This window comes from Lissotriton helveticus, chromosome 1_2 (assembly GCF_964261635.1).
Source record: "Lissotriton helveticus chromosome 1_2, aLisHel1.1, whole genome shotgun sequence".
Classification (NCBI taxonomy): domain Eukaryota; kingdom Metazoa; phylum Chordata; class Amphibia; order Caudata; family Salamandridae; genus Lissotriton; species Lissotriton helveticus.
In genome coordinates this window covers 311,844,077-312,132,434 of record NC_136058.1, presented here as the reverse complement: position 1 = coordinate 312,132,434, position 288,358 = coordinate 311,844,077, and the positions used below count along the sequence as shown (strand labels likewise).

The 288,358-nt window shown below is 44.3% G+C and overlaps 1 protein-coding gene across 1 annotated transcript; it reads left to right on the top strand.

Moving 5' to 3' along the window:
* The first annotated feature begins 124,634 nt into the window (after positions 1-124,634).
* PRDX1 (peroxiredoxin 1) lies at positions 124,635-244,025 on the top strand. Its single transcript, XM_078671869.1, has 5 exons — positions 124,635-124,689; positions 135,262-135,415; positions 163,566-163,688; positions 218,674-218,804; positions 244,006-244,025. Exons 1-5 carry the CDS (start codon positions 124,635-124,637, stop codon positions 244,023-244,025), a joined length of 483 nt encoding a protein of 160 aa, XP_078527995.1.
* The last annotated feature ends 44,333 nt before the right edge of the window (positions 244,026-288,358 follow it).

Genomic DNA, 288,358 nt, shown 5'->3' with positions numbered 1-288,358 from the left:
CCACCTTCTCGTAGGACAGGCCAGAGAAGACTTTATCCTCCTGGCAGGTGATTTAAACTGCACTTTTGAGCCGCTATATGTAGCCGGAGACAGCTGGGGTTCTGCAGAAGATGCAGTCTGGAATATCCCAGACTTGTTGCTAAATAAAACTGTTAAAGCCAGGGGCTAAGGGCAATAAATGGTCGGTCAAGATCGGATTTGTGTGCAAATTACACCTTTGATAACGGACTAAGGAAAAGCCGGATTGATTACTTGTTAAAGCTGGAATACTGGCCACTGCTGGTAGATATGGAAGTGGTACCTCGCCCAGAAAGCGACCATAACCCCCTCGCACTTAAATTAAGGTTGCCAGGTATGAAGAGACTAAAAGAACCTGACACCCCCCGGACAGGGGACGTCCTCCTGACCAATGATCGTAGGAGGTTAAAATGGTCCAGGCTAGCGGGGGATGAGACCTTCCAGGAGAGCGTTGAGATCGTGGTCTCTAACACGTCCAATGAAATCATGCGCGAGGAACAGCAGGGGGGTGGCTCTGTAAACATTGTTATTGACCTTCATGAGCGCTGTTTTAATGAGCTCAAACCCCTTCTTTCTCTACCAGGTCAGAAGGGTACTGTTAAACAGAATGCAACCCGTCAGAAATGGTATAACAAAAAGTGCAGGGCGGCCCACAGACATCTTGTTAAAGTGGTTAAGTCCCGGAACATGTGTGCGGTTAAGGCAGCTAGGGTGCAATATAAGAAAGCTCAGTGGGAAGCTAAACGGGAGTGGGAGGATATGTATTGGTCCGATCTCCTGGACGCCTCCACCTCGAATAACCAGCTCAAGTTCTGGAATTTAGTGAAATGGGGCAAGGACCCTGACTCACGCACCCCTACAAACCATGTATCCCCTGAACTTTGGGTGACCCATTATTCGGCTCAATTTTGTGCTGAAACATCTGAACCCCCCTTTAAATTGGATGAGGTACCTCTGCCATCCATTCGAGGGGAGAAACTTATCTTCTTGGAAACCGAGGTAGAGCTAGCACTTGGCCTGACCCAGAGGGGAAAAGCACCAGGGATGGACTTAATCCCTGTTGACCTGTTTAAAGCCAACCCCGCTCTTTGGGTGCCCTACATAACAAAGATCGCTAATGCAATAGCCAAAGGGGCAAGAATTCCTAGGTCGTGGAAGGGTGCGGAGATACTCCCTATCCACAAAAAAGGCGACAGGTCAAATCCGGGCAACTATCGCCCGATTAGCCTTATCGACTCCCTCCAAAAAATTATTGCACGCATGGTTTTGAGTAGAGTTCAAGGTTGGATTGAACTAGAGGACATTTTATCTCCCATGCAAGCAGGCTTCAGATCTGGAACGAGCACCATCGATCAGGTGTTCAGATTCTGTCTGATCCACTGGAAGATGGTCCTGCTCGGCGGTGGTACCATCTTTGCCGCATTTATTGATCTGAAGTCTGCTTTCGATCTCGTGCCGAGGGACAAATTGCGGTGCGTCCTGAGGGACTTGGGTCTTCCTAGGGAACTACTTGATCTGATAGTTAAAATGCACGAGGACAATTACGCTAGGGTGAGGTGGGGTAGCCAGGGACAAGTGTCAAAATCTTTCCCCGTGACCCGTGGTGTTCGTCAGGGTTGTGTCCTGGCCCCAACACTCTTCCTGCTATTCATTGACCAAGTGGTCAAATTCTTTGCAGACACCCCCACTGACGCCCCTTTGTTGGCAGGGTCAAGGTTTCCAATGCTTATCTTTGCCGACGACATCCTTCTCCTCTCAAAAACACGCAGTGGTCTGTAGCGGGCGCTGGACCGCTTTGAGGAGTTCTGTGCCATCAACGATCTCAAGGTAAATGTTGGTAAAACCAAGTTTATGGTTTTTAATAGGAAGCACCTTGTCCGGAGCTCCGTAAGTTTGAGTGGAGTCAACTTGGAACAAGTTGAAACCCTGACGTACTTGGGGGTCACCTTGGACCGTCGCTTGGGATGGAAAGATCAGATTGGCGCCCAACAGCTTAAACTTGCCCGACTCACTGGCTGTCTTCTGAGTGAGCAAAGGAGATCAATTACTAAACGGGTTACCCCAGCGCTAAAAATCTATGACACCAAGATCAACACCGCAATCTTATATGGCGCTGATCTCTGGGGATACACTGACCTCTCCAGCCTATTCAGAACCCAGTGTAAGTTCCTAAGGAGCTTGATTGGGTTACCCCAATCATCACCTTCTATACCCCTATGTTTGGATATGGGATGTAACCCAATCAATGAGATGGCAAGATTTAGACTGGTGGCCTTCTGGAGGCGTATATGGACATCCCCTGACCTTACCCTTTTTGCTAAGGAATTGGCCAAAGTTAGGTCAATTGGGGGATCTGGGAGAATCCCTTGGTTAAAAAGTGTAAAAACCATTCTGATCGAAATGGGACTAGAACATCTGTGGACATCTCCAAGCACCAACGCTTTTCCATCCAAACAGGAATTCAAGGCATTGTACTGGGCCTCGGTCCGTTTATTGTTAATAACGGCCTCCAGCTCTGTTGGTCTTACGGGAAGGTTTCTGACCATTAAGTTGGATCCCTCCCGTGAGACCTACTGGGACATCATCACCAAACCGCTGGACAAGAAACTTTACCATCAGTTTCGGGTAGGATCACTGCCATTGAATTCCTTTACAAATAAATGGGTTAACGGAGCAACTGAATTTTATAGTTGGTGCACAAGTCATAAAGAAACTGAGGGTCATTTCCTGTTCGCCTGCCTGATCTACTCTGTGCCTCGAACAAAATGGCTAAAACCCCTGTTTCAGCACCTCCCTTTTAGAAGGTCCTCGGAGGCTATCCAGGTTTTAAAAACCAATACCTCAGAGACGGTTGTGGTGAGTATAGCCAAATTCTTAGGGTGGGCCTGGGCCATCAGGGCAAGAAGTAGACAAAACCCTCATTAGGGCCCCTTAATTCCTTCATATAGGCTTAACCATACCTCTTCTAACTAAATTCAGAAAAATTGTATATAGTATGAGGTATGTTTTTTGTATCTTTTGTTTGTCTTACAATTTTTAATATGCTATGTTCAGGTTCGTCTTTATATTTCTGTATGTTTAATAACTTTTATGATAATGGTGTTGCTATTTTTAAAAGGAAAAATGTTATTATAATGAAATGTGTTTTAAATATTGTCTTTTATGATTTTGATATCAAAATAAAGACTCTAAAACCTGAACCTGAACCTGACTAACGCATGCGCAGTAGAAAATCCCCAAGCGGCGGCCATTTTAGCAACAAGGGTTATTTGTATTAGTGAAACACATAGGCAAGCGTCACTAATATACACGCACATCCAAAATAAATGTAATTAGTAGGACGCATAAATTGGATTACAAGATTATAACAGATTCGAGGTTCTTGACTCAAGCAAGTCGCGTAATATCCGAAATCTTGCTCTATCACTTCCAACCAGGTCGACGGGTGAACAAAGGGCCGTAGTCATGCAAGTGTGGAGTGGAAAAACAGAGGCGTCTGTGTAGGCCAGACCTGGGGAGCGAAATCGGTAGAGAGAAAATATGTTAGAAAAGTGTCAGGGGAGCGGGCTGTGATCTGGCAGCAGCGTGTCACGAATAGAATTCTTACCTAATGGTCCAAGGTACGGCTATGCTCGTCTCAGCAGGAGTATGGAGAGAGGCAGAATGGAAGTCTCCCGCAAAAATAAATATGCTGTACGTCTGGTTGTGAGTGTGACGAAAACGGAAATGACGCAGGGGAAAGCCAGGAGGCTAGAAGGCTGACCTCGTAATGACTGAAAGGGGAGTGCAACTGAACAAGTGATGTGCGGGATGTTGTAAACAGGCTGAAAGTACGAGAGGGGAGATGGCTATGCGTGTTATAGCCATTGGTGGTCCTGGAACAAGGATCATGTTTGTACAAAAGCGATTGCAAACTATTGTAGTGCACCATCTTAGGCGGCAAATAATGCAGTATATTTGAAAAGCAAAGGTGTTGTTAAAAGAAATACACAATAGGCACAGAGCGAGAGCAATACAAAACCAAAAATTAAATGATAATTATTTGTCAATTGGAAAGATAAAATAAAGACATGCGTGTAGGCATATTGTGCACAAATTCAAGTTATATCATACACAAATTAGAAAGGGCAAAAACAGGATGTTAAATGAGGCCTCAGATAGGAAAATGTCATGTTTAGGAAAAAGGGGGTGGTGTAAAGGCATATTACACACTAAGCCCCTGCAAAGGAAAAACATGCAAAGTGGCACCTGGTAACGGGTGGTGCATTCAAGTGTCCAAGAAGTATTGGAGCTCATGGTCCATGTTCTGGCCATATTTGACGGTGTGTAACCTCATGATCCAGGTAGCCTTGAGGCGCCTGAGTCTGAGGGCCTGATTCACACAACTAACTTAAGACAAAATCCTAAACTTACTACCATTTTCGTATTCACAGAAGGCACTTACTCATTTTGGTATTCAGAGAAGACACTTACTCATTTCGGCATTCACAGAAGTTAGGACTCCAAACTTTAGGACTCCTAAATGCCTTCTGTGAATACAGAAAGTCTTAAAATCAGGATTTTTCTAAATTTAGTAGTAGTAAAGTTAGGACTCCTAACTTTAGAACTCCTAAAAGCCTTCTGTGAATACCAAAAGTCTTAAAATTAGGAGTTCTAACTTTACTACTACTAAACTGAGAAAAATCCTATTTTTAAGACTTTCGGTATTCACAGAAGGCATTTAGGAGTCCTAAAGTTAGGACTCCTAACTTCACTACTACTAAATTGAAAAAAATCCTAATTTTAAGACTTTAGGTATTCACAGAAGGCATTTAGGAGTCCTAAAGTTAGGACTCCTAACTTCTGTGAATACCGAAATGAGTAAGTGTCTTCTGTGAATAGCAAAATGGTAGTACGTTTCGGATTTTGTCTTAAGTTAGTTCTGTGTATCGGGCCCAGAGTTTTTGTGATGGACTGACTGCAGATTTGAGGAGTTGTCATGAGACGTCATCGGCAGTTCCACCTAAGACAGGGAACTTTTTGTGTGTGGGGTATGTGGGAATCATATAGTAAACCTTGTGTACATGGGTGAACTATATCGATTCAGGTGACCAGCGCAGGTTGAGGGTTGCTGTGTGTGAATGTTCTTGGGTGAATTAATTCTATAGATCTCTTAGAAAGGCAGACAATTACAAAGTTCTGAATGTGTGAGTGACATTAAAAAAGGTAGGCCATTCACCCTTTGTAGATGGCACACATGTGCCAGAACATGGAGTGCCCTAATGGATAGACACCACCACAAGGGCATACACATGGCAGCCCCATATATCTTTGGTACACATGTCTCATCCCTGTTTGTTAATATAAGGTAAAGCACTATGTGAATGAATGTTACACAACACCTGACTCAGACCTTTCCTCATAGCTTGCCCTTAACAAAGTATAATCTTATAAAGATGTGTCAATGTGTGCAGCAACATGCATTCTCTATTTTCTTAGCATAAAGAAAGTTGAATGCTATCTATTTAGCATTGTATCACCATTCGTAAAACTAGTTATCTGAGTTATTACATATTTGGGTACAGTCTCATATGACTGCATCTGCTTCAGCATCATCACGTAAAGTATGTTGCAGCTCATGAGCCACTGCAATACACTTTGCATCCCCCTCTCATGCTAAGTGGAGCATGTGCATGTGCCTAACGTTGATTTGAACATTATGTCACGTTATGTTGCTTATCGTCACTTTTCAAATTGCGAGAGTGTGAGTTTTACATCAAAACTGTGCGGAAAGTGATGTTCTGTTTCCGGTATGCACTGGTAAATGTGGCCCTGATTTTTTAAGACACACGTTATACCTGTCCCTTTACACGTGATTGGATTTGGATTAGTGTCCAGCACGCTTTAGCTATTTGTGGCTTATGTCCCACTATGGGTCTTGAGGCCATATGTGCATGAATGTGTGAGTAGATGGAGGGTTAGGATGATGTGACACACACGTAAAATGTTGGCGTGTGTTCATGAGTATTGTGTACATTCCTGGAGAGATAAAACTGTATGTGACATGGCCATTTCATATTTGATGTATGGTCGTATTTGTGTTCAATTGTGATTGCAATTTCTGACATTGTTTGACTTGTGTAGTTGTAATGAATGCCTAGATTACACACATTATGCGATCTGCTTTTGAAATGTTTTAGTTGCATTCCAGAGGAAGGTGATGCCACTTCATTGTGATACCATGTTTTTTGTGCTACATCTTGCGCAAATACATTAGCCTTTGATGCTGTGATTCATTGTATGTTACTTGCATGTTTGGAACTTAGCCTTTGATGCTGTGATTCATTGTATGTTACTTGCATGTTTGGAACATACTTGTTGGTACTGTGGAAAAGTAAATTTTGCCATGTTATATGTGCCTACGTGTTCCCCATGTTATGTTATATGTGCATGATCGATATGCATGTATTCCCCTCTGATCGATTAAAAACGCAATTACAGTTGTGTCCATCTCTAGTATGCCAGTTTCCAGTCTTCGTGAAAACAACGAATATCAGGCCTATGTAAACCTGCGTTGCCACATTTCACAGTGTGCACGTTAATTCATTGAATTGTCCCCGTTTCTAGGCCTCAAAAGGGCCCGGACTCAGATTCAGCTCCTGTCTCCTGAACCCTCTCCGAGGAGCGATACAGCCCCCACCTGTATCCCTGACCCTTCGCTTACTTCTTGCCACGCAGTGCCCGGCCCGGCCTGGCTCTGCCTCCCAGTCTGCCAAGAGTATGTTATGTTTCTAGTTATCAGTTCAACCCTCCTTCTCTGCATTCCTAAGCTACTGAATCGCATCAATAGTTTCCGTCATGGTCTAGCCTTTATGTCTCCATGAAAGAGAAATACTGTATTAATATTCATAGAATATTCCTCACACACGCACTACATATAGAATTATGCATGCACCAGTCTTAGAGTCTATTAGCCTTTGCCCTGATAACTTTTGGATTCTATCAACATGTACTCTAAACATCAGATACTAGATATGCCTGGGTACATGTCGCTCTGACACTCCAGACTTTAGTCTCCTCTTCTAGCGCAGAAGTCATAGCCCCCAGTTCTCCCTGGTAACACGTCATTGCCCATTTGCGCGCACCACTAGGTTAGAGGTCCCAGCTGCTCAGGTAGCCCCCTCCATGTTTCCGCCCCGTTTATGACATATTCTGTTACGTTTACATCACATGTCTATGTATACGCCCTGTACACGCCTTCTTGTTACATCACTTTGCCCTTATCTTTCGCGACTGCTACGAGTCACGCCTACTGCTACGCCTACTGTATTGAATGTAATGTATTTTGTTTAACTATATATATTGTGCACTGTTATTAAAAGTTAGGGCATTATTCCCAGATCCTGCCCCCGGCAGCTGCCTTCATTCCCTTCCCGTACAGGCTGTCCTGTTCCTGTCCTTTATGCCTGATTAAAGCCTGTAAACTCCAGCTACCTCGAATCTTGACTCTTATTTATTGAGCTACCTGTTTATTGATTATTCCGAAAAATAGATCCGGTATTAAATTATTTATATACCACATAATGGCGCCCGAATAGGGACTTGCCCTTTCCCCACGCGCCGGAGAAGCCACGCAGGCCCCCTGATCCTCTGCAGCCGTGACGGAACCATACCGTGCACGTGCAGATATTTCTGCTTCAAGTATCCCTCAGGCCCACGGAGGAGACGGAGGTTGCGGTCCAGCATCCAGACGAGGCGGTGGAGGAACGCGGCGAGTCCCGACCAGAGCCCAAGCCGAGAGTCCAAGGTCCGAGGTATCCGGAGGCCCACCTGTAACTGAAGTCCGAAGTTCGTAGTCCGTCGTCGTAGCAGTCCAGTCCAGTCCGAGGCCTTCCGTTCTTGCTGCCCGGTGAGTACCGTTGCTGGGGTAGTATCTAGACAGGGTCAATTAATTTGTCTCTGGTCCGTGGGTTTGGGTACGCAGATCCAACACGAAGTGTTCATCTAGGTGGACGCGGGTCCTGACGTGTCTCTTTATGGGACCGGTAAGTTTCGTACTGTTTTAGCAGTGCATCTAGTTATTCTAGTAAGTTCTGTTCTCGAGAAATTCATGTGTTCTGTTCTCAGTATACCAGGTAATATTCTGTCCGAACTATTATTTTAAATGTTATTTCATGTGTTTTCAATGTCGTGGTATGAGTGATTCGTTTTTCAGTTATTATTGTGTTTATTGTGTATTGTATTGTGTCCAGACTCCAGCCTAAATTATGCCTTTGTTCTCGAAATTACGTCAGTTAAGAACTAGAAAAGGTCTGCTCGAGGAAGCAGTTCCTGTCCCGCCTAGGGACAGTCCAGGTCATTTTATGTACCATAAGCATGGCATAAGTGCCATATTATATCTAGACTTATGGGTGGAGTACACCAAGGAATAAGAAGAGAAATATAGATGGCCCATGTCAGGTACATGGGATGCCGAGTGTATCATGCGAGTAGAAGAAGCATTATGGAAAAAGAAATCCAGACAGTCCCAGAAAGATGCCATCGAGTTATGGCGCAAAGAATCTCATAAAAGAACCTAAAAAGAAATCAGAAAATCAGAATTAAGTAGGGAATCCTCAGAAAGAGCCCAAGAAAGGGAATTAATCGAAGTAGGTGAACGAGTTAAAGCCGAACAGTCAGACAGACAAATGCTCTTATTAAGGGTATGTATCCTCTTCTTGCCGAGGGCTTGCCGAAAGTAACCCCGGAAGCACCATGTAATTTTCCGCCGCCATTAGTTCCGATTAAGTTACGTCACAAACCGACCGCAGCTGATATTTTTCTCTCGTCCTATTTGGACGACACAGTCCCAGAATATGCAAATCCTGTTCCGCCAGCTCCCGTAAATAATGTAATTCCTGTTCCTCCAGCCACCAGGGCACCCGTTGCAGCACCTGTTACGGCACCCCCGGTTCAGCCCACAGTCCAAGTACCCGCTACATCAGTCACTCTGCCAGCCCGTACGATACCCGTCGACGATTCTAGTTTAGGGGCCTCGGGGGGAAGTCCTCCTGGAACCCCGCCTCAACACAAACGTGTGACATTACTCGAGCTACATGCCCGAGCGTTACAGCGTTCGCCCAAACACCAGTCCGTTGCAGATATCAAGCGAGCTCTCACCGAATGCCGTTATGATCCAGTCCCAGGGGATAATGATATGGTTATATATTCATTGCGTGTAAGACGGGTGACCGAGTATTTGTACACCCTACCGAATATGAAAGAAGATCTAGACAGAATATATCGTTTCATCCGTACAGGAGTAGATCCAGAAAGTATTGGCGAAGCCATGTCTCAAAGAAAAGTCGAGATCCAGCTCATGCTTTTGAAGTTTCTAATTAATTGTTTGATAAGAGAACAAGATTATCCGGATAAAGATCCGGAAGAAATGAAAGTCCTGACCAGGTGGAGTGACCATATAGCCGAGGGAAGACACAAGACACAGAACTGTATAGACAGTATGTATAAGAAGATCCGTAGGGAAATAATAAAGTTACACGAGAAACGAAAAGCAGCACAAGTAAGTGAGAAAGAAGACAACTCTTCTACTGAAGAGGTAGACGACGAGAATCCCACCAGAATAGCGTATGTAGGTAGTACTAGACTTCCCGACCGACATTCACGCCTAGATCACAAGAAAGTTTTTCCTCTTCCAGCACCAGAACAAGGTTCTCTTGAGCAAGTATTTCAAGCTACCGATCATATTCTGAAATCACGAATCGGTTACAGTGAACTTAGTACCATGCATGAACAAGAACTAGCCCGATCAGCAGTCCGATGGACTACTGATTCTACCACTTTTCCAGATGAAATAGTGGCACAAATGTTTCTGAAACTGCCCCCAGCCGAGCAGCGACTGGTGGGTATGTATATGATCCAGCACCTCATTACACTGTATGAGGGACAACATTCTGATCCAGGTCCGTTACATGATGTTCTGAACGAGTTACTCCAATATAGATGGAGAGGTCTAGGTACCGATTTAATTAGTGTCATTTTAGAACAGCGCCACAAATATAGAACGTTTCTGAACCCGCATTTTGTTCATGTCTCACCTCCAGAAAGTAAATCATTTTACATAGATAGACAGCATCCGTTACGAGAAGTACACCCAGTTAGGACAGCGGGTGGTGGACTAGAACGAGTATTTGTTTACACCCCTATCACCAAGATGGAACTCTTAGAGATGAAAAAGCTAATTCCCTGTCACGACAAAGATCCAGCAGGGTTCCATCGAGAATTAAAAGACATGCTCCGTATGGGAGAATACACGTATCCAGATATCATTAAAATGTTAAAGGTCCTGTTGCCCGCAGGGGTATATGAAAAACTCAAGGAAAAAGAATGGAAGGTGGGAGAGAAAAAGATTGATTGGACAGCTCTAGAAGCTGAAGATACTTCACGAGTACCAGGTACTGGTCTTGGGGACAAATGTAAAGTATTGCCCGAGTTATTGATACAAGTTTTGCCAAGGTTACTAGCCACGAAAAAGGAAGATTGGGATGCAATCTCAGCATGCAAACAGAAACAGGATGAAGACACTAGTGATTTTTATTCTAGATTTGAAAAATGTTTTATTATTAACAGTGGTTTGAAGACGAGTAGTGAGTCGTACCCTCATCTTTTTGTTACCAAACTAGTCGAGAATTCAAGTCCACAAGTTAAAAATCGAGTTTTGAAAGTCGAAAGTAGTTGGCAAGCTAATACTCCGTCACAAATGCTACAGATGCTCCAGTATCACCAGAACAGAATCAGGGAAGAGCAAGAACACGAAAGGAGACGTATGAAAGACACGAAAATGAAAGTATTAGTTGCACAATCTGTTCCACAAGACAGTCAGAAGAGGGGTCCGAATCAAGCCAGTCATCCTGCAGCTCCCGTTAAAGGGACTTGCAATTACTGTAAACAGCCAGGTCATTTTATAAACGAGTGTGCAGTTCTGAAACACAACATAGCTACTGGTAAGACTAAAGAAAGACCACGTCCGCTTAGACAAGAACAAGTTCCACAGACTTCTCAGTCACCCCAGAATGCACAACAGACAGTTCCAGCACCGCAGCCCATCGCTGCAACACAGCATGTTACACAGCAGATGTACCAGTATGCCCAGACAGAGTATCCAGAGTATCAACAGTATTCATGAAACAGCCTAGAGAGGGAGGTAGGCTTGCCTCTCATCGAGATACCTGTAGATCAAGAGGGTCCCTATGTACACAGTCAATTATTAGGGAAAGACAGAAAGTTTTTGATTGATACAGGGGCAAGTAGGACTACTATCAGTCATGACGAGGTTCCAGGGGCTCCGCTCTCAGGCTCTAAAAATGTTTCCCTTGGATTTTCAGGAAAGCCTATTGTTAATGAAATTTCGAAACCAGTTTCCCTAGAAGTTGGTCCATTGTCCCGAACTACTGATTTGTTACTTACGAAATCATGTCCAGAAAATTTGTTAGGTATTAAAACACTGAAGGAATTAGGTGCAGTAATTTGCTGCTCCCCAGAAGGAATCCGATTGTTTTTACGTGACTTCAAAGGTCACTATGTATTACGTGATTTTGATCCCAGATTACTGAATGTTCCGCAGCATTTATGGGCGCAAGGTCCAACTGATGTAGGATGTATGCACATCACACCCCATCGTGTGACTCTCAAACAAGGTATAGTTTTGCCAAGAATCAGACAGTACAGATTGCCACCTGAGGCTGTAGCAGCCTTATCCAAAATTGTTGACGAGCTTATTGCTCAAGGAGTGGTTGTAGAAACTGACTCCAATATATGTAATTCTCCTATCATTCCAGTCATGAAACGTACTGATCCCGATGCACCTCCAGTATATCGATTAGTGATTGACCTTCGAGAGCTTAACAAATGTATCATACCCCAGTACCCAGTAGTCCCAGATATTTCTTCCCTATTAACAGCCATTGATTCTGAAACTACATTTTTCACTGTCATCGACCTCAAGAATGCATTTTTCAGTGTCCCGATTCATCCAGACAGCCAGTACCTTTTTGGTTTTTGTTTAAATGGAAGGAGCTATAAATTCACACGAGCTCCTCAAGGTTTCACAGAAAGTCCTAGTATTTACAGTCAAGCACTGAAAAGACAACTAGACAATATTCACATGCCAACTGACACTGCCCTGCTCCAGTATGTCGATGATCTACTGATCACAGCCCGTTCTGAACGTGACTGCGAGCGTGCGTCACTTACGGTTCTGTATTTTCTGGCCGAGCAGGGGCACAAGGTGTCCCCTTCCAAATTACAATTCTGTGTCCAGCAAGTGATCTATTTAGGCCACTTACTGTCCAAGTGGGGTAGGCAGTTGACACCAGACCGTATCCAGTTAATAGCGAGTCTTCCACAGCCCAAGACACAGAAGGAGGTACGAGCTTTTATTGGCCTCACTTCTTATTGCAGACAATGGATTCCTCAGTATGCATTTCTAGCCAAGCCACTGATACAGTTAACGACACAGGAGGCAGCCGTATCGACTGTCCTCCCTTGGACATCTGAACATACACTTGTTTTTAATGAATTAAAGAAAGCCTTATGTCAAACACCTGTTCTAGCAACACCGAACTACAGTAAGCCTTTCACACTTTTTGTCACAGAACGTGATGGTACTGCATTATCTGTTCTCACACAAGATCAAGCAGGACAATACAAGCCCTGTGCTTATTTTTCAAGCACATTAGATCCTGCCACACATGGCTGTGTGGAAGTTGTTAACACTATGACAAAGCCAAGACAAGACCTGACAGACATTGCATTACCTAATCCCGACCTGACACTTTATGTGGATGGTTCATGTATGAGAACAAGTACAGGAGAACTAGTAGCCGCGTATGCAGTGACTACTGAAACTGAAGTTATAGAAACACATCGTATTGACACCCTGTCTGCTCAAGCAGCAGAGCTAGTCGCTCTGACCCAAGCCTGCATACGTGCCAAGAACCTGAAAGTAAACATATATACAGATTCACGCTATGCATTCGGAGTCGTACATGACTTCGGAGTGCTCTGGCAGGAGAGAGGTTTCCTGACTTCTCATGGAACCAAGATTCAGCATGGTCTCCTCATTCAAGCTCTGTTAGATGCAATACATTTACCGACAGCTATCGCTATCATGAAGTGCAAAGCACATACGAAAGTTACTGACATTATTTCCCAAGGTAACGATCTAGCAGATCGAACAGCTAAGCTTACAGCTCAGACTCTAGACATTCCAGTTAACACAACACAGACATTCAATCCAGATCAGACTACTTGTATGACAGTCAAGGACCCTACACAAGATGTCATAGACATACAGTTACATGCTACTCCCGAGGAAATCAAGAAATGGTCCGAACAAGGAGGGGTCCAGACAGATCAAGGATGGGTGACGAAGGGAAAAGCTACATGGTTTCTCCCCGACTCTATGGTTCAAGTCATTATTAATACCGCACAGAGTCCAGCACATCTAGGAGAGAAAGCTATGTTAGACAGTATTCAGAACCTATGGTTCAACAAGCACTTACGAGCTGCAGCCAAGCAGAAAGTCCGTACCTGTATGATATGTTGCCAGTTCAATCCAGGTAAAAGCGTCCCGGTGGAACAAGGTGGATTCCAACCTCCTGACCACCCTTTTGAAGTCCTCCAGATGGATTATATTCAGATGGAGCGATGTCGAGGTTTCAAGTATGTCCTCGTAGTTGTATGCGCTTTGTCCAGGTGGACAGAAGCATATCCAGTTCCAGATTACACAGCCGCGACCACTGCCAAGCAGTTGGTTCGTGAATTCTTTCCCCGCTATGGACTCCCTAGGGTCGTGTATTCTGATAACGGCCAGCCATTCTCATCTGAACTTATGAAACAAGTTTCCCTTCTGTTAGGGTACCAGTGGAAGTTCCATTGTGTGCGCCATCCTGAAGCAGCCGGTCTCGTAGAGAGACATAATCAAACTCTGAAAATCCGTATTGCCAAGATATGTAAAGAGAAAGGTGTAGACTGGCTAGTTGCCCTGCCAGTTGCTTTATTCTATATGAGGATGGTTGCACATTCCAGATCAGGTCTGTCCCCGTATGAGGTCGTATTCGGCCGCCCCCCAAATATGTGGGGTACACCTAGACCCCGCAGTATTACAGATGTTTCCAGTAATATGCTGACAGATTACCTAGCTTCCTTGATGTCTGCCCTACACTCTTGTCGTTCACAGGTTGCCGCCGCATTTCCAGACAACACCGAGGTGAAACCGCATGAAGTCATTCCAGGAAACCTGGTGTTGGTGCGGAATTTTGATCGTTCGAGTCCGCTGGAGCCCCGTTGGAAGGAGCCCCGTCTCGTCTTGTTAACAACAAGGACCGCCGTGAAGCTCGAGGGGAGAAAAGGATGGGTCCATCTGTCCCATATAAAGAAATTCCATGGAGTTCGTGAAAAGACTTTTGCTAAGGACTGCCTTGTCCCTAAGAACTGCCTAAAAACAGACTCTGAACTCAAAGTTCCTCTGTTAGAGAAAACTCCGCAACAGGAGTATAAACAGAAACTCCGGTCTAGTAAAATAAGTCAGCCAGTTTAATTGTCTAAGTCCCTCTCGGGTGAAACGGTTAGACAGGTTTCTGACATGTATGAGATAGACCCCCATAGTGAGAGAGTTAGTCAAAACTCTATAAGATGTATCGTTTTTCTAAGTTTCATATTATTCTTGAGTCTTATGGTTACCTGCACAAGTTATGCTTTACATTTATGTTTTCCAGTTTCACACGTACATATATTTTCTAATGATACAGTAGAGCACACATTTAGTGATCTCCTCACGAGCTATCCTATCGTCTTGCTATGCGCAATAACACATTCATCAGAATGTTACACTATTCATACCAGACCACCAATGCCACTAATTGTTGGGTGTGTGGTCGACTCCCCCCTTTCCAGACACCGAAGGGAGTTCTGCCACTCTTTCCTTATCCGTTTTCACATAATGGTTCGTGTGGAGCATGGTCCACTTTAACGTCATCCTCAAATGATATGTCCCTTCTAAACACAACATGTTTTCCAGACAAGCAAGGTCTCCCCCATAGAACAGGGTTAGATCTAGAAAATGAAGTATATGATTTAGGTAATTATTCTTCGAATTTCATGGTCTTGAATGTTCAGTCTGATACTACTCCAGATTTGCCTGCTATTTCAGTACTACCAGTCAAAGGCGAATTATGTGTCAGAAAGAATGGTTCCGTACATGTGGGACATAGTGATTGTACTACTACTATCGAGTATAGTGACAGTGGGAAATCTATTTTCAAAGCCTCACGTCATTCTTATTTTGTTTGTGGTCAGACCGCATATGTTCGTCTGCCCCTCGATTGGGATGGAACATGTTACATTGCCTTCCTACTGCCACCAGTTTTTCTAGCCCCATCTGATTATCACAGAAACACACATCTAGTACACGTCAGACATAGAAGGGAGATCGAGACCCCAATTGTCGATCAAACTGAAACTGCTCTAGAACAGTATCAAGACTTTAATAAAGGTTTCTTCTTCTTTATAGGCCCTGTCCAGAATAGTAAGTTAATACGTAGACTAACCAGAACCCTCGAAGCAGTAGTGAATGAGACTACTTCTGCTCTAGGTAACTTAACCGAAGAGCAATCTGCTATGAGATTTGTCGTGCTCCAAAATCGTCTCGTTCTTGACGTCATATTGGCCGATAGAGGAGGAGCATGTAGAGTCATCGGATCTAGTTGCTGCATTTTCATTCCTAATAGCGCGCCGTCTGTTTATTCAGCTATAACCAGACTTCATAAAATTGCCCATCAGTTACACCAGAATCCAGGCACCTGGACATGGTCCGGTTGGCTCTGGAGTATTATATCTGCCTGGGGATGGAAAGTATTGTCATTCCTAGGTATTGCAGTAATGATCATATTCAGTTGCTGCCTCTGTATACAATGTGGCCCTGCGATTTGCGGCATTTGTGCTACCTCTTGTATTCCTAGTCCTAAGTCCCGTTCCAAGACAATTCGAGACGAGCAAATGATGCTATATGAAATGATAGATGGTATCATGAATATAGATGTTTCCTGATGGAAACGTAGGGCACAAGGAGGGAATGTGGAAAAGTAAATTTTGCCATGTTATATGTGCCTACGTGTTCCCCATGTTATGTTATATGTGCATGATTAAAAACGCAATTACAGTTGTGTCCATCTCTAGTATGCCAGTTTCCAGTCTTCGTGAAAACAACGAATATCAGGCCTATGTAAACCTGCGTTGCCACATTTCACAGTGTGCACGTTAATTCATTGAATTGTCCCCGTTTCTAGGCCTCAAAAGGGCCCGGACTCAGATTCAGCTCCTGTCTCCTGAACCCTCTCCGAGGAGCGATACAGCCCCCACCTGTATCCCTGACCCTTCGCTTACTTCTTGCCACGCAGTGCCCGGCCCGGCCTGGCTCTGCCTCCCAGTCTGCCAAGAGTATGTTATGTTTCTAGTTATCAGTTCAACCCTCCTTCTCTGCATTCCTAAGCTACTGAATCGCATCAATAGTTTCCGTCATGGTCTAGCCTTTATGTCTCCATGAAAGAGAAATACTGTATTAATATTCATAGAATATTCCTCACACACGCACTACATATAGAATTATGCATGCACCAGTCTTAGAGTCTATTAGCCTTTGCCCTGATAACTTTTGGATTCTATCAACATGTACTCTAAACATCAGATACTAGATATGCCTGGGTACATGTCGCTCTGACACTCCAGACTTTAGTCTCCTCTTCTAGCGCAGAAGTCATAGCCCCCAGTTCTCCCTGGTAACACGTCATTGCCCATTTGCGCGCACCACTAGGTTAGAGGTCCCAGCTGCTCAGGTAGCCCCCTCCATGTTTCCGCCCCGTTTATGACATATTCTGTTACGTTTACATCACATGTCTATGTATACGCCCTGTACACGCCTTCTTGTTACATCACTTTGCCCTTATCTTTCGCGACTGCTACGAGTCACGCCTACTGCTACGCCTACTGTATTGAATGTAATGTATTTTGTTTAACTATATATATTGTGCACTGTTATTAAAAGTTAGGGCATTATTCCCAGATCCTGCCCCCGGCAGCTGCCTTCATTCCCTTCGCGTACAGGCTGTCCTGTTCCTGTCCTTTATGCCTGATTAAAGCCTGTAAACTCCAGCTACCTCGAATCTTGACTCTTATTTATTGAGCTACCTGTTTATTGATTATTCCGAAAAATAGATCCGGTATTAAATTATTTATATACCACAGTACCCTTGACACACTTTAATAATTTGTCTGTCTGTGTTATTTTTTTGTTTGTCAACACACAGTACGTGTGATTTGATGATGATAGTGCCAGTTCTCAACATTAATTGCCATGCTAAACTCATGTTATTTGTTTTCTTTTTTTTGCCCTCATACATGCCAATACACAATAGCGCTCAAGTTGAAATGCCTCTACGTCCCTCCTGCAGGCCATTATAGAGAGCCGCCCAGATGGAATGAGGCCTGAGGATGGAGCAGAGCCTTCCTAGAGAACACGGCTGTATCCTTGTCCCACTCCCATTATCAATTCTAGAAAGGCCACCTGATGTTAGGGAGGACCGGTTCTACCAGCCCTGGCATAATCATTGGACTGATTTGACTGATTTTACTTCTCTCACCACAACTCCAATGCTGACCAGATCTTATTAGCATTAGAATTATCACAGGCCATGTCTGATTGACTTATCATAATGATGTTTTTCAAACAGTCCGCAAAGATAGGTGGTGTTTCAAGCTTCCAAATTCTACAAATTTCCCTCCTGGCAATGATCATAACAAATTGCACAAACTTTGAGGTTGAAACATTCAAACCGTAGTTGTCTAACAGACCAAAGAAAATAAGCTTAGCAATCTGCAGGCCCAATACACCCTCCAGAAAACCACATACTTCCATCCAGAAGGAGTCGATCTTTGGACAGTTCATTAATATATGAAGATCGTCTGCAGCAAGAAACTTACATCTGGCACAGTGGTACGTTGTTGAGGACATCTTGGATAATTTACCCGGGGTCCAATACACCCTGTTTATAGTGTACAAATGGTTTCTCCTAAGATTTGCTGGTTTGACCGCAGCCTGTAACTTAGAAAAAGAGTCACACCAGAGTTTCCGGAGATCATCTTCATTATTGGTGATAGTATTACCTCAGCGTTTCGCCAACTCTGTGTCCAACCCAGCACCTCTTTCTATGAATATCCCGAACCAGAAGGCCTCCTCATGTTTCCATACTCCCGTTCTGGCGATGGAATCAATGGTTATACTGGAATCTTCATTATCCCATAGTTGTGATGACCACCATGTGGATAACTGATAGAACTTAAATTTCGTCAATGTCCCTCCAGTTAATCGGGACATTGAGTCCCAACTCATAAGATGTAAATCCACCTGGAGATCTCCCCACAATCTAATACCTGCAGACTTAAGCGGTTGTGACAGTTGATCCTGAAGACAGTCCGGGGTGCCTGGGGAATCCCAGATTGGGGCCTGCGATGCAAAATATGAAATTCATAGTGCTTTCCTAATAAACCCCCAATTTCTTAGTGCAGCTGATAGCACCTTGAGTCTAACTTTCTTGTAGAATTTGGGATCCCCAAATTTAGAGAGAAAAAATTCCTGTCCCTGCGGAATGTCATGCAGTAATGCCCGAAACAGATGGCCCAAAGATGAAGAATCAATGGTATTAGCAAGCATTCTAAAATTCTTAATATGGAAGGCGTGACAATGAGAGAGCAAATCAGGTAGAGCTAAACCTCCCAGCTTCAGTCCTCTCCTCAAATTTCTCCAAGCTATCCTCGGAGTCTTAGTAGCCCAGATGAATGACATGATTTTGCCTTGAAGGATAGCAAGCTCTCATTAAACATTAAAGGAAAGTGGAATTGAATTAAATAAAAAAGTTAACTTCGGTAAAATTACCATTTTAATAAGATTCACCCTTCCATATATATTTAATGGGAGATTGGCCCAACGTACCAGTAGGGAACCCACCTCCTTAGAAACCTTCTCCCAGCTGATTCTGGATGTACCATTCAGCTGCTGCACCAGGTGAATGCCTAAATATCTCATCCGACCCTTCAACCCCGGTATTACATCTGTACCATTCCCTGTTAATTTTATAGCCTGAGACCTTGCCAAATTCTCCCGCTAACTTATATAATGTGTTATAGCTGTTACATGATCAGATGTATACAATAAAAGGTCATCTGCATAAAGAGCAACGTTAAGGTCCAAATCTGCAATCTTAAAAGGCAAAATTAAGGGTTCTTCTCTAAGGGAGCAAACAAAAGGTTTGATGTATACATTAAAGAGTAACGGGCACAGGGGACAGCCCTGCCTTGTGTCTCTCGAAATATTGAACCATTCTGATAGGGTGCCATTGACTAGAACTTTTGCACGTGGGCTTGCATACAAAGATTTAATGGCCTCGATGAAGTTCAATGGGAAGCCAAAACTACGCATGGTCTCCCAAAGATATTTCCAATTAACTTGATTGGATGCCTTAGCGGCGTTGATTGCAACCAGTGTCAATGGCAACCCCTTCTCGACTGCAACATCAATGGCTCCTATGGCTTGAAAAGTGAGCTCATTGAGCTGACTCCCTGGTATGAACCCCCTCTGGTCAGCGTGTATAATAGTTTTAATAATTTTTGCCATTCTGGTGGCCAAGATGGCAGAGAAAGTCTTAAGATCTGAATTAAGTAATGAGATTGGCTTATAATGTTCAATCCTTTGAGCGTCTTTGTCTGGTTTAAGAATCAGAGGGCCCGATTCACAGAATGAACTTAAGACAAAATCCTATACTTACTACAATTTGGTATTCACAGAATGCACTTACTACAATTTGGTATTCACAGAATGCACTTACTACTTTCGGAATTCACAGAATAAACTTACTACTTTCGGGATTCACAGAATAAACTTACTACTTTCGGTATTCACAGATTTGACTTAAGACTACTAACTTTACGTCCGCCGCCGGGGAGTAATTTAGGGCCCGTAATCGTAATTTACGCCACCGTGCCGTAATTTACGATTACGGGGCGTATTTTACGATTACGGGCGTATTTTACGGTTACGGGCCGTATTTTACGATTACGGGCTGTATTTTACGATTACGGCCGTAAATTACGATTTTGGGCCGTTGGGCATGTTAGCCAAGGGGAAACACCTGGCCAAGGTCCACCCATCCCCCAACATGGATCAGCTGACACACAGCAGCCAATCCCAGCCAACAGCTCCATTTTGCCATGGTGTATGCTGCCACTGCCTACCATCCCCCACCACACTCCAGCTAAAGCCAATTAACACTAATTGACCAGTACCACAACACACATAAAAGCAGCACACAGTGAAGGAACAGGTTTGGCCACAGAGAGACTGTTACGACAAAGCTTCCAGTGCCAGAGACCATGGAGATGCGCAGAAAAAGAAATTTCACAGCAGAGGAGACCACCATGCTCGTGGAATACATAGTAAGGCACCACAAGCGCCTATATGGGCTTCCACCATATTGCACCAGTGGTGCACAGAAGCAAGAACTATGGCAGCAGATAGCCACTGCAGTCTCAGCCCTGGGGGTGGAGAGGCGAACTGTACAGGACATTAAAAAAAAGTGGCAAGATGAAAAGCAGAGAGTAAAGGAAAAGTACTCCAGGATAGAACTGAGGAGAGTCCTCCCTGCTGCATGCCCTGGACCCCGCATCCAGCATACCCAACTGGAGGAGGATATTCTAACAACTATACACCCCCACTTGGTCCATGGGCTGCCTGTTAGTGACGTCCGCTACGTGGTACTAGGTAATTGGAATGAAAAGAAAAAGTGCATGAAGAGATTGTCTGTGTTACACTGTCATAGTGATCATGGTAATTGTCCAAAATGCATAAATATATATGGTTAGTCAGAGACTCATGTGTCACCCACTACGTAGCACCACAAGTCCCAGAAAACTTTGTATCAGAAAAGGCTAATACCCACCACCCTATTAAAAACATGTGCACAGTACTGATGCCATACATACACAACCCAGCTAATTCAATAACTGTACATATTGACTGAAAATGTGCAATGACAAATGGAAATTTAAAATTACGTTAAATAAATAAATTAGCTAAAGACAAACATTAGCAGGGAAGCGCCAGTACCAATGTGACATGCAATTCAAGCCTTGCGCAAACACGGATGTGTCGTGTACATATGGTGGTGCACTGTGGTGCAGGGATAAACAGATGTGTGTTGAATCTGATGGTGTCTAGGGGGGCTTTGCTGAAGTTGTGTCGCAAGAGCGTTGCAACTCCAACAATGTCCATGCACTGCCCATACCTAACGTGCTGTGCCACTCCTTACGTCTGCTTCAAGCAGGCGTAAGGTTGCGTCGCAGCGGCCTCTGATAAGTGATACTGTGAAATCACATAGATTACACTGACTCACTTGGACGTGGCATATCCCAAAGGAGTGTACACCCTGCCTACCTCCAAGCTGACGTTGCGCAGGGCCTCAACATGGCGATTCACCCTATTAGCGTCACGTTGCAAATAATCCTAAATGTGTTTTCTGTTGTAAACCACTGTCGTGTCACAGAAGTGATGCAACAACAGTGTAAATCATTTTTCTAGGGGGTCGTAAACCTGCCACAAAATATCCAAAAAGTACTTCACCCTGTGCCAGCCTAAATCACAAAGCAGATGGTGAGAGTATCCTCTGATGTAAATATGTCCAACACATATCCTGTAGTCCAATTTCCACTCTGCCACGCCATTACATCCCCAACACACCACTGCTCCTACCTGCCCCATCTGCGGCAGTTCCGCACAGTACTGTTATCACACAGAAGATATGGGCAAATCCCCGAAACGTTACACAAGCACATTTCCCATCTATCAACTTTTCTCTCTTCTCACCCATTGACACATCCAGCCAGATCACAGACAACTGCAGTAGCAGAGGTCACCGCATCGCATAGGAGGAATGGGCAACGTACCGAGGAAGGCATGTCAACCACACAAACTGGTAAGTCAAAGTGGACAGGAGATGGTCAAAATGCATATATCGTCAGAAGACGACAGAGGGACAAATAGTGCCCAGCTATGTGAGTCAACCATTTATGCTACATTTACTGCATTCCAATTGGAGTTGTCAATGGACATTCACCTTTAACATATGACATTTGTGAACAGCGAAAGACAAATCATAAAATGTCTAGGCTCATCATACCTTTGTAAATGTGGTACCCAACATGTATTACACCAACAAACCCAGAACGGGGAAAGCAATCCTGTAATCGAGGGCCACAACAAGTCAAAAGGGTGTACACACCATATAGTAATAGTGTATGTAGACCTTATCAAGAAATAGCATTTGCACCGATACGGAAATGAAGACCAAACAGTGAGATACCAGTCTCTGTAGTATTGACAATGCATACACTGTCCAACTTCTAATCTGTCATACATACTTCATTCAGCACAGTCCACACAGCTGATCATGTACTGCGTACATTGGATGGATAATTTCCGGACATCAACAAAACACGATAGTGGACTTTACCTATGGATTCGTAGGCATTTCATTGTGACATAGGTAGCATCAAGGTAGTGGGCCCAATCTAAGTTATATGTGGGATCACTCATTACATAATGTATGACACACTTCTGCAACGGTGGTGAACATGACTGCTTGTGCCCGTCCTGTACCAGAAATTGAATGCATCACATGTGGCAGCAGGAATGTAAAGTTACTAAACAAACTTATCATTGTAGGTACAATGTTGTCCTCCCAGAACCCCAGACGCCCACTGACTTCTGCTACTAGGTTGGACTTGACATCTGTCCAGGAACCACCTACAGCTCCGGTGCAGGGCCACGGTAAGTCATGCTTGCTGAATGCTTATCAATTGTGCCTTTCACCTCCACCGTATGTGTTGTACAACTTTGTTATCCTGCATCACAATATGCTCACAATGGGCATTTGAACACATGGCCAATCAGACCCTGGTGGCAAATGAGATGCTGACACAAAATGTATGCCAAGTGTGTGCACAATGGACATACAATAGCACAATGTGTCATAAGAAACGTCCACAACACAACAGGTTTGCTATTCAATGATATGCTAAATCCCTAGCAAAATTAACATGGTCAAATCAACATGAAATTGGTATGGCTGAGGCACACACTGGTGCCAGGTGTGTACCTGTGAGATGGGTGTAGGGGCTGCTAAGGTGAATCTTCATGCAGTTACACCTGCTAAATGATTTGGCTGAAGGGCAACAGGATAATCCTCTGCAGGTGGGAAGATTCAAAGCTACTCACCTCATCTGCAATGTGTGATCTAAACCAAATGTTGTCTTCTGCTTGCCTCCCTTCTACCATATTCAAATGTATAGGTGAGTGTATGAAATATGAGGTTCGGATGTCTGCTGCACAAGACACCATCTGTTGTCATGTAAGTAGTACCATGATGTTGGAAATGGAACATGGGAACAGAGAACACTCAAAGGATGGACATTAGTAATCTGTGTTTGCTCATTCAAAAATGAGCTGTGTGACCTCATGGGTAGGGAAGCACAAATGGGCAACATCAGGCCCCTGACAACTGCAAATCTCACACATGAACTCCTTTCTGACTTGTCAACAGACAACATTACACCCATGGAAAAAGTCTGTCACAATGGTAAGGGTGAAATCAGTAACCTTCTCATACAAGTTCGTCAGTTGATGTGTCATCTTATTGATGTCAGTGCTGCATGGCTGTAAGCTAGCAAATGCTGCTTGTGAGCAGGTGCCCACATGTTAAGTCAATGAGCTACACATGCTGCACATCGTCCTTGATTATCCACAAATGGCTAATGAGAATTTAATTTGATCTCATAGCCACAATCAGTTGTACTAAAATATAGACATGTATTTCTCATCACAGGTGCTGACAGAATGAGACAACTGCAACGGACACCATCCCGGGGGTTGCATGACATCCTGGCTGCAGCTGTGAAACTGTCGCGCACCTGTCCCACAGGTAAATCGGGCATGAGGAGTGTCAACAGCTTAGATTTCGAAGCCATTACAGAGATCGAGATCCCCTTCTCCATGGAATCAACAGTTGTTGATTACAAAGTGAAATACAGACCAGGAGTGACACATATGCAGGTCTGTCATTTGGTGAGGCAGATCGTTGAGAATGTTGTTTCTACCCTCTACAGGTATTTCTACTACAACTATGATGAGACAGGTGCAGCAGGATACACCAGGAGGGAACGCAAAGGGACAGAGAGTTGGGGCTGGAGCTGGTGAGTTTGCTAGTATCATGTAGATCTCCGTGTAACACCTCAGTGCTATGGTGTGAGCGGCCATTTGTGGTGGTACCCTAACATGATCACATGATCCTCATCTGCTGATGCAAAGTGCAGTAAATACAACCCTGGTGTTGCTGCACATGTAATACCTGGTCAATTACTAATACAGTTGCAACCTCTGTGTTTCAGGTGATGCTGAGGGAGAGGCAGACAGCCCGACAACCAGTGGTGGCCGACGGGCAATCCGAGGGGAGAATCCTCTGATCCTCAATCAATCAATCAATCAAGTCATTTATAGAGCGCACTACTCACCCGTAGGGTCTCAAGGCGCTGATGTGGGGGGGGTGCCGTTACTGCTCGAACAGCCAGGTCTTGAGCTTCTTCCTGAAGGAGAGGTGATCTTGGGTCAGGCGCAGGTCGGTCGGGAGTGAGTTCCAGGTCTTGGCGGCCAGGTAGGAGAAGGATCTTCCTCCTGTTGTCGCTCTTTGGATGCGGGGGACGGCGGCGAGGGCGTGGCTGGTTGATCTGAGGAGGCGCGTGGGAGTGTAGAAGTTGATCCGGTTGTTGAGGTAGCTCGGGCCTCGGTCGTGTAGGGCTTTGTGCGCGTGGGTGAGGAGACGGAAGGTGATTCTCTTGTTGACCGGGAGCCAGTGCAGATCTCTCAGGTGTCCAGAGATGTGGCTGCGTCGAGGGATGTCGAGGATGAGCCTGGCCGAGGCGTTCTGGATCCGCTGGAGTCTCTTCTGGAGCTTGGCGGTGGTTCCGGCGTAGAGGGCGTTGCCGTAGTCCAGTCGGCTGGTGACGAGGGCCTGGGTGACCGTCTTCCTCGTCTCGGTGGGGATCCACCGGAAGATCTTACGTAGCATGCGCAGGATGTTGAAGCAAGACGAGGAGACGGCGTTTACTTGTCTGGTCATGGAGAGGGAGGAGTCCAGGATGAAGCCCAGGTTGCGTGCGTGGTCCGTCGGTTTGGGTGCGGTGCCCAGGGCGGGGGGCCACCAGGAGTCGTCCCAGGCGGAGGGCGAGGAGCCCAGGATGAGGACCTCCGTCTTGTCCGAGTTCAGTTTCAGGCGGCTGGTCGTCATCCATTCGGCTACATCTCTCATCCCTTCGTGCAGGTTGGCTCTGGCGGTGGTGGGGTCGTTGGTCAGGGAGAGGATCAGCTGGGTGTCGTCGGCATAGGAGATTATGTTGAGGTTGTGTTGGCGTGCGATGGCCGCGAGGGGGCTCATGTAGACGTTGAAGAGGGTGGGGCTCAGTGAGGATCCCTGGGGGACGCCGCAGATGACTTTGGTGGCCTCTGACTTGTACGGTGGTAGGCGGACTCTCTGTGTTCTTCCGTCGAGGAAGGAGGTGATCCATTCTAGTGCCTTGTCCTGGATTCCGATGTTGCCGAGGCGCTGTACTAGGGTGTGGTGGCAGACAGTGTCGAAAGCCGCGGAGAGGTCCAGGAGGATGAGGGCCGCTGTTTCTCCGTTGTCCATCAGAGTTCGTATGTCATCGGTGGCAGCGATGAGGGCGGTCTCGGTGCTGTGGTTCGCTCGGAAGCCAGACTGTGAGGGGTCGAGCGATCCATTCGTCTCGAGGAAGGCGGCCAGCTGTTTGTTGACGGTCTTCTCGATGACTTTGGCCGGGAACGGGAGGAGCGAGATGGGACGGTAGTTCTTGAGGTCGGTGGGGTCTGCTGTGGGTTTCTTGAGAAGGGCGCTGAGTTCGGCGTGCTTCCAGCTCTCAGGGAAGGTGGCGGTGTCGAAGGAGGTGTTGATGATGTCCCGCAGGTGGGGTGCGATGACAGCGTCGGCCTTGTTGAAGATGTGGTGAGGGCAGGGGTCAGTCGGAGATCCGGAATGGATGGAGTTCATTGTGCGGATGGTGTCTTCGGTGCTGATCGGAGTCCAGGTGCGGAGGTTGGTGGTGGGTGGCGTAGTTGCGGTTGTGGCTTGCGTTGGTTGGTTGCTGAAGCTGTTGTGTATGTCCGCGATCTTGTTGTGGAAGTAGGACGCGAGGGAGTTGCAGAGGTCTTGCGAAGGGGTGATGTCATTGTTTCCGGCGTTGGGGTTGGAGAGCTCTTTCACGATGTTGAAGAGTTCCTTGCAGTTGTGTGCGTTGTTGTCCAGCCGGTCCTTGTATGTGTTTTTCTTGGTGGCGCGGATCAGTTGGTGGTGTTTCCGGGTGGCGCGCTTGAGGGTGGTCATGTTGTCCGTAGTTGGTTCCCTTCTCCAGACTTTCTCGAGGGCTCGACAGTTCTTCTTGGAGCTCTTGAGTTCGTCGGTGAACCATGGTGTTTTTCTGCTGCAGGGTCCGTTGGGTGGGGTCCTCAGAGGGGCGAGTTCGTCTGCGCAGTTGTTGATCCACTTCGTGAGGTTGTCGGCGGCCTGGCTGGGGTTCGCTGAGCTGGCGGGCGGGTGCTGGCTCAGGGACGCGGTGAGCTGGTCGACTGTGATCTTGTTCCAGCTTCTTCGGGCAACCTGTTGCTGGTGGTGGTGGATCGTCGTTCTTTTGAAGGTGAAGTGGACGCAGCTGTGGTCCGTCCAGTGGAGTCCTGTTGCGTGGTTGAAGGTGACGTCTTTGCTGGATGAGAAGACGGCGTCGAGTGTGTGTCCGGCGAGGTGGGTGGGGGAGGTCACCAGTTGCTTGAGTCCGAGGTTGGCGAGGTTGTCGAGCAGGTTGATGGTGTTGCGGTCGCTGTTGTTCTCCAGGTAGAAGTTGAGGTCCCCCAGGAGGATGTAGTCGGCGGAGGGGAGGGCATGCGGGCTGACGAAGTCGGCGATGTCCTCGCTGAATCGTGTGCGTGGTCCCGGGGGTCGGTAGATCAGGGTGCCTCTGAGGGTGGTCTTCGGGTCGGTGTGGATCTGGAAGTGCAGGTGTTCAGCGGTGGTTAGGGTGTCATTGGTGTTGGTCGTGATGCGGATGGTGTCCATGTGGATGATGGCGATGCCTCCTCCCGTCTGGTTGGCGGTGCGGTCCCTCCGGATGATCTTGTAGCCCTCTGGGATGGCGATGGCGATGTCTGGGGCTGAGGAGGCGTTCATCCAGGTCTCGGTGAGGAAGGCAACGTCAGGGGCGGTGGTGTCGAGGAGGTTCCAGAGTTCTACGGCGTGTCTGTGGACGGAGCGGGTGTTGAGCAGAATGCACTTGAGGTGGTTGCTGCTGATGTTCGGCTTGGCGAGTGCTGGTGCAGGGCAGCAATGTCGGCTGCAACTCATGCCCAAGAAGAGGATGATCAAGATCAAGAGGACGTAGACTTAGAGGATGATGAGTACATTTCTATTGACTCCGGGGATGACAATACTGACATCCTGGACTCACATCCTCTGACAAGCCACGCCCGTCTGCCTCCTCTCAAACCATCAACAACACGACATACATCAAACCATCCACGGCTCCCACACATCCACTCACAGATATCACTCACTCACAGCCCTCACATCCGTGACCGACATGGTGGTTCCCCTACCCACTCTTCCCTACGCAGTTTATCCCAGCCATTCTCTCCATCAACTGTGGGAAGTACCAGCCCTGTTGTGGACCTGGTATCCCCTGGGCACCCTACTCCTGCCCACAGACTTCTACCTGCCCCCCCCCTGTTGTTGGACCTGCTCATCTCATCCCTGGCAGACACCGGCAGAGGGGGTCTGCACGTGGCGATGGTGGCCAGTGGGAGCAGGACTTCTTCCGACAGCAGGCAGATGTGAGGCAGGACATTCGGGCCATAGGGGCTACCCTGTCTGACATTTCTGGGTCCCTGCAGGACATGGCCCAATTCCCTCAGGTGGTGGACAGGATGGGCCAAGCTTTGGATAGGATGGATAGCACTTGGCAGGAAATGTCAAGAAGTATGAGAGACCAGATATCCATCCAAAGGGAAGACAGTGCAAGGCACCATGCCTTGGCCATGAAGATGATGGAGGGCATGGTGAGAGTGATCCAAAGTCTACCTTCACGGCCAACGCAGGGAGGGGAACAATCATGTCGGCCTGTAGGACAGCACATCCCCACACCTGTAATACCAACTGCACAGCACCACAGCCAAGGTACCCAAACACACCCGCACCGTGCACAGTCACTCCCACCACCCCCACTACCTGCCAAAACACCACAAACCTCTGCACAGTCACTCCCACCACCCCCACTACCTGCCCAAACACCACAAACCTCTGCACAGTCACTCCCACCACCCCCACTACCTGCCCAAACACCACCAACCTCTGCACAGTCACTCCCACCACCCCCACTACCTGCCCAAACACCACCAACCTCTGCACAGTCACTCCCACCACCCCCACTACCTGCCCAAACACCACCAACCTCTGCACAGTCACTTCAACCACCTGAACAACCAGCCCTTTTCCAGCCACAGACACCTAATGTGCAGACACCATTGGCACCTGCACCTCTTGATCAGCCTGGACAACACCCACAGACACGAAGGCGACAACCTCAACCTCACCCCTCACCGCGTTCCTCCCCCCCACTATTGCGGAAACGCAAACATGACCGCCATTGACATTGCCAATTTGTTTTGGGCTCCTTAGGAGTATTTTTACAATAAATATCTACCAAAGTAATATCCTGTTGTGTACCATGTCCCTTCTGACAATGTAGGCATGTGTATGTGTGTGTGTGTGTGTGTGTGTGTGACAGGTACAAGTGTAACACATCATAGCAACACGTTGTCATGTACATAGAATGTGACTTACTAAATATGTGTCTATATTTGGGGATAGACATTCAAAATGAAGTCAAACTAGTCAGACAAAGTCAAATTATGCAAGTTATTTATGTAGGAACACAAACAAACAGTCCGTTTGGAAGGGAGAAAGGAAAACAAATGATGATCTTAATGCAGAAGGAGAATGGAACTTGGATTTGGGTGGGGCAAAACAAATATAATACGTCAGGTAGCGTCATGGGAACCAGTCTATTCACAAGGAGAAAAAGAAATGTCCGTCCGAAACAATGTCTCCGCCCAACAGTCAAGTGTCTTTCTGGTCATCCTCCAGGACCACAATGTCTAGATCCTCTGGGTCGGACACATCCACACGGCTGGCTGATGCAGGACCAGGCACCACACGGGAATGTGACAAACGAGGAGTATGGGGGGAAACAGTGTGGGGCAACGGACATGGGGACACATTGACGGTGGTATGGGAAGGCACTTGGGAGATGAAAGACGTAATGGCTGTGTTCAGGGACTGGACTTGGGTGGTGAGGTTGTCCAATGATCGGACTATGTGCGCTTGCATCGAGCGTATCTCCAGACACACCTGTAGCAAGATGCGAGCGGACATGTCCGATTCACCCTCGACCATCCAACTCAAGTCCCCTGGCACAGCCACGGGAGGAACAGCACCGGCACGGGGGGGACACAGAAGGGATGTGGTGCCTCAGGTCCGGAGCGGATGGGTACGGCTTGGCGGCTATGAGGAGGGGGACAGGTATCAGGGGATTGAGCTGGAGCCCCCGATGGCATGGGGGACGCTAGAGGTAGGGAGGGGCTGATGGCAGGCCTAGGTTGAACATTAGCCTGCCCCGGGGACACCTCTTCCTGACCCACTGGTGAGGTATGTGTGGCTGAGTGGCCATCCCCCACATCATGGTCGGAGGTGTCCGGTTCTTCACCCCCCTTCAATGTCTACAGCCTCCACCCGGGACATAGTACCAGTGTCATGTTCTTCTTCATCCCGGGTGGGTGAAACCCCCTGGCCTGCAGATGTTGAGGGCCCCTCCTCCTCCTCCTCTTCCTCCTCCTCTCCTTCATCGCTGGTGGAAAGAGGGTTTAGCCGCCGCCGAACTGATGGTCTCTTTCTCCGGACTTGTTCCTGCGGATCTCCTGTCTCACCAGCCGTGCCTGCAGAAGTGTAAGCAAAATCCTGAAGTGGTGGTTGTTCCATGCATGACGCTATACATACATTGAATAGCCTAGGTCCGAATTTGTTTGCCTCTGATCACACTGTATAGTTATCAGGGGCCGATTTACAACTACTGGCACATCTCGCTAATCAGCAGAGGTGTGTCTGAAGAGTTGCAACGCATCAGCCCACCCGTGCGTCACCCCTGATGGCCCGCATGTACAAAGCGGCACAGCATGGCGCTTGGGTGGCAGATGTGTGATGCATCCCCGGTGGAATAGCCGGGCTTTGCTGGAGTGCTGACATGCTGCGGCAATCCTTACACCTGCTTCAAGCGGGTGCGTAGATTTCAATCTGCTTGGCCATAATAGTAACTGAGTGAAATCTTGTAGTTTCAATCAGCCACTTTTAGGATGCGATCCTGCACCGTATGCGTCAAGTTGTAATAATCCTGCAGCATGGCGCTTTGTGTTCTGCGCCGCTGCGTCACTAAAGTGACCCTATGGCGGTGCACAGAGGCGCATGTGCCTTGTTGATCTGCCCATCAGTCCTTATGGACTCAATGGTGGTTGGGAGCACACTGCCTCACAGTCCCAGCACAGTTTGCCCCTTTGCATCCGGGTAAATTCTGTTTACAGTACTAACTTACTCCTGAATCATCTGTGTTTGCAGGGAATGCTGCCAAGTTCCTCTCAGATCACAGTAACACTCACAGGCACACAGCAAACCCAGATGATTTACTTTGCTCTCTGAAACTGCTGCTCTCTACTGATGAAGCGCTCATTCCAGGAACACATGTCTAGAGATATACAGCAAAGTCAGCTGCAAAATTGGTGTATGGCTCCAGATTATTCCAAAGTAAGTTTGAACTGTGTACTGCATTTACCAGGATGCAAAGGGACAAACCGTGCTGGGACTGTGAGGCAGTGTGCTCCCAACCCCCATTCTGTCCATGCACTTACATTACATGTATGCACACTGTCATATACTGAATTGAGTTTTACATGGACATCTCATGTGTATTATTGTGGCTTGCGCAACTGCATTATCCAAACCTCAACCTTGGCATTGTTGTGATCTGTGTGTCGTGTCACTGCTGCATGTGCCAGTTCAACTACAAGTCCACCATAGGAGAACATGAAGAGTCCAGATATAATAGATATTTGCCATTGATATGGATTAGCAGCTATTTAACGTCTGGACAAGTGTCATCTGCTTTGTAGCATTGTATGGGACAAGACAAATGTGGGTCACACATCCACGTGGGGTCTGGAGTACTCCTCTAGCTACATTGTGTGTCTGGCCTTTTGATGTCCCCACACATCTTCGGACAATCCAGTGCCACATAGTGCCTTACTTGACTTACAAGGTAGTGCAGTACACCGCTGAACAGTGGTGGGCGGTTGTGACAGCTACCTGTACATGTGAAATGTCATATAGGCCACTGAGGGTGAGACGTCTGTCAGTGGACACACCTTGCCAAACTATGAAAACTTGTGAGTGAAGCAAGGATCTCAAAATCTGTCCTGACTCCAAAGCACATTATGATCTGTCTCAATTGGAACACAACGCTACAGGTGCAATGCTAATCACAACATCCAATCCCCTATGGCCTGCCATGTGCAGACTGGACAGTCTCTGTACCATCGCTCATCCAATGCACACATCTGTTATGATTGACTTGGTTCAATTGTAGTGGTGCTGGCAGAGCAGAATTCAATATGGATGCATGAGTGTGGCGCATTTACCCAGTTGTCATGAGAAAACTACAACTCCCAAAATGCACCCTGGCCTGTATAGTACATATGCCACAGTGTGCCTCTTGAAACCTGGTGCCTGCTGCTTGGACATGCAATTGGCTAATGGAGGCATGGAACACACAATGGTACAGCACTGTTTCACTCACATCATACTCCCAGACTCATATTGCATATGATGCACTTACTAGGTCCATGCTGCTCGTGCTCCTCCAGCTGAGCATGGAGGGTCGGCCAAGCTGCTCGCAGGACCCTCCTGTACAGTGGTGACAGGCGAGGACGATGTACATGGTGCTGGGAGGACAGGCCATCCAGCTCTGTAGCCTTGGTACGGGCCCACCGCTTCAGGTCCTCCCAGTGCTTGCGGCGCGTCCTAGGCCTCCTCCTGGCCACTCCCACTGCACTGCAGCGCTCGGCGATGTTGGCCCATAGCCTGCCCCGGGCTGCAGTGCTCAGCTGGTGCTCAGGGTCCCCATATAGCTGAGGGAATTTCTCCAGCACCCCCTCCACCAAGATGTCCAATTCCCTGTCTGTGAAAGGGGGGGCTCTCTCCTCATATTCCTCAGCCATTATAGGGAATGAGGTCAGATGAGAGCAGCAGGATGCCTGAGGATCTGATCAGTGATAGAGGATGACTCAGAATGACCACAAAATGGCTGCCAACTACTTCCTGTGATGTATTTCCTGTCTCCCACTTCATGTATTGCCTTGCCTGTATGAAATTATGTGTTCTAGTTTATTTTCGTAATTTACGGCCCGAAATCGTAGTTTCCGGTTCCGGGGCGTAGTTTACGCGCACGCGCATTACGATGCGGCGCCAGAAACTACGATTTTGTGCCGTAAATTACGAAAATGACCCGGAACACATTATATCATACAGGAAATGTTATACAGGTAGTGGGAGACAGGAAATACATCACAGGAAGTATTTTGCTGCATTTTGTATTCATCCTGGACCATCCACATTCAGTAAACAAATACACTGCCATCCTGTTGATCTGATGTAGGGGAAAGTGAAATGACAATGCAGGTGTGTATAATTAATATGTATGAAAAGGGGGAACAGGTCATTTCAAGTCATTTATGCAGTGACAGGGGGTAGGGGGCAAAGAACATCCATCCCACTTTCCTAATCTCATACTTTGCATTATGGGACATGTAGTTCATATTGAGTACTCAGTATCAGAGTTGAATGATGTGTTATGTAACATTGGTGTGGATATGTCCGATACATATGGGGGCAGCTATACGAGCCCTGTGTGCACCAATTGCGCCACAGTAGCGTAACTTTGGTGGCGCAGCAACGCTACGCCACCTCCATGCTGTGGGGTATCTTCAACATGACGCATCTGTGAAATGTGTCATATTGTAAGGCCCTGCACCGCAGTTGTGCATTCCTGCACGGGGGGGCCTTCCAGCACACAAACACCTCCGAACAGTAGCAGGGTGAAATTTACACATTTACACTCAGTCATTTTCATGGCCATGCTGCGTCACAACCCTGCGCCTGCTTGTAGGAGGCCTAAGAATTGATGCAGCATGTTAGGCATCGGCTCGCCACTTGCCTTGCTGGAGCTGCATTGCGCTTGAGACCCAACTCCAGTGGTGCTTCACCTTTATGACATCATATGCTTCACGCTTCTGTCTATACTTGGCCCACAGCGCACAGCTTTGTAAATGCGGCACATCCATGATGGCGCAAGGGATGTCTGCTGTGAGGCACAATTACTGGGGCATCCCTGCTGATAGGCAGAGATGCAACTGTGATTGTGAACCTGACCCATGGTGCATGAATCTCCCATGACATCATCACTCACATTCTGTGCCCATCATTTGTGGGGGAGTCAATTCTGTAGTGGCCATAGGCCTTAGTATGAAACCTTTTGTAATTTGGTGACCCATCCTTATGAGGTCCAGGTATGTCTGTCAGGACATGTATTGTTTGTCATCAGCGTGAATAGTTTGTTTTAGGGCTGTCCACTACGCTGCTTGCTGACATGGGCACATGACCTGAGGCACAATCCACCTTTTGACTTCTGTCAGCAGCTGTGCTTTGCATGCAGTTAGTGTGGTTTGCAAAGTCGTCTCAGGGTGGCATTTATGGACACTGTTGTGTCTGTCCACATTTCATCATTGACAACAGACAGCAAACCACATGTTGGCCGTGACACTACAGGTTGCTCATGCAAAATACGTGGCAACGAGCTGATCACGGACTTGCATGCCCTGACGTCGGTCATGTGCAATAGCCCGGTCTCCCACATTCAGAGCTAGTCGAGGTTCGAGAGGCATGTGTAAGCCATGCATTAGAGCAATGTTGTGCAAAACACAACAGGCTAGTATGATCTTGCACACGACTACTGGGGAGTACAGAAGCACATCCCCTGTACGGTCGAGACATCTGAATCGCGACTTCAACAGTCCAAAAGTGCGCTCGATGATGGCTCGAGTACGTATGTGTGCCCTATTGTACCTACGCTGAGGTACAGTGTTAGCACGCCTGTAAGGGGTGAGGAGATGTGGAGAGAGTGCATACCCAGCGTCACCTGAGGAGGGAAGAAAGGGCAGTTGTTAACATTTCACTCTTTGACTTTCACAGGACATGATCTATACGTTCATACATGCAGTGTCTGTTGGGCCATGTATCTTATTGTACAATCATTACTATTGGGGGGCATTCAGACATTTCAATGACGCATATCACTCATTTCCATTGCTTGGTACTTACCCAGTAGCCACATGTTACCAAATTCTCCAGCAGCCATACGCCGAGCAAGAGGTGACATGCGGAATATGAAGCTGTCATGTGTACTGCCTGGGAACACTGCATGCACATTGATGAACCTTCCACTGGCATCACAGACTGCTTGAACATTGATGGAATACCATCTGTGTCTGTTGCAGAAGATGTGTGCAATGTGGCGGGGTGGCTGAAGGGCCACATGGGTGCAATCAATTGCACCCAGCACACGTGGGAATTGTGCAAGGAGATAAAAATCTCTTGCTGCCCTTTGTCTCATGGCCAAAGTATATGGCATTTTGATGTAGTTGGGGGCTCTATCAGTGATGCATTTCAGTACCTGATGCAGGCACCGCGACTGGCTCGCCTGGGAAATGCCCACATGGTCACTGGTGACCCTTTGGAAGGACCCAGTAGCAAAGAAGTGGAGGGCAGAAAGGATCTTGAGGTATGCTGGTATTGCATGTGAGCAGCAGTTCACAGAGTCAAGTTCCTGCTCCCACTCACATATCAGTTCCAAAATGACTTCAGGTGGGAAACGGTACCTGGCCCTTACATCCTGGCTAGACATTCCAAATATGTTGACCCTCTGCCTGTAGATCCTCTCTGCTCTTCTCTTCCTCCGCAAGTAGTTTTGCCGCATGGCAAGGGGTAGTGCTACAAACACGTTCAGTGATATCCTGAAAAGGGATTGTTTGTGTCTGCTCTGCTTTCATACATGCAGCAGGGCAGGGATTGGCTGCTGTGTGTCAGCTGATCCATGTTGGGGGATGGGTGGACCTTGGCCAGGTGTTTCCCCTTGGCTAACATGCCCAACGGCCCAACGGCCCAAAATCGTTAAATACGCCCCGTAATCGTAAAATACGCCCCGTAATCGTAAATTACGGCACGGTGGCGTAAATTACGATTACGGGCCGTAAATTACTCCCCGGCGGCGGACGTAAAGTTAGTAGTCTTAAGTCAAATCTGTGAATACCGAAAGTAGTAAGTTTATTCTGTGAATCCCGAAAGTAGTACGTTTATTCTGTGAATTCCGAAAGTAGTAAGTGAATTCTGTGAATACCAAATTGTAGTAAGTGCATTCTGTGAATACCAAATTGTAGTAAGTTTAGGATTTTGTCTTAAGTTCATTCTGTGAATCGGGCCCAGAGAAACTGTTGCCTCTGACCATGAGGGGGGGATAACTTCTTTCTCTAAGAATATTTTATTGAAGAGAGTTTTTAAAACTGGTACAACCTTTTCAAATAGGTTCAAATATATCTCGACCGGGAGCCCATCCGGCCCCGCGGCTTTGCCCATGCTCATCTTTTTGAGCTGCTCCCTAACCCCCCCTCAGATATACTAGTAGCTAGGTATGTCCTATCACTTTCTGACAGATGAGGAAGATCTCTCTTATTCAGTCATGTTATTACTGCTTCAGGACTGTAATCTATTCCTTCCTTATAAAGATCGTACATAAAAGATCTAGCCACTCCCCTTATTTCATCCTCTTTCTGCAGCAATAGTCCCGTCCCTCTTTGGACCAAGTTCTTTATGTTATTCCGAACTCGGTCTACCCTGGACTTCCAGGCGAGAAGAGAACCGCATTTTTGGCCATATGCAAAGTGCTGCAGTTTACTTGCATCCCATCTGTCCTTTATAATTTTATCCATCCTAGCTTTAACACCCGCTTGCAAAAAGACCAACTCCCTCTCTAGCTGTGGCATAAGACTTCTGGACATAAGAGCAGCCTGTTGCAGTTCCCTCTCCTTATCTTTAATTCTCCTGGAGCTGTCCGCATCTGCTTCCCTAGCCAAAGAGCTTTTAATAATCATCATGGAACTCAGAAGTCCCCTTGTGTATTCCTTGAAGGTCTCCCATACTATGTGATCACTAGCTGTGGCAGTATTAAACTGAAAAACTCTTCTGTTTTCTTCTCAAGATCTATCCTCACCCTCTCTTCCAATAGTAGGGTCCTATCCATAGTCCATCTCCTTTGGCACCTATCTGATTTAAGCTTAAGACTAATTTCTACTGCAGAGTGATCTGATACTGGAACAGGAGTATATGATATGGATTTAAGGTCCGACAGTAGGCTTTGATCAACTAAAAAATAGTCGATTCTTGAATATTGCCAATATTTTTTTACTATAAGAGGAATATTCTCTAGCTTCCCCTTTGGCCTCTCTCCATATGTCTAATAGCTTAAACTCCTTAACCAACGTCTTAAGAGCAGAAAAAGTTCTAGATGGCACTTTATACTTTACTTTGGATGTGCGGTCCAAGTCGGGGTCAAATATTATATTGAAATTCCCATCCAATATTAATGGACCAGATGTTTCTAACAGATTAGCCTGAAGTTTTAAGAGAGAACCTGAATTGTCCTCATTTGGCCTATAGTATACAGCGCATACTATCAAGAAACCATTAATGGAGAGAGTTGCAGATAGCCACCTCCCTGACCGGTCAGTACTCCATTTATCCACCTTAATCCGTCTATTTGATCTTACCACCACAGCTACCCCTCTTGTACAGCCCCCTTGATTGGAGGACATCACCTCTTGGACCCAACTAAGCTTGTTGAAACTCTGATTACATTCTTGGGCATCCAGGCGAGTTTCCTGCAACAAATAGATGTGAGCCTCACTCTTCTTTAAAACTCGCTTACCCGGGATAACTTTCTAGAATTTCTTAGACCGTTATCATTCCAGGAGAGGAACTTAATCTCCTGATGACCACTCATATCAGATCTCGAATTTCAGTAGGGGTGAACCAACTTGAGCCATTCAACATTACTACTATTTGCATGAGGACAATTTTCCAAATTTTCTCCCCCCTTCACCCTTCCAACCCTCCCCTTCCCCCCTTGAGGATCCCACCTTCCATCTTTGGCGTAAAGCGCCGGATGGAACCCTCCATGTAGCGGACCGACATTTCACTATTCTACTATTTTCTTACACTGGCGTCTAAAAAAAAAAAAGAACCTAACCTCTCAAAGTGTCAAATGTCGTTTACCCATTAACCATTACTCTAACATAGTGATTGTATAAGACTCGTCATTTACAATCCAGCCCTACCCCTTTTTTTTTGTAAATATATTTTTATTGAGTCAACAATTGTCATATCAGCAGGTTATCATCACATGCAATAAAGACTTGGGCGCAGTTCAATTTTTCATTATCAAAAACCGGATTAACCAAGACTCCATTTTTTGTCCCCCCCTAACACTCCCTTCCCCTCCCCCACTACCCCCACCACCCCCGTCAGTGTGCCCTCGAGTATCTTCGTGCTACACATCGCCTATAATCCTGGTCGCTACCAATCTTAACATAAATTAGTGTAAAAGAACATCACCATGATTCTCAATAGATGGTAGATAGTAGATTTCGTCCGGTCGCTCAGGTGCGCTCCGACTCTCCCTGCTAAATTGTCAATATTTCTGGATGTGTCGTGTAGTGCTTAGCTCCTCCCTATATGTGATCAAGTGTCCCCGTCTAAAACATTCCCCACTGCGTTCCCGGGGTCCTCTGCTCTGGTACTCGCACCCTGATCTACCACTGCCTGTACCTCGTCTCCCTCGTCTGGCTCAACCGGTGATTGAAGTTCCGATACTAACGCTCCCCAGACCCTTGCAACTTCCAGCGCCTTGTCATTAGAGGAACGCCTAGCCAGCTGGAGCCGAAGTGTCGCCTCGCTCCCCGCCCAGTGCTGGAAGCTCGCCTTCCATCTCCCAAAGCTAGGGCCCATCCTCGTCTTCCAGTGCATGGTAAGCTCAAGCTTTGCCATTATTAAACCCAAATCATAAAATTTGCTTGTCACTTTAGTGTTAGGGGTATGCGGAAACCACAACAGGAGGCAGGTTCCCATCTCAGCTTCCAGCTCGCGCTCAGTCACTCGGTTCAAGCATGCCACCACATCCATACAATAAGAGCCTAATCCCGTACAGGACCAAAACATGTGATCAAAATCAGCGTCTTCTGCCTGGCACCGAGGGCACAGTGACTGGGTCCCCCCGAAATACTGCTGGATCTTGACCGGGGTTAAATAGGCCCTGTGGAGAGTATAAAATTGGACCAATTGAAACCTAGCATTGCGGGTGCCCTTCCAAGTGCGCCGCAACAACTGTGGCCACGTCGTTTCAGGGATAAGCTTACCAAGATCTTCCTCCCATTTACCCTTCAAGCTGTCCAGAGGGGAAAGGTGTTCCGTGGACAATCGCCGATACAAACAGGTGATGGCCTTAAACGTACCCGCCGCCATACTGATGTATTGGCACCCCAGCGATGTTGGGGGTTCCGACAATCCCATCTTCCAGTGTTTCTGGATTCCCGCCACTAGGGCAGCATGCAATAAGTAGTCCCCCCTTGGTAGGTCAAAGGCCTCCCGCAACGCCGGGAAAGGCATCAAGACACCATCTCTATATAAATCCCCCACCATGTGGAGACCGGGCTCCTCCCAGCCAGTCTCCGCCATGAGGGAGGGCCGTGTACATACCCAAGGGGATTTCCTGGGCATAGGGGCTCGCGAACCACACGCGCCTCTGACTTTGCAGCCAGCATGACCGGAGGGTGCGCTCTTCAAGGGTGAGCTGGTCCAATCGAAGCTTCTGCCGGAGAATAATGAATGACAGTACGTGCCTGGGGATGACCCTGCCCTGCGGATCGTCCGGTCCCCTGAACTCTCGTGCCACAGCCTGTGTAAGCCATTGTAGCTGTGCCGCCAGGTAGTACCACTCGAAGTCCGGGGCCGCCAGCCCCCCTTCCTCCCTCGGTCTCATCAGGGTGGCCAACGCTGCCCGTCTTCTGCCAGATCCCCAGATAAACCCTGTCATCATCGCCCGGAGCGTCCGAAAAAAGGAAACAGGGATCCAGATCGGCAAAGTACGAAAAAATAGAGCAGCCATGGGAGAGCCACCATCTTCAAGAGTGCTATGCGCCCAGCTACTGATATGGGGAGAGTACGCCAGAACGCTATACTGCCTCTGAGCCCTCTCAGCGCACCACCCACGTTCCCGTCAAAGAGGTCGGTGGGGGCGTGAAATATGCGGACACCCAAATACGGTAGGCAGTCAGGTTCCCACCTCAGGCCATCCAGTGCCGGGGGCGGCCGACCCTCAGGGGAGAGGGGGAACAAACAGGTCTTGTTCCAATTCACCCGCAGACCGGACAAGCGGCCGAATCCAGCCCTGCCCCTTATCCCCACTTCACTTTTTTTTTTCCTCTCCTTTATTTGTTTTCATTTTCTCTTTCATATATATATATATATATATATATATAGTTTATTTTTTTCCCCTTTCTTTCCCTTTTTTTCCCATCTCCCTTTACAACTCACTCATATAACCTCTATCCACAACAAAGGAGGTATGGGGTCTGACCATACGAGTCTATCTCCTTCTACCCCCTAATCTGAAGCAGCAGAGCATCCACCTCCTCAGGAGAGCTGAAACTATGCATCTTGTTATTCCACATTACCTTAAGTAATGCAGGAAACTTCATTTTGACCTGTGTCCCTAAACTCCTAAGTTCTGGCATTCTAGAACCTAACTCCCACTGCCGTTGCGCTGTTCTACTACCTATATCGGAGTGGATATGATATGGCCCCATCTCAGGATGTGATATCACCCCCTTCAGGGATCTTCCGATGATCAACTCTTTGACTGCGCATGTCTGAAAATTAACCAAGATTTTTCTAGGAGCTTTCCTGTCTGGGTGGGGTTTAAACGGATCCCTATGGGCTCTCTGAATCTCTACTACTAAATTGATGTCTTCTCGGTCCTTCAGAACCCCCTCCCTAAGCAGCTTACACACGAAGGCCTTAATGTCCCCTTTCTCCACTCCCTCCGGGATTTTAAGGATCCTCAGGTTATTTCTTCGAGCCTGCGTTTCCAACCGCTCCAAGTCCTGCTGCAGTGCTCTATTCTGGGGTTTCAAGACCTCAATATCCTTCGTGTTCCCCTGGACGGAGACTGAGAGAGTCTTAATCTCAAGTTCCAACGAGCCAGTACGTGTACAGTGAGGTTCTGTGATTTTCGACTTCGCTTGGTATTCAGCCGCCATTTTGTGACAGCCGCCATTTTGTGTTGCATTTACTCAGGCAGCACGGCGAACACAGTGTTTTTCCTTCACCAGCTGCTATGCGTCTCTTCTGTTAAAAAGTAATCCCTTGTCCTTGTTTACGAAACCGATGTCAGGGTCTGGCCGAGTTTGTTAATCCATGTCTAGACTGATTGATCCTTGTCTTAGTTGACTTTTTGGGTCCCACCATTCTTCCCTTACTTTATCTTATTTGACTGGCCTTCGCTATTCTCTTCTTGTATTCTCCTATTACACAACTATCCTTTGAGGAATGTAGATACGTCCTGCCACCTGCAAATTGGATTACAGGCACTAGCATTGATTAACTAGAGGGGAGGAGAGAACACGCGGTCTGAAAGAAGGGTGTATTCAAGATACTTGATAGCTTGTTTTCAAACTTTTCCTATTTAGTTTTGTATGTTTTGGGTGTAGACGTTGTAAATATGTGTGCTATAAAAGATTGTGCGCCACGGAATTAAGTGGCAGTCTCCTAAGAATATACCATTGTACTTCTTGGATAACTGTGCTTAGCTACAGCTAATAAACCTGATTTTCTACGCCTAACAGAGTGTCTCGTGTCTCTGTCTGACAAGGCAGGTGAACCCGGAGATATTAGGCATGCCCTGCGCCGCTCGGCCCATAAGGCCCGGTTCTCCAACTGGCACCCAACGTGTGGGCGGCTTCAATGGTAGCGGTTCAGCCCGAGGGTCGTGAGGAGCCTCGCAAGAAAATTCTGGAGGATTCGCGAACCACGTCAAGAGACCCCTGTATGTCGAAGTGGACCGAAAGTCTTTTGCAGCGCGGCTACTCCTTTCCAACGGCTGCTGACGACTGCTGCCCTGACTGCCGCCCTGCCTTGGCCCTCTGGTGATGATTGGTATCGCGAGACATTAGACAGACATCTGTTCGGCGTGAGAAAACACTTAGTTAAGTATTCGTGGGTAGCTCCCACCCTTTTGTCTTGTTTTTGTTATTCGACTTTTGCATTAGTCGAAGCCAAGGGGTAAGTACGTTTGTGCTGTGATCATTGTTTGAACCCCTTGAAGTTTGTGAACAGTCCAGTTCATTACGAAATGCCTGGGCTTAGTAAGTTTAGGAAGTTTTGCTGTTTTGATTGTAATAGGGATTCCCAGCTAGAGGATTCTTGTCCAATTCCTCCTGTTGGAACTCCCACTTACGAGCTCTATTCGAAACATGGTCTTGGCCCCATTATTTATAATGAAACATGGATTCGCTACACGAAGAAAGATGGTGTTCTGCAGTGGCCACAAAATGGTAGCTTTGAGCCTGACATATTAGATAACCTAGAAGCAATTTTGTTTAAGAGAAAAGCCCGGCCGGCAATGTTTGACTCTTTCGCCTATGGCGTAAGGAAGCCAAACAGAAAGAAATTAAACAGGCGAAAAAAGATAAGAAAGCGCAAGATATGACGATTTTACAGGCTGCTCAACAGCTTAAGAATAATGAGACTGATCAGATGATGGAAGTCTCGGAAAGACAGCATCATATGGCAATAGATAGATGTTATCCTGTGTTGTCTACTCTCCCACAGAGTAAAGATCTTGACGAAGATCCCTTAATGTCTCATTTGTTGAGATTACCTCTGCCTTATGTACTAGGTGCTAATGCACCCCCATTACAACCTGTTGTTCAGCAACCTGTTGTTCAACCAGTTGTTCCGGTTCTTCCACAATTGCCTCTTCCAGTATTTCCACCTCCTTTGCCACCGACTTCTGTACCTCAGTCTCCTTTACCGTCAGTTCCTCTTACAACTGTCAGTTCTTCTCCTGCTGTGCTTAATACATTGTCTCCGGTTTTAATGTCAGATTCTCCTACGGCTCGTCAACGATTAGTCGATACTGTTTCTGGTCTTTTCTCACCTTTCTTTGGGTCTCTTAACTTGACTCCTGCTTTGTCTCGAAGGCAATCCCGTAGTCAATTTCCAGGTTCTGACGAGCGAGTTAGGTTGGACTCTCTCGCTCACAATTGGATCATGAGTGGTCCACAGTATAGTGTGCATGATATCCTGGATACCTTTCTTCAGTGGAATGCGCCCACGCAGAGATATGTTTTTGATGTTAGGTGTAATACTCTTCTTAAAGGATGGGAGGATATGCATTTGGATTTACCTCCTCAGGGTTTGTTTGACATACAGGCAAAATTTGATAAGGGTATTATTGTGGGTCCCGATGTCGAGGATGCCGTCCAGACACTTGTCAATTTTAGGTCTTCCTTTTTCTCTCAAGCTTCTCTTGAACCTGATCCTGCGGTTCGGCGTAAAGTGAAACACTATCCTATGCGAGAAGTTCCCCCAATATGGAGAGATGCGGTTCCAAAGGCAGGTGCCATTGCAGGTATTCCAGCTCATTTCCAGCGTATATGGGTACATGCCCTTGGAAAAGATCGGAAGTTTTGGCGCTTAAACAGTTTTTACCGGACCCTCGTAAGAATCCTGCTGGGTATTATAAAGAGCTGTCCCAGACTGTTGATGCGTGTATTATGAATTTGGCAGATATTAATTTGCTGATGGGAAATGTAGTCCCTCAAGCATTATGGGCTAGGATTCGTAGGGAAGACCACGACCAAGCTTTAGGTGGTAATTGGGCTGCTATTACTGCTGCGGATACAGCACAAGTATGTGGTGCTAAACCCGATGATTTGATCACAGAATTGCCTGGTAGAATAATAGCTTTAATGAAAACAATGATGCCTGCCCTACGTGTTAATTGGGATAAGTTAGCTGCGTGTAAACAGAAGAAAGATGACAGTGTCTCCGATTTCTTTACCCGTTTTGAGGAGACGTTCATCGACCACAGTGGTCAAGATATGAGTACTGAGGGTGGACAGCAATTATTTGTGGATACATTTGTGTTTAATTTACTTCCAAAATTATTGCATAAATTGAAAGATTCCGAGAGTTCGTGGGCCGTTTCTTCGTCTGCCCAAATATTAGCTACTGCTCAGTACTACGAGAATAGGGATAAGGAAGAAAAGGATAAAGTGGAGAAAAAGACTAAAGAGTTAAAAACGAAGGTTCTTTTGCAACAAGCTTATCCCCCTCGTTCTGCTCAGCGTCAATTGCAACAGCCTTCACAGTTTTAAAGATTGTTACAGAAACCTACACCTTTTGTTCCGCGACCTTTGCTGGGTCCTAATAAATGTGCCTATTGTAAAGAGGAAGGTCATTTTAAGAGTAGTTGTCCGGTTTTGTTGCAGCGTAATGGTGGACTGCCAGGGCCACGAGGCTGTGGTGGTTTTCAGTCAATACCTAGGGGTAGAGGGCGAGGTGCGTTGTCTAAGGAACAGCGTTCTTTTCCCCCTCAGATTACTATGAATTATTTTTATCAGCAGAATTCTCAGTCTGCACAATATTACAATGACGATTATTGTACTGAAAGCGAAAATCAGGATTTTGATACTAGCTAGGACAGCCATGGACAAAGCAAGGGAGTGGTATCAGTTCCAGTGGATCAGAATGGGCCTTATGTTAATGTTGTTGCATTGGGTGTTTCAGAGCCATTTCTTTTGGATACTGGTGCAATGAGAAGTTCTATTATTCACTCCAAACTCCCTGGGGCACCTTTGTCGGGCTTAACAAATGTTTCTGTAGGATTCTCTGGCGCCCCAGTTAGCAACCCGGTTTCTTGTCCTTTGCCCATTTCAATTGGTCCTTATGATTTGGAAGCCCTGCTCATTTTAACGACTGGTTGCGGTGAGAATTTGTTAGGTTTGGATGTATTGAAACGTCTACATGCAACTTTGTATTGTTCCCCCTCTGGTGTACATCTTACTTTGGGTGATAAATTGGTTTCTCCTATGTATTTGTCTAAGGATCAACTGCCACTTGAATTGCGTTCACTTCCTGCTACGCTTTGGGCCACGGGTCCGAATTATGTTGGTTTGCTCAAAATTCCACCTTACGTGATTACTGTCAAGCCCGATGTTAAATTGCCAAGCATTCCTCAGTATAAGATTTCTAATGATGGCGAAAGAGCTTTGTTGGCTATTGTTTATGATTTAGTTCAGAAGGGTGTTGTTGAAGAAACAAGAGGAAATGTTTGCAATAGTCCTGTTCTGCCTGTTCTGATCCTTCTAAGCCTCCTGTATACCGTTTTGTGATTGATCTTCGAGAGGTCAACAAAATTGTTGTCCCTCAGTTTCCTGTTGTCTCAGATATTACTGCTTTGCTCACAATGATCCCTGCTTCGGCTGTTTGGTTCTCAGTTATTGATCTTAAAAACGCTTTCTTTAGCATTCCTATTGCTGAGGAGAGTAGGGATCTCTTTGGTTTCTCTCTCGGAGGCCGAAGTTTTCGATTTAAACGTGCACCTCAAGGTTATTGTGAGAGTCCCTCCATTTATAGTCAGGATTTGAAATCCCAGCTTGACGCTTTTTCTTTGCATCCAGGTGCTACTCTTATTCAGTATGTGGATGATCTGTTAGTGGCTGCCGATTCAGAGGATGTTTGTAAAAATGCAACTGTTTCGCTTTTGCGTCATCTGTCTGATTTATATCATAAGGTGTCACCTTCTAAATTGCAATATTGCCGCCAAGAGGTTACCTATTTAGGTCATCTCTTGTCGAAGGAGGGAAGGCGATTGACCCCAGAACGTATTTACGCAATTGCACGAATGGCTGTACCATCCACACAAAGGGAGGTGCGTGCCTTTCTGGGCATTACCTCTTATTGTAGACAGTGGATTCCAAATTTTTCCTTTCCTTTCTGGGCATTACCTCTTATTGTAGACAGTGGATTCTGAATTTTTCTTTGTTGGCTAAACCCTTGTTGGCACTTACTCTGAAAGATACCCCCCAACCTCTTCCTTGGACTGATGAATGTCAAAAGAGTTTTTATGATTTACGTACTGCTTTGTGTTCTGCTCCTGTGTTGGGTACTCCAGATTATAGTAAGCCTTTCACACTCTACGTGCATGAAAGAGAAGGTTGTGCATTGTCAGTTTTAACGCAACAATTTAGAGCAAACAAAGGCCATGTGCCTATTTTTCGGCTACATTGGATCTAGTAGCCAAGGCATTGCCTACTTGTCTCAGAGCAACAGCAGCAGCAGCGATCTCCATTTGTTAATCTGCTGGATTGGTATTGGTTCACACTCTTGTTGTTATGGTACCACATGCAGTGGACACTCTCTTGAACAGAACAAAAAGGCAACATCTTACGAGTGCTCGCTTGTCCGGGTATGAGTTGACGCTTTTGGCTAGTCACATACATATCAAGCGATGTAATGTTTTAAATCCAGCAACATTGTTACCTTTTTCAGAAGAGAAAGATACACAAGAACAGCATGATTGTTTTCTTCGTACAGAGGAGGAAACTAAAGGCAGAATAGTTTTAAAAGATACACCACTCGTGGACCCGATGGGAACCTATGGGTGGATGGGTTTTGTTTCAAGCTTCCTAATGGCGAGACGACTGCAGCTTATGCTGTTACTACTCTGTATACAGTAGTGGAAACTGCACGCATTACACAGAATTCAGCATAAGCAGCTGAGTTGATTGCACTGACGAGAGCGTGTGTGTTGGCGAAAGGAAAGAGAGTGACTGTTTAAACCGATAGCCAATACGCCTTTGGCGTGGCTCATAGCTTCGGTCGTTTGTGGAAGGAAAGAGGATTCTTTACTTCCCATGGGACTAAAATACAGCATGGTCAGTTGGTAACTGACCTTCTCGAATCACTTGCATTGCCTATTCAGATAGCAATTGTGAAGTGCAGTGCACACAAAAGGATCACTGATGATGTGGGTCGGGCAATGCTTTTGCAGATGAGGTAGCAAAAGAAACAGCGAAAGATGTTAAGAGTCGTATGTATGTTGCAGGTCCTGCAAGATGGGTCAGAGAAGTAGGTATGTGTGAGGACAAAGTAGAAAGTGTGAAAATGATCCAAGAAGAAGCAACTGAGAAAGAATTGAATAAGTGGAGAGAGAGTATGGGAATGTTGGACGTGACAGGGTGTTGGACGGAATTGTCAGAACACCAACGTTGGTTGTTACCAGATGCCTATGTACTGCCTGTAGGTACTATGGTGCATCGTCCAGCTCATATCAGTGCGAAAGGGATATGCAAGCTTCTGGCTCCAGTATGGCAGAATGAAGGTATCCCCAAATGTGCGGAAAATGTGGTAAAACATTGTATTGTTTGTTTGATGCATAATCCAGGAAAGGGAACCTCAACTCCGGCAGGTCATTTTGCTCCCCCTACGTACCCTTTTGAGGTATTACAAATTGATTACATTCATATGAAGCGTTCCAATAACCTCAAGTATGTTTTGGTGGTGGTCTGTGCCTTTTCTAGATGGATAGAGGCCTACCCCCTAAAGGATAATACTGCTTTGTCCACTGCCAAAGTCCTCTTGAAGGAATTCTTCCTGAGGTTTGGTTTGCCGTGCATTGTCTGGAGTGACAATGGAAGTGAATTTGTAGGTCAAATTATGAAGAAGGTGTGTGCGGGTCTTGGTATCAGGCAGAAATTCCATGCGGCAAACCACCCTCAGTCAGCGGGTTTGGTAGAGTGCTATAATGGCACTCTCAAGCTCAAATTAGCAAAGATTCAGGCCAGCACGGGTCTTGCTTGGCCCGATGCTTTACCTTTGGCACTTCTCTCTACGAGAACAACTGTACATTCTCGTTTAGGACTTAGTCCTTATGAGGTCGTTTTTGGGCGTCCAGCCAATGTCTGGGGAGTCCCTCGACCTAAAAAGTATTGCGATATTCCATACCCATTGTTGGTTGATTACTTGCATGACCTCACCACTAAATTACGTGTTATTCATCAACAGGTTCAAAACGCTTTGCCGGAGGCTTCCTCAGATCCAAGTCATTCCATTCAGCTCGGAGATTATGTCTGTCCGAAAAATTTTCAGAGGAAGAAGAATCTGGAACCTCGTTGGGGGCCGCCGCGACAGGTGCTTCTCGTGACACGTACAGCAGTGAAGATCGTCGGGAAGAAAAATTGGGTCCACGGCGTGCACTGTAAGAGGGTACATTTGCCTTTACCTTACAACCAGTGGGTCTGAGAGGGTGTAGGTGACAGTGAGAGTGAAAAAGTACCCCGATTTGTACCTTTCAGTGGTGCACGCCTGGACTGGACAAGTTCTGAGAAAGAAGATGACGACGCGTTGCAAGAAGCTGTACCAACACATTTGCGATTGAATACGACGAACCCAAACACTTTGTTTCGAGACTAAACGATACCTGGCAAGACACGGTACCTAGGTTGACAAAAGACAATTGAACTTTTTTTTTCTTCTGGTTACTTTTTTGAAAGACATTTCCTTTTCACTATCCATCAAGTTGCAGGGTCACGGTATGAGTCCTAGGCTGTGAACTGAGTAGTGACATAGGTCTGCAGGACTTGCAGTGTCATAGGATGGCTAATAACCACAACTAAGAGATCCAGGAAGATTACCATGAGCAACGCTTTAGAGAATGGATAATAAAGTGGAAGGGAATGATAAAAAGGTTCTAATGAAAAATAAGTATGAGAAATTGTTGTTTAGTCGATGTGGCGTAGCATTGTGTATTTTAGTATGTTTATGTATTTTATTAGCTTGTGTGGGTTAGGTTGTCCACACTATGCAGCAAGCACCCGTTCCTACTTCTGTTTCTTTGCCTTTTTCTACTACTATCACCCCGCATAAGTTCTATACACTCCCATATCATGAACAAATTAGGAGAACAGAATAATTCAACAATTCATTCATCCAATTGTTACATCAGCATCAACTGGTAGTCAACACTACTGATTGTTAGGTTTGTGGGCTTATGCCCCATAACGCTGAGAAAGGGATGTCATATTTAGTCCTCCCGTTTTCTTATGAAGGTTCCGCTTGGGCTTATTTGGCTATGTTTTCCAATGCATACCAGATTCAACTTCGATATCCTCCTGGTGGTTCATATGCTGGTGGAGCAGATTTTAGTCATAGTCTTTGATAAAGGGAATAGTGACTATGGCTAAAATTGTCGACATTGGTAAGATTCCCGTTGATGAGAAACGAGCATATGATGGTTGGAATGTGACTCGTTACGTTACTAGCCTCACTAATAAGGCTAGACAAAGAAGATCTTTACCAATTTGGACCATACCTCATAAAGGTAACCTATGTCTGCAGATAAATGGTCAGAATAATAAGAATAAACAGGAAAAGAGTGTTTGTTCCCATACATACATCTATTCACCCTTGATTTCTTCACCGTTGGTACCATCTCAAGGTACATATTTTGTTTGTCATGATAGAGCCTATACATGGCTTCCCACCTATTTTTCAGGAACATGTTATGTGGCTTTCCTTCTTCCCCCAACATACACTGCTCCTTCAGGTCATCACAGAAAAATATATGGCAGAGGGGTTATTGATTCTAAAGACACAGCTGGACAAGAGGGAGGAGACTTTATCAAAGGGTTTCTTCCTTTCTGGGGCCCAATGGCCAATAGCAGAAACATTAGACAGCTAGTCCATGTTGTTGAGGCTACAATAAATGTGACTTCCGGAGCCTTGAGTAATTTGACAGCCGAACTTCAGGCGGATCGTCTTATGACTTTGCAAAACCGAATGGTTTTAGACATTGTCCTTGCAGATAGAGGAGGAGTCTGTAAATTGATTGGGTCTAGTTGCTGCATTTACATTCCTGATAATGCCCCCTACAGTATACCAAGCCATTTCTAAGTTACACGTGATTTCCGAGTCTATTCATTAGGACACAGGAGATTGGTCTGTGATGGGATGGTTTGGGGACTACTGTCCACATGGGGATGGAAAGTGTTAACTTTCCTTGGAATGATTTTAGCCATCATTTTCTCTTGCTGTCTTTGTTTGCAGTGTGGCCCCGCCATCTGTGGTCTTTGTACCACCTTGTGTGTCCCAAAGCCTGTGTCACAGAAAGCAGAAAACATTAAAATGATGTTGCAACAACAGCTAAATGACCTCATGACTATTGACATTGACTCAGACTAACTTGAGTCCTTTGTTTTTTGCCTGAGTAATGGCAAAAGGAGAGTCTGAAGTTCTGTGAGTTTCGACTTCGCTTCGTATTCAGCTGCCATTTTGTGACAGCCGCCATTTTGTGTTGCCTTTACTCAGGCAGCACGGCGAACGCAGTGTTTTTGCTTTCCCAGCTGCTATGCGTCTCTTCTGTTAAAAAGTAACCCCTTGTCCTTGTTTACAAAACCGATGTCAGGGTCTGGCCGAGTTAGTTAATCCATGTCTAGACTGATTGATCCTTAAAAGTAACCCCTTGTCCTTGTTTACGAAACCGATGTCAGGGTCTGGTCGAGGTTGTTAATCCATGTTTTGACTGATTGATCCTTGTCTTAGTTGACTGTTTGGGTCCCACCATTCTTCCCTTACTTTATCTTATTTGACTTGCCTTCGCTATTCTCTTCTTGTATTCTCCTATTACACAACTATCCTTTGAGGTATGTAGATACGTCCTGCCACCTGAAAATTGGATTACAGGCACTAGCATTGATTAACTAGAGGGAGGAGAGAACACGGGGTCTGAAAGAAGGGCGTATTCAAGATACTTGATAGCTTGTTTTCAAACTTTTCCTATTTGTCAGTTTTGTATGTTTTGGGAGGAGACGTTGTAAATATGTGTGCTATAAAAGATTGTGCGCCACGGAATTAAGTGTCAGTCTCCTAAGAATATACCATTGTACTTCTTGGATAACTGTGCTTAGCTGCAGCTAATACACCTGATTTTCTACGCCTAACAGAGTGTCTCGTGTCTCTGTCTGACAAGGCAGGTGAACCCGGAGATATTAGGCATGCCCTGCACCGATCGGCCCATAAGGCCGGTTCTCCAACAGATGTCATCAAGCTTGGTTTCTAATGCATCGCATTTGTCTTGTATACCTCTCTGGTTCGTCTCAGAGATTGCAAATTTGGAGAGCAAGTCACCCCTTAAGGTCTAGAGGAAGGATCCCAGCTTTACCTTATCAACCTCCTCTCCTACGGAGGACATTGCTTCCGAATTTCCATGTACTGGCTCCTGCGTAACAGGAGGACCAACAGGTAGAGGCTGAGGAGTTATTTAAGTCACTTGGGAGGATAAAAGAGTAGAAACTTGAGAGGCAGTAATAACAGTGTCACCCCGTAGCAGTAAATCCTCTGACTGACTCAAGGAACTATCGGAATTCCCTAATACTGTGGTCATCCCCACTTCCTGCGCCTCTTGCACCTCAACCAAAGGAGAAAAGCGGTTTTTGAGAGGAATTTGTGAGCGGCTACTTAACAAGGCAGGGGCTCTATCTGGAACCAACCCTGGTCCTGTTTCTCGTAGCCTCACAGCCTGCTCCATGATTTTAAAGTAGGATTTCAAAGAGGGAGTAGACCGTACAATAGTTCCAACAGGGTTTTTGATTTTCACAGTGCTCCCTGACTTAGTACTCTTCTTTTTACGAGGGGTCACAGGTACAACTTTATTTAAGTTTTCTGGGGAATCCAGAGTGCCCCTGATTTTAAATGCCACCTGAGTCTGGGACCTAAGCTGGTATCTATTCTTTACTATATATCCCCCAGTACCTGGTTCCTCTGTTTTTCTTTCCTTCCTTCTTCCTCGAACAACCGAAGGACCCCAAGGTGCACCAGCCTCCCTCAACAGTTTCAGGTCCGGCACCACTTTTTCAGAAAGTATTGCAGGATATGGGAGGACCAGTGCCATACACTTGCACTGACCTCTTTTTGGTGCCCTCCTTTTCTCACTACAATCAAGAACGCTCTGTTGATCTGATGCATCCGATGGTATCCGCAAAATATTCACTCCACTAAAACTTCAAGAGCCAGAACCAGAACGAAGCCTCGCCGCTGCCGTCCTGATCCTTGTCCACAGCCTCGCTCGATTTCCCCACAAGCTGCAGAGAGGCTCCGACCCAGCCCCCAACTCCGCCTCCGACCCCCGGGTCATTCGATCCCGCCTGGTCCTAACGTCGGCTGGCCGCATTCTAACTAACGCATTCAGCCTCGAGGCTCGGGAAAAGGAAACATAAAAACAAAGCGCATCAGATTGGGGACCCCCCCGGCTGCATCGACAATTACCTATTTCTTACCGGGTGAGTTTCCTAAGCGCGATAATACTCATACGTCGCCGCATTCCCTGCTAAACGCCGCGCTGCTCACTGAGCCTCCCGTGACCGGCGTCAGCCCGCCGCCATGTTCCTCCCCCACCAAGTTAGTCGATGCTAAACTCATGTTAGTGGACATGGAACATACACACTTTATTGTCATTGCATTGCCATCTCAATTGCCCTGCGTACACAATAGTGAATGCTGATGTTTTCACAGTTGTCCCATGGATGACCAATGTGTCAGTGTTTGTGCTGCTAATAATATAGCAGTGTAAGGTCATTGCAGTGTTAAAAGATTAGTCATACACAGTGGTTGTGATGCAAGATATTTCAAAATGTATCATTACAGTAACACATGTGTCACCTATGGAGGTAGTATCACTTGCAAATGCGGAATATATGTGAATGATCTATGTAAAACGCAGTCCCTGCACTGTATTGTTATATCTGTTAGTCCGGGTCAGCTATCATTTGATTCCTCATCCTCCCACTGTCAAGTTGATCCTGCTCACCATTGTCATGTATCTTTGTGAGTTTTGTCGGAAAATATATTTCCAGTGGCAAAGATTACATAGAGAGATTTTTGGTCTAAATTTGGCATAGATTTGAGCACTGTGGCCCCAGCTACAGTGATGCAACATACACACATTGTCTTGACTCCTAAACCCTTACGAGACGATGGACCTGATGGTGCTTAGAGCACAACACAACCAGCACATTGTATTTCACAATAATGGCCCATATGCATTCTGTAGTATTGATGCACAAATCATTTTAGCAATCCAGGTCTAGTTGGTGTCATATACCCTGCAAGGTGATCGCTCTGTGTGACACTATTGTTTGGAGCAAGCACGTTTTCCAGATTGTCCACTTTCTAAAGTGACAAAGCAATCATACTGTATTTTGGTGAAGTGATTGTTGATTATACTACACAATGAGGTGAATATATAGGTGGCAAGCTATACGTAAGCAATATAATAGTGAGGTGACATTATGGGAAGAAGTTGTTGATGATGACACCCTCCTCAATGTTGCAGCTGCAGAAGTGGTAGGTTGGCTCCGATCCACTTCTTCCTCCAGCCCATACTCAGGATTTTACATCTCTTATTGGTCTTCAGTCAGAGGTGTATTAGTCCTTACACAAATGTTGTGTAGTATACAACAAACTAGCAGCCCGTCCCGCCGACGTTGTCCGGGAGCAATTAGGCCTCAGGGCCCCCGCCTGGCCCGACGTTGTCCGTGGGTCCCCCGGAGCCTTCCTCCATATATTGCAGTATTATACCTCTATGTTTACTTTGTACGCTTTTGTAACCTGCACACATCACTTTTTCCTCCTGTAATGCAGTATTATACCTCTGTTTACTTTGTACGCTTTTGTAACCTGCACACGTCACTTTTTCCTCCTGTAATGCACCGTTTGGCTCACTTTTGTAACGCACCGTTTGCTTCCTCTTCTATTTTGTTGGCTCACGATTGTCATTTTTGCTTGATTTAAAGTAACGTTTGCTTACTTTGTACGCTTTTGTAACCTGCACACGTCACTTTTTCCTCCTGTAATGCACCGTTTGCTTCCTCTTTTATTTTGTTGGCTCACGATTGTCATTTTTGCTTCATTTAATGTAACGTTTGCTTTTGTATTTTGCCGCCGCTCACTGCTCCTAAATAAATAAATAAATAACCTACCTCATCCGCCGCTCACCGCTCCTCCCCGCCTGTCCGCCGCTACTCCCCGCCTGTCCGCCGCTCCTCACCGCCTGTCCGCCTCTCCTCACCGCCTGTCCGCCGCTCCTCACCGCCTGTGTGCCGCACCTCACCGCCTGTCCGCCGCTCCTCACCGCCTGTCCACCGCTCCTCACCGCCTGTCCGCCGCTCCTCACCGCTCCTCCCCGTCTGTGCGCGCTCCTCCCCGCGCTCATGTCCACCGGTCCTCTTCGCGCTCCTGTACGCTGCTCCTCCCTGTGCTCCTAATGTCAGCACGCACGTCGCGGCCGGCGCTTCTTCCAAGGGACTACTTTTTTTTGGGGGTAAATTTTTGAAATACGTATATTTATTACGTTTATATAGCCTATGTACATCTGCACACCCTGACGATTACAACGATGTATCGGGTGTGTGGATTGGCGCTGTGGTTCCCGAGTTTACCCGCCTCAAAGGTTCAAAGTTCTTCCTTTATAATAGTAGTATAGATAAGTATTATTTTGGAGACCAAGACGGGGCTATAAAGGAGCCTTCCATCAGAAATGTCCGGGCACCGAAACCGTGATTGGAGAACTCAAAATGTCCTTTCTACTATGGCCATTGTGTAGCCCAGTGCCACATTGTAGTCTCTCTGTGCCTGTGTTTGTGTCATCTGATGGGTGTAATCACATATGGTAAGAGTACATAGCCTTGTTCAGCTGTAAAAGAAAATGGAAAAAAGGTACATGAGCCTTTCTTTTACTGTGATGTGTTAGCGGATTTGGAAGCCGGAATTCTAGGTCCGCGACACCGTCACAAAATGCTTAACACAGGACTCCCCACTCAACATTGGACGAGATTAGCAGTGGGCAGTGAAAATTATAGTATCCAATATCAAAATAATTCTACAAAGAGCTGCAGTTCAACTAGTCATTACTAGATGTCCCTCACGAGTCAAATGCAAAGCATGGAAATTATTCTTACATCAGGCTGCAGTTCCACTAGTCGTTACTAGATGTCCCTCATGAGTCAAATGCAAAACCATTGAAAACCTTTCATCGAGCATTTGCATTTGACTTTGACTCATTAAGGGACATCTAGTAACCACCAGTTGAACTGCAGCTCTTTGTAGAATTATTTTGATATTGGATACTATATAATATTCACTGCCCACTGCTAATCTCATCCCATAATGCTTTGCAGGCCCTTTGGTTGGGATTGTTTTTTTGCCAATAACTGTGCTTGGGGTGGTCCTAAGAGTATGGGACCACCACCGAAGTTCAACAAGATGTGCGTTTTGTTTATGCTCTTTGTGTTCAAGGCATCCGCTTGGTCCTCCCCCGTAGGTTAGGGGGACCCCAAAATCATCACCTCTCTCATTGCCTAATGTTTTCATTGATAAAATTAATCTTTGTGAATTGTTTATATGCTTTTTAGCATGTAAAATTGTTTTATGAAAGCATCTGAGAATGTTGTTTATTTAGCCTAACAGGAGCAATTCAGCAGTACTATATTGTTGGATTTATCAATACCATTCTAGGAAGCTCTTGAATGTCACTTTTATGATTCTCCTAATATTAGTTATTCTTTAATAACTTCTTGCTACATTAGCCTTTGTGGCTGGTGATCTGCAATGGGGAAAATGAACTGGACAGTTTCTCCATCACCAGGGATTATAAAACATCTTTTATAAGAGCTCTGCATATATCTACAGGTCCCCCACCCCTGAAACACCTAAAGGAGACATTAGGGGTTCTGAATATGTAAAGTTATTGCAGATCCTCAAACTACAGTGCTCCTAGCACAAAAGTCGATTTTGGCAAGCACTTTAGTACAATATGGTGAGTAAAATGTGCAATTTCACTAACCCCAGGGAATATAAAAATCCATACTAATATTATAAAGAGAGAGCCCAAACATTTGAGGCGGGTAAGCTCCGGAACCACAGCGCCAACCGGAACACCCAATACAGCGTTGGAAAGGAGAGTATCAGCAGATGGACATATACACCAACCCAACATATATATTAGAAGGGAAAAAGAACGTTTGGGAAAAAGTAGTCCATTGTGGGCGTGTGCATTGTGCTGGGGGCGTGTGCATAGAGCGATGGGCGCAGCATTCATCAAAACCCAACCCTGCTGAATTATACCGCTTGGGATGGGCGCGCCATTCGTCAAAACCCAACCCTGCCAAAAGCCAACCCTGCTGAATTATACCGCTTGCGATGAGCGCGGCATTCGTCAAAACCCAACCCTGCTGAATTATACCGCTTGCGAGAAGCGTTGTTCTAGGGGCGTGTGCATAGAGCGATGGGGGGCGTGTGCATACAGCGATGGGTGCGGCATTCCTCAAAACAAACATGGATTCCACTGCTTGCGAGAAGCGGAAGTTGCATTTGCGATTAGACGCGAGAGTTGCGTTTGGCATTGTTGCCCGTTGACGTCATGTGGTGCGTCTAAGTAGCGCTACAGCGGACAAACTCGTTCGCGGCTGCCGCATCGCCTGGAGTGGACACACACCTTCGCATATTGCAGCAACGACAACAAACAGAAGAGCACACGCTCACCTTCAGCGGTACAGAACGAGGGCTTCTGAGCAGACGCACAGGCAAGTTTTGAAATAATTTTGCCTTGCCTATTACAACCATTGCAGAGATACTCTTTCATCCCCCGGACAACGTTGGGGCGGGCAGCTAGTAATGCTATAAGGATCGTCCTTATAACTACGTGACCCCCCCACCCTCCTCCCACCCCCACCCCTGGTACACCTAGGAGAGAACCTGGTGGTACCTAATGAGCCAAAGCATTGTAGTTTATTAATTTTTAAGTGCCCCAAATAGAAAAGTCGAGTTGGGGCATAATTTGCATTTTAAAAGCAGTCCTGCAACACAGGGCTGCTTAGAATCTGACCTCAGGCTTCAGCAGTGCACACTTGCAAGTGCAAAAATGCTGCAAGCCTCTAAACTGGCATGCCCTATTATATACTATGGACTTAGGGGTAGTTTCAATCCCCCTACCCTATTATGTGCTAGGCCTTATAGGGAAGGACATGCCAAACATAGGGGTATCCTAACCAATACTGTACCCTAGTGTATGTATGTGTTTTACTGTATTCTAAGTGTGTTTTCAGCATTGCGCTGACCCTGGGCCTGGTTAGGCAGTGCCCAGAGTCAGTCCGAGTCAGGTACCGGCAGTACCAGTCAACAAAAAATTCAGGGTGCCCAGGGCATAGGATGACTTTGCAACAGACATGTGCTATGTGAAATATAAGAACAAATACAATATTTTCTCCTGTTTTACTCCTCCCTTAAGGAGATGTTATTTCTATTATACAAAGGGAGGTCTGATTTGTATAAAACACTATGGTTGGAAGCACTGGAATGCCCAAGTAACTGCCTTGGAATACTCCTTTGACGCATTGTAGGGCAAAGCTGATCAAAGCAATATATGCGCAACAAAAAGGGCAACTTTCCCTCACAAAAAAAAAGTTTTGCCTCCATCTAGGCCCTTTCAATCAAGTCAGGCAACAGGAATTGCGTGAAATCTGTTAAATAGCCATTCGAGGGCAGATTTACAAGAACTGATGCTTCCCTGCATATTAACAGAGATGCATCAGTTCGATTGCATGATGCAAAAAAAACCTTGCACCACCATGGCTGTGTCGCATTTAAAATGCGGCACACCGTGACGCAAGGATTGACAGATACATCATGCATCTGTTGGCATACCGGTAACACATTGCTGGAGTCGTGTCGCAAACACGACGCAACTCCAGCAATGTTCAGAAATGCCTATTTCTAATGTGCTGTGTCACTCCTTCTGCCTGCTTCAAGAAGGCGTAAGGTTTTGACACAGTGGCGTCGTAGAAGTGACTCAATGAAATTGTGTAGATTTCACTGAGTCACTTTTATGAAGCTGTCTTGCATCGGAACGCCCACCCTGCACAAGTTATACCTGAGGCAGTGTTGGACTTGGCCTTTTCCCCCCAAAATTTTGCCCCCCTAATTAAGGATGTCTCCCCCATGGTAATAAACCTGTATAGGCCATGTGTGGAAGGAGTTGCCCTGTGTTAAAATGTAATGTCATGTAATGGTGTGAGCACTTGTACATTTCCCCCATTTTAGAAATGCACCTGACTAAAATGTACTGTGTTTAAAATGGATGCCATGGCAATGGGTTTTGCCACTGGACTGTCATAGGTCAGCGGTCTAGTTATTATTACCCAGCTACCCCCTGGAGATTTGGTAACCCCATTTCTTACATTGGTGGCGAGCGGTGGGATAGGACTTGTGTTTGCGCAGTACCACAGCGGCCACGGGTTACACCACAAGTAGAGCTTTGAGAGTATTCATAGCCTTGTTGTGGGGATTATTGTTTGGCTGAAGATTGTTTGCTGTATTGCTTCCTCCTGAAAGGGTTTTGAATTGTGTCCCCTTGTTCCGCTGTGGGTGTGTCCCGGGAAAACCTCACAACGATGGGGTTGGTTTATGATGAGGTGGAACTGATGGAGTACACCGAACAGGAAGTGATAGACTTCCTCCTGGAGAGAGGGATACCCCCAGTAGGAAACATTAGGAGAAAGTTGTTTCTTTATGAGGCCCTCAAGAGGGGAGAGCCCTTAAAGATCGGTGGGGACCTGTCTGATTACCCCCCCCCCGAGTATTTAAAGGGTGGATTCGGTAGAAGCCAGTGGGAGGGCTCCCAATCTGTAACCCTGGAGGGTAATTACCCCGATGAAGAGGAGGAAGAAGAGTTTGGCAGGGTGGAGACGCCAGTAGCTGATGAGGACACCGTAGAGAAGGAGTCCCGCACTGGGTCCTGTCCCGGGGGCACTGCCCCATCCCTTTCCCTGTCCCCAGAAGAGTGGTTAGATAGGAGGGAAAAATGGGAGCATCAGCTAGCGCTGGAGAAGCTCACGTTTGAGCAGGCCACGGAGTTAGCGCAGCTGAGGATTCAACAGCAGAGACTAGAGACAGAAATGGTCCTAGCCCAGGAGAGGATGGCAGAGGTGGAGAGGGCCTTTGCCAGGGAGAGAGTAGTTCAGGTGGGTAGGTTGTCCCCTGAGAGCGGTTTTAAGAGCCTGGATACACCGGAGAGGGTGGGATCCAGTGGTGGCAGCGAGTGTAGGTCCAGTGCAAGGAGTCCCATTCCCGAAGCCCAGGAGACGGTGCCTGATTCCCAGGAAGAGGGGGACGGGTTAGTGTTCAGGGGCAGGGGAAAAGTGTCCCACCAGTCCTGGGGAGAGTTTGAGGAGGAGTGTTGGACTGCATTGGAGAATTGGGTGGTGAGGAGAACAGTGGAGGATTGGGAAGGGCTGTGCCATGCAGTCATCAGAGAGCACATGCTGAGGAGTTGTTTCCCAAGTCTGCGTCACCATCTGTTGCAGTGTAGGTTCTCAGACCCCAGGGAACTTGCACGGGAGGCAGACCTCTGGGTAAGTGCCAGAGCGTCTGGGAAGACATTGGGGAGTGATCCTGAAAGGAGTGGTGCAGGGATCTTCCGACCCAGCGTGGCGGGAGAGGTGAGGAATGGCCCAGCTAGGTCCCAGGATAGTGAGAGGGTTGTAGGGCCTCACATCCCATCTACAGGAGGGAGTGAGACGGGGAGGTGTCCCGAGGTGCCCCAACCGCAGTCACAGGGCCTGGAGAGTTCTTTTAGGGAACCCCAGGTTGGGAGCCTAGGCTGTCCTGATGTGCCTTCTCGTGAAGGGAATCCCCTCGTGTCAGGCGAACCCGGAGCATCAGTAATCAGAGCTCCAGTGGTTTGGGGGTCTGACCAGTCACAGGGTTTAGATCCTGGACTGGGGTTCCAGGTTCAGGGGTTGCCTGACCTGGAGGGTGGGGTACCTGTAACCCAGGTCCCTACCAGTTTGACTCCCAGGGGTACTTCTACCGGTAGGAGGGTGCGGAACTCTGGGAGGGGGTGCAGGGGGAGGGAAGACTGTCACCGGTTCAGCCTGAGGGTTTCGACTCCAGGTTGGGGAGAGAGTGGTTGTGTGAGGGTGTCCCCGGGAGAAGGAGATGGCAGAACCCTAAGAGGAGAGGTAGGGGGAGGAGAGCCTCGCCCCTGAGAGCTGGTCAGCTTGAGGGTGTAGACCCCAGGTGGGTGGACCAGTGGCAATTTGGAAAGAGGAGAGTGGTCCAAGAGTATTACAAGCCTGAGGCTAGAGCCTCCCACTCCAGGAAGGAACAAGGGCCAGAGACTTCTGGATGGCCTAGAGGCCAGTCCTGGCCACATCCCACTAGGGAACATCAGTGGGGTGGTTTTGTTGGTGAAGGGAGGGTTGCGAGAGAGAACCATTGGGTTCCAGAGTGGAGAGGAGACTGCAGGTGGTCCTGTAGTTGCAGGCCTGCATCCACCTTTTTCCGCCCCAAGCAGGGAAGCCCATCAAGGCATTGATTGGTCTACCCTGGCTTTTGGCTGGGGGGGAGTTGTGTTGGACTTGGCCTTTTCCCCCAAAATGTTTCGCTTTTGCCCCCCTAATTAAGGATGTCTCCCCCATGGTAATAAACCTGTACAGGCCATGTGTGAAAGGAGTTGCCCTGTGTTAAAATGTAATGTCATGAAATGGTGTGAGCACTTGTAAATTTCCCCCATTTTAGAAATGCACCTGACTAAAATGTACTGTGTTTAAAATGGATGCCATGGCAATGGGTTTTGCCACTGGACTGTCATAGGTCAACGGTCTAGTTATTATTACCCAGCTACCCCCCTGGAGATTTGGTAACCCCATTTCTTACAGGCAGGTATAATATGACAGAGGGCATTACAATGTGACGAATCTCCCTAGATGCGTCACGTTGTAAATGTGTCGCAATGTGGTGCGTTGTTTATGCCGCAGCTCCTTCAAAAAAGTGATGCAACGGCGGCGTGAAAGTGTCACAAGGGGCTTGTAAATCTGCCCCTTGGTATGCTTGTAAAGCAAATGAAGGGTTTGCTTTTCAATAGCAGAATGCAAGCTATTATTTTTATCATAATGGGCATTGGGCCAAGGGTGCCTCGGTAACAAAAGTGCAAGCCAGGACGTGGCCATATTCATCCCCCTCCCCCCGCCCCACTATTAGCTCTGTCGCTGGATGGTGGAGAGCTTAACCCTGAGTATGGAGATCTATGAAGTTGTAAACCCTACTCAAGGGGTGAGAAGAAGGCATTCCACGGCATGGTTTGCTTTCAAAGGTTTGGGACATACAGAAACATGGACATTTGTGGGCATTCCCAAACTCCAATCCCACCACTTTCCACCCTGAAAATGGTTGACAATTCAATCCATCAAAGGGGTGGCACATCTTTTGCAGCATGGGAAGGGGAATAGGGCAACCTCAGATTTAATTGGGATGTAGGCAAGGGCTATCTCCACAGAAAACATATGGGGGCATATTAGCAATAAATAGCGATAATTATCGCGAAATGTGTTTAGCGCATTTTTTTATCGTCGGTTAACGCCGGATATTATCGCAGAGATAATGAGCTATTAGCAACGTTTATCTCCAAAGCAATAAAATATCCAGCGATAGCGGATCAATGTGTGAATAACGCTGTAAATCCAGCAATATTCAGGCATCATAGCTAACGGGGACTTAAACTGAATATCCACCTCCCATTGGATATACAGGTTAAGAAGTGGTCTGAGCAGGCGTTAGGTTTTGGTGATAATCGCACTTAGCATGAGTTTTTTTATCGCTTCTCCTGCCTTGCTAATAGGCGATAGCTGTCTGAGCAACTGCTTTCAGTCGCTAACAGGTTGGGTACACCCACTTTGCATGTCATTAGCGATAAATATCGCTGACATGCAAAGCGGGCCCCAAACCTGTAGCTATTGCCTACAAGCTGTCGCCAACTGCTGTTAGCAACAGCTTGCTAATAGGGCGATAAAAATATCGCCGCTTTCGCGGGAAAAAGTAATGCAAAAGCGGCGATATCGCCCTTGCTAATATGCCCCATATTCCCTACGGAGAAAACAAAGTGCATTTCCCTAGGGCAGGCCATTCCACCTGTGCAGATGCTATCGAGAGTCACAGGCAGATTCAGAGCAAGCAGGAAAAGTCACCTCACCTTCCCAGTGGTACACTGGAAACCTGTGTCTGGCATAGCTTCAGGTGTAATACAGGTAAAGTTGATGAATAAAAAATGGTAAACAATTTCCTGAAGATGTCTGCCATCTTCTGATTTCGTTGTCCTTAAGATATTAAGATTAACATTTCATATTAAAATGTTTTTAATTGTCTTTGGCCTTACAAGGGAAGTTATGAATGCACTGAGCGACTGACTTCAGTGGCCCATTGTGATGTCACACTGTGGAGTTCCTGGTCAGAGAGACATGCACCTGAACACCTGACGTTTACCCTCCAGGGAAGCAGGACTGTCCCAGGTAAGAATCTAAATATACATGTCAGTAAGAAAACAACATGCTATGCAGAACTGTAATAAAAGAAATGATGACACATTGTATTACAGAAAAACAATATCAAAGAAAAGAAAACTCTGAGAAAGATGTGATTTAACAGTGAAGAAAAGAATTTTAGCATAGAGTAGTTGTACTGTAGTGATAGTCTCACAGCTGGTTTGTGGGTCACTGTAAATGTATGATGTTTATAGGAATTATTTCAACCCAACCATACCATATTCAACGCTTTTATTATCTCTCAATCTTCTCAAATATACGTCTGCTTGAGCTACGTTTTCTGTCATGAATCTTAAGCCACCCACCTTTCTAGTTTTGCTACCTCCTTTTCTACTTCTCTTTTATCTAGGTGAAGTACTTTCAGGTTTAGAAGTGACTTTATTGAGCATCCACGTAGGTGGCAGACATCCAAGCAACTGATATGGAATGTCGAACCACAGTTTCATGAAAACACGCTGATGCAATAAAGGTGATCACGAAGCCAGCTTGTGCCCAGGGCCGGACTGGCCATAGCGGGCACCGGGCAATCCCCCGGAGCACCGGACGGGTGGGGGCCGGTTTTGGGCCCCCGGGGGCCGTTTTTGTTACAGGGCGGTTTTTGCAGCATAGCTGCAAAATCGTCCGAAACCAGCCCCGGCAAAGAGCTCGGCGGCACCTCCAACCGCTCCCCTGCCCCTCCCCCCCCCAAGTGGGGAGGGGGGGCGGCCAAGAACTTTGCTAGGGCCGGTTGTGGTTCCCATTCCGGCCCTGCTTGTACCTGACAGTACACTCAAAGATAAAAGAACACTAATGAATGAAACATAACATATGGAGGTAAACATTACTACATTAGGGTTCTTTGTTTTCCCTGTTTCTTTCAATTTATTGATTATGCACCCTCTTTGTAATTGTTTTCCAGACTGTAGCCTTTTCCATTTCCTGTAACCCACTGAACCCTCTGTCCTATTCTGACCTAATATCACCCGATATGGCAGAACACATCTAATTATACAAAACCAGGGATGTCTCAGGAATGAATGGCCCAAGTAATACATCTGAGGCCTCATTTATGAGGCTGTACGTCACTTTTACGCCGCCGGTGCGTCACTTTTTGTGACGCACCAGAGGCGTAAAAAATGCGCCTTGTTGCGCCATATTTACAAATTGACGCATCTAGGTAGATGCGTCACTTTGTAAACCCCTGCGCCACATTATACCTGCGCCAGGTATAATGTATGCAAGGGGGCATAGTGACGCAAGAAAGGGTCATGAAAGTGACGCAGTGAAATCTATAAGATTTCACTGCGCCACTTCTAGGACTCAAATGCGTGAAAATCTTACACCGGCCTCACAGCAGGCGTAAGACTGACGCAGGCCCTTTCACATGGGGCTTGCCCCATATGAAAGGACACATTGCTGGAGTTGTGTCACTTTTGTGACACACTCCAGCAATGCGTCACTTTTGCGCCTACAGATACGTCAGAAACACTGACGTATCTGTAACTCCTTGCGCAATGATGCGTCATACTGTAAATATGACGCATCATTGGTGTCGCAATGAGGGCACAATGAAAAGTGACGCATCGCTGTTTTCACGCAGCGATGCGTCACTTTTCATAAATGAGGCCCCTGAATCCTTTAAGCCTCTCATTAGTACTACCATATAGTTGAACCTTAAGGTATATTCTGAGACCTTTTTTGAAGCTGGGATATTGGAGATCTTATCAAAGGGATTAAAGCAAGGAGCGCTGTTTATTTACAGCAAAGGTATCTGTTGGAGTTCCAGAAATAAGACAGGACTCTGGAAGTAGATTGAGTTGAAGTTTATTGACCATCCACTCTCCTCACTGGAGAGCTCACCAACATTCCTCAGTAAGCTTCAGGGTGGGGGAAACCAACAGGGACAGAAAGGAAGGGGTGGACAGAACATATCAAAAGGGTCTAATTGCAACACATCTCCCTTCCTTATAAAGTGGACAGTGGGAGGAGGAAAAGCAAACCCAGGGTGGCAAAAAGAGGGCTGGAAAGGCCCAGCCGGCAAAGCAGTTGCAGGGGTTAACACAGCAAGAGAACATTACGTATGTGCACTTACAATGTTGTCAAAACTCCACCATTGACCATTTTCAAGCTGGACCACATTCTTAAGCACTTTAACAATTTTACTTGGAGAATGATATTTGCTGAGAGTGATCCCCATCTTGTTGTTCCTTCTAGCTTGTACCATGTTGCCCACCTCCCACTTGTGGGCTTCCACACCATGTTTTTGGTCATACCACTGTTTGTATTTGTCTTGGTGTTGCTTGATCTTTTCTCCTGCCTCCTCCTGATCTACTCCCCTGACACTGCCACCGCTTAACCAACTTGGATTGAACTTGGTACACGTAATGACACGAAAGGAGAAACCCCAGTTACCTTATTGGGTGACGTATGATATGCCCACAGACATTCCCTAAGAGAGTTCTCCATGTCATATCCATTGATGGCAGCTAACTGGATATTTTCCTTAATGATCCTGTTTGCCCGCTCCACTAAACCATTAGCCTGCGGGCAATATAAAGCTGTGGTTTCATGCCTTATGTCCAAACCCTTCAGGAATTCCTGCATTTCTTCTGAGGTAAACTGTACCCCATTGTCGGTAATTATAATGGAGCGTATCCCTTCCTCATAGAACACCTCCTTTAAGACCTGAATCACCGATTTTGTGGTGATACTATGTACAAACTTTTGTTTGACCCAGTGTGATGTATAATCAATCAGGACCAGCATAAATCTCTTTTGCACACCAAGTTCCAGCATTGGTCCAATGATGTCCATAGCCAACTTGTTCCATGGCTTTGCCGGAACTCTAACTGGAGACAATGGAGCTTTGTGTACCACCTTCGACTTGTCACTCCTGGCACATGCCCCACACTCCTTTACAATTTGTTCAGCCATAGCATCCATTTTTGGGAACCAGAAATTAGATCTTACTCTAGCCTTGGTAGCACTCCGCCCGTGTGCCAAGTCGATAATTCTCTTTCTGAGCCCTTTAGGGGGTTTTACCCTGTTATTGCGGTATACCTTTTCTCCAATGACACTCAGTTCATTCCTGACTTCCCAATACCCTTCAATGCTTGCTTCCAGTTCATTCTTCTTACTGGGCCATCCTTGTCTCATGTATTCTTTGACAGTACTCAGCTCCTTATCCACCTTCATACCGTCACCCCATTCTTTTTCAGTGATGGCAGGTATGTCCATCATCAATATTGGACTGTCTAGAGCTTCTTCTGTGACACCTGCTTCTGGCAAGGGTGACCTTGATAGGATATCTGCAATTTTATTTTCTTTGCCCGGCACATGCTCTATCTTGAAATTGTAATGTTCAAGTCCTAGGATCCATCTGCTGATGCGCGGGGTGAAATTTTCAAGACCTTTTACTGAAAATATAAATGTGAGGGGTTTGTGGTCAGTCTGGATCGTGAACCTCAAACCCCATAGAAAAAACTTGAAATGTCTCACAGCCCTAAAGCAGGCTAAAGCTTCCCGCTCAATTACGGAGTAGTTCTTCTCAGGTTTTGAGAGACTCCTGGATGCAAAAGCAATGATCTTCTCATCACTTCCATCTTTTTGAAAGAGAGTGGCACCCAGCCCATTGTTTGAGGCATCAGTTGCAAGTACAGTTCTCTTGGACGGGTCAAAAGTTCCTAATGCCGGAGAGTTGATCAGGTCGTCCTTTAAGGCATTCACCACCAATTCTTGTTCTTCATTCCACACAAACTCCTTGTTTTTCTTCAAGAGTTCTCTCATAGGTTCGCATTTTGCAGCAAAGTTGTCGACATATTTGGATATATACTCCATGAGCCCAAGAAAAGACTTTAGTTCCTCTTTGTTCCTCGGATGGGGCGCTTCTTTTACTGCTTGGATCAAGCTGCTCTTAGGTCTGAATCCATCTTCTGAGATTGAATGTCCCAGGTACTCGACTTGTTGTACTCTTATCTTGCACTTTTCCTTCTTTACCGTTAGACCAGCATCCATGAGTCTCCTAAAAACTTGCCTTAGCACATCATCATCTTCTTCTGAATTGTGGCCGTAGACCAAAATATCGTCTTGGAAACACATGGTGCGTTCTACACCCTCCAAAATCTTCTGCATTGCTTTTTGAAAAATAGCCGCAGCGGACGCAAGGACAAAAGGCATTCTTTTAAACATAATTGCCCCAAATGGTGTAATGAACGCCTTGAGTGGTCTTGAGTCTGGATGGAGCTCAATCTGGTGGTACGCCATAGATAAATCTATCACACTAAAATACTTTGCAGGACCCATAGTGCTAAGCATTTCGTTGATTATGGGCAAGGGGTGTCTTTCTACCCAAATACTGTCATTGAGACTGCGCGGATCACTGACATAATATCGAGGGACATAATATCGACTAGCAAAAATATCGGCGACAAAATATCGAGGGGTGGACAGAACATATCAAAAGGGTCTAATTGCAACACATCTCCCTTCCTTATAAAGTGGACAGTGGGAGGAGGAAAAGCAAACCCAGGGTGGCAAAAAGAGGGCTGGAAAGGCCCAGCCGGCAAAGCAGTTGCAGGGGTTAACACAGCAAGAGAACATTACGTATGTGCACTTACAATGTTGTCAAAACTCCACCATTGACCATTTTCAAGCTGGACCACATTCTTAAGCACTTTAACAATTTTACTTGGAGAATGATATTTGCTGAGAGTGATCCCCATCTTGTTGTTCCTTCTAGCTTGTACCATGTCGCCCACCTCCCACTTGTGGGCTTCCACACCATGTTTTTGGTCATACCACTGTTTGTATTTGTCTTGGTGTTGCTTGATCTTTTCTCCTGCCTCCTCCTGATCTACTCCCCTGACACTGCCACCGCTTAACCAACTTGGATTGAACTTGGTACACGTAATGACACGAAAGGAGAAACCCCAGTTACCTTATTGGGTGACGTATGATATGCCCACAGACATTCCCTAAGAGAGTTCTCCATGTCATATCCATTGATGGCAGCTAACTGGATATTTTCCTTAATGATCCTGTTTGCCCGCTCCACTAAACCATTAGCCTGCGGGCAATATAAAGCTGTGGTTTCATGCCTTATGTCCAAACCCTTCAGGAATTCCTGCATTTCTTCTGAGGTAAACTGTACCCCATTGTCGGTAATTATAATGGAGCGTATCCCTTCCTCATAGAACACCTCCTTTAAGAACTGAATCACCGATTTTGTGGTGATACTATGTACAAACTTTTGTTTGACCCAGTGTGATGTATAATCAATCAGGACCAGCATAAATCTCTTTTGCACACCAAGTTCCAGCATTGGTCCAATGATGTCCATAGCCAACTTGTTCCATGGCTTTGCCGGAACTCTAACTGGAGACAATGGAGCTTTGTGTACCACCTTCGACTTGTCACTCCTGGCACATGCCCCACACTCCTTTACAATTTGTTCAGCCATAGCATCCATTTTTGGGAACCAGAAATTAGATCTTACTCTAGCCTTGGTAGCACTCCGCCCGTGTGCCAAGTCGATAACTCTCTTTCTGAGCCCTTTAGGGGGTTTTACCCTGTTATTGCGGTATACCTTTTCTCCAATGACACTCAGTTCATTCCTGACTTCCCAATACCCTTCAATGCTTGCTTCCAGTTCATTCTTCTTACTGGGCCATCCTTGTCTCATGTATTCTTTGACAGTACTCAGCTCCTTATCCACCTTCATACCGTCACCCCATTCTTTTTCAGTGATGGCAGGTATGTCCATCATCAATATTGGACTGTCTAGAGCTTCTTCTGTGACACCTGCTTCTGGCAAGGGTGACCTTGATAGGATATCTGCAATTTTATTTTCCTTGCCCGGCACATGCTCTATCTTGAAATTGTAATGTTCAAGTCCTAGGATCCATCTGCTGATGCGCGGGGTGAAATTTTCAAGACCTTTTACTGAAAATATAAATGTGAGGGGTTTGTGGTCAGTCTGGATCGTGAACCTCAAACCCCATAGAAAAAACTTGAAATGTCTCACAGCCCTAAAGCAGGCTAAAGCTTCCCGCTCAATTACGGAGTAGTTCTTCTCAGGTTTTGAGAGACTCCTGGATGCAAAAGCAATGATCTTCTCATCACTTCCATCTTTTTGAAAGAGAGTGGCACCCAGCCCATTGTTTGAGGCATCAGTTGCAAGTACAGTTCTCTTGGACGGGTCAAAAGTTCCTAATGCCGGAGAGTTGATCAGGTCGTCCTTTAAGGCATTCGCCACCAATTCTTGTTCTTCATTCCACACAAACTCCTTGTTTTTCTTCAAGAGTTCTCTCATAGGTTCGCATTTTGCAGCAAAGTTGTCGACATATTTGGATATATACTCCATGAGCCCAAGAAAAGACTTTAGTTCCTCTTTGTTCCTCGGATGGGGCGCTTCTTTTACTGCTTGGATCAAGCTGCTCTTAGGTCTGAATCCATCTTCTGAGATTGAATGTCCCAGGTACTCGACTTGTTGTACTCTTATCTTGCACTTTTCCTTCTTTACCGTTAGACCAGCATCCATGAGTCTCCTAAAAACTTGCCTTAGCACATCATCATCTTCTTCTGAATTGTGGCCGTAGACCAAAATATCGTCTTGGAAACACATGGTGCGTTCTACACCCTCCAAAATCTTCTGCATTGCTTTTTGAAAAATAGCCGCAGCGGACGCAAGGACAAAAGGCATTCTTTTAAACATAATTGCCCCAAATGGTGTAATGAACGCCGTGAGTGGTCTTGAGTCTGGATGGAGCTCAATCTGGTGGTACGCCATAGATAAATCTATCACACTAAAATACTTTGCAGGACCCATAGTGCTAAGCATTTCGTTGATTATGGGCAAGGGGTGTCTTTCTACCCAAATACTGTCATTGAGACTGCGCGGATCACTGACATAATATCGAGGGACATAATATCGACTAGCAAAAATATCGGCGACAAAATATCGACAGACAGAATATCGAGTTTGTATCTACAAACAGGTAAGTACAAAAATATCGAGTAAAAAATATCGTTTACAAAAATATAGTTTATAAAAATATCGACTTTATTAAAAACAACGTTTAATTAAATTAATATTAAAAATGAATAACTAAAATGTACTTAAAAATACTTAAATTACCTTATAATAATTAAATAATTAATAAAAGTTATAAAAAAAAATTTGCAAGCATATTTGTTAAAACATATATATATAGTAACATAATATAATTAAATAATATCCAATATCATTACCGTACGATAGCGAAGTGTAAAAATTACTATTCCCACTCCAAAAAGTGCAACAGTAGGGAAAGCGTTGGATAGCGTAGGGGTAAAAATTACTATTCCCACTCCAGTGAGTGCGACAGTAGGGAAAGCGTTGGATAGCGCAGGGGTACAAATTACTATTCCAACTCCAAAGAGTGCAACAGTAGGGAAAGCGTTGGATAGCGTAGGGGTAAAAATGACTATTCCCACTCCAAAGAGTGCAACAGTAGGGAAAGCATTGGATAGCGTAGGGGTGCAAATTACTATTCCCACTCCAGTGAGTGCAACAGTAGGGAAAGCATTGGAAAGCGTAGGGGTAAAAATGACTATTCCCACTCCAGTGAGCGCAACAGTAGGGAAAGCGTTGGATAGCGTAGGGCTAAAAATTACTATTCCCACTCCAGTGGGTGCAACAGTAGGGAAAGCGTTGGATAGCGTAGGGGTAAAAATTACTATTCCAACTCCAAAGAGTGCAACAGTAGGGAAAGCGTTGGATAGCGTAGGGGTAAAAATGACTATTCCCACTCCAAAGAGTGCAACAGTAGGGAAAGCGTTGGATAGCGTAGGGCTAAAAATTACTATTCCCACTCCAGTGGGTGCAACAGTAGGGAAAGCGTTGGATAGCGTGGGGGTAAAAATTACTATTCCCACTCCAGTGAGTGCAACAGTAGGGAAAGCGTTGGATAGCGTAGAGGTAAAAATTACTATTCCCATTCCAGTGGGCGCAACAGTAGGGAAAGCGTTGGATAGCATAGGGGTAAAAATTACTATTCCCACTCCAGTGGATGCAACAGTAGGGAAAGCGTTGGATAGCATAGGGGTAAAAATTACTATTCCCACTCCAGTGGATGCAACAGTAGGGAAAGCGTTGGATATCGTAGGGGTAAAAATTACTATTCCCACTCCAGTGGGTGCAACAGTAGGGAAAGCATTGGATAGCGTAGGGGTTCAAATTACTATTCCCACTCCAAAGAGTGCAACAGTAGGGAAAGCATTGGATAGCGTAGGGGTTAAAATTACTATTCCCACTCCAGAGAGTGCAACAGTAGGGAAAGTAAATACTTCATATATTATTTAAAAAAAATGTAAATTAATATATATAAAAAATTAATTAAAAGTAATTACCAATTTAATATGATATAATAATTAATCAATTAAAATTACAAATTAACATTAATTATTACAATTAGTTACCTATTAATACAAATTGATTACAAATAACAATTAATTAATTAACAATTTAAAATTAATTAACAATTAATTCAAATTAAATACAATTAAATAAATTGAATTATTTAATTAATTATAAATAAATTACTTCCCACCCAATTCCCCTATAAACCCACAACCCGCTACAGAAAATGAATTAGTAAAATTAACATAATAAGCAATTACTGAATTAATTAAAATTAATTGCCAATTAAAATTTAATTAATTAACAAATATAAATTAATTAACAATTAATTAAAAATGATTACCAATAAATAAATTTACATATTTAATTAATTATAATTAGATTACTTCCCACCCTATTCCCCTATAAACCCACAACCCGCTACGGAATTAAATTACGCAAAAATTAATAAAACAAAATTCAATAATTAAAATAAATTATAACTTAAATACACACTTTTCACACATATAATAACATAAAAAACACTATAAAAAGTTCGATATTATTAAAAATTCGATAATTTTAATAACCTATATTATATACTTCGATATTTTAACTTTCTATATTTTTAACATTCGATATTACATTACTTACCTTCAAAACGATATTTTTGATGTCTATATTCTGTCCATTCGATATTTTGTCCAGCCTATATTTTGTACTCGATATTTTGCCCATTCGATATTTTGTAGTCGATATTATGTCTGTTTACCAGACTGCGCAAGTCTACACAGAGACGAATCCCTTCTCTATTGGACTTGGCTGCAATAACTATCGGAGCCAACCACTCTGAACAGTCTATAGGTTGAACTATGTCACAGGGCCATATGTATCAAGTAAATTCGCATTCGCAAAGGCCGAAATTCACAGAATTTCGGCCTTTGCGAATGCTAATTTGCTAAATGGTATGAATGAAACATTTTGGCTGCAAAATAAGGAATCGCAAATTTTGCGATTCCTTAAATGCAATGTATCAAAGAAAAACGAGTTAAAAAATGCCCATAAGTATTCGCAAATTACCACCAACTTCTAGTTGGTGGTAAGTTGCGAATTCTTTTGAAAAAGCAATTTTTTTAAAATCCAAAGGTGCCATATGACATTCATACATCCCCTTAGGGCATGTATGTGCGCCATATTCCCACACATGTCATTTTCAGGGGTGCAGCAGGGTATTCTTGTGACACCCCTGCACCCTTGAAAATATTCGCAATTTGCGATTAGCAAATTGCTATTCGCAAATTTCCCCTTCATTCCTATGGGTCTCCTGGCCCATAGAAATGAATGGGAAATTTGCGATTAGCAATTTGCCAATCGCAATTTAGGAATGTTAAGGAATCGCTAAAAAGAAGCGATTTCCTACATACATACCTTTTTGCGATTTCTTAATAGCGATTCCTTAAAAATCGCTATTTAGGAATCGCAAAACGGTATGTTGATACATATGGCTCACAGTAACATAGCTTGCGCAACTCATTTTTAAGGGGATCCTTCAATTTATGAGGCACTGGACGTAGACTGTGTACAATAGGTTTTGCATTGTATTTTAGCTTGATCCTATGTTGGAAATTGTGCAAACATCCTAGTTCCTCCTTAAATAGCTGCTTGAACTCTTCACAAATTTTATCACCCAAATAGAACTTTTCCGTGAGCAGGACTTGTTTAGCACTATTGGGGTCTAAGATGATTCCCAGCTCCTTCTGGTGTACCCACTCTAGTAGATTAGAACCTGATTTTACTACATATACCGTTCCATAAGTTTTCCTGTCCTTAAACTGCAGCTGCACATTTTTCATACCCAAAAGAGGAATGGGTCCTTTGTTGTAACCTGTAGGAGAAATATCTGGCATTTTTAACTCACTAACATTATTGTTACCCAGGGAAACAAAATCATCTTTGTTTAGTAGTGTGAACGGTGAACAAGAATCAGCATACATTTCTACACATTTGTCATCAATGAATGCTTTGAATTTAGGATAAATGGAATTTACCGTGTTACTGACATATTTTAAGTACAAAACGTATTTTTCCATTTTTTGCTCTATACATTTCACTTCCTTACTTGTGACCTTCTCCGTGTTCCTTTCCTGTTCTCTTGTGTGTAGTTCCCCATCACGACACACTCTCGCAAAATGCCCTCTCCTATTGCATTTTTTACAAGTGACATACCTGGCAGGGCATTGGAAAAAAGTAGTAAAATGGTTATTACTGCCACACCGGTAGCACTTTGGACCCCTTTCTCTGTTATCTACTCTGACGTTAGCATTCTCTTTAAATTTCACCTTATACACTTCACTCTTGTCGTCTATGTCATTGATAGTTGCCACAACCTCACAGTTAGGTTTCATTTCCTTAATGCACCTTGCAGTGTGCTCTACTGACTTTGCTATTTCAATAGCTTCCCTTAGCCCTGGATTTTTTGCCAATAATTTTTCCTGGATGCGAGGACTATTAGTGCACCTCACCAGTTGGTCTCTTATTAAGGAGTCGGTGAGATTACCAAACTCACATAGTTGAGTAAGGCCCCACAAAGTTGCAATATAATTCTGCACTGACTCTTGTTTGCCCTGACTCCTTTTAAAAAACTTGTGGCGTTCTAGAACCACATTGACTCTATGTCCAAAATGTTTTTCTAATTTCTCCATGGTTTGCGCAAACACATCTACCTCACCACCTACATTCTCCTCCTGTTCTGGCACTGGTAATGATTCGTACACCTTGCGCCCCTGCACACCCAAATTATGGAGTAATATGTGCTGTTTCCTTACAGAGTTGAACCTTTGACCCCCAATAGCTATGAGATAAGATTCAAACAGTTTCACCCACTCCTTGCAACTTATCTCTGGTTCTCCAATATCATTCAAAAAGGGTGGGGGTTGATTCATGCTAGCTGCAGCCATTATTTCCCAGAAGGAGTGTAAAGGCGCCAGAGAGAAGTGTAAAATGTATACTAGGGATGGGTATGAGGGCATGGACCCAGGAACAAATTATAGAACAGAATAGCGAATATAACCAAACACAGCTTAAATTTCGCAATTTTCCACAGTTGACCCAAATAAACCACCCCCAAAGTTATTTTCCGCTGGATTCGCCACTTCGGTCAAGTGTTCAGAACACGAGATGGAGATGAAAATGGGATGCTTTGAAAATTGGAATAGGGAATCCAGATGCAGGTCGGTTCACTCACCGCCTTAACAGAAGGTCAACAACCAGGAATTCACAGTACGCTTCCTCAAGAGTCACCACAAAAGTCCATAGATAGCCGTGGAACTGGAGCACAATACACTTGATGCCGGATGACAGGAAAATACCGGCCCTCAGTACCTGATGCGGCGGCAGAAATTGACGAGCCCCGGATGCAGCTCACCGCGTAGACTGGTCCGGCCCTCTCAGCTGGCGGAAGAAACACCTTCACAGACGCCTCAGCACAGGAACCTAATCCGACGGAAGCTGACAGGATTCCCCGCACCAGAAGCCGAGCGCTCGCTCTTCCGATACTGACGCTGACGAGGATCTCGCCCACAAGGCTGTGGCGCTGTACCTCACTCAGGCCCCCAGCTGCTTCCCACCACTGCCATTCGTGACCGCACCAACGATGAAAGCAGGTACAAGGTTTAATATTGAAGGCTCGTAGAGAGAGCACGATGAATTACACTTGTGCCGGTCCACTCAGCAGGAAATTAACTACCCACAATCCGCTCTTAACTCAACGTGAGCCTTACAGTGCACACGCTGAGATATTGAAGCAAAATATGACTTCTCCCAACGGTGGACACCCAGCAGTATAGCCACGGACCAGTCACCACCACAAAAATCTTTTACTCCAAATCTTCTTCGAACATAGTACAGATTATATAGTCTTATCCAATTTTAACCATTAAAGAGGTGGAGGCAGGGGTTTACCACGAGTTCTCACAGGACGCTAGGACAATCTTCTTGCACGATGCTCTCTTACTTTCACAATTGTATCTCGCATAGTCCGTTTAATAAAACTGTCAAAAATGATGAATTCAATTTTTTCTGCTGGTGTTTCTTCCTCCTCGTGTTGAGAGAGTACTCAAAGGGGAAATGGTCAATACTGCCCCCTACGCAGTTCTGTCGCCTGTGTTGGAGTTCCAGAAATAAGACAGGACTCTGGAAGTAGATTGAGTTGAAGTTTATTGACCATCCACTCTCCTCACTGGAAAGCTCACCAACATTCCACAGTAAGCTTCAGGGTGGGGGAAACCAACAGGGACAGAAAGGTAGGGGTGGACGGAACATACCAAAAGGGTCTAATTGCAACAGTATCAAATCTATTTCTGCCAAAAGTAAGCTTTAATGGACATCTGCAGCATTCTAGTTGGAGACATAAAAGTCGTTTGCCAGTTATGTATGATGAATCCAGAATGTAGTACACTTAGAAACAGACATTTGAACATGATTGGATTTTACACATGAAGCCACTGGGGATCACATCTTGCTGCGAAAACATGGTCTCTGTAGGCTTCCTACAAGTCTAACCCCTGCAGCCTGTGCACTCTGAGGGGCTTATTTACAAGCCCCTTGCGCCACTGGTGTGTCCCTCGTAATATGGGAAAAAGTGGCATACTGGCGGCGCAAGAGGCTTGTAAATACGCCCCTGAGGTTTGTGCACTTATTTACAAGCACCTTGCACCACCGGTGCATCACTTTTCACCATAATAAAAGTGACGCATTGGCGGGGCAAGGGGTTTGTAAATAAGCCCTTTAGGGCCTCATTTATAAAAAGTGGAGCATCTGTGCGCTGGCGCAGAGATGCATCACAATTTGTTACGATACAATGCATCACTTTTTTGCGGCATGGATGCGTCAGATTTATGGTTTGGCGCGTCACAGGTGAAGAGTAAAGTTTTTGAAAAATGGCGGTGACGCGGCCGTTTTGATGTAACAAAAGCTGATCCAACTGCTGAAAAAGTCGGAAGTCAGAATTGCGTATTCCGACACCAGACAAAATTTCCCTGCACCACTTTTTCGTTGCGCCACGATTTGAAAATATGTTATCAAGTAACAGGGTCAGACCCAGCTAGTCAATGGGACCTGGGTGATAGGTTATTATACAAAGAGAGGGGTCCCAGACTGTCAAACAGTTATTTATAAATTGATGAAACACCAGCAATTAGGAAAGAAATTATTCAGCATATGAATTAAGGGTTACAGTGTTTTATTTCACAGAGTAACCAAGTAAACCGATGATTGGTTCAAACAAATTGTAAAGGTTCATTTGCAGTTCATAAGCATATTAGTGCCCACATGGAGAGGGGGTGGGAAGTGAAGTGAGGGATATTGTGTGAAAAAAGTGACAAAATACACAAATAATCAATTGCACATCATTGATTAAAGATTCCCTTAGATATATATACACTGGTCTCCTGAATTCGGAGCCACATTTAAACGGAATGATTCATATTCAAAGATCAGAAAGCAGTATCTCCTATCTATGGCTGTAGGAATCCTGTGTGACCATAGGAGTACATATCATGGAAAACGTCTACGTTTCGACCCTATGAGGTAGGGTAAATGGCCCTTACAGGCGGGTCTTCATCAGGACAAAGGAGCAGTGGGCGGACCTCCTAGGGTAGAAAGAGAATAAAAGGCTACTTAATAGGGTAGTCATTACCCAATTGCCTCTGCGTGTGTGGTCCGCGGGGCAGTACATTAAAAACAACAAACTAACAGAGGACTATCATGATCACAAGTGCTATTTACCTTAGGAGTGGAGGGGCGAAGCAGTAGCCTTGGATTTAGGTCGTTACCGCAAACTGGTATTCTAAAATTGTAAAGAACGGACCCCAAAGTATTAGTTCCATGCACTATTAAAACCAATCGATCAGAGCACTGTGTGCCGACAGGAGGGAAAGGGATTATGAAAATTACCTTCGGTCCCATTCAGTTCACCTACCAACAGCACCGTGTGAAACTCAAATCCCACACCAATTGTAACACGGAGGACGTAATATACTGCATTATCTGTCCTTGTGATCAAATATACGTCGGCCAAACACAACAGCGCATGAAGACGCGCTTCCTACAACATTGTAGTAGAATAAGATGCATGGTTGAGGGGGCACCCCTAGTGGAACATTGTCTGAAAAATAACCACCCACCAGATAGCCTGAGATGGATTATTTTGGAACATGTGAAATTGGGCCCTAGGGGAGGCAACATTGCCCTTATCCTTAATGTAAGACAATTAAAATGGATGCAAACCTTTGATTCAGTACGGAATGGCTTGAACGAATCTGATAGTAGCTTTGCCCAACTAGCTATCCTATGAACATCATGTGAATACCCCTTGAACAATGCCCTCCTAAGGTGCACAATTCAACAATCCTAACGTGGATGCATTTTACCACCTTGCACGGTAGGTACATGCACCCATACGTTTGCCTAATACAATTTGTCCTGGTTGCACCAGTCTCACGTTCTATTTATATAATGTGCATTTTTACCGCCCTGTTGAGCAGGTACATGCACCCAATGGTATCGATATATTAGACGCCAGAGTCCGTGTGTTTTCAGTTCTGTTTTGTAATTTTGTATTTTTTGTAATTTTATGATTTTGTAATTTTGAATCAATCCAGTCACTCAATATGCACGGTTTTTCCAAAAATGTTCCTCATCGTATAAACAATCGCTCTGTGTCGAGTCTTCCCACTGTGTGGAAACAGTTTAGTTTCTTGATTGTGTGGATCGTTGTAGCGACAACGTCTATCATCGCATAGCAACCGCTAAACTGAGAGTCCCTCTACTGTTTTTTCACCCGACTTTATAAACGTAACCACGCCCCTCTACCGCCACTTCCTGGTTACGCGAGTCATTCTGCATCTACTGCCTCGAGACCACGCCAGCGTTCTGTCTGACAAGGTAAAAAAAAACCTCCACCTTTTGTAGTTAGATACTGAATAATGCATTAGGGCGCTACCTTCCTCCGTGTAATAATTTCCAACTGACGAGGCTTTGCTCTCTCATTTTCTCGTTTGATGCAGATTAGATCTGTTGACATCATTCCCGATGAATTGAATGGGACCGAAGGTAATTTTCATAATCCCTTTCCCTCCTGTCGGCACACAGTGCTCTGATCGATTGGTTTTAATAGTGCATGGAACTAATACTTTGGGGTCCGTTCTTTACAATTTTAGAATACCAGTTTGCGGTAACGACCTAAATCCAAGGCGACTGCTTCGCCCCTCCACTCCTAAGGTAAATAGCACTTGTGATCATGATAGTCCTCTGTTAGTTTGTTGTTTTTAATGTACTGCCCCGCGGACCACACACGCAGAGGCAATTGGGTAATGACTACCCTATTAAGTAGCCTTTTATTCTCTTTCTACCCTAGGAGGTCCGCCCACTGCTCCTTTGTCCTGATGAAGACCCGCCTGTAAGGGCCATTTACCCTACCTCATAGGGTCGAAACGTAGACGTTTTCCATGATATGTACTCCTATGGTCACACAGGATTCCTACAGCCATAGATAGGAGATACTGCTTTCTGATCTTTGAATATGAATCATTCCGTTTAAATGTGGCTCCGAATTCAGGAGACCAGTGTATATATATCTAAGGGAATCTTTACTCAATGATGTGCAATTGATTATTTGTGTATTTTGTCACTTTTTTCACACAATATCCCTCACTTCACTTCCCACCCCCTCTCCATGTGGGCACTAATATGCTTATGAACTGCAAATGAACCTTTACAATTTGTTTGAACCAATCATCGGTTTACTTGGTTACTCTGTGAAATAAAACACTGTAACCCTTAATTCATATGCTGAATAATTTCTTTCCTAATTGCTGGTGTTTCATCAATTTATAAATAACTGTTTGACAGTCTGGGACGATTTGAAAATAGGCACAAAAAAAACACTCATCTATCTCAAAGATAAATTTTGGAGGCAATTAAAGGTTCATGGAGCATGAAGGAGACACCAGCAGTCAAGCGAACCACCCACACGCTAGCCAGGATGTCCCGCCCGAAACACAGGGGAAGAGGAAAGTAAATTTCAGTGTGGAGGAGAATGAAATACTAATCAATGAGGTCAAAGACTACCAACATCAGCTGTTTGTCGCCTCTAAGTTGCCGTTATCTAAAAAAGATACCATCTGAAAGTCCATATTGAATAAGGTCAACTGTGTGGCTCAATAGAAGAGGACAGTGTCAGATTTGAAGAAATGCTGGCATGACATCAAGCGCAGGATAAAAGACAAAATGGCGCAAAACCTGAAGGCAGCAATGCAGACCGGAGGAAGAAGCCCAGGACACCAGGAGGAGCTGGATGCCCTGGAGGAGCGGGTGGCGGGTGTCATCCCAGAGGAGTTTGTGGTAGGACTTCCAGGACAGTGCTGAGCGTGGGGAACTGCAAGACACACAGGGTAAGTTGCAACAAGGAGCAATGTTGGTAACAAGCTAATGTTGTGCAGTGCATTTACTAAGGCACCAGTCCTCATTAGCGATATGCATTATTCAAAGGGAAGTCATGTATGTCAATAACAGTGAAGTGGCACACAAATACCTTGTACCCTGGACAGTCAGATGTTGCCCAGTGCATTCTACATCCACCATGTACATTGCAATACATATGTCAGAAGTGCAGTAGTTTAGAAATGAATTAATTGAGGCAAATGCAAAGCGGTTTAGGCGATATCCTTGGTACACACGCGAGAAATCAATGAACGTAAGGTTCGGAAATTTAAAAGAGAAACTCTCGATTATAAGCTTGGAGAAGTGTATACATGGGCTGAAATATATGCCCAAAAAAGAAGGAATCGTCCCTACACATCTAATACAGAAACATCATCATCTGGCAGTGATACTTCTCACAAAACACAGAGACCACAACAAAGAAGTAGGATTCCTGATACATCACTACTAGAACAACCAACTGTGAGTACCATAAGCGAACCAAATCCTTTTTCAGACCAAGGCCAAGCCCAAAAAGGAGATCCAGGAGAGGACAAAACAAAAGAAAAAGAAAAGGTTCATCCAAACACGAGAAGCACATCAGCTTCAGTCAAAGACAAGAAAGGGAAGAAGACATAAATACAGAACAGCTAGTTATAAACATTAGCAACCATGAATTAAGTGCATACGAAATCGCACTATTACAACGAGGAACATCTTTCGTACCTACTACGGATACAGATCCTTTAGAACTTGAAGTTAGTTTCTTCAAACTAATGCGAAAACTACATTTACGTCACTTTTTTGATAATGTACTCCCCAAACAAGACACAGGGGAAACAGATCAACTACATGGATTAAGACCACATAGCACCTTCCAAGCGCCAGTCAGCCACAAGACACTAGACATTTTTGAAAAACTGGTGAAGCAAGATTTATCTCAAATAAAATACAACACTCGTTCCAAAAAAAACATCACCCAAAAAGATTTAGATACTTTGCACAAACTGGCTTCCCAAACAGAAATTATCTGTACGAAAGCTGATAAAGGTGGCGCGTTAGTCATAATGAATACTAGTATGTATGAAGAGAAGGTTATGGAACATGTGATGGATATGAACTCATATATGAAATTGGAAGAGAATCCAACCATGGAATATATGAAACTTCTAAAGGACATCATAGAGAAAGCTTATGAGATGGGAACCATCAACACCAAAAAAAAGAACTTTCTAATTAAATTGAAACCCAAAAGTCCGGTTCTACATATGACACCAAAACTCCATAAGAATCTCAATAATCCTCCTTTACGACCCATTGTCTCAACTTGTGGCAGCTTACACGAACCGGTTGGTCAACTACTGGATAAATATCTGCAAGCTACAGTTAAAAATATGAAAACATACGTAAAGGACACCACTGACTTCCTACTCAAATTGGAGGGAATAACCATTGACCCAAAGGAGAACTTAATACTATGTACTGCAGATTTTCGTTCTTTATACACTTCAATACCCCACTCTCTAGGCTTAGAAGCAGTGGGAAAAGCCCTACTTAACATGGATCTGGAGCTTCCATTTCAAACGTTCCTAATGGAACTAATGATATTCACACTCTATCAGAGTTATTTTCGATACGAAAACATTTGGTACCAACAACTGATAGGAATGGCTATGGGCAATGCGGCAGCACCGGTATACGCTAAATTTTCATGCAAGATTATGAGGAAACCCACATATTTGCAAAAGCGGAATGGCAAAATAATCTGAAACTTCTAATCAGATGCATAGCTGATATTTTTATCATATGGAAAAGCTCTAAAGAGGAATTACAATCTGCTCTCACTAAATTTAACAACATAGATGACCGCATCCAACTAACATGGGAAATCTGAGACATCTGTTACCTTTTTGGATGTACAAGTATCAATTACCAATAAAGGTTTTGAAACCGACCTATTCATCAAAAGTACGGATAGAAATAATATGTTACACTTTTCTAGTTTTCATGAGCCTAACTTGAAAAAACATCTCCCATTTTCTCAAATGGCGAGAATAAAAAGGATATCTTCGGAAGAAAATAAAACACAAATGAGCCTAGAAGAGATGGCCACCAGGTTCAGGAAAAGAGGTTACCCTGAAAACATCATTGAAGAGTCAAGAAAAAGAGTCGACACAATGGATAGACAAGAATTGTTAAAACCACCAACAAAAAGGAACAGACCAGGATGGTAGTAGTCTCCAAATATTCTACAGTCAGCTCAAAATTCAGAAAAATCATCACAAAACACTGGAATATACTGAACCTCGAACCTGATTTCAATAAAGCATTTGCGAACCCTCCATTGTTTGCATACACACGAGCACGTAACTTAGGAGAGATGCTACAACACAAACCATCCAAAACTGAACCATTCAAAGGTACCAAAGCTTGTCTAAACTGTGGTAACTGCAATAGTATAATTAAAGGTAACAAGATTAACCATCCAATGAAAGGATTTGAAATAAAACTAAGGGTAAATGCGACCAGTGACTCTGCAAACGTTATATATACCCCCTTTTGTACCGCTTTTGGCCGCCATAAGTGTGGCAGGGTATGCTCAGACGTGAGTCCCTTGCTCACTTTGCCACTGGATTCAAGCAAGCCGGGCTGAAGACGGCTGGAATGCCAGAAACCGGTCCTCGGAAGCTTGTTTCCGGTCCAGGGAAGACATGGCTTGGCAGTTCGGGCTGGACTGTTCCCATGAGGCAAAGGGTCAGACTGATTTGCATATAGCCATGTCTGAACTGGGGTGGCAGAGTGGGCTAAAGAACGGTGATGGATTAAACCCAGATCTTTTGACTGGGTGTGAGTGTTTGATTGATTCAGATGCTCCGTCCATCACCACCCCCTTTTGTACCGCTTTTGGCCGCCATAAGTGTGGCAGGGTATGCTCAGACGTGAGTCCCTTGCTCACTTTGCCACTGGATTCAAACAAGCCGGGCTGAAGACGGCTGGAATGCCAGAAACCGGTCCTCGGAAGCTTGTTTCCGGTCCAGGGAAGACATGGCTTGGCAGTTCGGGCTGGACTGTTCCCATGAGGCACAGGGTCAGACTGATTTGCATATAGCCATGTCTGAACTGGGGTGGCAGAGTGGGCTAAAGAACGGTGATGGATTAAACCCAGATCTTTTGACTGGGTGTGAGTGTTTGATTGATTCAGATGCTCCATCCATCACCATCCCCTTTTGTACTGCATTCCCTGATGAAGGGCTGATATAAACGCCCGAAATGCATTGGATGTGATTTGAACAATGTTGAACATACAAAAAGCAATGACCATGATGGAATGAGAAATCATGAATAAAAAACTACTATAAAAAGTGTGAAGAATAAAAACACTGCAACAAATTATAAAAAGTGTTGGAACCCTTATTTTGCGCTGAGGGGAGATAGTGTGCCTACAGGGATGGATCTAGTGGCCCACTAGAAACACAGTTGTTTTCAGAAGTGCAGTAGTACCAGGCCACTGCTGCCACTGTGAATTACTACATGAAGGTGTATACACTACGGAACCCATTTGAACTATAAATCCAACAACACACTGCAACAGATATAGGGGCCTCATTTACGATGCTGGAGCGGCACTATTGTGCCACAAGGACATCACTGTTATGAAATACCTGGTGCACAATGTGCCACTGGCATATTTATAAAGGCATGTAAAGTCATGTTACGTGGTTTTTCATGTGCTTAAGAATATGTGTCTCTTTCATGCAGGAAACTGCATGAAAGGGTCATTCCATTGGAGTTGCTTGGGGTGTTCCCAGCAACATTCATGTCTTTTTGACAATTCCTCAGATTAAGGAGAAATTGTAACTCTGAGGCAGTGCAAAAAACATACGCCTCACCAGGGGAGGCATAAGGGAGGCACAACGAGGAGAAATATCTTAATTTCTTCCTGTGTATCCTCATTCTATGTGTGCTGCATTTTGCAGCACACATAGAAAGATGAAAAAGCATCTTGTGATTGTTTTTGTGCAGGAAGGTTTCCCTTCCTGCACACAATGTCCTGTGCTTATTGTGTTGTTAGTGTATCCCAAAAATGTAATTCCTTATTCTCAATATATCTGGTTTATCTATCACATATCCGTGGACTGTCTCTGTGATGTACAGGTATGATGGCAATTGTTCATTCATCTACACTTAAATCTTACTCTCACCTGTATATCTCATGCCATTTATTTAGCCTGCTCTTTGCCAGGACATCCTTATCCTTACTGTAAGCGCAACTACATTTTTGGCCTACCGTCATCCCTTGCTCCTTGGTTTCTTGTCTCAATAAAATTACTGTTAGAAGCCAGAGATCCCGCACGCACCGCTGTTGTCAAGTGTGCGACCCGGACCTCCCCGCCCCCACGTTAGGCCAAGAAAGGACACCGTCAGAGACAGCCTGCTCACCCCCTTAGTAGCTTGACACGAGCAGCCAGGCTTATCTCCAAGGCACGATTGTTCAGTATCTGCAATCACGCTCACAGAAATCCCAATGCTGTCACCACAAATGGACTCCACACTCCTCCTTAGTGCCCACGAAGTCACGGCACTCTCCTCCATTGCCTGGACTGAACTGCGACATGCACCGCCTGCGCATCCCGAATCTCGGCTCTCTTCCACGATGCCCACACTCCACAGGTGCTCGAGCACCTGTGGCCGCACCAAGGCATGCACCCTGCATGTCAGAGTCTTGATTCTCTCCGGGTGCCCATGATTACCTTAGGCACCCCTTCGGAGGTCTCAGGTTGCCACGACATGGTCCCACCACCGTGCCACTTGAGACGTCCTGAAAACTTTTATGTTCCTGTGTTTCCAAACAGGGAGCCAGCTCACCTCACGCCCTTGAGGTACAGGACGCAACACACAGAAAAGTTCTGCTCAGGAAGAAGGGGGGACACAACCCACTGCATCACCCCTTCAGTCTCTCCTTGAACAAGAGCTACAAACTGCCCCGAAAACCCCAGATCACGAAGCAAGGGTCAAGTGTCTCCCACAGCCTATTCAGCAACTCTTCCTAAGGCAGAGGTTTTCTTCCAGATCGCGAACAGGTCAAAACCGCCAGAGGCTCGACCAGTCCACAGCGTCTTCAAAGCGCTCCCAGCACTTCTCGTAATGGTATATTGCTTTCAAACATCTGTCATACTTAGTAGAAGTTACAGTTGAAAACGTTGGCACAAATGGCTTTTTTTTTTTTACTCATTTTCAATTTTTTCTATTTTCAACTGTTAGTTATATGAAAACCTTGACGGATCTACACAAATGACCCCTTGCTGAATTCAAAATGTTGTCTAATGATCAGAAATGTATAGCTTTTCAGGGTCCATCATTGCTTTAATACCCATTTTTACCATTAACTGGAAGGAGGTTGAAATCACAAAAAATAGCAAAAATAGGCTATGTTCCTGAAAAATGCCACAACTGTGTACAAAATTGGTGTTCTGTCAAAAGTCTGCTTGTCCCTGAAAGCTGGGAAGATGGTGATTTCAGCAACACAACCTCTTTGTTGATACCATATGCTGTGGAAAAAACAGACGCTTTCATCTGTAGCCCTTTTTTCCCATTTAAAAAATAAAATAACATTTTAGCTGTATTTTGGCTTATTTCTGGGTCCCCTCCAGGGGAATCCACCAAATCTGTGTACCTTTAGAATACCTGTGATGTTGGAAGAAAAGGACGCAAAGTTTGAGTGGATACCTTATGTGGTCAAAAAGTTACAGGGGTCTAAGTGCCAACTACCCCAAATAGCCCAAAGAAGGCTTAGCAGTGAAAGGGTTAAATGCCATTTTATAACTTTTATGTGTGCTGCTTAATGTAGCACACATAGAAGTTGCAAAATGGCATTTAATTTTTTTTTTTTATGTACTTGAAGGAGGCCCTTCCTGTACATAAACAATCATTGGCCTTTTGCTGTTTTCATGTGTGTTGCACAACATAGCTCACATGAAAAAAGCTAAAAAGAGGAGAAAAGAGACATTTCTCCTCGTAGCACAAGGGTAAGACCAGATTTTCGCTGGTCTTTATTCTGGTGCTGCCTCCTATTTACGCCTCCTTGTAAATAGGGGGCAGCGTCATAATAAATGGATGTTACGGTGCAAAGCCCACATCAATACACATTGCCCTCCCCTTCCACGCTAATCATAGCCATATTTACAAGGAAGCGTTAAGCAAGAAGGCACGCTGTGAACAATGAGAAAAAAATGAATATTTCTAAAATGGTGAAAACGTAATCTAGCACCTAACACCCTAAAACCTAGGTCCTTGGGTGCGCTTTGGGGTGGCCCGGTAGCAGGTGTGTTCTCGGCCGGAGTTGAGTGTCTGGAGGTCTTCAGTGAACCAGATGGCTTTCCTGCTGGTGTGACTGTTGAAGGGTTTCTTGAGCGGGGCGTGAGTGTTAGTGCAGTCGTGGATCCACTGCATGAGGTTGCGGGCGGCGGTGTTGGGGTCGGCGGGTGGGCTCTGGGCGAGCGTGGTGGTTAGCTGGTCTACGGTGACTTTGCTCCAGCAGCAGCGAGGCATCTGTAGGGTGCGGTGGTGCGTGGTGAGCTTCCTGAAGGTGAAGTGGATGCAGCGGTGGTCGGTCCATTGGAGTTCGGTGGTGTGGTTGAAGGAGACGTGGGGCTGGCGGAGAAGATGGGGTCGAGCGTGTGGTCGGCGGCATGGGTGAGTGTTGTGATGAGTTGTCTGAGTCCAAGGTAGGCGAGGTTGTCGATCAGGGTGGTGGAGTCGGCGTCGTTGTTGTTCTTGAGGTGAAAGTTCAGGTCCCTGAGGAGGATGTAGTCCATGGGGGCGAGGGCGGGTGTGCTGGTGAAGTCGGCGATGGAGTCGCTGAACTACGGCCGAGGTCCGGGGGGGTCTGTAGACGAGGGTTCCTCTGAGGGTGGTCTTGGGGTCGGTGTGGATCTAGAAGTGCAGGTGTTCGGCGGTGCTGAGGATGTTGTCGGTGTTGGTCGAGACTCTGAGTGTGTTCCTGTGGATGATGGGGATTCCCCCTCCTATTCCGTTGGTCCGATCCTTGCAGGCGATCTTGTATCCTTCTGGGACAATCACCTGCACCTATTACCTGCTCTCCTGGATCAACATCAACAACGAAGATATCAGCAAGATCATGAACACCATCCACTCCGGATCACCGTCGGACCCATGCCCACACCACATCTTCAACCCAGCCTGCATAGCCATCACACCTCACCTCCGGAAAGTGATCAACATCTCCTTCAAGACAGCAACCTTCCCGGAAAGCTGGAAACACGCCGAGGTCAACGCCCTACTCAAGAAACCCAAGGTAGATGTCCCTGCTCCCGTTCCCGGCGAAGGTCATCGAGAAAGCCGACAAAAAGCATCTGACCCTCTACCTTGAGGAGAACAGCATCCTGGACCCACCCCAGTCTGGATTCCGCAGCAACCACAGCACCAAAACCGCCTCATTGCCGCCACCGATGACATCAGGACCTTGCTAGACAACAGAGAAACAGCGCCCCTCATCCTCCTGGACCTGTCAGCGGTCTTCGACACAGTCTGCCACTGCACACTCCGAACACGCCTCCATGACGACGGGAACCAGGACGCAAAGTTTGAGTGGATACCTTATGTGGTCAAAAAGTTACAGGGGTCTAAGTGCCAACTACCCCAAATAGCCCAAAAAAGGCTTAGCAGTGAAAGGGTTAAATGCCATTTTATAACTTTTATGTGTGCTGCTTAATGTAGCACACATAGAAGTTGCAAAATGGCATTTAATTTTTTTTTTTTTATGTACTTGAAGGAGGCCCTTCCTGTACATAAACAATCATTGGCCTTTTGCTGTTTTCATGTGTGTTGCACAACATAGCTCACATGAAAAAAGCTAAAAAGAGGAGAAAAGAGACATTTCTCCTCGTAGCACAAGGGTAAGACCAGATTTTCGCTGGTCTTTATTCTGGTGCTGCCTCCTATTTACGCCTCCTTGTAAATAGGGGGCAGCGTCATAATAAATGGATGTTACGGTGCAAAGCCCACATCAATACACATTGCCCTCCCCTTCCACGCTAATCATAGCCTTATTTACAAGGAAGCGTTAAGCAAGAAGGCACGCTGTGAACAATGAGAAAAAAATGAATATTTCTAAAATGGTGAAAACGTAATCTAGCACCTAACACCCTAAAACCTAGGTCCTTGGGTGCGCTTTGGGGTGGCCCGGTAGCAGGTGTGTTCTCGGCCGGAGTTGAGTGTCTGGAGGTCTTCAGTGAAACAGCTGGCTTTCCTGCTGGTGTGACTGTTGAAGGGTTTCTTGAGCGGGGCGTGAGTGTTAGTGCAGTCGTGGATCCACTGCATGAGGTTGCGGGCGGCGGTGTTGGGGTCGGCGGGTGGGCTCTGGGCGAGGGTGGTGGTTAGCTGGTCTACGGTGACTTTGCTCCAGCAGCAGCGAGGCATCTGTAGGGTGCGGTGGTGCGTGGTGAGCTTCCTGAAGGTGAAGTGGATGCAGCGGTGGTCGGTCCATTGGAGTTCGGTGGTGTGGTTGAAGGAGACGTGGGGCTGGCGGAGAAGATGGGGTCGAGCGTGTGGTCGGCGGCATGGGTGAGTGTTGTGATGAGTTGTCTGAGTCCAAGGTAGGCGAGGTTGTCGATCAGGGTGGTGGAGTCGGCGTCGTTGTTGTTCTTGAGGTGAAAGTTCAGGTCCCTGAGGAGGATGTAGTCCATGGGGGCGAGGGCGGGTGTGCTGGTGAAGTCGGCGATGGAGTCGCTGAACTACGGCCGAGGTCCGGGGGGGTCTGTAGACGAGGGTTCCTCTGAGGGTGGTCTTGGGGTCGGTGTGGATCTAGAAGTGCAGGTGTTCGGCGGTGCTAAGGATGTTGTCGGTGTTGGTCGAGACTCTGAGTGTGTTCCTGTGGATGATGGGGATTCCCCCTCCTATTCCGTTGGTCCGATCCTTGCAGGCGATCTTGTATCCTTCTGGGACAATCACCTGCACCTATTACCTGCTCTCCTGGATCAACATCAACAACGAAGATATCAGCAAGATCATGAACACCATCCACTCCGGATCACCGTCGGACCCATGCCCACACCACATCTTCAACCCAGCCTGCATAGCCATCACACCTCACCTCCGGAAAAGTGATCAACATCTCCTTCAAGACAGCAACCTTCCCGGAAAGCTGGAAACACGCCGAGGTCAACGCCCTACTCAAGAAACCCAAGGCAGATGTCCCTGCTCCCGTTCCCGGCGAAGGTCATCGAGAAAGCCGACAAAAAGCATCTGACCCTCTACCTTGAGGAGAACAGCATCCTGGACCCACCCCAGTCTGGATTCCGCAGCAACCACAGCACCAAAACCGCCTCATTGCCGCCACCGATGACATCAGGACCCTGCTAGACAACAGAGAAACAGCGCCCCTCATCCTCCTGGACCTGTCAGCGGCCTTCGACACAGTCTGCCACTGCACACTCCGAACACGCCTCCATGACGACGGGATCCAGGAGAAGGCACTGGACTGGGTCACATCCTTCCTCACCCGCAGAACACAGATCATCCGCCTCCCCCCTTCCGCTCCGAAGCCACCGAGATCATCTGCAGCGTACCCCATGACTCATCCCTCAGCTTTTCAACATCTTCATGGCACCTATCGCTCCCCTACAGTACGACCTCAACATCCTCTCCTACGCCGATGACACACAACTGATCCTCTCCCTAACGCCGCCAAAGACAACCTCCACGAAGGGATGAAGGCCGTCGCCGAATGGATGAGAAACAGTCCACTGAAGGTGAACTCAGACAAGACGGAGATTCTCATCCTCGGATCCACTCTTCGGAATGGGACGACTCCTGGTGGTCAACCGCACTGGGATCAGCACCAACACCTACCAACCACGCACGTAACCTAGGGGACATTCTCGACTCCACCCTCTCCATGATGAAGCAGGTCAACGCCGTCTCCTCCTCCTGCTTCAACACCCTCCGCATGCTCCGTAGGATCTACAAGTGGATCCCCACCGAAACAAGAAGAACGGTCACCCAAACCCCCGTCAGCAGCATGTTGGACTACGGAAAAGCACTATAGACAGGAACCTTGCCCAAACCCTGAGACAGCTGCAACACATACAGAACATCTCTGCCATTCCCTGCCACAGCCACATCACACACCACCTGAGAGACCTGCACTGGCTCCCCGTAAGAAAAAGGATAACCTTCAAGCTCCTCACCCACGCACACAAAGCACTCCACAACACCAGTACAGCGTACCTCAACAGACGACTCAGCTTCTACACCTCCACCCACCAGCTCCGCTCCGCCGGCTTCTCCCTCGCCACAGTCCCCCGCATCCACAGAGAGACCTTCGGCGGCATATCCTTCTCACACCTAGCCACCAAGACCTGGAACACTCTCCCCACCCACCTATAGCAGACCCAAGACCTGCTGACCATCAGAAGACTTCTCAAGACCTGGCTCTTCGAGCAGTAGCAACAACCCTCTCCTCCCCAGCGCCTTGAGACCCTCATGGGTAAGTAGCGCGCTTTACAAATGATAATGATTGATTACCACCTCTTATGATGTATTTGTAGACAGAGCATAATGAAGTCATAATTAAACCTAGGTGCTGTCGTCATTTTTCACAGTATTTAGCCAAATATATTGTGAGACACAAATATTGCCAAAAAATATTGTAATATCTACAATATCATGGGATAGAATATAGAAGGTAGGTATATCATTTTGTAAGTTTCTTTATATGTTTTTTAATATAGTTGAGTACAGAATATACATTTTATTAATTATTTAGTTCAGTTTTACTAGTTTTTGTGCTACAAATAGTTATTATTTTAATGTTAAGCATGTTTAATCATTTTTTGCTCAGTTTTATTTCAGTTGATTTGGTGAGATCTTGTTTTTTAATGTATGTCAACTTTTTGGGTGGGATGTTCTGTTTGTAGGGGAATAGATTGGTAAGTTTCTTAAATGTTTATTCATAAAAGATTATGACTTTTTATAATATTATGATTAAGTTAATTAGAGAACTAATATATATATATATTATTTTAGTTGTAATAGATATTTTTACTGATATGGTCAAATATTTTTGTCAATTGATTTATCAAATAATTGATTTTGCTAATTATTTTTTTATTGAATTTTGTGAATTAATGATATTGTGTTTAAGGTTTTTGTATAATGTATTAATATGGTAGTGTTATTATTTTTAATGATGTGTTTTATACAATGTTTTACACAACCAGAAAATTAACATTGACATATTAGAATATATATTTCAGAGATATAACATCGACATCTTTTCACATACTTTTCACACACTTTAACTGTACGTCTACTTTAATTTACACACTCCACGTTACACCTCTCCACTGTATAACAGTTGATCTCACATCACTTCACTGTACGCTACGTAGAATATGCCACTCCAGTTCACGACACTCCAGTATATGCCCCTACATTGTGGGCTAATCAGTGTATGTTATTTGACTATACTTCACCCAATTCCATTGTACACCACTCCAGTCTACAGCACTATACTCTACGCTATCATACTGTTCACCACTGTATTTTATAACATTTTCATGTGTATGCCAATTCACTAGAAGCCCCTAAACTGTACTGTTCGCAACTGTATGCTATTCACTGTACCCAACTCCACTTTACGCTATTCCACTTTATGCTATTCCACAATTCCCCACATGATTGGACACTACTGGAGTGTACGCTATTCCAGTGTACGCTACTCAACTCTATGAAATGAAATGAAATGTGGCATTTACTGAGCGCAAACTGTCGCTCCCAAAGGAGCCTCCTGGCGCTATACAGATAACAGGCAAACTAATGAGGAGTTAGGGCCTAGATAAGGGCAAGACAGCATTCATCACTGATTCCATAGATCCAGGTCTTTAGAGCTTTCCTGAACTGTTTTTCTGTTACCATTGTTCTCAGTTTGTTAGGCATAGCATTCCAAGCTTTGGCAGCTAGAACTGTAGCAGTCTTCCCTCCCCTGGTTTTAAGTTTAAAACAGGCAATGTGAGGAGGTTAGCAGTGGCACTCCGTTGTACTGAAATGCAGTATACACCACTGGACTGTACCACAATCCACTGTCTGCTATGTCACTTCACAAGACTACATTCTGTGCCACTCCACTAAACAACACTTCACTGTATGTCACGAAACTCTACTCTTCTATAATTAACCCTATTGAATTGTACGATACTCTACTGTATGCTACTCCACTATATGCCACTCCAGTATACATCGGAACACTAACACCACTAAACTCTGTGGGGCATATTACCAAGCAATAGCGATAATTATCGCTATTGCTTGGTTAGAGACAAAATTTTACCGCTGAGCTGCGGCGATTTTTACCGCAGATAAACCTTGGTATTACCAAGGTTTATCGCAAATGCGATAAAAAACGTCCGCAATGCATGAATATCGCTGAAAAGTCAGCGATATTCATGCATTACCGAGCTAATGCTCTTAGCCATGTTATCCACCTCCCTTTGGATAACATGGCTAAGAACTGCTCAGGGCAGGTGTTAGCTTTTGGAGATATTTGCGCTTAGCGCGAATATCTCCAAAAGTTGGTAATAGGAGATAGCGATGTTAGCGACTGTTTCCAGTCGCTAACATCTAGGCACGCCCACTTTGCATGTCATTAGTGATAAATATCACTGACATGCAAAGCGGGGCCCAAGATGGTCGCTATCTCCTACTAGCTGTCGCTAACTGGTGTTAGCGACAGCTAGGTAATAGGGAGATCATTTTATCTCCGCTTTCTTGGCTTTTAAAGCTAAAAAAGCGGAGATAAACCCCCTTGATAATATGCCCCTATGTTATTACACTGAACACTACTCAGTTCTACACTGTGGCAACGGATTGGCACTACACTTTATGCTATTGCACCCCACTGTAGTGTATGGTATTCCGCTCTGCACCAATGCACTGTACGGCACTTCAATAAACGCTACTCCACTTTACACAATTATACTTTGCAACACTGCACTGTACTACACTGGACTTTACGTAAGCCCACTATACACCACTGAATCGTACCCCACTTCTCTGTATGGCACTCCACTGTACCCAACGTCAATCTATGCTATTCTAGTTTATGCCACCTACTGTACCACACTCCACTGTCCGTAATTTGAGTATACGGTATTCCAATATATGCCCCTACACTGCACAACACTCCAGTGTATGACAGTACAGTGTACACACCTACACTCTGCAATATTTACAAGATGTAACTCAACTTTACCACAGGCCACTCTATGCTATCCCACTATATACCACTGCGCTGTACGCCGCACCACTATATGCCACACCAATATACGCCACTCTACTGTATCCAAATTCACTCTATGCTACTCCGCTGTATCCTACTCCACTCTACAACACTCCACTGTATTCCAGTTTCACTATACTCCACTATTACATAATATACTGTACCACAGTACACTTCACAACACTATCCTCCACTTTACTATACCACACTCCACCTAATAATACTCTACTCCACATACTCTACTCCACAAGACTAAACTGTACACATTTTACAAATTTGCTGCTAACATTAGAAAAACACCTCACCTCACTCTGAGTCTTCACACTGCATTAACTATAACTTGCTCCTTCTCCATGCACTAGCTATGCCCTTAGATGTTAAGTTATAGCATCGGAAATCATTGCATTAATTAAAACACTTATGACATTCGAGATATTATTTGCCAGGACCTATGTTCTTTCCCTAAAATTGCATTGAAGCCTAAACCCAATTGCCATCTCTGGTCACAGGTCAGCCCCTGGTAAATGGTGCCCAGGGCACTGTGAACAGAGATGGCCTCTAAGGGCTGCAGCACTTATAGTGCCACCCTTAGAGGTCCTGTACCATTACACTGCGTGTTTTGGTGCAGAACAAAGTGAAGAATTGATATGGCACACATCTCTGTGTGCTATGCCTACTCCCCACTGCCCTGGCATAGGTCAGTCACCTCTCTAGCTGGGTGCACTATACCAGTGGGGAGGATACAGGTGAATGAGCTCTGTACCCCTACAGTGTATAGGTCCATTCTTAGACATTGTAAGTGCAGTGCTACCATTAAGAGTATATGGTGCTGGGAGTTTGTCATTACGAACTCCACAGCACCATAATGGCTACACTGAAAACTAAGAAGTTTGGTATCAAATTTCTCAGCACATTAAACCCACACTGATGCCAGTGTGGAATTTAATAAGCAACTCGTCCACACTGTTTCTGATTCCCACTTTGGGCGGGAGAACCAGTGGGAAAAACAAGTGAGGAAGAGAGGTGTGCCCACCTCTGTCAACTCCACCCCTCAGGTGGGGTAGGTGAGGTGAAGCACAATTCTCAGTCCACGCCATCTTGAAGATGGGGGGACTCAGCCAACCAGGGACAGGCTCATGCCCCCCTCTCACTGGAGGGAGGCATAATAGGGGGTGTACTCACCCCAGGGAAGGGACCTATTGGTCCATACCTTTACCTACCTGTTACATCCCTAAATCTAGTTTTTAGGGGCACCCCTGAAGCTTGCTTCCTCTGACAAGAAGAAACTACAAGAAGAAGAAGAAGGACCAAACAGCTGTGCAGCAGCTAACAAGAGGAAGACGCCCACTGACTTGGCACCAGCCCTATCGGCCTTTCTCCACCTCGTACCTGCTCCTCCAAAATACTGGTGTGTCCTGCACCCAGCAACTTCGAAAACCCCAGAAAACCTGCCTGCCTTCAACCCCGAAGACCTTGTCTCCCGTGAACACCGGATTTGTTCATCTGGAACCTCTGGCCCTGGCCAGAGACCCTGAATCCGCACCACTCTGCACCCGCCTTCCATGGCCCGAGCTTGAGTCGGCAAACACCATGAGGAGGTCACCCCGGCAATCCTGATCTGACATCCGGCGACCCCTGACATGCCTCTAGCTGACGCCTGCAGCCAAGATTCAGAAGGTCCCCCAAACGCGACCAGGAGCTGGTAAGAAGATCCAACCTCAAAAGGCATCCCTGCACCCGATGCCCCATGGCCTTGGGTGCCCAAAACGATGGTGCCTAACCAACCCCTAACTTCCCAACTTATCTCTCGAAGTGGTGGTCACACCCAGAAGACATTCGTCCCCAAGCCTGCAGTGCTTTTGCAAACCGGAGGTTCCCCATTGCAAACAACAGGGAGCCCGACATCAAAACAGCACCCTGCACCAGACCGCCCTAGTGCTGCTGAGGGTGCACCTTTGGTGCTACTTTCTTTCCACATTTGTCCTGAGGCCTAATTTATGAAGGTCTTGCGCGGCCGGTGCGTCACTTTTAACATGGGAAAAAGTGACTCACCGGTGGTGCAAGGCTTTCATAAATGAGGCCCCAGGAGCTTTGCTCCCACAACCAAGTGGCATGCTAGTCAGCATCCAACAACAGGAGGCCCCCTATCTCCCATTGGATGACATTGGGCCTCAGCACTCTGCACCCGGCCACCCTAGTGTCGCTGAGGGTGTAACGAGAGTGCATCCTTGACCCTGAGTCTACCCCCAGAACCTCAACTCCCACTACCAAATACTTACCTTAAAACCGATAACACTATTTTCCTCCAAGGAATAACATTGACTGTTTTTCTTGGAAACATTTCTAAGGGTGTAGTTTGAAAACCTAAGGAAAGAAGCCTGCGGGATAGTTATAAGGCATGGACAAAGCTACTTTTTTTAACTTAATGCTGCCTGAAATATATCAGTCCCCTTATTTAACGCAGTGTTCTGCATTAAAGGGGCGTGCAATGGGTGTTGCTGGCGGCGTTCCCAGCAACATTCATGGCCTTTTGACATTGCTCCAGATTTACGAGAAATCGTAAATCTGAGGCAGTGCCATAGGCTTATGCCTCCCCAGGGGAGACGGAAGGGAGGCACAACATGGAGAAATATCTTTATTTCTCTTTGTTTTTCCTTTTTTGTGTGCTGCATTCTGCAGCACACATAGAAAGAGGAAAAAAACCCTTGTGATTCTTTTTGTACACAAAGGTTTCCCTTCCTGTACAAAAATAATCATCCCCGCAATGCAGGCACCCTTGCACCATGGTGCAAAGGTGCCTGCGTTGGCACATAGCAGCCCATTGTGCTCCACTGCTGGGGAAAAGGACAGGAATTCTCTGTATCTTATAGAGAGGGTGCATTCCTGCCCTTTTCTTTTGCAGTAGGGAAGCACAGCAGGAAGGCCTGCCGCACTGCCCTACGGCAAAACCTCATAAACGAGACCCAAAGGGCTTTTGCCACCGCCTCAGATTTAAGATTTCTCGTAAATCTAGGCAGTGTCAAAAGGCCATGGATGTTGCTGGGAACATCCCCAGCAACACCCTTTGCACACCCGTTTAACGCAGAACACTGCTTTAAAGGGACTGATATATATCAGGCAGCATTAAGCAAAAAAAAGTGGCTTAGTGCTGCTTGATAAATATTAATTAATGGTCCCTATTTGTCTGGGGCAATGAAACAGGGAGCTCTTCGCCCCCAAATCATATAGAAGCTCAAGCCTGGCATGATCATTTTAAAAAGCTCTATACAGGCGCTGATGTTCCACCCTCTGTGGGGGGCAACTTCTGCCCTCTCCAGCTACCGGACGAAGATTTCTCATTGAACGAGATCAAGGAATCAATTGGGCAAATAGTCCAGGTCAAAGCCTCAGGGCCAGATGGTGTTCCGGGGTACAAATTTTTATCTGACATCTCGAACTGGGTTCGTTACATATTACTACTTCCAATAGAAGCCCAGGTTAGATGTCCTGCACATCTAACCTGGGCTTCAATGGAATTCTATAACACATATTAGCGAGCCCATTATCGCCGTTTTATTGGCAGTTTCCTGCCACTAAAACAGTGATAATTTTAACGAGGTTCTTGCTAACATGCCCCGTAATTTTTTTTTATTGGTGTGGGATTTTTCTGGTGTTCTGTTTCACTTTATTACTGTTTGAAGTGCTGCACAAAGTTGATCCTGATTGCTTGTGCCAGGCTACTAGGGGTTCAGCACAGGTTAATTTGGGGCTGCCTGTGACATAATTTTAGCAAAGAATTGTGGTTGCTGCTTGAGTAGGGTTTCCCCTCCCTCAACCAGTAATCCAATTTCTTGCAACATGCATATAAATATAAGAGCCTTTCCCCCAAGAGATTGGCTCTGATGGCCCTGTCCACTTTTTCCTTCAGTTTTTTAAAAACTATATTATTGAGTTCTCTAACGCTCAAAACTATTTACTTTATCGTTCATATTGGTATGAGCCATCTTCTTGCAGAAGGAGTCATACCATCTCCTCTACTTAGTAGTTGAATAAATTAACCATCTTCTTGTAACCTTATTACATAATTTTCCTTATTAATTAAGCAAGAAATATTGGATCATGTGTTAATGTGTCCTATGCATTTCTAATTCTAGCCAGCATAGAAATGGCAGTCTGCCATGCAAAGATTGGAAAACCCGCCCCAGAATTTAAGTGTATGGCGTTCATGCCAGATGGGAAACTGAAAGAGATCCAGCTGAACCATTTCTTGGGTAAGTCTAAAAATAATGATGGACTAAAAGGGATTTGACCAAAGAGGACTGGGTTTTCACTCGTATCACACTTGGGGAAGTAGAATCACAGAGGTAAGGACACTGGGTACGACCGTACAAATTGAGAGATCTACCAAGGTCTGGCCTATTTCAATCTAGGTCAGTAGGAGATAACCGACGGGGGGCTTACAATTATTCCCAATTCCCGTTGGGCCCCAACAGATACGCAGCTCTTTCAGGACCCAATGACTGCGACTGACTACGAGAAAATGAGGTAAAATCAGCCCCCGTAGCCAGCGACTGTGTACCCTCTGGCAATCATGATACAGATGCAGGTTCTGTCCTGGACACAAGGGGCCCGATTCACAGAACTAACTTAAGACAAAATCCTAAACTTACTACCATTTTGCTATTCACAGAAGGCACTTACTCATTTTGGTATTCACAGAAGGCACTTACTCATTTCGGTATTCACAGAAGTTAGTAGTCCTAACTTTAGAACTCCTAAATGCCTTCTGTGAATACCGAAAGTCTTAAAATTAGGATTTTTCTCAGTTTAGTAGTAGTAAAGTTAGGAGTCCTAACTTTAGGACTCCTAAATGCCTTCTGTGAATACCGAAAGTCTTAAAATTAGGATTTTTCTCAATTTAGTAGTAGTAAAGTTAGGACTCCTAACTTTAGGACTCCTAAATGCCTTCTGTGAATACCGAAAGTCTTAAAATTAGGATTTTTCTCAATTTAGTAGTAGTAAAGTTAGGACTCCTAACTTTAGGACTCCTAAATGCCTTCTGTGAATACCGATAGTCTTAAAATTAGAATTTTTCTCAATTTAGTAGTAGTAAAGTTAGGACTCCTAACTTTAGGACTCCTAAATGCCTTCTGTGAATACCAAAGTCTTAATATTAGGATTTTTCTCAGTTTAGGAGTAGTAAAGTTAGGAGTCCCCACTTTAGGACTCCTAAATGCTTTCTGTGAATACCGAAAGTCTTAATATTAGCATTTTTCTCAATTTAGTAGTAGTAAAGTTAAGAGTCCTAACTTTAGGACTCCTAAATGCCTTCTGTGAATACCGAAAGTCTTAAAATTAGGATTTTCTCAGTTTAGTAGTAGTAAAGTTGAGAAAAATCCTAATTTTAAGACTTTCGGTATTCACAGAAGGCATTTAGGGGTCCTAAAGTTAGGAGTCCTAATTTTACTACTACTAAACTGAGAAAAATCAAAATTTTAAGACTTTCGGTATTCACAGAAGGCATTTAGGAGTCCGAAAGTTAGGAGTCCTAACTTCTGTGACTACTCAAAATGAGTAAGTGCCTTCTGTGAATACCAAAATGAGTAAGTGCCTTCTGTGAATAGCAAAATGGTAGTAAGTTTAGGATTTTGTCTTAAGTTAGTTCTGTGAATCGGGCCCAAGGATCGGAAAAGGGTGGGAGGGAGGATAAACAGATAAATTATAAAGGCAAACACAATTACTTTATTACATTTTACTACAAAGTTAAACATAATCACCCAGCCGAGCTGGTCTACATATTTTAGTCGGCCTTCTGGTTCTTCAGCCAAACCCATGTTCAAGGGTACCACATCACCTCCCAAAACAGGCCTGCATTGCGCAACCATATTAAGAATTCAATATTCTGTTGTAATCAGTCTGAACCACATTCTTGAACACTTTCTTCACCCTACAAAGCTGCCCAAATGTTGACAATTTTCCTTCTTTCCTGAGAGATTCAATATTTACCCACTCCCCCACCAGCACACGTCTTCTTTACAGCTTTACGCTTGCCATAAGACAATTTAGTTTTCATCTTCTTCTCCTGTTCACTCTGTTTCCATTCTCTCACATCACCAACATGTTCATCCAACTTTGACCCAAGCTGGTACCACTTCCAGCTCGACAACCTCCCTTTAAATAGCCGGAAGGGAGACACATCCGTTGTAGAATGTGGGGTGAGTCTGTACTCCCCCACATTCTTCCTCATGCCTTCCTTCCAGTTCATGCTAGACATCAAAGATTGCTGCAAACATTCCTTCACAACCTTAATAAAATGTTCTACAACACCATTAGACCCAGGGTGATAGAGGGCAGCACTTTTATGCTTTATACCTCTCACACTCAGAAATTCTTCCACTACGACATAGATCAACGGAACCCCATTATCCATGAGAATGTTTGTGGGAAACCCTTCTCTTTCAAATCACTATTCTAAGAAACTCACCACATCTTTTGATTCAATAGAATTCACAACTTTGATTTCTAGCCACCGAGAAAACATGTCTGGGCAAACCAATACATATTTTTCATGTGAACCTACCTTCACTGGCCCAAGTATATTCAGCACAATGTCCACCCAAGAACCTGATGCTTGTTTCCTGATACCAATAGATTGTGTCCTGCACTTCAAGACCGTGTCACATTGTACACATTCTATGCAATCATGTACCTCCCTTTCAATCATTAAAGTCCATGGACGGCCACCTATAGCCCTCACTTATTCTTTCTTAAGTTTTGGATATGCCCATGTGACTAGCATGAGCACTCTTGACCAGCCGATCTCTCAAATTGAGAGGTGGTATTAGTTTGCTCCCACTCAAGAGTATACCATCCACCACAGAAAACTCATGATGCACTTCCCAAGACATTAGGGCATGCTGATCACACCTATTCTTGCATGACCATTGCTCCTAAACCCTTTGAACAATATATTGTAGACTCTCATCATCTTGCAACATTCTTTTCCATTATTCCTCCTGTACAATACCTTCGGTGATAACACATACTTTTACCTCTTCATCAAAATCTTACCCACCTAAGTCCTCTTCTTCCAACTCATCATCATAATTATTTACCGGAGCTCCTTGCAACCTTGAAAGACAGTCAGCTTGCACATTATTTGGTCCAGGTACATGTGTGAGTACAAACTCAAACTCCTGAAGAGCAAACCACCGACCTTCTAATGCAAATTGAAATTTGGTAAATTCCTTTTCCCCCAAATCCGTCTTTATCTCAAACTTATGTCTCCAAAGAAACTTTCTCAGCTTTCTCACCGCCCAAAATACACTAAGAGCTTCCTTCTCTATAACTGAGTAATTAAGTTCAGCACCCCTCAATCCACGAGACAGAAATAAAATAGTTCTACATACACCCCCAGACTTCTGCAACAAAACAGCTCCCAACCCCTTTGAGCTGGCATCTGTCATCATGATGACATCATTCCTGGTATCAAAACTTCCTAAATCTGACACCTTTTCCAATCCAAGTTTTACATTCCTAACCTCTCTTTCACAACCATAACTCCACAAAAATTAATTTCCCTTCTTTAACAAAGACCTGAGTTTCTGCCAATCCCAAAAAATTCACTAGCTCTTCTCTTAGGCAAATATTAAATAAAAATTCCATAGGGTGTGGCAAAGGAAGACCAATCTTGTGAAGAGTCAGTCAGCTTGACTTGATGGTACGCTGAACTGAGATCCAATGAAGAAAAATGCTTAGCCCCATTCAGCAAACACAACATTCCTCTGATGTTGGGGAGGGGGAAATGATCCACAACCACAGTCTTGTTCAGTTCCCTCAAGTCAACACATAATCTTGCATCCCCATTGGCCTTGCGGGCCATCACCACTGGTGCAAGTCACTCAGAGGTTTCCACCTCCTTAATTATCCCACCAGCAATCAACCTGTCCAACTCATCTTTCATATTGTCTTTGACCGCCAAAGGCACACTCCTAAATTTGGCCTCTTTTGGATGAGCTTCGGCTTTAAGTTTAATCTCAGGTACATAGTTCTTCAAACACCCAAGCTCTTCGCTGAAAACGTCCTAAAACTAATTCACCAAATCATCTCATCCATCTATGACAGTGCAAACAGAGGGAAACTCTTTTTCACAAATTGGGGGATTAGAGTTCGCCACCCTCGTCGCCAAATGTAAAAGCTACCACAATCAGCATGGAGTAGCTTTTAGGTTCTTTATTCCAGTATCAGGCTACACAGAGACCTCATCCGCAGGACAAGTCTTGAGCGACATCCAACCCCTCCATCAGCTTGTACCTCAACAATCTGCTCAGCACCCTTGTTTACAGAACCCTACATACCAAAGGTTCTGTAACCCAAGGTACCACATCCACCTGTGGAAATCCTTAATGTGAAAGCCCATTAGGTACAGTGGCATGAGATCAAAGTGGTGCTTGCTCTGCCCTCTTTAGGGAAAGACAATTATCACAGGATTTTACTGCTCAAGATCGCCATCTGAAGCATAGCAGTCCCAGGGAGGAAACATTTACAATGGCCCTGACGTCCAGAGAAAAAATTCCTTGAGCATTAGGGTAACTGATATTTGTTTTTAGAAAACAAACTTCTGATTTGGAAGTTTGTTTTTGAAAAAAAAAGTATGTCCCTCACTTGGGACTTTCAGCTGAAACCAATTTTCCTCTGGGAAGGTATGGTCCCAGAAGCAGTTCTTCTTCAGTTCTTGGGTTATTATCCCACTGTACACAGATTACTAGTTACAGTCCTTCTCACTGAAATGCTGGTAAACAGAGCACATTGCATATCTTAAATGTAGTTGACCATTGGTGAGTTGGGGATTTCCAATTGTTGCGCTGTGTTACCTGTCTTTAAGGTGAGATCCAGAGGGTATAAAAGTCCACTCTTTACCCATTGTATGAACATCAGCAGGCATGTGACTCTAGCCAGTAGGAACCCCGCCAGACGCTATGCTTTTATGTTACTTCTTCCCTTTCTCTGCTTCAAAGGCCAGGTTGGGCACTCATAGACATACAGAAAGTGAGACTGACTTCCAGGCAGAAGGAGGTAAGTTGCCATCACAATTCCTCTGCTATCATAAGTGTGCTATACTCCAGTTGGCTAAGTTATGCCCAACAATAAAATACATACATCGAGAATAAACTTAATTCTGTGGATGTCATGCTTGCCAGCACCAATTTCTACTTCTATGAACTCTGAAGCAAGGATATCAGGAAATGTGAATATTCCTATGAAAGACAAAGGAGAATGCCAAGAAACCAAAAAAAGGTCTTATGTGCAGCCTTCTGCGTACCCATGGGATATGAGTGTGGGTATTCACAGGATATTGTGGCATTCATGGTACATCAAAGAAACTGTAGCCCTTTGACAATGTCAATCATTCAGTGGGCTGTGTTTGATCCTATTTGAAGCACACTGGGTAAATCCTGTATTTCAGAAATCTTTCCTAAATCCAGTGATTCCTACTGAGGTCCAGCCACGAACAGTGCAAATCCTCTGTCTGGTTGTTGATGGAGAGGAAGTTTGAATAAAGTAGGATCCAGGAGTCTTGATGTGGGAGGTGGTCCTTACAGGACAGTCCTTAGAGTAAGTGATAAACTGGGAGATGTACAGGTTTGAGGGCAGGAAGGGAGTAGGCCAAGACATCAAGTTTACATGTTTCTTGGTTGATCAAAGCCTTGCAAAGGTCTCTGAAGCAGACTGTGAGGGGCCTTTGAGGGGAAGTATGGTTAGCAATCAGGCACAGGGATGTTTAGCTCGGCCATAGACCATGCGTGGACTGGAGCTAATCAATATCCTTGAGGGATGAGAAACGGGGGTCTGAAGAAAGTGGGTCAGGGCAGCAACTAAACCAAGAAGAGGTGGGGGAACTGACTAGAAAGCTTCATTGTGTGCTTTGCCACAATCCAGAACTGCTACAATGGCACGTCTCTTTGGGAAAACAATTAAAGTTCTCAATTTAAGATGGTGTTTCCAGTTCTGAAGTGATCTACCTATTTTTACATAATGTACAAAGGCTTTGTGAGAAATGAGAAACTATTTGAAATTCTGAAATCTTAAGATGTTTAATACCTCTGGATCTGCACGCCTTATGTCTTTTTCTGGACTACCATTGATGTTTCAAGAAGAACACAGGTTATGTTCTTGAACTAATTTGCATGCATTTCTTTCTCTGGGCCTTAGCCATTCAACGCAGCTGTGAGTTGTGCTGGGTGGATCCTAGCAAGATAGTACTCTAATACTACACCTTCATTCTGTGCTGTTTGTGACCTTCTGTCTCCTGCTATTGCCAATAGGATTACTGTGGTTCCTGATTGTCCCAGGTGCTCATGCCCCTGGTTACTCCAGTTCATCCCATGTTTACACCTTTTTATATTGTATGGAAGCTGGGACGTGTGTTGCATAACAGTGTCTTGTCATCTAGTGCTGGTTAACAGCTGTCTACATTCAACCTTCGCAGATGCCTGACTACAAAGTAATTAATGGAATCATATAATAAACTGAAGAGTGTGCATTAAATCCCATTGCTTCATGGAAGGTACGAGGGTGCAGAAGAGATGTATTGTTAATGTTGTGACCACAGTGGTAAGAACAAATATCAATACGATTACAATGGTGAAAACCCTTTTACGCACTCCAGTCTTGGTTTTGCAAGCTTGCAGCTCATCTGCTCACCAGCTCACCAGGAGGTTGCTGATCACCACTGCTGCCGCCACATGACGAGACCGCGAGGAGACCACCCGAGGACAAGCGCCGCAACTCCGGTCACAGTAAGCCACAACAGCGGCCGGCTGTGGTGTGGGCGGCACGGCAGGACCAACAAGAGGCAGGGGTACTGGGAGCAGAGGGAGACTGAAGTGCTGAAGTGCTCGCCTCGGCTTCAGTTCTATGTGGTTCCTGCGGTTTTATTGGAAGCTTTCTTGGTTGTTTCCAGGCGGTACCCAGGCGGTGAAAGCGTTGTTGCTCCCGTCTGTTAACCTGCTGCCTGCCTGCTTTTTGCCGCTGATGACACTACTCCCGCCACCAAGATTGAACCCGTTCACAGCTCCTGCACCCCTCTGCTCCCCCCGCTGTTGCCACTCGTAAGTGGTGGTGAGGGCAGAGCGGGGAAGAAAGGTGGGGTGCACACAGTGCATACATACAGCTTGGAGCGACGTTGGTGGAGCAACTGTGTTGAGGAGCTGGCGGCGGGCAGTGGCAGCGGCTGTCCTGGTTCATCTTGGGTTCATCTTGGGTTGTCTTGGGTTGTCCTGGCTTGTCCCAACAAGAGAGAAGCAGGAGTTGCGAGATCCGCAGGGAGAACCATGAATTGCGGCAACCGTGTGAGAGTCGTGGGGGGCATGATGGAAAGACGATCCCGAAATTTAGGCTCCAACACTGGTCCTGCTGGTACTGCCGTTGCCAAGGGAACTCCGACTGAGTTTGAGCGTGGGTCTGAGTGGGCCTGAGAGGAGGTCTGATGTAAGATCAGGAGCAAGGTTGTGAGCAAGGAGCCAGGAGCCAGGTCTGTACTCTCGCTGCATCTTGCTTGTTGCCAGTTCTGCCTTACTCCTATACACCTGCATACCCGCCCAACTAAAACCAACTAAAACCTGCCCACCTCCTTTGCCACCTCACCTCAACTCAAAAGTGCAGGGTCAAACTACTGGGTGAGTCTGCAAGCAGCTTCCTGGGTCTTCGTGTCCTTGTGCGGCCCCGTAGGTGAAGCGTTGTGAAGCGGTATGGCTGTGACGGGGGTGCGTAGTGAGGAGGGGTAGCAGCACTTTGATCTTTCTACAGGTTGGCCTAATCTGTTATATCCGCTAACCCTGCTACCTGCCAACCTACTAACCTGCTAATCTGCTAAATCTTCTAACCTATTAACCTGCCAACCTGTTAACCTGCTAATCGCTAACTGACATTGGCAGCTACTAGCAGTATCAGTCAGCCATCAACATTAACAGCCGCCAACTGGCACACCCGGATGAGCCCTGTTGATCCCCGGCGCGCCCTACCAGATAGAGCCCTCCTTCACTTATTTAGTCTTAGCCTTTGAGAAAGCAGAGCAGTCGGCAAATCAATAAATCAATCTAACATTTGCAACTGTACCTGCACTTACATTTTGCACCTGTAGCAAACACCCTCCCACCAGGACTGTTATGAGGTCGGGAAAGGTAAGAAGGTCCATTACAAAGCCGCCTCCCAAACGGAAAAGAATGTAGATCATGGAATCACAACAGTCCTAGGAATAGATAAGCCTGGAAAAGCCACCTCGAAAAGTACGGAAAGTACCAGTATAAGCAACTGTAAAGACGTCAATACCAGTTTACTCGTTGACTCAAAAGCCAGTAATGAAATCACCCAAGTACACATAAATGAGCCAAAAAACGTAAACCAGTCTAACACAGTACCTAAGAGGGTTAAAAGAGATAGAATAGACAAACTAATAAGTATAGAAGAACAGCCCACAAGGAAGATCTTAAATACTTACCAGCCAAAAATATATACTAAATTCACCTTCTTAAAAGACCCAAGCAAAGCAATTTATTCTAACAATTACTTTGTTGAGGATCTAGAAACCCCCACTGCATTCTGGGGGAATATACACTTCTCTGTCCCAAACAACAGGAAGGCCAGTGAAAGTAATTAATACAGTTGCAGAAATACCCACGGAGAAAAGCCCTACTTACCCCTTGAAAATCAATCCGGGGATAACATCAGAAGATGAAATAGCACAGGAACTCAATGTAGCGTGGGGGAATACAAAGTCAAGCCCCAGAAATCCCAAGCAAAGAAACAAAATGCTCAATTCAATTATTGAAAGATCTAGAGCAGGTAAGTCCGAGGGTATTGAATAGCCGATTAAAAAGAGGATGAGTTCTAACATACTTCACCACTACTACCTCCCCTTACCTTGATTTTTCCTTGGTAACCCTTCCACTGTTTGACATCATAAGTTCATTTAGAATGGGTGAAAATGGACAAAGGGACCACCTACCGCAAGAAATTACACTAAGTGCAACCAGTGGAAAAACATAGAAACAAGGGAAAGCGCTGGAACAGAGAGCACTGCAAACTTCAGACGGATAAAGTGTAAAGTTAATAACATTGAAGAACAATCAATCAGCGCAAAGTGAATTATTCAACAAAAAAAGTGCTTGATAAAGAACTCAATAGAAGCTTGGAAAGGATTTGTAAAGAACCTCAGAACAATACATAAAACATTATTAAAAATTCCCAAAGGGAACAAACCAGGCTTCCTACAAGGCAAGGTAAGCTCATCTGAGATAAAAAAATATCTGAAACGGATAATAAACCAAACCCTAAGACAGCTTCGTAAAAGAGCACACGACGATGACTTCCAAAAGGAGTTACGAAATCTTAAGGCAATGCAAAAAAAGAGCATCTGGCATAAGAAAAGGCAAATGAATGAAGAACTCTGGGTGAAAATAATGCATGATTCAAAACTGAGGAACAGTGCCAAGTTCTAGAAGACAATTCATAGCCTTCAACGGCCTGGTAACAATGGAGTAAGCTCACAAATATCAGAATCTGATTGGGCACATTATCTATCCAATCATTTCAACGACAATAAATCAATCTAGAGGAATATCAAAGATAATCGAGAGTAATTCAAGTGACAAGAACACAGGAAGAAACAAACATGTAAAATGCGAAGGCATCGCCCAGGTTGAGAACCCGGCCGAACATGCTAACCAAGAAGAGGAAGGAACAAAATGCCCAGAAACAACTTCACGCAGGAGGGAAAAGAATGATGATATAACAGCAACAAGAATAGAGCTACAAATATCAAAAGGAAAAGCGGTGGAGCTCCCAGTCCCAACGGAATCCCTCCAATAGGGCCGGATTCACAGAACTAACTTAAGACAAAATCCTAAACTTACTACCATTTTCGTATTCACAGAAGGCACTTACTCATTTTGGTATTCACAGAAGGCACTTACTCATTTTGGTATTCACAGAAGTTAGGAGTCCTAACTTTAGGATTCCTAAGTGCCTTCTGTGAATACCGAAAATCTTAAATTTAGGATTTTTCTCAATTTAGTAGTAGTAAAGTTAGGACTCCTAACTTTAGGACTCCTAAATGCCTTCTGTGAATGCCTAAAGTTTTAAAATTAGGATTTCTCTCAATTTAGTAGTAGTAAAGTTAGGACTCCTAACTTTAGGACTCCTAAATGCCTTCTGTGAATACCGAAAGTTTTAAAATTAGGATTTCTCTCAATTTAGTAGTAGTAAAGTTAGGACTCCTAACTTTAGGACTCCTAAATGCCTTCTGTGAATACCAAAAGTTTTAAAATTAGGATTTTTCTCAGTCTAGTAGTAGTAAAGTTGAGAAAAATCCTAATGTTAAGACTTTCGGTATTCACAGAAAGCATTTAGGAGTCCTAAAGTTAGGAGTCCTAACTTTACTACTACTAAACTGAGATAAATCCTAATTTTAAGACTTTCGGTATTCACAGAAGGCATTTAGGAGTCCAAAAGTTAGAAGTCCTAACTTTACTTCTACTAAATTGAGAAAAATCCTAACTTTAAGACTTTCGGTATTCACGGAAGGCACTTAGGAGTCCTAAAGTTAGGACTCCTAACTTCTGTGAATACCGAAATGAGTAAGTGCCTTCTGTGAATACCAAAATGAGTAAGTGCCTTCTGTGAATACCAAAATGGTAGTAAGTTTAAGATTTTTTCTTAAGTTAGTTCTGTGAATCGGGCCCAGAGGCATTAGCGTCTTATCCTGAATTACTAGACCCCGTCCCAAGAACAGGGTTAAGGGAAGATGACCTCCAAGGGGTAACAATTATTGATTGCTATGGGGAGCAAATCACCATATCTCGGGATAACCATGATAACGCTCTGGATTACAATGTATTGTCTTGGAACATCGCAGGGTTGGTGGGAAAGATCGCAGACCCCCTATGGGTGCAGTTCGTCACTCACTTCTCGGTAATCTGTCTCCAGGAGACGTGGTTGGTTGAGTGTAACCTTTCCCTGGTCGGGTACAAAGCGTTCTTTGTGCAGAGCAAGGGGGGTCTGGTTATTTTTACCTCCCTGGCTCTGAGATGTAACATCAGGGTTATCTCGTCAGCCCACAGAGATATACAGGCAATTGTCTTACGACGGTATAATACCAGCCTGTGTGTGATACATTTTTATAACGCTGTACATAATGATGCAGGCTGTGAGATAACTGAGTTGATCGACTTTGTAGAGCAGTGTTGTGGCCCTTATAGAAATAACTTAATGATCACAGGCGACTTCAATGTACTTCCGTGTGGTGACCCTTAAAATACAGATATGGGGTCTATGGGGTGCGCAATGATACAGGGTTTACATTTTGAACATTCCGCACAGGGAAATGTTCTTAATGATATGCTTAACAAATATGACCTGTACCCTGCCATGAGCTATGCTCCTCCAACCAGTAGACAAAGTGATGCCGACATTTAAAGGCCGCAGGGAAGGATCCTTTATAGACCATATACTGTTCTCTAGGTCTATCTTGTCCTTCTTGAAGGCATTTTTGATTGCAGCAAGCGCCAATGGTGACCACAACCCGGTGTGTGTGAATTTAGGAGGTAGCTTATTGAAGAAAAAGGACTCCGTATCAAACCCTGCTCGGTTACAATCAACCGATGGTAAGCGCCGGTTGAAATGGACCCAAGTAATTCCGTCCCTTTTTAATGAAGCACTTCAAGTTGCATGTGCGTCAGAATTTTCTTGCTGCACGAATGTGGATTCAACCGCTCAGGGCACCCTTAAAGCATTTGAAGAAATTGTCTCTAAGGTGGGGAACCTGCTATCTGCCCCGGGGAAAAATAAGGCGCATAGTGATCCTAAATGGTTTAGCCCTTTATGTTGCAAAGCCGCAAGAGACCTCAAGGTGGCCCTGAAAAAAATCCCAAGGGACAGAGAACAGATTCGAACTCTTCGGCACAAATATAAAAAATTGCTGGCAACCCGTAGAAAGGAACTGAAAGAAATTCACCCTGGTACAGTCAACAGTTAGGACTCTGATAAGGAAACAGTTGTGTTTACCACAGGGGAGGTGGAGGAAGGCATCAGTAACCTTACAAACAAGAAGGCGCCGGGCCCAGGTGGTGTCCCGCCGGACCTTTTTAAATCAAACCCCTCTTTCTGGGCTTCAATCTTGGTTGCAGTAATTAATGCCGCAGCTAAAAAAGGCTGCCCAAAATCCTGGGGAACCTCTACCATTGTACCAGTGTTTAAGAAGGGAGACAGTGACTGCACTATGAACTATAGACCGATTTCCCTCATCGACTCCGAGTAAAGGTTATAGGAGGAGTCATTTTAAAGAGATTGACTACCTGGGCCGAAGATAACAAGATCATCTCAGACATCCAGTTTGGGTTCCACCCAGGCCACTCGACCATGGCACAATATCTTAATCTCTACCTGATCCTCGGAAAGTACACCATTGCCCACCCAGGTACAATCTACTTGGCCTTTATGGATTTGTCATCAGCTTTTGATTGTGTTAATTGGGAAAAGCTGTGGCAAAACATGAGGAACATGAGGGTGGAGCCCAATTTGGTGGACTTTCTGATGGAACTACATAGAGATACACGGGCAAACATCAGATACGCTTCTGACCTCAAGGTGACCAGGAATTTTATGTTTAAAGTATTTTATTTGGTACAACATAAATGGACAGACATACAAAATGTATGAGGCATCAGGTCAGTCCGGACAAGGCCATGCCCACAGTGTTATATCTTCAAAGGACAATTTGATCGCGGGCCAGTCCACAACGGCATTAAAGGATATGCATTGTTGCAGTGATAAAATAACCTTCCCTTCTCAAACTCCCCCCCAACCCCAACTCCCAGAACCCCAATACCCCTGCTCCCCCCCACCCACCCATCGTCCAGTGCGCAGGTCGTCTCCCAGCCGTCTACCTTGGTCGCCCTTAGCGAGAGAGGTGGATCCCTTATCCACTCAGGAGGTTGGTGCTGCAGGGCTCGTGAGCCTCAAGAGGCGGAGGTATTTAGGACAGGTGAGCTCATTGAATTCAGTGAGCAGCAGAGAGTGGAACGGTTGCCAAAGATCGTTGAATTGCTCTATATCCCCCGCTACTGTGAGTGATAATTTCTCCATGCCCAGTACATGCCACAATCTGTGTAGCCAGCCCGTGATAGAGGGTAATGTGGTAGTGCGCCAATGTAATAAAATGTTCTGAACTGCTGAACCCAATGTCATGGCTATCGTTCTGCCCCGGCGTGATCTGAGGGGATACATCAACCCGTTTGGGAGCCCTAACAGGGTATATGCGGGGAAGCGTGGCAGTTCTGTGTTAAAATGGGAATCAATTTCATCTAACACTTCCTTCCAGTAGGGCTCTAGGAGCGGACAGTCCCATAGAATGTGTGTCAGTGTGTCCCGATGTCCGCACCCTCTCCAACAGGTGTCGTCCTTGCTACGGTCCATTTCATGGATCCGCTCCGGCGTATAGTACCAGTAGGTAGAGACCTTAGTCAGCGTTTCAGTGAGGCCCATGTGGTATGCCGAGTGTCTTGCCCTGTAGGATATCTGCTCCCATTCCTTGTGGCTCAGTGTCCTGCCCAACTCCCTCTCCCAGCCCTCCCTTCCCGGGTTGTAAAGGTGCGCAGAGAGTGGTTGCAGTAGCCTATAGAGATCTGTGATCAATTTCGAGTCTGACGTACGTGTCATAAGCCATTTCTCATATGGAAGGAGTTGTCTGTCGGCCGACTCCCGTACCTGCGGGTGTAGTGCTCAGTGGCGAGCTTGCATATAGCGGAGCCTTTCAGATTCAGGGAATGAAAACTCCTGACGAAAGTGTGGGAAGGGGATGACTCCTTCTGGGCCATACATATGACACAGGGCTCGACACCCGGCCGCTCGCCAGTGGGTAAAGGCCCCCCTTTCCATCCCCGGATTTTATGGTGTGAGTGGTGACGGGAATGTAGTAAGAGTATGTGCGAGGTTGGTGGTGTCCCAGACCCGCAGAGGTGCTCTGGTGACAAAGGAGGCATACAGATTCGCGGGCTGGTGAGGCCGGCGTAGGAACGGGACTTCCTGCAGGGGTCGGCCCGCTACTGCCTGATCCTGGAAGAGCCAGTGCTTATCTGATTCCCACCTGCTCCATTCAACCAGGTAGCGCAACTGTGCTGCTTGGAAGTACTTCCTAAGATCCGGTATTCCCAGCCCTCCCGCCTCTGGGGCTAACATGGAGAGAGTCCTGCGCATTCTGGGCTTCTTGCCTTGCCAGATAAAGTGCGAGAGGTCTGCCTGTAACTGTGGGATCCACCCGACCGGTGGCTGGAGCGGTAAGGCTCGGAACAGGTAAAGAACCTGGGGTAGGACCGTCATTTTGACAGCAGCTATTCTGCCTAGCCAGGAAAGAGTGCTGCGATTCCATCGCCCTAGTTCCTCCCGGATCTTCTTGCCCAGGGCGGTGTAGTTAGCCGTCACCATGGCCGGCAAGGTGGGAGCCAGCTGGATCCCCAGGTAAGGCACCAGCTCCGACGACCAGAGTATGGGGAATTGGCCTTGTAGCTGAGATTTAGTGGCTGGTGTAAGGGAGATGTCCAGAGCAACAGATTTCCCCATATTCATTTTAAAACCCGCGACAGCAGCAAAGGAGTCCAGCTCCTCGATGCATGCCGGAAGGGCCGTCCGGGGCTTGTCTAGCGATAGCATGATGTCATCCGCGTAGAGGCTTATGGTGTGTGTAAAGCCCCCGAACCGCACCCCCGTCGCCGCCGGATTGTTACGCACCCGTTGGGCAAATGGTTCCATGTAAAGGGCGAAGAGCAGTGGTGAGAGCGGGCATCCCTGCCTGGTACCCCTCTCGATGTTAAAGCTCCTCGAACTATAACCATTCACTCGCACTACCGCAGTTGGTAATCTGTAGCATTTAAGGATCATGGAGCGGAACTTGTCTCCTATGCTCGCCTTCATCAAGACCTGTTCGAGATAAGGCCAATGCACTCGGTCAAACGCCTTTTCAGCGTCCACAGCCAGCATCATTCTCTCTCCAGGAATCCGGGAGGCCTTCTCCAAGAGGTGAATGATCCTCTTGGTGTTGTCCACCGTCTGCCTCCCGGAACAAATCCCGCCTGGTCCGGATCTATAAGTCCCGGTAGGTGGGGGGCTAGTCGGGCCGCAAGAATCCCAGTGTACAGTTTTAAATCCACATTCAAGAGGGATATTGGCTTGTAAGAGCCACAGTGCATCCGGTCTTTGCCGGGTTTGGGGATAACTGTGAGTGAGGCTCGCAGGAGGTCAGGTGGAATGGCCCCAGGAGCAGCAAACGAGTTAAAAAGGCAGGTGAGGATCGGGGCCAATGTCGTGCAGGACGTTTTATATAAAAGTGAGGTATACCCGTCCGGTCCCGGAGCCTTGCCATGCCTGAGTCCGGCGATGGCGGAGATCACTTCCTCTATTCGAATTTCCCTATCTAGGTGCTCTGCCTGCGAGGGGTCCAGGGAGGGCAGGGTGACCGAGTCCAAGTATGTGGACATCGCAGTGACATCCGAGGGGTCTCCGGCATATAGATCCGCGTAAAATCTGCGGAACGTTTCAGCTATATGGGCGTCTTCCGTCACTACCGTCCCCGTGGAGTCAGAGATCTCCTTCACTAGCTGATTCTGATGCGCCACCCGGAGCCTATTAGCCAGCAGTCTGCCACAGCGGTCCCCTCCGGTGTAGTATGCATGGCGCAGACGAAGCGCAGCATACTCCGCGCGGTCCAAATCTAGGGCCGCCAGGAGTTTCCTTGCCTCCTTAAGCTGCTTCCATATTCTGGGGGCTCCCGTCCTGCGGTGCATCTGTTCAAGCTCGCGGACCCGTTGGGTAAGTTCATCCCTCTTGGTCTGCCGTTCTTTATTTTCAGCAGAGGAGATTGCCAAAAATTCCCCCCTAAGGACTGCCTTCAGGGCCGCCCACTGCGTTGCTAGGGTGGTGTCAGGGTTATCGTTGTGGGACAGATACTCTCGGATCGCTCCCTCGATGCGGTCAACCACTACCTTCCTGTGCAGCAAGGTGTCGTGGAGGCGCCATGTTCTGGGAGGAGTAGCCACTGGCGGTAGACACAAAGTGGCGGAGACCGGGGCATGGTCCGATAAGGACAGCACTCCCAAGTCCGTCGCAGAGACCAAAGCCCGTACCGGAGTTGTGACTAGGAGATGGTCTAGCCTCGCATACGTCTTGTGGGCATGGGAGTAATACGAATACCCCCTGTCAGTGGGGTGCATGTGTCGCCAGAGGTCGTGTAGGTCTACCTCCGACAACTGTGCCTTACACCCGGCTGAGAACTCCCCGACCTGCGGGGAGCGTTGCGCGGATCTATCCATGGCTGAGTCAAAGACCATATTAAAGTCTCCTCCGATGATAACATGCCTATCCTGCGAAGCAGTAACGTCTACAAGCGCTGATTGCAAGAAGCGTTCTTGCTGTTCATTAGGGCTGTACAAGGACCCAACTGTAAAGGCGATACCTCCAATCCGAAACCGATATGCCAACAGCCGACCTTTGTGTTCTGCGTGTTTGTGAAGGATTTCCCCCCTGAAGTGTCTGGCCACCAGGATTGCCACCCCCACCGTCTTAGTGGTGCTAGAAGAGAAAAATTGTGTCTCGGGATAGTAGGTGTGTCTCCGGAAGAAGACAAACATCAGCTTGGGTGTTCTCCAGGAGAGACAATACTGCCCGTCTTTTGACCGGGTTGTTGAGGCCCCTAACATTAAGGGTCACCACCTTAAATGTGCCGGGAGGCATAGGAAAAGGTGCAATTGAAAGCGTAATTTACTCGCCCGAGCGAGGCAAGGTATATGAATGCCGCTAAAGTGCTTAGGACTTGTATAGTGCACTGGACGACCCACCCCCTTCCTTACAACTCCCCAACCCCTACCCCAAACTCCCCATCCCCACCCCTCCAGCCCTCTCTCCCCAACCAAACCTCCCAAACTCCCTACCCCCATCCCCCCCATCCCCCTTGATTCTCAACGAGTCCCAGAACGTCATAGTCCCAGTCCAGTCCTCAAGGGACGAGTCGGTGGTAAAGCAATGAAGTGGACGTCCAGCCACCACACCCCCGCCCCCCACCCCCAACCCCTAGAACCCCCAAACCTGCATAATGAGGAAGGCTGTGTGGATCTCCCCCCGGAATCGTCTCAGGCCGTCAGTGCAACATCTTGCAGGGCGTTGTCTCCGGCCGCCTCTCGTAGTGCACCGTCCCTTCCAGCTCGGATGGTGGGTGAGTCCGGTCGGGCAGAGGAGGCAGAAGGCCGATGGTCGGGAACTCTCTGCCAGCCTTCTCTAGTGACACGCCTACGACGCGGTGTATGAGTGTCTTCATCCGACTCGGTGATCCCCAGCACTTCGCAGGTGTCCTGAAGGGAGCGAAGTTGGTGTAGGACTCCATTCCACCGGAAGATGAGTCGGAAAGGGTGTTCCCATGAGTACTGCGTCTCATGGGACCTCAAAAAGTCAGTCGCTATTTTAAACGCCCTACGCTTTTGAAGTGTAATCGTTGATAAGTCTTGGAATAGAGCAACCGAGTGCCCCCGAAATTGCAACGTTGGCTGTTTCCTGGCTTCACGAAGGATCCGTTCTTTAAGCGGGAAGTCTGGCAAGAAGGCCAGTATGTCGGGCGGGGGTGCCGAGGCTCGGCGCAACGCGCCCACCCTATGCGCCCTGTCAATTCTTATAGGAAAGTCCTCTGGCTCACCCAGTATCTCCTTGAACATGCTTTGCAAGTATCCGGCAACGTCCTTCCCTTCCTCTCTGGAAGGCACTCCCCGGACCCGGATGTTATTCCGGCAGGACCGGTTTTCTAGATCTTCAGCGTGTGCCTGGAGGTCTAGCTGCTGCTCCCTCAGACGCAGCACTTCCTGCTGTAGATGCCCGATCTCTTCATCCCTGGAGTGTCCGGATTCTTCCATGGTAGCCACCCTTTCGCCTAGGCTATCGACCTCCCTCCGCACCTCTCGGACCTCTTCGGCTACCTCCTGTTTCAGCGTCTGAAAATCATCCCGCAGGGAACTGAAAAGAGATTCCAGGAAGGACCTGGTGACCGGCAGCTCCCTATCTCCCGCCTCCAGTGAGCTGCTCGAAGGGCCTGGCGAGTGTTGTCCCTTGTCCTGCTTCGTCGTCCCCCTGCTCATCATTTCCGGCAATGTCCGTTCCCCTTTCTTGTTCCCTCTGTTGCTGCCCATTGCAGACGCGGGCTCCACTAAATCAAGTGTTGTCGGGCCTCCGGCCCGCCGCGGCAGCCGTCAACGCCCAGGGGCACCACCAACCGGGGGAGGGCACCTCTCTCGATTCCTTTGTTCAGTCCGTCGGCCCCGGTGCGCACAGCTGTTCGTCCGCCTCTACCATAGATTTTCGGGACACACCCCGGGAGCAATCACAATGCGGTATCCACCACCCGCTACCGACCAGTCAAGTGATGGATCTTCCAGGCTGGTGCAATTCGGTTGCGTGCCCTTCCAGGACCCCGGGCTGCTACCGCTACCCCTTTGGTATCAAGGTCCACCCGGCCTCTGCCGCAGTCTGGCGGGTCCCGGCCCGTATTCCCCGCGAAGCACCGACCTGACTGTGAGCTTCGTCAGTCGTCTTCGCCGTCGTAGGGGATCGCGTGGGCTCGATCCGTGCCTCAGTCCCTCTGCGGGTTTTTGCTGCGCCCTCTCAATAGTGAGCAACTGTGTCTCCTGTAGTCCTCAGGCTGCGTCAGTAGGCCATCCTTGCCCCCGTCTTCATGAGCATCCCATGGACATGTCCGCTCGTAGGCCCTCACCTGCCGCCGCCAGCCGGCGCTGACCCAACGCGTCCACCAAGCCTTGGGCCAGCCGTACCGGGCCGCCGTGCCTGCCGCTCCGGTCCCGAGGCCACACTCTGCGACACCGCCGGTCCGCGCGTCAGTGTAGGTCAATGGGGTCCACTTTCGTGTGGGGCCAGTCACAGCCGGAGGCCCCCAGGTCCCATTCAGGCCACCCGCTACGGTGTCCGCCACTTAGTTCGTATGGTGGGTGGGGAGGGGGGCCGGTCGCTCCTCCCCTGCCTCCAGGCCAGCGGACCTCTCCGGTCGGCAGCCCCACCTCTATCAGCTCTGTGTTGCTGCCAGGGGCTGGTTGGAATGAGGGGGTCCCGGAAAACACCGTCAGCCGCCGAAGCGAGGATCAGAAGGACGGCCGGCCATGTGAAAAGGGGGCCGCGCCCCTTTGGCAGGCCTGGGTCTGGGCCTATCTCTCCCGATATTCTTCGTGCCCTGTGTCCCCGGAGGATTGCTCTCCACTTCTCTCCCCGCTACCGCCAGCCTCCACCTCACCTTCGGCAGCGGTAGGTCTCGTCTCTGCTCTCTCCGCCGAGGAGCTCTGGGCCGCCCCGGATATAGGCGGCGTCCCCGGCCTCGCGTAGAGATCCTATACCGGCCGGACTGCACCGGCAGTGTAGCTGAGCGCTTCCGGTTGTCCCACAGATTCTGGGTCACGTCCGTGAGGCCACTAAGATCGCGTCCCCACAGTCCGGTAGTCTACCACTCCTAGGTCCGTTGTGGGCCGGGTCTCGGAGTCTCTCCCAGTGCCGGCGGATCGCGCCTCGTGGCTCCTTCCGTGCCCCGCTCCGGCCTCGGTCAGGTCTCCGGGGACGTTCCGGTATGACCTCGGCTTCAGGGTCGTTCTATGGCGGGCCAGAGGTTGCTCCTTTTCCCCCGCTGTCTTTCCACGGCCGACCGGGGGGGGGGAGATCAGCGTTAAAGCAGGCTTAAGGGTTCAGGTGCGGGGGAGCTCGCGGAGAGTGCGTCCGCTCACTTCGCCATCTTTGACCAGGAATTTTAAAATAGAACGGGGGGTACGACAGGGGTGTATCCTTGCACCATTCCTTTTTAATCTTTATATTAATGACCTAGAAGGTACTCTGCGGGAGACTTGGGCCGATTATCCATACGTGGGATGCCGGTGACTGCCCGTCTTGCTATATGCGGACGACGCTTGCCTCCTGGCACGCACCCCCAATGGTTTACAGACCCTACTTGATGCATTCTGGGGGTTTATGGATGACAGAGACCTAGCCATAAATAATTCTAAATCATTTGTAATGCAGGTAGGGCAGCGCCCCAAAAAGCAGTATCCCTTTAAGGCAAATGGTGCTAGAGTACCCATATCCACAACCTTCTCCTATCTGGGCGTCCTACTGGATGATAAACTGAACTGGGCCGCTCTGCTTAACAAGAAAAGGGGAGAGGTTATTAGGTCCAATGCAGCATTATTTAGCTTTGCGGCTCAAATGGGCTACCGCCCGGTGGCCGCAATGCTGAAAATTTATCAAGCTAAAAGCGTCTCTATAGCTAGTTATGGGAGCGATTTATGGGGGTCTTGAGGGTCTGCAGGTGACCGAAAACAACTTCTTAAAACGGCTGTTGTGCGTCCCACAAGGGACAGCGAGCCTAACGGTTCACGAAGAAACGGGCACCCCATATATCTGTGACACCTTGGCCATGCGTCCCCTAATTTTCTGTCTCAAATGTTGGCTAAATGAACACCTCGACCGTACACATAAAATTTTAAAAGAAACCTTGAGCCTTGACCATATGATTTTTATTCCTTGGCTTAAATATCTACAGGTGAGCTTTAGAGAGTTGGGACGTCCAGACCTGTTTTTTACACCTGATTGTATCACCAGGGAAGATGTGGACCTTGTAAAAAGCTCCTTTATGTTACGCAAAAAATGGAAAGAGAGGAGAGAGAACTGTTAAAGAACAGTGTACGTAAACATATACTACTCAGGACTTATCTAGAGCTTGAACCATATCTACAATGGCCGGTACCCTCTTACGAGCGCTTTCTGTTAATCAGGTTTAGAATGGATTATTTCCATCTTTTATTAGCTGTTCCTAGAGGGTGTCATAAAGGAGAAGTGCTAGCACCCTGTGGCTGCGACAATAGGTCTCCACAGGATCTGCTGCACTTTGTGTTTTTTTGCAAGTTCTATGAAATCCCTAGGAACTTTTATTTAAAACCTCTTTTAAAAAAGTTAAATTTTAGACAGGTACGCCCCGCTCTCTATTATCTATTTTTGTTAAGACCAGAATGTATCCATTTCGTTGCAGGCTTTTTGAGACGTTCAATGAAACTTAGAAAATGTTTGGACCCTCAAAGGATTTGGAATATGCACTGTACGAGAAATTTTTTTAAACAATTTTTAATACTGGAATCACTGTGTCCTTCCCCCACATACCCCTACTATTGAATACTTAGTAGAACTTTCGTACTGTACACTCTGGTCTGTACTTTTAATGTAACGAAACGTGTTTTGTGCTTTTTTAAATGGTTCTGTATTCGAATTTGTAAGCTGTAACTTTTATGGTTTCATAATGTGTGAACCGAATAAAGTTTATTTGACTTGACTTGACACAGAGGTAAGGGAGCTTTATATGAATATTAATCCGAGCATCCAGGAAGTGCCAAATTAGTACTTTGTTACTCATCGTATCTTTGATCAACTGAGAGTGAATTATGGGGCATATTTACAAGCCCCTGTTGCCACAAGAACATCACTTGTAGTAACGTTCCTGTGGCAATATGTGCTCAGCCTTATTTACAAAGATGCTTTAAGTCACTTAACATGGCTTAGCGCTGCCTTGTAAATAAGGCACCAATTTACGCTGTACTTGCGGCAGGCGTTCCACCACAAAACCCATTGATTTTGATACTGACCCCTATCTACAAGGGCAGCGTAAATAGGAGGTATGACCAAAATTAGGCAAAATAAGGAGAAATGCTTTATTTCTCCTTGTTTTTGCTGTTTTCATGTGTGCTGCGTTGTGCAGCACACAAGGAAAAGCAAAAGGCTATTGATTGCTTATGTGCAGGAAGGTGAGCCTTCTTGCACATAATCAATCTTCCCCTCGACGCACACACTCTTGCACCATGGTGCAAGGGTGCCTGTGTTGGCGCTTGGCTGCTAAATTTATCGCCAGCGCAGGAGGAAACACAGGGCTGCACCATACTGTTGTAAATATGGGGCAGCCTTGCATTTCAGAAGTGGTGGAGCATTGTGTTAAGTCAAGGAAGCTAACGCCACGCTCCGCCACTTCATTGCGTATATGCCCCTATATCCTGGAAAAAATAACCCCTTAATTTGCCTTCTATACCTAAATATCTGCCCTTTGATCTGGAAGTCATGGTATGTTTGCATGATGCAGGCGTTATGCTTGATTATACTTATTACCATGTTTGGGAATAAAATAACACTGACAGCTATTCTAACAATGAGAAAAGCAAACCTCACAGCATATCTTTTGTCTTACAGATATGAATTACATATTAACATTTGATCAGGACATTTTACCTTCGGGGACTCACATTTTATTATGTGAGGAACCTTGGACACTGAACTCTAGACAGAGGCACACACCTATATCATATATTATATATGATGAAATCAAAATAATTTTGGAAATAACTATATTGTCCAAGCACTATGATACATTGATGGCAAATTCGTAAACTCAGTGACAGTTATTACTATTTTGTTTATGTCCCTTGTGCATTATTCACGGTCAGGGAATTTAAGCACTTAACAAAATGGCTTCTCACAGTGTGACGAAGACTGGTTTCCAGTCGAAACGTGTTCTGTGTGTGTTGTTGCCAAAATAAAGTTATAAATGACATGTCTCGAAGTGCCAGATATATATAAAAAAATAAAGGTTAAAGCTTAGTTATAGTTAGAAAAACTTATTTTCCCTATGCAAATCAAGTGTAAACTACACAAACTTTAAAAATTCTAAAGTTATAGTTATAACTTTCATTTACAGTTTATCCATCACCCTTTAATTATTTTAAGTAGCGGACCTTGTTACACTCTTTTCAGCTCGCTAATGAGACAACAGTAACTATAACTTGCCACTCTACTGTGTTCTCACAAATAATGATACTCCACTGTGGCCCCTCTCCCTGACCTCATCCCCTGGGGCCGAATACTTTTACTTTAGGGGAGAGGGGCATGTTCCTCTCCAACTCTAAATAGGCCTCCAGGACCCCATCTCCTGGGTCATATTTAATTATAGGGGAGGAGGGTGTGTGGTTCCCCTCCCCAAACCTTAAGAGGTCCTGTGGACCATATCCCCCAGGGCCATATTTTATTTATAGGGGAGTGGGCGCATGGTCCCACTCCTCGACCCTTGAAAGGCATCTGGGCCCCATTTCCTGAAGTCAGTTGCCATAATTAAGAGTAGAGGGGCCACACAGCCCCCCTCCCCAAGCCTATTGTGGGCCTTGGGACATTATTCCATGGAGCCGAATTCTATTATTAAGGCTCGATAACCAGACAACACTAACTATAACTTGACACTTGGCACTGTGTTCTCACAAATACTGATACTCCAATGTAGCCCCCTTTCCAAGCCCTAACAGGTCCTGGGAACCCAATCCCCTGGGACCAAATACTTTTACGTTAGGGGAGGGGGCATATGGCCCTCTACCCCCAACCCTAAATCGGCTCTGAGGACCCCATCCCTGGGGCCATATTTTACCTGTAGAATAAGAGGGTGCAGGGCCACCCTCCCCGAGTCTTAAGAGATCCCGAAGACACTATCCCCCAGGCAAAAGAAAAATCATTCTTATTTTTCATCTGGTAATGATGACATCAAAGTCTGCTACAAAGGTTCAGGTGGTAGAGCAATGAAGTGCTGAAGCAAAGCAGCAGATTCTTCATCGAGAAGTGTTGTCAAGACATTCATCAGCTCTGGATTCGCTTCCAGTTCCATCAGATTTCCTTGCGCATCAATGTCCATAGAATCATTAGCTCCCATTTCTGCTGATGTGAGATCAGTTCTTGGATTCACAGTTCCTTGAACCACAGCATTTGTTTCAACTAGAAGAAGTACTGAGGGAATCAGTCCTTCAGCAGTGACCTAAGTTGAAGCTGACGCTTTGTCCACCCTGTCAATCTATATAAATCGTGTGACACGTGCAGTGAGAGCACCTCCATCAGTTGTAGGTTCCAATCCAGATCTTACTGAAGTAATTAGTACTGCTCTAATTGGCAGCACAGAACACACAGTAGTTGTTTTCAAATGTTTTTGGTAGCAATCTTATCTTGTTCAACAGATTAATTATCTTATCATCAATTCTCCCCTCCCTCACAACACCGGACCTGCATACCTCAGCCATCGCCTCTCCTTCTACACTCTTATCAGATATCTCCGCACTGTCCAACTGGCCCTGGCCACCATCCCACTGATATGTAAGACCACAGCTGGAGGAAGATCCTTCTCCTACCTCGCTGTGAAGACCTGGAACTCCTTGTCTCTGCACCTCAGGCAATTACCATCGATGCCACAATTCAGGAAGGACCTCAAGACCTGGCTCTTTGCCTGAACTGCAGATCCCCCCCCCCCCGCAGCCCCTATTCAGCGCGTTGAGACCCTTACTGGTGAGTTGTCGTGCTTTATAAGAAACTTGATTGTTCTTCTAATTTTCTGATAGCAGGTCCAGACTCTGCTCGGGCCACAGCTGAGGCCTTCACTTTTTTTTTAGTCCTCATTCACCTCAAAAAAGAAACAAAGCAATGTGTCCATTATTTCTGCCCTTATTTTTGAGAAAGGATACTGGCCATTAATAGGCATACTACGATAGATCCCCGCCTTTCTGGGGATTTCTCTCTCACACGATGTAGCCACCGGGACTGCTTATGATTATTAGGGTGTGGCCAGACCCTGTAGCAGTCAAAGAGTTTGTTTGCCGGTGTAATCATTGGACATTATTTAAGAGCCTATTTAAACAATTTAAAAAAAAGAGACTTTATAGCAACCCTTCTGTGCTCTCCAACCATAGCTGTAACAAGTTCCAGAAGGCTTTCTTTTTTTACTTTTTTCTGGATAAGTCTATCCTGGACATATAAATGAGAGACTCCAACTATTCTGCATACCGTGGTGGTGTGTTGCTCACCCATTTTCGACATATCTCTCTCCTGGTTAGTAACATTGCATAAAACAGCATGTCTCTAACACAGCTTTAGAGGCAGAATTTATAGCCTGTTGTATTTTTGGTATAGTTGTTTTTCAAAATGGAGAGGTATGGAATTGAATATGAGGGTATATTTTGGCAGGATAGTCATTTTAAACTAACTAACTCTACCTCAGATGGTTAAAGGGAGATGTACCCAACTCTTCATTAGTTTAGCAACTTCTTTAAACACCCTCCTTAAATTATTCTCTGCGATTGCACCAATTTCCTGAGATATCCTCAAACCTAGATATCCTATCTCCTTTTTTATTAAGGGATTACTTCCTGTATGATTCCATACCATCACTTCTGTCTTATTTGCATTCACTGAGTACCGCGACACTTTTCCAAATGTTGTTGCCATACTTAAAATTGTTTGTTAAGGCTCTATCCAGATCAGATGAGTAAACCATGAGATCGTCCGCATATAGCTCAACTTTCCTAACCCAGTCTCCCTGATGAAATGGTGAAATGCCAGTTGTGGGACTCATTTTAAAAGCAAAAGGCTCCATATAAAAGTTAGATGAAAGGGGGGAAAGTGGGCAGCCCTGTCTTGTACCCCTGAAAAATTTAAAGGGTGAAGATAATCTTCCATTTATCAGGACCCTTGATACTGGTTCTACATAGATTAACCTAGTTGCTCTACAAAAATTGTCTCCCAGGTTGTATCTCTCTAACACTGTGAAAAGGTGAGACCATCTTACCTTACCAAATGCTTTTGAGGCATTGAGTGTTATTATAGCTAAAGGGGTGTCGAAAGTTGTAGCGAGATCGATAGCCCCTATAAGCTCATACATGAGTTTGTGTAGATATCTTCCTTTCACAAAACCTCTCTGATCTTCATGAATTATTCTACTTGCAATTTTTGCTAGTCTATTTCCTAAATATTTTGTAAAGATTTTGTAATCAGAGTTTAAAAGGGAAATTGGTCTGTATGACTCACATATTGTTGGATCTTTTCCTGGTTTCAGAATAAGGGAGACTGTGGCCTCATTCCACGACTTTGGTAGTTTTATACCGTGGCCCAATATCTCATTCATCACCGAAGTCAACAGGGGGGATACCACCCCTACTAAGATTTTAACCACATCGATGCTATGCATTTTCCCCTCCTGTGCTGAGTTTTTCTCATTCCCATTGTTTCATGACGAGCTGGGCTCGTCATGAGCGTGCGAGGAGGCTACCTCATGACGAGCCCAGCTCGTCATGAGCGTGGAAGGGGTTATATAATGCCGTTGGTATACCCCCTTTACTAGTTAGGATAGCCTTAACAACTTCCTCCTGTGTGATTTCTTGATGAAGAACATTTTGTTGGTTAACATCAATAGGTTTTGAGGATCCCGAAAGCCAGCCCTCTATCTCTTCATATACTACTTCATCTTTTCCCTCCTTATAGAGATCACTAAAAAACTCTTTAAGGGTCTCATTAATCTCAGCTTCAATACATTTCCGGATTGAACTTCCCTAATTTCTTTACATCTGTTCTTATTTTGTTCTGCCTTGACTTTCCAGGCTAGGAGTTTACCTGCCCCCTCCTCATATTCGAAATGCGCTAGCTTACTAGCATCCCACCTTTTTTAATCCGTCCTTGGTGGGTCTCTGATAATTGATTCTTCATTAGTGACTGCTCTTTCTCTAACTCTATTTTTTTCCTCTGAATCTGTATTTTTAATTTCCTTATCTAATCTCTTCAACTCCTCCTCTAGTTGTGATATTTCTTTTTTGTATACTTTGTTTCTGTAACAGGTTAGATTTGTAATCTTGCCTCTGATAAAGGACTTTAAAGTGTCCCACACTGTTCCATTTGAATCTGTGTCTCTATTGACCTCAATGAGTTCTCTAACCTCTTCTTTAAGATTTTCCATTATTTCACTATCTATCAATATTGTGTGGTCCAGTGTCCACCTTCTCTCTACACCCTTCAGTGTAAACAGAACTGCCGAGTGGTCCGATAAATGGGCCGCCTTATATTCTATATCTGAAATATTTTCTCTGAAGCACCAATCTACCAGAAAGTGGTCAATTCTGGACCTACTCCCATATCTCTTATTATGAAAAGACGTGCCCTGTGAGGCTCCTGCTCTTTCTCTCCAGAGATCACACAGTGTATGCTGGGCTGTCATAGCTTTTAATAAGAGTACATGAATTAGGTGTTGGAGTTGTTCTAGTTTTATTTGATTATCTAAATTGGGATTTAATACAACATTAAAATGCTCTCCCGGATCAGGGAAATCCAAGAGGTTAGTAAAGAGATTTGTTAAGGGTTTGCAATCGTCGTGGTTTGGACCATAGTAACCTACATGTGTCAATGGAATGTCGTTTACCTTGACTTTCGCTATGATCCATCTTCCCCCTTTGTCTACTCTTGTTTCTGTTACCCATATATTTGCTTGCTTTTTCACTATTACTGCTACCCCTCTCATATTGCAACTCTGATTTGTGCAGAAGACTTGTTCTACTCATCTTTGTTTTTCAAAGAGGTCAACACATTCCTTTTTCAACATATGTGTCTCCTGCAAAACTAAAATATGTGCCGGGGAATCTTTCAAGAACTGGATTAATTTATCTCTCCGCCCCTTCACTCGTAAACCATTGACATTCCAGGTTAAGATCTGAATAGACATGTCTTTTTTATTCTAGCTCAAACTGAGGATATTGAGGATTTTTTTTCCCCAAATGCTCCCCACCCTGTGCCCCTCCACCACCTCTCCCACCCATCTTACCCTGGAGAACCCACCCTTGCTTCTTCTCCTTGGACATGATGTTGGTCCAAGTTAGCCTTGGCTCTGATTGCTCGGAGCCCCATTTCTAATAGTCTTATATGCTCTATAAACCATCAAGTAAATATCAACCTATTTCCTCAGATAAAAGTTACTTCTTTAACTTCCGCCCACCACCTTTTATGCTGTCTAGCAGATCGTCGGTTTCCTTTATGTTTCTGACCATGTGCATTTTATTGTTGTGCGTGATACGCAGTGACGCAGGGAATTTTAGTTGCACATTGGCCCCAGCTTTCTTAACGTCATACATTCGCTTTTCAAGCTCCCATTGTCTGTCTAAAGTCACTCTTGATAGGTCTGACCTTATTTCGAAGGAGAAATCAGGGCCTCTTAAGGACTTAAATTTCAACACAGATAGCAGGATTTTCTCTTTAATTGCATATGTCTGGAAGTTTATAAGGATATAAACTGGTCCTTGTGTATTCTTTGTACGTCTTTGGCAATGTCTTCTTTGCTTTCCTCTATCTGAACTGCAGATTTTATGAGGGCTAGCTCAAATTATTTTAAATCCTCTCTTTCTTTACCTTCAGGCACATTTAATAATCTCAGATTATTTTTTCTAGAGTTATTTTCAAGTTGTTCAACTTTTTCCTGCAAGCCCTGCTCGTCCTTGCGGAGTACCTGGATTTCCGCTCTACTTCTGGCAAGATCCTTTTTTAGTTACTCCACTGTACATTCGAGTATTTCTGTCCGGTATGATAATGCATCTATTTTCTTTTCCAGACTTTCACAAAACCCCCGAATTTCCCGCTGATTTGCCTTCGATACTGAAAAAACATTCCTGATTTCTGTAGTTAAATTTCCCATCATTGCCTCTAAAGAGATGGCTATTGGATCAACTGGGTCCCTAACTCCGGGGGTAGTTGAGCTCTTATCTGGTAAGACTAGGGGTTCAGTGGTTTCTGGGATGTGCCCCCCCTCCACTATTCTTCATATCACCCTTATCTTGAGTACCTAGGACATCCTGAGTGGCCGGGGTGTCTTGGGTACAATCCTCCTTGCCCCGGTGACCCTGTTGACCTGACTACCACTCTCCATATTGGGGATTGTAGTATCTACTACGGTTGTTAGTTCCTCGTTGGTTTTCCCCCCTTTGTCTTTCTGTCCTTCTTCTTCAGTTGGGGATGGTCTTTTTAATTTAAGGCCAGGAGGTTGTACTTTAAAAAACAAACACAGAGAAGGAGTGATTTTAAGCTTAGAGTCTATAGGCTCTGCTTTTTTTCTATTGTTTTCTGCCTTTCTTTTTTTCTTCTAATATTAGTATCTCCCTAGGGGGGGAATTTGTGGGATTTGTTCATTCTATGTCAGGATCTGGAGAGGCAAGGATTATGCTAGTTTAAAGCTTGTCCACCACCAGAGCTGTAAGGGAGGGGACTGGTTTGAAATAAAACCTTTTGAGGGTAGAATCTGAAGCCCAGTCTGCTGCATTCAAAATATCCTCCAAGCAGGCACGAAATACAAAAGCTTGGTGTCAATTCCTGCCTCCTGCATAATCCACCTCACCCATCTTGCGATAGTCAGTGAGAAGATTGCTCTGAAAGGTTTCCTAAAAGGAATCAAAAGCTGTTTCTCCCCATGGGAGCGAAGCTCCGCCATCATTGCCTCGTAGGCTTTGATGCACCGAACAACACACAATTTGGGCACCCGGGACTTACTCTTAGTCCGTCTAGTGACATAGAAGGTAACTCTGTAAGGAGTAAAACATCTCCCTGTAATATCTAGGGCACTAATATCTGACACTTTTCAACAGGAAATCAAGCACAACAAAATGGGCAGTTGAGCCAATAACTATTTCCGGGAAAGGGGCCTGTTACTTGGCCATGAGGACAGGAGGTTTAAAACTTTATTCACGTCCAAAATGGTGATGTATCTAGGCTCATGAGTTAAGAATAACCTAATTCCTCTGAGTCATTTCATAAACAAAGGATGTTCTTCTTTCACCGGGTAACCTACAATATCTCTGTGTCCCGTGGAAATAGCAGATCTAACAGAATTGACCCATCTGTAGTCCATTCTTGCTGCTGTTAAAGAGTTCAGGACATGAACAATGTCGGCCCCCAAGAGATCCAGACTCCGTTGCACCAACCCATCCATTGAGACAAAGCTGATCGAAACCTCTTGACGGCGCCATCCACCCAGGCTCTAGAGAGGAGGTCTGGAGCATCTCTCGATAGGCCAGGGAATTGCCATCTTGACCTGTAATCCTCCACACCATCAGCTGGAGGTTGCTGCTCCTCACCAAGTGATGAGGTTCACCAACAGATCACTCAGAAGATGAGGATACTGGTATAGATGGGTTGGAGAAGCCCAAGAAAGTTCCATCAGAACTGGAAACCATGCTTGCAACTTCCACATCAGTGTGATCAACACCACGTCCGTCTTCTGCCTGAGCACCTGAGGCGTCAATTGCATTATCATGATGAACGGGGAAAGGCATATCTCTGCTCCAGTGACCAATCCTGAAGAAACGCATCAGTCAACATTGCCCCAGCTTCCATTCGCCAGCTGAAGTCCTGGGTAAGCTGATGTTCAAGTCGGGGTGCACACAGGTCAATCCTGATTTGCCCTCAGAGGGAGAAAAGGACCTACAAATTCACCAGAAGTAGGTTCCACAGGCTCAAATTCAGAAGGAGGCAAGAGTGCCAATCTGCCGCTTGGTTGGCTGATCCTGGGAGGTGTTCTGCCGTCACCGAAACATGGTGCTCGAGGAAGTACTCCCAAAAATTCTTGGCCAGGTCCGAGAGGGCCTTGGATTGCGTGCCTCCGAATGATTGATATAGGGGGCCGCCGCCATAATGTCCATCTTCAGCAAGTCGCACAACTGCATGCGGTCCCCTGTCTTACATTTGACAGCAAAGGAGCCCACCATCAATTCCAGGCAGCTGATGTGCAGGGACTTCTCTGTGGTGGACCACGCGCCGCTGATGCTGAATTTTGCACAATGAGCCCCCCAACCAGAACCACTGGAGTTGGATTTGATTACCAGATCCGGTAGCTATCCAAAGATGGTGCAGCGGTTCCACGCTTCCACGTGGGCGAGCTACCGGTTTGGGGCCCGCTTTGCATGTCAGCGGTATTTATCGCTAATGACATGCAAAGTGGGCGTACTTAACCTGTTAGCGACTGAAAGCAGTCGCTAACACAGCTATCGCCTATTACTAAGGCAGGCAAAGCGATAAAAAAATGTGCGCTAAGCCGATATATCACCAAAACTTAACGCCTGCTCAGACCACTTCTTAACCTGTATATCCAATGGGAGGTGGATATTCAGGTTAAGACCCTATTAGCGATAATGCCTGAATATCGCTGGATTCCCAGCGATATTCACGGATTTCGCCGCTATCGCCGGATATTTTATCGCTTTGGAGATAAACGTTGCTAATAGCACGTTATCTCTGCGATAAAATCCGGCGCTGCGCAGCGATAATAAAAATATCGCTAAGCTCATTTAGCGATAAATATTGCTAATTGTTGATAATATGCCCCAAGCATTTCTTGCAATTTCTGTAAAGTGTGGTGCTGAGGAGGGAAAACCATAACAAGGTACAGTAACAGTGGAAACAAGACAGTTTTAATGACTAACACCTTTCCTTCTAAGGTTAGCTTGCGCAAAGACCAAAGAGAACATTTCTTTAGTACTTTAGACTGGACTTCCTTCCAATTTTTTTCCACATGCCCTTGCTCCCCAAAATACACTCCCAAAATTTTAATGGGTTCTGTGGTAACAGTTACCGGCATATTTGCCAGTCGATCCCAGGGACCTGTAGTCAAGCAGACACTCTTCCCCATGTTTAAACCCAAACCTGATACTTCCTGTAAAATAGAAGCCTGCAAAAGAGTTCTGCGCACAGAAGCTGCGGTAGTACACAATATGGTCACATCATCCGTGTGCGATGACCTTATTTTGGACCCCAGAACCACCAGGTACAAATACACCTTTTACCAGTTTGTCCTTTCTTAATTTGCACACAAATGGTTCCAACAAACAAAAAGCATGGGAGACATTGGGCACCCCTGATGCACTCCAGTGTAAATAGCAAAAAGCTTTTGTATAGCATCTGTTGATACTAACTTTGCTCTGAGCACCTTGGTAGAGAGTACGTATCATGTGAACAAATTAAGGATGAACATTAATGTTTGCTAATACCAGATTGAGAAATTGATGTAAAACTTTGTCGAAAGCCTTAAGAAAGTCCAGGCTAAGAACACCTAGAGGGAGGGCTCTTTGTTGATTGTAATAAAGTGCATCTCTTACGGTAACAAGGCTATCCACAATAGTGTACCGTCTGAGAGCACAAGCTTGATCTGGTTGAACACAAGAGTGCATAACTCGTCGAAGGCGGCGCGCAAGTACTTTAGCTATGAGCTTGTAATCAACGTTCAAAAGTGAAATTGGCCAGCAATTTTGCAGGAAGGACTCGTCCTCGGTTTTGTACAAGAGGGTGATGACCCCAGCGGAGAAATCTGCAGAAAAAGTGTTATTAGTAAAACCTTCGTTGACAAGCGCCATGTAGTCTATACATAACAGAACCCAACATTTGTGGTAGAACTCCCAAGTGAGCCCATCTATCCCAGTGCTAGAATCTCTGAGAGAGGACTATAATGCCGATCGCATTTCCTCCCCATCAAAAGGCTGTTCCAGGAATTCTACTTGTTCAGTATTAAGACCCCCTTCCAGTCCTGAACAAAATTCTTCAAAATCCTGAAAAGAAGAAGGGTTAGTTGGTGGTGCAGCCTATAAGTGCGAATAAAAGTCAAAAGCTAACTGTTTGCAATGCTCATTGCCTTGCAAAATATCTCCATGCTCATTACATAGCTTTGTCAGCAATGTATGGGAGGATTTTGCTTTTTGAAAAAGAAAGATGTACATTTTCATTTTCCTGGTAGTATTTAACTCTAGAATGGAATACTGTAACCTTGTTTCTTTGTGCCAACCAGTTATTCATATCCAGTGTGAACAAGAGGATTTCATCTTTCACATCTTGTTGGAGAAGAATAAGGCGACAATGTAATTTCTGGTAAGAGTCCCATTCAGCTCGGCGTTTGAGCTGGCCTTGATCTTGAAAGAAATTTTTTTTTTATGTTTCACCCAACACCACCATTTGGACTTATTTAGAAACCTGTTTTTCTGTCTTTCCCATGTATGATAGCGTCTGATGCATCTATCACAAATGCTTTCGTCTTGAAGGAGCTCATTATTTAATTTCCAAAAGCCAGGGCCCCTTTAAGGCCGGCCTGGTGTCGTGAACCAGACAGCGAGAATATGATGATCCAAAAATGGGACTGGTGTAAGGCTGCATTTATCTGCGCTCAAAGTTTTGGATGCAAACACAAAGTCCAAGCGGGAGGCGGCGTTTCCATGATTTGCCTCCCACCTAAAGCCTGTATCAGCCTGTACCAGGAGGATGGCATTTCCTGGAAGTTATAAACCATTGATTTAGAGATGACAACAGTTTAGAAGTCACATCCAGTGTGTAAGTCACCTGTGCACCCTGCCTATCCTTAGAATGCAAAATGCAATTAAAATCCCCCACCAGTAGGGTTGGTGTGGCACCTGCAAGAAAAGGCTTGATAACTTGAAACAACTGTTCTCTCTCTGACTTGGTAGCAGGAGCATACACAGCACACAATTTGAAAGGGAGGCCATCCATTAACACGGACAGCAATATAGCTCTCCCTGGCCACAATATTTTTTCCTCTGTGGTCTGCCAATGTTTATGTTTAAAAAGAACTACTGCACCATTGATCCTGTTGGCACCCCCAGACCATGTCGAAGGCCCATAGGGCCAATATTGCTGAAAAGAAAACTCTAGAATTTCACTCCATAATGCTTTGCTGGGCCTTTGGTTTGCATTGTATTTTTGCCCATAACTTTGCTTGGGGTGGTCCTAGGAGAATGGGACCTCCCCTGAATCGTTCAGCATGATATGCTCTTTGGGTTCAGAGCATCTGCTTGCCCTCCCCCTAGGTAAGGGGTGACCCCAAAATCATCACCTCTCTCATTGCCTGATGTTTTTCAAAGTTCACTTTTGTGAATTTGTTAACTGCTTTTTTACCAGGTAAAGGTAAAGGTAAAGACAAAGGTAAAGACAAAGGTAAAGGTAAAGGTAAAGGTAAAGTTAAAGTTAAAGTTAAAGTTAAAGTTAAAGGCAAAGGGTTGTTTGGTACAGTAGATAACTCCATTGTGTAGTAGAGTGAGAATTTGTGCATGAAGGTGCAGCTTTTGCTAGTGAAGTTCATTGCCCAGGGTTAATTTTTAAGTCTACCCCACCTACTTCAGGACAAAACAATGAGTTGTAAAAAATTCCACTGAATATACATTCATGCAGCTATCTCGGTCTGTAGCTCTCATCAATCAATCTCATGGGCCCCAACCTTAATTCACTTCAGCCTCATATCTCTCTGGTAGTTACTGCATAAATTCAATCTTGGTATTTCAAATCTTATAATACAGGTATTTAAGAACAAGCCACTTGTTCTCCATGTTTAACTGGCTCAAATAAACAGATTCAATTAATTCTTGCATTGACCTCCGAGGGGGTTCACTGACACAACATCAATGTAATAAATATCGATGTAAAAAATATTGAGTAAAAAATATAGACAACAAAAATATCGACTCCTATATTTAAACAGGTAAGTACAAAAATATCAACTAAAACATATCAATGTAAAAAATATAGATGTATAAAATATTGACTTTTATATAAATATAAAAAATAGATATATTAAATATATTAAATAGTAAATATAATTTTAACAAAATAAAATAATTGTAATATACATATATAACAAACAAACTGAATAAAAAAATAAACACACAAACATAATAATTTATACATATATATATTCTTTAAAACAATGAATAAACTATTATTTTTAATTTATGTTAAAAGTTTAAAATGAGATAAAAAATTTAAATGTATACTAATGATTTAAAATATAAAAAAACTAAAATCTATGAGATATTAAAACATTAAACTATTTAAAAATATTTCAACTTAAATTTCACAATACAGTGAGTGCAACAGTAGGGTAAGTGTTGGATAGCGAATTAATTTACTATTCCAACGCCAGTGAATGCAATAGTAGGGAAAGTGTGGGATAGCAGGGGGTAAACATTACTATTCCCACTCCAGCGAGAGCAACAGTAGGGAAAGCGTTGGATAGCGGAAGGGGAGAAATTACTATTCCCACACCAAAGAGTGCAACAGTAGGGAAGGTGTTGGATAGCGGAGGGGTAAAAATGACAATTCCCACTCTACTGAGTGCAACAGTAGGATAAGTGTTGGATAGCGGAGGGGTACAATGTACTATTCCCACTCCAGTGAGGGAAATAGTAGGGAAAGTGCAGGATAACGGAGGGGTAATAATCACTATTCAACTCCAGAGAGTGCAACAGTAGGGAAAGTGTTGGATAGCGGAGGGGTAGTAATTATTATTCCCTCTCCAGTGAGAGCAACAGTAGGGAAAGTGTTGGATAGCAAAGGGGCACAAATTACTATTCCCACTCCAAAGAGAGCAACAGTAGAGTAAGTGTTGGGTAGCGGAGGAGTAAAAATTACTATTCCCACTCTACTGAGTGCAACAGTAGGATAAGTGTTGGATAGCGGAGGGGTAAAATGTACTATTCCCACTCCAGTGAGGGAAATAGTAGGGAAAGTGCTGGATAGCGGAGGGGTAATATTCACTTTTCAACTCCAGAGAGTGCAACAAGAGGGAAAGTGTTGGATAGCTGAGGGGTAACAATTATTATTCCCTCTCCAATGAGCAACAGTAGGGAAAGTGTTGGATAGCAAAGGGACAAAAATTACTATTCCCACTCCAAAGAGAGCAACAGTAGAGTAAGTGTTGGGTAACGGAAGGGTAAAAATTACTATTCCCACTCCACTGAGTGCAACAGTAGGGAAAAGTGTTGGATAGCGGACAGGTAAAATTACTATTCCCACTCCGGTGAGTGCAACAGTAGGGAAAGTGTTGGATAGCGAAGGGGTAAAATATACTATTCCCACTCCGGTGAGTGCAACAGTAGGGAAAGTATTGGATAGCGGAGGGGGGAAATTAACAATTCCCACTCCAGTGAGTGAAACAGTAGGGAAAGTGTTGGATTGGGGAGGGGTTAAAATGGACTATTCCCACTCTGGTGAGTGCAACAGTAGGGAAAAAACATATTATAATATTGTTACATATAACAAAAACCTACACATATTATATAAAAGAAAATAATAAATAGATTTAAAAAACTATCTTTTAAACTAGAAAATATTTACAAACAAAACATGAATTAATACATAAATGTATTTATTTTAGTTCATACCCTATAACACCACACCAATAGCAAAACACTTTAACATTTCAATATTATTTAAAAAACTAATAAACATTAACTACACACAGTTTAACACTATAATATCCACAACACACACATAAATTAACCTATAAAATATTAAAACACAATTTTAAAACTTGTTTTTAAATTAAAAACTATTACTATTAATAAAGTAGCAATTAAAATGTATTTAATACCCACCCTTTACCCCTTTAAAAGTAAAAAAAACACACAAATTACTCCCCACTCTTTACCCCTATAAGCACCACAACACACACCTAAAATTAATTAAACAATTACTTTGATACATTTTTTATTAATTTAATTAACAAATAATTATTAATAAAAATAAATAAACTACTTAACACCCTTTTACCATACAAACCACAAAACACACACCTAAAATAATTACACAATTACCATAATTATTACCAATTTATTAACAACCAACTAATAATTAATTAATTAAAAACAAATTACTTCCCACCCTTTACATCTATAAACACCAAAACACACACCTAAAATGTATTACACAATTACCATAATGAATTACCAATTATCTAATTAGTATTAATTAAAAACAATTATTAATTAATGAGAAATTACTTTACACATTTAACACTATACCATCTATCTAAATTAAACAAATAGCAATAAATAAAAAATGATCAATTAATTAAATATAATTAAATTACTTTCCAGCCTATTCCCCTATAAACCCACAACTCGCTACGGAACTAAAAACACAAAATTCAAACAAAATAAAATTAATAACTAATAAAAATCTTTAACACATATAATAAAAATACAAAAAAATCTTTTATAAAAAATCATACATCACATACATTTAAAATATATACTAAAATACATAACATTCATTTAAAACAATATTTTTAACAGCTATACTTTTGAAAACGATATTAAACACTTTGATATTTTTAAAATCGATATTACTTACCTAAAGTCGATATTCTTGACCACGATATTCTTACTGTCGATATTTCTGAACCACGATATTTATGACTCGATATTTGTGCAATTCAATATTTTTTACTCGATATTCTGTCTGCATACCCTACAAGCGTATCAACAAATTCTCAATTTACAGCTTGCTCGGGGCCACAGATTTTCCAGGAGGACTTTTGTTGCAGTTTAGAATTGTAAAATCATTTTTGAGACATTATTTATGAGTTTCTGATGTACTATTTGCACCTAATTTTTATTTGGTGGTAACGATTTCAGAAATACATGTTTTTAATTATTATTTATAAAAAAGCATGTATGTCTGTAACCATACCACATAGATGCCTGAGCGCTGATTGTGATGCAACAAATATGAAAGACTAAATGCAAGGGGATTATCTGACATACTTTAAGGGTGAGTTAATATCCCTCTTGAAACCTGGGATTAGACTCCTCACAACCATTGACAAGTTGCACATATCTAAGTAGGTGATAAATTGGTGTAGATTTGAGCCCGATATTGGACCCAAAAGGGAAAAACATATGCAGATTTGGATCCAGCATTACCGGATGAGAATAGCATTCCCCATTCTGGGGTAAATATATTACTTAGGCCTTGGTTACCAAACATGATCAGAAATGTTGCCCCCCCCCATACATGGATCTAGTAATGACTAATGAGGCCCTTAGAAACCTGGTATGAGGCTTCCTATTGGGAAATTTAAGCTCTACACAGAATACCAGAAGAAGTCTATTTGGGGAGGCAAATCAGGCCGAGAAAATGCCTTTTTGGGAGTTTAAAGAAATTCACCTCAGGCAGAGCCACAAGTATATGTTTAGGGGGCATGGCCTTCAGCTATGACCAAACATTAGATATGTGCTCTATAGGTGCATTCTTTCCCAAATAATGGTTTTACTACTAACATTCAACCCCCCCCATCCCCAGAATATCATGGCGCAAGAATATTGAGGACAGATTATCGAAAGGTAAGTACATATAGGAAAGCATGGATTTACTATTTCTTACTCCATGTCTACATACCTTGACTATGTATTTATATATTGCATAGGTACACATATGTGGATTACGGTATAGAAAATCTATCACTACTTATATGTCGATATTTTGGATTCAATATTCTGGCCATAATGTTCTGTGCTATCAATATTCTGGTTTCGATATCCAAGTGCACAGCCTGTGATTCTATGTGAAAGAGTATGTGGACTATTGTTTAAGATACATATTAAAGCACACACAATAAACGTTCCACATTTCAACTTCAAATGTATCCTATGAGTTAGATAGGATTTAAAGTAGAGTGTAACTTTGTAAAGTTGGCTGACTCACAACTCTGCTTTTTTCTAGCCTGTTCAAGTTTTGTGAAATGCACAGCTTTGAAAGTTCTTTCCTTAAAAAATAATTCAAAGTCACACACACACAAACATACCCACAAACTTACCTCTTGCGAGGGACCCCAGTGGTAGCAGGCTGCATTGATTTGTCAGTACAGGACAATAGGCCACTTCCAAACCTGGGGTGGACGAATAAAGGTCTGTACCATATGTCAATTGATTACTGGCCAATATCCGCTAGACATGTCATTTCTTGAACTCCTCAAAAGGAGTAGCGCTGTCAGGTGAACTCGAAAGAGGTCCCCCAAGGGTGATAATCAAATCTCAAAGTCATGAGAGTACCTGCCATATGCGTCCCCCATGTCAAGAAAGTGTAAACAGGAGGTAGATCCTTTAGCTTTACTGCCTCCAGCCTCTAGAATGCTCTTCCCTTGAAGCTTAGACAGTTGAACACCTTGTCCGGCTTCAGGAAGGAATTGAAAGCCAGTCTTTTCCCTAGAGAGTAGATCATGCCTTTTCTGTTGCTCCTGCTGTTCTGTAATCTAAGCGCCAGGATACCCTTTGGGTGATAGTCGCACTATGTAAGTGTACCTTACATTACATGAATCTTTTGGCATGAGTCTCTTGTGCATGTCATCATGATAAGTTTCTCCAAATAGTGAGATCAGGAGCAGGAGGGCACATGGATACTGACCAGTGACTTCCAACCCTCCACTATGAAAAGAATATTTTTTTGTTTGTTTTCTCTTTTGACTATTCCCTAGCAAGGATACTATATAAATGAATCGTCCTTTCTCCTCTGCAGGGAAATATTTGGTTTTTTTCTTCTACCCCAAGGACTTCAGTCAAGTTTGCCCCGTAGAAATTACTGAATTCAGTGACCACTTGGACGATTTCCGGAAGATGAACTGCGAAGTGATCGGGACCTCTGTCGATTCCTGTATGTGTCACGAGGCCTGGTAAGCACCATAGTTCTGCTCCAGACGCCATCATGTGTGGATGACGCTTCTATACATGACTGCTGCTTCCTTATGTCCGCTTGGCCACACAGGTCTGACATTGCCGGAAGAATATCCTTTGAGTTCCGGGGAGGGGCTTGCAGAATGTAGAGTTCTCACTGTTAGCCCAACTGTGCCATTGAGGTTAATGCCTATGACATCATCATAGAAGGGTCTCTGGAAACATGGGGCTGTATTATGTAAAGGTGGCAGTCTATCACACTGTTGTCCCATGGCTCATGGATTTCGTATCCCAAAATAACGCATTCTCCCACGTATCTGCACACTCCCACTGTATGTGTCCTCAATGGGTCCCATCCTGTGCGCCATCACTAAATGGCGGGTTTACCCAGCTCGCTGAAAGGGTATGTTAGGCTGCTTGATCTTTAAGGTGGGGGCTTAGGACTCTATAACGGCAAAGGTAGTCCCAGTCATGCCCACCTTGATGGGTGTCCTTTGCACCAACCCGCCTCTCAAATGCCACGTTGAGGGCAGCATCTGCTTTTAGTGCAGCACTGACGCCATTCTCAAGGTTTAGGTCATGGGAACGCCGGCTGCTCTATTGATGCAGGGCTATAAATTCCTTAGATGGGTATTCCATGGCTAGCCTTTGTGGCAAAGTGTTCACTGATCCAAGCACAGGAACTTCCGACAGAGGAACAAGCACTTTCCACACTTCTCTGCATGTTCCACACTTCTCTGCACTTTCCACACTTCTCTGCATGTTCCACACTTCTCTGCATGTTCCACACTTCTCTGCATGTTCTACACTTCTCTGCACTTTCCACACTTCTCTGCATGTTCCACACTTCTCTGCATGTTCCACACTTCTCTGCATGTTCTACACTTCTCTGCACTTTCCACACTTCTCTGCATGTTCCACACTTCTCTGCATGTTCTACACTTCTCTGCACTTTCCACACTTCTCTGCATGTTCCACACTTCTCTGCACTTTCCACACTTCTCTGCATGTTCCACACTTCTCTGCATGTTCTACACTTCTCTGCATGTTCCACACTTCTCTGCATATTCCACACTTCTCTGCATGTATCACACTTCTCTGCATGTGTTTATGAACGGCTCAGTGTCATCAGTTCAAGGGACTACAAGTGATTCTGGGGTGTGGACAGCCACAGAAACCTCTGTAACCCCTTCAAAGGACTCCCTGAGGGTATGGTATATATGATGTGACAGATACAGAAAGAGACGCCTCCACTCCCAGGGCACCATGGTTTTCCAGAGTGGCCTGTTGATTGGTTACAGCTTATTCAGGGTAATGATTTTTGTCCTACTGTTAAAAGTTTGCATCACAGTGATAGAGCGCGCGGGTCACCCGACCAATAATTTCGCCACTTCTGGCTTCGGGCCCATATATTTCAAATCACCATATACATTGATCAGATGACCTCACGCTCTGCTATCAGATATTAGTGAGTCCCTTTCGTTATTTTTCAGTGTACCCGACTTACCATCCACCGACACGGGTACCTATGACCATCATGGATCAGGGAGCTAGCTGTAAAAGGGAAGGCAGCAAAATACAAACCCAACAAAATAATATTCAATACCTTTGTAAAATGACCACGGACAACTGGAAGTTTTAAAGTCTTTATCTAATTTAGTAAAATTCAGATAGCATCAAATTCACAGTAATTAAGCAATCGATAATCAGAATAACAGAAAGCACATAGCTGAATAGGAAATAAGTCAGTGCAACCATCTATAATCTAATGGAACCAGGACACATTCAAAAATGAAGGATCAGGAATTAGAACGTTTAAGATGAATCACTAAGAGGGATAGGCTTTGATTAGGACTAGTATTCTAGAATTATTTCAAGGGAATGAGACAGGAGTTCGGGACATTTATACAACTATATGAGAGTCTATAGAGAGAGACACGCTATGCTTTAAGGCAAAAGTGCTTTAGACAATTTAAGTAAGGAGGTCCTAGACCCTATCAGGAAATGACAAACTGCAATGCAAAATATAATTTCTAACAGGTAGGGTAACATAGGAACTCGTTATGAAACAAATGCAAATGACTTTATGATTCAATGGTTGCGGAAAAGCATGGAAAATTAACATATGCAAAGGTATGTCTTTATTAAAGCAAAAGACAGAAATTCAGGAAGATGCAAGATTCAGAGTGATATTTACCTAGACTGGTGTGAAAACCAAACCCTGGCCACGGGTCAGTTAAGGACAGGAAACCCTCAAGGAAGGATACCCCTCAATGGACAGCAGGTGCAGAATGGACACCCAGGACAGGACAGGAAACCCTCAGATTAGGAATCAGGACAGGACCTCTCGGACAAGACCCTCAGGACAGGACCAGCACCCGCAGTTCGGAAGCAACGCCTGCGCTCCACCCTCACTGCAGCTATCGATCAAGACCCCGATTGGGTCAGCGAACTCCCAGCAAAGTGCTGCTCCGCCAGCACTTTAAGGTTTAGTAAAACCTTAGTCTATGGTCAATTTCGGACAGAGTGCTCCGCAGCTCTCTGTATCTTCAGTCACCTATTGAGTGCGTTGGGTCAGTGACAGGTCAGCTAAACCAGACAAGTCGGACGACTTCCCTAGGTGAACCCAGGGTAGTTATACTGTTTGGGGACGGTGTACCACCCCCCAATGTTGCAAAGTGTCAGAATCCCTCAATTTGGATTGGTCCTAAGGTAGGCTTTGGGTAACACACCAATCAGAATAGACTATTTGGAGGCCTAATTTACATCTCTGGGTACCGCCTAGCAAGATTGGGGTTCCCATGAGAAACTGTACGGCAAACAGTAGCGCAACACACATTGTATCATATAAGGAGCAACTTTCTCCGTTCTCGTAGGGCAGAGGTGGCTTTCCCATGAGCATCTTGACGGTGGCTGCCAGCTGGCTGAGTTCCACTGTCCAATGTTGCCACCTTTCAGTGCACCACGAGTCTGCGCAGAAGAGACCCTCAATATGGCTCCCAACCGGTTCGGACCCCCATTTCCCGCAGTACATGAAAAGTAAGCGAGAACAAATTAATACATAGAAATAAATGTATGTAAACACATCATTCGTCTTGTACTTCAAACTTATCATTATAAAAATATACTATGCAGTTTAAATGTTAGCAACATATACACACTCACAAGAGCATTACCACGTTATTCACGAAAGCTATGTATTACGCATGCGCACCCTTTCCCTCCAAAACTTATAACTACGTCAGGTCACGTGAGTGTGACTGACGCATGCGCAGAAGCACTTTTCAAGCGGCGGCCATGTTTTAGAGACATTGTTTAGTTGTATTAGAAATACACGTACGCAAGCTTCCTCTACCTTGTTCGAATATGAATATAAAAGATTAGTAAGACGTACAATTTATTAATTGATTACACACGGCCAAGGTTCTTGACTCGAGCAAGTCGCGATGCGATGCTTGCTCTATCAATCCCCTCTTTGATGATATTTACTATCATCACAAAAAATAATGGAACCAGATGCCAACTTCTTCACACTTTATACAGCTCTATTTCTTCCAACAAACGATCCAGCTTCTCTTTTTCATTTTTAGTAGGGTGAGAATTTTTCACCTTTTTGTATATCTGATTATTCATTTCCTCTAATTCAAGCTCATCCACACTTCGTTTCACTCCTCTGGCATTCACTTGATGCTTTCCGGTGTGTTTACGACACTTGCAACAGACAAATATGAAAAATAGGATAAGACCTATAATTCCAATTGGCATCAGTACCTTAAACAATAAGCTTTTACCTAAGCTAGCAAACCAATGACCTACATTTGAGAGACCATCTACCAGTCTCTTCCAGGCACTGTCAACCTCGAGTGGTTTGAGTTCCCTTTCCAAATTAGTAATGTTTTTCACGTATCTTTTGAGCTGCACACTTTTGTCCGGAATATAAGTGCAACAATGTTGCGCCTTCAACATCCGACAGACTCCGCCCTCTTTTGCTAATAAGGTATCAAGAGCAAGTCTGTTCTGCAAAACCATTGATCTGATCGCAACCATTTCGGTATTGACCAGCAGAAATCCATGAGCTGTGTCAGTAGACAACACATCCACTATAGTGGACAATTTGCAAATTCTGTGAGTGTTCAGAACCACTCCCACTCCAGGTATCAGTGCACTGAAAATACTACCCATTATTTCACCTACGCTTTCTCTTTTACTACGCACTAAGCCATTAGTATTTTCACTGCTTCCAGCAACTTTGTTCACATGGTATATTTTCGGGAAGACTATGCCAAAATAGCAGCTTCCATACCAGTGATCCGGCAATTTGAAATAAGCCTTGTCCCCACATATATAATAAATTCCAGGAAACACAGGCTCTGACCCATTTTTGAAACCCCAACCTCCAATTACCTTGTAATTATGTTCACATTCACTGGAACCAATGAAAATGTTATTATAATAGCTAGTCTTCTCGCGGTGAAGACGTAGCTTTCCTTTCTTTTCAAAATCCAGCAACAGAGCAGGACCCGCCCCACCATTTGAGGTGCCTTCCATGTTCTCAGCCCATTTTGGCCTTTTCTGTGTTTCGTCATCTGCCTTTCTTTTTATTTTTATTCTCCTCTTCTCTGCCATGTTCAGGAACATCTTTTCCTGCTCACGCAAAGAACAGGTCAAGTTATCTCTATGTGCGTCACCTATGTCTATATTACCTATAGTCAGAAAGTATTCGCCCATATAGCGAGTAACGTCACTTTTAGTATGTACAGGATTCAAGTTCCCACGTATAGGGAGTTCAGAAAAGATCACGTCATTGTTTGAGTAATAGTACTGTAACGGTCCTCTTTTGTAAAATAAGCTAGCTAAAATGCTACAGGAAATTCCATATGTTAGGGGCAGGTGATGGTATGTCACGCCTTCAGCCACAGAGGTAGGTAGCTTCATGCAGACATAGCAATCTTCAATTTCCATAGTCTCTACACAGTGTATTAACAAGATTGCGAAAACATTTAAATGCGTTTTATTCTTTACTCCATGATAATGTAGTCCTCCCTCATCTGATGCTTCTAGGTCTCGTTTTGTTTGTCTGAGTGCTCTCTCATGTATTGCTACACTTTGTGTTGTTAGTTCTTCAGTCTCAGTATTTACAATCTCAGTAGGGTCAATATTAGTATTTTTGCTCACCGCAAAAGGAATGAAAACTGTTAGTCCTATCCAAATTAATATCAGTATAACTATACTACATACACATACCTTGCAGCATGTTTTGCAACGACTGCAACTAGGTCTACCATTCACGTTTGAATCAGACATTTTGGCTCAGAAGAAGTTTCTCGACCCCTCTTTGTGTCTTTACACCAGTAGCTTACTTTGTGCAAATTCACGGTGGCTCGTCTTCTTCTTCGGCAGAGTACTCAGCGACTGGTTCTCCGTCGCTCTCGTCAGTTATATCAAGGTCTTCAAATTCCTCCAAAACGAGAGTCCATTCAGGAGACTTGTACTTTTTGTTTTGTCTTTTTATTCGATCGCTCCTTCTTTTGGAAGTGTCTTCTGGTTGTTCTGCTATGCGAGCACTTCTCCTTTCTTCTGCACGTTTTTCTTCTACCGTTTTTATTCTCAGTCTCAATTTCTTTATGTATCCAGGCTCAATGTGCTTTCTTTTCTTAAGTCTTTTAGTTGGCACTGAGACCTCGTTCTCTTCTCTTGCCCTTTTATTTTCATTAGTTTGTGGCAATTCTGCTTCTTCTTCCCTTCCTATCTCACTAGTTCCAGGACTTGCATCTATTTCTTCTGCCTGGTTACTAATCTGGCCTTGTTCAGGAGAATTTTGTTTTTGCTTTTCAAATGTCTCTGTTTCTGTTTCCTGAACACTTTCTCCTAATCCTGTCTGATCCTGTTCGAGCACTTCGTTCTCTTGATTTTCTTCCGCTCGAATCTCTTTACTAGGTCTAATCTGTCCCTTTTCGATATCAGGAGTCAGTGGAGGAGTATCGATCACTTGTTCTGTCCCTGTCTGACCTTCTCCTTCCTCAGTTTTGATGTGGATCTCAATACCCTGAGGTTCTTCGCCTGTGCCTTGCTTTTCCTCTCTATTCCACTCTCTACCTTTCCAAATTTGTTCGCTTGTTCTGATGGGGTCTTCGGTAAGGTCAATCAATGGTATCCACTCATCTGGCCATATGCTTGTCAGCTCGTCATCAGCTACTTCTGGACCAACCTTTGGGAACCCTTCAGCAGGCTGGACTCTTGGTAGTTCGTCATCAACTACTCCTGGACCAACGTCTGCGGACCCCTCAGCTTGACTGGTACTGGGCTGTACGTCGTCAGTTACTTCGGGTCTTGCTTCTGCAGGCCCCTCTGCTGGACCGTCTTCTTCTCCAGGCTCTTTGTCGGGTTGTACCTTCTGGGTGTGGCTGGCGTGGATCCAATGGGGAACACCTGCACACTTCACTGCTGTGGTCGTTACCAGGATCACTTGACGCTTCTCTCCCCACCTCGGCTCCAGGCAGCTCGACCGAGTATGCTTCTTTATTTTTACCCAGTCTCCGGGAACCAGTTTGTGGAGAGGAGTCGTTGGATTGGCGACGGCGTCTATTCCGATCTGGCGAGAGATATAACGCACTTGGTCACCTAATCTCTTGCAGTATTCAAGCACCAAATCATCAGTAATACTCAACAGTTTGCTTCCTGGTACCCATGCTTGTCTCATCACTCTTCCCATCAAGATTTCATGAGGGCTCAGGCCTGTCTTTCGGTCTGGAATACTTCGGAGTCCCATCAGAACCAGAGGCAGGGCCTTTACCCAGGTCATGCCAGATGAATCACACAATTTCGCTAGTCTTGTTTTGATAGTCCCGTTTATTTGTTCCACTACTCCAGATGCCTCTGGTCGATATGCACAGTGGAGTTTTTGCGAGATCCCAAATGCCTTACAGAGTTGGTCGATTACCTCATTCTGAAAATGTCGGCCTTTATCTGATTCAATAGTGACTGGAACCCCGAATCTAGGTATCAGTTCTTTCAGTAAACACTTTGCTACTGTCAGTGCGTCACTTTGGGGAGTAGGGTAAGCTTCCACCCACTTTGAAAATAGGCAGACAATCACAAGGACATAACGCTTCCCTTCACAACGTGGCATGGTGATGAAATCAACTTGTACTCTTACAAAGGGACCCGCCGACCTCCCAATTTTCCCTAGTTCCACTATTGTTCTCTTGCCTGGGTTCATCTTTTGACATGACAGGCACCTCTGGCAGAGGGACTCTGCTACCTTCCTGAACTTTTTACTATACCAAGTCTGTTGGAATACCAGAATCATGGCGTCCCTACCAATGTGTGATCCCTCATGTATCAATCTCGCCATTGTGCCAAGCAAGTGTCTGGGTAACACAGGCATACCATTTGGGCCCAAGATGACACCATCCTCACGTCTTGGTCTACACCCGTCTTCCTTCCACTTCTCTCTCTCTTGCCAGGGTGCCGCCTGCTGCCATTCTCTCACTTCCTCCCATGTAGGCACTTCTTCAAACACTCGAAGTTGGCAGCTGGTTCCAGGCCCTCCTCGGTTTGGATTTATGATATATCGATCCCTGGGGCATAATTTTGCCACTCGATCAGCAAAATCATTTCCCAAAGATACAGGGTCAAAGTCCTTCTTATGGGCAGCACATTTGACCACTGCCAGTTCCTTTGGTAACTGGATTGCCTCTAAAAGGTCTTGAACAACTTTTCCATTTCGAATAGGGGTACCTGATGAAGTCAGGAACTCCCTCTGTAGCCATAATTGGCCAAAGTCATGCACAACTCCAAAACAGTACTGACTGTCAGTATACACTTTTAGGCGTATGTTTTTCCCCAATTTGCAAGCTTTTATCATAGCGATCAATTCGGCTACTTGTGCAGACTTTACTTCAAATAGATAACCTGCTTCTACAATTTTGGTTAAGGAGACTACCGCATAGGCAGCACTCAGGCCTCCTTGTTCATGCCTTAGGCATGAACCATCCACAAACAATTCCATGTCATGTTTAGGCAAAGGTGTTTCTTTAATGTCTGGGCGTGGCTTTGTGCAAAACTCTGTTAAATCAATGCAGTTGTGCTCCTCTTCCTCCCCATTTTCCATATTCATTGAATCAGGAAGCAGAGTAGCGGGGTTCAGAATGTTGCACCTGACAATTGTTATATTTGCAGCACCCACGAGAATCCTCTCGTATTTAGTCAGCCGACTAGGGGTGAGATACTGAGTTTTCGTTCTTGTTAACAAAATTACCACTCCATGTGGAACATACACAGTTACAGGATGTCCCATGACAATGGATTCACTCTGCTCTAAACTTGTGCAAGTAGCAGCTACTGCTTTCAGACATCCTGGTAATCCAGCAGCCACTGGATCCAGGGTGGCAGAGAAATATGTCACAGGCCTTCTGGTTGTGCCATGTTCTTGGGTTAGAACTGCCAACGCGCAATTATCGCGAGTGTCACAGAACAGGGCAAATTCCTTGGAATAGTCTGGCATTCCCAACGCAGGGGCTGTACACAGACAATCTCGCAATTTTGTGAAGGCTGTTAAGCTTTCATCATCCCAATCTACGATATCTGGTGTTCCTCTCTTGGTCATTTGTATCAAAGGCCTAGCTAGGACCGCAAATCCCACAATCCATTGCCTGCAGTATCCTATCACTCCAAGGAACATTCTGATTTCTTTCTGAGTACGGGGTAACTGCATCTTTTGAATTATCCTCACTCTTTCTGATGTTACTTTCCTGATGCCTTTCTCTATCTGGTGCCCCAGATATTTCACTGATTTTGCACAGAACTGTAATTTTTCAGGGGCCACTTTATGTCCCTTTTCACTCAGGTGATTCAGTAGGGCAATGGTGTCAATCACACAGTCCCTATGACTTTTGGATGCCACCAAGAGGTCGTCAATGTATTGCACCAAGACAGAATTTCCAGGTAAGACCAAAGTTTCCAAGCATTTTTACAAGATCTGATTAAAGATAGAGGGGCTCTCTGTGTACCCCTGGGGGACCCTGTTCCAGACATACACGTGACTGTTGAAGGCAAATGAGAAAAGAAATTTGCTGTCTGGATGCAAGGGAATGGAAAAGAAAGCATGACATAGGTCTATCACAGTGAACCACTCAGCATCCCAGGGGATCTGGTACAGAATCACTGCCGGGTTCGGGACAATAGGGCAGCAAGGAATCACTATCTTGTTTACCTTTCTTAGGTCCTGCACTACTCTGTACTTGCCACTAGGCTTTTTGATGCCCATAATCGGTGAGTTGCATGGGCTACTCATTACTTCCTGTATGATGTTTCCTTCTAATAATTTCTGTATTTCCAGGGCAACCCCTGCTCTCACTTCTGCATTCATTCTGTAGGGTTTAGTATTAGGATATACTGCATTGTCCTTGATGGCTATCTGTATGGGGTCTACGTTTTTCATTAATCCTACATCTTTTCCGGTAAAGTCCCATACTTCTGGCTTCACTGTTTCTTGGAGTTCTTTGGGCAAATCCTGCATAGTCATTCGTTTAATTTCTGAGTCCGGTCTGATTAACATTAATTTATAAATGCCATCTTCGTCTGGGGTCTGAATTTCAACACCCTTTGGTGTGCAAAAGATGGTACAGTTCATTTTGCACAGCAAATCACGTCCCAGTAAGTTCACTGGACTGGTGTCACAAACGACAAATATATGCATTTCCTTAAAGTTTCCAATTGAGATCTCCATGGGCTCGGTAACAGGAGTACTAATCAATTGATTAGATACACCCACTACTTGGATGGCTTCTCCCGAGAGGGGTAGGTTTGGAACGTCCACTGTTCTCACAGTAGAACGGGTAGCGCCAGTGTCCAACAGAAAAGTGACATCATTTCCGTCAACCTTTCCTTCAATGTATGGTCCGGACTGGTCTACAGGCAAGGAGGCGCCAAGTACGCACTCCTCGTCCTCCCCTCTCAGGCCCCGTCAGTACTGGTCATCACAAAGGAAGGTATTGTTTAGTAAATACTGCGAAGTTGCTGTATTTCTGTTCTCATTGCTTTCCCAGACCTCGACGTCATCACCCTGCGTGGACTTTCCCTTAAATACTTGCTTTGGTGCTCGGGGCAACTGAATCGTTTTTACCTGTGGTTGGGTCTTTCTTGGTCTTTCTTTCTGCGTCTGTGGAATTAAATCAGGTGTTTGGGAGTTATCATCCTGCAAATAGGGACACTCGTCTCGCCAGTGTCCAATTTCTCCGCACTGATGGCAGGGAAATTTCTTCTTAGCCTCCTCCCTGCTCATTTTGGGCCGGGGCTTGCCTCCTCCCCCACCCCCAGGACCTGGATTCTGAGTAGTTTTGGCCATTTTATTCAATTGTTTTTCCTGCTGTTCTGCGAGCTTCACTTGAGCCCACATAACCTTCTCCTTGAGAGCCTTTTTCTTTTCTGCCATCTCGTCCTCGCAGTACTTTGCGTACCGCAGGACCTCATCCATCTTTTTAGTATGCCAACAGATTTTGTTATCTTTTATCCACTGACAAATTTCCGGTCTTAACCCATTTACAAACCTGTATATAAAATGTGTCATATCCTTCATCTCGATGTTGTCTATCCCGCTGTATGTTTTGAACACCTGCAACAGCCTTTCATAAAAGGAGTGTACTGTCTCGTCTCTTTCCTGTGTTGTTCTATCTATCTTGGTCCAATCAGTTTCCTTTGCTGGCACTTTTACTTTCAAATGCTGTATTACTTGTTCATATTTTTTCATCACTTCTTTCGATGGTTCCCCTGTGTTGCCATCTCTCGGGTATTCCTCACTAGGCCAAGCTATGGCTATTTTACACTCGGTCCACAGATCTACCGGGACAACAATGTCGAAAAACCCATCCAGGTCTTTCCACAGGCATTTTTGTACCTTTACGAACCTTTCCACCTGCCTGTACCAGTCTACTGGTTTTTCGCGCAATTTGGGGAAATCGTTAGTAAAGGACACAATGTCCTGTCTGGACCATGGAACGTGCACATACTTCCCACCTGGTACTTCGCGCATAGGGCATAACTGCTCTGGTTTTTCAGCTTCTTTTAGCAAAAATTCGGGAGTTGCCTGCCTAGACCTGGCCTCGTCCTTTTTCTTGGCCCATCTGGCTTTCCACCTTTCCACATCTCCCCATTTTTGCAATACTGACAATAGTTTCTTGACCTGTGCTTTCTTCCCTGAAACATTTAAGTTTTCCAAATCTTTGTCTGAGAAATCTGCTCTATAGGGTTTTTGCAGCGGTTTCGATCTTGAAATATCTATACCCATGCTAGCAGCAGTGTCTGTCAGTTTTTCATGAAGTACTCGGGTATTTCGGGTGAGACTTTTGCAGATAAACAGCATTTCGTCTTCGGAGTAGGTATTTAATCTGTCTAATCCTACGTTTCCTGCCATCAATTCCTCTATTTCTATTCTCAGCTTGTAAAGATCTAAAGGTTTCGTTGGGGACGTTTGCTTTTCCAATTCCTGACTCCATCTTTCGATTTCTTCAGGAGTCACCAATGTGACACTCCTAGTACCCGAGGTCGATTCCATCTGAATTGCCCTCGTACTAAACGTGTGCGGCTTCGGGATCCTTTTCCCAGTCTTCCTAATGGGCAGATCTAGCAGCGGGACCTCCGACTCGCACTCACTGGTCTGATCATCTATAATTAAGGGTTCTGGTCTGGTCGGTGCAATGACAGGGGTAATTACGGGAGTTTTTGGAGTCCCTTGACGGTCCCCGTACAGCGGAACCACCGGTCCGATCGTTACTGGGATCGTCAAGGCTTCAGGACTTGCATTTAGCTGTGACATTTTCCGTATTATTTCAGCTCGCTGATTCCCCAGCGCTTCTCGCTCTTTCTCTTCTAATAACCTGTCCAAGGAGTTTCCATGTAACACCTGCGGGGTCAGAATGGGAGCATAACTCGGGGCAGTGGGATGAGTCTCACTCGGCCCTCCGCCATAGTTAGGCTTCGGAAACAGACTTCCTGTGCCTAGGATTCTTGGATCTTCCTCATTCTGGGGCTGTAATAACGGCATTCCTGAACCTATGGACCTCACCTCTCCTCCATAAGGGGGACGAGGGAAAAACTCTCCTTCACGTGAATATCCTGTCTCTCCACCTACGGGTCTCCTGGGGTAAATACTTCTGGGTTCTATGGGTCCTAGATTCTCAGTATAAGGAGGAATTATATAATCCCCTCCTACACTTGCGGACCTGACCTCTTCCCTTTGTAGGGGTCTCCGGGGAATATCTCCTGCACTCGAAGGTCGGTGTCCCTCATTATAAGGAGGCGGACTTCTCATGCACATGTCATCTAACAATTCGTCATCTGACTCTCCCAGGGGCCCCCAATGTTTAGTCTTTTCTGTTCTTTTCCCCCCCCCAGGAGGATCTTCTGCTGGCATCATGGGAAACAGTCCTTCAACAATCATGCTCTGTCTCCATTGTTTCATCTTTTTATCTCGGGATTCTTGCCTCAGTTTTGGGTAATACTTTGTCAGCCCTTTGTCCATTCGGGGCTTCTCTCTTTGGAAAGCCTCAATCTCCCATTCCTCTAATGCCTCATACTGCGTTAGTCTCGGTCTGGGATGTAATTCATTCATTCGGGTTCTTAAATTGAATAGGATTCTACCATTAAAGGTACCTTCTAACGGAAAGGCCATTATTCCGTCGTCTTCTGTGTACTTCACCCAATTTTCTAACCACACACACGTATTGTACCCTCTGTCAAACATCATGAAAGAGGCGGGAGTATTTGGTGGTGGAATAACAATGCCCTCTCTAGTTTTAATTGGCTTGTCCTTTTTAAAGTAATTCTTTACCTTCTTTACAAGGGACATTTTTCTCTTAGTTCCGTACATAATATCGTATCTATTAGCTTTCCACTGATCCCTTTCAAACCCTTGGTTTCTTGGATCGGGTCTAGTTTCTTGGAGAATACGAGTGCCACATACGATTTATACGCTTAACTTTGTTTACAAATTACCTCCAATCAGAATGCGTCTTGGAATTCCGTGCGACCAATTGGTGCACGCGTTAAAATATTTTCGGCCAATGGGTGCGCGGCCTTTTCGCAAGACAGTTCTCACGCTTCGGCGCTCACCCCTCCTTCACAATTCCGGCCCCGCTACTCGCCCGCTGTATCTACCAATCCCAGAGCGGCACAGAGTGACGTCAGAGACGCTTCGCGACTGACTCCCTTCCTTCACAAGGTAACGGAAACTTTCTTTCTTTCTAAAGTGCTAGTGCTTGGTATTTTTAACAACGAATACACATTCGCCACAGTGCTCAAGTGTCTAGACAGGAAATATTTCTTTTACTACAAGTAAACTACTTCCATTTACTTTTTCACACGCTGCGGGTAGATCTCTTCCGCCTACCCTTCACTCTAGCATTAGTGAACCTGTTACTTCCCTAGACCCATCCACTCTTTTCCGGGATATATCCGAGTCTAAGGTTTCCCAGCGGACCCCTTTGCTTTCACCCAAGCTCCGATGAACCTGCTACTCTTCCGATGTGACCCTCGCTAGGTTACGCCACTATTGGAATTTTGCCAATGAACCTCGTTACTAACATTTATTCACACTGGTATTCAGGAACAAAAACCCTAGTTAGTGCTTCTGGTTTTCTACTTAACCTGCACCTAACTTTCCTTGAGCCTGCGACCTCAAGGCAATGGATTCTATTCACCACTTGCCTATTCAATTCCCCGGGGAGTTCTGACAACACTGAACAACACGTTTTACGTACGCATGGATTAATACATATAACAATATAAGAACAAGAATAACAATTTTGAAACAATTCATAAATTTCAAAAACAGCGCATTCTCAAGAGATTGATCAGGTCCCTCGAAATGGCCGCTCTTATAGCAGCATCAATATACTAGCAGCTACCGACTTGACTTAGCTTAACTAGTCCTACCTAACTTTTAACTATTCCCTAACCATCCTCTGCTTACCAGAAATACTGATAGAGCGCGCGGGTCACCCGACCAATAATTTCGCCACTTCTGGCTTCGGGCCCATATATTTCAAATCACCATATACATTGATCAGATGACCTCACGCTCTGCTATCAGATATTAGTGAGTCCCTTTCGTTATTTTTCAGTGTACCCGACTTACCATCCACCGACACGGGTACCTATGACTATCATGGATCAGGGAGCTAGCTGTAAAAGGGAAGGCAGCAAAATACAAACCCAACAAAATAATATTCAATACCTTTGTAAAATGACCACGGACAACTGGAAGTTTTAAAGTCTTTATCTAATTTAGTAAAATTCAGATAGCATCAAATTCACAGTAATTAAGCAATCGATAATCAGAATAACAGAAAGCACATAGCTGAATAGGAAATAAGTCAGTGCAACCATTTATAATCTAATGGAACCAGGACACATTCAAAAATGAAGGATCAGGAATTAGAACGTTTAAGATGAATCACTAAGAGGGATAGGCTTTGATTAGGACTAGTATTCTAGAATTATTTCAAGGGAATGAGACAGGAGTTCGGGACATTTATAAAACTATAGGAGAGTCTATAGAGAGAGACACGCTATGCTTTAAGGCAAAAGTGCTTTAGACAATTTAAGTAAGGAGGTCCTAGACCCTATCAGGAAATGACAAACTGCAATGCAAAATATAATTTCTAACAGGTAGGGTAACATAGGAACACGTTATGAAACAAATGCAAATGACTTTATGATTCAATGGTTGCGGAAAAGCATGGAAAATTAACATATGCAAAGGTATGTCTTTATTAAAGCAAAAGACAGAAATTCAGGAAGATGCAAGATTCAGAGTGATATTTACCTAGACTGGTGTGAAAACCAAACCCTGGCCACGGGTCAGTTAAGGACAGGAAACCCTCAAGGAAGGATACCCCTCAATGGACAGCAGGTGCAGAATGGACACCCAGGACAGGACAGGAAACCCTCAGATTAGGAATCAGGACAGGACCTCTCGGACAGGACCCTCAGGACAGGACCAGCACCCGCAGTTCGGAAGCAACGCCTGCGCTCCACCCTCACTGCAGCTATCGATCAAGACCCCGATTGGGTCAGCGAACTCCCAGCAAAGTGCTCCGCCAGCACTTTAAGGTTTAGTAAAACCTTAGTCTATGGTCAATTTCGGACAGAGTGCTCCGCAGCTCTCTGTATCTTCAGTCACCTATTGAGTGCGTTGGGTCAGTGACAGGTCAGCTAAACCAGACAAGTCGGACGACTTCCCTAGGTGAACCCAGGGTAGTTATACTGTTTGGGGACGGTGTACCACCCCCCAATGTTGCAAAGTGTCAGAATCCCTCAATTTGGATTGGTCCTAAGGTAGGCTTTGGGTAACACACCAATCAGAATAGACTATTTGGAGGCCTAATTTACATCTCTGGGTACCGCCTAGCAAGATTGGGGTTCCCATGAGAAACTGTACGGCAAACAGTAGCGCAACACACATTGTATCATATAAGGAGCAACTTTCTCCGTTCTCGTAGGGCAGAGGTGGCTTTCCCATGAGCATCTTGACGGTGGCTGCCAGCTGGCTGAGTTCCACTGTCCAATGTTGCCACCTTTCAGTGCACCACGAGTCTGCGCAGAAGAGACCCTCAATATGGCTCCCAACCGGTTCGGACCCCCATTTCCCACAGTACATGAAAAGTAAGCGAGAACAAATTAATACATAGAAATAAATGTATGTAAACACATCATTCGTCTTGTACTTCAAACTTATCATTATAAAAATATACTATGCAGTTTAAATGTTAGCAACATATACACACTCACAAGAGCATTACCACGTTATTCACGAAAGCTATGTATTACGCATGCGCACCCTTTCCCTCCAAAACTTATAACTACGTCAGGTCACGTGAGTGTGACTGACGCATGCGCAGAAGCACTTTTCAAGCGGCGGCCATGTTTTAGAGACATTGTTTAGTTGTATTAGAAATACACGTACGCAAGCTTCCTCTACCTTGTTCGAATATGAATATAAAAGATTAGTAAGACGTACAATTTATTAATTGATTACACACGGCCGAGGTTCTTGACTCGAGCAAGTCGCGATGCGATGCTTGCTCTATCAACAGCATCATGGGGCATTATTGGTGGACCTGCTCAATAAACGGTGTCAAACTGGAGTTAATGAAGTGTCCTTGCTGCACATACAAATAACCAAACCTTTTGTTAAACTCGGTGACTTCTGTCAAAGTATCTAAAGTCTTGAATTCACAATCCTGGAATGGGTCTCCTGCCTCCCTCATTCTGCAGAAGTCAAAGCATAATGAGATGGGTTCAGGAACACCCCCACTTCCATCCTACCAAGCAGGAGAAACTTGCTAGCTTGTGGCCAGCTTAGTAAGATAGCAATGGATGGAGTCAAACCCACAACCCCATGGCTTCTAGTCATCACTCGGTATTGTAGACACATGTCTAGCCTGCACTGTGTGCCTTAATCAGACCAAGAATGTGTTCATTTATAGATGTAAACTCCAGAGCTGTATCTTAAATCTGCATCAAGAATCACAGGCACTCTCCTGTCTTTGTTAAAAAAAGCACACCCCAGCAACCATGTGGGTTACACCCTATCCAAACATCATTGCTAAGGAGCAAATAAGCTCAAATTGGCTGGGGAAATAGGAGGCACCAGTGAACACGCATATAGCATCTTGGCAGGAGTAATGATCTTGATAACACCAGTGTTAACCATTGAAGTAAGCAGCAGCCTGTGCTGCTTCACCAATTTCCATAAATAGTCTGTTCCTGAGGGGCCTCTTCTGGATGGGGAATGCCAAGTCCCAGGTGTCCAGAGTCACACAGGTCCATTTCAACTGACCGCTCATGTCTTGCTAAGTGTAACACTGGATTTGATCCATTTGATCATAAATCCTCAGTTGGAAGTAACCTTAACACTATATACAACATTCCAGTCATTCACAACTTGGGCTGGATTGAAGTAAACATCATGTCATTGGAATAAAGAGCTACTAAGCTTACATGGTGCACCGCCTCGACATCATAGGGTCTATTCACAAAGATACATTTACACCTGTAAATTTACTCACATGTAAATCTATTCCTGCACCTAGGCTTAAATCTATACTTTTGTGCTATTAATCATTTCCAAGTGTAGATTTACTTCGAAGTTTTATGTTCGTCTCCATGCATTTTGAATATCTCCAGGCACCAGACTGGATCCACAAATGTTTCTAGCTCTCCACTGCTAGTAGGTGGCACTGGCTCCATCTTGGAACCAGTAGCAGAACAGGTGTGATGTCACTGGATCCATTAGGTGCCACTCTGGCGCACTGGCCTAATTTACCCTTTTTCTGCTCTGATCTGGAACTGCTCTCTGGGACTGTTTTCACATTTTCTGTGTGTTGATATTTTTTTTGCTAAATATTCTATGAACATAGGGATGTCCCCACCTAAAAAATCAGGTTTCAAACCCTACCACTCTTGCAATGAAAAAAGGACAATTTCTGACTCTACGGAGGTCTGCCTATGGGCCTGGGGCCAAAGCACAACTCAAAGTTGTGTGATAGATGTGGCCTCCTGCACACCAAGACCATCACTGATGTGTCAGTCCAAACATTTTATGGAAAGCATTGGATCAAAATCAGCCTCAAAGTTGCATTCATGTCCTTCATCTAAATCCTCAAAAGAATGGAAAAGAAAGCAGAAGAGAAGAAGATGGACAATGACACTCGTTGATGCATTTCGCGATCTGGTGGTAGGTCACATCCATGCACCCCACCCCAGCGAAATCCTCCTCAGTGCATGTGCTCATTAACATCAGGCCAATGATCAGAAATGACACCTACTCCCTTGCCCAGTTGTGATCACTGTGGCACTTCCCCCGTACAGCTTCTTCTATTTCCCTTATTCAGACCTGTCAATATTCTCTGTTTTCATTATCTACCTAGATTTAGACTATTTTATTGTTTTCATAGAAAGTGTGAAATGTTTAAGAAGTGCCTAGAAATGTTGACATAATGCCCACTTACAGTCAAGGCTGACATAACATCATGTACACTTAGGGGCCTATTAAAGTCCGCCCGCCACCACAACGGAGCACGGATCGACCACCAAAGTTGCGGCGGTCCCGCTAGTCAAATTGGAATGCGCCCGCCACACTGGCGGGCGCATCTTCGACTTTAACATTGAGGCGGGCGGTGCTTGAAGCAGCACCTGCCGCAATGGTAAAGCCCATGTTGTGCATTGCCATGCAAAGCATGACAGGCACCACGCAGTGCCTGCCACCTTGTACATGGCAATGATGGGGGGTACCATGGGTCCCCCCCCAGTGCAGCCACCCCCCAGGGGGCCCACAATGGGCCGCCATGGTGAATTCCTTCATGACTTTCCATGATGGGGTCACCGCATTATGGGACAATATTCTAGGGTGCGGTAAATATTATAGTATCCAATATCAAAACATTCCTCAAGGGGCAGCCTCTTGGGCTCAGTTGAGAGCTAATACTATAATATTCACTAAACTCTAGACTCTTGGTCCATTATGCTTTGCTGGGCCTTTGGTGAGCATTGTATTTTTGTCCATAACTTTGCTTGGGGTGGTCCTAGGAGGATGGGACCACCACAATAATTGAGCAAGATATGCTCTTTGTGTGCAAGGCACCTGCTTGGTCCTCCCCTAGGTTAGGGGAGGCCCCAAAATCATCACCTCTCTCATTGACTGATATTGTTCATGAGTGCAGTAGCTCATTCCAGAATTTTTGAATAATCTCCATTGTCCTGTATTAATAAAAGTTTAAAACAGAAATCTCACATACCTTTAGTAAAAATAAATATCTTTGCATGCTAAAATACATATAGCCATCTCATGAAAATATAGCAAGCAGGGCCTTTGATTAAACATTAAATAATGATATCTTTACTTGCTAAAATGCATATTATCATCTCACCAAAGTGAAAATGAAAAACCGCTAGCAGTGAAAGACGTGATAATTTTGGGGTCTTTCCTAACCTAGGCAGAGGACCAAGCAGATGCCTTGAACACATAGAACACATCATGCTGAAATGATTCGGTGGTGGTCCTATCCTCCTAGGACCACCCCAAGCACAGTTAGGGGCAAAAATACAATCCCAACCAAAGGCCCTGCAAAGCATTATGGGACAATATTTTAGAGTGCAGTGAATATTATAGTATCCTATATCAAAACGTTCCTCGAGGGGCAGGCTCTCGGGCTCACCTGAGAGCTAAAATTATAATATTTACTAAACTCTAGGGGGCATATTACCAACGATTAGCGATATTTATTGCTATCGATGCTTAGCAACGAATTTTTTAACGCTAAGCATCGCCGGAAATTATTGCAGAGATAACTTGCTATTAGCAAGGTTTATCTCAGAAGTGATCAAAATCCTCGCGCTAACTGCCAAATGAGAGATTATCTCTGGAAAACCAACGATAATCTCTCGAAGTTTGGCGTTAGCTTGATGATAGGGGCTCACAAACATAGCCATGATATCCACCTTCCATAGGATATCATGGCTAAGTCAGGAAAATACCAGGTGTAAAAAAAGCAGTGCTAACTAGCTACTTTTTTTTATCACTAACAGGGTTAGCGAAATCCTTGATAATAGGAGAAATGTCGATTAACAACATTTCTCCTATTATTTTTCTCTGGAACGCCCCCTTTGCATCTCATTAGAGATGCAAGGGGAAGCGTACAGAAAAAGGGTGCTAACATGCGAATTTGCGTGTTAGCACCCTGTTGCTGATAGGGAGATAATTTTATCTCCGCTTTCTTGGCTTTTAAAGCCAAAAAAGCGCAGATAAATCCCTTGATAATATGCCACTAGAATCTTGCCCCATAAGCTTAGCTGGACCTTTGGTTGGTAATGTATTTTTGCCTGTAACTTGGCTTGGGGTGGCCTTAGGAGGATGGGACCACCACCGAATCGTTCAGCATGATATGCTCCTTGTGTTCAAGGCATCTGCTTACCCTTCCCATAGGTAAGGGGTGACCTCTAAATCAACACCTTGAATTGGTTATATGCTTTTGAGCATGTAAAGGTAAAGTTGATTTTCCAAAGGATTGTGGGTACAGTAGATAACTCCATTGCTTAACGGAGTGGGAATTCTTGCATGAATTCTGTGTTTTTAATGAAATGTATAGTTAGCAAATCTCTGCAACTTCAGCTAGCAGAGCGGAATTCATTGCCCAGGATTAATCAGATGTTATAAAAACCCAGGTATCGACCCATAACCAGAGAAGGACTTCACTCTGAGACTGTCACATCATGGGTCTCACTGGTTCGCAGCACCAACCCGTCTCAGTTGGAGACATCAAGGACAGCGAAGAGAAGTGGCCTTCAGCCTGTTTTTTTCCAGCCCTGAAGAAGCTCTGCTAGAGGAGAGCTGGGTTGTTATTGCATAATGAAAACAGGTAGGCTGTGTGATGCACCTTTCTTACTCGCGCTGGAACCCCTTCTCCTTGACATAAAGAACAACCCTAACATTGCTGGAATTGATTTAAATGGCAAATGTGTCAAACCTACCTATGAGGATGATATATCATTATTTACATAAAACCCAGGCCGATCGATCCAAACACTAATGAGCATCATCGAACAATACTCAGAAGTATAAGGTTACAAATTAAAGAGAGACAAATCCGAAGTTAAACTCCCTTAACCTACATATCATATAAGACTTTTAAATAATTCTTACTTGGCAGAACCACTACATAAAATAGCTCAGGACAAATTTTGGATGGGACCTGATGTATACTATCAAGCATAATGAAAAAGACAAAAACTCTCCTGGACAACTGGTCACCTAGGGCCAGATTCACAGAACTAACTTAAGACAAAATCCTAAACTTACAACCATTTTGCTATTCACGGAAGGCACTTACTCATTTTGGTATTCACAGAAGTTAGTAGTCCTAACTTTAGGACTCCTAAATGTGTTCTGTGAATACCGAAAGTCTTAAAGTTAGGATTTTGCCGCTATCGCAGGATAGTTTAGCACAATGGAGAAAAACGTTGCTAATAGCATGTTTTCTCCGCTAACATATCCAGCAATAGGCAGCGATAAAAAAAATCGTCGCTAAGCCTATTCAGCAATAATTATCGCTACTTGTTGGTAATATGCCCCTTAGATTACACAACACACTGGGAGGCGTCAACTAGGCCCATTTTAGAGACTATCAAACAGTCTTTTTAGTCTAACAGGGCTCATACTGTATTCACCCCCCAGATAATTACACCCCTGTCTGGCTGTACGTAGAAAAGGCAATATTAAATAACCCAGACCCACCAACTCTGCTCACAGTCAATCACAAATACCTCTCCAATTCTAAATATACATTTCAAAACACTAAAAATGCCCCATTAACCATAGGTAAAAACTACCATCATGGCTAAAGTTCTCTACCTTAGCCTCTCTATCGAACAACCCAAACATCAAATACAAAGGAATTTGGCCTTCAAGGATAGATAAAAGCATCTTCATCCCACACCAATTTGGATCTAGAACGTCACCACTATCCTTAACCAACTTACAATCACAATTTCACTTCAAACAGTCGGAATGTTACAACTTTCTCAAACTTAGATTGATCATCTCCAAATTTAAGAGCCACCATAGGGAACCATCCCTGCCAGCACTTGTTTTCAAACTCAACAAATCAGGCCACCATGTATCAAACTTTTACCGATTACTATGACTCAAGTCAACAGAAATAATAAAAAACATAACAACGTATTGGGAAACTCGTTCCTCAATCCCCATACCAGAGTACGACTGCAACAACATATGGAAATCAGTCACCTCACTCCAGTTCTATCCCAAACGAAAAACTGGCTACTACACAAAGTCTACTGGACTCCATCTCGCCTACATGCCCTAAACCTTTTAGAAAACCCTACCTTCACTGCAAATCACTGACCCACTTCTTGGATAAAGTTTTTCATTACTTTCAAAACTACTTAACTGTCAGCCTCAGAAAGAATTTTGGGGCATATTACCAACAAGTAGCGATAATTATCGCTAAATAGGCTTAGTGATGATTTTTTTTATCGCTGCCTATCGCTGGATATGTTAGCGGAGAAAACATGCTATTAGCAACGTTTTCTCCATTGTGCTAAAGTATCCAGCGATAGCGGCGAAATGCGTGAATATCGCTGAGAATACAGCGATATTCATGCATTAGCGACAAAATGCTCTTAACCATGTTATCCACCTCCCATTTGATAACAGGGCTAAGAACTGGTCTGAGCAGGCGTTGGTTTTTGGCGATAGCGGGAATATTCCCATCACTAGGCCTGCCATGCTAATAGGCGATAGCGACATTAGCGACTACTTTCAGTCGCTAACAGGTTGGGTACGCCCACTTTGCATGTCATTAGCGATAAATATCGCTGACATGCAAAGCGGGCCCCAAACCGCTCGCTATCGCCTAAAAGCTGTCGCTAACATCAGTTAGCGACAGCTTGCTAATAGAGCGATAGAATTATCGCCGCTAAGCAGCCGAAAACGGACGCTAAACCGGCGATAATTGCCTATCGCCACCCTTGGTAATATGCCCCTTTATTTCCTCATCAAAGGATTCCTCGATCCCTGCCTCAAATGCCCTTCTAACTGCACCTATTGGACCTCTTACTAACTTCAGCGACTAAAATAGTAAACTCTAACTGGAAAAGCAATAAGACTTCCTTTCAACCATGGATTAAATGGACATCACATATTAGAGGGGCAGACAATATCGCTCTTCAACACTCTCCCTGGACAACACAATCTAGACCCACAGGGAAACCTTGGATAATTACTTAGCCACCAACAAACCACCTTAAATATGCAAATATGCACATTTTGCAACTGCCCTCTTCAATCTACCCACTCTCCCCACCAGTCTGTGAGAGACCCAATCGATCCTCTTCAGACTGTAAGGCTGTAAAATGCAATACCAATTGCAATTTAATATACATTGCAAACTATATTGTACGGTGCCTTATATTACATATTGTTTTGACGCATCGTTGATTGTTAAACATACATCAATTTTACAATCATCTACACTGTTAATTGCACTACATGTGATGTTCTATCATGACAATATAACAAGATATCGATTGCACTCTGCAAGCTCACTGTAAATTAAAAGGTAAAAGGTACTATATGTAACATTATTTTATAAATTGCAATATATGTAGGATAATGTAGTGTTTATACCGAATCATTCATATGGTAACTGACATGCCTCATGTGACACTATGAACCAAATGACTTTGTATTCTTTGTTCCCCTTTTTATTGTTTAATTACTGTTTATGCATTCACTTATTATTAACCCCTTTACCTGCTGTAACTTTTTTTCTTCAAAAATTAATAAAATATTTTTGAAATCCAATAGCACCTAGAAATAGCTCTAGGGTGTCATTATGAAAAATACTCAACCATGATGGAGTTTTTCATATTGTTTTCAGTGATTATGACATGCTTAACTACATTTCTTTTTCCATTCTATGTGGTCACCATTTATATTGTATGCACTAGGATAGGAGTTTAAAATAAACCTTTTAGAATACATGTCCTGTTACTTAGTGCTAATTTGAGTGTGTTATTATTTATGAAAGAGGGATTGGAGTTCTACTGTGTTCTCGAACTCGTCTTATGGGACTGATTGTTACCATTAAATACTTCCTGCTCAGTATTGCTTAGTGGGTTGTGTATGGGTTGCAGTTCAATTGGATTTCTATTTCATCTTGGTACATTGATACGGATGTATGACGTTACAACGCAGGCTATTACAACGCCTGCCTTTACAACGCGGTTTTTACATCGCATACCATTACAACGCATAGCGCTTTTGGGTGTTGGATAGTGAATAGTTTAATTTACTATTCCAACTCCAGTCCCCGTGGACACTAGGGAAGGTTATTGGATAGTAAATTAACCTATTACCTATCCTAGCGCGCCCCCCAGCGCAATGCGTTGTAATAGTTTGCGTTGTAATGACCGCGTTGTAATGGTAGTGCGTTGTAAAAGTTTCGTTGTAAGTGATGTTTCCCATTGATACAGTCCTTGTGCCAGGAGTTTAGAAATCCGAACCCTGTTGCTCTGACGACACAAATGCTGGTGCATCCTCACAAACATCACCAACAGGGCCGGACTGGGAACCAAAACCGGCCCTGGCAAAGTGCTCGGCCGGCACCCCCCTCGGGGTTGTGGGTGCCACCGAGCTCTTTGCCGGGGCAGGTTTTCGGCCGATTTTGTTACAGGGCCGATTTTGCAGCTAGGCTGCAAAAACGGCTCCAGGTGCCCCAAACCGGACCCCCACCCGTGCGGCGCACCGGGGGATTGCCCCGTGCCCGCTATGGCCAGTCCGACCCTGATGACCAAAAGACCAATTCTCAGCCCCCAACTGTCATCTGACTCATTGGCAGATGGTAGAGGCCTGCCGCAGGGGATCCGGCTTACCCTCGGCCCATCCCTCAGCCGAGAGTCTAGGTTTGCCAGCCTCATCTTGCACTAAGCAAAATCCTGGCACATTCCCAATGACACCACCTGACATAAAATCAAAAAACTTGGGGGCATATTTACAAGGGCTTTATCTCTGATCTTTTGGCTTAAAAGCCACAAAAGCGTAGATAGAACTATGACCCTATTTACAAGAGGGTGCTAACATGCTTAATCGCATGTTAGCACCCTTTTTTCCAACGCCTCCCTTTGCATCTCTAATGAGATGCAAAGCGGGCGTCACTGGGCGTACCCCGGATGGACAACCTTGCAAATATCGCTGATACATCGCAATATTTACAAGGCTGCCCCAGCATTTTAGCACACATTAGTTTTTGGAGAAAACTGCTGTTTTCTCCAAAAACTAACGTCTGCTAAAATGCAGACTTACCTATCCCTAACATTGGCGTTGACTATGCTGATAAGACCCTGTGGGTCATATCAGCAAGGTTATCGCCGTTTTGCAGGGGACATCACTGGAAAACCAGCGATGTTCCCTGCAAAAACGGCGATAACCTCGCTATCTCTGGAATTTTTATCGCCCTGGAGAAATGCGTTGTTAATAACGCGCTACCAGAGCGATAAATTCCAGAGATAGCCTGCGATAATAAAAATATCGCTAAGCGCAGCTAGCGATAATTATCACTGGCCGTTGATAATATGCCCCTTAGAGGTGCTGGGTAAAAAGGTGCTCTTCTCCAGCAGCTTGGCCCTGTAAATTCAACCTGCCTACTTACCAGGTATACACAATCAATACCATTTTGCAGAGGTGGTGAAGGACAGGTAAGTTGCCTCCAGAAAGATAATAATGACTGGGGGCACAGTGAATTCTATGCCCTGGGCTCGGAGCCCCTTCATAGCCCTGAGGAGCCCTGCAGAGCTTTTCTAGTGATGTCAAGGCGAGTGTCAAGGACATGACCTTTGATGTGCCTGGCCTGTTTAGGGACAAGGCTGACACACCTTAGAGGGTTTTGAGGAAAGAATAGCTACTGCTCTAACTTTAGCATTCCAATCACCAGCCGAGAATACAGACAATTCCACAAATTCCAGGATTTCTCAAATGGGTTTGCTTTAGGCCAGCGTCAGCCTTCCTAGTCCGCTGAAAGAGTCAAATCAGCAGCAAAACAGACCAGCAGCAGACCATGGTAGCCGCACCTGACTGCTATGTTCCTTTAGTGATCGTTTGTTGATTTAAAAGCGTGTGCACATTCAACTCCTGCACCTGCCGCTGTTGAGTGCAAACTGCAATTTAATGATGTCATTAAAATAAAGGGATTCTAACCGTAAAGGCATTTATTATTGGGAAAAGATAGTCTGGTGGTGCACCTTTGCACATTTATCCAGAAGCGTCAAATCAGCTTTTTCTTTAGCACGGGCAGAGCAAAGGCAAGGGTTGTCAAGCCCAGCCGCCTTCCCTCTTTCTCTCCTGAGCCAACTGGAAAGTGGCTTTAGCTTCTACTGGACAGAGCATGTGTGGCCTGTTGGGAGATTGGTATCCGCCTTTCTTCAGGCCTCGAAAGACATAACCTCAGACCAGTCCTTCTTACACCAATAGAAAGGGGCATGCCCTCCCCTTCAGACAGGGTTCAGATCCATACTCCTGATTCCCTTGAGTCAGAGGGTCACCTTCAGCCTTGAAAGCCTTCCTCTCGCACCCCCCCCCCTCCTGGAGCCAGTCTCTCCAGAAAGAAGTAGTGTCTCACCCTTCTCTGCCAGGAAGCTTTGGGGCTCTGGGCCAACCACCTGAGCCGGCATCACTTTTCCGGCCCCAGAGGCTGATTTGTCAGATCTCTGAGCCTCATTTATGAGGCCTTGCGTCACTTTTATGCCGCCGGTGCGTCACTATTTGTGGCGCACCAGTGGCGTAAAAAATGCACCTGTTGCGCCATATTTACAAAGTGACACATCTAGGTAGATGCTTCACTTTGTAAACCCCTGCGCCAGGTATAATGTATGTAGGGGGGCGTATTGACGCAAGGAAGGGTCGTAGAAGTGACACAGTTAAATCTATGAGATTTCACTGCGTCACTTTTAGGACGCCGTTGCGTCAAAATCTTGCGCCTGCCTCACAGCAGGCGTAAGACTGACGCAGGCCCTTTCAAATGGGGCTTGCCCCATGTGAAAGGGTGCATTGCTGGAGTTGCGTCACTTTTGTGACACACTCCAGCAATGCGTCACTTTTGCGCTCACAGATACGTCAGAAATACTGACGTATCTGTAACTCCTTGCGACATGATGCGTCATACATTAAATATGACGCATCAGGAATGTCGCAAGGAGGGCCCACTGAGAAGTGACGCATCGCTGCTTTCACGCAGCGATGTGTCATTTCTCATAAATGAGGGCCCCTGTATTTTGTCACTGGACCAACAGGGTTGTGTGGTTGGCCCGGCCAAGGGTTGCACTGCGGTCCAGTCAGCATTTCCCTGTTTGGCGGGTCAGCCTTCCATGTTCCCATCCATGATCATGACCAGATTCTTGAAGGGGCTCACATATGTGTTCACCTTCTCCTTACGTGACGCCCAAAGGGAGCTGAATCTTGTTTTGATCTTTATGATGAAGTCTCCTTTTTGAGCACTTCCACAGTTGTCAGTTATGTTTACTCTGTTCAAGACTGTTTTTCTTGTGATCATCATCTCGTGAGAGGTGTCAGTGAACTGCAGGCAATGTGTGTCTGTCCTCCTTTTCCGTGGTTCTATCTGAACTAACTGGACCTGAAGACTAAAGAGCTTTCCTTCTGCAGGTGGGGACCCCTTTTCATTTGGAGCAGTCCTTGCGACCCCCGTCCACATGGAGAAGTCCTTGTGACCCCCTTGCATTTGGAGCAGTCCTTGCGACCCCCTTCCACATGGAGAAGTCCTTGTGACCCCCTTCCATCTTGGGCCGTCATTGTGACCCCTTTCCATATGGGGTAGTCCTTGTGACCTCTTTCTATCTGGAGCCATATTGTGACACTATTTCATATGGAGCAGTTTTGTGATTCCCCCTTCCATATGGTGCAGTTCTTCTGACCCCTTTCCATCTGGAAGAGTCCATGTGACCCCTTTCCATCTGGAGCAGTCCATGTGACCCCTTTCCACCTGGAGCAGTTCTTGTGACCTCTTTCCACCTGGAGCAGTCCTTGTGACCCCTTTCTGGAGCAGTTCTTGTGACCTATTTCCACCTGGAGCAGTCCTTGTGACCCCTTTCTGGAGCAGTTCTCATGACCTCTTTCCTCCTGGAGCAGTCCTTGTGACCCCTTTCCATCTGGAGCAGTTCTTGCGACCTCTCTCCATCTGGGGCAGTTCTTGTGACCTCTTTCCATCTGGAGCAGTCCATGTGACCCCTTTCCATCTGGATTGGTCCATCATCCTTCATGCCTTTTATCCTCGTCCCATCCCATCAAGGAGAAGAAAAGCTTAACTATTACTGTAAATAATGTAATCAGGCCACACTCATGTTTAACTTGCTATTACCCTGAAGTGCCACATTCACAGGCAGAATCCTGGGAGGTGGTTCCCTGCAACTATCATATAGTTTGACATTCCAAGGTACAGGTAAAAAACATGTTTCCCTCCCCTTCACCCCACAGTGGCTGTACATTATGAAAAAGCTTATAGATTTTGAGTATCAAAATATATGTTAACAACTGTAATTTTTTTCAATATTTATTTTCAGGACTAAATTAAGTCGAAGTAAAGGTGGCCTGGGACACGTGAGAATCCCATTGCTTTCAGATCCAACGCACATAGTTTCTAAGATTTATGGGGTGCTGAAGGATGAGGACGGAGTGGCTTTCAGGTAAGGGAAATATGGGGTGTAAATTAACCAATCTAATAGTAGTATTTAATGTTTATTTTGGAATGTACACTTCATGTAGAATACACATAGAAAAAACATTTCATATTAGAATACAGTCATACTTAGGTTAAAACAGCATTGGTAATAGCGGACACTTCCCTGAGGTGCTGTGGCCGTTCACCGGGCGCTGTGCCTCTCTGAAGGGAGCTATTGAGCAGCACGCCTGCAATGAGGTCAGATTATGTGTGCATCGAGGCGGCGGCATGATAGACCATGGTAATATGGCGGCGCCCTGATCGTCAGTGGGCTCCGACCTAACTACGATACGGTGAGCAGGGGAGCGTTCTGTTGGTGCCTGCAGAGCACATTAGACCACAAATACAGATCGCTGCTGTTCACATTGAACCCCTTACTGTGTACGAACGTGGTACGCCCATATGCGGTGGCAGTGGAGTTACTACGATCCCCGGAGAGTAAGCGCGAACACCCTGCACAAAATGGCGGCGCCCTGCACTTTGGTCCCCTTTTCAAAATTTGCAGTGACACTGGTGTTAAGAGACATAAACTGAGGCGGGACAGTCGGCCTCTACTTTAATCGTTGATGGGCAGAGTGGGATCTAGCAATTGAGTGGCGCTATGATGTTGTTGTGCACCACGATGCAAAAAGCAGTCAGGCACGAAATGGCGGCCAACCAGAGGGAGCAGTGACAAAGACGGGCTGCAGCTACAATATATCCTTCACTAGAGATTTGCAGTAATTCGCGCCCTGCACAACTATTCAACATATCTGCCTGCGAGACGGGGGAGGCCAGTCTTGCACATGGAGGTGATATAGGGGGCCACTCACTGCCTGCAAGACCCGAGGCCCGGTGCCCGACCGTGCTGGTGCACTGCTGCACTGATGCCCCTTGCCATACTTGTCATCGTGTGATCCTATTGTCTGAACTGCACAGTAAGTGTATATACGCTACAACAATTGCCATCATTTTCAAGACATTAGCTGTGGTTGGCACCAGGGTTCTCTGGTGAGCTGCTGTAGAGCGGTGCTGGTGGGTGGAAGGCTTCGGTTTAGTAATACCTCTCGGCATACATCTATGGACCGTCCCAATTATCACCTGTACGTGTGTGTATGAGTTCCTCCCAAACCAACAGCAGAGTTAGAATGTGGTAATACCCCGAGGTGGAATACATCGTAAAGTTGGAGGGGTGCCCCTATATCGGGGACGGTTGACATATAGCGTTCCTCCTGGATCACCCTAGGTTGAGGCATCACTTGTCATACTCTGGTGGTACTGCCCCTCAGCATCATGGGTAAACCAGACAAACTGCAGCCTAAACTCTCATTCAAATCGCGGAGACATACAAAGGGTACAACTGCACATTCCGATACTGAACTGGAAACTGAATCTACAACTGGCAATGCAATGGATACTGTCCTTAAAGCAATTCAAACAAGTCTACAAGATATTAACGGGAAACTGGACCACCTCACTCAGCGAGTGGACAGCATGGCGGCAAAACTGGACAAACAGGGGGAGCAATGGGGGGACAATGCTGAAACCCGCATTGCAGCAGTTGCGGATGAAGCACATGCCACGACCAGTAAATGTACAGGGATGGAGAAACTACTAGAAGTTATTAAAAATAAAGCCGAAGACTTGGAAGCGAGATCTTGCCGGAATAATATTTGGATAGCGGGTGTTCCAGAATCCACCAATACTGGTCGAATGGACACGTATGTGGAGGAGATGCTTCATTCAGTCTTTGGGGCAGAGCAATTTTCAACGGTCCTCATTGTGGAACGTGCATATAGGTCGCTGGCACTACGTCCACCCCCGGGCGCCTCGCAGAGACCCATAATTGCTCGAATCCTGAATTACAGGGATAGGGACAGTGTTCTGAAGATGGCAGTGACACTGGTGTTAAGAGACATAAACTGAGGCGGGACAGTCGGCCTCTACTTTAATCGTTGATGGGCAGAGTGGGATCTAGCAATTGAGTGGCGCTATGATGTTGTTGTGCACCACGATGCAAAGAGCAGTCAGGCACGAAATGGCGGCCAACCAGAGGGAGCAGTGACAAAGACGGGCTGCAGCTACAATATATCCTTCACTAGAGATTTGCAGTAATTCGCGCCCTGCACAACTATTCAACATATCTGCCTGCGAGACGGGGGAGGCCAGTCTTGCACATGGAGGTGATATAGGGGGCCACTCACTGCCTGCAAGACCCGAGGCCCGGTGCCCGACCGTGCTGGTGCACTGCTGCACTGATGCCCCTTGCCATACTTGTCATCGTGTGATCCTATTGTCTGAACTGCACAGTAAGTGTATATACGCTACAACAATTGCCATCATTTTCAAGACATTAGCTGTGGTTGGCACCAGGGTTCTCTGGTGAGCTGCTGTAGAGCGGTGCTGGTGGGTGGAAGGCTTCGGTTTAGTAATACCTCTCGGCATACATCTATGGACCGTCCCAATTATCACCTGTACGTGTGTGTATGAGTTCCTCCCAAGCCAACAGCAGAGTTAGAATGTGGTAATACCCCGAGGTGGAATACATCGTAAAGTTGGAGGGGTGCCCCTATATCGGGGACGGTTGACATATAGCGTTCCTCCTGGATCACCCTAGGTTGAGGCATCACTTGTCATACTCTGGTGGTACTGCCCCTCAGCATCATGGGTAAACCAGACAAACTGCAGCCTAAACTCTCATTCAAATCGCGGAGACATACAAAGGGTACAACTGCACATTCCGATACTGAACTGGAAACTGAATCTACAACTGGCAATGCAATGGATACTGTCCTTAAAGCAATTCAAACAAGTCTACAAGATATTAACGGGAAACTGGACCACCTCACTCAGCGAGTGGACAGCATGGCGGCAAAACTGGACAAACAGGGGGAGCAATGGGGGGACAATGCTGAAACCCGCATTGCAGCAGTTGCGGATGAAGCACATGCCACGACCAGTAAATGTACAGGGATGGAGAAACTACTAGAAGTTATTAAAAATAAAGCCGAAGACTTGGAAGCGAGATCTTGCCGGAATAATATTTGGATAGCGGGTGTTCCAGAATCCACCAATACTGGTCGAATGGACACGTATGTGGAGGAGATGCTTCATTCAGTCTTTGGGGCAGAGCAATTTTCAACGGTCCTCATTGTGGAACGTGCATATAGGTCGCTGGCACTACGTCCACCCCCGGGCGCCTCGCAGAGACCCATAATTGCTCGAATCCTGAATTACAGGGATAGGGACAGTGTTCTGAAGATGGCAGTGACACTGGTGTTAAGAGACATAAACTGAGGCGGGACAGTCGGCCTCTACTTTAATCGTTGATGGGCAGAGTGGGATCTAGCAATTGAGTGGCGCTATGATGTTGTTGTGCACCACGATGCAAAGAGCAGTCAGGCACGAAATGGCGGCCAACCAGAGGGAGCAGTGACAAAGACGGGCTGCAGCTACAATATATCCTTCACTAGAGATTTGCAGTAATTCGCGCCCTGCACAACTATTCAACATATCTGCCTGCGAGACGGGGGAGGCCAGTCTTGCACATGGAGGTGATATAGGGGGCCACTCACTGCCTGCAAGACCCGAGGCCCGGTGCCCGACCGTGCTGGTGCACTGCTGCACTGATGCCCCTTGCCATACTTGTCATCGTGTGATCCTATTGTCTGAACTGCACAGTAAGTGTATATACGCTACAACAATTGCCATCATTTTCAAGACATTAGCTGTGGTTGGCACCAGGGTTCTCTGGTGAGCTGCTGTAGAGCGGTGCTGGTGGGTGGAAGGCTTCGGTTTAGTAATACCTCTCGGCATACATCTATGGACCGTCCCAATTATCACCTGTACGTGTGTGTATGAGTTCCTCCCAAGCCAACAGCAGAGTTAGAATGTGGTAATACCCCGAGGTGGAATACATCGTAAAGTTGGAGGGGTGCCCCTATATCGGGGACGGTTGACATATAGCGTTCCTCCTGGATCACCCTAGGTTGAGGCATCACTTGTCATACTCTGGTGGTACTGCCCCTCAGCATCATGGGTAAACCAGACAAACTGCAGCCTAAACTCTCATTCAAATCGCGGAGACATACAAAGGGTACAACTGCACATTCCGATACTGAACTGGAAACTGAATCTACAACTGGCAATGCAATGGATACTGTCCTTAAAGCAATTCAAACAAGTCTACAAGATATTAACGGGAAACTGGACCACCTCACTCAGCGAGTGGACAGCATGGCGGCAAAACTGGACAAACAGGGGGAGCAATGGGGGGACAATGCTGAAACCCGCATTGCAGCAGTTGCGGATGAAGCACATGCCACGACCAGTAAATGTACAGGGATGGAGAAACTACTAGAAGTTATTAAAAATAAAGCCGAAGACTTGGAAGCGAGATCTTGCCGGAATAATATTTGGATAGCGGGTGTTCCAGAATCCACCAATACTGGTCGAATGGACACGTATGTGGAGGAGATGCTTCATTCAGTCTTTGGGGCAGAGCAATTTTCAACGGTCCTCATTGTGGAACGTGCATATAGGTCGCTGGCACTACGTCCACCCCCGGGCGCCTCGCAGAGACCCATAATTGCTCGAATCCTGAATTACAGGGATAGGGACAGTGTTCTGAAGATGGCTAGAGAAAAACAACAGGTGACATATCAGGGTAACAAGTTGGAGTTCTACCCAGACTTCACAATAGCTGTACAACAGGCTCGTAGGGAATTTGCTCCGGCCAAGTCTAAATTGCGTGAGTTGAATATAGAATACGCAATGCTCTATCCAGCTCGCTTGAAGGTGACATGGGATGGTCACTCCACGGTCCTCCAAACGCCAAAGGCTGCTCAGGAATTTATCGAGAAAATTGTTACTAAACGTAAAGAAAATAAGCGCAATGAGCAACATCAGGATTCGGACTAGGATGTGTCCATAAAGAAGTGTCTTGATAGAGGGTGCTGACCACGTGGGGGTAACGTAAAGCTGGTACTCGTGCCACTAGACACTGATGGCTTGGCCAACACGGACTTGATCTGCTCCGACTCGACATCTTGCTGTTGGTACAGGGCATGAGAGATGGATCTATCACAAGACACATAGCAAGGGTTTGTGCTTTCGCTAGGGATTGATACCCAGTAGTAAGCTATCTTGGAAAGCGGGATATATAAACACTGTTGTTAGGCTACTGTGAACAATATGCGGTGCCACAAACTGCCTAGGAACTCCTCAAGAAGGCCGTTCATAAATGCCAAGTGCAGAATAGAAGTACCCGTCGTCTGGTCTCTGAATAGAATTTGATGATGTGGAAGATGCTGTATATCTCACAAACTCCCCTTCTCTTCTTCTTTTGTCTGCTCATTTCCCTGAGTTGCGGCAGAACCCTGTATGAGCTTGCCTGGTGGAACTATTCCCCCTGTGCCTACTCAACATTACGGTATAGACGTGACTTGGGTGGATGGGCATAGAGTGGTAATGTATCAACTATCCTTGGCTCCTTAGATTTGGGTTGAGACAAGACAGGAAGGAGGGGACAGTCTGCAAGGTGAAGAGAGACCGTGTATCAGAGAGACTGGCGCCTCAGCTCGCATGTGTGCTCAATAATCAGGCACCGCCAGTCTCTCTGATACACGGTCTCTCTCCACCTTGCAGACTGTCCCCTCCTTCCTGTCTTGAGAAAGACACGCCGCGACCACCTACAGGGGCGCATAAGGGTCGAAACGTCGATGCATCCATGGGTTCAGAATCCCCAGGATCCCCACAGAAACCATAGGAATCCTTGGTTGAGATCAAATCAACTTCTGACCATCCAAAACCGCTCTTGAATATATGTATATAGATTTATTTCCTCACACTGTATATATCATCACATTCATTGAGCAATCTTTTCACGAAAAAGTCACAAATCTGCACACCTGTATGACGGTCTTACCTTGTATTGAACATCTATCCTTGAATGAAGTAATTCAAATGTATATGGAAGCAACCGTGTTATAATTTATATAATACAATGCTTTGACCTTATGACTTTGTTTTTGGTTTTTTGAGCATTTATTTCTCTAAAAAACTTACGTTCATGTATCAGAGAGCTGTTTTGTTTTCATTTGCATCTATGAGCATCCTTCAAATAATCTGTCTTACCCGACAGAACCACTTTTTGTTTAACTAAGTACAAATGTAGGCGTTTTGAAAGATATTCGCAGGCAGCTTTCTGTGTGTGAGAGCAAGTTGACATTATTAGAGCGCGAGTACGATCTTACACAGAGCCCTCAAGTACTAGGGAACATTAGGACTGTCATGTCGGAATATCAGTCGTTTGCAGAGGACGAACTTAAATGTATAGCGAGGCGCACTAATGCAAGGTCCTTTGGTGAAAGGGGAAGACCTAGTAGAGTGTTAGCATTGAAAATTTGTGAAGGTCGTGCCCCTCAGACTGTCCTACAGATCAGAGATGACTATGGGTGTGTACAAACTGATGCACAGGGTATATTGCAGGAATTCGTGAAAACATATGGCGCATTTTATGAGTCCTAACCTACTGCCTCACCAGCAGATATCATGGAATACCTAGCCGAAGTGGCCATAGCATGGTTATCAGATGCGCAGAGAGAATATCTGTCATTGCCAATTACTGTAGAGGAGGTCATGGAGATCATCAAGTCGCTACGTAATGGTAAGGCCCCGGGTCCAGATGGGATTACATGTGAGTTTTATACGGCCTGCGTGGACCTGATGGCTCCGCATTTGGTTGCCATGTATGGTGATGCATTTGATAAGTACATACTTCCTCCTTCCTTGAGGGAAGCCGTGCTAATTGCCCTTCTTATACTCGCTAAAAACTCTGGGGCATATTACCAAGGGCCATTATCGCCACTTTAGCTGGACTTTTTCCCACTAAAGCGGCGATAATTTTATCGCCCTATTACCAAGCTGTCGCTAACACCAGTTAGCGACAGCTTGTAGGCGATAGCGGGCATTTTGGGGCCCGCTTTGCATGTCAGCGATAATTATCGCTAATGACATGCAAAGTGGGCGTGCCAAATTGTCAGAGACTGAAAACAGTCGCTATCGCCTATGATCAACACAGGCGTAGCTTTGCAAATATTCGCGCTAAACGTGAATATCTCCAAAAGCTAACGCCTGCCCTGACCAGTTCTTAGCCATGTTATCCAATGAGAGGTGGATAACATGGCTAAGAGCATTGTCGTGGTAATGCCTGAATATCGCTGTATTGACAGCGATATTCACGCATTTTGCCTGTTTTTTATCGCTCCTGAGATAAACTTTGCTAATAGCAAGGTATCTCAGCGATAAAAACAGGTAAAGGGCGGCGATAGAAATATTCCTGCTAAGCCAACTCAGCGATAATTATCGCTAGTTGTTGGTAATATGCCCCTCTGAGTGTTGCGATTCCTACCGGCCACTATCACTCCTTAATGTAGATTCAAAACTATTGGCTAATATGTTGGCAATGAGACTACAGTCCCTCATGACCAAGGTGGTCCTCCCGGATCAGTCGGGATTCATCCCGGCAAGGTCAACAGCACACAATACCAGGACACTCTTTGCGCTCTCCCATTACTTAATTCCTAGCACAAGAGCAGCCGCAGTTATGCTAGATGCTGCCAAAGCATTCGATTCTATAGAATGGCCGTATCCGCTGACGGTGCTTCAGAGGATGGGTTTCCCCCCTGTATTTTTGCAGTGGGTCCAATTGTTGTATAGGAAACCAACAGCTCGTGTCCGAGTCAATAACTATATGTCTGATAATCTATCCATAGGACGGGGGACGAGACAGGGATGCCCTCTGCCCCCATTAATATTTGCAATTGCGCTTGAGCCACTGGCTTGTAAAATTCGACAAGGGCATCATTATTTGGCACTGCAATTCCCACAACGGCCCCTACATATCTCTTTATACGCGGACAATATGATGATTTATGTGCGGGACCCGGAGCAGCATCTGGCCCCCCTATTGCGTGAATATATCAAATTCGGGAGGAAGTTTTTCGTGGATTGTCGTCGTTAGTGACCAGACTAATCTGGGCGAGTATGTAGGCCTGCATAGAACTGCGAGCTTTAACATTACCCTATTCCAGAGGAGGTTTTAAGGTACCTGACTTCTTGCTTTATTACTTATGCGCGCAAGCGCAATACGCACACTATTGGTACCACCAGATCCCCTATCTAACACACGCGGCTATAGAGCAAGGGGACGCATTGCCTGTCACGCTGTCAGTGGTAATCACTCATCGCAGGCCACCACTAAACTCTAAGGATATTAACACTATAGATGCAACAAACGTGGCCTGGTATAAGTTGGGTAGCTTGGCGCGTGAACTGCCATTATATGCCCCTGCCCTACCACTGCACCATCATACCGAATTATCGGTCACACGAGAAGAGATAGGCATGGAACTGTTACGGCAGGTGGGCATTGACACTATGGGGGACCTCTATCACAATGGGGTATTTAAAATGCCAACTGACCTTGCTTATGTCAGCAATCAAACTCTATTGTTTAGTTTTACGTATCATAGACTCCAAGGGGCGATTAAGAAATTATATCCCACCTACCCGGTGGAGCCTCCGCAATTAAATGCGCTGCAAATGATTATAACTACTCCTAGCAACAAACACTTAGTATCTCGACTATACAATATAGTACAAGAGGAAATTGCTGACACGACACATAGAGCACTTGCAAGATGGAACGAGGTGCTGGATGATTTGCTCACAGAGGAAGAGTGGACGATAGCATGTTCCCTTACGGAAATGCTGACACCCAATAGAAATTTGAGAATACTGCATTACAAATACCAGCATCAAACCTATTACACTCCAGCTAGACTCCATAGATATGGTTTGCGTCAGGATGCGTGATTTAAACGCTGTGGAACTGAACCAGTAGACTTCCTGCATCTTGCATGGTGTTGTCCTGCAGTAAGGGAATATTGGGAAAGTGTTATGCAGAAACTGGGCGAGATGGTGGGTATTAAAATTGTTTGCTCAAGTCGTACATGTCTATTGGGGCTACTGCACAATGTTCGAGCCGCTAAACGTAAATTTTGCATGGTTGCATTGCTTCTTGCTAAGCGTAGAGTTTCACTATTTTGGGACAGTAAAGACACCCCTAAAGTTAACCAATGGCTTTGTGATATGGCATATTGTCAGGACACATTAAAGACCTACGAAGAAGGACTGCCAGCTGGATCAAGACCAAAGGACTACTGTAAATATTTGATTGCATATCTGCACACGAACCCGGTTGATTAACTATGTCTATCAACTGTTTCCCCCAACTTTGTTATGTGTGGTAATCTGTATGTGAGATGACAATGCACAATTATTGTATCCTGGATGAAGGATGTTGTAGTACAATGGTTTGTATGTTTGTTCATGTTAGACATGCTGTGTCTTGGAAAATGCTAATAAAAAGAAACTTAAAAAAAAAAACTAATCTACTGAGGCGACTAGCGCATAGTTCTTGATTGGACATGCTCAAAAGTTTGAACACAGTCCTTAAGTCAACTAATCATTAGATAACTCACATCATAGACTAGCTACAGTATATCCTTTTTTTTGTCAAACTTCTTTTTATTGAATTTCATCATCAAGACTTGTAATACATTCAGAACATAAAGACCATCATTTCATCCGGCATCGCTGTTTTCAGAGACAGTTTTCAAGTACAGTTCTAATGGTCCCTTATACACAATAACCATCATTCTTTCTCAACAAGCCCCAACCCCTCCCGCCATATCCCCCCACCCTTATACAATCAGAAGAATAACAGAAGATGAACAAGAATAAATAGAATTCTGAAGATACCATGACTACAAGAATCTGCTAAGGTACCGGAATGTGCCTCAGGCCCTAGGGGGCTCCCCGGAGGGGGTGTTCAGGCACGTTGTGAGGGACTGTTCAAAACTGGAAGAGCTGTAGGGCCTGCATTCGTGATTGCAGGCTATTAGCAGAAGACCTTTTGAAAAATAGCTACTTAAAAATCCCCAGGAGTACTCAAAGGGGCATATTACCAACAACTAGTGATAATTATCGCTATGTTGGTTTAGCGGCGATATTTTTATCGCCGAGCTGCGGCGATTTTTATCGCTTAGGAGCCTTGATATTATCAAGGTTTATCTCCTAAGCGATAAAAATTGGCCGAAATGCATGAATATCGCTGAAAAGTCAGCGATATTCATGCATTACCGAGCTAATGCTCTTAGCCATGTTATCAACCTACCATTGGATAACATGGCTAAGAACTGCTCTGGGGCAGGTGTTAGCATTTGGAGATATTCGCGCTTAGCGCGAATATCTCTAAAAGTTGGTAATAGGAGATAGCGATGTTAGCGACTGTTTCCAGTCGCTAACATCTTGGCACGCCCACTTTGCATGTCATTAGTGATAAATATCACTGACATGCAAAGCGGGGCCCAAGATGGTCGCTATCTCCTACTAGCTGTCGCTAACTGGTGTTAGCGACAGCTAGGTAATAGGGAGATAATTTTATCTCCGCTTTCTTGGCTTTTAAAGCCAAAAAAGCGGAGATAAACCCCCTTGATAATATGCCCCAAAGTTGTTTAAATCATCCCTAAATATATCACTCATCCACTCCATTATGACTGCTTTCCAAAGTCAGGCGTGCCATTGGGTCATGGTTGGGGCTTCCAACTTCTTCCAGGCGGCCGCCACTGCTTTCTTTGCCGCCCCAGACACAGCCACTATATACCTTTATCTGCATTTGTTTGGTATTTCAGGGATTCGGATCTAAGCGGCGGCAGTGCAAATGTCAGTGTGTCTGACACTAGATGCCCCAAGGTGTCTTAAATTTGTGTCAAAATTTCGGACCAAAATTACCAGATTGTCTGGCAATCCCACCAGATATGGCAAAAGTCACTTAGAAGTCCGCAGCCCATCCAGCACACATCTGATGTGTTTGGAAAGCATTTTTTCAGTTTCGTAGGGTATAAATACCAGTCATATAGAATTTTATAATGGGCTTTCCAGAGGCCCAGGGAATGGTTGTGTCTGTGTATGTCCCTCCAAAGTGTTCTCCAGTCTCCATCTGAAATTTCGTGACCCAGGGTGCGTTCCCAAAAAGCAATATGTTGGGGCAGCTGTGAGGGCATTGTGCAAAGTAGCAGATTGTACAAAAAAGCAATGGTGCCCTTAGAACCCCTGGCCACCTTCACAAAATGCTCCAGTGGGGTAAGCTCCCTCGTAGCTGCTTCCCAAGTATCTGGTTGTCATGCCTAATAATGAAGTTGTCGATAGCAAAATAATTCCCTCCCTCTAAGATTATAATCAAGCTTGCAGTGTTCAAAGGTGAGGATGTCTGTATTGTGAGAGAGGTGTGATAGTATCAGGCAACTTCCCTCCCTCCTTGCATCGAAAGGTCCGGGTTGCACTGCTGGGGGGAACATCGGATTGTAGTGAATTGGGGTGATGGGAGAGGGAAACGTCGCCCATGCCATTTTCCGAAGTACTTTGCCCCAGGCTTTCAGGGTAGCCCCAGTTGGTGTGCTAAGGTAGACATTAAGCAGGCAGTCCCTCTTTGGTTTCCATAGTAGGTCCCAGATGACCCTTCCTGCGATTGCTCCGTCCATAACATAACGGGCCGGATTCACAGAATGAACTTAAGACTCAATCCTAAACTTACTACTTTTGGTATTCACAGAATGAACTTACTACTTTTGGTATTCACAGAATTTAGGATTTTGTCTTAAGTTTGTCCTAAGTCAGTCTTAAGTCTGTCTTAAGTCTGTCTTAAGTTTGTCTTAAGACAAACTTAAGACAAAATACTAACTTCCGGCCTGTTCCCAGGGAGCACCCATTGCCCAGGTCTGGGTCGCCGCACTCACTGCCGCCCGCGGGCCCTCCTGGGTGCATACCATCTCGAGTCTGGAGCAGCACTTCCCAGGTAGGGATCCCCCGTTGTGGTGCAGCTACCATTGCAAGGGGTCCTGCCAGATGCTCTCTTCTGGCATCGAAGTCCCTGCTGCAGGACGCCGCAGTACTTCCTAAGCCGGCGGCGAGTGATCAGCGCTGCCCGCGCGAAGCAGCCCCACCATAGTTGACTAACAGCGAACCAGTCAGTTCGGGGTCCTCCCCCAATCCTTTATGCCGGGGGTTCTCTTCCACGGTATCAGTGAGCCGCTGATACGGGCCCACTTGGTTTATAGCTACTGAGTTAGTCCGTCGGGGGATTCTTCATCTCAGTGGGCCTTGGCTCCATCTGGCTGCATCTCAGCGGGACCGGATTTGTCAGGGCTTGTTGGATTTACCCCCAGGAGTCGGTCCCGTATAGGGTGCCGAAGCAGGGCTGGAGTTTGTGGCTCTTTCCCTGCAGATTTCTTCGGTGGCAGCAGAGCCACTGTGGATTACGTCTGCATGGCCATCTTGGGTAGCCACGCCCCCCTGTATATCCTTTTTAACGCATGTAATGAGGTACTTACAGAGGTTATAAATTAAAATAACTATAACTACTATATATATTTACAGAGGTTATAAATTAAAATAACTATAACTACTATATATATTTTCTGTAAAATCTCATAGAATCTATTAAAAACAACACACTGTGTATTACCTCTCCCCTATGCAATCTTGTACTTGCTTCCAAGAAACTAAATATAGGACAGTAAATAGGTAAGTAAGTTATATACTGGCAAATTTATAAAGGGCATCCAATTTAGGTTTTTGTTAAAATTCTAATGAAACTGAGTTTTACTCAAAAAACCTTCACCTAAGGCTAGCAAACGTATTTAATAGCCTAAGCAATTCGTTCTTTCCCTAATAAATCCCCTAATAAATCTTGGGAATGAATAGGCTATGTCTGATGTGGTATACACTCAAAATATCGAGTTTTTATTATCGAGTTACATTAATATCGAGTTAAAAATATAGAATGGACACAATATCGAATGGACAGAATATAGACTACAAAAATATCGAATAGAATAGCATTAATATCGAATAAAAAATATAGAATGGACAAAATATCGAATGGGCAGAATATAGAGAACAAAAATATAGAATGGACAGAATATAGACAACAAAAATATCGAATTTGAGGTAAGTAAGTTAATATTAATGTTTTTAAGTATTTTTATGTTAGTATATGTGTGAAAAGTGTATATTTATTTTATCATTTATTTTAATTAATTAATTTTATGGTATTTAATTTTTGCGTAATATAATTCTGTAGCGGGTTGTGGGTTTATAGGGGAATAGGGTGGGAAGTAATTTAATTATAATTAATTAAATATGTTAATTTATTTATTGGTATTTATTTTTAAATAATGGTTAATTAATAATTAATTGGGAATTCATTGAAATATAATTGGTAATTATTTTAATTAATTAATTAATTGATAATTATGTTAATTTTATTCATGTATTTTCTATAGCGGGTTGTGGGTTTATAGGGGAATAGGGTGGGAAGTAATTTAATTATAATTAATTAAATATGTGAATTTATTTTTTGAATTTATTTTTAATTAATTGTTAATTAATAACTAATTGGTAATAATTAAAATATAATTGGTAATTATTTTAATTAATTGATTCATTGTTAATTATGTTAATTATGTCAATTTAATTAATGTATTTTCTGTAGCGGGTTGTGGGTTTATAGGGGAATAGGGTGGGAAGTAATTTAATTATTATTAATTAAATGTTTTAATTTATTTATTGGTATTTATTTGGAATTAATTGATATTTAAATTTTTAATTTGTAATTAATTAAAATATATTTTGTAATTAATTTTAATTAATAGTTTAATTGATAATTATGTTAATTTTATTAATTTATTTTCTGTATCGGGTTGTGGGTTTATAGCGGAATAGGGTGGGAAGTAATTTAATTGTAAATATTAAATATTGTTATTTATTTATTGGTTTTGTTTTGTTGTAATTTTATTAAATGTTTTAATTGTTAATTAATTAATTGTTAATTGGTAAATAATTTGTATTAATAGGTAATTATTTGTAATAATTTTTATTATATAAAATTGTTAATTACTTTTAATCATATATGAAGTATTTACTTTCCCTACTGTTGCACTCTCTGGAGTGTGAATAGTAATTTTACCCCTATGCTATCCAAGCTTTCCCTACTGTTGCACTCTTTGGAATAGGAATAGTTATTTTTACCCCTACGCTATCCAATGCTTTCTCTACTGTTGCACTCTTTGGAGTGGGAATAGTAATTTTTACCCCTACGCTATCCAACACTTTCCCTACTGTTGCACTATCTGGAGTGGGAATAGTAATTTGTACCCCTACACTATCCAACGCTTTCTCTACTGTTGCACTCTTTGGAGTGGGAATAGTAATTTTAACTCTCCCGCTATCCAACACTTTTCCTACTGTTGCACCCTCTGGATTGGGAATAGTAATTTTTACCCCTACGCTATCCAATGCTTTCTCTACTGTTGCACTCTCTGAAGTGGGGATAGTAATTTTTACCCCTACGCTATCCAACGCTTTCCCTACTGTTGCACTCACTGGAGTGGGAATAGTAATTTTTACCCCTACGCTATCCAACGCTTTCCCTACTGTTGCACTCTTTGGAGTGGGAATAGTAAATTTTACCCTGCCGCTATCCAACGCTTTCCCTACTGTTGCACTCTCTGGAATGTGAATAGTAATTTTTACCCCTACGCTATCCAACGCTTTCCCTACTGTTGCACTCTGTGGAGTGAGAGAAGTAATTTTTACCTCTACGCTATCCAACGCTTTCCCTACTGTTGCACTCTCTGGAGTCGGAATAGTAATTTTTACCCCTACGCTATCCAACACTTTCTCTACTGTTGCACTCTCTGGAGTGGGAATAGTCATTTTTACCCCTACGCTATCCAACGCTTTCTCTACTGTTGCACTCTCTGGAGTGGGAATAGTATTTTTTCCCCCTACGCTATCCAACGATTTCCCTACTGTTGCACTCACTTGAGTGGTTATAGTAAATTTTACCCTTTCCGCTATCCTACGGTAAAAATATTGTACATTTTTTATTAATATTGCGTTTATATATATATGTGTATTGACAAATCAATTTGTAATATTTATTTTGTTACTTACATTTATTATTTATTAATTTTAAGGTTATTTAAGTATTTTAAGTATGTTATATTTATTATTTAATTAATTTAAAGCATTTTTAAAAATTCGATATTTTGACTAACTATATTTTTAACATCGATATTTTTGATTCGATATTTTTGTACTTACCTGTTTGGAGATAGGAGGTCGATATTTTGGTATTCTATATTTTTACCTCGATATTTTTATAGCTCAATATTCTTGACGTCGATATTGTTTCAGTGATCCGTCTGATGTACCACATTGTGTTCATCAAACACTCATAGCATCAGGGTTTAAAATCTAAGGCCTTTTTCTTTCCTTGCCAAGCCAACTGCAAATAAATATTTGCTAAGGGTGTCCACCGTATAGAGAGATCCGTCTGATGTACCACATTGTGTTCATCAAACACTCATAGCATCAGGGTTTAAAATCTAAGGCCTTTTTCTTTCCTTGCCAAGCCAACTGCAAATAAATATTTGCTACGGGTGTCCACCGTATAGAGAGACGTGTAACCCTCAGCACTATTAGGGCCTCGACATATCTCCTAATGCTGAGGTGATACAAAGTGGACTGATCAATTTATGTCTCTAATTGTTATAAGCCGGGCAGAAAAACAAGACATGGCTTATACTTTCTTCTGCTTGCAAGCAACACATTGGACAGGAGCTAGCTAGACTGGAACACCTGCCAGGCTTCCACACAGATGTAACCGGTCCTAGTTCGAGGGTGCCATAACAAAACTTTGAATACAAAGTTTTAGCCAATTGTTGATGGTGGATGTCTAAGAAAGCTTCATATGAGGGACTATCTTTAATGAGCAAGAATTGGTTTGTCAGATTGCCGTGGGTTGAAGTTTGGTCGAGACTAGCTTGAATGTACTTCCAATAGCAAGATTTCAACTGCTTCTCGCAGGTAGTAGTCACCGATCTAAGGGTCCGACCCAAAAAATGCAAGGCCCAGCTTTTCCAGCCATAATTGGACTTGTCTGAATCACGGAAAGGAAAGGCCTTTGTCAGATGCAACAATTCCTCCACTGCATTCATGAAGGATTTGAGTTCCTCTGTAGTCCAGATCCTTACTAGTGGCCTTAGCTAGGTAATTTCCCCCACCCATTTAAACGCTACATCAAGGAACAAAGGAATTAAAGGGGTGCCTTTGGGCAGGTGGAGAAGAGAACAAACACATTTATTTCCACTTAAAATTAGTGGGTCTGTGTTTGCATGGCCCCAAATTTCAGTTCCATATAAGACTGCTGATCGGGCCTTTAATGTGTATAGCTCAATAGCCGGAAGCAGGGCTCTAGAGGTGGTACCCTGATATTTTTTATAGATAACTGAAGCTTGGTGCTGGAGCATCACTCTTCTTTTCTGGATGTGGTGAGATCACGAGGTCTTCCTCTCCAGCATGACCGCCAAATATTCAAACCTAAGGGTATGCTCGACCATTTCATTGCTCAGGACAAATGCAATCCTGAACAATCTGTGGGGTTATGACAACCATGACCTTCGTCTTGGTGACATTAATCTCCAGTCCCTTGGCCATACAATAAGAGTCAAAATTTTCCATTATTTGCTTAAAGCCTACAGGAGTCTGGGAGACTTGCAGAGTGTAAACTGTGACGCAAGAGGATGTAGCCTTATGGCTAGGGCGGTCGACCTCGAAGCTGGGGAACTGGGTTTGAGTCTCGGCAACGACGCTGAACATCCTGTGATTCTGGGCAAATCACTTAATCTCCCTGTGCCTAACAAAAATTAATGTGTCCTTCTGTAACAAAACTGGTGCTATGTAAAGCGCTCTGATACCCAATGTCTTGGGTCTAGTTTGCGCTATATAAAACTCCCCAAAAAAATGCGGAATGTTTTTATTTTGTGCTATTATGGTCATGTATTGGCGGAATAAAAATCTTCCGACAATCCAATCATTCAGTTTGTTTAGTGTGTGCCCTGTGCACCCCCATTTGTTTTGCATTTTGGATCTGGTGGTAAACGACTGACTGCTCCTGGGCTCTTTGTAAATGTAAATGTAAATGTAAATGTACAGGAATTTATATAGCGCAAATCACCAAGCAGTTTCTAAGCGCTTGCTTAGGGAACCCGTCCTGGTATTCCCCTGTGAGATAACCCCGGCAGGGTATCCGCAAGGTGAAAGCCAGGCATCCCGCCACGAGGGGCCGTTGTGGAGATTAAGCAAGCTATTGCCCAGAGTCGCAGAGTGTGAACCCGTGAATCGAGTAGGCACCGGAGCGAGAATTGTCGAGTCCATGGACATTTTAGGACTCAAGACCCCGCTGAGCCGGGAATTGAACCCTGGTCCCGGGCTGACCTCTGCTTCCAGGTCTGCCGCCTCTAACCAGTGAGCCACACTTCTCCACTTCTTCTTTCTAATCAGGCCCTGGGCCAGTGCTATGTTGAAAACACAAGTGCAAAACACACCCATGCATTAGGGTACACTATGGGGTCGATTCCGATTCGGGATCAAAATCCGTGTTACGATTCGTATTCGTACCCGTCTACGTCCGAATTAAAAAAAAACGTCCGATTTGCGAAGTACGATTCGAAATCCGCTAATACGTACGAAAATCTGCGAACCGTACGAACCACAATCGAAAACCCGTACGAAATGTCGTCGGAACGTCAACCTTATGATTTGTAAACATGCCGTACGAACTAACAAGTTCGATCCGGACCAGGAACAAAGTACGCAATTTGTACGGGCAAACGGTGTCCCGCATGAAGCACGATTCGTACGGAAAACATCGCGTATGAGCGAGCCGCACTAACAAATACGAGGCGCACACCCCACTATCAAGCGTACACGTACACCCGGTGACGATATACGAGCCTAACTGACAGACGCACTAACAAATACGAGGCGCACACCCCACTATCAAGCGTACACGTACCCCCGGTGACGATATACGAGCCTAACTGACAGACGCACTAATAAATACGAGTCGCACACCCCACTATCAAGCGTACACGTACCCCCGGTGACGATATACAAGCCTAACTGACAGATGCACTAACAAATACGAGGCGCACACCCCACTATCAAGCGTACGCGTACCCCCGGTGACGATATACGAGCCTAACTGACAGATGCGCTAACAAATACGAGGCGCACAGCCCAATAAAGAAAGCTACAGTCTACACAGCATAGGAAAACAATGTCCTTGGAACATACAAACAAACCAACAGAAGGCCCAACTCACAAACACCCTTTATGACACACCCACCAGAAATTCAAAAAAAGCCACACCCACAAATGGACCAATAAAAGGGCCCACACATACAACCCATCATCCTTTGCAACATACCTATTCTTGCGAAGACACAACCATCACACCAACAACTGCAGCCACACACCTTCACACATACACCCTATCTTATTCACACACACCACCCCCTTCACAATCAGACCCACACACCCTCATCCATACACACCATCACCCCCCCAATCACATACACCCCACACCATGACCACACCAAAGGGTCCAAAGTTCACTAACCCGGAGATGGAGATCCTTACAGATGAGGTCATCCGAGTCTATCCACAGCTGTTTGGTGCATTGGTCAGACAGACCAGCATAGCTGATAAGACATGCTTGTGGGGGAGGATAGTTGAGAAGGTGAATGCTGTTGCACCCATCAGGCGCACCAAGGCGGTTTGTCAGAGCCAGTGGTACGATCTGCGGAGGATGGTCAAGCGCAAGATGGATGAGGACTATGCCAACGCTCATCACACTGGAGGTGGACCTCCCCGCAGACCTGCACAATACCAGCCCTGGGAGGAGAAAGTCGTGGCCATGCTACCACTGGTGGGCGTTCACGGAATTGAAGGAGCAGTTGAGCCTGGTGAGTATCCAAACAACTCATGTAACATGTGTGGACTCCCTGCAGTGCGGGGGAATGTTGGGGGGGTGGGGCCATGACTCCCAGCAGTGCCTACCAGTAGGGGGTGTGGGGGGGGTGTTGGGGGGGTGGGGCCATGACTCCCCGCAGTGCCCACCAGTAGGGGGGTGTGGGGGTGTGGGGCCATGACTCCCAGCAGTGCCCACCAGTAGGGGGTTGTGGGGGGGGTGTTGGGGGGGTGGGGCCATGACTCCCAGCAGTGCCCACCAGTAGGGGGGTGTGGGGGGGTGTTGGGGGGGTGGGGCCATAACTCCCAGCAGTGCCCACCAGTAGGGGGGTGTGGGGAAGGTTGGGGGGGTGGGGCCATGACTCCCAGCAGTGCCCACCAGTAGGGGGGTGTGGGGGGTGTGGGGGGTTTTGGGGGGGTGGGGCCATGACTCCCAGCAGTGCCCACCAGTAGGGGGGTGTGGGGGTGTGTGGGGGTGTTGGGGGGTGGGACCATGACTCCCAGCAGTGCCTACCAGTAGGAGGGTGTGGGGGGGGGTTGGTTGGGGGGGTGGGGCCATGACTCCCAGCAGTGCCCACCAGTAGGGGGGTGTGGGGGTGAGGGGTCATGACTCCCAGCAGTGCCCACCAGTAGGGGGGTGTGGGGGGGTGTTGGAGGGGTGGGGCCATGACTCCCAGCAGTGCCCACCAGTAGGGGGTGTGGGGGGCTGTAGGGAGTGTTGGGGGGTGGGGCCATGACTTCCAGCAGTGCCCACCAGTAGGGGGTGTGGGGGGGTGTTGGGGGGGGCATGACTCCCTGCAGTGGCCAAGAGTAGGGGGTGTAAGGGGAGTTGCAGAAGGCTGCAAGGGGGAGGGTGAGAGAGTACAAGAAGTATGGTAGGAGGCAGCACTCAACCCATATGGGCCTGTATAGATTCATTTAGACATGGTCACTTACAATACACTGACAACATAGTACACTTGTACATTCGAACTAGAATCATTGTGCTCATGTGTGTGGCATTACATCTTCACTTGTGTGACACAGCTCCACCTACCACTAAGTGATATTGTGTACAGTCTGCTGGACACACATTATGCTACAAATGTCACTCTACGGTGGTGGATTGCACACTATCATACAGGTACTCACTGTTATGAGGAGAAGTTACATATGAGTTGACTCCGGATATCCTCATCCTCCTCCTCATCGCTAGCATCCTGGCCAAGGCCTTCGTCCTCAACGGGCGGATGGTCCTCTTCATCGGGATCCAAGATGAGTGGCACCTCCCCCTCCACTGCCATGTTGTGCAGCATGCAGCACACGGTGAAGATGTCACACACCTTGAGCGGGGAGTATGGTAGTGATCCGCCTGTCTTGTCAAGACACCTGAACCGGCCCTTCAGGAGTCCAAACGTACGCTCTATCACACGGCGTGTCTGTCCATGTGCATTATTGTAACGCTGGTCTGCGACAGATCGGGGGTTGCGTAGTGGAGTCATGAGCCACGGCATGTTTGGGTATCCGGCATCTCCTACAACAATACATCATGTCAATGACTGCGCAATGAGTAGCCATGAGAGAGATGCTTGACATAGAGACATACATGAGTAACAGTGTATACCCACCAACTAGACATGCCCGATGGTTGCGCAGCTGCAGCATCATCTGTGGTACCCTGCTCCGCCTCATGATGAATGCATCGTGGCATGATCCTGGAAAACGTGCACAAACATGGGAAATCATCATGTTAGCAAGACACACCACCAGGGCATTAATGGAGTGGTAATGTTTCCGGTTGCGGAAGGCCTGCTCCTGAGCCTGTGGTGGCACCAGTTCAACATGTGTCCCATCAATGGACCCAATTACATGTGGCATGCGTCCCAGAGCATAGAATGCACCCTTGACATTGTTCAACTCTTGTGGAGTGGGGAACTTAATGAAATGATCAATGTGCAGCAACATAGCCGCTAAGACATCACGGAGGACCCGACTAAACATGGTCTGGGACATCCCCCCCACATCACCTATGGTGAATTGGAACGTACCTGTGGCAAAGAAATGTAGGGCTGCCATCACCTTTACCTTGGGTGTCAGCGCAGTTGGATACCTGTGCCGCGGTTGTAGATGTGGTTCCAGTCTGTCAGTCAAATCCTCTATCATTTTCTGTGAAAATCCGTAGCGCCGGATGCAATCCCGTTCCCTCATGGCATCCAAGTCAGGCAACGGCCTTGGCAGAGGGGGTGCCCTGCACGACATGTGTGGAGAAAAAAGTGTACCACTATCAGGCAAGACATTTTACAATGTACATATCACAATCAACAGTGATTACACACATGAAATCACTTAGGAACATGCGATGGACTATACGTCATGGACAGTTAAGCAAGCTACTTGGCTCTCTTGACACATAACTGATTGCCCTGTTGTCTGTGTAATGTACATGACATGCACACAAAAGATAATCTGGGCATGTCAGAGTTGGCAGAGCAATGTATAGCGTCAGTGACACACGTCACGTGACCTGCATGAGAAGGTGGTCGACACATCCAGACAGCTGACTGCATGGAACACACACACGTCACATGTGCTCCATATATTGCTTTTCAGTTATGTTGTGCATGAGTTTAGCATTTTACAATACTAGACCACAGACATCCTCTGAATGCAGATGTGTATGTCTGTGGCCAAATGCTCTATGATGCGATCACACACATGAGCTGTAGAAATGCCCCTGTGGCATGGTGTGCGTACATGTGTGACACTTGCTATCACGACACAGACCCATCATAGATGCACCTATAGAGGATGACGTCTACCCATTAGAAACAGCATGTACAATGGATTACATGGCACACACATTACATTGTCACACAGGGTCATGCATATCCGAAATTGGTACTGTGAGACAGTGCCCCTGTCCCTGGCATCATGTGACAGATGTCCGTAATGAAGAGTGTTCCATCACAGTGTTAATGTGAATGACTACATGTCCATTATGTTACTCATGTGGCAAGTGTGAAGGTAATGTAAACCACATAGTGGCCCATCACATATGTCATATCTCCACAGCCCATCAGTCATCATATATGCCACTAGTTCACATGCCGTCTGCTATTACAGTTTGTGCCACACCGGGGTCGTGCTAATGTAGGTCAGCCATGTAACTACATACATGGACATCCTCATGATGAACTCACACCCACATCCCTGCCATGTGTTTTCCTGTTGTCACTATAGTAATGGTGCCATGCGTGTGCCTGTGGAACGCACTGTAAACATGCATTGACAGGAGCATGTGATATGCACACTAGCCCACTGGTGCATGCGGGTGTACGGTTCGTCCCACCAATGCATTGTGCCTATACGCGATACAAGTCAGGAGCGTACCCCACTGGTGCGTGCAGGTGTACGGGTCGTCCCACCAATGCATTGTGCCTATACGCGATACAAGTCAGGAGCGTACCCCACTGGTGCGTGCGGGTGTACGGGTCGTCTCACCAATGCATTGTGCCTATACGCGTGTGTAGCGTACCCCACTGGTGCGTGCGGGTGTACGGGTCGTCTCACCAATGCATTGTGCCTATACGCGTGTGTAGCATACCCCACTGGTGCGTGCGGGTGTAAAGGGTCGTCTCACCAATGCATTATGCCTATACGCGTGTGTAGCGTACCCCACTGGTGCGTGCGGGTGTACGGGTCATCTCACCAATGCATTGTGCCTATACGCATGTGTAGCGTACCCCACTGGTGCATGCGGTTGTACGGGTCGTCTCACCAATGCATTGTGTCTATACGCGTGTGCAGCGTACCCCACTGGTGCGTGTGGGTGTACGTGTTGTCCCACCAATGCATTGTGCCTATACGCGATACACGTCAGGAGTGTACCCCACTGGTGCGTGCAGGTGTACGTGTCGTGTCACTGTCGAAACATGGCGTATGCAACGATTCACGCACCGTACTTGTGTGTGGATGCCTGAAAATACATAGGGAACACCTAGGGGACGAGTTGGATGCACTGAATGCAAGCTGATTGTCAAGGAAACGGATGTTTGAATGTGCTACAGGTGTCCTGCAAAATTCAGTTGGCCAATAGTATACAATGTTGCTATGTTTGTTGTGTAGCTGGAGCTAAAAATTCAAACCATGCAAATGTGTGTCAGGGCCTTATGTGTAATGGGATTGGATGAAACATAGGATGCAAAGTCATGTGCCCTATCACACTGTCTTCCTGAGAATGACAGTCCCTCGGCAGCAGAGATTTAAGGCTGCATGAGGCTGTGAGAGGGCACTTGCCTGCACAATATTTGAGTGGACAACACTGCTGCTGTCTCTGCATTCCCTGGACCCTGATTTTGCTGGACATGGAGAGGGCACCTGCATTCAGTGAGGGGGAGAACCAGGCACTGCTAGATGCCCTCCTATCCAACTACAGCAAGCTGTATGGGAAACCAGGGGATCAGGTGAGTGCTTAATGTGTGAGTGTGACTACAGCCATTGTGTATTTATGGGACAGAGAGAGATGCAATGTACTTCAGAGTGAGTGCCTGGTGTGTACATTAAAATATCTACCATGCAGTGAATGATGTATCTAAATCTTGTGTACTGCTTGCCGCCATTGTGCTAAGTACATTCACTTGAGGGTGTGTGGTCTGCTTAGAGTTCTTAGGTGTTGTGGGATATGTGCCAGCATGTCACGTGCTGGACACCACCATGAAAAAGCATAGCTTGTTCAGTGTTAGCCATACTCAGTGAGTGTTTAGAAAGCCCTAGGGCATCATTTGGCTTTCACAGGCATGTAGTGCATTGGTGTTTGCTCACAGGCCACATTCACCTGAACAATGATACTAGTCCTGTCTGCATCCTCTGCCCTGTTGTTATCATCAATGTGGGGCAAGTGTGGGTCTTTGGGACATGGAGCAGGTGTTCTGATGTACTTTAACCTTTTATTCGTGACAAGTATCTGCCTATGAGAAGGGTGAAATCTGGCTGGACATCGCCAGGGCTGTCAGGAGTGAGGGGGGGCCTCGCAGGAAGCTGAGTAACATCAGGAAGAGGTGGCAGGACATCCGGTGCTGGACCCGCCGCATCGCCAGGGTGCAGCTCAAGCTGGAAGCTCCACGCCGGCATGGCGGCAGCCACCCCCTCACCCCCCACATGCTCCGGGTCCTGGAAGTGGTGCTCCCAGACCTCCATAGGCAGTTGCAGGAGGGACAGCAGCAAGAAGGGGGTAGGTACATGTCTGTTTGTTGTGATGTCACATGCTACCTACAGTGCTCCGAGGCATGCTAACGCTCCCACTGTTGGAGTGGTGTGGTCAGAGAGGCACTTCATGCATTGGCATAAGTATGGCCCAGTTTCAGCAGATGCTTGTTTACATCCCCTGCCCTACTCCACATTTTTGCAGTGCTTTGACTATTGATCTTTAGTAACATGTACTCCTAGCGTGCAATGTCTTAGTATGCATATTCCTTTAAACATCATCATGTTGGAGGGCGGTCTGTGGCACCTGTTGGTACCTTCCATGTGTCACAACATGTGCACTGTGTCTGGCCTTATTCATATTTTGGCACTGATCTTGAGTCTCAACATGTGTTTATTGCACGATTCTGCCTCAGTGGCCTTTGTCCATGGTACACTTTCTAATTGTCATGTGTTAGCTACAGGTGCACAATGTACATGTGCACTAATTTGGGCTTGTGCATACTCACACTGGCCAGTGCGTGTGTGCATATCTTCAAATTATGTGGCATGTTCTTTGTAAATAATATTGATGGTGAGCCACACAACGTGAGTTTGGCTGCAGCCAGCTGTGATGGCAGTGTGACGTGATGGAACAATAGTGTCCGGTCCTAGGAAGGCATGACATGGCACTTTGACCTGGACTTTTCCTATGTGGCACAGGGTGATAGCAAAACAAACATGACCAGGTCTGGATTTGGGTGGCAGGGTGGGCTAATGAACTGTGATTCATCATCAGCTATCCTGTTGTCAGGCAGTGGCTCATGATTGTGTCTCTCATACAAGTGTTTGCCTTGCCTGTTACTTGTATCCTACTATAGATTTGGCGTTGTGTCTCTTACAATTGCCCAAGACTAGACTTAGCATTGTGCATAGTTCTGTGCAATGTGACTCATTATGCATGCCATGTTTAGAAAGGTCCCCAAATGATTTGTATGTGGTATGTCTGATGTGTACAGGTGACTGATATGTTTTTATTCTTCTCCTTGCCAACAGCATCATCATCACAATCTGAAGGAGACACAGGCGTGGACCAGGCAGAGGGACCCAGCGACAGTGCCACCTGCTTCGAGGAGTCAGAGGGAGGCAGTGGCACGGAGGGTGAGGAGAGTCAGACGGCCGTCCATCATGTGCATGACACCTCCTACAATGCGGACGGCTCAGAATCAGACTCTCCGGCGGAGGGGGAATATGCAGCGATGCCATCTTCAACATCTTTGGCTGTCCCCTCCTCCTCCATTACCATCTCCACCCTCCCAGTTGTTAGGGTCCCTAGGGTCCGTGCTAGCCCCCGTGTCTCCTTTGTTCCCGGCACCGCAGCCCCTGCCCCTGTCTCCCCTGCTGCCCTCAGTGCTGAGTCTGTGGACCTACTCCAGCAGATTACAGTAGGTCAGACATCCATGTTGACTGTCCTCCATGAACATACACGAATAATGACACAGTTGTTGTCGTTCATGGAGGGCATGTCATCTGCCATGTCTGATGTACGTCGGAGTGTGGCTACCATAGAGTCATCACTGACGGCAGCAATGTCCACCCAGCAGCATCTCCCCCCCAACCTCATTCAGACCCATCCATCTCCACCTCTCCCATACCTACCCAACATACACGCAGACGCTACAGATCAGGCACAACAACAGACACAACCAGCACACCCACATGCCAGAAGAAGCGCAAATCTCCACACACACAATCTCAAGGGGATGTAGGCACACCCACAGGGAGAGGGGACACACGTCACACACGCATCCACAAACCCACGAGAACAGACTCACAGCCCTCTACCTCCACCCCCAATGTGTCCCCGGGTTCAGGTGGTAGTTTGTGTGAACTGGCTGCAGTGTGCAGCGAAGTCTATGAAGCCACATGCGGCGAGGCACAGGCCAGTGTTGAGGGATCCACACCACCTGCACCCACTAAACCTGTCCTTCCCTCTCCTGTCCCTGCGGTGCCAGTGGATTCCACAGATGATGCCCCCACTGCTTCCAAAGACAATTGAACTGTATGTGCAGGCAAGTGTGGGTGTGACAACATCCAGGATGCCACAACCTTGTTTGGACTTTATTTGGACTGGCAATTGTCCTACTATGAAAATGGACTTCAATTTATTTTATTCTCTTTGGATGCGGCTGAATAAAGCTTTTTATTTTTGGTTCATCACTTTTGGTTTCTGATATTGGCTTTGACTGCTGTGTGCCTGGGAGCTGGTGTGATGTTCACATTTGTGTATTGTTACATGGGTCTATTTCCTGATGGTAATAAGGTCTAGCATGGTATGTTTCTACTTTCACTGCTGGGCACTGCTGGGGGTCTTAGCCACACACACCCTCTAATGCTGGGCACTGCTGGGGGTCTTAGCCACACACACCCTCTAATGCTGGGTACTGCTGGGGGTCTTAGCCACACACACCCTATGCTGGTGGGCACTGCTGGGGGTCTTAGCCACACGAATTGTAATGCTGGGCACTGCTTGCAATGATTAGTGACTACGACTCCTCGAGGCGGAAGCCGGAGGACGAGACAGATACCATTTTTAAAATTTTATTGTTTTGCTTTGCTTGTGTTGCGCCTGATATTTGTGCTTTTAAACTCCCTCACTCACCCCTGCCTTGCCGCATTTCATCGCCCGCTCCAAGCGCAGACGACTAGAATCTGACGCGTTGGAGGCAGAGCTTGCCGCCATATTGGGGGTCTGAAGCAGTCAGCGCACCAGTGCTGGGATGATTCCCGCCCTCTCGCCTATTTAAATTGCTCGCTCCAGTGCGCGCCCAGATTAGTGACTACGACTCCTCTGAGGCGGAAGCCGGAGAACGAGACAGATACCATTTTTTTAAACTTATTGTTTTGCTTTGCTTGTGTTGCGCCTGATATTTGTGCTTTTAAACTCCCTCACTCACCCCTGCCTTGCCGCATTTCATCGCACTCTCCAGCCGCAGACGACTAGAATCTGACGCGTTGGGGGCAGGGCTTGCCGCCATATTGGGGGTCTGAAGCAGTCAGCGCACCAGTGCTAGGATGATTCCCACCCTCCCTCACCCCTATATAGGTCATACCAATTCTCGTCCGCGCAGCGGGCGGGCGCCAAAGGCAAGCCCGTCTGCGCCCGTCCGCGCCCTGATGCGCCTAGCGGCCAAGAACCCTGCCCAATTTGAGCCAGCAACCTGCAGTCTAACCACGTACTCATCTGAGGAGCTTCGTCGCTTGAATAATACCCTCCCTTTCTGTGTATCACTTGACTGCTCGCTCATAACGCCGTCAAAATGTCCACAGTGCAACTTCGCATTTTCCTGCAATATTGCGCTTTCAGCGCCATTAACCTCCACTTATAAGTTCTGGAGCATTAACTGCCGATCTCTGCCTAAAAACAGAGATCATATATTTGACCTATTAACCTCCTCCCAGCCAGATGCCCTGTTCCTTACGGAAACCTGGCTTCAAGCGAGCTCCGGGCCAGACGTGGCTAGCGCCTTGCCGCCTGGATATGTTATAGTTAGGCAAGACATCTACTCCTGCTCTCTGGACGCTATCTCATTTCCGGACTGTGAAGCCGCAATATTCAAAGTAGCGGTCTCCCCTCAACTGACGCTATCGGGTTTATTATACCGTCCCCCTGACAAACCTACTCAGTGGCTAACTTCATTTGCTGTGCGCGTAGCCCCCCACGCTATGAATGCAGCTAATTTCACCATCTTGGGAGACCTAAATCTCCACTTAGAAGATACGCAAAATGGCTTAAGCAGAATGTTTTTATCCGACTGCGAGGCCCTTAATCTAATATTGCGTAACCGAGGCCCTACCCACCAGGCAGGCCACTTACTTGATCCTGTCATCTCCAACATTTCTTTTGACTGCACCTCCCCTGCCCTCCCCCTCGACTGGTCCGATCATTTTGCTATTCACTTCACTCTGCCTGTTGAAACTGTAAAGGGTATGCCTCTCCTCGGTACGATGGGCAACCATAGAGCCTGGTCTAAGCTGAACATACCGGCGTTTAAAGCCTCGCTTACTGCCACCTGCCCCGACACCAAACTTGGGTGCACTTCTTTGGCTCAGGAAATATCTCACTGGTTAACTCTTAACATTAATCGCCACTTGCCGCCGCGTCCTAGACGACCGATCCCGCACCTGGCCCCCGCCCCATGGTTTACGGACGACTTGAAAGCAATGAAATCCGAATGTAAACATCTGGAGAGATCCTGGCGTAAAACCTACGCCCTGAATAAAAAATTAACCTATTGTTCAGCACTCAGGCAATACCATCAAGCCTGTAGAAAGGCAAAAGCCTTTTTTGTCTCAGAGTCAATCGAAAAGGCTATTAACCGGCCGAAAGCTCTCTTCTCTATGGTCAAGAAGTTAGCAGGCTCAAACACCGCCCCCACTCCACCTGCGCTGGGGGAAACGAAATGCAATGAGATTACCGACTTCTTCACATCCAAAATTGAAACCATCTATAATGCCCTTTCTCTGGCTTACCACAAACCCCACTTCGACTCCCCTACTCTGGACTTACTGGGCCCTCCATCTCCCGAAACACAGATCTCAGATTGGCCCCTGTTAGACCCCAACTCGCTGTTCGCCTGCATGACCAAGGTCAATTTAGGCTCCCCCTTGGATCCAATTCCAATGGATATTCTTCGCCAGCTTTCCCCTGATGTTGTCCTAGTCATTCAAGAGCTCCTGAACTCTTCATTGCGGGAATCTATAGTCCCGGATGAATGGAAAAGAGCTATGGTAGTTTCACTCTTAAAAAAACCCGGCGCAGACCCCAAGATGCTCGCCAACTTCCGGCCTATCTCCTTGCTGCCCATGTTCTCAAAAATCCTGGAGAGGCACATTAACATACATCTCACTGCTCATGTGGAGACTACAGGTTTTTTACATCCGTCCCAGTCGGGGTTCCGCTCCCATTTCTCCACCGAAACAACCCTCCTGGGGGTTGCTGAGAACCTACGCACTCGTCTTGATCACGGTGAGACCTCGGCGCTTATTCTTTTAGACTTAAGCGCCGCTTTCGACACGGTCTCCCATCCCATTCTTTTGAGAGGGTATGCAGACAAAATATCGATATTTAAATATCGATATACAATTATATCGAAGTTTAAATATCGATGGGGCAAAATATAGAAGGTAAGTAATATTGATAGATTAAATATCGATATTAGTAATATCGAAGTATTAAATATCGATGTCAGTAATATCGATGTTAATAATTTCGATGTTACTAATATCGATTTTTACATTATTTTTGTGTATATTGTTATGTATTTATTATGTATTTCATTTATTTTTCTGTAATTTAATTAAATTTTTTATTTTAGTACTGTAGCGGGTTGTGGGTTTATAGGGGAATAGGGTGGGAAGTAATTTAATTATGTTAAATTAACTATTAATTAGTAGGAATTATAAATTAATATTTATTAATTGGTAATTATTTTTAATTAATTGGTAATTAATTATAATTAATTGATTAATTGTTAAATATGTTCTGTAGCGGGTTGTGGGTTTATAGGGGAATAGGGTGGGAAGTAATTTAATTATGTTACATTAATTATTAATTAGTAGGAATTATAAATTAATATTTATTAATTGGTAATTATTTTTAATTAATTGGTAATTTATTTTAATTAATTGATTAATTGATAAATATGTTCTGTAGTGGGTTGTGGGTTTATAGGGGAATAGGGTGGGAAGTAATTTAATTATGTTACAGTAATTATTAATTATTAGGATTTATAAATTAATATTTATTAATTGGTAATTATTTTTAAATAATTACTAAATATTTTTAATTAATTCATTAATTGATAATTATGTTTTGTAGTGGGTTGTGGGTTTATAGGGGAATAGGGTGGGAAGTAATTTAAATGTAATTAAGTAATAATGTTCTTTAATTAATAGTTTGGTTAATTATCTAATTGTTAATTAATTATTAATTGTTAATTAAATATTATGAAATGGTATTTTTAATAATTTTTGAAATTACATATATTTTGTTCACATGTTTTTAATAATTATGTATTGGTATTTGTAAATGGTTTATATTTATTTAATAGTTAATATTTTTATTATTTAAAATAAAACATTTGTTTATAAGTATGTTATTTTTACCCCTACGCTATCCAACATTTTCCCTAATGTTGCACTCTCTGGAGTGGGAATAGTAATTTTTACCCCTACGCTATCCAACACTTTCCCTACTGTTGCGCTCTCTGGAGTTGGAATAGTAATTGTTACCCCTACGCTATCCAACTCTTTCCCTACTGTTGCACTCTCTGGAGTGGGAATAGAAATTGTTACCCCTACGCTATCCAACTCTTTCCCTACTGTTGCACTCTCAGGAGTGGGAATAGTAATTTTTACCCCTACGCTATCCAACTTTTTCCCTACTGTTGCACTCTCTGGAGTGGGAATAGTAATTTTTACAACTACGCTATCCAACACTTTCCCTACTGTTGCACTCTCTGGAGTGGGAAGAGTAATTTTTACCTCTACGCTATCCAACACTTTCCCTACTGTTGCGTTCTCTGGAGTTGGAATAGTAATTTTTACCCCTACGCTATCTAACACTTTCCCTACTGTTGCACTATCTGGAGTGGGAATAGTAATTTTTACCCCTACTCTATCCAACACTTTCCCTACTTTTGCGCTCTCTGGAGTGGGAATAGTAATTTTTATCTCTACGCTATCCAACACTTTCCCTACTGCTGCGTTCTCTGGAGTGGGAATAGTAATTTTTACCTCTACGCTATCCAACACTTTCCCTACTGTTGCACTCTCTGGAGTGGAAATAGTAATTTTAACCCTCCCATTATCCAACACTTTCCCTACTGTTGTGCTCTCTGGAGTGGGAATAGTAATTTTTACCTCTACGCTATCCAACACTTTCCCTACTGTTGCACTCTCTGGAGTGGGAATAGTAAATTTTACCCCTACGCTATCCAACTTTTTCCCTACTGTTGCGCCCACTGGAGTGGGAATAGTAATTTTTACCCCTACGCTATCCAACGCTTTCCCTACTGTTGCACTCACTGGAGTGGGAATAGTAATTTTTACCCCTACGCTATCCAACACTTTCCCTACTGTTGCACTCACTGGAGTGGGAATAGTAATTTTAACCCCTACGCTATCCAACGCTTTCCCTACTGTTGCACTGTCTGGAGTGGGAATAGTAATTTTTACCTCTACGCTATCCAACACTTTCCCTACTGTTGCGCTCTTTGGAGTTGGAATAGTAATTTTTACCCCTACGCTATCCAACACTTTCCCTACTGTTGCACTCACTGGAGTGGGAATAGTAATTTTTACCCCTACGCTATCCAACACTTTCCTTACTGTTGCACTCACTGGAGTGGGAATAGTAATTTTAACCCCTACGCTATCCAACGCTTTCCCTACTGTTGCACTGTCTGGAGTGGGAATAGTAATTTTTACCTCTACGCTATCCAACACTTTCCCTACTGTTGCGCTCTTTGGAGTGGGAATAATAATTTTTACCCGTACGCTATCCAAAATTTACTGATTTTTTTTAATTAGTTTTACATTATTAATAATTGTTATTTATATTATTAATTTATGTATATACATTTATTTGTAATTTATTATATTTTAATGTATTTATAAGCTATTAAAATAAATATTTTAGAGTTAAAATTAATTAGGTATATACTATGTATTATATTTTTATTATTATTAGTTTTTATTACATCATTTATTAATTTTAAATATTATAATATATTTTTAACTATGTTTATTATATTTATAAGTATTATTTTGTTAATATTACATTTTATTTACATTTTTAAAAAAACAATATTTTCTAAAAAACGATATTTTTGACATCGATATATTATTTTCGATATTTTTGTACTTACCTTTTTAGAGATAGGATCCCGATATTATTGTCCTCGATATTTTTGTTGCGATATTTTTGTACCTCGATATTTTTGTGGTCGATATTATGTCATAGATTCTTTTGAGAGCATTGAGAGCGGCTGGAGTGACTGGCCCTGCCCTTGCCTGGCTAGCCTCTTTCTTAAATCACCGCACCTTTTAGGTTGTTCTTCCGGCTCCTCTTCCTCTGTTCGTTCATCTGTGTATGGGGTGCCGCATGGGTCCTCACTCAGCCCTATGCTCTTTAATATCTACGTGAGACCCCTGGCAACCATCGTGGAAGATGCTGGTCTTTCCCTTTACTCATACGCAGATGATACTCAGATTCTTTTCTCCCTCTCCTCGGCCGCAGTAAACGCTCCATCTGCTCTTAAACTAGGACTTAGCCGAGTGGCAGAGTGGATGCAGGCGAATCTCTTGAAACTGAACGGAGATAAGACAGAGGTGCTCATTCTGGGCAAGCAAAAGCACCTCTGGAGCCCCGCACATTGGCCGTTAGAAATGGGCCCACCGCCTCTTCCAGTGACTCAGGTTCGCAACCTTGGCTTTGTCCTGGATGATTCGCTCTCTATGCGGCATCAAGTGGTCAAGGTGGCAGCCACCTGCTTCTCCATCCTGGGGTGGCTCCAGAAAATCTTATGGATGCTCCCAATATCATCGAGACACCCGGTGGTCCAGGCTTTAATCACTTCTCGTCTGGACTACGGCAATGGGCTCTACCTTGGAGTTACCTTGGAGCTTCAGAGGAAACTTCAGCTTGTCCAAAACTCAGCTGCCCGCCTTCCTTGCAAGGTCCCGTGGAAATCTTCCATCTCCCCCTTTCTTAAAGACCTCCACTGGCTCCGTATTGAAAACCGAGTCAAATTCAAGACTCTGAGCTAGATTCATCAAGCTCAATTGCGCTCGCAAAGGGCCAGTATTTATTGCGATTCCTACATGAATCCCGTTTTGCGAGTCTGTAATAGCGATTCCTTATGAATCGCTATTATAGACTCGCAAAATGGGTCTTTCATGAATCTAGCTGTCTGTGCTTTATGCACAAAATCAAACAAGGGTCGGCTCCAGCCTACTTACAGTCCCCTGTCCAACAATACTCTCCGTCCCGCCTCCTCAGATCCTCATCCCATGGAAACTTCCACATTCCGCGCTTTAAACTAACGAGAATGGGCGGACGCTCTTTCTTCTGCGTTGCCCCCAGGCTGTGGAACTCTCTTCCGGCTACATTGAAACTTGAACCATCTTTGTTGAAATTTCGCAGAGACCTTAAAACCTGGCTCTTTTCTCAATAACAACTGCGAAGCGTAATCACTACTCTACTGGCGCCGGGAGACCCCTTGTGGGTAGCTGCACGCCCTATAAATTCAACTACAACAACAACAACTGTAGGGGGTCTTAGCCACACACACCCTATGCTGGTGGGCACTGCTGGGGGTCTTAGCCACACGAATTGTAATGCTGGGCACTACTGGGGGTCTTAGCCACACACACCCTATGCTGGTGGGCACTGCTGGGGGTCTTAGCCACACACACCCTATGATGCTGGGCACTGCTGGGGGTCTTAGCCACACACACCCTATGCTGGTGGGCACTGCTGGGGGTCTTAGCCACACGAATTGTAATGCTGGGCACTGCTGGAAGTCTTAGCCACACACACCCTATGCTGGTGGGCACTGCTGGGGGTCTTTTCCAACCACACCTCAGATGTCACGCACCATACCCCGGGCTTTCTGAGGTGTGTGCGGCGCGTATCACAATTGCAATGGTGATAAGCGTTAGCGTGTGACGCACCGTACCCCGAGATTAATGACGTGTGTGTGGCGCGTATCACAATTGCAATGGTGATATGCGCTAGCATGTGACGCACCGTTCCCCCGAGATTGATGACGTGTGTGCGGCGCGTATCACAATTGCAATGGTGATATGCGCTAGCGTGTGATGCACGTACAGGTATATTTCCGTTGTTGCGGTGGGTTGTACTCACCGTCTGCGCCGTCGTGGCATTGCTGCATTGTATTGCGGCCTTTGGTTATCGCCAAACCGCGGCTCCTGGCTGCGAGAAAGAAGACGCCGAGCGCAGGAGACAGGAGCAGCAAGTCCTCCCAGCGGCCCTCCCTCCTTCCTGACAGTGGCAGGGGCACATTTTCATCATCAACGGATACTCGTGCAAATATTTCCAGCAGCCCCCTAGCACCAGTGGCAGTCAAACGCCACAAAACAAACAAATAAAATAAGACAAGGGGTGCACATTTTTCCAGCAGCCCCCAAGTACCAGTGGCAGTCAAACGCCACAAAAGCCACAAAACAAATAAAAACAAGACTTTTGGCAAGAGTTGGTTTGTTGCAGCGGCAGGACCGGGAGGAGCTGAGGGTCCCCCCAGCGGCCCACAGCCCACTGGCAGCGGTAGGAGCTGCGCGAGATACCTGTAGGACATAGGACATACGCGCAGGAGCCGAGCCTCTCCCAGACGGCCCCCTTGCGCCGTATTGCAGGAGCCACGAGTCTATCTAACAGCAGATAGCCATCAGCAAGAGCTGCCTGAGATACTTGCAGGAGCCTGCTCGTAGGAGCCACATGTAATATCTTGTTGGCTGTATAAAGACACATCACACCGGTAGCGGCAAGAGCCACAAGAATCCCAAGTGTTCCATAGTAGTAGGAGCCCTCCTATAGTGAGAGGGGAAGCGGCGCAACCCCCTTCTGCAGCGACAAGTTCTTCAGTGATCGCCCAGCCGAGGAGGTGGAACGGCACAGCCGCAAAGTATCTCCATAGATTCATTTGACTAGATCAAATTACATCAATCCAACTGGCAAATTTACTTTTTTAAAAGACCCAGTCGCAGCCATCTTCTCAATGCCAGCAAAGATCAACGGACTACAAAAACCACTGACGCCGTACAAAGCAACTAATCAGATGGTCGACAAATTAATCAATATGACACCTAAAACATCAGCGCAATCCGTGAATTGTACAAGGCATACCATCGGAATAGAAGGATCAAATATGAGTAAATCAACACCACAAGAGGCCTATACGTCAACTTGTAAGGGGAACAACAAGCATACAATTCAAACACAAGCACAAGTACATGTAAAATCAGGAGACAATGGCCAGGAGCAAGAACTAGCCAAGTATAAAAGCTCACATGATATCTTGGACAGGATTACGGATACTACTCTGGAAAACCCTTTGGAAAACCTTGCTATTAATACGAGTCAAACTAGAGTAACACCAACATCTATACCACCATCACTATTAACTAGTGACACCAACATGGATCAATCGGGGCAGTACACCATCCTCATACTCCTAATACCCTGGTTCCAGGGCGTGAGCTGGGATGTGAGCCAGGAAGAAAGGTCAAAAGCAAATCGGACGTCGTCTGTAAAGAAAAACCCAATAACCACTCTACACACCCAGACAAGAGTCACGACTACACCAAGAAAAGGATGAATTCAGTAAAATGGATGAACTCTGTGACTCGTGGATGAAGTCTCAAACATTTCTGAATAAAAAAGAAATATTACAAGCATTGAGTACAACTCCCAAACGCAATACACAAACTAAGTATATAGGAGAAGTAAAATCTCAGCAAACTAATACATCTAACAACTTCACAACACTACCTAATGACGTACAGGAAAGAAATCCAGCTGGAGGCTTATGAAGTAAACAACTGACGCCAGAATCAAAAGCACATCAGGAAACAATAACTGAGATATCAAGTGTATTGGAACAGGTAGACCAAGTACCCATAGAAGTATTCAATAAAATATGCCAAAAAAAAGACAGGAAACAATAATTGAGATATCAAGTGTGTTGGAACAGGCAGATCAAGCACCCTTAGAAGCACTTAATAAAACATGCCAAAAAACTGAACCAAACCCGGAAAAAAGAACCGACATAGTCAGGGATAATGTGGTGGAAAATGTAAATAGTATATCAAATCCATCTAATCATAACACCAACTGGTGTCAGCAGGCAGACAATAACCTTAAGGGAAAACAGGACCCAAATTACAACCTGGAATCTCTAATAAAACCACACGGTGCTCTAGCGAAAACACTAGAAATATCAATTAAAACTCTGAATATGCAGTCCGACAAACTTGATATCCAAATAAACTTAATGAGTCTAATAGCTGAACATATCTCAGATATAAACAATAAACTTGATACCATGATGAACATACTTGCAAACTCCCAGGATCAAAATAAAAAGCGGGCCCAACCTTCAATCTATACTCGAAAAATTAAGGGACCTACCAACTATACTTAAAAGTATCCTTTACGAATGCAAATGTGCGAATTGTGAATTGGAAGACATGGTACCATACGGCAAACACTGCACACCGGAAGAAAAAAACATAATTACTATGGCCCTGCAAAAAGATACAATTAATGATGAAACAGATAAAGTAGAAAAGAAAATCGGAAAAATCCCACAAATAATCCCACAAAAAACAAAAGAATTGAGCATCCCACAAAGAAAGGGAAAAAAGTTAAAACTTTGAGAATTAATTGAGGAACCAACACCACCAAATAACCAACCGTCGGAGTTGACTAAACATAGTCACGCTTTGACCATTGAAACAGATCAACAAACGCATGAGCAGACGAGCATCACAAACAACCAATTGGCCGCCTTAACCAAAAGACAGAAAAAACAAGCTAGAAAAGCTAGAAATCGATTACACACTAGCAGAACTACCAATAAACAGGCTTTGGATAATTATCCAATTTTTAACCTTTCCAAGGGCACAAGGAAACTCCAAAAACAAGTAGGTAAAGTGGTAGAACATCAGTCCGCCGCCGCGGAAGTATTACCCCGACGGAAAGCAGTTGTGCCAAGATCAAACAGACCAGTTAGTACCGAGGATAGTAATTATGAACAATCTCCAACACATACACCTAAGGGGAGCAGCACAAACTGGAGCTTCGAGAGTAGTGACCCCGAATCACCCATAATAAATAGATCAGAGGGGAGTCCAATGGGACAATTAAAGAGCACTGGGAATAAAACTAAACAAACCACCAAGTCAACCCAGTTTGAAAATGGACAGAACACGAATACACAAGAGAATGGTGTGTCTCCAGATAGAAAAACCAACAAAGACCCAGGGATGGGCATAAAAGGATCCCCAAGGGACTCGACAAACAAAGTCAACAACCCAAAACAAATAGTAAGCACCGCTCAGCAAAACACCGTCAGTCCCAGAGCTAACACTAGTAAAGGCGATACTAAACAAGCCAGGCAAGTTATTGTGAAGGTTGACAAGAGCTCGCGAGATTTCCTATCAGTCAAAATAAATATGGAGTGTGAAGATGTACATAGCAACAGAAGTGGGGAAAATGAAACAACCTTAATGCCAGGTCACTTGACAACCCCATTAGATTGCGGCCAAAATCATAGTACCAGTGGCTTAAAGATAGGTAATCAGAATGTACTTACGAAAGTAAATGAGCCTCCAGAGAATACCAGGAAGGACAATAACAAGAACAACGTAAAAAGTCAACTCAATGATATAAATGACAAAGACTACAGAGACTTAAGGAGACATCGGACGAACGAGCAGACATTAACTTCTTTTATGCAAAAAAAGGAGAATACATTGAACAAAACAAGAAGGATTCTATTCATCCCAAACTATTAGTCACAAGGTTCACAAGACTATCTGAATAGAGGAAACATCCTACGATTAATGGCAGAAATCCCAACCCTACAACATATATCACCGGCCGATCTATTAGCGATGGAATTTGTAAGCCCTGGAAACAAAATAGGACAGGAAGGCACCTTAGCAACATGGAGGAATCCATAAACAGTCAAAGTCATACTACAAGAAATCACCAAATTTGAAGAGTGCGGAATCTCTCTCTCTAAAGAGGTAATACCATGCTACCCCTCTCCATTCCTAATGTCCAGCGTCTCCAAAGAAAAAATTCCAACAAAAAAATGTACTGTCTACTCGGTGTTGCAAGGTGCCAAGGGGGCGGAGGGCACACAAGTAGAGCACCAGTGCAGAACAAACATTGGATTAGGAATTAGAGAGGAATGAAGTTATAGTCTGGGTGGTAAAACAGGCCTTGCCTCCATAAAAATTCTATCTTGAAACATCGCTGGAGCAAAATATATCTTACATGATAAAGGAAAGACAGAGTCCTGGGACAGATACGAAATAATCGTACTACAGGAAACATGGCTAACAGCTCCAGTAGAAGTCCCAGGCAGAATAGGCCACCATGTTAGCGCAACACGAACTCAGCAATACGGACGAGCCAAGGGGGGCCTTGACGTTTATATTTCTACAGCACTAAAAATCAAGTCTTCTCAGTTAATGTCAACAACCCCAGCTATGCCAATAATAAAATTGGAAATGGGACCATCCGCAGGGGTAGGCACCATTATACTTATTAATATCTATGCACACCCAAAATCCAAGCTAAAAAAAGAGCTCTTCAAAAAAGTCAGTGATATTATAGCGAAATTTCGCCTTGAACAGCCAATTTGGGAGATAATTCTTACAGGAGATTTCAATGCTAATCTACTACCCCCCCCCCCCCATGAAGACAAAGAAAATATCATCACAGCAAATGAAATTTGGGCAGTAAAATGCAGGTGATCCCGGTAGCACCCCGAAAGGACAAAGTGGGCCGGCAACTTATATGGGACCTTGAACAGATAGGCATGCGCGCACTAAACGGGAGAATAAAACAGGATAGACCCGCCAACTGCACGTATATTGGCCCCAGCTCAAGCTCAATCCTGGACTACACCATAGTCACTCTTCCCCTTCTAGGGTTAACTAAGAAGTTTCAAATCAAATGTACATCTGATAGCGATCATTCGGTCCAGCATATTGAGCTAAAAATAACTCCTCCAAAACATCAAGAAGCGCCAACAATAGCTGGGGCAACTTCCACAATAAATCTGAAACGTCTAAGGTGGACAAGTACCACATTACCACAGATAGCTCAAAATGCTAAAAACCTTATGCTAACGCTCGCACCAGAAAACCAAATGACCATTGAAACATGGACTACCTTCTTGAAAAAACTACGAAAAGTATGAGTCTCTGCCAAAATGATACACAATGGAAATAACAACAGCCATCTTAATCAGATATCCCAATGCTTAAGAAGGTGCCTGAGACAGACTCTGAGGAGGGCTCAAAGTCATAACCCTCAATTGAAAGTATGGCAGGAAGTATGTTCTTTAAAGAAACAATATAAGAAACAAATTTGGAATGACGAAAAAATGAGGATAACAATTTCTAGACGAAAATAGTTTATAATGCAAAGGAATCTGACTCTAGAGCATTCTGGTCTCAGGTAAATTCAATGAATAGAACCACAAACAACATAAGTACGACCTGCGTCTCGGAGAAGGCATGGGTCCAGCATTTAATCGTCACATTTTCGATAAACAACTTGGAACAGCTGCCACTAGCTGCAACCGCAGTGTACGAAAGTAAAAACGTAGAGTTTCAGCTTTTAATCGCCTCAGATTCCACAAACAACCTGGAACAAAAAAATGAAGATTCAGCTCAAACTACCCCAGCTTATGCTGAAATAGAAATTTTGCGAATCATAAGGAAAAGTCGGTTAGACAGCGCACCCGGACCGAACGGCGTCCCAAAGGTAATTTACAAGCATGATCCCCATTATTGGGCCTGTAAACTCAATAGCCTGTTTCTGACGATCAATGTTACCAGTCACATTCTGGAAAGCTGGAGAGGCGCGATTATCAACCCAATATATAAGGGCGGGGATGGCACGGATCCAGCAAATTATCGCCTGATCGCGCTGATAGATGCGGAGGCCAAATATTACGCTTCATTGATTCTAACTGACCTTGTAAAATGGTCCGATGATAATAAAAAAATTCCCGCATATCAGTCAGGGTATCGGCATGGTACGGGCACAATTGCAAATGTCATAGCAATAAGCCTAATAGCAGAAAAAAGCCTACGAGAGCGACAAGCACTTCATCTCTGTTTTGTGGACTTTAAGGCGGCCTTTGATCGTGTTAGCCGACAAACGTTATGGGCTAAATTGACGCAACAGGGCCTATCAGACACGATCTTAAACCCAATCATGGACCTTTATACCAATACTTGGATGCAGGTTAAGATCGATAACGGCCGAAGGCTTACAAGGAAGATTGCAACCAGAGAAGGATTAAAGCAAGGCTGCGTCTTGGCCCCTCATCTGTTCAACCTATTCATGGCCGATTTGACACCAAGGCTAGATGGGGTCAACGCACATCCACCACGGCTAGGGATTCTGCCCCTTTCGCACTTATCTTATGCAGATGATGTTGTCCTTCTCAGTCAAACAAGAATAGGATCGCAACGTCTAATCCATGAGTTGGCTGAATTCTCCAAAACGAACCTGATGGAAATAAATAGTAAAAAAACAAAGGTCATGATTGTAACTCACCGTTGCCCCAAACAGCCGAAATTCACAATCAACAACATAAACCTGGAAGTGGTGGACAGCTACAAAAACTTGGGGATAGATCTGGATAGAAGGCTTACATTCACCACGCATTTTGAAACCATTGAAAAGAAGGGAACTGCTTTATTGCATGCATTCTGCAGAATATCTAAACGGCTAAAAGGTCCCTTGTTTACCCCCCTTCTCGCAGCCATTAAAGCTAAACTACTTCCAACGATAGCCTATGGCATTGTGGTTCATAATGGAAGAAGTGCACCGATACTAGATAAAATTCAAACGAGAGTATACAAGCGAGTATTTTGTTTACCATGCGATGCTTCACCAGCACAGGTACGCCTCGAGTTTGGATTGCAGCACCAAATATTGCACAAAAGATACGAGTCAATAAAATTCTGGTATAATATCTGGCTCAACAGCGACGCAGAAATTAACTCAGCCATCTGGGCAGCCTTACAAAGCAACCCTAAATCTTACTATGCGAAGTACCTAAACGCCTCCCTGAAAATCACAAAGATGACAGATGTTTGGCAAAGGAAATTATCAGTATCAGCATTTAAGCAGATTGTGAAAAAAGCAGCTAACTTGCACTCACTGGCTGAAAACAAAACAACTTTAAGACGACGCGCACATGCATGCATGGTTTTACATTCCTACACAAGGCCGGTGTCAGCTGCTTACCTAGGCCTGGCTTTTCCTTCCCACCTAAAGCTAAAGTACTTGAAGTTACGTATGGGAAACCTGCCCACAAATGCCGACCAACCTGACTGGAGGATCCCGGGCCCTAAGGATTGTGGCGCAGCAGTTCAAGATTTCATACATCTGATTTGTATCTGCCCGGTGTTAGAGTGTGATCGCCGGAGTATACTCAGGAGAAAGTTTAATGAAAAAGGCATTTGCACCTGCCGTTCAGCAATATTAAACGTGTTGGACTCCGTTGACCCACAATTCATGTGTCAAATAATTACATTTGTAACCAATTTTGAAAATTAACTGAAAGGATAACATAAGTCAGAGTTCTGATTTTGCAATTCATTTTGGTCTTGATTTACAATACATTTGTCAAATAATTAATCAATATTGAGAATTCATGTAATGGAAAATAAGAGCAAATTTATAATCCACCAAGTTCGACACGCTTTTTACAAACATTTTGTACATGTTTTTAAAAATGTGGTTTTTAACACTTTGTATTTAATGTATAATAGTACGCAAAGGAAAAGCATTTTATTAATTGGAATATTGTAACGGTTTTTCTTAACTATACAATAAAGAATTTATGAGACATGTCATAACAGAATAATTCACCAGCAAATGTATTTGATCCTGACCAATCTAATAGCCATTTTCATATCCAGAAAAGTAAGCCAGGCAGACGGCAGCCTTCAACTGAACGCCAATGGAGCATCCTGAATGGAACCTAAAATCTTAACTGATTGATCTGTACATCCCTTCTGGAAGCTGCTAAATGTTTACAGATTGCAAAGAAATGACTCTGAAAAGTAATTAGACAGGCCTTTCTATGCTCTTCTGTCGCAGGTAGGCTGTTTTGCCTCTCTACTTGGTGCAGATAGGGTGAGTAGTTTGGTCCATGGAAATCCTCATCTTCTAAGGAAGATCTCAAGTTATATTTAGTTGATGTGCTTTGGTATTCTAGTCACTTTTTAGTTTCAGCATCAGTGGGACCAAACATTATTTATGAAAATGTTGGCTATACAGACTTAAGAGTCAGTGAAACAAGGATTTGGAAAACCTTTGGAATCCTTAAATGATTTGGGAGAATATGAGCATCTTGACACAAACAAAAGTTCTTGAAAGTCAGGGTCTAACACTGCACAAGGTAGTATGTGAGATGATATCTTCCTCTTAAAAGCAGAACTCCCACAAGAAATGATGTCATTGTTTGTTCGGTCTTAAGTACTGCTGAGGAGTTTGTAATGCCCATTCCTTTGTTTGTTGTAGGCACCAAACGCCATTTTGAATATTCCAAACCCTTAGCTATTAAAAAAGGCATCCTTTAGGAATAAACGGGCATATGCAGCAACAGTCGGTAATACCTGTCGGTAATACCGAAAAATAACGACTCGCTATTATGAACATGCAAACCGCGATGCATCAAACTAATCGTTAAAAATTACCGAGTCGTTAATAATCGCTATTAAATAACGATTATACGCCAGCGAGAGTAGCAAAAACCGAAATCGGTAATACCGAATCGGTATTAGTGAATCCGGTATTAGCGGATTCGATATTAACGAAAACGGGAAATTTACGCGACGCTTCGGAAGCAGGCCGATGACATCACAACCAGGAAGTAGGACAGCCACGCTGCATTCAGTGTTCGGAGTAGCACAGAGGAGGAGGCAGAGCACAGGAGCTGAGGACCCTGACAGAACCAGTAGCAACCAGGAAAAGGCAAGCAGGACAAGATGGAGAAGGAGGCCCCCCCAGCATGGAAAGGACACACCCCGAAAGCGAAAACGGAAGTTTTCAGATAAGGAGCTGGAAATCTTAATAGAGAGTGTGACCAGCAACCATGACCGACTCTTTGGAAAGTTGTCGCTGAAGGTGCCAGAGGCTGAAAAAAGAAAGATGTGGCTGCGCATCAAGGACAAGGTGAATGCCTGCGGAGTCACCCACCGCAGCATCGACGACCTAAAAAAACGCTGGTACGACCTGCGTAAGAGGGCCAAGGAGAGGATAGCGCAGAGGGTCAAGGATGCTGCTGGCACAGGAGGGGGCACATCCAATGTGACGCCTAACACAGCCCTGGAGGATCTAGTGGAGGCCACCATAGAACCGGAAGCTGTTGTGGGGGTCACAAGTCTGGACACCTCAGGTGCTGCGGAAGGAGGACAAGGTAAGAAGCATGGCAGCGTAACGATGCATCGTGTACTAAGTCCCTGCCCAATCCCCCATGCCAGACCCAGTGCACATGTAGCGTTGCCCTAGACACACACCCTCACCACTGTGTTGCACCATGGGAGATGTAGTCAATACATGAATGGGTGCATGCCTGAGCCCAGAGATGAATACAGCAGCCAAGGGTCAAATGTCAGTCACAAAAAAGTAATTTATTGTAAGATGCCACAGCTATTGTCACATACTATACCATGATAATAACTATGCACTGTTTCACACACAGATGCATCCCCCATCGATTCTGACGACAGTGGCCGCCTTGTCATCTCGGAGACGCCAGAGTTGTCAGATGCGGAGTGCTCACAGGGAGCTGAAGTCATGTCCTCCCCTTCACCACCACGGCGGACAACACCTCCACCGTCCTCGCGGTCCAAGCCAGCACCACCACCACCACCATCCTCGCGGTCCAAGCCAGCACCACCACCACCACCATCCTCGCGGTCCAAGACACCACCACCACCACCACCACCAGTGCGGGCCACTCCGCAGAGCCGCAGAGCAGATGTTGCCGCCCTGTCCGTGATGGAGTCAGATCAATGTTCATCACACCCAAATGTTCCACGCCAGGCTGTCTTCACTCCAACCAGCCAAACTGCAGGCCGACAGCGCATCAGGCAGAGGGTTGTGCCCCCGGGTCGGGCTGCTGCAAGACCGGTCGATCTGTCCGAAGGGTACGGAGTTGTGGAGACCCGGATGCTGCGTGTCCAGCGCCTGCAGGGGAGACACATGGGTGCCATGAAACTCACCATGACAAAACTTTGCAACAAACTTGGCAACATGACTGACGCTGTGCGTGAGCACACCACTGCCGTATCTGCCGGCAACAAAGATATCCTGCCTGCAAGAACTGACACGTGCCATAGTCGCAGGCCAACAGAGTGAGCGCCGGCGTCACAGGCAGATCATGCTGGCAGTGAATACTACTAACAAGGCCATCAATAAGCTGTGCAACAGCACGGCTGTGCTGTCCCGCAGGTCCGTGTCCCTGCAAGTGGAGCTAGGTCATTATTGTGGGGATGTGGCAAAGGCCCTTGAGAGGGTGACCACTGCAGTGGAGCAACTGCAGCCAGGGTCAGCCAGTGTCAGCAGTCTGGGAGCGGAAGAGGGGAGTGAGGCAGCCTCCAGTGTCAGCAGCGTCTCCCTGCCGGACACCAGCGTGAGGAGGCGCAGTGGCCGCAATGCAACTGCCACTGACTCCCATCGTGTAGAACCCGAGGAGTCACAGGACAAGAGACTGGGGGTACGCGGTGCACAGACATAATATCGACTCCAAAATATCGTCTGGACAGAATATCGAGTTTTAAATATCGTTTGGAGAAAATATCGACTAGACAGAATATCGACAGCCAAAATATCGTTTTTAAGGTAAGTGAAGTAATATCGACTGTAAATAATATAGACAGTGAAAATATCCAAGTATATAATCTAGATAGTAAAAAATATAGTTTTTTAAATAATATTTAATTATTTATAGTGTGTTTATGTTATAATATGTGTGAAAAGTGTCAATTTATTTTATTTTTTTTTTTAATTAATTATTTTTTTAATTATTGTGTAATTTAATTCTGTAGCGGGTTGTGGGTTTATAGGGGAATAGGGTGGGAAGTAATTTAATTATAATTAATTAAATATGTAAATTTATTAATTGGTAGTAATAATTAATTAATTGGTAACTAAATAATATATGTTAATTATTTAAAATTTAATTGGTAATTAATTTTATTTAATTGATTAATTGCTAATTATGTCAATTAAAATAATTTATTTTCTCTAGCGGGTTGTGGGTTTATAGGGGAATAGGGTGGGAAGTAATTTAATTATAATTAATTAAATATGTAAATTTATTAATTGGTAGTAATAATTAATTAATTGGTAATTAAATAATATATGTTAATTATTTAAAATTTAATTGGTAATTAATTTTATTTAATTGATTAATTGCTAATTATGTCAATTAAAATAATGTATTTTCTCTAGCGGGTTGTGGGTTTATAGGGGAATAGGGTGGGAAGTAATTTAATTATAATTAATTAAATATGTTAATTTAATAATTGGTAGTAATATTTAATTAATTGTTAATTAAAAAATGTTTGTTAATTAATTAAAATGTAATTGGTAATTAATTTTATTTAATTGATTAATTGCTAATTATGTTAAATGAAAGGGGTATTTTTAGGGTTCAGGGTCAGTTTTTAGTTTTTGGGTAAAGGGGTATTTTTAGGGTTCAGGGTCAGTTTTCAGTTTTTGGGTAAAGGGGTATTTTTAGGGTTCAGGGTCAGTTTTCAGTTTTTGGGTAAAGGGGTATTTTTAGGGTTCAGGGTCAGTTTTTAGTTTTTGGGTAAAGGGGTATTTTTAGGGTTCAGGGTCAGTTTTCAGTTTTTGGGTAAAGGGGTATTTTTAGGGTTCAGGCTCAGTTTTTAGTTTTTGGGTAAAGGGGTATTTTTAGGGTTCAGGGTCAGTTTTTAGTTTTTGGGTAAAGGGGTATTTTTAGGGTTCAGGGTCAGTTTTCAGTTTTTGGGTAAAGGGGTATTTTTAGGGTTCAGGGTCAGTTTTCAGTTTTTGGGTAAAGGGGTATTTTTAGGGTTCAGGGTCAGTTTTCAGTTTTTGGGTCAAGGGGTATTTTTAGGGTTCAGCGTCAGTTTTCAGTTTTTGGGTAAAGGGGTATTTTTAGGGTTCAGGGTCAGTTTTCAGTTTTTGGGTAAAGGGTTATTTTTAGGGTTCAGGGTCAGTTTTTAGTTTTTGGGTAAAGGGGTATTTTTAGGGTTCAGGGTCAGTTTTGGGTTTTTGGGGTACATATACAATATTGCCTATTATTTAATTAAATGTTGTTACTATATATATATGTTTTAAGAAATATGATTAAAAATATATTTTTTTTTTACTTTCATTAAATATTTAATTATTAAAAGTTATTTTAAGTATTGTTAATTATATTTTAGTAATAAATTTTTTATATTAATGTAATTAAACATTGTTTTTAGTAAAGTCGATATTTTTTACAACGATATTTTTGTAAACGATATTTTGTAGTCGATATTTTTGTACTTACCTGTTTGTACATACAAACTCGATATTTTTGTAGTAGATATTTTCACCTCGATATTTTGGGTACTCGATATTGTGGTAGTCGATATTCTTTCAGTGATCCGGGGTACGCGGCAAACGGAAGTGAACATGTGGCAAAGTCACACTGTCCTTGGTGAGGTAACCATGGCCAGACCAAAGTGCCGCACGCGTCACCTGTTCTGAGAAGGGACATTTATAGTTTTAATTTAACTGCAGCAGCAGCATGTTTGTGTTACGTATTTCTGCACCAGTCAGGTGTCCATGCCCATTAAACCCTTGCAAATCTGTTCCTGTTGTCAAGTCACTCTCTTACCTGTCTCAGAAATGATTCCGTGTGATGTATGTCCGCCTCCTTTGCCCTTCAGCTGTGTTGGGCACATGTGCCTGTCGGTGTTGTGGGGGGGGTTGCTGGGCACGTAGTTCATCCTCTCCCTCCACCTCTATGTGTATCCCCCTGCGCGTGTTGATGTTGTGCAGGATGGCACACACAGCAATGATCTGGCAGCAGGTCACTGGGTCATACTGCAAGGCACCTCCAGTCTTGTGCAGTATTCGGAAGCGGCTCTTGAGGATGCCGAATGTTCGCTCAACCACATTCCTTGTGCTGATGTGTGCTCTGTTGTAGCGCTGCTCTTGCGGGGTAGCTGGGTTGAGATAGGGAGTGAGGAGATATTCACGCAATGCGTATGCGCTGTCACCTGCAGGATGGGGAGAGAATGGTAATCAGCATGAATGAAATTATACATGTGGGGATGGAGTGGATGGGGAGTACGATGATGCAGCTATATGTACCTAGTAGGTGTCCCTCTCCGAATTCACCGTTGATCAGGCGCCTGTGGAGGCCACAGTGACGGAAAATGTTGGCGTTGTGTGTGCTCCCGGGGAATTGGGCTACAAGGTCCGTAATGATGAACTTGGCATTGCACACCCCCTGCACATTAATAGAATGATATGATTTCCGGTTGCGGAAAATGTATTCGGTGGCTGATGGAGGACAGATGGGGACATGCGTGCAGTCAACACACCCTATGACATGGGGGAATTGTGCCACCTGGTAGAATTCCCTTTTGGTGCGGGTAAGCTGCTGGGGGGTTCTGGGGAAGGTGATGTGGCGATTAATAAATGTCAGCATGGCCTCTAGGAACCGGTGGAAGAAGCGTGATAAAGCACTTTGCGACACGCCTCCTGTCTCAGCTATTACCCCCTTGAAGCTTCCAGATGCAAGCAGGTGCAGGCAGCATAGGACCTGCACATGGGCTGGTATGGCGTTGGTCCGACGGGTCTCGTGCTGCAGTAATGGTGCCAGGTCTGCTATTAGGTCCATTATCATGGCACGGTTGAGTCTATACTTGGCGTACACCTGTTCCTCGGTTTGCCCCAGTAAAGTGATGCGCACCCTGAAGATCCTGTCCTGTATCATCCTCCTGCGCTGGGCCTGGGCGTTGATCCTCCACCTCCTAGCAAGCACGTAGAGGGCAGCCATTTTGGTGTACATGTGGGGTTTCCCAGGGCATTTATGAAGGGTTACTGATTGTCAGCACCTGCTGATGGGGTTAGTTTTTTTTTTCTGTCCTTCTGTTAACTTTACCTCCTGATTGTGATTCCCCTTATTTTGCTCATGCTAAATAACGATTTTAGGGATTTCCGGTATTAGCGACTGTTCATGCATTCCATTTCGATTCGTTATTGCCTATTCGGTATTTCCGAAGTATGCTTTGGGGTTCGGTATTTCCGAATGTCTGTTTAACGAATCGGTAATTTACCGCGGAGGATTTTAGCGGTTCTTTATTTTTTTCCGATTTTTTGTTTGATGCATTGCGTTTTATGGTTTTGCGTTCGGTATCGGCCTGTTTTACCGATTCGGTGTTTTACCGGGAGGTATTTTCGTTGATGCATATGCCTGGAAAAGGCCTCTGGTCTATTTTTAATGCAAGATTTAAATAGAGGGGATCATTAGTTTGGGCAAGACTATATGCAAGGTCCAGCAGGGTTCCAGGCAGGAAGGAAAGCTTTATTGAGGCTTTCAAAAAACTTTGAAAATTAAAATGGTGAAAAGAGGCCCTGTAAGACCACTTGTGGAAAACTGTCATGGGCTAAATTTACATTTTGGTGAGAAAAATTGAAGGGCATTGCTGGCCTAGTACAAAAGGTATAGTAAAACTGTTTCCTCCTAACATGTTCTTGAGTCAATTCGCTTCCACAGTCATCGACTTCAGAATCTGGTCTGCGTTTTAAAAGGGACAGTAGAAACGGCACACTGGCTTACCAGTATTTGTCTTTTCGCTGGTATTTGAATACATATTTGTTTAAAATGCAGGGTTTTTTTGCTTCTTCTTTTAGACAGCTTTCGATACCTGCTGGAGCTTATATCTTGAATAAATAAAAAACATGAAGAGGAACTAGGAACTATACTTTGGGTAGGCCACCAGCAGTGACTTCTTGCAGAAAGTGTCATTCACATTTCGGTTTATTTCCACTTTAACCTGATGCTGCTATTTTATTTGACATTTGGTGTTGGTGTCTGTATGTCTGCATATGGAATGTCTATAGCACAAACCTAGCAAAGCACTGTATGGTCCAAGCTTAAAGTCAAGGAGTAATAGGAGAGGAAGCTGGGTTGTGGACAGTTAATGCACTGTGATGTAGTGTTCTTTAATAAGTGAATCTTCAACTGTTTCCTAATTTGGAGGAGCGTTGGGGCTGTCCTTATGGATACAGGGATATTGTTCCAGATCTTGAATACATAGATGGAAAAGGCCTGTTGTCCTGTTTTATTTCTTTTTTAAACATAAACACTTCTTAGTCTACAGTTTGAAGGTGTCATGCCTGCTGGTGTGCCGAGAACCACCAGAGACGATGATCTTCCCTGCAAGAAAGACAGGGGTGCAGTTTGTGATGACTTTGTAAATGATGCAACTGGTTTTGAAGAAGGTGCGGGCCAGTAAGGGAGCCAACAGAGTTTACCTAAAATAAGGGCAAAGTGATCATATTTTACCAGGCCCTGGATGAGGCGTGCTGCAGGATGCCCCTGGGGGGTGCCTGTGTGGAGTCTAGGAGGCCATTGAGCAGGGCCTTACCACTGCCCACATTCAAGAGTATGAGGGCTTGAACAGCAGTTCTGAAGTTGTTTTCTGGAAGAAACGGTTCAACTTTCTATAGAAGAGCAAGCTGGTACCATGCCACGTAAGGTTGTTGTCCAGGGTGAATTAAAGTAGCTTTGCATTGAGTGAGAGCTGGGGTTTGAAGCCATTAAAGTTCATATCATTAGGCCAGATGTGTACTGGATCATGTGTGTTGTTAATGGCAAATAGCAGGAATTCTGTCTTAATTGGGTTGAGCTTTATCTAGGCACTGGACATTGCGGTCTGGACGATGTGCAAACAGTTGTAGAGGTGGTGTATGTCTGAAACAGAGTAGACTAGAATTGTGTATTATTGGCATATTGGTGAATCTTGATGCTGTTATCTGTGAGTAGAGGTTGTATGACAGAGGCACAAATGGCTAAACCACGCATGCCCCTACCACTGAGCCCAAAGCACACATTCCTTTACCATGCATGTCTTTTTCATGTATTTTATTTGTAAAGGCATGAATGGTAAGAGGGTATGCGTGGTTAAGCTTTACCACTACTCAGACCACCTCCCTGTCCTAAGATTCGAACCCCCTACTTCACCCCCTCCCCCACCCCTCCCTGTCCCTTACCCTCTCCCTCACCCTGAGACCTAAACCTAACCCTGCCCTTAAAACTACCCCTTCCCTTCCCCCTGCCCTGAGGCCTAAAACCATACCTCTTACCTTATATTACCTTGCCACTGTGCTGACCCTGAAAGTACCCCAACCTCTTTCCCCCTCCCTGAGACCTAAGAATCTCCCCTTTGCAAATCTACCCCAATCTCTTCCACTGCCCTGAGGCCTAGAAACCTGCCCCAATTTAAAAAAAACTACCCAGATTACCCCACCCTGAGCCCTTAAACTGCCCCTCACTCCTACAAACTCCCCAAAAACCCAGACCTAACAACCTCCCCATCCCCTGTCTGAGCCCTAAAAACCTGCCCCCGTCCTACCCCCTAAAAGTGTCCTCCACCCCAAAACAATACCCTCCCAAACCCTGCCCCAGCCCCATTTATTTGTTCTGTGTGCGGAGCTTCCTGTTCTTAAGCTTTCCACCCATCCTGAGCACTAGAGCACTATTTGCCTTAAGCACGCATATGTGACGTTGTTCAGGCAAGCGTGGTTACGTTTGCGGAGCTCCAGAATGCCTGCCTCTGCCTCGTTGTTCCAGGCCTTCCCCGTGAGTAGAGCATCAAGCGATTCCATTTAAAGGTTGAAGATGACAGAAGACAGTGTGGAGACTTTTGGTACGCTACAAGTGAAGGGGATATTTTGTGACCTGGAGGTGCCCCCAGTCACTACAATGCACATAAATGTATTTTGTTTTTATTGTATTTACTTTCACCCTCATCAACCAGTTGACTCCGGCATCACATTGGTATACCTAAGTATCTCTCAGGGCAGGGGTAGTGCTGCTGAGCATGGAATAATTAACATTAGCTGGACACACACCATGGAGTGCAGCCAAGTAAGACAAAGCAATTCCTATTCTCTTGCCTAACCATGTTTGTGAGATGCATGCTGGTGGCGGGTGACTTCTCCAATGATGTCTACTGCTGGCAGGTAAAATACCAACGTGGATGTGCCTGTAGTGTATTATTTCTCCGACATCCACTTTGGCCACTTTGTGGGAGAACTCCAGGCACATCCATGTCTGTTTTTAACCAGGCTGAGGTCTTTTGAGATTAAGGTTAAGGAAGGGGTCCCGTGAGGCTAATTTTAACATTTATAATAGGATCCAGTGAGATAGGAACTAAGGGCCCAATTCACAAAGGTAAACTTACACTTTTGAGTAAGTTTACTACCTTTTGGTATTCACAAAGGTAAACTTGGATCAGAAGTCTAACTTTACTACTGTTCGATATTCACAAAGTGAAACTTAGATCAAAAGTCTAAATTTCCTACTTTTCAGTTTTCCTAAAGGTAAACTTAGATCAAAAGTCTAACTTTAGATCTACTTTAGTAGTAACTTACCTTTATGAATACCGAAAAGTAGTAAAGTTAGACTTTTGGTCTAAGTTCATCTTTTGTGCACAAGAACACATGCCTTAACCATGCGGTCTTTACAACGACCACTTCTACTTTTTACCATGCATGCCTTTACAACAAATTTTGTTGTAAAGGCATGACTGGTAAATTATATGTGTGATAAAGATCCCACCCCAGCCACCCCTACCGTGAGCCAAAAAAATCAGACTTCCATTGTTAATCTACCCGCCCTAGCCTGGTTAACTAACCAAACAACCTACCATGAGCCCTAAAACCCGGCCCACTTGTCCCAAACAACAACCGCAACCCTAGCACCCCCGTCCTGAGCCCTAAAACTGCCCATTCCCCCCTGAGCCCTAAAATTCGGCCCACTGCCCTAAAAACTACCCAGACCCCAGACCCCTTCCTCAAGCCCTAAAACCACCCCTACCCTTAAAACCTACCCCGCGTTCCCGCAGCCCCAGCCCCAGCACAACTTACCAAGCCGCATCCTGGTCCTTCTTCCTGCCGTGATCCTTCCGGTTCCTCTCCGTGCCCATCTGGTCTGATAGCTAGAACACTGACTACCTTAATCAGGAATATGCATGGCTAAGGCAAGCGTTGTTCTGCTTGCGAGGAAGTAAAGGCCGTTTCCCCTATTCAAGTGGTTTTCTTTCTCTAAACTGGGCACTGAATACTAACAGCCATAGATTTACAGGGTTACCTTTATAGTAATACTTGAATTGAAGAAAGGCAACATCTGAATATTGTGTGATGCTGGCCTGACATTTAGTTCAAGCTTAGTTGTCTCTATGTTTAGTTAAACATAGATACAATTTATTACGATACTAAGAAATAATTTAATCTAGCATATTTGTTTAGATGAAATAAAAATAAAGTAAATTTAGTATTACTCCAATTACCCAATCTCCAAAAACCTCCGCCATAAATGAAAGTCACTATGATACAAGTAACTGATACTGTGAGCCTTGAACATCTCTCATTGCTGCCCCTAGAGGGTCTATTTATTATTTATTAAATAGAAATGAATACTGTAGTCTGTGTTGGCCCAACTGTGCAGAGAGATGAAAATAAGTTCCTCAGAAAGTTGTTGTGTGTACCACCTTCAGCATCAGTAGAACTGATTCATGAAGAAGTCGGAATCGAATTTATCTCTGATGTAGCAGCACTACGTCCCTTGCTGCTATGGCGCTCAATCTGGGCCAAGACTGAAACACAATTTACCCAGGAGATAATCCTTGATTGTCTCAGGTTGGACCACTCTTCGCGTATCATGTGGTTTAAGTACATCCACCACTGGTTCAATCTCCTATTCAAGTTTGACATATTTCTTGACCCCAAATCTGTTGTATCTATCCCCAAAAACGACATAAAACAAAGGTTTTTAAATCATAAGAAGGAGTGTCGTGACAGGGTGTCTGGAACGTTACAATCTGTGATGTTCTACCGGGAATGTAATCCAATTACCGGTTTCCAACCTTACCTTTCTGGTGTTACTCGTAATTCTCACCGGTTTGTTTTAACACGCTTAAGGTTGGGGATCGTACACCATCTTGTAGCATTCCCTGTAATGAAAGCCAGATCCGATACCGTATGCCCTTGTGATAACATCTCACGTCAGAGTTGCTGCCACTTTTTATTGTTTTGTAAATTTTACCGTTCTTTTAGGATATTATATCTAAAACCCATCTTTTTAAAAAATAATGTTCGTTCTACAAAGAATGCTTTACAGTTACTATCCTCTTTAAATGATTTGGATATTTGTTTTTTTGTTGCGTCATACATACTAAAATGTACAGCTGCCAGGAAAGCCATAGTCATCTGATGCATTTGACCGTGTTTTAACCCTATGTCCTCCTGTCTGTATATCTGTATGTATTACAAGTGAATTCAGTTTTTATCAGGTAATAGACTGTGTATCGTCTAAATCTAAATTGTACCGGTCAAATTATGTTTCTAGACTGTAACATATTATGTCTATGATGGTTTTTAGATAAGTTTTTAGATTTGGTGACCTTGATGACATTTTAGAAATCAATGTTAAATATGTAAATCTGTCTTGCTTGTATGGTTTGTTTTACAAATCGAATATAGCTTTGAATTGAATCGAATCGAATACTGTAGTCTATGGCCACAGTTGATGTGAATTCTAGCATTTACATCAGAAATAGATTAAAGCTCTAGGGGGCATATTACCGAGCCCCTATCGCCACCACAACATCACTTTTTGTGAAGTTGTTGTGGCCATAGGGTCAGCGCCCTATTACCAAGGCAGCGTTAAACCACAGAATGTGGCTAAAAGCCACGTTAAGTGGCTTAACGCTACCTTGGTAATAGGGCCCTTTCATGCTAAAATTAGCGTGAAAGGGGCGTGCAGTGGGTGTTGCGGGGGGAATTCCACCACAACACCCATTCACTTCAACGCTGCCACCTATTATCAAGAGAGGTGATAATAGGGGGCAGCGCCAAATTTAAGACCAGAAAAATCCTGATCTTAAGGTGGCAAAATGTGGAGAAAGGTGTCCCTTCCTGTACATAAACAAACCTTCTTTTAAATGCGATTTTGTAACTTACATGTGTGCTGCATGAAGCAGCACACATGAAAGTTACAAAATGGCATTTTAGGTTTGTTGATGTGCAGGAAGGGAAACCTTCCTGTACGTAAACAAACCTCCCTGCTCGCAGACATCCTTGCAATCTGGTGCAAGGGTGCCTGCGTTGCTGTTAAGTTGTAAAACTTAGTGCCATCACAGGGGGAAAAGCAAGGCTGCACCATATCCTTGGTAATATGGTGCAGCCTGGCGCTTTCGAAGTGGCGATAAGAGGCATTAAGCCAAGGAGGCTAACGCCTCTCACCGCTACTTCCTAAATAAGATGCCCCTAGGTTATTACTATTAGACCAATAGAATGAAGTGGTTGTTAATAATGGACCTGCTCCCTTAATCTTTGCTACTATGACACATCAACCTTGATTGTCACTTTTTGTCTTGATTATTTTGACTTTGCAATTATGCATTTCACACTGGTGTAGAGTAGATTGAATGTTTCTGGCCACTTCTCATCCAATATTTTTCTAGCTTTCCTAGTTAAATGAGTATATCGTTAGAATATGATTTGTGGCTTATAAATCTATACTTTCCAATATACACTTGCCTTCAAACTAATGTGGTAGCCAAGTTAGACCATGATAATTTGAAGGGACTATGTTTTTCTCCTCATTATTCTGGCACACAACCATACGTTTGAATATCAGCTCAAAGCTCACAGTGAGACTCTCCTGCTTAGGCTAAAATGTATCTATTTAGTACTTAAAAGAGACTCCTATTTGGTTTAGTATATAGCTTAACCATCGCCTTTTGTGTCTCTGATGCTGCAGAGGTCTGTTTATAATAGACAAGACTGGAATCCTACGTCAGATCACCGTCAATGATATGCCTGTCAAGCGTTGCGTAAAAGAAACTTTGCGACTAGTCAAGGCTTTCCAAGATGCTGACAAATCAGGAGAAGGTAAACACTCTTATTTTGAACTTCTTATATGTAATTTTTCACTGCCACTGATGTTTGTGTACCTGACACAGGTTCTTTAGCATCTGGCTATTAAAAACGTTTGGTGACTCTTGTAGCGCTAATGGCATTAACACAGGGCTACATGGCTGCGGCATACCACAGATTGTAACAGTTTGCCAATGACTTTACATCCTGTATTCAGAGAAGGAGCTGAATAATGTAGAACCTCATATGCATCCCCCTGTGAGAACCTTTGAGTGTATTACAAGCATACATGCAAGGCAGGCACATTGCCTTTGCCAATGCTTGTTCTAAAGATTACTGTTATGTAATTGAAACAGGTTGGGCTCACACATAAATATTGTTTTCCATTCAGCACATTAGACTCTCCCACTCTTCATAATGATGTGCCTTCATCACTGTCCATGCTGGTTTTACTGCACGCTCCTGAGTCGCAGGGGTCCCAAACCCACTGAGGAGGGAAGATTCATATTAGCTAAGCTTCTGTCCCAAAGTGAGACCGCTTGACATGAATCAGCCTGTTCATTCACAACTCTCTAGAAGTTTCATGAAGAGAACCTCCTTATATCCCCTTCTATCTTGCCGGCAGGCAGACCAATCTTTTCATGGACTGCGTTAGCTGCACCTAATATATTTTAGGGTATAGTCAAATGTATGTTTTACTTTCTTTTTAGGTCTCGCCTAACAGCATGCATGTGCAGATGCTGCAAGGGCTATTGTATACAGTAAAGGGCTTGGAGCCCTCCTATAACTTACCATTTGCAAGCTTGATTGTCAATCTTTTGAGCAGCCTCCTAATTGGCTACTGCGGGCCCGATTCACAAAACTAACTTAAGACAAAATCCTAAACTTACTACCATTTTGGTATTCACAGAAGGCACTTACTCATTTCGGTATTCACAGAAGTTAGTAGTCCTAACTTTAGGACTCCTAAATGTGTTCTGTGAATACCGAAAGTCTTAAAGTTAGAATTTTTCTCAATTTAGTAGTAGTAAATTTAGGACTCCTAACTTTAGGACTCCTAAATGCCTTCTGTGAATACCGAAAGTCTTAAAATTAGGATTTTTCTCAATTTAGTAGTAGTAAAATTAGGACTCCTAACTTTCGGACTCCTAAATACCTTCTGTGAATAACGAAAGTCTTAAAATCTGGATTTTTCTCAACTTTACTACTACTAAACTGAGAAAAATCTTAATTTTAAGACTTTCGGTATTCACAGAAGTCATTTAGGAGTCCTAAAGTTAGGATTCCTAACTTTACTTCTACTAAATTGAGAAAAATCCTAATTTTAAGACTTTCGGTATTCACAGAAGGCATTCAGTAGTCCTAAAGTTAGGAGTCCTAACTTTACTACTACTAAATTGAGAAAAATCCTAATATTAAGACTTTCGGTATTCACAGAAGGCATTTAGGAGTCCTAAAGTTAGGAGTCCTAACTTCTGTGAATACCGAAATGAGTAAGTGCCTTCTGTGAATACCAAAATGAGTAAGTGCCTTCTGTGAATAGCAAAATGGTAGTTAGTTTCGGATTTTGTCTTAAGTTAGTTCTGTGAATCGGGCCCCATATGCCTAGCATCACTTCCTTTGATTTTTTCAGAGCATGAGCCAAGTACTAATTGATTACATTTCATTAATGTCCTTCCGGTGCTCGCCCTGTGCTTCCCTCAGGTGGAGGGTTTTTTGGTATTACATGGCCCGATTCACAGAACTAACTTAAGACAAAATCCTAAACGTACTACCATTTTGGTATTCACAGAAGGCACTTACTCATTTTGGTATTCACAGAAAGCACTTACTCATTTCGGTATTCACAGAAGTTAGGAGTCCTAACTTTAGGACTCCTAAATGACTTCTGTGAATACCGAAAGTCTTAAAGTTAGGATTTTTCTCAGTTTAGTAGTAGTAAAGTTAGGATTCCTAACTTTAGGACTCCTAAATGCCTTCTGTGAATACCGAAAGTCTTAAAATTAGGATTTTTCTCAGTTTAGTAGTAGTAAAATGAGGACTCCTAACTTTAGGACTCCTAAATGCCTTCTGTGAATATCAAAAGTCTTAAAATTAGGATTTTTCTCAACTTTACTACTACTAACCTGAGTAAAATCCTAATTTTAAGACTTTCGGTATTCACAGAAGGCATTTAGGAGTCCTAAAGTTAGGAGTCCTAACTTTACTACTACTAAACTGAGAAAAATCCTAATTTTAAGACTTTCGGTATTCACAGAAGGCATTTAGGAGTCCTAACTTTACTACTACTAAATAGAGAAAAATCCTAATTTTAAGACTTTCGGTATTCACAGAAGGCATTTAGGAGTCCTAAAGTTAGGACTGCTAACTTCTGTGAATACCGAAATGAGTAAGTGTCTCCTGTGAATACCAAAATGAGTAAGTGCCTTCTGTGAATACCAAAATGGTAGTTAGTTTAGGATTTTGTCTTAAGTTAGTTCTGTGAATCGGTCTCTATGTGACTTACATCGGGCTCCGTTTTGACAAACTAAATTGAAGAAATGCAACCTTGTAAATGCTTCAATTGCTTACCGGTAATTGCATTACTCCGAGTACTTTTTCATCTAATAAATTACATAATGATGCGTGGCAGCCTCATTATGTAGTTAACTAGGGAAAACATATGGGGAGGTAATGTGTGACTCGTTCTGCCTTCCTTGTTTTTACAGACAGGGCGCCACTGTGTCGGATTACATGCTAAAAACAGTCGGATATTTGATTTGAGTGCATATCTTTTTGAATTTTAAATTAGCTTAAATAAAATGGAGTTTAGATGGTGTCAGCTTGATTATCTTGAGAGAATATACTGCCAAAACATCAGCAATAGAAGTTTTCACACGGACACTATTGGCCTGATTGCGGACTGCCAGACTCGTGGTGAGGTAGCGGAGTCAGTCTCATGACTGCTACATTACTACCCTAACAGTTGTTCCCTGGTGGTGGTGCAGCAGTCCAAAGGCATCCATATGCTTGACAGGAGCGCCATAGTCCCGCCAAGCATATTATGAGTTTCCTCGCTGCCAGGGTTTTCATGGCGGTTCTTCCTCCATGAAAGCCCTGGCGGAGAGAAAACATAGGCGGCCCTACAGGCCCCCCTTGTGCCTCACGCCATGTGGATGCACAGAGGGGGGCACAACATGCACCCCCCTGTGTGCATGCACAGACGTTCCAGGATGGCATGGACTTAACAGACCATGTAATGCTGGAACAGTTTTTGACGTTCCCATTGCGGGCCTATTCTACAGGCACCACCATAGGAACGCCAAAGGAATCACCCACCAATGACAGAAAAAGTAATTATATGGCGGGCGGTTCTCAGGCTGGTTTGGCGGTACGACGGTGGGGAGGTCCCGCCGCCACACTGTCAAACTCGTAATCGATCCCTATGCTGTAGTTTATAATAACGCTCTCCTTAAATTCGGAAGTACAATGGTCTTTGCGTACCTCATTCCATTAATCTCTTCGCAAATCAGGATTGCGCTGGAACTACCAACTGAGTTATTTTTTGATTGGCTTGGAGAAGGCTTTGGTAAGAAGGAATTGATAGGAACTCACATTAAGAAGTAGATTTTAGAAAGCCAATTTTTAAACACTGACACCTACATCACTGTCTCTCACTCTACACGTAAAGAAATCTGCAATATTCTAACATAGTAATTTTACAACAACACCAAATGTCTCATGTGTCTGATCATTGCAATTATGTGTTTAGGGCATGGTTACTTTATCAGATTATTTTTTCTAAGCTGTGACTGCCAAGTACCCCATGTCTGACGTCTTCAGTTGGCCCTTTACTCCTGTGCTTTTAACAGTATAGAAGAGACATGCAACCAAATCACGAGTCACAATTTGAAGAATATAGCAACCATGGCGTGGGGGTTAGTCAGTAGGTAATATGTCATGTAGTTTTTCTCTGCAAAATTAACAGAAACAGTACTGTCAGCAAAATGTTTTTCTAACTGTAGAATGGCTGTTAGCTCTACTGCGAGAAGTTACATCACAGGTACGTCCAAGATCAAATGCTAAGGAAAACTACATATTGAAAACAGAACTTCTGAACCCAAAGTTCAGTGCTTGGAATTAAATTAAAATTATCTGAAGCAGGTTTGCATGCTGCGTGTTGAATTGGCTTTATTTCTCCTCTCCTTGTCTCTTCTCCCCACCCACCCGCCTCATCTCAATTTCTTCTACCCTTACTAGCAAGTAGAAAAAAGCACAATGAAGCGACCAGCTTTTTAAAATCATCCCATTATCCAACCCCACCCATGCCCTGTTAACCATCCCCTATCCGATTGCCTAATCAATATCTATTAATTCTTTCCTGCTCTCTTGATTTTACTTTTTCTCTAATTCACACACTTTATTTACATCTTCTGTCTCTCATTCTTTTGTCCTCCTTTCTTTTGCCACCCTCTTCCTTAAAACAACAAAAATTACCTTTGACTCCTTGTTCTGCTCTACCTTTCCACAGCGTTCAACAGTGTAGAGCATCCAGCAATTGACCCGCACCCTGTAAACGTGCATCCCCTTCACTGGCAAAGTCTAAAAATGGTTCACACCCTACCTTACCAACTGATGGCAACTGTTTCATTAGTAACTACCAACCCCCAGACTCTCCCTGTCCCCAGCAGAGTCTGTCAGGGCTCCATCCTGTCACCCATAATTTTCCGCATTTTTTATGGAATACCTGGGAGCCATTCTTGCAAACAACAGCATCCAGGTACACCAGTATGCTGAGTAGAGTTGCAGTACTTGGAATTCCACGGAGTTGCGTAAAAACTCCATGGATTTGCCTGGAGTTCCGCTCCACCCTATGTTCACCAATTACTGTATTCACATAATGCCTTAGTATCAAACAACACTAATAAAACACATAAATAAAGTTTTTAGGGGTCCACTCAAAACCCCCACTCCAAATTAGGCCTGGGCATAGCTCGCGAAGATTTGCAACACGGAACTCTGCGAAGTTACAAAAAAACTCAGCGAAGTTCAACCAATGGCAGAGTGCAGTGCGAACTGCAGTTTGTGCTGGTATTCCTGTCACTCGGGTAGAAATTCTACCTGGGCGGCAGCTCGTGCTTGCGAACTTACCGTTTGTGATCGCAAACTAACCATTCACAATCGCGAGCGGGGAAAAAACTCTCCTACACATCGCGAAGCGGAGTTTTCTGCACTCCACGAGCTCCGCGGAGTGCTGAAAACTCTGCAAACTCACCGAACGGAGCGAAGTCCACCGCCCAGGCCTACACTCCATACGGGTACCTCTCAAGCCTCTAACCGAAAGCTGACAGGATCTACGGCCTTTGTCTGCGGTGCAGCCAATCCAGGTTGCCGATCTCCTCTTCCTTGAAAGCAGCAGAATCCACAGCTGACAGGATCTTGTCCAGGCTGCTTTCAGTGGAAACGCTTTCTCCTCCGCGCTCTCCCTCTTCTTTTTTCCTGCCTTTCTCCCTTTGTCCGTGTCTGCTCTGTGCAGCTCTGTCTATTTAACCACCGCTCGGTTTAACTCTCTTTAACCCTTGGTTCAGATGCTCCGTCCATCACCACCCTCTTTTGTACTGCTTTGTTTGCCATAACTTGGCAGGGTATGCTCAGACATGAGTCCCTTGCTCACTTTGCCACTGGATTCAAGCAAGCCAGGCTGAAGATGGCTGAAATGACAGAAACCGGTCCTAGGAAGCTTGTTTCCCGTCCAGGGAAGGCATGGCTTGGTAGTTCGGGCTGGGCTGTTCCCATAAGGCACAGGGTCAGACTGATTTGCATATGGCCATGTCTGAACTAGGGTGGCAGAGTGGGCTAAAGAACGGTGATGGATTAAACCCAGATCTGTTGACTGGGTGTGAGTGTTTGATTGGTTCAGATGCTCCGTCCATCACCACCCCCTTTTGTACCGCTCTGTTTAACCCTCAAGCACACCTAGATAAGGAGGTGCTTTAATCAGGACAGCCCCTGTTATGAAGACGAGACCATGCTATTTTGTGACATTCTTAAGCATCATTCTAAAGAAATCGGCATGCAGATAGACTTCCAGTAGATTAAGGGAAAACATATCCTAAGACTCATTGCCCAATTTTCACTGCGAAGCTATAGACACAACGAGGCTCTCTACTTACACTCCTCCACTTGTGCTCTCCTAGTCTGTATTCTACTTTATCAATCCTCTTTCTTTACTCTTTTTTATTTGCTTCCATTCCCACACCACTTCGTCTTGCTCTCCCCACGGAAGTAAACCCCCCAACTTTGATAGCCTTTTCACCCAGTCTTCTTTCCATCACCACCCTGTAACCGTTTTCACGTGCTCTTACTTCCATTCCATGATTACTACTGCCGCAGTCTCACCTCCTTAACTCAGAGTGGCGAACTCTGCCTTCTGAGCTCCAAAGAGGACTGGTGCAGGCTTGTTGGTGCTGAACAAAACACTGAAAATACATTTCCCATTGTGTGCTCTTTCATTTATATCGGTCCCCCCAAAAAGTTTTACATTGGGATTCAGGTTACCAACACACCAACTGTGAGTGATTCAGCAAATCTAACCACTCAGATGCACAACAGAATTTCCAATTAAAAAAAAAGCAGTTCTTCTTTTCTTTATAGTTTTCAATGAATCACATTCATATCAGTAAAGATCACTCACATATTTTAAGCGTCATGCTTACACTGGGCTAAACACACCCTAGAGACAAACTCCAAAAGTGATGCTGGGAAGGATGCAAGATGACCTAGCAGCCCAAAACAGTGACACCTGTTTTATGGGCTGAAGATGTGCAACTTGTCACTTTTTGATATTTGGCCAAGGAAATCTTTGCCCCTTGAATTGGGAGCTTCACAGCAGAGTTAGAGGTGGGCGGTGGGGGCAAACTTCGCCACGCAGCGGAATCCGAGTTTTATGCCGAACTCCGTGCTCGTCAACAGAGTAGAGTCACAAAATTCTGCAAACTCCGCTCATGGAGCGGAGTTGACCGCCCACCCCTAAATTGCTTATAACAACATAACCTATCACAGAATCTACTCAACCAACGGCATACAGAGACTCAAAGTCTGTTTTGAAGGCATCCAATCCTGGCTGTCAGCAAACTACCTGAAGTTAAACCCCACAATGGACCAAATTCTTCCTGTTTCCTACAGTGCCAAACATTCTTAGTTATGGCTTTCCCAGTTAAACCTAACAGACTTATGCCCGTCTGACAGAACAGATCTCGACAGTGGTCTGAGCAGCAGCGACACGTAGAATGGCAGTGTCAGTACCTTGACGCAAGTGTGACTATAGGATGGCACCGGTTGCCAGAACCGCATGACCCTTGAACAAACCAAACACATGGTATCCTCTACTGACAAGCATTTGACTCAGGCCAGAGCATTATGCCTCACATATGTGTATGGAATGCATGCATAGGTAAGCAGGGATATGCACTCACCCCTGACGGAGGACCAATACCAGGCCGGGGTCAAAACATGTTGGCATTGAATAATCAGGAATAATTGAGATATTCAAGCTCAGTCCAAACCCTTATTTGACTGACACCCCCAGTACCCTACGAATAAAGAATCCTTTTGGGTATACTGTGAGGTATTTTTAACCTTTACCCTTTCATCTGGATCCCTGCATTATCCAGTAAGACGTTATCTAAGAACTATCATCCTCTTGGTTGAGTCCACCTTGGTGGTACCATCCTACCAGGCCGACGGTGAAGCATGTCACTATTAAGTGAGTGAGGCGACTACTCCAATATCTATAGGACTGTGAAGTGGTGCCTTTATTGGACGCCGCCCCTTCCTCCTTCCTTTCGCCTAGTTGCCCTTTTGTGACAAAGAGAACAGGCCATTTACCTCAGATTCATCAATGACTAGAAATACTCACTCAAGAAATACATTGTCAAGAAGTCCTAGAACAGGAAAAGATTTCCAAATGACAGTTCACGCCCTAGTCCTCTCTCACCTCGATGGTGGTAATGACATCAAAATGGCATCTCAAATGCCACCCTTGCTCCACCGAAAAGCATCCTGCATGCTGCATTATGGCTCGCATCAAACACCCTTTCACTAAAGGATCTACTCTGGCTCCCCATGCATGCCTGGATCATCGCAAGATCAGCGGCATCACTCACAAGACCCTCAAACTTAGACGCCTCTCTACCCAGCTAAAACTGCTGAGTTTATTAGATGGAGGGCTATGAGGAGGCCCGACTGTGTACACGTTGGATTGTCATGCGGGGAAATGTTATACGAGATTGAGGGGATGGGACTAAACTACGTGATGAACTGCTATGGATGAACATCTGAACTATGACACAGGGATATTGAACCTTGAAGGAAGTGGAGGGGATGAGGGGTGGGGGGCGCGGGATACTGCTTCATGGTGACATGCTTGTTCTATGTTTTTCCTTGTTGCAAAACAATAAAAATGTTTTTCAAAAAAAGAAAACTGCTGAGTTTATAAGAATCTTCCATTTGTTAATATATTCCCTTCTTAAAGTATTGTAAGCTATCTAACAATATAGATGTATTAGTTTTCTATATTATATCAAACCATGCATAGTTTCCCCAAGCACGCTGTGTTGCCATTGGACCTGTAGTTAGAACTTTTCCTTTCAGTATCCTCCTCCAGCACTGGTCTGTATGTCCTGGTCTGTATGTCTAACCCATCCCTACACCAGTTCCTCATATACCTATATCACCAGTTGTGTCTGATGGTACAAGTTGTGGTCTTTTTAGCATGCCTTGAATGTGACACTAAAATTACTACACAGAAGTCCTGCCGCACCCAACAGTGTCGGGCGTGTTCGTGTAGATGCATGTGCATATGCATATGTACATGTTCAGTTTGTTCTGACATCTGTGTGAGCTGACTGTAGGGTGTGTGCATATTTTTCTATTGAATTAATGATTGCATGGTTAGTCTCTATTAATATTAGTGGTTTACTGGGCTAACACTGTCTAGAGAATGAATTAAGTAAATGATTGAGTACAGTGGACAAAGGAGCCACAAACACATATAAGGAAGGGTTCTATATTGTGAGTGAAGTCCAGCTTGTGACTTGCGGCTGCTTTGGACCAACCACCTCCTGGATGAAACCCCAGGCCCACATTTTCTTGATGAGGTCTGGTGTTTGTTTGAGGTTTATTGAACCACAGGTTTAAATCACTCTTGATCTTATTTTCTTGCATTAAGGGGCAGATTTACAAGCCCCCTGCGCCACCAGTACTTCACTTTCTGTGACATACTGGTGGCGTATTTCACTGCTCCATATTTACAAGGACAGGAAAAGCCACACTGCATGGCTTTTCCTGTCCTTGTAAATGTAGCCCCTTTAAACGCAGCACTTTGCGTGAAAGGGGCGTCCATGGGTGTTGCCGTGGGTGTTCCCACACAACACCCATGGAACGAGACACATTTCCACATTTACGAGGAATCGCAAATCTGGAAATGCGTGTGAATGCTACGCCTCCCCAGGGGAGGCGTAGGGAGGCGCAAAGATGAGAAATGTTTTCATTTCTCCTCGTTTCTTCTTCTTTCAATGCGTGCTGCATTCAGCAGCACGCATTGAAAGAGGAAAATGGCTGTAGTGATTGTGCAGGAAGGTACCCCTTCTTGAACAAAAACAATCTCTCCATGACAAAGGCATCCTTACACCCTGGTGCAAGGGTGCCTGCATGGGTGCTTGGCAGCTGTGTGTGCGTCATCGTAGGGGAGAGCACAGGAATTCATGTTGTAAATATGTCACATTCCTGTGCTTTGGAAGTGCTGCAGCATGGAGCAGCCAAAGGGCTTGCGTTCCAATGCTTCAGCACTTCCTTGTAAATCTGCCCTCAAGTTTGCAGGTGAGTGGTCAGTTCTAGGAATCTCTCTAGGAATAAGGGGGCAGATTTAGAAGACCTGGGCATCCCTGCATATTAGCAGGGATACGCTAGTTAAAATGTGACATGTAAAAAAACAACCTTGTGCCACCATGGATGCGCCACATTTACAATGCGGCATACCGTGGCGCAAGGATAGACAGATACATGACGCATTTGTTGGCATAAAGGTGATGCAGTGCTGGAGTCGTGTCGCAAGCGTGACACAACTCCAGCCTGCTCAAGGGTGGCTTTTATTTACTGTGCTGCGTCACTCCTTACGCCTGCTACTTGCAGGCGTAAGGTTTTGACGCAGCCGTGTCGTAAAAGTAACTCAGTGAAATCTTGTAGATTTCACTGCATCAGTTTTACGAGGCTTCCTTGCGACGGAACGCCCACCCTGCATACATTATACCTGACGCAGGTATAATCTAGTGCAGGGCTTTACAATGTGACACATCTTCCGAGATGTGTCACGTTTTAAATTTGTCGCAACGTGGCTCACAGAAGTGACGCAACAGTGGTGTAAATGTGTCGCAATAGGCTTGTAAATCTGCCCCAAGGTACTTATCCCCAGGTTGGTAAATCACTGGTACGATGAAGGAGCTATAACAGTTAATGATGCACCGAGCAACTTAGCACTCACAAATTGCACAGTAGATGTCAAAAACCTCTGTGCCATGTAGAGCAGCATAATGACTAAGGGGCATATTATCAAGGGATTTATCTCCGCTTTTTTGGCTTTAAAAGGCAAGAAAGCGGAGATAAAATTATCTCCCTATCAGCAACAGGGTGCTAACACGCAAATTCGCATGTTAGCACCCTTTTTCTCTTCGCTTCCCCTTGCATCTCTAATGAGATGCAAAGGGGGCGTTCCAGAGAAAAATAATAGGAGAAATGTTGTTAAGCGACATTTCTCCTATTATCAAGGATTTCGCTAACCCTGTTAGTAATAAAAAAAGCAGCGCTAACCGCGGTTAGCACTGCTTTTTTTACACCTGGTATTTTCCTGACTTAGCCATGATATCCTATGGAAGGTGGATATCATGGCTAAGTTTGTGAGCCCCTATCATCAAGCTAACGCCAAACTTCGAGAGATTATCGTTGGTTTTCCAGCGATAATCTCTCATTTGGCAGTTAGCGCGAGGATTTTTATCACTTCTGAGATAAACCTTGCTAATAGCAAGTTATCTCTGCGATAATTTCCGGCGATGCTTAGCGTTAAAAAATTTGTTGCTAAGCATCGTTAGCGATAAATATCGCTAATCGTTGGTAATATGCCCCTAAATTCTACACCACCCCCTTGAACGACTGCCCCCACTGTTGGAATACTGTCATCTAGCATGGTGATTGAATGCTGGACCTTGCTTCTGTTGGCCTTCCTTCCTGGTAGTTTTTTTCATTAAGAAGATTATAAGAGTCTGATGCACTCTTTTGTGCCGATTGTGTGTTGATAAGGGCAGCTTTTGTAGGAGAGCTGGTAACAGCAGGTGAGGGTACCTTAAGACGAGCACTGGGAATTGGATGGGGATGTGTAAACAAAAAAAACATGTTAAGATGCATGTTCATCATAGAAAGATTCTTTGTGTCATATATCTGTGTATTTTGGTCATGGGTAACAGTAGCTACGTTTATATCTAAAAATCTTACTTCCACTGCATGTGTTCTTGCAACAGGCAGGACATGTCCCAGGGCGGGCTGTTAAGAAACAACAACATCTCTTGCCATATGCATTTCGTGTTCATCAATACTAAATGTAGTCTCATCATAATCTGTACCTTCTACTCTAAAATGTAAATGTCCTGGTTTTTGTAGCGCCTAATCCTGGAGTTGTGTCTGATTCTACGCCCAACCAATATTGGCAGATAAGGCTTTAGTGAGCAACTGATTTCAGTCATACATGGAACCTTCACACAGATATATCTTTTTAAGTCTCACCTAGGCAGCACTTGCACTGTCTGTTCGAGACATGCTGTACTCAGCATATGGGCATTCAACACGCCCAGCATTTCTTGTTGGTTAGTTGGCCTGCCTTTCTAAATTCCTTTATTGTGGTTGGTCAGTATTGTCCATACGTCCCGCCTTTATGGGATTGGTTCCCTCAGAAAAAACACAAGTACTTGTGTGCTTGTGTAGGGTCTGGAGCAGAGCAGCTCTGTTCAGTGGCTTGGAATTGGCGCCGAAATTAATTAATTGTAGTACGCTGATTAAGGCTGCAAGATAATTAATGAACCACAGGAGCTAATGACGGCCACGCTGTGCTGGTTGCCTTGGTCATGCTGCTGCTTGTATTTACTTTTGCACGTTTTACTGACCATTGAAAACAGATGTATGCTTATTTGCACTTAGTAACTTTGTGTACGAGTGCACATTCTGTACCTAAGCACATGACAATGTTCACCAGAAAGGCACAGTTTTGCATGTAATGCCAAATGTGGGACCAACCACAGTAAAAAAGTTATAAAAAAGATTATGACAATGAATGCAACATAAGAGCAGAATAGCGTTGCACATTAGAGTTGTACTTTAATGGTAAACATTTTGAGAAATGTTTCTAATGCTACGTAATCTGTGTAATGTAGCCCATGCAGGAGTCTTCATTTCTTTAACGATTGCTACAATAGTAAATAAATAGAAAAAAGATACGGTGGGTTCAACGTTTTTTTCCTATTTATTCACATTCGCAGCAATGGTGGCACGCTGCGCATTAGCGTTAAACCTCTAAATCTAAAGCGCGGGGTGCCACCATTGCACCAAAAGTCCATAAAGAGCAAAACAAAGCCATGCGGAAGCCACCTTTCTTTCCAATTCCGAATCAAAAAGTTTTAAGTACACTTTTGAAGGAACTACTGGAATGGTTAAGTTAAACAACATTATAAATATTTACCAAAGTGGATTTAAGGAAGGTCATTCCACAGTGCAAAGTGCTATGGTGTTAGACTTAGTAGCAATATCAAAAATGGGATGGGCTAGAGGCACTTGTAGGTCCAACATACATGCCCCGGGGGGATCAAGCAAGCAGCAATGATATGCAGTTTCTTTTAGAGAGAGAAGAAGAGTAAGAGGCCTGGTTGGTCTAACACCCTAACCCTACGGTGGAGACAGGGTGTCTCCCACTTTGGGATTTGGGGCCCTCACACACCCGGCTGGGTGTCAAGCTTCATCATCAATCAATCAATCAATCATAACACTTGTATAGCGCGCTACTCACCTGGAAGGAACTCAAGGTGCTTGGGGGAAGGGGGCCGCTACTGCTCGAACAGCCAGGTCTTGAGTTGTCTCCTGAAGGCGAGGTGGTCCTGGGTCAGCCGAAGGTGGATGGGGAGGGAGTTCCATGTCTTGGCCGCCAGGTAGGAGAAGGATCTGCCTCCGGCGGTGGCTCTTCGGATGCGTGGTACGGTGGCGAGGGGCCCAGGTTGTGGAGAGACTTGTGTGCGTGGGTGAGGAGCCTGAACGTGATCCTCTTGTTGATGGGGAGCCAGTGCAGGTTCCTCAGGTGGTTGGAGATGTGGCTGCGCGGGGGATGTCTAGGATGAGTCGGGCGGAGGCGTTCTGGATTCGTTGTAGTCTTTTCTGTAGCTTGGCTGTGGTTCCGGCGTAGAGGGTGTTTCCGTAGTCTAGCCGGCTGGTGACGAGGGCCTGGGTGACCGTCTTCCTGGTTTCGATCGGGATCCATCGGAAGATCTTGCGGAGCATGCGGAGGGTGTGAAAGCATGAAGAGGAGACGGCGTTGACTTGTCTGGTCATGGAGAGGGAGGAGTCCAGGATGAAGCCCAGGTTGCGTGCGTGGTCTGTCGGCTTGGGGGCGGTGCCCAGGGCAGGGGGCCACCAGGAGTCGTCCCAGGCGGAGGGTGATGGCCCAAGGATGAGGACTTCCGTCTTGTCTGAGTTCAGTTTCAAGCGGCTCTTCTTCATCCACTCTGCGACGTCTTTCATCCCTTTGTGGAGACTGGTTCTGGCGGTGTCGGGGTCTCTGGTGAGGGAGAGGATCAGCTGGGTGTCGTTGGCGTAGGAGATGATGGGGCATACTCCTCGTCAATCCGGAATTGCAATGCCTGACGGGCACCCTATGAGGGGCTCATTATTGGAAATCTTTTTGTCCCAAGCTGTTAGGTGCAGTGTGGGTATGGGGCCTCATAGTATAGGTGAGAGGGAGATGTACAGAAAGGGCTCAAATGGGGCACAGTGGTACTCCAAATCAATTTTAATCAGCGAGCCCACTGGTCCCAATTACAATCAGAAAGGTGTGTCACCACTGAGATAATGGACAGTGGTGGCTACGGAATAGCTATCAACATGTTTCTTGCCTAATGTGTCTGAAGGATCACGTGGCAATTCTTCAGGACCAAATGTATACTATCTACACAGTGGTTGGTTCCAGTGTTAGTGTCAGGTGTAAACCAAGCACTTAAGCAACCTAGCAATGAAGTACCTTATTAGTAAACCAACCTAAAACATAAAATTAGAAACGGAAGCAACATAAATCATAAGAAAAAACATTAAGAGCAGCCTCTGGAGAGATAACATGCACATCTACTTGCTCAGGTGGTTCTTAGAACTCATCAATGGAAAGCTCTATGAAAATAAAGACCAATGTGGCAAACATGTAGCACATCTAGACTTAGTAGCAAGCCTTGCTCTTATTGGAAGGGCAAGTCCTTTGCACTGTGCCTTCATTTACTTCGAAAAGGCACCTGATCACATATGTAGACATAGATGATGTTCAAATCTACTCAGTTTTAGCAACACAGTGTACATATCAGCTCAATAGCACGACCACCCTTGAGGAGCTATTAAACAATAACATCATAGCTAAAACCGAAGAATATGCTTTTCTATGCCTGTGTAAGACAAGATTCCATCTTAACTTCATTTTATTTAACTCCTTAAAACGCAGGTTTTCCTCATATTTGAATATCAGCTCATCCAATGCTCCATGCTTAGGAATGTACAAACTCCAAGCACTAGTTTATGCAGATGATCTATCATTGATGGGCCATACTGCAATAGATATACAAAGAACACTTACACTAGCCATATTAGCTGAGCATGTTCGGTACAATGATGTAACTATAAACATGGAGAAAAGCCAAATTTTACAATCAATGTACAAAGGATCTTAGTACATTACGAATGGAAACCCTAGGTATAATGCAGGAATATAAGAATCTATACTTAATATTTGACAAAGAGATGAAGTGGAGGACACTACTTAAGCAAAAGAGGAAATTGATTGAGAACTTGACCAATGGTATTCAATGATTTGACCACAACTAGGGGTGAGGAGCTCTGGCACCACTGGTGAGCTCCTGTGAATCCAAAGTGACAACGATGAAGCTCTATGTCTCTCTAAATAGGTCCCAGCTTCGACAAAAGCATTTGAGAAGTGAAGCTACAGCATGATGGAAACACCTGAATATATGCAAAAGTATTGCAATGGAAGCTGTAAACTTAGAAACCAAAATAACTGCAATGGATTATAAAGTAGTTCAACAAGTGCTATGCTAGTACATCATTCTTTTACATTCTCCTACTAACTCAGACTCCAAATGACTTCTTGAAGAACTAAGGGGCATATTATCAAGACAGGCGATAAAATTATCGCTGTTTTAGTGGCAGAAAACTGCAGCTAAAACGGCGATAATGGGCTTGATAATATACTCTATGGAATTCCAGTTGAAGCCCATGTTAGATGTCCTTCACATTTAATATGGGCTTCAATTGGAATTCCATAGAGCATATTAGCAAGCCCATTATTGCCGTTTTAGCTGCAGTTTTCTGTCACTAAAATGGCGATCATTTTATCGCCTGTCTTGATAATATGCCCTCTAAGAGCAATAGGTCACCAAGATACATCTACTGTCAAATGAAGTATGGCAGGTGGATCCACAGACGTGGCCAACGAAGTTCATTTGACAATGAAAGTGTATAGATCTCTTATAATACTGCCAGCAAACACAGTTACAACTCAGTGCCGTCTTAATGCATCAAAATACTGATTTTATTGGAGGTACCAATAAATATATGTTTATTTTATCAATAATTTAAATTTTATTCCTATGAGTGGGGGTGTAGGCAGGGCCCAATGCATCGCTTTGTACGGGGGCCTTTAACGCCATTAAGAAGGCCTTGTTACAACTCCTTTCTAAGCTAAGAGGCAAGGACACTGCACATAAAAGTTTTGATAAGCCATACTCTCATACTATATAATAATGACCATGCAATAAGTATGCAAAATGAACATACAGGCTCATATGCATATTATGTTTCAGTGTATAACCCAAAATAAGTATTTGAAAATGTGCAGTTTTAAGTAAAAAGAATGAGAATAAGAAAGAGTAGATTTACATTTTTTAGAATAAAAAACTCAATGAGCTTGTGTACCAACAGTAGATTTTATAAGAGATTTTAGTCATATCAAGTGTTTTATAGTTTGCTTTTAAAGTCAAATAAACATATTACTAAACTAACACTTAGTGGCATATTCACAAGGAGCTATCACCGAATTAACGGCACTTTATCACAGCCAAAGTCGTGATAAATGTACCATTCACAATCTGATGTTAACAGCTCACAGCACCAGTTAACCCACGATAGCGCCAGCAAAAAACATCGCCACAGGGGACCTCCGCAACTATCGCTAATGAGATGCAGAGTAGGCGTTCCTGTGCAAAAAGCAGCAAAAACATGACACCTCAACATTCACAACGACCAGCTAGATCTGCGATAAGAAAACAAAACATGCGATAAGGCGCGTTAGCAGCAGGAAATTAACCCCTGCTCTGACCTGGTGTAAAGTCGAATGGCAGCATGCACCACAAAAGGGAGCCCAGCCCAGGGCGTCATCGGAAGGGCAACAGATGCCATGGAGCCACTCATCATGTAGCCCGGACACCCAGAAGGGCCACAACACCCAACTGGTCCAACCCCCCCTGAGGCAGCGCAGCCAAAGGCAGTGCCCCCCCGGGAAATGCACCTGCCTCACAGGCCCAACAACTGACAATGTCACTGTCTTCCACAGGCCGAAAGGGACAACCATCCTACGCATCCTGGCCATCATCGCCTAACAGGCCAACAGCACCAACACAGCGGACAACCAACATCCCACCCTACACCAAGCAAGCTGCTGGCTGTGCTGCACCTGTTGGCCCCTGGCACACCCCAACCAACACCCGCCAGAGTTGGCAGAGTCAACCAGCCAGCCACATCCACTTTCCCACACCTGTCCTGGACATCACCATCACCCTGGCACCCCAGTCCCCATACGTCCAACACAATGAGCAAGAACTGCTGGAGACAAAGCAAGGACCATATGCCATAGCCGGATGCACGCACGTGTTGGGGACAATCCACTGCAAACATAAAAGGTGACACAGCACACAATCACCGCAACAGGAAGCACATGTCACTCATCAATTTGCAGGCAACATCAGAACACCGTTGGACCTTCACCAATGTCGCCTCCAAATACACAGCCAGTGTGCATGATCCCTTCACCCTCCGACATTCCATCAGCAACCAGCGTTCCCAGGATGGCACCAAGGGAAATGCACAGCCCCTTGGCAAGTTCCAAATCAACACCCCACTCACCTCAACTCCACAACCATGCAATCCACAACTCTGGCAATGCATACGTTACAAAATCACAACCAATAAGTACAACAACATGCCCACCCACCAGACACGACAGAACAACTTACAATGGTAACCTGGGCAAGCCGTGAACATGACCAATCAACGGCATGGCACCTCAGCCACACAATAGCCGAATGTGGGGAGAGGTGGCAACCAGGCATGTGTGAAGGATGTAGTAAAACCATGATTGGGAAAGTACACAATGCCAAGAGTGGCGGCGGTGTACTGGACAGATAGCAGTATGCAGAACACACCCATATGCATGGCGACATGTACCTCTGGTGTATGGAGTGTAGTGGACAGTGGATGCAACCATGTCACCCCAGCCAGTGGGAGTCCTCGCGGAAATGTTGCCTGTTATGCCCCCCGTAAGCGTGAGCAGAGTGGGATGGCCCGGCGTACGCCAGGCCAGCGTAGGGGTGTGAATAAAAAGCATGTAGCCCTGGGCGTGGTCCTCTTCCGGAAAGGCCAACATCTCTACCAGGGCGGCGCCTCCCACACCGACATGAGGCCGACGCTGTCCCCGTTAGCGGAGTTGCCTGCGATTCTATGCACCTGCCGCACCCCCGCCTGCTGGACCACGAACTCGTCAAGGCCGACCCTGCGTAGCCAGGCAACACTGATCACCAGCTGACACCGGTGTGTGTCAAGGAGGGCCCACCACATGCCTGTGTAAGCTCAAAGCTTGAGGTCCGCGACCCTGCCAGCCTCTCAGACCATCGCTGGCCCCCCGACGATGGCCCTCATTACTCCTTCCCCATTTACATATTCCACCGGCGTCCTCTGAGGCCCAGTAGGTCCCATATGTGAAACTATGTCCTGGCTCCTGAATGGCAGTGACCCAAAATCTGGGCCTGCGGCCACAGCTCCAGACCCTCCCCGATCCGTGAGGCATAGTTCCATATGGGCATCTTGCGACACGTGCTGGCGCTAACCCTGTTCAACACCAGCCGGCGACAAGTGCTGGCACAAATCCTGTTCAACGGCAGACGGCGACACGTGGATGAGGGACCATGACTACCCTTCGGACCAGTAGGTCTCACATCCAGCACCTAGTCGCGAATCACGAATGGCAGAGTCCACATCAGTGGTCGCACGGAGAGGAGTAAGAGGAAGATGCAGCTCAGTCCGGATGAAAGCCGGGCCATAGTCATGGAGGTGACCGAATACGTGGTGACACTGAACCTGAACTACGCAGGCCGGTGGGCCACCAACCAATGCCGGCGACACTCGGTGAATGGCCAGTGCTGACCGCTGCCTCTGGCCTACACGGCTCTCGGCCTAGGCTGCGCTCGAGTAGGTCACAGATTTGGAACTGAACATCGAGTATGCAAAGGCAGATTACATATAATTGCACGCAAGGAGAGGCATAAGAGGATGACACGTTGCATCTTGGCGGAGAGAAAAGGATCATCGTTACGGAGGTGATCGTACACTACAGACAACTGCCCTGGTATCACTGACTTTGTGCATCGTGAGCCAACAACAGGTGGATGTGGGACACTACTGACCATAGCCTCCGGCCTACACTGCGGTCCAGTAGTTCACAGAGTCATGATTTAGCAATGGCGGAGTTCATATCAGTGTACTGGCATCATCGCAGACTGCATCCCCTCTCAGCCCCGATGCCACTAAGTGTGTTCCCCGACATTCATGGACACTCTCTGGTCGAACTTTGGTGGCGTCTGAGCTGACTAGGGGGCAGTTTTCATCCTCATGTAGCTAAGACCGAATTGGTGGTGGCAACGATGCTGTAGCATTCCACTCCTCTATTTGCTGCTTCCGGATAAAATCAAACCTTCCGCATCATGCCCTGGAGGACAGCTTCCACTGTACCCCGCAACCCTCCGCAACATACACCTCGGACATTGATGAGGAGCCGCTCAGGTCGCATGGCCCATCTGACTGCTCCGCAAGTCACCGTCCTGTGGCTGGGTGCCTGTGCCGGCTGCAGTTTGCACCTAAGGCTAAACCCCACAGAGCTGCACAATTAAAAATAGGGGAAAGACCAGTCGTACTCAAACCATACTAGTTAGATGACTTTGTGGGTGCTGTGATGAACCAACTCAAATGGTTGATAAGCTTAGAATAACTGCCCTTGAATCTTGGGTAATCTCTGTCACCAAAGTTAGTCCGCATTTAGAACGCCCCCAAGTAGAAGCCACATCCTCTCACATGGAACTGCCCGCAGGAGTTGGTATGCCCGGAACCTCAAAATCCTTGATCCATGGAAGTATTTAAGGCCCCCCCTGGGGACCAGAGAATGCAGGGGCAGCTGATTTGAAGTGTAACAACCGTACAATTGACACCACCCTTCGAGATGCTTGAGGCACACTGACAAGAAGTAGAGTGGTTGTCTTACTCCCTCAACAAACCAAGGACCTTGTGACAATTGATCTGCCTCCGGAGGCGTATCCCTATGTAGTCGTGATGACTGGGGTTCTTGGCTTAAGGGATGGGCAGAGGGAAACCCACACAGAGTTGAGCAATAAGTGCTTCAATTGGCTGGCAAAATGTAAGAACTTTCCAACCTCTATGGCTAATAACATTCTGTTCACTCGGCATGTGGGGTGGCTTGGGAAGGGGGCAAAGAACCACCCCGGAGAAGGCATAGTTATTAATTTTAGAGATCCTGTAGTTTTCCATCAATTGTTATGCAGTAGTAACCCTGGATTTGCAAGGGGTTCTGGGGTGTGCTTACTTCCCTTGGGTTCTTTTTATGAGCCCTCCATAGAACCCCAAAAGAGGATCCCTCAAGCTGCCAATAGCCCTGCTTCTTTGTTCCCCTTGTACCCTAGTGTTAATAAGCCCCAGCTAGGAGATTTGTATGATGTTTCAGTGTACAACAGGTTCGCCCCCTGGATCTTGTTGATTGACTTCAAGAAGGTGGTAGTTATAACTTTGATATGTGTGCCAAGGAATTTAACAGGGTAACACATAGGAAGGAGACACTTGCTTGCTCTATAGTGTCCTCACATGACACAGAGATGCCAACAGTAATAAGAGCACCTAAAGTTGTAGCTACTAAGGAAGGGGCTTTCATTGGTCCATATTTGGGGGCCAGAACACTGTCTAGCATTAATCCTACTGATTTTAATATGGGATACCCCTGAAAGGCTGGTAAGACAATAGATTTATTGGGAGGAAACGTAAAAAGAAAATCGGTGGAGGGAGTCCAGTAGGCTTTCCATGGGGAGTTGTAGAAAATTAAGTATACTTTTACGGAACCCTGCTGCCCTCGCTCTAAATTGGGGTACCCCATTAAATTGGGGTGCCCATTGGGCACCCGTATCAATACTTTTGATAGTTGTCTATGTTGAATAGTTGAAATGTGGCAAAGTCGAGAAATGTGCTGTCCCGGCTTTATCACATATTGTGTTAATGCCAGGTCCCTTATGATATGGATTGGGGTACCTGTGGGCTGTGTGGTGTTGGAGATTGAATCAGTAACGGAAGATATTCCTTGTGTAACATTCAAACTCCCCAATTGATCCCTAGCTAATATTTATAACATTATCTCAGACCTTCTGTTAAGCACCATGATTCTACCACCATTAATGTGCTATTTACACAGATAGCAGGACTCCATCCTCACATGTTACAAATATTGAGTGGTTATTTTAATTGTCAGTTTGACCCCTTAGATTTGGCTAACAAACATTCCCTGTCGGAGGAGGATATGATTTGGTTAATCCCTGCCCTCACTATTACCCCAATCACGATGTGGTCTCCCCTGGCAGTACAATTAAATGCCTTATCCCTAAACTGCAAGATTCGAGCATGCAATGGAAGAACTAAATCTGATAGAAAGGGTACATATGCCTTCAACATAATAGGAAGCACTAGACTCATTGATTATATCCTTTTAGATGTTAAACGTTGGCCTTTTTTTTGCAAATTTGCCCGTGGCGCCCAGGTATGATAGTGATCACAATGCACTTGTGATGGATTTTGAATTTCCAATTGCCAAACCCAGCTAGCTCTCTCTCAGCCGCTGGTAGGGAGGTGTAAGCTTACCAATTACAAACGTAGAATTCATTAGTTCACAATGGGACATCAGAGATGGCTTTGAGATCCATGTGTGCTAAGGCGGGACATGCTTTGGAGGTATTTTATAGCCTTAAGTTAGGGACAAATGAGGTAACAGCTGAACTTAAGGTTGAAGATGTACATAACTCTCTCTTTAGCAGCTTAAAGGTGGACTTATTTAGAGAAGCTAGCACCTAAGGGTTAAGGGGTAGTGTACCATCCTGGTTCAATAAGCAATGTAGTTTGGCCAAAAGTGCTCTGGTTAGCACCATCAAGAGCAATAAGAGGGAAGACATCCAAGAAAAGAGAGCTGCAAACAAATCTGTTCTTGCAATGGCATTAAGGGAAGGTATAGCCAAAACTGGGGACTTATTTTAGCAGCAGCTAGAGAAAATAATCAAATCCTATTCTTGAATTTAATTTGCTACTGGGAATAGGGAAGGGAAATCTAAAATTGAGAACAATGTTGCGGCTGAGGCTTGGATAGCCGACTTTACTAATTTATATATAAAAAAAACCTGATGAGGGTATATTCCCAGAACCAACAGTTATCCCCTTGCATTCCAAACCAGGGAGAGATATAGGAGGATTTCCAAAGCTACCGGCATTGATAAGATCCGTGGAGACTTGTTTTTGTCAGAAGTCAACGTTTGGACACCTTATTTTACTGTGGTATTTAATGCAATTTTAAATGGAGCAAGTATCCCCAAAACATGGACTGGGGCTGAGATTCTTCTAATTTATGAGAAGAGCTACCCATTGGACCCTACCAACTATAGGCCAATCAGTTTAATAGATACAACTAAAAAACATTATACTAAGAAGGCTCTAATATTGGCTTGAAGACAATGATATACTTTGCCCCCTTCAAGGGGCTTTTGATCCAATACTTCCATCGTTGATCCAATCTTTAGACTGCAGATGATTTATTGGAAGACAGTTAGTTTTGAGAAGGGAAAACTTTATGCAGTTTTTGTTGATCTCAGAGCAGTGTTTGACTTGGTCCATAGAACCCTGTTGTGGAAACATCTAGTTGAAATGGGCTATCCAGCCTATCTTTGCAGTATAATCGAGAGGTGGTATCAGAATAATTACGTGCAAATTAGATGCGGCAAGGTGGGTGAAGTTACTGAACCCATTCCTATTAAGTGAGGCATAAGACAGGGATATATATTGGCCCTCACCCGAATTTACCTTGTTTTTGAATGATTTAGTACATTTTTTTAAAACTTGTGATAATAATGCCCGTCAATTAGCAGGCATGAGGGTTCCGGCCCTCATGTTTTCTGATGATACTCTTTTGCTGTTCAAGTCTCCAATGGGACTTCATAAATGACTTGATGGTTTTAGTAGATTCTTTGGGATAAGGGGGCTGGAAATCAACATTAGTAAAACTACATTTATGTTCTTTAACTCTTGTCCTTCTACGCACTCAAACCCCACCTTAGATGATGTCCTCTTAGAGCAAGTACACCTCTTTCACTACCAGGGGATTACTCTAGACGAGAAGCTCGCTTGGTCAAAATAAGATTAAAATTGAAGCAGCAAAGTGGGGGGTTGAAGCTATACAGGGGGTCCCATTGTAAATTTGTATTGCCAGTTGGCCAACTATACACATACCAGGTACTTCCTGTTTCCCTTTATGGTGCAGAGATATGGGGGCACAAAAATCTAAAACTTTGGCAATGGTAGAAAACAGGTTCATAATGCAGGTGCTACCCGGTCAGCACCCCGTTAGATAAGGTGAGGTTTGATCTGGGCCTCCGCCCCAATCACTGATATTGTTGCAGCGGAAATCCTATGGTAATCTTGCTTAAATTTCACGGTAATCTTGCTTTGGAAAGTCGCTAAAGGTCAATGGATCTTTACCACCGTTTATGACCAGGGAGCTTCCACATAAACATGAGCAATTCATAAAATGCAAATAAACACTTTAGCCAATAAGGAGAGTTGTGAGTTGTTTTAAAGGGATTCATTTTCCAATCAAAATTTAAGAATCTGTGACTCATCATTCAGTAGTCAGGTATCAATCAGGTTACAGAATTGAAAACGGAAAAAATAAGTTAGCACAAAGCATCATAATTTGCAAACAGCGCGTTCCATGAAGGAAAAAAAATCTATTCTAAGACAATGGGACTCAAATGATGTCAGTCTGAACTCCTGAAAAGTTCTAGAAGCAAGAGTGAGTTAGCATAAGCCAATCAATAATTAATAATTTCAGAATCTCCCATCAAGGGAAACAAAGAATAGAGCAAATATGCATTGGCAAAGCCTATTAATCAAAGCAATAATCAGAATGGAACTAAACCTACATCTAATCTCCATCAAGGTCTTCCCTCTCCTTCTCTGCATCTGTCAATCACTTCTGCCCTCCTCCCTTCATTTCTGCGTCAGAGTCTGAAACCCCTCTGCTGCCTTGCGTCTCTAAATCTCTGTCTGTCTGTCTCTCTCAAAGGGCTCCGAAAGTCTTCCTGCCTGTGTTCTGGAAAGCATCCTCTCTCCTCCCTCTCTGCTCTCTGAAACTCCTAACTAGGAACGCGTTTATCAAATAATAATGTTACAAAGCATGTGGCGTGACGTTCTCTTCCTCCAGCTGGAATCCAGCATTCTCCAAAAGGATGCCTCCACCCATCTGCAGATTTCATATGTCATCTCTCGGACAGGCAAAAATCCTTCCCACGGTACATTCTGCATCTTATTTAATACAATTTCATCTCCTAACCTTACTGTTAAGAGAGACATTTTATTTCTAACTACACACATAACATGAGCTGCAAAAAAAACTTTTTTTTAATTAAGCAAGAAACATTAAACTTGGTAATGCACTTTTAAACTACATGTTTTTCTGTTCTCACTAAAGCAAAGAATAAATGAGGCTTTGTTCAACATTTCCAGAGACTACAGAGATAAAGCTCAGCCCGAGGTCACAGCTGTAAATTATGCCACTGTTCTCTTCACAAGGAGAGAAACACATTCCTTTGCTTATCTTTAAGGTCTACAGAAACTAACACAGCAAGTGGAATCACAAGCTGGTTCTGGTTTCTACATTATAAAATGTTGTGCTAATTCAAATACAAGTTATTTTCTACTAAGGCACATTTAACAGTTTTCACAAGTTATAGTTACATTTTCATTGTGAGAACAACATCTAACTAAACACATTTAAATCAAACTATGAATTACTTGCACATGGGTTACATAAATTGCTAAATGAAAGTGTTTGGCTAACATCTGTGAATTTCTGAGTTCATGTTTTCACTTTGTGGCACAGAAATGTACGTGTCACTTTCCAAATGCAGTTTTTCATTTCTGAAGCAAAGGCAGGTTTTCCATTAATAAAGAAAGCACAGGTTTAGGCTTTTTCAATCCTCCTTCTGATGTTTTAAATCATCAAACGTCTGAGGATTTGTAATCATCACTACAAGTTCATTCAACACATGAGATCAATCAGATCATATATAGCCAAACTCAAAAATTCAGTGCAGAGTTCTGTAAGTTCAAATTTCTAAACAGACAATTCATAAACCTACTCTGTGTTCTTCTAAGAATGTTATCCCTCACTCTTCTTGAAGCTTTTTCTCGGACCTAGGTTAGTCTTCTGTAAAATAATTAACTAAAATAATAAAGTCTAACAGAACAGTTTTTTTTTCTTCTTCATCAATAATTGTTTTCATTTCAGCTTTTGACAATTCTCAGTAATTTTTTCAGCTTTGCTCAGTTCTCTTTTTGTCTCAAGCTTGAAATTAGGGTGGCTTATACAGTTCAACTCCTGCATCACACAGTTCATCCATTGTGATGTTCAGTGCTTTGTCCATGCAACATGACCATTCAGGTGCTGGATATCTCTGATAGAGCAACATCGATCTTTTGGACTTTCTCAATCCAAGCCTTCCACCGTCACCTTCACTTTGTTCTGATTCAGTCGTTTCAGCTATGAGTGCAAATGTTTTTTCAGGGGAAAACTGCAGGCTTTTCATGTAAACCTTTAGCCAGCCTTCTTCCACTCCCACTCGTGGGCCCACAGCACTAGTTCTTTCATCAGAGGTTGGACCTGGCTCTTTCACCACTCTGATATCAGTTTCATCTTAGCCAATTTCCACTTCTTACTTTTCTAGTCCCATCGTGGTTTGCTTTAGTGCTGCTTCAGACTCAGTGTGTTCCCCTACAGCTTGAATGACCCTCTCCCGTGGCCTTTCGACCACTGCTGCCATCACTTCTGGAAGAGGAGCTGTTTCATCAAGGGGACACGGGACCCTACGAGCATGGAAGACATGCACCCAGTTCGGAAGGCCATCACTCTTCACTGCAATTGTTGTGACCAGGATCACTTGGAACAGTCTTTTCCATTTTGGTTTCAACCAAGTCTTGGCAACATCATCTCTCAGATCAAGGTTGTCACACCGTTCACTAAGCAGATCTCGTGTAGCCACTGCAACTTGGTGAGAAACTGTATGCGCCACATCAGCCAATCCTTCACAACAATGGCTCATCTTCTCATCTGCATTTGTCACAGGTGCTTTTACTGGTACCTCATCAAGCCACTCCAGTGATGTTGATGAGGCACAGTCTTTTGTAAAGCGAGACTCTATGATGTCTTAGTGTTGCTCAATTATGCTTGAAACATCAGGTTGATAGCTACAGTCCAATACTTGTTCAATCTGTAGTTATGCACACATCGTTTTCTGGACATCATTGATAGAGTGGGTCTTTTGATCTGGTTTTAGAGAAACTGGCAATCTATACCTGGAGACTGGTTTTTGCAAGAACACATTTGCTACCATGTGGTTGTCATCTCTTCTGATTGTGTAGGAATCAGGCATTTTGATGACAGTGTCCCTTTGCATTCTTTTGAAGGGACCTTTTGATCTCCCTATGTGACTCAATGTAGCGTGTGTTCTTTTCCCTGCATTCCTTGGTTGACATCTCACATCTGGATGACACTCTTCTTCTGCCAGCTTCCTAAATATTTGCTGGTATCTATATTTTCTAAAGAGAAGTTTCATTGAATCCCTCTCTAAGTGTGTACGTCCATGCATGTATCCTGTCATTGGCAACGACAAACGGTCTGGCAACATTGATTTCCCATCAGCTGATACTTGGATATCAATTGTATTTTTCTCAAAATCTGTGCTGATCCATCCTTATTGTTCTTCCTCTGAAACAGTTTCTTGTACACCCTTCAACTCTTCACAAGTGTTCGACATTGAAATAACATTGGATAGACAGTGTCATTCTCAGATTCACATGTGAAATTTCCCTTAAATGTGTAAACCAGCAGGATACTATATTGGGCAACCGAATTATCATCTATCTTTCCCATTACAATCGTTACTCCCATTTGAGCAGTTAGACTGCATGCTTTGGTAGGGGACATCCAATTTTGTATCTTGTGCTGAGGTAAATTATTGTAAAGATTATACAAAATAGACATGATCGGGCTCAATCAGGGGTTCATCATTAATGCCTAACCTTGGCTTCATGCATTGATCCATGACACCTAGGCATTCAGGTTCAGCTTCATTTCAAACATTTTCCTTTACTAGCAGTAGACTCGATACATTTGAATTTTGACACGTTTCAATCTCAAGATTTTACAGTAACAATTCCACAAAACGAGAACCCATTTCAGTTACTGGACATTCCATCATTATTTTCTCACTCTTTTTCTGACTGACATCAACCACAGCTACTAAGTTAAGGCAGCTGGGCATTTCTGTGACAATGGGCACATGGGTCATTGGGAAACACATCACAGACTTTTGAACATCTTCATGTTTTTAAAAAGACACTGAGAGAACGCAGCCCTCCCTCTCACTGCAAATTGGTGTATATTCTTTTGAATAAACTTGCATCCCTAGTGCCAGGGAAGAAAACATTTTCTCTTTTGACTCTAGGCATGCTTTTGTGCAATCGTTGTCCAATGGAAGCGGATCAGACACATCCTTGTGTGTCAGCCTAAGTAAAGGCTTAGCCACTGGGGAAAGGTTTGGTGTTAACTGTCTACAGTAGCCTGCCATTCCCAACAGCATTCTGACTTCTTTCTGAATTCGAGGTGGATTCATCTGGTGAATTGCTTCCACCTTCTCTGGTGACACCTTTCTAGCCCCTTTTTCAATTATGTGTTTTAGATGTTGATCTCCTTTCTGGCAGTACTCATGACTATCCTCACATAATCTCACTATGATATACACCTGACAAAAATCAATAACGGTGAGCCATTCTTCAGTACATACAATTTGAACAGCTACACTGGGTGGATTCAGTTCCACAGGACAACATAGATCAACAATGCTGCTCATCTTCTGCACTATTCTGTACTTCTCATTGGGTTTCTTTAAACCTGCGATCAGAGAGTTACATAAACTTCCAAACTTTTCCTCCGAAAGTCCCATGCTCAGTTTATCTTCAATTATGGGTGAAATACCTGCAACTGTCTCTCATGTCGAATTGTATGATGGTGTTGCTGTATACATGGCATCTGATTCTAATTTGACTAAGACTCGTTCTGCACTTTTTATTAATTCGATAACTTTCGTTGTGAGCTCACATACTACTGGGTTCAATGTTTCTTCCAAATCAGAGGGGATTTTTTCAACTGTCATTTCGTAAACCAATCCTTCAGCTGTCTCTTGTTGGGCCACTATAAAGTGTACATTCTCATCAGGAGGGGAAACATCATTAACAACACGGTGTTTACACCGCATGACCTTTACAACGCAAGTCATTACTACGACTTGCGCTGGATTGCGCTCTTGGTTACTGAATAGTGTGATTTTGTATTCCAACACTTTCCCTACTGTTACGTGGCCTGGAGTTGGAATAGAAAATCATAATAATCCTCAATCCGCGATCTCCAACGCAAGTCGTTGTAACGACTTCCGCTGTGAAAACCGCAATGTAAAGTACCGCGTTTAAAATGATCGCGTTGTACTGTCGTACATACCATCAGGAGTCTGACATTCAATATCATCTGGGGTACAGTAAATTATGCAGTTTAACTTGCACCACAAATGTTTTCCTGGCAGACCTACATTGCTTGAATCACATAGAAAAATTTGATAACTTTCCTCAAATGAACCTAATTGTGCTAAACCCTGCTCTAAAGCTGAGTTTACAATCTGTCTGTTTAGAACTCCTAAAACCTGGGCCTTTTTCCCTAAGTGAGGTAGGTCTGGAACTTCCACTGTTCTCACAATGAATCTAATGATCTCAGAAATGTTGGGGCCAAAACTGTCACTTTTAAATACAGTCGTCTGTTGAAACGTGTTCTGATTTTAGTTCTGAAAAGAATTCAAATTTGCTTTGGACAGCTGATTTAAGTTAGTTTTAGGGTTTCCCATATTTTGCGGGACCATTTGGGCTTGGAGAATTTGTGTCATTGGTACCTGTTTCTGAATTTACATGTGCTTTTGCTGAACTGGCATCTGCATTTCTCCCTGTAATTGTACCTTTCCATTTACTGCATCAGTTTTAAGTCTACACTTCCTCTTCCAATGCTCAAATCTGTTACAAAGATGGCAAAAGGGCACGTTCTTCAACATTGCGACATCCATACTCCAATTTAGACCAACCAAATCTCCTCTATCTCTGTCCTGTAAAACACCAAATCCTCCTTCAGCACCTTGTACTCCTGCTTGTGGAACCACCCCTTGTATCTCACCTTCATTCTTCACAATCCCATCTATCAACTGTCTTTGTCAACCAACCACACTTTGCTGAAAGTACACACCGATCTTACCAAAGATCATTAATCCAATAACAAATTGAGGCACAAAAAAATCTCATGTCACTAACATCAGTACACTCTATCTTGCTGTGCTGTTGAAAAACCCTGACACACTCTTTCACAAAATACATGAACTGATTCTTTTAGTTCTGGTGAGGTTCTCTTGATCTTTACCCAATTAAGATCTTTTGGTGATACTCGGCCCTTCAGAAAAGTAATCACTGCTTCATTTTGAAAATGGTACATTAGTGAAAAATCTCTCTCATTGTCTCCTCACTTGGCCCTTGCACAACAACGTTACATTCAGACCACAATTCAATTGGCTCTGCAGTGTCAAAGAACATTTTGAAATCAATCCACAACACATTTGAGATTTCAACAAATCCATCAACTTGTGTGGCACGCACAGGCTTGTCTCTCAACTTTGGAAATTTGTTTACAAATGCTGCAACTTCACCTTTGTCCCATGGTACATGAACATGCAATTCTCCCACTATTTCTCTCAATGGATAAGCTGAAGCTTCACCCTCAACCTTCATTGTTTTCCTCAACTAGGTCTGGTGGTTTATTTTTCTTCTCCCATTTCCTTGCTAGGTCAGGTGGTTTCTTTTTCTTTGCATGTTCCCTTGCCCACTTGTCTCCTAATTTCTCAAAACCCTTTCATTCACAAATGTATTTCACCAATTCTGTAATGTGTAATCGCATTTGTGAAGAACGCGTTGTCTCTATTGCTTAATGTACCCTGAAACGTTTCTGAAATTGAAAACTTCCTGAAACATTAATTTCATCTGTTCGGGCCAAATCAGTCAGTCTGTCACGTGTAGTTTCTGCACATTTTGTAAAGTCTTTTTTCTGATACTGGTTCAAATTCCCAAGATCTAAACCTTCCCAGACAAGTTAAATTTTTAAATTTGAAACATTAAGTGGTCTCTATTTTTCAGGTTCTGAGTCAATTTGTTCTACCACGCTCTCTGTCCTTTCAATCCCTGCTGCTTCCTCAAACTGTGGTCAAAAAATCCCATCTTCAATTAATTGTGTTTCTCCCTTTGCTGTTGGTGTTGTAAAGATAATTTTCCTCTATGTTTCAATGCCTGAACTGTCTGGGGCAGTTTCTGTTTTATAATCTGTGAATTCTGAGATGTCAAAATAAACCCTGATGTAATTACTCCTTCTACAGTTCTTTGAGCTTCTTGAGTTGGGACCATATTAATTTGGACAGTCAATATTTGTCTACGCATTGTTTGTGCAGCTACAGTTTGTAATATTTGTACCGAATCAGTCACAATTGGAGCATTAACACCTAGAGGTATCACTATCGGTATCGAATCAACGGGTGGTGGGGCAATCTGGAACGTCTGTAAAGTTCCCTCAATCTGCATTTCCTTTGGTTCAACAGAAGCAGTAGCCACTGTTGAACTTGCTAGTACACTGTCATCAGAATTTGTACTGGGGACCACATTAGGTGGAGGACACTCAGGGCCCGATTCACAGAATGAACTTAAGACTCAATCCTAAACGTACTACTATTTTGGTATTTACAGAATGAATTTACTACTTTTGGTATTCACAGAAGTTAGGATTTTGTCTTAAGTTTGTCTTAAGACAGACTTAAGACAAAATCCTAAGTTCTGTGAATACCAAAAGTAGTAAGTGCATTCTGTGAATACCAAAATAGTAGTAAGTTTAGGATTGAGTCTTAAGTTCATTCTGTGAATCGGGCCCACAGTTAACAATGTATCCAATATTCCATTCCCTAAATCACTATGGGTTTGAGGCTTTTTTTGTCATCTATAATTTCCTCTTCCTGTATCTGATTCTTTACCCTTTCGTCCTCTCTTTCTTTGTTCTTGACATCTTTTCCCACAAGCTCAAGGCTTCAAATTGTGCAGCTCTAAATGGTGACTTTATTTCAGATAACATTTCTCTTAATCTGTCAATAATTTTCAGTTCAAAAGTACCATTTTTTTTGAAAACTCAAAGGACCCTCTTTCTCAGTAACCTTGCACCATTGGCGAATCCACAAACATGTAAACAATTCTTAAATTCGTTAACATAAAATGTGAAGGCATTCCATCAGGTGGGTCTCGTCACCGACCCAAACCGAATTTGTCGATTTACCTCTCAGAAGTGTCTTAAAACGTTTAAACAATTTCATTTCTGCAATAATTCAACCCAATATTTTTATACAAATCCGTAAAAAGTCACATTTTTCCCTCCAATACTGTTACAGTTTAAATTTTTGAAGACTTTCAACCAATCTCAATATGGTAATCACACAACGAACCTATCAGAGTGCGGCACACTCTGATATCCCTTTTCCCCCTTACAGCGGGTCACACTCCTTCACAATCTCTTCCCTACACATTCACGCACTTCACACTCATACAGCAAGCAACTGTCTGTCCACCAAACGACCGGACAGTCACATGCCTGACTTTCTGCCCACGAAACAACCGGACAGTCTCACAAGTAATTGTCTACCTCAATCTGACAATTGTCTGTCTGCGAAACGACCGGACAACTGCCCTCGACCATCTGCCCACGAACGGTCGGACAATCAAATCATTAAATAGTCGATAGGATCCAATCGCTCAAAATCATTCACACACAGTGACCCACGACCTGCGTCAGCCACTCTAATCGCTGTGGTCCGCCCTTGTGCACCAGCTTCTCACACGACTCTATCTAGCTCTCTTACACACGTGTCCCTATCACCTGTGGGTTTGTCGATAGAGCTTCACGACTCCCACAATCAATGGTCAACAATTACTGGTCTGGGAGTCTTCTACACCACAATCTATCTATCCCGGGATCTTAGGCTACTAATCGAGCCTGATATAAAAAAGCACATGGACCGCGTGCGCTCCCAGTCCGAAACCGCAATCACTCAACTCTAATTCCAACTCCGCAAGACATCACACAATCAAATCATCCCTGCAATTTAACACATGCCATGCAATTATTGCAACCGCCGTTACCGCACCTGGAATTACCACAACTGGAATTACCACATACCACAATCTGTTGTTTACTTCTCCCCTGAGGCGGAAAGCCGGGGGTTCTAACATTCTATCCCTTTCTGTGCTGATTATTGTAATTTTAAAGTTGTATATATTTTAGTAGCTCATTTTTAAAATTAGCACTGTGAGCGCCCCTCGAATCCTCGAGTGCAAGATTCACATCGCACCGAGGTCATAACCTGTGGTAATTGGAATCATTTCAATTTTATATACACTTTTGAAGTCGCGCTTTTACTAAAATTACCATTCTAAGCGCTCCTCGAGTGCAAGATTCACTTTGCACCGAGGCTCGCTCCACTCACCCTTTCATCCCGCCGTGGCCGATTAGGGGCTGACGACGGCGGGGAAAGGCGCCATCTTGGAGGGAAAAAGGGTTGGCGGTCCAGTTCCAGGACGCCTCCCGCCCTCCCGGATATTTAAGGATTGGTGCCTCTCAAACAGTGTACTCTGTTTACTTCTCCCCTGAGGCGGAAAGCCGGGGGTTCTAACATTCTATCCCTTTCTGTGGTGATTATTGTAATTTTAAAGTTGTATATATTTTAATAGCTCATTTTTTAAATTAGCACTGTGAGCGCCCCTCGAATCCTCGAGTGCAAGATTCACATCGCACCGAGGTCATAACCTGTGGTAATTGGAATCATTTGAATTTTATATACACTTTTGAAGTCGCGCTTTTACTAAAATTACCATTCTAAGCGCTCCTCGAGTGCAAGATTTACTTTGCACCGAGGCTCGCTCCACTCACCCTCTCATCCCGCCGTGGCCGATTAGGGGCTGACGACGCGGGGGAAAGGCGCCATCTTGGAGGGAAAAAGGGTTGGCGGTCCAGTTCCAGGACGCCTCCCGCCCTCCCGGATATTTAAGGAGTGGTGCCTCTCAAACAGTGTACTCTGTTTACTTCTCCCCTGAGGCGGAAAGCCGGGGGTTCTAACATTCTATCCCTTTCTGTGCTGATTATTGTAATATTAAAGTTGTATATATTTTAGTAGCTCATTTTTAAAATTAGCACTGTGAGCGCCCCTCGAATCCTCGAGTGCAAGATTCACATCGCACCAAGGTCATAACCTGTGGTAATTGGAATCATTTCAATTTTATATACACTTTTGAAGTCGCGCTTTTACTAAAATTACCATTCTAAGCGCTCCTCGAGTGCAAGATTTACTTTGCACCGAGGCTCGCTCCACTCACCCTCTCATCCCACCGTGGCCGATTAGGGGCTGACGACGCGGGGGAAAGGCGCCATCATATCATGAATGAAACTCACCAGACATAGCAGGTTGCTCAGAAACAAAGTGAACTTTATTAAATGGTACCAAAAGCATGCATCATTGCTAATTAGCAAGGAAGAAGTCAGATCTGCCACCTTAGGGGCTCTCAGACCACTTCTTCCCAGAGTGACAAGTTTCTAGGTATTATATACTGTATGCAATGCCATGTCAGCGGAACTTAGAATAAGGCACCAAGCCAAATATGGCTGACATGGATGTGCAATGTCTGCACCATGCAAAACAGCCAGATATGGGCAGACCAGAAAGGCAGGCTCTGCACTGTGTAACATTTGCATATCATGTAGTCAAGACAAGCAAGGTGACCTGTAAGGGTGTACAGAATAGCTTGTTGAAGCTTGTCCAGTCAAGGTCAGATAGGAAGCCATTTTGAGCTCCAGGCCTCATGTTAATGTGATCTTATATACTCATGAACTCTTTGGAAGTAAATGCAAATGAATTTATATGGATATTCATATATATTTTGTAACAATCCCCCCTTTTGGATACACCTATCCAACATTAATGTAACACCAAAATATATATATGTCTATGTGTAATCCATTCCCGGCGACTGCATAGTCGTGACGTTTGACGACCCTCTCACGGCTAATCACATCTGCGCCTGGGCGACTCAAGATGGGGGCTCCTCTATTGTGCCGAGGCCTTTGTCATTCTTTTATCCACCACGTGCTGCATACCCACATGGGGGCAATTGGTCCATGGTGCCCCAACAGCCCAGCTGGGGGTACTCTTCCAGGGAGCAAAATTCAACTAGAGGCTGGTTCGGGATTACAACTTCAAATAGGTTCGGCAGTCTTGAGGATGTTGACTGACTCCCAATGTCTCCTGCTCTGGCACCACCACCCCGACCTAAGGCCCCTGTGGTGGTAGCTGATACCTGTCCTCTGTTGCCTACCCTGGTTGTGACTAGTACTGCCCTTCCAGTCCAATTCAGGACTCAGGCTCCCCCTGTACAGGGCCCACCCAATTCTGACTATAATACCAGCACCTCCGCTATGGTGAGCGAGACAGCCGTTGCCTTGCCGCCACCCTTAGCTCCTCCCCAGTCTTCGTGGCCTGTCGGCTTCGATGCTGTTCCATCAGCCCTTGCCCCCCCGTCCTGCAATAGACCCGCAGGCAACTCCCAGCTTAAGATCTTAAGCTGGAATGTGGCAGGGCTTGCACGAAATTTCAATAAACCAGACTGGAACTCTTTTGTGGAGCCCTTCGAGATTTGCCTTCTCCAAGAAACCTGGTGCTTGGAGCCCATGCACAGGGTGGGTTTTACGACGTACTCAGTACCAGCATCTAAACCTAAGGGCAGTAAAGGCCGCCCTTCTGGTGGCCTTATTATTTGGGTCAGTATCACACTGGGGCTTACTATAAGACACATAAATACCCAATCTCCAGACCTCATGAGACTCACCATACAGTGCCCGGGGGGGTAGGAACCTAGAAGTGTTTAATTTGTATCTTAGGGGGGCCAGGGGGGGGAATTCATTTTTATCTTCAACTGGAGTCGAAGAGGAGCTCAGTGGTTGCAACATTGACTCCTTGATTGTCCTGGCTGGGGATTTTAATTGCTGTTTTGAACCGCTGGCCAGTGAAGACATCTTGGACACCTGGGAAGACGATACTAAGAGAGGCATCCCTTTGCTTGCTTTGGACCCAATTAAAAAATGGACTCAGAATGTTATTGATATTAATTCTCCCTGTTTAGAATATGACCTGAGGGCCACTAATGGCCGTTCTAAATCAGATACCAGGGGTGCGCACACCTTCAACAGGGTCGGCTACACCTCGAGAATAGATTATATACTGCTAAACCATAACTCATGGCAGTATTTCCAAGACATGGAAGTCCAGCAAACAATGGATAGTGACCATAACCCTTTGGTCCTATCACTTGCCCTTCCGTGGGAAGTAGGGAATTCATTATCGCCCAGTTCTAATTGGAAATCATCCCACGAAGTTGTTCCAAGCAATTGCGGCAGGCGATTAAAATGGGCAAAAGTCGCCGCGGACGAAATGAGAATGGCCCAAGCTGGGACCATAATGATGAAAGCTAAGTGCCTCTTGGGTGCGCTGGATTCCGATAATGCCGTTCTTACGACATTTACGGAGACCATCGCATCGCTCAGTGACCTGTTTACAGTTCGTCAGGGTAGGGCTAGGGCCACTCGGAAAGCTGTACATAGGGGTAGAGACCAATGGTACTCCCCCGCCTGTCGTGCAGCCAAAAGCGCACTTATCCGAGCAGTTGGTAGGAAAGACGCCGCTCAGATTTCACTCGCTAGGAAAAACTATAAAAAAGCCCTAGCAGTGGCAAAGGACACCCATGAAACAAACTTTTGGAGAGACCTAATGGACACCTGCTCCAGTAAGGACTCAAGGGGTTTCTGGGCCTTGCTTAGAGGAAGGGACAGGCCGGTCGACTCATTGCTGACATGTAACATCACAGGGGAGGCCTGGTTGGCTCATTTTTCCAAACTCTATTCTAACCCATTAGGGGCCATGGGCCTGATCAGGGGTCCCAGACACAGCATGCCGGAAGCTAGCATAGAGTTAGACCCCTCCTTTACACCCAAGGAGGTTGAAGTAGCGATCAGGTGCCTTGTGCCCAATAAGGCGGCAGGCCCAGATGGCGTCCCGGGCGACTTGCTCCGGACTAACCTGGAGGTTTGGAGTTTACTCATTGCCCAACTCTTGAATGAGGCTATGAAGGGCGGAGGACTCCCAGATTCATGGAGGGGTGCGGAAGTCGTCCCTATTTTTAAAAAAGGTTGCAGAGACGACCCTGCCAACTACCGTCCTATAAGTCTGCTTGATTCCACCCAGAAGGTAGCAGGGAAGGTAGTTTTAGGGAGGATTTTGCAGTGGGCCGAGGAAAAGCAGGTCTTGTCTGACTTTCAGGCCGGTTTTAGAACAGGTACTGGCACGATTGAGCAGACATTTCGATTCCTAATGCTTTATTGGAAAGTGGTAAAACTGGGCAAAGGCAGTCTGTATCTCGCCTTTATAGATTTGCGGACTGCCTTTGACCTAGTCCCACGTAACCAATTGTGGGCCGTCCTTGAGGGCTTGGGCATGCCCTCGTACCTGCTCGCATTGATTATTAAATTCCACGAAAGCAATTTTGCTCAAGTTAGATGGGGCACGCAGGGTCAAAAAACACCTCGCATCTCTGTTGACAGGGGCGTCTGCCAGGGGTGTGTGCTAGCCCCCACTCTATTTTCACTATATCTAAACGGAGTGGTGGAGCATCTTCTTAAACTACCAGCAGATGCACCCTCCCTGGCGGGCAGGAAGATACCAACTCTCCTGTTCGCAGATGATACCCTGTTGATCTTGAAATCCCCGCTAGGCCTCCAAACGTTGCTATCAAGGTTCCAGGGCTTTTGCGACTCCAGGGGCTTGGCTATTAACATCAGCAAAACCAAGTTCCTGGTGCTGAATCCCCCTAGGAAGTCAGTACACCCCCCAACCCTTGATTCAGTCCCACTAGAAAGGGTAAGGGAATTCTATTATTTAGGCATACGACTCTGTGACTCTATGAGTTGGAAGGCACATCATCAAAAAATTATTCTGACGCATAGGAGGGTCACAGGTGCGTTATTAAAAGAACATCGTGCCTCTCCCCTAAAACCTATTGGGGTGATACTAGATATCTATAGGGCAAAGGCTGTGAGTGCGGCGTTGTATGGGGCAGAGCTGTGGGGCACGCAGAAATTTGATACTCTGTCCCACCTTGAGAATAAATTCCTCAAAGACCTAATGAGGCTCCCCCATAGCTCTCCCACTCTCCCTCTCTTACTTGACACAGGCACACGCTCCATAGCCGAGCAGTCAAAGCTACGCCCTCTATTATTATGGGCTCGTATTTGGAATGTCCCTGAACTCTCAAGCTATGCAGACGCACTATGTGAACTCCTCGCAACCCCGGGGTGGTCCAAAATCGGCTGGCTCATGGAAGTAAAGCGCCTCCTTTTCGAACTGGGCCTGGGAGACGCTTGGGTCAATAGATCTTCACCACCTAAACAACTGCTAAAGAAAATATTTTGGTCATGGGTGGAAAATGAGAGAGTGAGCCACTCCAATCTTTGTAGATCTGCTGCTGAGTTTTTGGTTATTAAAGATTCCCTCCTTAGAGAACCCTACCTGGATGTGATCTCCAACCCTTTGGAAAGGGCACTGTATTTTAAATTCAGGGTTGGAGTTTTGCCCCTTTGTACATGGACAGCGAACTGGAAACCACCCTGGCAAACCATAGCAACCTGCCCTTTCTGTGCTAACAGGGATGAATCCATTGCCCACTTAATGTTTGAGTGTTCAGCGTACGCTGCCCCACGCCGCAGATGGCTGAAACCTCTTTGCCTGAAGCTGGGCACTCGGTCACATGCGGAGGCCTTACAGATGTTAAGATCAGACACTCACCCCTTCATTGCTTGTGGCCTGGCAAAATTCTTGGGATGGGCTTGGAGGATAAGATCTGAGAGGAAAATGATCCTCCAGTAAGGTTATTTATCCTGATTCCTCTGGTTTTAGCCATTTGATGTTGTGTCCTTTTGCCTCTTCTTAAGGATGGTTTATTATTGTATGTTGTATAAATGTATTTTAGCTGGCTGATCTACACAAATGTTGCACACATTATACTGTTTGTTTTTGATCTGCACCTTATGTATTAATGGTCGAACTGCATAACTGCTTTATATTTTATAATTGTTTTTACACTGTAATGCTTTTAAGAAATGAGAAATATTTCGAAATAAAGCTATACAACAACAATATATGTCTATATATGTAGGAAACATTAGTTACATATCTTTGAATGGCATTACACAGTCTTTGCATAAAATGCATATATTGTCACATTGATACATCTTGATGATATCAATATTATATCAGCAGGCTGTTGTGATACCAGCAGTAAGTGTCCAACAAATATTGTCTCTGTGCAATGCATAGTGCTACAGTGACACTTCTAACTCAGTTCCTGGGCACCTTTTGCAAGTGTCAGTAGTTGAAAGGCACGCAGTAAGCGGTCATCTGCTTCTCCTCCTGGTCCGCAGTCGTCTTGGTCAGGGGCAGTGTCACGGACCTGCCCTGCGTTGTCCTCTTCAGTCTATTTTTCTGCAGGTGCAGGTGCAGACCATCATGTGTACTTCACTCAACAGCATCAGTAGATGTCGATGTCGCGTCCCTCTGATACTTTATGATGGGCCCTCATGGATCGTGGAAATGGTCTGGTCTGTCCTCTTCTTGACTGCTGTGTTGCTCAGGTCCTCTGGTGACAGATGGTCATCTCTTTCTGGTACAGTCCTCTCAGGCGTTGGGGCGCTGCCTTGCATCTTCTCCCCTCAATCCATTCATGGCGTTGGTTCACCGTCTGTGGTCCAGTCCACCTAGAACTAAAAGAAACAGCTTTTATTTTTCTCGCAATGACCATGTGTCCATAATCACTTTAGAAGTCCTTGCCACATTGCAGGCAGTCTTAAATTCAGAGCACCAGGCCCTTTCAGGAATGTTCCATCAGTTGCTTTTACTAATAATTTATTTCTTTATTTTTATTTTTATTTTGGAGTTAATTTACTCCTCCTGGCCTCAAGTTGGAGGGTGGTATGGGGTATGCATGTTATACTTTATTCCCAGATATAACCTCTTCAGCATAAATGTAGTCACTAAGTGATCCCCTTTTATCGCTATTTATGCCCTAGTGGGTCCTAACCTTGGAGAGATGGCTTTACTGAAGTCCTGCGCCCCAGTTGCTGCATTATTCTTCCCTGTTGGATACTCCTCCATTCATTTTGAAAACATATCCACCCACACCAGCAAATATTTAAATCCCTTCACTGGGAAGCAACATGCATCTGCGCATTCATCCTCCCTTGTGCAATATCAGAGGTTCCCTTTCACTGGGAAGCAACTTGCATCTGCACATTTCTCCTCCCTTGTGCAATATCAGAGGGTCCCTGCTCCAGTCTTGTAAGGGAAAGTAACATACTGCGTGGGGACACAGGCATCTATCTCATCCTGGTAGGCCCATACTCTCTTCATTATTCAGCTCACATCCATCATCAATCCTCCCTCTATATCTGTTGTTGGAGACCATTGTTCTTCCTTTACATTAGCTTACAACAATTGTCTCTAAATGAGCTGTATTTTTGGAATGCTTTTATTCATTAGTTCCATCTGCACTGGCTGTAACATATTTCCATTTAATGCTGTGTCAGCAATGGCATCATCTTTGGCTAACTTAGTATTAGCTCCTGTGTATGCTTCACATTTTATTACCGCTATCCTAATGTACAATAGTATTTCTTTTAGCAAGATCCTTAATAAAGGACTATTTTTAATAAGGCGCCCTGTTTATGTTATGAATCCGTGATATTTCCACAGCTGGCCACAAATAAGAACTGTAAAGCATAATGTGAGTCAGTTTAAATGTTTAACAGTTTTACACTTGACTAGTATTCATGCTTTTGTCACAGCAAACAGCTCATCTTATTGGGTAGATGTTCCAAGAAGCAGAGCTGCACTTCAGCTATTGCTATGGCTTACCCTGCTCTGTAATCAGTGTCTACCGCTATGGCATACCCTGCTCTGTAATCGGTGTCTATCAGTCTGCTGGAGGAACCATCAGTGTACCACTCCTATAGTCTACCTTTTTTAATGGTGTCTAATCTTGGCGGGGTGCCGTTTTCTACAATCTCAACACCAACTTACTTAGGGGTCATATCTTTTCCTAAGAGAATGGATCTCATCAGAATAACCTATTGCAGGTAATACTTTTGACAAATTAACAGGTCAGCATCTTACATGGTGCCATTATAACCTGTGTGCCTGCTAGCAGAAAAATGTTGTGTCTATCCAGACAGCAACCACTGTACCAAATATGGCACCTAGACAATACAGGTATAGTCCAACACAATGAGAGCCATCCTCTCCACCATCACAGCTGCTGACCCCTAGTCACTGCAGAAATCAAAGTCACATAGTTGTGTCCCACAGGCCTTTCTTTTCCAGCTGTGTCAGCACATCATTGGCAGCATCACTTCATTTGCAATGTTATTTTGCTCTGAAACAGAGATGGAAAGGCAGTTTGTAGTCAGGCAGTCCAGCAGTCCCCATGAAGTTGCAGTACACAATGTCTCTTTCGATTTCTTGAAACAGTTTACAAGTTCATTTTGTAACAGTCATAGCATCTGCATTCATTATCCATTGGTGGCAGCAGTTCATCATCCCCAGGAAGGACATCATTCCTTTCTTGGTGGGCAGGAGCTGAATGCCCAGAAACAATGTAATTCTGTCAGGTGATATGCTGTGGGTACCTTGGAATATCACAAAACCCAGGTAAGTCATCTCATTTTGGCAGCACTGGCATTTTGATAATGAGGCTTCTCTTCTCTCCTGGAGGTAGTTCATCAGAGCTACAGTGTCTCTTGTCACAGGCTTTCACAGGCCTCAAGTGATGGAGATGTCACAAGGAGCTTATCAGCTTACTGCAAGACAATCTACCGCCTTCCAGGCATAGGTGGCCCAAGTCTCTCTTTACTGCCTGCGCATTGACATTGGGACTCACAGTGAACATAGTGGATTTGGTATCTCAGTATGATGGCAAAATTTTTCCACCCAGTGGATGGACTTTAATGCTAAAACCCACTGAGGAGAGAAAACTACTCTGCCTCTACAGGTATAAATAATAATATTGTACTGGTATCAGGCACAACAGGCTCTAAGGGGACCACAAGTTCAAGGTAATCACTTTATGGGGACTGCATTTTTTCACCAGCCTCTTTTTTTTTTTTTTTTTTTTTTTTTAAATTTACTTTAAATATCACTTTGTTGTGAGGGCATTATATCCTTCGGTATCAAGTTTGTGCTATAAAAAACTTTATAATAAATACATTTATCCAAAACCTCGCCGTTCTCTATATCTATAAACTTCTTGTTAGTTATGTGTACATCCATCCATTTCCTTTTCAAATGTAACAAACTGCAGTCTAACAGCATCATTCATCATCTCTCAACACATCCATACGTGCACTACAGAGGTTGTATACAACAGAGAATCCTTACTGAAGCTGTAAGCAGTACTTGCCTTGTTCTAACCTATTATTAGGCATTTGTGAATAAATTCCATTTATTAAAATATATATATATATATATATACTGTTGCAAAATTATATTTATTTATATTAAAGTTGTGAAATGTATCCCTTTATCTCCCACATTAGTGGAAACACCTTCCACTTTAGTGGAACCATGATATTCTCCTTGGGCATGTCTGATATCTTCATCCTGATACACTGTGCAACAATAAAACTGATACCATACTCTTATCTACTCTCTGGTATTTACGCTGCACCCCTTGATAATGTTATTCAGTGGAATAAACCCACCCTGTATATTTCCTGCAAATGTATTATTTTTCAAAAAACAGTTATATCCCCATCTGCTTCTAAAACAATGTAATTTTTCCTTTAGCTAATGGTACCTAAACAGATCTTTGATGTCCAATGTGGTTCCAGGAAGGCTAATGTGACATCCCTAATATTATTACCATGCATTGAGAATTATTGTGGACCCTAATTTCCATAGGCACATTATATATTTAGACATCATTAGAGCAAAATGTACATTTACCTGTAGTGTTGTACCCTACAATGGTAGAATCAGTATATTTAATTAATATAAAGGAATTTTAAGTTGTTTAAACTACTCTTCAACATTACAAGCAGGTATTACATCTATTTTTTTCTTTTAGAACCTTGTTATTTGCTATAGGCCAAAATAGAAACAAATACACACACACAGCGGCTAACCTCAGCAAAAAATGCTCAAAACTCCCTGTGTGGACAAACTTCACATTACTTGTACAGGACTGCAGACATTTCTGAAATTATTTCTTCTAATAAAAGTACCTACAGCAGGAAAATCCCAAACTGCTAATTTTACAGGCATTCTAGTCGGTACATTTTCTTCAAAATCCAAACTATGCAACATCAGCTCTAATAAGCATGGTCAGCTTATTTACACAGACTAGCTAATAAAGCAATGTAGACTACTTATCCTCTTATTAAAACATCAGACTGGATGGGCAGTAACATAGCATATATATATATTCATTTTATCAATGCTAACACTTTTTAAAACCTTATTACTGAATAGCCAATTAAATGTCTCATGGCTATTTCATAGACAGTTTAGACAGGCTCAAAAGATATTGAGAAAAGGAGAGAGCAACCACATTTTTTCTGACCCTTAACTTGGACAGGAGCTAACCACCTTGCTCCATTTTGAAAGTAGAAAACCTGAAACAGTTTTCACTTGTGTCAACACTATCACCCCTATATGTAGAAACTGTGCATTAACAAACTCTGAGGAAGTAAATAGCATATTTAAAACAGCATTGTTCCTTAGCATGAGTGCATATAGTTCTTTCTTTAGAGCAAACTTCTCGTTTTCTCTCCCTGTGCTGCCATCTCCTCTTTAAAACTTTTTAAGAGGTCAAAATGTCAAAGACAGCCCTTGCTCTTGAGCCCTTTTAGGCTTCTAAATGTGGACCTCGACCTTCTAACCTATTAGCAGCTGTTCTTCCAAGGCGTTCCCTATGTGTGTTATTTGTTGAAGGAACTTCTCCAGAAACAAGACTGAGGGTCCGTGCCTCCGTGGTGATATTTTAAAAGGTACGATCACATTTGAAAGTATCTCTCAAGAAGCATGGCTGAAAAATATTGCTGCTCCGCGCCAGCACGCCCATATATCTTTCTTTTAAGGTAGGATCTTTATTATTTATTTTTTATTCTTGTGTACTAAGCTTTTCTAGTAACCTAAAAAGTGGCTCAAAATATTTCACTTTTCAGAATGCTTTAATTTTCTCCCAGTATTCTTGTGCATGAAAGCAAAAAAATGCATAAATGCAGGTCTCTAGATCTACTCTGCATTTCTTTTGAAAGCCTTTGTTTTTGACACTGCAGCCATTAAGCCATACTACATTTTAAGTTTGTCACTAAGAGACAGTAATATTTCCACACTTTTCATGTGGTGCAACAACATAGTTTAACCAGTTGGAGATACATTTTAATGTGCACATTCAAAATCTGAATATATATTTTTATATACTTTGCGCAGAATATTTTTCAACAGTGCTAAATATTCCAAACCAGTCTAAATCCATTAGCATTTTTTATTTTACAGCAGCTCATCCTCTGCAAAGCCACCCTGAGCAGCCACCAATTAATGTGAATGCCTTTTAATATGTAATATCATGTATCTAAGGATAGTCAAATCTATTCCACATCAATGTCTATTTTTTTTTATTTGTTATGTCCTAGTTTTGTAGAAACACACAAATTCTATTTTCTCCGTGAGGCCTACTTTTTCCTATTTATTGGCTTTTTAGATGGCACAGCAAAAGCACCCACTCAATCTCCGTAGCTAGAATTCTACCTCCTACAGAGCGGTAGCTAGTCTACAAATATCTCCAAATACAACAGGATGTAGAGAAAGCACACAAAGAAACATTTCAATTAGCAATGGTATAGATATTGCTATCAAAAAGGAGGGATATTGTGGGGAAAAATATATCTATATCTTTGCATCAGCCAAATAAGTGAATCAATCCCATATTCTCCTCCGCACTATCTTGCTCCGTGCTCCTAAACACCCCTCCCTTCACAAATCTATTAAAGCTTGACCCCAGACCCTGAACTGCCCTTTCCGTCACGTCCTGGGCCAACAGCTGCTGCCAAAATCTTCTTATTCTACTGAAGGTTATTCCAGTGAGGCTATGTATAATGCCCCTAGTAACATGAGGATGTATGCTAGTATTTTCCAAAATACTTATATTGGAAAATCAGTTTAACTAGTCTAAATACACTTATAAAAAACAATATTAATAAGCATTGCCAAAGCCAGTAGGTCTGAAATTGGAGGTCTTTTTATTTATTTTCAATGCATGATTTTTTCTAAGCATGGTTTTTCTAAACCCATATCAGTGTTGGAGCTATTGGCATCTCACCATTCTAACAAGCATTGGCAAAAGCAAAATTCGTTTTTGGTCTCAAAAAGTACTCATTGCCACAGGAATTCTGTGCACTGTACAAAACTACTTTGTGGGTCAATATGCTCCTTGTGCAAGAGCAGAATACAGTCACTCACAGTGATGCATGCTGAGAGAGAGTGACAGGCATACTTTTAATATACACAAAAAGTCATGGCTAACGCCAGGCCTAATTAAAAGCCCACTTATTAACCAAAGTCTCAAAAAGTGCATGCATGGTGTTTATCCTTGCATATATAGGCCAAGAAATAGTAAAATTGGTGCAAACTCTTAAACACGCAAGTCACTATGTTTGCACAGACTCAAAAGGGCATTCCAAACCTACTTTGTACTTGCTTCACTGTCCATATTATTTTACTCCATATTCCTACCTTCATTTGAATTTTTCTCTCCGGACTGTTTTTTAAACAGCTTTCTAGTGCGCTTACCATTATTTTCATCTGAGATCCCGTCTTGTGATGTCTGCTTTGTACATACAATGTGCGCTTACCCTGAAAGATACATTCAAAATATCTCCTGCAAAGGAAAAGTGTTAGGGCAATTTCCCTCTCTCATGCACTAATGCTCTTTATTTTTATATAAATCATGAAGCATATACGTTCAGTACTGAAGATCAATAACCTATTCAAATGCAGTCATTCATCCATGACATTACTACGCATGTTTCAAAATTATTCCCTGTGTTCCGGTGCAACCAGCAAATCAGAGGCTCCACTCACTATATTCTGGGAGTGTTTCTTTTTGTGGGTAACATTAATACCCCCTCCTAGCAGAGCTCTCCTGAAATGGATTTTATAAAACTCCCAAAGAGTCTAGCCATTTGTCAATATTTATTGACATAAAGTAACTTAGTTACTTATCAGTCACCTGCTTCACTACTTCTTATATGTGTAGGTGCACATACATTATTCTCTAACCCAGGCTCTCCTGCAGTGTATCCACATACCAATTACTTTATTGATACAGAGAATATTTTTTAAAACATTCTCTACAGTCCCCTGTCTATTTTAAATGCCAGTCAATACCCCTTTTATTAATACTATGAGTTAAATACATATTTGAAAGACTGAAAGGTCACTTGCAGCAAGGCAAGTTAGTTATTTAACTTACATCTCACTTATTAACTGGTGACATCACAGTCCTCCAATATGTCCCACATTCTGACACCATTCTGATAGGGAAATACTGGCACCCTCCCAGGAGCATATCATGAATGAAACTCACCAGACATAGCAGGTTGCTCAGAAACAAAGTGAACTTTATTAAATGGTACCAAAAGCATGCATCATTGCTAATTAGCAATCCCGCCCTCCCGGATATTTAAGGAGTGGTGCCTCTCAAACAGTGTACTCTGTTTACTTCTCCCCTGAGGCGGAAAGCCGGGGGTTCTAACATTCTATCCCTTTCTGTGCTGATTATTGTAATTTTAAAGTTGTATATATTTTAGTAGCTCATTTTTAAAATTAGCACTGTGAGCGCCCCTCGAATCCTCGAGTGCAAGATTCACATCGCACCGAGGTCATAACCTGTGGTAATTGGAATCATTTCAATTTTATATACACTTTTGAAGTCGCGCTTTTACTAAAATTACCATTCTAAGCGCTCCTCGAGTGCAAGATTTACTTTGCACCGAGGCTCGCTCCACTCACCCTCTCATCCCGCCGTGGCCGATTAGGGGCTGACGACGCGGGGGAAAGGCGCCATCATATCATGAATGAAACTCACCAGACATAGCAGGTTGCTCAGAAACAAAGTGAACTTTATTAAATGGTACCAAAAGCATGCATCATTGCTAATTAGCAAGGAAGAAGTCAGATCTGCCACCTTCGGGGCTCTCAGACCACTTCTTCCCAGAGTGACAAGTTTCTAGGTATTATATACTGTATGCAATGCCATGTCAGCGGAACTTAGAATAAGGCACCAAGCCAAATATGGCTGACATGGATGTGCAATGTCTGCACCATGCAAAACAGCCAGATATGGGCAGACCAGAAAGGCAGGCTCTGCACTGTGTAACATTTGCATATCATGTAGTCAAGACAAGCAAGGTGACCTGTAAGGGTGTACAGAATAGCTTGTTGAAGCTTGTCCAGTCAAGGTCAGATAGGAAGCCATTTTGAGCTCCAGGCCTCATGTTAATGTGATCTTATATACTCATGAACTCTTTGGAAGTAAATGCAAATGAATTTATATGGATATTCATATATATTTTGTAACATTGGAGGGAAAAAGGGTTGGCGGTCCATTTCCAGGACGCCTCCCACCCTCCTCCAAACAGGATAAAATGAGGATGTCATTCCGTCCGCGCAGCGGGCGGGCGCAGCGGGCGCGCCGGCGGCGCGCCAAAGGCAAGCCCGTCTGCGCCCGTCCGCGCCGGATCCGGGCCTAGGGCCACCACCCCTGGCTCCTTTGATATTACCCGCCTCCCTCCTTATTCATCATCAATACTAACCGATCTGCGTCCACGGACTACTGACAGTTGCACCAGACATAGTTTGGATACCACTCTACATAACACCTCTCTAGAATGTAAGCACTGTCAGGCATCCATTCCACTTATAAATGACCCTGTGGAAAGTTATAACCAAAAACAAATTAAACAAAAAACCATAATAGCCCTCATTAACGTTCGCTCACTGGCAAAACACAGGCAAGAAATAGCTGATCTATTGCTAGATAGGAACATTGATATAATGTTCCTGACTGAGACCTGGATGGATGAATCGTCAGATCCAGACCTCGTGATAGCTGTCCCTAATGGATTTAGAACCTATAGACAGGATAGACAAGGCAAAAGAGGAGGTGGAATAGCCATAATTGCCAGAGACACGTATAATATTCGGACCTCGCCAATACCTACAGTGACATGTGAGGCACTACAGTTTGATATTTACCTGTCTCCCTCATACAATTTCAGAGGCATGCTACTGTATAGACGACCGGGAATCCGTTCAGGATTCCTTACAGAAGTTGTCACCATCTTAGAATCCTTAGCAATAGAGAAGTCGATAACAGTGTTGGGAGACTTTAATTTCCATCTAGACAACAAAGAGGATAAAGACACCTTGTCCCTTTTGTCAGAGATGGAGGTTTTTGGGCTCTCACAACTGGTAAATGGTTCCACCCATTCTGCAGGGCATACTCTGGATGGCATCTTAACCAGTTTGGAAGATCTGCAAATTATCAACGTTCTTCCCATGACTTGGACTGATCACTATTTGATCTTAGGTACAATAATGTCTAAGGAAATACCTAGTTTAAGAGCACCTTCCCTTAGACGTGAACCTTTTAAAGTCTGGAAAGACATTAATATTCCGAATCTTAAGATATCACTGGATAATTCTAAACCGACGTTGTCGGCTGATCCAGAAAAGGCAACAAAGCAATATCGAGATTGGCTGGATCATGCCACTAAGAAATTAATACCGGTTAAACTCATATCCAGAAACAGGAACTCCCCCTCAGCGCCTTGGTATTCTGAGGAATTAAGAAAATATAAACAGCTCTGCAGAAACAGAGAAAGACATTGGAGGAAAAACTATGACGAAGATAGCAAAAATAACTATAAGGAGCTTCTAACCCAGTACAAATTTCTGATCATGGAGGCCAAAAAAAAGTACTTTAGTGAGCAAATTGAGAATGCAAAAAATTCTAACAAAAGGCTTTATGAAATAACTAAGCAGTTGGCGGGAAGTACTCCTGATCTTAACCCCCCAACCTCACAATTTTTTTGTGAATCTCTAGCATCGTTCTTTTTTACTAAAGTGAATGATATTTATTCTGCATTCACCTCTTCCTCTACGTATAGTACTAACGAAATAAATAGGCCACCTATTAGTAATACACTCCCACAGTTTGTAGAAATTTCAGAGTGTCAAGTTAAAGACATTATTAGCTTAATTAAATCAGGTTCAGCACTGGACCCTTGCCCTCTGAAAACTCTACGCCCAATCATGGACACTTTGATTCCAGTTATAACTCGAATCTGTAATCTGATGTTCAGTACGGGAACTTACCCGATTCCATTAAAAAAAACACTACTGAAACCATTGCTGAAAAAAACTGGCCTAGACAAAACTGTGCTAAAAAATTATAGACCAATTGCTAACCTCCCTTTTCTAGCCAAAGTGGCAGAAAAGGCCATGAATATCCAACTGGCAGCTTTTTTAGAGCAATACCATCTTCTCGATGAAACCCAATTTGGATTTCGAAAGTCTCACGGGACAGAAACAGCTCTAATTAAGGCTGCGGATGAAATTAGAATCATCCGAGATCAAGGAGGCTCAGCACTGTTGGTACTTTTAGATCTATCAGCAGCTTTTGACACGGTCGACCATCAGATCTTGGTCGACCGTGTTGAAAAGATGGGTGTGCAGGGCTTAGCCAAAGATCTACTGGCATCGTTCTTGAAGGATAGATCACAGGAAGTGACGCTGGGACCATTCGAATCAGCTGAGTTGTCCTTGCCATGTGGGGTACCTCAAGGTTCATCCCTAAGTCCGACACTATTCAATATCTATGTGTCGGACCTTGCTAAAACCATCAAAGCCCATGGGATGAACCTTACCTCATATGCCGATGACATTCAGCTGATTCTGACCATCAAGAATGATGGAGAAATAGTAGCGGAGAGTTTCAAAACAGGTATGCTTGCCATCGGACAATGGATGTCAGCAAACTGTTTAAAATTAAACTCCGAAAAAACAGAGGTGGTAACTTTTGGACATCTTAGTCCCAGCTGGTCCCCAGTTTGGTGGCCATCATCCTTTGGAGCTTTGCCTAAACCAACTCCCAAGGTGAGGAACTTAGGTGTTATTTTTGATAGTAACCTGAATTTCATGGCGCATGCTAATCAGACGGCTGCCACGGCCTTCTACAAACTGCGATTAGTAAAAAAGATTCTCCCCTTCCTTCCAAAGAATGTGGGTAAGACTCTGGTAAGCGCGCTAGTCCTGTCTGCATTAGATTACTGCAATGGCTTGTTAGCCAATGCCCAAATCAGGGTTATCAAGAAAATGCAGACAGTACAGAACGCAGCTGCCAGACTTCTCTCGGGAACTCCCAGATTCAAACCTATAGCCAACATTCTAAAAAGCTATCACTGGCTCCCTATCAGGAACAGAGTCAAATTTAAGACCTTGTGCATAGTCTATAAATCGTTGCACCAACAGGCTCCTCAATTTCTGAGAGATCACCTTACCCCATACAAGCCCTCTCGACCTCTGCGTTCAGCCAAACTGAACGACTTGGTGGTACCCCGCACTAAATTGGTCACTTGGGGAGACCGACGTTTTCTGGTTGCTGCTCCAAAATTGTGGAATACACTCCCTCAGTCCATTAGATCTAGCCCAAACCTCCTATCATTCAGGAAACAACTGAAAACCTGGTTGTTTAACCTAATTAACACGAATTCCAGTACAGGAGAAGTCTGCAATTGTATTAGCGCCGAGACGCCTTCGGGCATTCGTTCGCGCTCTATTAAATGTTAAAAATAAATAAATAAATAAATAAATAATGCAATGCAATTACCGCATATGCCATTACCGCATACCATGATCTAATCCAACGCAATTACTGCAATCAAAACTTACCGCAATCAGAAATTATCGCAAATGCGCTGCTTCCTATTAATACTCAAACCTTCTTCAGTATCTGACTTGTTGGACCGCCTTCTAATACCGCTTTGCCAATCTTAAAGTTCTGGGCATTGGAATCAGGAATCAGGACTTTTTGGGGCTTGGACCTCATTCTAACTTGGGCAATTTTTTTTCTAGCTCCTTTCAGGGCAATAACCTAAACTCTGCTCCTTCTGGTCAAGATGTAGAACCATCCTCTGCTACCATCCTGTTGCAACGGAAATCTCACGGTAATGTCGCTTAGATCCCACGGTAATATCACTTTGGAAAATCTAGGAAATGTGGCACCATTACCTCTGATTACCATTACCCTGATTTCCGCTAAAGGTCAATGGATCTTTGCCACTGTTTATGACCAGGGAGCTTCTACATAAACATGAGCAATTCATAAAATGCAAATAAACATTTTAGCCAATAATGAGAGTAGTGAGTAGTATTAAAGGGATTTATTTTCCAATAAAAATTTAGGAATCTCTGACTCATCATTCAGTAGTCAGGTATCAATCAGGTTACAGAATTGATAATAGAAAAATTAAGTTAGCACAAAGCATTATAATTTGCAAACAGCGCGTTACATAAAGGAAAAAAAAATATTTTCTAAGACAGTGGGACTCAAATGATGTCAGTCAGAACTCCTGAAAAATTCTAGATCAAGAGTGAGTTAGCATAAGCCAATCAATAATTAATAATTGCAGAATCTTCCATGAAGGAAAAAAAGAATAGAGCAAATATGTCATGGCAAATCCAGAATAGTCAAAGCAAAAATCAGAATGTAACTAAGCCTACAACTAATCTGCCTACGTTCTGCTCTCCATCAAGGTCTTCCCTCTCCTTCTCTGCATCTTTAAATCACTTCTCTTCATTTCTGCGTTGGAGTCTGACACCCCTCTGCAGCCTTGCATCTCTAAATTTCTGTCTGTCTGTCTCTCTCAAAGGGCTCCGAAAGTCTTCCTGTCTGTGTTCTGGAAAGAATTCTCTCTCCACTCTCCTCCCTCTCTTCTCTCTGAAACTCCTAACTAGGATCGCGTTTATCAAATAATAATGTTACAAAGTATGTGGCGTGATTTTCTCTTCCTCCAACTGGAATCCAGCATTCTCCAAAAGGATGCCTCCACCCATCTGCAGATTTCATATGTCATCTCTCGGACAGGCAAAGATCCTTCCCACGGTACATTCTGCATCTTATTTAATACAATTTCATCTCCTAACCTTCCTTTTAAGAGAGACATTTTATTTCTAACTATACACATAACATGAGCTGCAAGAAAACCTTTTTTTTAATTAAGCAAGAAACATTCAACTTGGTAATGCACTTTTAAAATAGGTGTTTTTCTGTTCTCACTAAAGCAAATAATTAAATGAGGCTTTGTTCAACATTTCCAGAAACTACAGACATAAAGCTCAGACCGAGGTCACAGCTGTAAATTATGCCACTGTTCTCTTCACATGGAGAGAAAAACATTCCTTTGCTTATCTTTAAGGTCGACAGAAACTAACAGAGCAAGCTATATCACGAGCTGGTTCTGTTTTCTACATTATAAAATGTTGTGCTAATTCAAATACAAGTTATTTTCTACTAAGGCACATTTAACAGTTTTCACAAGTTAGAGTAACATTTTCATTGTGAGAACAACATCTAACTAAACACATTTAAATCAAACTATGAATTACTTGCACGTGGGTTACATAAATTGCTAAATGAAAGTGTCTGGCTAAAATCTGTGAGTTTCAGAGCTCATGTTTTCACTTTGTGGCACAGAAATGTACCTGTCACTTTCCAGAAGCATTTTTTAATTTCTGAAGTAAAGGCAGGTTTTCCATTAGTAAAGAAAGTACAGGTTTAGGCTCTTTCAATATGATTGAACTTCACCAATTAATTTTCTGAAGACGCATTTGGGCTAGTCCCGAACATTTGCTATATTGAAGTGTGCGGGAGGAAATTCTCAGGTAACCGAATGCAACTAAACTCCCCTGGACCAAATTTGTCAAGGACTCCCTAACGGGATGGGCTTGGATAATCTCTGGCATGATCCAGTGGGTTGCTGCACTTTATTTACAGTGAAGGAGTTAGAAAATTGATTTAATATTTGTAAACTCAACCATCTTTTATTGCACGCACAAGCCATTTTATCTATTTCTTTTTTAGTGGTAGAAGATAATTACCAGCTCGAAAACCTCTGTGATGAGATAGGTCCGAATTTAGCAAAAAAAACTTTTTCCAGTTTAGACATGGAAATTTGCCCCTTCATGGTTTCATATCGAAATGGTTAGGATATCATGCCAAAATGGTTAGGACATCAAATAGTACTGTCCAGGGGTGTCTAATGTGTGTTTATAAGGAGGATGTACCCCATTTTCTATTCCTTTGTAAAGCATATAAAGGAGCAGGTGCAAAGTGGCTGATTCCTATTTGCAGAAAGCTTGGCACAACAAGGAACAAGGAAGCCTATAGGACGTTTCAAACTAGCACCACCCCATATTTGGTATATGCCAGATCTAGATATCTGTGTTATGCTTGGTTGATAAGAAACAGGATTGTTGAAACTAACTTAATTGGGCCCTTTTATTGGATTTTACATATCTATTTTCGTATTCTATTGACTTGGTGTGCGTTTTACTTTTTTATTTTTACTTGATGCTGATTTTAACTTTTGGCAAACTTTGTATTTTCTACTGTGCACCTCTTTTATGGTACATTACCGAAACAAAGAGTGTTATGATGATGTAAATATTCAACATCCAACCTTCTACTCAGACATCCATTCATCTAATCATTGTCACATTCGATCTCTCACCTTTTCAATGGCCCAAACATGCACTCTTCGATCGATAAAGCATCACTTTCAGCTATATAAATACAAGTCAAACTTATTGGCTTTGTCAGCTATTGTTCTGTTTACTTCTTATGTAGTTCCAGGTGAATGATGTCTTTCTTATGCATCTTTTTCTAGTGTGCCCTGTTGCTGCTACATCGAAGACTCCTCCCTCTGGTACTGTGCACGACTCTGGGGATTTAGGGCACAAATTCTCAGAAAGAAGATTGTGCGAAGCTTTGTCACTGCCTAACGTGGCCACTACTCTGAAACGAAAGCACCATTCTACTGATCTGACAAGGTAAGAAGCCTGTCCTTTAAAAAACATACAACTCATTCTTTCTTGTAAACATGTATGGAAGTCAGTGTTTCTGAATATGAGGCATTAATGGAAGAAACTGTGACATCGAAGCAGAGCACTCTCAATAACACTGAATATGGTCATTTGTAATCGAATCTCTCAAAATCAGACAGATTAGCATACATCCAGTGTGACTCTGGGCTCAGGTCAACCTAATTCTCTGCAGAACTCTACTAGGGGCATAACTTCAGGGGAGTTGGGGGTACTTGGGGTGTGACTGACAACCCCCAAATAAATACATTCTTGGCTTAGTAGTTGAGTCTAGAGGTTCTACGTCGGGTCTGCTATGTCTGTTAATATTTCTTGTCATCCTGAGTTCACTAAGAATTTCTAATTTGTTTTAATTTTTTGGCTCAGGAACGTTAACTATTAAGGCCCTGTTTTAAAAAGATTTTGCATTGGTGTTGGGGCACTTTCTTGAGGCAGCCTGACACAAAATCCTTGTCTGGCATTTACAAACCATGCCCATATAGTTTTTTATGGCTTTGTAAAAAAAGGCAATGTGGGGTCGCTGATTGCACTGCCATTCATTTTTTTTTACGGAGGTTTATATAGCGAAAGTTTGACCGTAGGTATCGGGTATCAGAGCCTTTACATAGCATCAGTTGCGTTACTTGAGGACACATTCATTTTTGTTGGGCACAGTACTTTTTTTGTTACTTTCTGTCAGATAGGCATTCCATGAGTGGTGCATGGGCGTTCCTGTGCACCCAACCATGGATTTTGATGCAAATCCTTATTTACAAACAGTTGTGGGCATGGGTTTCCTCAAATGGTGCACCTGCCTGAGGCTGGCAAGAAGGAGAAATATCTCCGCCATGGGAAACAGCCTGAACAACGAATCCTTAACAACGAGTGTATTAAACAACGAATCCTTAACCACGACCTTTACCAGAACCACAAACTCATTAACAACTACTGTACACTAACAACAACCACCTGAACCACGACTTATATTTTTAATAATTTAGGAATGTGTAAAATTCATTTGTGAATTTCAGGATTTTAATTACGATGTAGAAATATTAGTTTGTTAGAATTTGGCGTTTTAGGTCAATAGCTGGCAGTGTTGGTTAGTTTTACAGTGATGTGCTTAAGAACCGTGCACAATGCGACTTATCACTGCTTGTAAAAGTTGAAAAAGTTACAAAACGGTGGATGTGCGTTTTTTTCTATGTTTAATTTAAGTGAATTAGTTAAAAAAAAAATCTGTAGTGCAATTGATTTAAAAAAATAATAATTTTATAAGAGACCTTTTGTGAAATGGCCATTGGAGTTTTACAAATCTTTTAAAAAAACTAGTTGATCAAAACAAAACATGTTTTCAGTTGCCCCTAAATATACATTTACCCACGAAGTTCCATCAGGAGTTTACAACTGTTTCTTAATTAACTATTATTATATAACATCCCCTGGATCTGATGTTTAAAGTCTTAAACAAGTTTGAAAACGCTCCTGACTTAACATAACTGGGTGCGAGTCACTTGGCCACATGACTAATAATTGTTTTTGATCTCTATAAGGGAGACGTTTGCAGTATGCTTGGAATCGCTGGCTGACCTTTAGAACAATCACTTGGTGGGGGCAAGCATGGTCGGACAGCACATGTAAAAAAAGATTATTAGATTGAACATTTAAAAAATATTGAAATAAAAATGTTTAAGTTATCCATGAATCAAACATGCGATTTTTAAAACGTAGTGATGAATTCAGGAAATATGAAAAATGATTAATTTTCGTGGTTTAGGCATTAGTTGTACAGAAAGTAGTGGTTTGGCTTTGGTAATGCTTTAGCCTTCGTGGTTCAGGCATTCGTTGTTTACGTGGTAGTTGTCTAGTCATACAACCCTCCGCCACATTATTATTATTTTTTTTTTTTTTTTTGTATGTTCTTATATAGCGCTCGAATCACCCGGAGGCATCTCGGCGCTTGCCTTGGGAACCCGTCCTGGCTTTTCCCTGTGAGATAGCCTCTACAGGGCATCCCCAAGGTGAAAACCAGGCATCCCGCCGCGGGGGGCCGTTGTGGAGATTAAGCAAGCTTAATGCCCAGAGTTGCAGAGTGAGAACCCATGATTAGGGCAGGCACCGGAGCGAGAATTATCGAGTCCATGGACATTTTTAGCTCAAGACCCTGCCGCGTCGGGAAATGAACCCTGGTCCCGGGTCTGACCTCTGCTCCAGGGTCTGCCTGCTCTAACCAGTGAGCCACACTTCTCCACTATCTCTTTGCATGTGTGCTGCACATTTTTTATCATATATTAAAAATATATTAATTGTTGAAAAACTGTTCTTGTGAGATATATATGTAAGAGTTGCATACATACATTTAGTTTAGCTATTTTGAGGTGGTGTTAACATACTCTGGCCATCCTAGTGACTGGCCTGGTAAATATGACGAATTTTCCACCCCCCAGAGTTATAGCAATACCAGGAATACTGGTTATTCCGAGAGTGGTACATCTAGCCATTATGAGTTGTAAACTGAGAAATGTGCAACAACCCAGAATTAATAATAATTCTTGGTCTAATTCCTGATTTTGGGACAGCCTTTCACCCTCTGCTTTCAGCAGCCGAAATCTCCATGTGAAAGTGAAGAGATTTTCGTGTTTCCACAGATCTCATAATTCCAATGTGGCCAGTAGCGGCTGCTACTCGTAATGGAGGCCTCTGCCAGGTTCTCCATCACTGTATGTTTCATAGATACACATGACTAAATGTATTCCCTGGGCCCGATTCACAGAATGAACTTAAGACTCAATCCTAAACTTACTACTATTTTGGTATTCACAGAATGCACTGACTACTTTTGGCATTCACAGAATGCACTTACTACTTTTGGTATTCACAGAAGTTAGGATTTTGTCTTAAGTTTGTCTTAAGACAAACTTAAGACAAACTTAGACAGACTTAAGTTAGGAGTTTGTCTTAAGTCTATCTTAAGTCTGTCTTAAGTCTGTCTTAAGTCTGTCTTAAGTCTGTCTTAAGACAAACTTAAGACAAAATCCTAACTTCTGTGAATACCAAAAGTAGTAAGTGCATTCTGTGAATGCCAAAAGTAGTAAGTTCATTCTGTGAATACCAAAAGTAGTAAGTTCATTCTGTGAATACCAAAAGCAGTAAGTGCATTCTGTGAATACCAAAATAGTAGTAAGTTTAGGAGTGAGTCTTAAGTTCATTCTGTGAATCGGGCCCAATGTATGTGCTTTAGAATCCCTTTTGAATACATGGCGGTAATAAAGTTCATACATTTGATACAATGGTGTTTACAGCCTATAAACCTCAATATTTGGGTTTGCACCACATCCGTTGAGGTGGGCAGATTTAGGACTCTACTAGCACTAAAGGCCACCATACCCCAGAGGGTCCATCACTCATCATGTAAGTAGGAATCTCTTGCTGAACTGTACACTTAGGGGCAGATTTATGGGAATGTGGCATTCAGCAGCAGAACAAGTCACCTTGCTGAGCTGCCCTACGAAAAAGGCAGGAATACACCATACTTATCTAATACGGTGCATTTCTCTTCTTTCCCCCTGCACTGGTGTCGTTTCCGCTGCCTAGTGGCGACACAGTCACCCTAGCACCATGGTGCAAGGTTTGTCAGCAGGATTGTTTTTGTGCAGGAAGGGGCACCTTTCTGAACAAAAACAATCCTGTGAGGCTTTTTATTCTTTCTATGTGTGCTGCAGAATGCAGCACACATGGAGAGAGGAACAAACACAGAGAAATAAACGTATTTCTCCTCATTGTGTCTCCCCTGGAGGGGCGTAAGGCTTTGGCGTATGCCCAGGTTGACACATTCTTGTAAATCTGGGGAAGCGTCAAAATCCATGGGAGTTGCTTGGGAACACCCAGCACAACACTCACGGAGCGTGTCCCTATTGCAGAGTAAGGCAACGCAGCGGTTTGTGCTGCCTTGCGTTACTCTATATCTATGAAGCCTTTCAAAGCCACGCAGAGTCATAAATATGATTTTGTGATTTATCTAGCGGGGGGTCAAATAAAGTGACACTATGGTGGCACAAGAGGCTCATAAATATGCCCCTTAGTAGACATAGGGTCTCATTTACGAGCCCGTTGCGCATGGCAGTGCCGCAAACAATCTTGCAGCACTGCCCTGCATCCAAAGAAAAGGACAGGAATGCACTGGGCCTGATTCACAGAATGAACTTAAGACTCAATCCTAAACTTACTACTATTTTGGTATTCACAGAATGAATTTACTACTTTAGGCATTCACAGAATGAATTTACTGCTTTTGGTATTCACAGAAGTTAGGATTTTGTCTTAAGTCTGGCTTAAGTCTGTCTTAAGTCTGTCTTAAGTTTGTCTTAAGACAATCTTAAGACAAAATCCTAACTTCTGTGAATACCAAAAGTAGTAAGTGCATTCTGTGAATACCAAAATAGTAGTAAGTTTAGGATTGAGCCTTAAGTTCATTCTGTGAATCGGGCCCACTATCTCTATGAGATAAGGCTCATTCCTGTCCTTTCCCCTGCGCAGGTGCACCGTGGGCTGACATGCGCCAACGCAGGTACCCTTGCACCATGGTGCAAGGGTGTCTGCATTGTAAGAGCAATTGTTATTGTTGAGGCAGGGGCACCTGAGAGTTGTTTTCCTCTTTCTATTTGTGCTGCATTTTGCAGCACACAGTACAGTGATTCTGTTCGTATAACAAATAGGATTGTCAGAAACACATTCACAAACAGGTATACTCTGCAATGTACACAGCACTTATGCAAAAAAGAATACTACAATTGGTTCCAGGCAGAGCTTTAATCTACCAATTTAACCTACGACTTGGCAGACTGGGGAATACATTTGCAAGTAATCTCTTGGGGAATAATAAAATTACTTGTTGAATAATAAAAATGGAAAACATGTATTCTGTAAAAAGAGTAACTGGATTAAATACTTTCACAAAATAAGCACATTGAGAGGCCTCATGTATAAACTACAGGTGCACTTTGAATAATGCTACTTATTTACTCATTTACTACTCATGCTACTTATATGCAAAATGAACAGAAAGCATTTTCTACTTTGAAAATATTTGGTACATTTTCACACTTTGTCAAATCAGCAAGATCTTCTGGAACCAGCTAGAGAACTCCGAGGAATCAAGGACAAGTTAACTTTCTATGGGGCATATTATCAAGACAGGGGATAAAATTATCGCCGCTTTAGCGGCAGAAAACTGCTGCTACAACGGCGATAATGGTCTTGATAATATGCTCTATGGAATTCCAATTTAAGCCCATGTTAGATGTGAAGGACATCTAACCTGATCTTCAATTGGAATAACATATAGCATATTATCAAGCCCATTATCACCATTTTAACGGTTTCTGCCACTAAAGTGTCGAACATTTTATCGCCTGTCTTGATAATATGCCCCTATATTTCCGGAAGAGAATCTTAATGAGTGGAGCCCAGACAGTCTCTTATGGCTTCATGCTATCCCCTAGGGATAGCATAATTTGCCCATGACAGAAGAAAAAGTGTTTAATAAGACTGCAGCCCTCCAAAACTTTACTCGATGTCCTTCTCAAGTCAGAAGCAATTGCTTAACAGACATGTTGCAAAGCTGCAATAACTAATGTTTTTCTTTTTAGTAAAATGCTACTGCATCAAATGTCCTTCACGAAGTTGAGGGTGTGTGGAATCAACATAAAAATGTACAACAGCATTGAGTTTTGGACATAGCTGCCATTATGGTGTTCGCAAACAGTTTGAAACTCCACCATAAAAGAATATTGACTGGGGCACTGTAGAATGAACCTCATAATATGTGAGACCCCATAGGAGATGATGAGGGGAACCTCATGGGGTGGATAAAGCCCAAATTCTCCAGAACATATGGTGGAAATGCAAATAAACGTTTTATTTGTTTAAAGAAATTGTCATTTGTGATCCTAAAACTTGACAGGCCAGTTATGTTCACAACCTTCTCATAATTGTTTTAAATCATAAGCGGTTTGTGTTGGCCCTACCACATTCCATCCCTTTTACATGCATTAAAGAAGGATTTTGGTCCTAAGGGAAACAAAGGGGCATATTTACAAGCCCCTATCACCACCACTACCTCACTTTTAGTGATGTTGTGGTGGCAATAGGGGCTTCGCCATATTTACAAGGAGGTATTAAGTCACTTAACGTGGTTTAATGCTGCCTTGTAAATAAGGCCCCCTTTTATGCTATACTTAGCGTGAAATGGGAGGCCAATGGGTGTTGCGAGGGGTGTTCCACCGCAACACCCATTGATTTTGACGCTGCCCCATATTTACAAGGGCAGTGTACATAGGAGGGAGTGCCAAAATTAAGACCAGGGAAAACTTTGTTTTACCCTGGCGCAACAAGGAGAAATGTTTAATGTTCAGCATACATGGAGACAGCAAAACCCCAATTAATATTTATGTACAGGAAGGTCCTCCTTCCTGCACATAAACAATCATTTTAAAAAAATGCTGTTTTGCAACTTCTATGCGTGCTGCATTATGCAGCAGACATAGAAATTACAAAACGGCATTTGAAGATTGTTTATGTGCAGGAAGTAGGACCTTCGTGCACATAAACAATCTTCTCCTCAACATAGGCACTCTAGCACTATGGTGCAAGGGTGTCAGCATTGGTACTAGGCAGCTAAATTTGGCACCAGTGCTAGGGGAAACGCAGGGCTTCACCATATTCTTGTAAATATGGTGCAGCCCTGGGTTTTTTAAAGTGACGGAGCGTAGCGTTAAGCCAAGGAGGCTAACGCCACACTACGCCACTTAACTTGTAAATATGCCCCAAAATGTTTTAGCAATGTAGTTGCATCAGCTTTCGAAGTTGCTCGATACTGTCATCGACCCCACTTTGTGTTGTGCACTATAACTTAGCATCAAATGAGCACTAGTTCTAGGCTGTAGTGACGTAGGTCCAGGGTGGGTGGAGGCATTTTTCCATGTGAACATTTTTTCTAATGAATGTTATTTGTGTGTGACTGTGACAGTTTATATGTGTATATTTCTAATGAATGTTATTTGTGTGTGACTGTGACAGTTTATATGTGTATATTTCCGAAATATGTCAATTTACGAAAATATATAATTTTATAATTTCACACTTTTATTTTACTGCTCATAAATTCACTAAATTGAACAGTTTCAATACTGTTATATATTCCAAGCCATAGGCTTCTCTACTAGCCTCAGGCACACATTTTCTGTTGAATCTAGGAGTAACATCAAAAAGAACTTACCCAGAAGAAGGCAAATTTGTGCTTGGTATTAGAAATATAAGAATGCCTAGGAAGGATAACTTAATTTTGTATGCGACTACCCTGGCTCGCTTGATTATTTGCAGGAATAACCGGAAGTCTGAACAATCCATGCATGATCTTTGGGGGTATGAGTTATTCATGGTTGAAACCATGGAGAAGTTCATTTGCTCTTTTAACCAGCAACTCAAAGACCTACAATCAATTTGCCAAAATGAACCATAGCTGTGCGAACGTGGGAGTAAGTCACACACCGGTGTATTGCAATTAAAGTTAACTTATAATGGTGGACCATGAGATGCCACATGATGAATTCAAATTGATATAAGATATATGGAGCACATAATGTTCAAGTGAAATGTATGCTTATTAACGATAAGGTAAATAATATAATAAAATAGATGCTTTAGATACAAAATAAGGGTCATAGGCAACAGAAAGTGAATTTTGGATCACAATCTGTGCTTCTGAATTATAAAATTGCTCTGGTTTCCATGGTTTATCTGCCTGCCCCCCCCCCCCCCCGTAGTGGGAGCCATTCTGCACCTTTGTGATGAGGCGATGTAAGACGAGAGGTAAAAACCATGGGGCCATATTATCAAGCCTGGGCGATAAAAGGGCGATAAAATTATCGCCGCTTTATCGGCAGGAAACTGCCACTAAAGTGGCGATAATGGGCTTGATTAAAGGCTCTATGGAATTCCAATCGAAGCTCATGTTAACTGTCCTTCACATCTAACATGAGCTTCAATTGGAATTCCATAGAGCCTTTAATCAAGCCCATTATCGCCACTTTAGCTGCAGTTTCCTGCCGATAAAGCCGCAATAATTTTATCGCCTTCCTTGATAATATGGCCCTCGGTGGACAACTACTACTTAGTCTTTAGTTACATCATGGTTGATCTGAATATGGGCCCCACACTTCATCTACTTGGTTCCCACTAAGTTTGCAAGTGAGCAACCTCCTGCTCCACTTATAGATGCTACTCTAATGGGTATGCATTAGTTGGGCCTGCTGTAATCTTGTACATTTGAGTCTACTGGTAAAGGAGATCACCAACGCCAATGGCTACTGGTCTGCTACAGAGAGTTCTCCGGATAGCTCACCCATGTAAATTTCATGAATGCGTTTTGCCTAGTGTAGTGATTCTTAACCTTTTGACTTCTGTGAATCCCCTCTTAATAATTACTGGAAACTGGGAACCCCATGTGAATCACTGTTAGAATCTGGAGACCCCCACATAGTCATTACTGGAATCTGGGGACCCAAGCCTAAGCAGCTTTGATGATTAGAACCGCCAAACAATGCACAAAATTACAGAATTAGTCATCCATCAAAGACATACAGAAATAATGAAATATTTTGTTTAATTCACAAACAAATATTAAAAAATCAAAAGTTTAATGGTGAAAATGACGTTTTATGAGACGACCCATTGTCCACGCTATTTAGTGTCTGATGCACTTGAACTGTTCCCACAAATCAATCTGAGGATACCAACTAACTTGTAGCCTCCAGTTTCAAAATCCTTCACATTTACAGAAATGTTTTCAATTTTCAATTTACATTTTGCTTCTTTATCTACACTTTATTAATCTGTTATTATTATTTTATTTAATTAAATAAGCATTTGCAGAACCCCTAACTAGATTTTGCAGACTCCCAGGGTTCCCCGACAGCATTTTAAGTACCGCTGGACTAGAGGAAAGTGATCAGCTGTGCTCAATACTTGATATAAGTAATTCTACAACCCCCACTAGAAGACGACTTTCTGGGGCATATTACCAACAAGTAGTGATATTTATTGCTAAATAGGCTTAGCGACTATTTTTTGATCGCTGCCTATCGCTGGTTATGTTAGCGGAGAAAACATGCTATTAGCAACGTTTTTCTACATTGTGCTAAAATATCCAGCGATAGCAGCGAAATGCGTGAATATCGCTGAGAATACAGCGATATTCACGCATTAGCAACAAAATGCTCTTAGCCATGTTATCCACCTCCCATTGGATAAAATGGCTAAGAACTGGTCTGGGCGGGTGTTAGTATTTGGAGATATTCGCGCTTAGCGCAAATATTTCCAACGCTACGCCTGCCTTGCTAATAGGCGATAGCAACGTTAGCGACTGCTTTCAGTCGCTAACTGGTTGGGTACGCCCACTTTGCATGTCATTAGCGATAAACATCGCTGATATGCAAAGCGGGCCCCAAACCGCTCGCTATCGCCTAAAAGCTGTCGCTAACATCAGTTAGCGACAGCTTGCTAATAGGGCGATAGAATTATTGCCGCTTAGCGGCCGAAAACGGCCGCTAAATCAGCGATTATTGCCTATCGCCCCCCTTGGTAATATGCCCCTCTGTATTTTGCGAAAATGAGGTGGGGGAAGCATAATTGTTTGTGATGATGTTCCCTTCATACTGTTCTCCTAAGTATGATTGTGCAATGCAGTTGTAAACTGTAAACCGAATAATGAGCTATCGAAAAAAATATATATATACAACCCTAAAGCCAAGCCTCTTTCCTTATGAAATTAAGCTTGTGCAATATTCTGAACTTGCTTCCAATTGTGTTTAAAAATTGTACTACTTAAACTAAGCCAATCTGAGTGCTAATCATTTCTGCATACACAATATAATCAGGTTGCATGTGAATATTCAAGAGCCTCTGTGGGAGGTCTTCTCTCAAAGAAGAAAGGATATGAAGTTCCAAGAAGAGAATACACCTTGCTACAATGAAAGTAGCAAAATACTTGGCTCCAAAGTAGCTCTACTCTGTGATATTTAGCTAAACCTGTGGTTTACCTAGAGGCTCTTTGATTTTATTTTATTTTATTATATTTATAAAGCACGACCTGATGCCAGAGGGCGTCTTGGGTCTACCAACAAAACAGTAGGAAAGATTTCAGAAAGTATATGAGGGTAGAAAACAAAGGGGCATATTACAAAGCAATAGCGATAATTATCGCTATTGCTTGGTTAGAGACAACATTTTACCGCTGAGCTGCGGCGATTTTTACCGCAGATAAACCTTGTTATTACCAAGGTTTATCGCAAATGCGATAAAAAACGGCCGCAATGATTGAATATCGCTGAAAAGTCAGCGATATTCATGCATTACCGAGCTAATGCTCTTAGCCATGTTATCCACCTCCCATTGGATAACATGGCTAAGGACTGCTCAGGGCAGGTGTTAGCTTTTGGAGATATTCGCGCTTAGCGCGAATATCTCCAAAAGTTGGTAATAGGAGATAGTGATGTTAGCTACTGTTTCCAGTCGCTAACATCTTGGCACGCCCACTTTGCATGTCATTAGTGATAAATATCACTGACATGCAAAGTGGGGCCCAAGATGGTCGCTATCTCCTACTAGCTGTCGCTAACTGGTGTTAGCGACAGCTAGGTAATAGGGAGATAATTTTATCTCCGCTTTCTTGGCTTTTAAAGGAGATAAACCCCCTTGATAATATGCCCCAAAATTAATTATTCAGCAAACCGTATTTACAGAGCAAAAAGCCATGATTGGATGGCCTTTCTAAATGATAGCAGGTCGAATGCATACTTCAGATGAGTGGGTAGAGTGGTCTAAAGTCTGGAGGTATAGGAGACAAAGCTCCCGCCACCCAACCGCGAGAGCCGAAATCCCTTGGCTTTGGAGGAGCGAAGATTTCTTTGAGGGATATCTCAGAAGAACGTACGTTTAAGATATTGTAGTCCGGAGTTATGTAGGGCCCTGAAGGCAATACATAAAGCTTTAAAATCAATCCTCTTCGTCATGGGAAGCCGATTAAGAGAAAGGAGTGCTTGTCTCGCGGACTGCCGTCTGGGAATATATTTACTAGAAGTTAGGGCGCAGGCATTCTCAAGAACCTGATGCCTGGCCAGGGGACCATTCTGTAATCTGACAAACAAGGGTCTTGCAGTAGTCCAGCCTGGAAAGAATAAGAGCTGCAAGAACAATTTTCTGAAGGAACTGATGTATAAAAGGAAATATTTTTCTGAGCATTCTTAGAATGTAAAAGGTGGATGAGATGATGGCATTTACTTGTTGTTTAAAAGATAGGATTGTATTTAAGATAACACCTAAATTCTTAGCCTTTATTGCTGGAGGGAGCAGATTCCCAAGTTCCTGAGGCCACAAATTTGGCCACCAAAAGGAAACATTGGATCCAAAGATCAAAATCTCAGTTGTCCCAGAATTCTGTTTCAAGCAATTCTCCAGCATCCACTTACATACAATTGTGAAATCAGAATGCTATATCATGAATATTACTGGTTACTGACACAATACTCTGAGTGTTGTCGGCGTACGACACCATGGCAAATCCAAAGGCATATTAGTTGAAAAATGATGGGCTGAGAGAAGAGGTATACCACATGGTAATCGAAAATAAAGGGACACCAGATTGAATATTTCTTCTGCTTGATCTCGATCCGTCAGAAAAGAGTTAAGAAGGGTGGAACCATCATCACCTATGTTCTGTAGACAAATAACCAACAGGCAGTGGTCGACCATGTTGAACGCTGCAGAGAGGTCCAAAAGAATCATAGCGGCATTACCACCCTTGCCTACAGCACATCTGATCTTTTCAGTTGCTATAATCAGGGCTAGTTCAGTGCTGTGCTTACACCTGAAACCGTACTGAGATGTGTTGAGAAGATGATTCCTACTAATGAAGGAGGTAAGTTCTTGGTTTATAGGTTTTTCGATGTATTTTGCCAGCAGAGGGAGAAGTGAAATGGGCCGGTAACTGTACAGGTCTGGAAGATCCATATTAGGCGTTTTCAGAAGAGGGACGATGAAAGCCTTTTTCCATTTCAATGGCAAGACTCCGGTCTTAAGAATCAGATTAAAAATATCTGTAAGATGAAGAGCTGTGATTTCTTGTTCCAAATGAATAGTATTAGAGGGGCAGGGATCAGAGGATGAACCAGATTTGGCTGACCTTAGAAGTTTAAAATCCTGATTGTATTTAGTAGATGAAAAGGAGTTTAGGGAGATATGTTGTTGCAAGGCAGGTCCAAAAGTGACATCTGGCTACTCCCAGTAGTAATACCAGAGCTAGAAGACCTATTGGTGTTATCAGGCCGACTGCCAATGATCAAATTTGAGGAGAAGGCATCGTACATGTGGAGGACTTTATGTGAGAAACAATAGGCAAGAGAGCTAAAGAATGTTTGGTCAATGGCTGAGATCTTTCTCTCTGGAAGTTTGGTTAGTTTTGGAATTGTGGCAAATAGCTCTTTAGAGAAGTTGCTTGCGGAATTAATTTCCCCTATAAAATAGCTGGTTTTTCATTAAAAGTAATTTCTTTATATTTTGTAATCATATTTATGCAGGTTTTATTCTCAGTGATGGCATAACTCTGCCTCCACCGGCGTTCCTGACAACAACAGCACTGTTTCTGAAGCCGGAGGTCCTCGGAAAACCAAGTCTTAGATGGCCTATCTCTTTGACAAAAGCAGTTGAGGGCCAAAACACAAGTATTTGTCCTAAACCTAAGCAGCTAGCCATGGATCCAGCTAAATATCCTGAACGTAAGCAAGAAGCCATGGATCCCGCTAAATGTCCTAAACCCAAGCAAAAAGGCATGGATGCGGCTAAATGTCCTAAACCTACGCAAGAAGCCATGGATCCCGCCAAATGTCCTAAACCTAAGTAAGAAGCTTTGGATCTGGCTAAATGTCCTGGAACTAACCAAAAGGCATGGATCCCGCCAAATGTCCTAAACCTAAGTAAGAAGCCTTGGATCCGGCTAAATGTCCTGTACCTAAGCAAGAAGCCATGCATCTGACTAAATGGTCAAACCTAAGCAAGAAGCCATAGGTCCGGCTTAAGGTCTTAAACCTAAACAAAAAGCCATGGATCCGACTAAATGTCCTAAACCTAAGCAAGAAGCCATGGATCCGGCTAAAGTTCTTAAACCTAAGCAAAAAGCCATGGATCCGACTAAATGTCCTAAACCTAAGCAAGAAGCCATGGATCAGGCTAAAGTTCTTAAACCTAAGCAAAGAGCTATGGATCCGGCTAAATGTACTAAACCTATGCAAAAAGCCATGGTTATCCAAATGAATGTCCTAATGCTTAGAAAAAAGCAACGAATCCGAATGAATGTCCTAAAGTTAAGAAAAAAGCCATGGATCTGGCTTATTGTAAAGTATTTTATACTTCCTGGAAAGATAGACTTCCCAGTGTAAAAGTGAACATTCTGCTGTGCCTACTCAAACTGTCCTAATGTCTAGTGACTGACATCTCAAAAAGCAGAAGTGATGGTCAGAAAGAAGTTAATACTCAACTTCAACTAAATAGTGAGACAGTTTGGATAGCAAAAAAGATCCGCATTGAGCCTAAATATAAGGGGGTATGATGTGCTCTTCCCAGACATCATAAAATACCACCAGTGAACCCTAACAAATTGGTCCTGTGAAGAAACAGAAAAGAAGTGTGGGCACAATGAGCAGGCACTAGTGGGAAGGTCGGATTGAACCTAGCGTGGCTAGTTCAAAAACTGTAGCCTAAGAGGTTATATCCGAGTCGGACCATGAGGGCATCACTTGAGCTGCAGAAAAAACGAGTAACTATGACACATCTCGCCAACTTTCTTCCTTCCCCGCGCGCCACAATCAACCGATGCGAAACAGGAAAGATAAGTCCTCGGACACTTGGAAAGGGGTCTTCAATATACCAGAGCCGGATCAGATGCAATGCCTCCAGATACAACTCTGGCTGCTTTTTCTGCCTAACAGACTAGGGTCTACCAGGCCTCTCACAGTGCTATGGAAATAAACTAAGATGGAGGGCTTAGGGACTTTAGCTTCCATCCGCACAAAATACTAATGGATGGAGGGAGAATGAAAAGTTAGTATATCAGAGACGGTGGAGCAGGACCTGGAATAGAAGCATAAAAGAGGCTAAATTTGGGAAACTGTGAATTGATTCTATCCAATAATTTCAAATGTATATTATACTGTAATTTGTTGGATATATATGGAGTGTGCTACGACTTAATTTCTATATAGTAGGGCTGGAATATGCTTAAACCACTCTTAAAAGTCCTAAATCATGTAAGAAAGCCCTGAGCTTCCCGGTGTCAGAAACCTCACTGGCCTTTAGATTCAGCGACAAACATGTTCTAGCTCAAACTGATTAAATTATCCTCAAAACGCTACTGTGTTGCCGCACAGAGGAAGGTGCTTCACAAAGGTAAACTGATCACCTTTCCGTTACTTATTTTTGTATTTGGTTCTGAAAGTAGTACTAATGAGGTGAATCCTTCCGCCAGAAAGCTTTAACATATCTACACATGCCAAAATAATGAAGTAATTCTAACACATTTTTCCCACATTACACCTCATAATTTTCTTCTTCATACTGCATAATTTAGTCAACCCTGGCACATAGTTTGGTCACCCCTGTGTTAAAATGCCAGTGGCCTGGCTTACATGCCAGTACAAGCCTGTGTAGGACCCTGATCATTTGGACCAAGATGTTGGCACAATGAAGCTTTACCTTCTTGTATCCTTATGCTGTATCCAAAGCACAGGAGGTGGAAAGGGAAACTGTCTTGTTTTCACCCTCATCAATCATGTAGCTGTTCTTGTACACCTTCAAATGAGCCATTTCTTAATAGGTATTTGCCTGTGCTTTAAAAAACGAAATAAAGTGTCTAATAAAAATAAGGCAGACAAACATTTCAAGGCCTGCCTCAACTTGTTTATCAATGTCAGGGTTTATTTGGTGATTAGTAAATTCAGAACATCTGTCAAATACAGATAGGTTCCCGTCCTGCCTTTTCTTTACTCAAGTTTACCATAGCAAGCTGTAGTAATTTTGATCCAGCCTCAGCACACACGACAACCATGTGTGTGCTCTGAAGCCTTTTTGTCCTTTGGATTGAGACTGGGGCTCACCAAGGACAATCACTGTGTTATGTCCCCCAACCTAGGTCTAAGTAGCAAGCAACCTTTCACCTACATGTATCCTACCTTGCCTTGCATAACAGTTCTAGCACTGACCTTTAACCTAGTTACGTGCTGAATAAATGACTATTGGTTTCCTTGAAACTAGCCTCCTTTATTATGCATGAGGATTCTTAGTAAAATCCCCTGCCTATGATGTACAGAACAGGATTAACACGCTCTGTACAAAAATTATCGCTATCTTCTTCCTAGGACGATTGGGCTACTTTGCATAACTACAATTATTGATTTAGGCTCATTTACAAAATCATACTCATAACATATTGAGTGTTGTAGAATCTTTGAGGCTACCTTTTTGGTATATAAAAACGCACCTTCACTAGTAAGGGGAGGAGGTGCTTCTATGCTGACACAAGACACTGAGGTCCCGGCCTGCTGTAGCTTCAGCACGCATCGGTCTGACATCCCTCGCTGGGTGTCCAACTCATGACCAAGATGGGGTCCTTCATTCTCTCCCATCAGGTAATGGGGTTGGCCTCATCCTAGGGGGATTCCTGGCTTTACATTCATATACATGCTCGGTACACTTGGGTAGGGTCTGTATAGTAGGAGTGCGGTTGATTACTGTAATGTTTATATGCCTGCATATATTTGCTGGTTTAGCACCTTGGTAGAATTCTACCTTTTATTTACTCTGTTGGTGCTTGTAATCTCTTATGTTTACTTCTGTCTACTGATTATTGCAGCACATATGTCATATACCCGAATGGCGCTGGTTCAATAAATGCTTATTGAAAACGTCCCCAATGTTTATTCTGTGTATCTCTCTTAGACTGAGTGAGCACAATTGACTGAGCGAAAAGAACTGTACTGTTTCCACGATACCTGAAGGATCAAGGGTTGTCATGTTCGATAGATGTCAGAAACTATTCGCTCCTTGGTAAGGTTAGGAGGCTTATAGTGG

What these genes read in the sequence shown, in the direction of transcription:
- PRDX1 (XM_078671869.1), top strand. Translation starts at nt 124,635, where the DNA reads ATGGCTATTGGATCAACTGGGTCCCTAACTCCGGGGGTAGTTGAGCTC. An exon ending in GGTAGTTGAGCTCTTATCTG is followed by an intron (nt 124,690 to 135,261) that starts GTAAGACTAGGG and finishes TCTCCTCTGCAG; the next exon opens with GGAAATATTTGGTTTTTTTC. An exon ending in TGTATGTGTCACGAGGCCTG is followed by an intron (nt 135,416 to 163,565) that starts GTAAGCACCATA and finishes ATTTATTTTCAG; the next exon opens with GACTAAATTAAGTCGAAGTA.